General features: G+C 50.3%; 10 protein-coding genes and 1 pseudogene across 43 annotated transcripts; 3 read left to right on the top strand and 8 right to left on the bottom strand.

The window, feature by feature from the left end:
* Positions 1-12,796: 12,796 nt before the first annotated feature.
* On the top strand, positions 12,797-18,938 carry LOC123853712 (uncharacterized). 2 transcript variants are annotated; one of them, XM_045888356.3, is made up of 7 exons: positions 12,800-13,366; positions 14,873-14,956; positions 15,687-15,775; positions 16,230-16,415; positions 17,047-17,184; positions 17,411-17,603; positions 18,145-18,938. In XM_045888356.3, the coding sequence occupies exons 1-7, from the start codon at positions 13,165-13,167 to the stop codon at positions 18,426-18,428; spliced, it is 1,176 nt and encodes a 391-aa protein (XP_045744312.1). In that variant the 5' UTR covers positions 12,800-13,164; the 3' UTR covers positions 18,429-18,938. The 2 variants fall into 2 exon arrangements, with proteins under 2 accessions (XP_045744313.1, XP_045744312.1); XM_045888357.3 differs by lacking the exon at positions 16,230-16,415 and having other exon boundaries at positions 12,797-13,366.
* Positions 18,939-19,103: 165 nt separating this feature from the next.
* Positions 19,104-31,396, bottom strand: TMEM235 (transmembrane protein 235). Its single transcript, XM_045890166.2, is given in 8 exon segments — positions 19,104-20,816; positions 20,819-20,925; positions 20,928-21,008; positions 22,773-22,910; positions 23,080-23,160; positions 23,745-23,755; positions 24,696-24,758; positions 24,760-31,396. Coding segments are annotated over 8 exon segments (777 nt in total). The 5' UTR covers positions 24,852-31,396; the 3' UTR covers positions 19,104-20,612.
* Positions 31,397-31,581: 185 nt separating this feature from the next.
* On the bottom strand, positions 31,582-40,672 carry BIRC5 (baculoviral IAP repeat containing 5). The gene is made up of 4 exons (XM_045888358.3): positions 40,488-40,672; positions 39,384-39,493; positions 37,720-37,837; positions 31,582-32,058 (listed from the first exon to the last, which is right to left on the bottom strand). The coding sequence occupies exons 1-4, from the start codon at positions 40,596-40,598 to the stop codon at positions 31,969-31,971; spliced, it is 429 nt and encodes a 142-aa protein (XP_045744314.1). The 5' UTR covers positions 40,599-40,672; the 3' UTR covers positions 31,582-31,968.
* Positions 40,673-48,639: 7,967 nt separating this feature from the next.
* On the bottom strand, positions 48,640-63,813 carry AFMID (arylformamidase). The gene is made up of 9 exons (XM_064583335.1): positions 63,754-63,813; positions 61,801-61,891; positions 51,429-51,533; positions 51,296-51,344; positions 50,183-50,268; positions 50,015-50,087; positions 49,731-49,828; positions 49,365-49,443; positions 48,640-49,255 (listed from the first exon to the last, which is right to left on the bottom strand). Exons 1-9 carry the CDS (start codon positions 63,811-63,813, stop codon positions 48,640-48,642), a joined length of 1,257 nt encoding a protein of 418 aa, XP_064439405.1.
* A 231-nt stretch (positions 63,814-64,044) lies between these two features.
* On the top strand, positions 64,045-76,397 carry TK1 (thymidine kinase 1). Its single transcript, XM_045888359.2, has 7 exons — positions 64,045-64,176; positions 64,299-64,330; positions 65,329-65,439; positions 67,993-68,086; positions 74,952-75,041; positions 75,323-75,442; positions 75,544-76,397. Exons 1-7 carry the CDS (start codon positions 64,111-64,113, stop codon positions 75,748-75,750), a joined length of 720 nt encoding a protein of 239 aa, XP_045744315.1. The 5' UTR covers positions 64,045-64,110; the 3' UTR covers positions 75,751-76,397.
* Positions 76,398-78,341: 1,944 nt separating this feature from the next.
* Positions 78,342-81,602, bottom strand: SYNGR2 (synaptogyrin 2). Of its 2 annotated transcripts, XM_045888360.3 has the most exons (4): positions 81,418-81,589; positions 79,411-79,648; positions 78,859-78,998; positions 78,342-78,769 (listed from the first exon to the last, which is right to left on the bottom strand). In XM_045888360.3, exons 1-4 carry the CDS (start codon positions 81,514-81,516, stop codon positions 78,572-78,574), a joined length of 675 nt encoding a protein of 224 aa, XP_045744316.1. In that variant the 5' UTR covers positions 81,517-81,589; the 3' UTR covers positions 78,342-78,571. The 2 variants fall into 2 exon arrangements, with proteins under 2 accessions (XP_045744316.1, XP_045744317.1); XM_045888361.3 differs by lacking the exon at positions 78,859-78,998 and having other exon boundaries at positions 78,457-78,769; positions 81,418-81,602.
* A 2,195-nt stretch (positions 81,603-83,797) lies between these two features.
* CUNH17orf99 (chromosome unknown C17orf99 homolog) lies at positions 83,798-86,782 on the bottom strand. Its single transcript, XM_045890168.1, has 4 exons — positions 86,773-86,782; positions 85,475-85,774; positions 84,025-84,294; positions 83,798-83,898 (listed from the first exon to the last, which is right to left on the bottom strand). The coding sequence occupies exons 1-4, from the start codon at positions 86,780-86,782 to the stop codon at positions 83,798-83,800; spliced, it is 681 nt and encodes a 226-aa protein (XP_045746124.1).
* Positions 86,783-95,611: 8,829 nt separating this feature from the next.
* On the bottom strand, positions 95,612-104,244 carry TMC8 (transmembrane channel like 8). Of its 4 annotated transcripts, none has more exons than XM_064582341.1 (16): positions 103,978-104,243; positions 103,116-103,478; positions 102,776-102,924; positions 102,259-102,408; positions 101,867-101,949; positions 101,201-101,337; positions 100,790-100,937; positions 100,372-100,542; positions 99,925-100,064; positions 98,453-98,576; positions 98,064-98,161; positions 97,714-97,897; positions 97,405-97,535; positions 97,155-97,313; positions 96,647-96,725; positions 95,612-96,119 (listed from the first exon to the last, which is right to left on the bottom strand). In XM_064582341.1, the coding sequence occupies exons 2-16, from the start codon at positions 103,283-103,285 to the stop codon at positions 95,862-95,864; spliced, it is 2,181 nt and encodes a 726-aa protein (XP_064438411.1). In that variant the 5' UTR covers positions 103,286-103,478; positions 103,978-104,243; the 3' UTR covers positions 95,612-95,861. The 4 variants fall into 4 exon arrangements, with proteins under 4 accessions (XP_064438411.1, XP_064438410.1, XP_064438412.1 ...); XM_064582340.1 differs by having other exon boundaries at positions 103,116-103,375; XM_064582342.1 differs by lacking the exon at positions 98,064-98,161 and having other exon boundaries at positions 103,116-103,375; positions 103,978-104,244.
* A 1,445-nt stretch (positions 104,245-105,689) lies between these two features.
* TMC6 (transmembrane channel like 6) lies at positions 105,690-124,258 on the top strand. 16 transcript variants are annotated; one of them, XR_010408413.1, is made up of 23 exons: positions 105,951-106,144; positions 107,906-108,044; positions 108,207-108,349; positions 108,485-108,580; positions 108,874-109,032; positions 110,166-110,271; positions 110,421-110,517; positions 110,757-111,017; positions 111,385-111,575; positions 113,049-113,193; positions 114,243-114,398; positions 114,756-114,907; positions 115,009-115,090; positions 115,611-115,708; positions 116,437-116,532; positions 116,808-116,883; positions 117,486-117,619; positions 117,714-117,890; positions 118,008-118,086; positions 120,158-120,225; positions 120,795-120,887; positions 122,642-122,808; positions 123,373-124,258. XR_010408413.1 is itself a non-coding variant. In XM_064582338.1 (22 exons), exons 2-21 carry the CDS (start codon positions 107,989-107,991, stop codon positions 120,847-120,849), a joined length of 2,427 nt encoding a protein of 808 aa, XP_064438408.1. In that variant the 5' UTR covers positions 105,951-106,144; positions 107,906-107,988; the 3' UTR covers positions 120,850-120,887; positions 123,373-123,505. The 16 variants fall into 16 exon arrangements, 5 of the variants coding, with proteins under 5 accessions (XP_064438405.1, XP_064438406.1, XP_064438408.1 ...); XR_010408412.1 differs by having other exon boundaries at positions 105,948-106,144; positions 117,368-117,619; positions 117,714-118,086; XM_064582338.1 differs by lacking the exon at positions 122,642-122,808 and having other exon boundaries at positions 123,373-123,505.
* A 139-nt stretch (positions 124,259-124,397) lies between these two features.
* Positions 124,398-278,193, bottom strand: TNRC6C (trinucleotide repeat containing adaptor 6C). Of its 14 annotated transcripts, none has more exons than XM_064582320.1 (24): positions 278,063-278,168; positions 268,704-268,789; positions 225,474-225,573; positions 224,673-224,694; positions 204,851-205,177; positions 179,409-182,009; positions 166,961-167,176; positions 164,801-164,967; positions 161,253-161,333; positions 159,852-159,909; positions 153,455-153,597; positions 151,746-151,919; positions 149,922-150,134; positions 147,970-148,089; positions 144,723-144,806; positions 144,243-144,474; positions 140,647-140,814; positions 139,304-139,495; positions 138,687-138,830; positions 134,331-134,447; positions 132,315-132,509; positions 131,429-131,499; positions 130,494-130,633; positions 124,398-127,400 (listed from the first exon to the last, which is right to left on the bottom strand). In XM_064582320.1, the coding sequence occupies exons 2-24, from the start codon at positions 268,733-268,735 to the stop codon at positions 127,040-127,042; spliced, it is 5,958 nt and encodes a 1,985-aa protein (XP_064438390.1). In that variant the 5' UTR covers positions 268,736-268,789; positions 278,063-278,168; the 3' UTR covers positions 124,398-127,039. The 14 variants fall into 14 exon arrangements, with proteins under 14 accessions (XP_064438390.1, XP_064438392.1, XP_064438397.1 ...); XM_064582322.1 differs by having other exon boundaries at positions 149,988-150,134; XM_064582327.1 differs by having other exon boundaries at positions 149,922-149,987.
* LOC123854849 (U4 spliceosomal RNA) lies at positions 155,015-155,084 on the bottom strand (annotated as a pseudogene).
* Positions 278,194-281,016: the final 2,823 nt, after the last annotated feature.

Raw genomic sequence — 281,016 nt, 5'->3', positions numbered from 1 at the left:
TCGTTGTGGGCTCTCACTGCCCGGACTCCCCCAAACAGCATCGCCCGGCAAGCTGAGGGTTAACTCCCGGGAGCTCCCAGACCGCGCCGAGTGGGGGGTGGGGGGCCGGGGGGCGTGCCTGTCGGGAAGTATGGATTTCTGCAGTGGTTTTACTGGAAAAGCTGTAGCTGAAGGTGGGAGGGGGTCACCATGGCAACTTCTGGCTATGGGAACAGGTTGGCGGGTGGGAACCAATTCTTCCAGGGGCGCAGGGGGCCCAGCTGGCGCTTGGCACCCGGGGGGCCCCAGGGCTGCCCCCTGCGGGGGTCCTCGCGGTCCTGGGGAGACACAGAGACCCTTCCCAGCCTGGAATTACCGACTTCCCGGCCTCCCTCCCGCAACCTCTCCCCAGGGCCGGCCCCTCACTCAGCCGCCCCGCCCCCCACTGAAGTGCCCCCCACACCGAGCTGTTAATCGATGGACCAATTACCATGCGGCCGCCGGGGAGCTCGCGGGAACCTCCCTCTTGAAAAAGCTTTGCCTTGGGAGAGGCCGACTCTGTGGCCGGAGCTGAAATTCAGGGAATGCCATGAATGAGGCTCCCCGTCCCCGGCCCTGCCCCACCGAGGGAGTCTGGGATTGCAGGGGGTCCAAGAAGAGCTCACCCCCTCCGGCCCCAACTGGGAAGTTCAAGAAAATCCTCTCCACCCCCAGCACAAACTCGCGCTGCACCACTCGGGGCGAGGGACATGGGGCCTCCGCAAGCCCCAGACGGGTGTGGGGGGTTGGGGGCGGCAGCCCGCAGGCACAGAAGGCTCCGCGAATCCCGACGCCCCCTGCCCACTGCCGCCTCTGTGGGTTTCCGGGAGCCCCAGGCCTGCCCTCCCGTCCGACCTGACGCTTCGCCCTGCCCTGCCCTGCCCTGCAGCCCATTGAGCCCCCGGACCCCGGAGGGCCTCCTGGGTGCCGGCAGGACCTCAGGCCAGGGAGCGCTGGGCACTGCCGGTGGGAGGGTCTGGAGCTCCCAGGCCCTCCAGGCTCAGGTTCCTAGGGGCCCAGAGAGGTGGTGGAGTTTGGCCTCTGGGCCCCCCCCCCCCCACCGCAAATCCTGCAGGCACTGGGTGGGCGGGTGCGACAGGGAGGGGGTGTGCCCAGGAGGCGCTTCCAGGAATCTCCAGTGGCGCTGCCCAAACGGCCAGGAAGAGGGCGTACAGAGGGCATCTGCAGCTGGGGGGCCGGTCGGGGAGTGAGTGAGGGGGGAGGTCTACCCTCCACCCTCCCGCAGCTAAAGGAAGGACCACCCGCCCAAGTCCACGTGGGCACCAATCCCAGTTATGCTGGAGGCCCTTAGACGTGTGGTTCCTCTGAACCTGTTTCCCCAGCTGTAAAATGGGCAGGATAAGACCACTCATGTCTCCAGGGGGTGAGCACTGAGACCATTAATGCCCCGGAACGTTAACAGGCGCGGGGTTCCTAGGTCACGCCCGTTCTCTCCCCTTCCCACCCCAACGGAAAAGGAGCTGGGACCTTTCCTAAGGCCTCCTGGGTTTTGCTCCCCTCGTTGGTGACCGGGGCCGCACGCGGGCGAACTGGCCTCTGCGAGCGCCCCCTGCTGGCGGGGCCCGCGCAGGCCGGAGCCCAGGTCAACCTGCCCCAGGCGCCGCCTCCCGCAGGCCCGCCGCGCGCTACGGTTGCCCCCAGCGCCCGTCGGTGCCTGAAAGAGTTAAACCGACCGTGGATGAGGTCCTTCTCTCCCTCACCCCAGCCTCGGCCGCCGGCCCGGGCTGACTTCGGGGACACCCAGATCAGCGCCCCCGCCCCCACGCCCGCTTCCGCCGCTCCCCCTACAGCCCCTTCCCCGCCCCCCGCGCCGCCCGGGGCTTCCATCTCGCGCTCTCGGATCTGCCGAATCCCGATAAAACATTTGGGGGAGATAAGTGCTGCGTATAAATAATTAAGACCACATGCATATTCGCCAACAAAAAAAAAGTTTAAACCCCCCATTCCGGGAACAGCTGCGTGTGTGGGGCCCGGGCGGGGCTGCTGAGGCCCACCTCCGCCGCACTTGAGGCCTTCCCCACCCCACGGGCTCCTCCGGGGAGGGTCAGCCTGGGGCTCCTCCTCCAGCGAGCCCTGCCCCCAGCCCCAGGGGGAGCTGTCTCCCCGCGGGGCCAGAGTCGGTGGGGAGCCGGTGACAGAGGAACTCCGAGCCCAGGGGATGGGGCGGGGGAGCCGAGCATCACCTGGGGGGTGGCCCTCATGCATTGCCAGAGGCCAAGGCCCTAGGTGGGTCCCCCAACCCGTATGCCGGCGGGGTCTAGGCACCCAGGTGGTGCGCAATAAACATTTACGGAAGAAATGAATGAGTGAGCCAGTGAGCCAACTGCTCCCAGGCCCCAGCCGTGTCTGTCCCGAGCTCTGGCAGAGGGCACACAGCACTCACCCCCACCAGCTGCTGGCGGGCACCTTCTCCTGGTGCAGCTAGAGGGCCTCAGCTAAGACGCTGGAAGGAAGAACTTCCAGAGGGAGCCAGGCCGCAGGCCAGGCGGAGTACAGCAGCCCCCTCTCCCCTCGTCCCGGGCCAGCGGGTCAGCCCAGGATTGTCCTGCGCTAAAGAAGGCGTGTCCCGAGGTGCCTCTGCTCAAGGACCCTCCAGCCTTCCCGCCTGCCAGCACAGTCCGATCCCATCCCTCGGGCTGCTCTCCAGGTCTCCGGTCCCCTAGACCACCCACCTGCTCAGGCAGGACTCCCCGCATACAGCTTGCTGCAGGCCTTTGCTGGAGCTGCCCCTGGAGGCCTGCCCCTCTGCCCTGACTCACGGAACTCCTGTTCTCACGGTCTTCATCTCCTCTCTCCCCCTTCTACTCTGTTTTCTCATCCACGTCATTTCACGTATTCCCTTCATGCCCAGGATGTCCCAGGCCCCGGGCGGGGGATCCCAAGAATGAAAGACTCGGGTCTTGCCCTCCAGTAGCCCACAGCTCAGGGACACTGGCAAGTGACCAATGACAAAGGCTGCTCTAAGGTAAGCCAGGTGCAGAGGAAACAGCGAGAAAAGGGTGTGTATCTTGGCAGAGGGGCTATCCTGGAAGACTTCCTGGAGGAGACAAGCTGAGTGGAGTCCGGGAGACATGGGATTCCTCCAAGCGCAGAAGGCAAGGAAGGGTTGACAGTGCCCTCAGGTTCTCCCAGCACTGCCCCCTGCTGGCTCTACACACACCTGTCGTACTCACAGCCATGGGCTCCAGTCCTAACTGCACTACTTACTAGTTACTCTACCTCCTGGACCTCAGTTTCCTCACCTGTAAAATGGAGGTCATGGTCCTGGCTATGCAGGGCTCCTGACCATTCATCCTTGGTCCTCTGTTCTCAGGAGGCGAAGCACCCTACCCCATCACCCAGCACAGGTCAGCAAACCTAATAGGTGCCCCGTAGATAGAGACTGGTGGATGGATTGAGGACCCTGGCGCTTGCCCCTGTTCTTCCTGCCTCAGCGGCAGGGAGCACAAGCCTCTGTTTACCCAGGACTCTGGGAAGGCACCTTACACTCAGGATGGCTGGCATGCTGCAATCAACAGCCCACCTGACCAGGAACACTTGCGGCCATAGTCTGTGTCCTGCCCTTCCCCGGGGTCATGCAGGCGCGTGACAAATATTTGTTTGTGGAATGAAACTCTCCAGGGAGGAAGCTCCACCCAGGGACCCAGGGCTGAAGAGACAGGGTACCTGCCTCTGTGTGTTGTCCTAAGGGATTCTGGGGTTCCTGCTCAAAGGGCTGCTCCTCTCTCACACCCAGGGGCCAGGGTGAGCTCAGGCTTGTCTCTGCACCCAGCGGGAACCAGAGAGAGGCCTGAGCCCCATCTGTGCCCCTGACATCTCCTAGTCTTAGCATGTTTTTGTTTTTTTGTCTTTTAAGTAAAATCTCTCCACCCAACGTAGAGCTTAAACTCACGACCCTGGGATCAAGGGTCACACGGTCTACCTATGGAGCCAGCCGGGTGCCCTGACAACTCCTGGTCTTCAGACCCCACCCTGTGACTTCCATTCACTGTGGCCAGCACTCCAGGTCCCCGAACATAGGCTCTTTCTTCATCCTGGACTTTGGACGCAGTAGGCAGGTGCACAGGATAAGAAATTCTAAGATCTAAGAGACAATGACTTTCAAACCTTTCTACTGTTTGGATCACGCACCCTCTAATACAAAATGTTTGAGCTCGTAACAGTATATGTGTAGTTATTTATAGATTACAAGTTTCCATGACTATACGAATGTATTATTTGCATTATAAAATATTCACAAAAGGTTGCTATTTAAAAGGATCAAATTTAAATCTAAGCAAAAAATTCTCCCTACCCCAGGGGGGTCATCCTGTATATCCCACTCTGGAGACCAAAGCCAGGGGGAGGCTCTTCGGACTCCCCATGCTGTGATGGGGTCCCTGGTGCCTCCCCTACTTTGATCCAATCCCCAGCTTCAGGGTCCAATCTTCCTTCTTTCCAAAGACCCCTCCCCGCCAAAAAACCCTCTGCCACTATGAAGATCATGCTTTCCCTGACCCCAACCATTCTGTCAGCAGCTGACGAGCCAAGCTTGGGGTGCTCAGGGTGTCCTCAACAAGGACCATCTAGTCCCTCCTCGGCAGGGCTGCCAGCAGAGAAAGAAATGAGACTTGTTTGTGGCACAGGGGACAGAAACAGGCCCACCAGGAACAAGATAACAGAAAGATTGGGGATCCTAAGCAGACAGACTTCCTGCAGTTAGGGCATAGGAGGGTGCTCTTCAGTGATTGATAACCCGGGTTCAAACCCAAGAGGCTATCTCTAGAGTACATGGCAGGTGCCCAACACAGGAATATTGTCCATAAACAAGGTAGGATCTGCCCCCAGGGCACTGGATGTCTGTCTGTCCCTGGATTCAGACCCCGCCAGGGGCAAGGCCACCATTCTCACCCGTGTCCCTTGTGACCTGTGACTCCTTTGGGGACATCTACACAGGGTGGACAAGGTAGGCTGGAAATCTACAACAGAAACCCTTTCCCATCCTCGCCTCCTAGGACCAAGGGCCAAGGGAGTCTCTAGGACAGCAGAGCCCAAAGCCCTGACACCTTTTGTCCTTATGAGTTCTGTCCATGTCCACTCTCTAGAACCCTCTTTGCTCTTCCTTCCCACACAGGTTCTACGCCCCTGGCGGCTGCAGGAGGAGATGGGAGACAGAGGAGGGTCTGGGGGAAGGGCACCCTGCCAAGCTCGAGGGGCAACAGTGGGAGCCCTGACCTCCCACCATGCAGGACCCCGAGCCTGAGCCCCAGGTGCTCAGCCCATGGGCCCCTCACCCTTGAGTCCTCTGCATCTAGTATGGGGTCAGCGTCTGTGGAACTGGACCCACCCTCCAGACGGGCCGCCGTGCCCATGCCCAGCATTTGAGCCCTCTGTCCTCCCTGTACGCTGGGCCCAGGGGCCAGGGCAGAGGGCCCTGAGTACAGGCGAGGGCCCAGCCTGCACGAAGCTGACCTCGAGCCTCAGCCCAGGGCCGCGTAACAGGAAGCCAGAGGCCGATGCCGGTAAGCAAGGCAGATTCAGAGATCAGAGGTCTGCTGCCTGATCAGAAGCGGCCTGGAGTCGGAGGACAGATTACTGGAAGAAGGAGGAAGCTGGGCAGTAAATAACCAGACCCCGAACACTGGCCTCTAGCTGTCGGGAGCCCAGCCGGGCAGTGCAGCCCAGGGGCCCTGGGGAGGGGCAGGGGTGGGGTGGAGGGAGAGGCCCAGGAGGTTCAAGGTGTGCTCTGCTTGCAGCCAGAGCTGGGAGGAGGGGTGGGTCTAGAAGGCAGGGCTGGGGGATGTCCAGAGGGTCCCAGGGCAGGGCCTGAAATGTAAGGAATCTCCAAAGCTCTGCAGAGGGTCGCTTGGGCCCCATCCCCAGGCCACCTGCTCCACAGCCATGCATCCCCAGCCCCCACCCCCCAGGGGGGCCCTTGTAGTGGGGACCCAGCGCTGGGCTAGCTTGGCTCCCCACCAAGGCCTCCCTACACCCCCCACCCCCCCCCACCCCCGCCCCGAGCTGATTCCTGGAAGGCTGGCTGCTTCCCAGCAGAGCCGAGAGACCCTGGGGCTACTGTCCCAGAGGATTTCCCAGGATTCCAGCTGCCCCACCCACCCAGCTGCCAGGCCTTCACACTGGGCGCTTCGGTCTCCTCTAGGCACCCTGAGAAGCTCTTAGGACCAGGAGCTCCCCATGGGCCTGCCCCACTGGAACCCAAGATGTAGGTGCCTCTGTGGAAGGGGTTGGATCCTGACTCGGTACCTCCAATCTCAAGAGGCTGAGCCCCCAGCCTTGCACAGTCGGCGGGGGTTGGGGGGAGGCATCAGAGGCCTCCCACCCCCATTCTGGGCCTTAGGGATGGAGGGCTTGTGCTGGGTGGAGGAAGGCCCTCCAGCTTGCCAGAGAGAAGTGGCAGGGGATGGGGTTCATCTCTCTGAGGTTCATGGGGCCAAAAGGCCTGCCCAAGTCCACTTTTTATTCTAGAAACCGTGGTGGCGGCTTGCTTCCCAGCATCCCTGGCACTTCTGACCAAGACCTTCCCAGCCCCGCCTCCATGGCTCCCTACTCTGATTCGCACCCCGACCCTCCGGCCCGGCCCAGAGCTTAATGGGCACCGGGTACATGGCCAACCTACCCGCCCAGCAAAGAGAGGACCGTGCGGTGCAGGAAGGTGACCTCCATGTCACGGGGTGACTTGCCTTGGAGCTGCGGTTCCCACCCTCTGAAGCCTTGGGGGGAAATAATCGGTCAATGAGTGTAAGCCTAAGGGGGAGGCAGAAGTTCCAAATTTTAGAAGACAATTCGGAGAATATCATGGTGACCTTGAGGAGAGAGAGTTCTTAAGCAAGACACTAATTATAAAGTGGGGCGGGGGGGGGGGGCGATAAATTTAACTACAGAAGAGGAGGAACTTGTAATCTATCAAGTATTCCATAGAAGTGCAAAGACAGGCCATAGAAAAGAGAAACCTTTTTTCGGCAACACAAGCTACAGACAGGATTGGTACCCAGCGCATATAAATAACTGGCAGATCGCTGAGAAAAGGCTTCGGCTCCGCACGGAAGAGGACTGCAATTGGCTAAAACATAAGAAAAAGCGTCCAACTCCGCTACTCATCAGAAAGAGCAGCTAAAAATCAAAATATACCAGCGGGCCGGCACCGAATGGCTGAAGTCATGAAGTGTGATCCTGCCCAGGGATGGCAGGAACGGCACGCGGTGGGAAAGCAGGAACAGAAATCATGGCAGCCACTCGGGGAGAGGGGTTTGGTGCTGACTCGCAGAGCCGCAGAGCCGCGGGGGTCTTGTCCACAGAAAGGGGAGCACACGTGCCCCAGCAGCACTGTTGGTAAAGCAAACCTGAAAATAACCTGGATCCTGAAACAGGAAGAACGGAGGAATAAACTGTGGTCTAGGCGCCCGGCGGAAAACGCCCGCCGTGCCAAAGCCCGAAGCATAGCTCCTCACAGGTGCCATGCACCCCACTGGGCTGCTACTGAGGGACCCGTCCGTGGTGGCAAAACCAAGAAGAGGAGCAGGTAATGATCCTAAAAGTCAGACCGCTGCAGTAACTGCTGACGGGGGGGGGGGCTTGTGAATGACAAGGAAACTTCTGGAATCCTGGCCATGTCTGATTTCTTGATCTGACTAGCAATGACCCGGGAGTTCCTTCTCCATGTGTATTTATTTGTAAAACTGGGCAGATACGCTTCACGCACTTTTCTCTTTCCCGTTGTATGATTTAACGTTTTTGAAGGCACAAGTGTATCCGAGCACTGTGCGGGGCGCTGGGCATCGGCCGGGCAGACCCCCACCCAGCCCTGCCCCTGGTGGGGTGCCGGTGAAGGCTGTGTGGGTTTCCCTGGCCTGGACAGCGCAGGGTCTCCCAGCTGCCGTAACATCAAGCCCACCACGCGTTGCTGCAGAGCCTGCCTGCTGGGCAGTGGGGTGCAGGCCCCTCCCCCTCACGGCCCCCATCCTCTCCGGGTCTCCCACCGTTTCGATTTCCCAAGATGGCCCTGAAGGTGACCCATCTGTCGTGCTACGGACATCTCCCTCTGCAGCGGGCTTGGAGCGGTCCTCCTCCTGGCCCCTTCCCTCTCCAGCAGCACTTGTGGCCTTGACGCGGGGCCCAGCGCTCTCTCCTTTGCCACCCCCTCCCCTCCCCCCAGTCTGGGGAGGTTATGCTGCAAACAGTTCTCCCTTGACTCCCAGGCTGCTGGGCCTGGATGCAGGCCAGCGCCCTATGGATCCTGCGGGCTCAGGGCCAAGAGGCTGGGATGGGAAGGACATTTCCCCCAACCTGTTTACCAGGACCCAGGGCCGCTATCTCCAGTTCCAATCTGCTGCCTCCCTTTATCTCAGTGGGGCCAGCCCCTGGTTCCCAGCAGCAGCCTCCCCGCCACTCACTTCCTGCCAGGGGCCCAGCGTTACAGGAATACGCACGCTGAACTCGGCTCGTGCGTGTGTGTGTGCGCGTGTGTGCGCCCACACCCCAGAGCTTGCACCTGGAGGGGTGCCAGCAAGCCTGGGGGTGCCGTGAAAGCAGCCACCCCAGAGCTCATGTCTTGCTCCCCCCCGCAAGCCTGACCAGTGTCCTTCCACTGCACAGGGGAGCAGCAACTAGATATCTTAAGAAGGCCAGGGAAGGGGCTATCTTGGGGACCCCCATGGAGTGTCCTCCATGGAGAGACCAAGGCAGGACCAGTGTCTGCTCCTCATCCATTCCTGGCCTCCTCTTGCACAGGGCCCCAGGGCCCTCCATGGTCAGAGCTGCTGACGCAGCTCCTGGCCCCCCACGACCGTGTCCACGTTCCCCGGGGTTGGGGGAAGCTGATCCACGTGTCTCCCTTTGTCAGTTGTTAAGCTGGAATTAGCTGGGCCAGCTCCAGATGGGGCATACAGGACACTCCAAAGGCCAAGAGCATCCTGGCCCTGGCCCATAACCCTGGGGAGCAAGGAGAGGAGATGACACACCCCAGAAGGTGGGCCATCTCCCTCTCCTGCTGGAGCAGGGGTCAGGGGGGTTCCTGGAAGAAGGAACGGCTCAGCTGAGACCCAAAGACTGAGAAGGTGATAACCAAGGACGCGTGCCGATGGTTGGAGGAGGGGGGATTTCCGGGCAGAAGGAACACAGGTGCAAAGACCTAGGGTGAGACAGAGGCCGGAGCATTCAGGGAACACAAGTGTTGCCATCCGGCTGCCATGCGGTGAGAGGGAGGGGACTGTGACAAAGAGCCCGGCTGGGGGAGGGGCGGGGCAGACCCGGAGGTGGCCTAGCCCAGGGCTGTGGCCTTGGGGGAGGAGGCAGCTGATGTGGGGGGTGGGGCAGGTCTGCGTGCAGGCAGGAGACAATCCCACGACCTTCGACCTCCAGGGGTGGCAGCTGCTTAGGGGCTGGACTCTGCTCTGAGCAGATGGATGGGGTCTGCTCTGTAACCTGGGGGAGTGGGGAGGGGGCTGCACCAGGGCCTCTGGCTTCTCCTCCCCAGCCCAGGAGCTGCGAACTGTTCCCAGCTCACCAGCAGGATGACGGATTATCAGATGCAGCCAGGGACACACTCAGACGCAAGCACACAGACACACACACACGCACAGACGTGCGTGCGCACACGCATGGGCAGCCCGCATCCACCCGCTGCACTTGCCACACGTACACACACCTACACAGACGTAGGCACACGTGTGTGTATATACACACATGTGCACATGCAAACAATGCTTGCACATATGTGCACATGGACACACACATATACATGTGTGCACACAGATACTCACACACGAGAGCCTAAACAACCCCCCTGAGACCAAGCCTTGGGCAGAGGGCCCCCCCAACCCAACAAGGCCTCAGAAACATGCCTCGGGGTGCCTGGGTGGCTCTGTGGGTGAAGTGTCTGCCTTCAGGTCATGATCCCAGGGTTCTGGAATTGAGTCCTCAGTCAGGCTTCCTGCTCAGCGGGGGTCTGCTTCTCCTCCTCCCTCTGCCCTCCCCACCCCCCACTTGTGTTCTCTCTTGCTTGCTCACTCTCGGTCTCTTGCTCTCAAATAAATAAATAAAAATCTGAAAGAAGAAAGAAAGGAAGGAAGGAAGGAAGGAAGGAAGAAAGAAAGGAAAGAAAGAAAGAAAGGAAAGAAAGGAAGGAAGAAAGAAAGGAAGAAAGGAAGGAAGAAAGGAAGAAAGGAAGAAAGGAAGAAAGAAAGAGAAAGAAAGAAAGAAAGAAAGAAAGAAAGAAAGAAAGGAAAGAAAGAAAGAAAGAAAGAAAGAAAGAAAGAAAGAAAGAAAGAAAGAAAGAAAGAAAGAAAGAAAGAAAGAAAGAAAGAAAGAAAGAAAGAAAGAAAGAAAGAAAGAAAGAAAGAAAGAAAGAAAGAAAGAAAGAAAGAAAGAAAGAAAGAAAGAAAGAAAGAAAGAAAGAAAGAAAGAAAGAAAGAAAGAAAGAAAGAAAGAAAGAAAGAAAGAAAGAAAGAAAGAAAGAAAGAAAGAAAGAAAGAAAGAAAGAAAGAAAGAAAGAAAGAAAGAAAGAAAAAGAAGGAAGTCTCGTTGCTCGGGGGAGGGCCCTCACCCTTGTTGCTCCCTCCACTACCAGGGTGAGGGGGACTGGCCCAGGTGCCCTCTGACTAGGTAGGAGGTGACAAGGAGCACCTGGTAGGGAGAAGGAACCTCTGTGAGGCCCCAGCTTCCCCCAGGAAGAGGCCAGCTCTCTGGGGAGACAGCTCTGTCACGGGAGGAGAAAGGCTGGTTTGGTGACCAGCTGTGTCACTTTGGTGGCCGCCTGGGATGGTGGGATGGCCCTAAGCCCCCTGCCCAGGCCTCCTCCTCCAAGGGTGCTATGACGATTTTTTTTTTTTTAAGATTTTATTTATTTGACAGAGAGAGACACAGCGAGAGAGGGAACACAAGCAGGGGGAGTGGGAGAGGGAGAAGCAGGCTTTCCGCTGAGCAGAGAGCCCAACGCGGGGCTCGATCCCAGGACCCTGGGATCACGACCTGAGCCGAAGGCAGACGCTTAACGACTGAGCCACCCACTCGCCCCTAGGGTGCTATGATGACTAACAGGGAGGCTGTGGGTGGATAAGCTTGGCAAACTGTGGAGTGCCTGCAAACAGGAGGCCATGACTGGGATGTGCCTGGGGATCCCGCCGTTTGCACCCTTACTCCTTGTTCTCCTGAAAGCCATCGCTGCTGCCCCAAGCCCTCCCTTCCTGTCCACAGAGGCCTCTGCTCCCCACCCCCACTTCCCAGCAGAAGGGCTGGAGCCAGACTCAGAGATAAGGGGCTTGTTTTCCAAGGGCCCGGAATTCAGTGCAGACTGTGGGTCAGGGCCAGAGGGGCACTGGGGTGGGGAAAGGCACAACGAGCCTTTCCTTTAGATGGGAGTCCTTGGGGCCACCGATCCTACAGAGATCTTGTGATTTTTCCTCTTTCAAGGTGCCCGCACTAGGCATGGGGGGAGAGGTGGAGAGCTCCAGGGAAGGCGCCCTAACCCCGGATACAGCTCCATCTCCAGCCCTGCTCACTTCTCTGCCAGGCTGGCCTTCTTTCAAGATTTCCAATGCTCCAGCTCCCTCCTACCTGGAGCTTTTGCCTTATGTTCCTCCTCTGTCTGATTAGCGACCTGCTCTGTCTTCAAAGCTCAGCCCAATCCCTGCTTCCTCCAGGAAGCCTACCCTGGTGCCTCAGCCAGGCCCATGGCAGCATCTCCCGGTTCTGACATCCACCCTCTTCCCAGTGCTCCTCTCTTGGGCAGCATCCTGTCCCCACCCTGAGGACCCGAGCTCCGAGAGCAGCCTGCTCTTCCTCTCCTTTATCCGCAGACCCAGTTGGGAGCAGGCACATGGCAGACCTCTGATGAAGGTGTGAGTGCCCTCTTTGATGAGGGGTGCCCTGATGAGAGCTGTGGGCACCTCTTCTGGGGAACTTGGGCCCCTCTGGGACCAATTTCCTCCCATGGGGGACAGACATCTGTGGCCATATTCCAGGGAGGGGAGCAGCCGAGTGGGGCTGCGCACTCAGAGGGAGCCCTGTCCTCCCTGGGTGAGGGAAGGCCACCCTGCAGAAGGGAAGGTCCAGTCTGGGCTGAGTCACGGTGCTCCCCGCGGCAGCGGCACCAAACCCCAGGGCCCTGGGCTGTGACCAGTAGGATGGTCATAGCAGCAGTAAGAAAGGGAACACTCATATGTGGCACTTACCCCAGCCAGGCACCAGGGTCAGCACTAAGCATAATTAGTCATGGAATCCTCAAAACTGCCCATTCTGCAGTTAGGGAGACTGAGGCACAGAGAGGTTAAAAGGCTCGTCCAAAGCCGCACGCCTGGTAAGTGAGGACTTGAGTCAGTCGGTGCCCTTCCCTCCGCAACCCTGCACTGCACCTCAGCTGAAGGCAGCCCGCCTCTCAAGGGCAGGGGTATGGAGGAGGGGGCTCTCTGTGCACCCCTCTAATTCTGCCTCCCGTATACCCCATGGAGCCGGAAGCCCAGACCGGTTGCGCCATCTCTGTATCCCTCTTGCCTGGCACCTCGGCAATGCCCGGCACACAGTAGGTACTCAACAGATCCGTATTGAAAAAAAAGTCAGTGACGGGACGCTACTTTTTTAGCGGCGACATAACACAGTGCTTCAGACCTGGACCCTGGAGACAGACGGCCTGGCCACTTCCTCGCCAAGTGACCGCAGGCATTAGCTTGTGCGCGGCTCGGTTTCCCCATCTGTGAAACGGGGATGCTGCTGGTACTTGTGTCCTAGAGCTGCCGGGAGGCTTAACTGCACTAATATTTGTAGGGTGCCCGAGACAGAGCCTGGCACACGGCAGGAGTCACACGAGCGTCCGCTCTATAACGCTCGTCCGGCCTCGGTTTCTTCCTCGGAGAGCAATACCCTCGCTCTCCCACATGTCCCCATCGCACCGTGCCCGCCGCCGTGCAGCCCGAACTACAACCCCCAGCATGCCTCGGGGCCCTCCTGCCCGAGCTCGCGCGGTGCCCGCCGGGACGAAGTGCGAACTACAGCTCCCAGCATACCGCGGGAACTCCCGCAGGCCCAGGTCCGCCGCGGCGGTCGAAGTCCGTGAAGGCCCGCTGCACCCACCCCGTCGCTCGCGGTCGCCCTCGCTGGGAAGAGTCGGGGTGGGGGTCGGGAACTGCCCCCGCCATGCTCCGTGGACTGGCCCGGGCCGCGGCCCGGCGGCCCGGGACCCTCTGGACTCGGGGGTCGGGGAGCGGGACGGGGGTCCTGGCGCACGTGGTGGACCTGCGCAGCGACACGGTGACCAAGCCCGGGCCTGCCATGAGGCGCGCCATGGCCGAGGCGGTCGTGGGGGACGACGACTACGGCGAGGACCCCACCGTCCGCGGTGAGCCCGGTGTGCAGGCCGCGGCCTGGGGTCGTCGCGGGGACCCCAGAGCGCTGTCCGTGGTGCTGGCGGGAGAAGTGGCCCGGGGCGCAGGGGTGGCGGCTCAGCTGCAGGCTAGGCGTCATGCCCTGCGGCCTTGCTGCTCAGTCTGGCCCATCACCCGACAGTCTGTTGGAAATGCAGATTCCCGGGTCCCGCACTTAACCCTGCTGAGCCAGAATTGCACGCTAACAGGACGCCCAGGGGATTGGTGTGCGCACTCAGGTGTCGAGCTGCCTGATGAGATGGGTGTGGTCTCCTCTTGCAGCCGAGGGCTCTGGGATGCTGAGTGTGGCACCCAAGGTCTCCTACCCAGCAAATGGCCAGGCAGTATTGGAACCCAGGTCTTCTCTCCAAAACCTATAGCTATCGTCCTGCACGCACTGCCTTTCCACATGAAGACACACAGAAAACCAGTCTAGGAAAGAGGATCTTCCACAGGCTGCACCTCTCAAGGAGTGGACGCTAATAACCTAGGGAGCGTTATTTTCAAGACACAGTGTTGAGAGTTGCCACTCTAGCAGATCACTGCCATTGTGAGAGTGTATACCTCGGCGGTGCCAGGGACAAGCCACAGGTTGCCACTTGAGCTCCTAGGGCCTGTGTGTGGGGTCAGGTCGTGATTGGTGATCATGCATTCTGCAGACACTTGCTGCCCGGAACTTCAAAAATGCTGAGCCCACTGCTTAGTAGGCAGCCAGACACACAGACACCATGGGGTGGAGGAAGTGCTGGGGCTGGCATGTGTCCCCAGAGAGTGCCTTGGGAACTGGGGGGGAGGGGAGGCATGGAACTCACAGGGAAGGGGGACTTTGCAGAGTAGCCTCTTACAGGGCGAGTGGAGCCTCCAGGCAGGGAATGGAGCTGGCTCACTGGGTGTTGAGAAAAGTGTTTAGGATACAGATAGGGAATGTGGCTGGAGTGTGGGGTACCAGGAGCCCCCTGTCCGTGGAGGTGAAGGCAGAGGGCAAATCCCACTGGCCTTGAATGTCATGCTAAAGACTTTGGACTGGATACCACAGGCAGAGGGGAGCCACAGCAGGCTTTAAAGCAGGAGCCTGAAGCCCCGCCCCCCAACTCCCCAGAGTCTCCTCTTCTGAGAGCTCCTGTCCTTCTGTTCTGGGAGAGGAAGTCAGCAGAGAAACCGCAGGGCCCCACCTGCAAGGGGCTGATGGGAAAGGAAGTGAGACAGGTGTGAGGTCTGGATGGGACAGGGGGGTTCAAACCACAGAGTTTCAATGTTGGGGGGGGACCATGGCCCAGGAGGAGGCTGGCAGAGGGTTGACTGAGGGGCCTCTATACCTGGATATGCAGTCACCAAGACCACAGTCTGCAGCCAGCGGACCAGGGCGTCTGTCTGGCTTGGCCACTCACCTCGGCAGGACACGAGCTCATGGTTATGAGTAATGCAAGGAGAGTGTCATTGTTGATGGAGTCTCCCTGCACCCCCCTCCCTTTCCTCCTCAGAGCTGCAGGAAAAGGCCGCCAAGCTGCTGGGGGTGGACCGGACCTTGTTTGTGCCCACCAACACCATGGCCAACCTCATCTCTGGTGAGCGCGGCGTGGGGTGACTCCCATTTGCCCTCCAGGTCCTCCCTCAGCATTTCTCTCCTCGGTGCTGGGGGCAAGGCTGGGACAACATCAGTGGGGTCCTGAGCCATCTGGACTTCTGCTGGGCTCAGCCAGGAGGGCCCCTAGCAGGAGATGAGGGAGGGGAGGAGAGTGAGGTCAGTGTATCCGTGCTCCTCCCCCAGCTCCCTCCCCAGATGGTCTCCCTGGGCCAGGCGGGCAATCCTCTCCACACTGCCCTATCTCCAGGTTCTGGTAACCACACCTCCCTCTTGCCCCTTATGGCCTGGGGGTCTTGCTCTGTCCCTTGTGACTTCCTTCCATGCTGCCACACCTTTGTGAATTGTCCCTTTATTAAACTCTGGCTTCCAAGTGTGCATGTGCCCTCTGTTTCCTGCTGGGCCTGACTGATGCCCATGCCCTGAGCTGCTTGGCCCCCGGGGGCAGCATGGTGGCCAGCTTTCCGAGCAGGAGATGCTCTGCAGGTGGGCTGCAGGGCACAGGGCGCAACACCTCACAGGATGGTTATCCTAGACTTTGTAGTTCACGGGACTGTTTTCTGGCACACACAGTAAGGTGTCTTGAAGGGGTGCCGTTTCCTCATTGGCATAGGCACTTGAGAGCTAGCCTCCGGGCTCAGCCGGGAGCTGGGCAGGAGCAGATGGGCCCCATGGGACTCAGAGCCAACACTGCCCTCCCCCATCTATCTCAGTGATGTGTCACTGCCAGCGCAGAGGCTCCCAGATCCTCCTCGGGCAGGAGTGCCACCTCCACGTCTACGAGCAGGGCGGGGTGGCTCAGGTAAGGACCCGGCACCCCTCACCTGGGGCCAGCACAGGCTGCTCAGCATTTCTGGTGGGAACCTGCTTCCCCGGCACCGTGTTGGGACCTGCAGAGGGAAGAAATGGCCGGGGTGGTGGCGTCTCTAAGGAGGCGGGAAAGGGAGCCATTCCCAGACTGACCACGTGGGGGCAGCCGCGGCCCAGCACCCCTCCATCAGACACCGGCTGTGCTTGGTGCTCTGCTGCCCCCTAGTGGGCATCCGGAGCACGCGGCGCTCGGTGGGGAAGGACCCACCTCGGGAGAACACGGCCCTTGGTTCCTCCCCTTCTTGCTGCGGTGTCCGTGCCCACGTCCGCAGCACAAGGGGAAGGCTCGATGGCCCCGAGCTGGAGAGGAGCCGATGGGACAGAGACAGGAGGTGACGCTGCGCCCCTGGACCTGATCTCCATCCCTCCACCCCCAATACCTGCAGATCGCTGGGGTGCACTCCCACCCCCTCCCAGACCTGCCCCATGGCACCTTGGACCTGGCTGAGCTGGAGAGGGTGGTCACACGGGGCCTCGGGAGCCCCTACCACCCGGTCTGTGAGCTCATTTGCCTGGAGAACACCCACAGCAGCTCAGGGGGCCGGGTGCTCCCCATTGACTACCTACGCCAGGTAGGCCCTACCCCACCACTCTGCCCACCCCCAGCCAGCTCCTGGCTTCCTGTCCTGTGGAGCCCCTCTCCCGGGACTGTGTCTCCTCTTATACACCGTGGGTGCCCATGGCAGCTGGAACTGCGGCGGGAGGGACGTGTGTGGCTGGTCCTAGGCTGCAGATATGGAGGGCACTACTGCCCCAGTTAAGGCCCCAAGGACAGAGACAACCCCCCTTCTCCCCAGGGAGGGAGTCCCAGAGCAGCACCAGCTTGTGCAGGGTGTGAGGGCTGAACCGTGCGGCTCCCTGGTGTGAGAACTTGCTGCTAACTGACCCTGCAGACCTATTCCTTGCCCATGGGAAGGGCTGAGAGCATCTCCCTCACGGAGCCATGGGGTGGCTTAAATAGGATGCGGCATCTCTGGCTCGCACCACGTCAGCATTTGGCCACAGCGAGCCCGCCGTACACATGAGATAAAGGATGGCACCCAGCCTCAGGCAGCAGAGTGCCTGCTCCAGTCCCTGGGGGCCAAGCTGGACACCAGCCCAGCTCTGCTCACTCTGGACCCCTCGAGGCCCCTGGAGACCCGTCCTCCCTCCGCTCTGGCCCCACCCCAGCCCCTCTGACCGCTGCCTGCTCTTTGCCCCCAGGTGCACCTCCTGGCACGGAGCTACGGGGCCCGGGTCCACCTGGATGGGGCCCGGCTGATGAACGCTGCGGTAGCTCTGCACGTGCCCCCCGCCCGCATCGTGGAGCACTGTGACTCTGTGTCTCTCTGTTTCTCCAAGGTGGGGAAGCCACTGGCTGCCTCCCAGACACAGGACAGTGGGGTGCTCACAATAGGAGTCAGCTGGTGTTCCCGAGCTCCGATGCTGGCAGCAGCTGGCCCTGGGCCCCTTTAGCCCCTCCCCAGACGGGGCCCTGTCCCCCTCACATCCCCCTCCCCTGGCCACAAGGGCAAAGATGCACACCTGGGGGGCTGGCAGGCAGGACTCTCTCCTCTCTTCCTCCCAGGGCCTCGGTGCACCAGTGGGGGCCTTGGTTGGGGGGCCCAAGGACTTCATCGAAGAAGCCTGGCGCCTCCGGAAAGCCCTGGGTGGGGGGATGCGCCAGGCCGGGGTGCTGGCTGCCACTGCCCTAGTAGGACTGGCGGACTTCGAGGAGGTGCTGCTGACGGACCACCAGAACGCTCAGAGATTCGCCAGAGGTACCTGGACCATGGCCCCCCACCCTCACTTCCTTTTGCTCCCAGAAGAGTGCCTGGGGGCCCCCCCGTAGCGGGACCCAAATCCCCTGCAGGCGTACGTCCTTCTGACTCTAGAACATGTAGGTTAGCCCTGAGCCACAAGGCGTGGGAGCCAGGGAATTAGAATGCTTTACCAGGCCTCACTGGTGGAGGGTCTGGACCAAGAAGCATGCAATGGATGTCAGGAATTCCTATTTCTTGCAGGATCTGGCCAAGTGGAGCCTCTAACCTAGGTCTTTACATCTGTCAGTTGAGTCCTCAAAACAATCCCATGATGTCCCCACTTTACAGATGAGGATACCAAGGCCCAGAGGTTAACTGATTTGTCCCAGGTCACACAGCTGAAAAGTAGCAGAGCCAAGTGTGTGGGACTCCAAGGGTCCCTCTTTTCCCCACTACAGTCGGGCTGCCCTCTGCCTGTCCCGGGACGACAGGGCCGGACGCTGGAGACTGGGGTGGGGTCCTGGGGTCGGGCTCCACTCACCACAGGCCCCCGGCCCAGGGTTCCAGGAGCTGGAGTCCCCCATCTGCTCCGTGGACCTCGCCGCCGTGGAGACGAACATGGTGATGGTGAGGGTGGACGGGCCGCCGCCCGAGGAGCTCTGCCGGCGACTGCAGGCCGTGAGCGCGGATGAGGTGGCCCAGACCGGCCACGCGGTGCGCGTGCTGGTGTTCCCCTGGACCGAGAGGTCGGTGCGCGCCGTGTGGCACTGCGACGTCTCCGCGCACGACACCGAGCTGGTGCTGAAGAAGTGGGGGTTCGTGCTGAGGCAGCTGGGGCCCTGAGGACGGGGTGACCAGACCCTGTGCCCTGGCTGGGATCCAGGTGGGGAGTGGAGGTGTCCTGAGGGAGCAGGTGGAGGAGAGGCAACGAAACAACACCCCGTTACCCCCTTGTCTCCTCGGACCCCCGACTTCCCACCCTCAGGGTGAAGCCTTCCACCTGCGTTCATTCAGCAAGCCCTCGGTGCCTCCCATGTCCCAGACAGGGCGCCACGAGGGCAGACAGGGGGTACCCCATCCCAGCCCCTCACCAAAGCCCAGGAAGCAGCCAGGGCAGGGCTTCTGCTCCCAGCGCACAGAAAAGGAAACTGCCCTGAGCCATTTGCTCGGAGTCGCGCAGCTGATGAGTGTGTCCCATGCTCGGGCTGGGGGACACCGGAGCAAGGGTGACAGGAGATTAGAAAGGGACAGCGGGGCTGGATGGCAGGGAGACCCAGCTGCTGTGTCGGGGGCTGGGCTTTATCCTGTGGTCATCTATATATTTTTTCCTTTTTCAAAAATAAATTTTCCTGCTTACAAAAGAGTATGTCTTTATTGTAGATGATTTGGGATTGGATCGCGTTTTTAGCAGTTCCTGGGGTCATGTAGGCTCAGCGGCAGAGAGGGAGGCCCCCACCAAACCCCTGTGCTCCCCGCTCCCCAGCGAACCGCAGGAGAAGTCCAGTTAGAGCCTCACAAGCTGAGAGGACCTGCCCCTTCCGACGCAGAGGCGGGGGGTGGGATCCTCTGCCGCCCGTGCCGACCCACAGAGAAGGGGCTTGTGTCTGCAGAGGACGTCTCTGGCTGGACGGACACACACACACACACACACACACACACACACACAGCTGCTAACAGTGTTACTGCCCGCACACTGTTTATAATTCTGTTTTATCCATTCTGAAAAGATTTTAAGAGAGAAAAACAAGGCTTATCCGCTCGGAGCATAAACTGATTTATTTAAGGACCAATTGGCACAACGTTGCGACATGGAATGGTAAACACTAAAACATAAGTACAGAGGGAAGCCCTCAGTGGGACCCCCAAATGGTGCCAGCCCCCAGGGCCCCAAGGAGCTTCCTGTAACCTTTGGAGCGATACAGGGGGGCTGGGGAGGGTAGACCAGGGCCAGAGGGGCCGCCATCCACTCCCCGCACACATCCCAGACTCCTGAACCCCAGATGGGGCTGTCTGGGGCTTTGGGTGCTGCACAGCCCCCTGGGGACCCTTCTCTGCCACCTCGACTTCTCTACCTACAGGAATGAGCGAGCCTCACGATGGATGACCCAGGTGCCTAGCCACAGTGCGCCTGCGCCCTGGTCTGCGAGCTGAGCCCCACCCACGCCGTTTAGTAAGCCTGCGGCCCAAGCTCCAGGCCGGCCTCTGCCTCCCTGGGCAGCCCCGGCCCCTCCTGGCTAAGAAGCCCCTTCGCCTTGCCACTGTGGCATGGCTCCCTCCACCCCACCCCTACTAGGACTTCCGCACCTGCTAGTTCTGGGCACTCACCAGGCCCCTGGAATCACAGACATTCCCCAGGGGGCTGCAGATGGGAGGATCGGGGTCCTGGAGCGCCAGCCCAGTAGAGGCGGCAGATGCACCAGGACGATGACAGAGGCCTGAGAACAGGGAGGGGGCCGAGGTGCATCCAGCCCACTCGGCTGCCCTTGCAAACCCCAGGGGACTCCCGGGCCCCCTCCTCAGTATCCTCCCCTGCAACATCTGCCCTTGAGCCAGTGGACCAAAGAGAGGCCTGGGAGTCCCACCCGATGTCAAGGCATCTGGCTCTGCCATGTGCTCTGGGATGGTCTGGGCCTCAGACTCCCCTTCTGTAAAATGGGTGAATGGTAACTAATGTGAAGGGCGACTGGAGGACTGGACAAGCAGATGAGCAGGTGATACTCTGCTCGGAGCCTAACTCAGTGGGTGTTTAACAGATACCTGCTTCTCTCTCAAATTCTCTCCTCCCCAGGACAGAGGGTAGCTCCTCCACCTGATCCAGGGCCCTAGGAACGAGGACAGCATGGCACACCAGGGCTGATGGGAGAGGGCGAGGGCAGGCTATGCCCTCGAGAGGCAAGGGGACCCGCTGAGCACCAGGAACCTGCAGCACCCCCACACCGACCCCATTAACATTCCCTTGGGCCACTTGCTAACTCTTTTTGGGACTCCCTTTTCTCATCCCCAAGAGGAAGCCAAACCAATTGGTCCCTAAAGGGCATAGACCAGGCAGAGGAGCCCCCAAACATCCAGCTTTGCCAAGCAAGAGAAGCCTCGATCCTTGGCTCTGCCCCCAACCCCTGCCCCTGCAGGGGCCCCCTCCCAGCCAGAACTCCAGCCAGGCCTGCGGGTGCAAAGGGGAAACTGGGCCCTTCTGGGACTCAGATGACCACAGAGCAGGGGCCCCCCGGCTGCCGGCTCAGGCTGCGGGCTCGGGCTGCTGTGAGCAGGAGGAGGCCACAGAGCGCCTCCAAGGCCAGGGCTAGAGCCCAGCCGAAGCTGACCCGGATGTCCCTCAGGTGCTGGGGCCGTACTGGCGGGCGGTCTCAGCGAAGGGCAGGTGTGAGCAGTGGATGTAGATGCTGACCCCCACCAGGGTCAGGGCACCTGGGGGAGGGGGGCAGGGGGACCACTCGCTGTGTCTACCCTCTGGGGGCAACTGCCTAACCAGGTCCTGGCCGAGGCGGTCCTGCAGACCAGGAGCCCCTACCCACTGGCCTTTGGGGGAAATGGAGGCTCTGATTCAGTTCCCAAACCCCAAGACCTCACCCCACAAAACCCTCCTTATAAAGAGAACCACCTACACCCTCAGCAACAGTCCCCACTCACATAACTGCCCCTGCATACACAGCACCCTCCCGTATCCCCCAGTGTCCCCCCCCCCCCCACACACACACAGAGCCAGTGACCTCTACTGGCAGTCGGGGAGCTCTGGAGCTCTGGCCAGGCCCCCTTCCTCACAGTGCCCCCCACTTCATTGGGTTACCCCCGCCGCTCCTCTGGCCCTAGCCTAAGCCTCCAGCTTCTGCAGGCCCCCTGCCTGCCCCCAGGTCTGCGATCCGCACCCCCAGGCCTGCTCCCATCAGTGTCCCCGACGCTGACACTCTCCTCCTTCTGGCGCTGCAGAGTGCTGACAGTGATGTCAGCTGACCCACTGCCAAGAAGCAGCCCCCGCGGGGACAGCAGTGGTGCAGCCAGGCTGGACCCTGGGCGCACGGAGCAGGTCAGGTGTTCCTTGAACCAGGTCCCTCGGAAGAGGAGCACCCCTGAGTAGCTGCCTCCAGGCCCTCCCTCCACCCACTGGCCCGGGCCATGCTTCTGAGAGCATAACGCCAAGGCTTCCTGGATACAATCCCACCCCTTTGCTCCTCTCCCTGGCTTCCCAAGCTCCTTAATTGGATTTGGACCCACACAGCCGGTGTCTGGGGCCAGGCCACAGCTGACATGCTTTCTTCTCCTGCTCTCATTCTCTACAGCTCATGCCCAGGCTGCGGGTCCCCCAGGCTCCCGGCACCCGGCAAGCCCGCCCGTTCCCACTTGACCAAGGCCTCCCACAGGGCCAGCACCCCCTGGCGAGGAGGCAGGCCTGCCCCAGAGGGAGCCCTAGGCCGACATGGCCTGGGCCTCAAGTGCCATGGCCTTGACAGTAGAGCTGGCCCGGACGCCAGACCCAGCTTAGGCCTTGCCCCTGACAGCACAGGCCTCTGATGACTGACCCCAAGGAGCCCCAGCCCACCATCAGTGACAGCCGGCCTTGGGCAGCAGGGGGCACCAAAGCGGGGGGCATGGGATCCCCAGGACAAGCTTCCTGCTGACCTTGGTGAATCCTTGGACACCTCAGCTGGAAGCTGGGACCACAGGGAGGCCACAGCTGCAGCCCCAAGGGAGTGCCTGGCCCCCGCCCAGCAGAGTCTAGACGAATGTCAGCTGAGGGACTGTCACCAGTCACATTCTGGGCCTGGACCGGGGTCACTGCCAAGGGCTGCGAGGCCCCTTTCCACCTGTCTTACTGCCTGGGACTGCCCACTCTTGTTCCTCCCACGAGGCCACTCCAGGAAGCGGAGGAGAACAGGTGGGGGCCGGTCTCATGCCCCTTGTGCAGGTGTGGGAGGGCAGGTGCGGGATCGCCTTGGGGAGCCTCATGCCTCCTGTGCCTAGAAGCTCAGCCTCCCTGGCTCGAGGCCCACAGCCAGCACTCCTGCCCCGTCCTAGAAAGGCCCAGTACTACCCAAGGGGCTTTCGCCTGCTACGGCTCAATCCCCTGGGTGGGCCCAGGCTCAGCACAGGCCAGATGGGAGCAGGGGACAGGGTGGCGGGAGAGGAGGCACCCCCACTCCCAGGATCCGCGCCCCCCAGGGTGCCCACACTCACCCCCCAGCAAGAAGTAGCAGCCGGTGAAAACCAGCAGCAGGACGCTCTGTGCCAGGGAACTGAAGAGGCCACAGATCCAGCCACACACGACAAGGACGAGGCTCAGGGGCAGGACCACCATGACAGCTCGGTGCAGGGCTGCCAGGAGAGGGGGCTCGGCATCCGGCAGGGACCTGGACCTGCCCCACCCCCCAGGCAGCTCCAAGTGAGCACTTCAGAGCCCTGTCTGCCTGGAGGTCCACCTTCACAGGACAGTTTTGCCTGGAGATTAAGGACAGACGGGAGATGACTCGGCTGCAGGACTCACAGATGAGGTGCTGCACAGGGGTGGGGACATCCAGGTTCTCACTGGCAAAGGGGTCGATCAGGGGGATGCAGCTGTTTTGCCCTAAGAAGCAGAAAGGACACAAAGCCTGGTGGGCTGGACACCTGTGGGGTCACCACCCACCCTGAGTTTCTCTGAGATGGGTGGTCTTGCAGGCATGCTGGACAGCACGCTCTCACCCCTGCCGAACCCAGTGGGCTGACCAGTGGCCATGGAGCCCCGTCAGATTCTCTCCTGGACCCCAGAGTTGTGGTTCCAAAAGGGTTTGGAGGGTTTAAGACCTTCTGTTTTGTTTCTGTAACATACAAATAATACCTACATGGATGTCGGTCTAAAAAGCACAAACATCCAAGAGACACTGCCCTCAGCACTCCCGTAGGCTTGGGGTCCTGAGCATGCTCACGTGTGGCTTTGCCTGGACAGGAAAAGGTGCGCGTAATGTGGACTCTCTGACTCTTGCACACACACATGCACACCCACTCGCATTTGCAGACACACACGTGCACACGCCAGGAGGGCTTTGGAGCATTAGGCCCAGTCCTTTCAGTGGCTGAACCAACAGCTCATCTTTCCTCCCCAGCTGCCACGGAGGAAGGCATGGTCACGCACGCACATGCACGCGTGTGCACACACACACTCATAGTCACCTACACATACACTCACATGCACACACGCATACTCTCTCAGACACATGCTCACACTCACACTGACCTAGGCTTCCATGTATGCACGCACACGTTCACACGCTCTCCCAGGCGCTGCTTCCGCCCAGTGCCGTCCCTGTGCAGGGGAGGCCCCCAGCCTGCTGGCCGCCCCCTCATGCAGGCCTTGCAGAGGGAATGCCTTCCCCTCTCTCTGCGGGTCCGAAATGCATGCAGCACTCCTATTTGGCGACCGAGCGCGTGTCAAGCCGTCAAGTGGTGGTGGGGGGGGGAAGGTGGAAAGAAACAGGGGTCTTTCCCCGGAGCCCTGGTTGTGCCAGGCTGAACCTCTGGGGACGGCAATTGAGAAACAACTCGTGGTCACTTGGATGTGGACCTGGGGCCTTCCTGGAGGCCCCCAGTGCCCCACACCCGCTCCCACCTCAGCACCCACACCCCTGCTTGAGGAAGAACAGCAGCCCAGTGCCCTGGGCGGCGGGCCTGCCCCTGCTTTCCCCCCTCATTCCTCCAACCATCCCCCACCCGTTTGCACCCTGAGAAGTATCGCTTTCTCCCCATCTGACGAAGACTTGGGAGGCGGAGGAGGGACGAGCTCCTAGGTCAGGCAGCAGCCCACGGCAGAGCTCACTGAGAGCCTGGCGTTGACTTGTCATCTACCAAGTAATGTGCCCACAACTTCTAACACAAGACACCCCCGCCCCGCCAGCGAGGGCAAGGGACTGCCCGGGGCTCCTGCTCCCCGGGCTCTTGGGTCCTTATGGAGCCATGCAATGCCCCCCCCAACCCTTTCATTTCTGAGCCCGGATTGGTAGCCCTACTGTCACTGCCCGGTTTTGGGAGAGGACAGAGTCCGGGATGGGGAGTGGGGGCACGAGGGGGCGCCGCCCTGCCCGTGCCCTCTGCGCCCCGGCCCTCCGCAGCCGTACCTTCGCAGACCGCCAGAGCCCCAAGTGCAAGGACAGCCGCGCGGCGCGCCTCGTGTCCGCCACCTCCAGGTGGCCAGTAGCCGCTGGCCACGGCGGCCGCCAGCAGTGCGAAGCTGAGCCGGGTGCCCAGGGCAGCGGCCAGGAGCAGCGCGCCCAGCCGGGCCATGCTGGGCTGGGGGATTTGGGGAGCGGAGAGGGCCGAGGGAGTGAGAGAGTGTGGGGAGAGAGGAAGCGGGGAGTGGGGGAGCCTGGCCGGGGAAGGGGCGCCTGGGATTTGGTGAGCTGGGCCGGGGATGGGGCGCGGTGGAGTAGGGGGCACGGTTAAGGGGATGCGGGGAACCGGGGCGGGCACGCTGGCGTGTCCGCTCCAAGGCTCTTCTGGATGCGGTGCCCCCTTTTCTGCCTGTGCGCGGGCCTCGCGATACGCACCCCCAGGCTCGCAGGAAGATCGGTCCCACCTCTTGTGGACGGCGATTGCAGAGCTCGGCCCCAGGGGACAGAAGTAAATCTCAGAGCCACAGGTACACCCGCCACAGACCTGGGTTCAAATCCCAGCGTCCCCGAGGAGCTGGCTGCTGGAGTGGGTCCCTGGGCAAATGTCTTAATCTCTCCAAATCTCTGGTTTCTTAGCTGCCAAATGGCCGGGCTAAGGAGGAGGAAGGGTGGGGCCTGCGTTGCCCCAGGAGGGAGCTCAGCAGGCAGCTGACCGACCTCGCTGGCCAGGAAGCCGCAGCCTGAATGGTGGGAGGCAGCCGCCCCTGGCTGGGGCAATTGGCCGCTGGCTGGCCCTGTGGTCCTGGTCTTAATCCGTCTCCAGGACTAACCAAAGGGATCCAGCGAAGTGGGGTGGATGGGCAAAGAGCCTAGGCAGGCTGGCATGGGGGCTGTTGTTTCCAGTGAGCTTCGACTTACAAATGCCACAGGGGGCGAGGCTGGGCTGGCTCTGCATCACTCACTCAGCCAACACGCGTGAACCACCTTCTAGGACATGGGCCAGGCGCTAGTGGGGTGGGTTGCAGAGGGACCTCAAAGGGCCTGAACCCAGGAGGAGGCAGTGACAGGCATGGTAGTGGCGGCTGTCACAGTGGGGCTGTCTGGGGTGCAACTGTGGGCAATGGGAGGGCCTCCTCTCGGGCCCCTGGACAGTCGGTCGCTGCCCCCCCCAGGGTCTGGGCAAGAGCCTGCAGAGACAGGGTTTGGGGCTTTACGTCCACATCGTCACTGAAGGTAACCCTTTGCAGATGAAGTAGCTTCATGACCCGGGGTCATCCCAGGGCTCTCATTTCTGTTCGTTCCAGCCCCTTTTTCTGTACCAGGCATTTCTCGGTTTGAGGAATATGGTCAGGAAAAACCATCGCAGCAAGGTTACTGAAACAATACTTCAAGGGGCACTCAGAGCCCATGGCACTGTTTTGGGTTCCTGCAGGCCGTGCATCTTCCCATGCACCGCGCCCAAGGTTGGACTGGGGCACAGAGCGGGCCTGGGGGCTTCCCTGCTGTGGCAGTGGGGACGCCCCAGCCCCTGCTCGGCCAGCTGGGTGGCAGCCAGGGGTCCTTCTCTCTCGGGCAGGTGAAAGAATCCAGCAAGCATACAGGGCAAAGGAGGTGAGGGAGGTGATGAGGGTGAGGCAGCCATCTACAAAAGCAAGAGGGGAGGGGGGCTAGGGAAGGAGGGGAGCGTGGTGGCAGTGCAGGGCCCCTGCTGGAGAACAGCGGGGGAAGGCGAATAGTGACCCCAGCCTTTACCCACAATGTGACAAGGACCAGTACTGCTTTAGGTGGGTCAAAGCCGCCTTTTGTGTGTTTCAGGTATGCGAGACTGGGAGAGCCGGCGGACCCCCCAGGCTGCACGCTCCATATGCTTCTTCCCAGTGACCCCTGCCTCTCAGCCCAAGCTTGTCTGAAAGGGTCTTCTTTGCAGCCTCATAAAGAAGATTCTGCTGGGGCGCTCGGGTGGCTCAGTCGCTGGGCCTCTGCCTTCGGCTCAGGTCATGATCCCAGGGTCCTGGGATCGAGCCCCGCATCGGGCTCCCTGCTCGGCGGGAAGCCTGCTTCTCCCTCTCCCACTCCCCCTGCTTGTGTTCCCTCTCTCGCTGTCTCTCTCTGTCAAATAAATAAATAAAATCTTAAAAAAAAGGGGGTGGGGGATTGTGCAGTCCGGGCCAGGGACGGCACTGCTTGAGGCCACTGCCTGCAGAGCCACGCAGCTCCACACGGGAATAGACACGTACCCCCCTCACGACACAGTTGTCGATGGCCAGGTTAGCAGTCTGCACCCTGTCTGCTTTAAAGTTCAGTGTTTGAACCCCAGTGTGTAGCTGGGAGCCACTGGATTGTCCCCTAGGCAGTAGGTACCGGTCCTCGAGGGGCTACTTGGATGAATTCCACCAGTCTACTTCCCTAAGACGGACCCAGATTATACCCTAGCCTGGGTCTGAAACAGTGCCACTTTGGAATGACCGCTTTTTTCATTGGTCATCCTCCTACCATAGACTCATAACCCATAGTTAGAGCTGTCGCTCAGCCACTTGGTGACCCAGGACATCAGGGCCTCTTCAAAGTTAGCATCAGACCACTACCACCAAAATCAGGGCCAGGAGGAACCTTTGGATGGAAGAAATTCCAATTATAAGTGACAAAGAAACAGGGCTGCACCCAAACCTTTTTATAAAACTTACATTCAACTATCTCTTCAGGGCCAACAAGAACAGGATGCCTGACCCCAGCCACAGCCATGGGGCAGGTGAGCCTCCTGGTCCAGGCTGATGCCACAGTGCATTGCCTCCAGCACAGGGCTGAGGAAGCAGCCAAAACTGTCGGAGAAATCACCGAGCCGCTTAGCATCAGTTCCTTCACAACTCAACTCACTGCACTGGGCAAACTCCTCCAACAGAAACTGAACCTTGCTAATTTACCCACATGTCAGTGCATGTAATCAGGGTGCATTATGAAGCTAATCCACCCGGGAGATTCATCGAGACACTGTTCTAGTCAAAACCAACCATGCTAAAGGGTTCTCAAATGGTGGAGGTCGTAGGTTAGAAACAGAGGTCTTTCACATTGTGTGGACAGCGGACATCCTGTGTGGGACATGGCGCAGACGGGGAGGCAGCCACGCACCTGGTTAGACTCATCCCCAGGAACCAACAGGATCTATGAAGGACTCCTCATGGCCACACTGGACTCGCCAGCATCTGTCCACCACTGACGCCCCCACATCAGAACGCACTACAGCCCTGCGCTCCCTCCCCGGACACAGCATTCCCTTCTTCCGTCATCCGGCAGCCTCCTCCTGGTCGCTGGACAGACAGCTCAGATCTTCCGTGCTGCCCCCAAGGCAGAGCTGTCTTCTCAGTCTGCACATCACACGGCTGTTTGTTGGCCGTGGTCTGGAGCCTGAGCTCACGGTGGGAGACTGAGTCCTCTCCGGCCTTCACGCAATTCCTGGGCATAGCACTGGCTCACAGTAGGCGCTCAAGCATCTGAGTGAACAGGCAGACAGACGTCCCCACCCTGGGGATCAAGGGGAAAATAACCACAGAGAAGCTAAGGCCCCAGTTTGGTTGGTCAGCTGAAAACAGGCTCCAATGCTGTAGGCTGAGCCCAGTGGAGGAGAATCTACAGCGCAGTTGGTTTTTTTGCTTTAAGAGCTAGATTCCCTGCCCTCCCCCCCACCACTGCCCCAGACAAGAAACCCTTTGTGATGGCAACTCTGGTTCAGAGCAAGGCGGGCTGCACAGTGGAACTCTCTTTTCAGCTCAGACCCTAGATGGCAAAAGCACAGACATTTTACTGTAGCTACAACAGAGCAAACTGGGTGAAGGGTACATGGGGCCCCTTCATACTATCTTTACAAGTTCCCATGAATCTTAGTTCAAAATTTAAAAAAACGTCAGGGTGACTGGGTGGCTCAGTTAAGTGTCTGCCTTCGGCTCAGGTCATGATCCCGGGGTCCTGGGATGGAGCCCCGCGTCGGGCTCCCTGCCCAGCAGGGAGCCTGCTTCTCCCTCTCCCTCTGCTGCTGCTCTGCCTACTTGCTCGGTCAAATAAATAAAATCTTTTTAAAAAATTTTTTTAAATGTTGTACTAGGAGGGTCAACGGAACCCTTGGGGAGACATGTTTCCGTTCAACAGAATGAAGGCCTTTCTGACAAGGCCGTCTGAGAAATGCAATGGGGAGGGTTTCAAGATGGCCCTGTCTCTGGAGTCGGGCAGTCGACCCCGGCCACACCCGCAAGGCCGGGCCGCGTCATTCATCAGGGGGGGCCCATTTCTGGGGCCAGGATGCCTGGGTTCAATCCTCAACCCTAATAGTTCCTAGTTGTACGATCTTGGACAAGCTACTTTGCCTCTTTGCCAAGTCTCTGTTTCTGCATGAAAAAAATGCAGATAAGATCACATAAGACTTTATTGGCAATTGTGAGTTATTTCTCTTTAAGGGCAGCCTGCAAAGAATGGTCAGCACCCCAAGGGGGTGCCAACCTGCAGGCAGTGGCCGATGGCTCCACTCTTGGCAGGTCACTTTTGGCCGCAGGACTTGGTCAGGCTGGCACTTGTCACTGTGCTGGGGACAGGGGGAGGATTCGGATTCCCGAGGCTGGCCTCTAGCCCTCTAACCTGTACACCACCATCTGCACCCGACAGCCCATAACCACCTATCACAGCCCTTTCCAGACTCCCACCAGACTTGGAGAACCCAAAAGGGGACACATATTTGAAAAAAAACCTGAGGCTCTGGCCCTCGGTAAAGGCTTGTGGCTTGATTAATGGAGGTTTCTCTTTAGTGTTCCGAGTGGACAGACATTAAGGCCCAGTGATAAATATGGTCTCTGGAAAATACCTCTGCAGAAGGGGAGCGTAAGATGGACTGAGGGTCAGCTCCAGCTGGGTCTCACCCCACAGCACAGCCTGACGAAGCCAAGAACCGCATCACTGCCCACTGTGAAAAGGCCCAGCTTCTCTACAAAGCCAGCTTGTAAGGACCCGTTATTACAGTGAAGGATCCATTTACAGACTGGCACAAATATCAAAATTAAGCAGCTTAGATGAGTACAGAGGCTGGAGAGCTTTTTTCCCCCCCAACAGAAATCACTGCAGTAAATAATTTATTCTCCAAGCTTGCAGGGAAAAATACACTTCCCTCTCTGACTGGGATGTGGCAGAAAAATAGAAGTCTGAGATGCACGTTGCATAGCCAGTTTATAGCTGCAATGGGTCCAGATGACACACACAAGTGGGCCTTGTAGCCCAGAGCTGGCTTTGCGTCTGCCAGAGCTCATCCCTGCCCCACAGCCGTGTGGGTGGGAAGCAGCAGGTGGCTAAGGAACCACCACAAAGACCTGACAAGATTTTAAAAACCCAGTAGGGTCTGCAGCTTTGTTTGAAATGAAATGGTTTTTATTTTTCAGAAATGACAAGATGACCTCCAATAGGACTGTTAACAATCCACCCTGCAGCTTCTCTTCATGGAGGGAGAAATAAGATCTATCACTGTAACACCAGGCTTCAGCCCTGTGTGAGCTGGCCTCGGGGAGGGGACGGGGAGAATGTCAATGAGCGCGGGGGGGGGGGGGGGGGGGTCGGGGGCGTAGCAGCAATGGAGAGACAGCCAATCGAGGCTGACAGATCACCCGCTGCAGCCCACCAAGTCCCCAGAGCTCGGAGTTAAGTATTTAAAAAGGATTCAGGCCGCTGCTTTGCTGTCAGGGAGGGTGCCACCGGCGAGTGCCGACGGCTCCCGAGGGCTAACGCTGCAGCAAGCTCATAAGTGACGGTTTCTGCTATTTCCTGCTCCCCTGTCTCCAAACCCACCTAAGGCTCACGCGGATTTCCCCAATGACTTAGAACAGCTTTGTGCTCACTGTAATTGTAGTTTGTGCCGTGCTGTGAAGTAATAATTCAAACAAAATAAGAAAGCGACATTGCAGAGCCTGAGGAGAAGCTGAGGACTCTGTCTTAAGTCCCCCCGTGCACCTACACAGAAACCAGCTGAGGTGGTACAGTTGTATGACCCGTGTTACAGACGAGGAAACCACAGGTCAGAGGCAACAAGCGTGGGGCCCCAGCCGCCAGGTTTATTACCACTGCTCTAACTGACATCACGGAAATCTATGATCCCGTAAGACTGCAAACAATATAAACAAGTTATCTATAAAAAAGTTTCCTCCAAAAGGCATTTCCAATCCACTTTTTACATTAACTGATCCCTCTGTCCTCCTTAGGGGGCTTCACATTAGAAAGACAGGTGCCTTATCAGCCACCTAACCCGCGTCACGAAAGGGAAGTAGCGGTCTGCAGAGTACTGGGAATGGGAAGACCAGGAATTCCTTCCATGGGTCTCTCATCCCAGCCCTGCCTGCCCCATCTGTGTCACAGCTCATTCAGAGAAGGGAGCCAGGCCTCTGGAAAACGCACTGTCTGGCATCAAGGACCTTCTCGTTGTCTGTTTTAGAGAAATGTCACAACCTTGCCATGTGCCTGTGGCGCATGCCGGAGGTGACAGATCTTCAACTGACCTCCAAGCAAGAGGCTGGCTTTACTGTCAAGACATCAGGCCTCCTCCACCCCCCTGCCATTCGGGCTTCAGTCCCGGAAGGGCTCTGGCACACCTGGGGGCCCGAGGCAGCCTGGGGTTGGCTTCTGCTAGCTCCCCCTGTGAAGATTCCAAAATGACGAGACAGGCAAGGAAGGCCCTTCCCACACACAGCAGCTCAGGACTCTGGCAGGGATGGCATCTTGTGTGATCTGCTCTGGAGGGAAGGAGGGATGCAGCACCACAGACCTGACGGGGGAGAAGGACGGCCGCAGGACTTGTAGATGGACCGGCGAGATAATACAGAGTAGCGGGAACACAAGAAATGCACACCCTAAATTCAGATTATTAGACAGATAAAATCTAAAATGGTATCCTTAATTCTCTATTGGTCCAGTCACAACAGACCTATGATTACATTCGGGCATCAAATCTCAGGCTCCACAGTGGGCCGTCGACCTGAAGCCCCGGTGCTTCACTGTGGAAGGGCTCTGCCCATGAGAACACACTTCTCACCTTCTCACCCTGGCAAGTCCAGGAACCAATGGCGCAAAAACTACCAAGGAAAAATGAGAGAATCGGTTACTGGACTTAGCAGCACCAGCTGCACAAACAGAAGCAGCCTCTGGCACCACGTTCAAGAAAAAACCAAAAGTATAGCTTAAATATTCTAATTTCAAATCGTGGACGTTCTCCTTCCCTGAGGCGCTGGGAAAGGGTCAGGCCGGGAGCAGTGCACTCGGCAGAGGCCTTACTCCACCGCAGTCAGCTGCTCGATGGCACAGCGCACTCTCTTTGCCGCCTCTTCGAATTCTTTCTGCTTACTGTTGGTTTCCTTTGCCTGGAAATAAAGAAGAGGTGCGTGAAACTGAACGAGAGTTTCCCAATCACACCCTGTAGATAAGATCAACGTGGAAAAAACAAGGCAACATCTATTGAGCACCTAAATAAATCGGGTGCTGTGCTCGGGTGGAGACCCCCAGCTATTTGGGGTGAATATCCTGGCTCAACTCAGGGGCCTCCCACTTCAGCTACATCCTAATAATTATAAAAGAAGACACTTCTGCAATGTTTGTGTGTCCCAGACACCGTTTCACCTGCTTTACACACACGAACGGCTTTATTGCTCGGTGTCCCTGTGGGGCAGATGCCACTGCAGTCTCTATTCCACAGTGAGGAAACCAAGGCCCAGAGTGGCATCCAGGTGGCCCAGCTAGCTAGTCTGTGGCACAGTCCTGCTCTCAACTGCCACCCACACTGCTTCTGAAGCTCCCCCAGTTCAAGTCCAGAGCCCCCCTCTTGTCCACGTAGAGACACTGCCGAGCCTCAGCTTTCTCCTGAAATAGAAGATTCTTTGGCTTCCCGGGGCTCCCTGAACCTACCTTCTGACCTGTTCATTCTGCCCAACGCTCTCTCCAGAAGGACAAATGCCGGATCCGCGTCAGCAGATCCAAGAACCTCTCTCCCTACCCTCACGTGTGTTCTCCTTGATTTCTCTGACACACTAAAAAACTAACAGGCCTTTATCAGGCTAAATTTGTTTTCTAATTAGAAGCTAACTTTCAAAAATTACTTTTCATTATGTATGTTTGTGTATCTTAATTTTGCCGCCATGTATAAGGCTTAAGTAAAATTATTAATTAAAAGAAAAATTAATTTAAAAAATAAGAAATTGACACGAAAAAGAGAACACAGCACCTGACAGTTAAGGGTGTGCCCTGTAATGGACAACTCTGCAGCTCGAGAGCCTCGTCTTTACAGATATGGAAAGATGACTGTGCTTTTTTTTTTCTTTTTCTTTTTAAGTAATCTGTATACCCGCCATGGGGCTTGAACTCACAACCATGAGATCAAGAGTTGCATGCTCCACCGACTGAGCCAGCCAGGGGCCCTGACTATGGCCTTTTAAAATATATTTTTTATTTACTTTTTTCTTCTCTTTCAACAAAGTCTAAAATTAAATAAGCCCCAAGGTACACAGGCTGTAATTTAACCACCACAACATGGAGGTCAACAACTCCAATTTATACATTTTTTTAAAGATTTATTTATTTTAGAAAGAGAGCATGCACACACGCGTGCAGGAGGAGGGGCAGAGGGAGAGGGAGAAAGAAAATCCCAAGCAGACTCTCAGCTGAGCACAGAGCCCAACTCGGGGCTCGATCCCACAACCGTGAGATCATGACCTGAGCCAAAAACAAGAGCCAGACGCTCAACCGACTGAGCCACCCAGGCGCCCCTGTTTTCTTAATAAAGGTGGATTGAAGCAAAACTCAGAAACTCATGGGGCACCACCTGGGTGGCTCAGTCAGTTAAGCATCTGACTCTTAATTTCAGCTCAGGACGTGATCTCAGGGTCACGAGATTGAGCCCCTCGTCCAGTTCCATGCTCAGCGAGGATTCTGCTTGGGATTCTCCCTCTTCCTCTGCCCCTCCCATTCTCTCTCTAAAACAAATAAATAAATCTTTAAAAAAAACCCAGAAACTATTAAAAACATAAAATGCCTGCGTACCTCAGTCATTAAGCGTCTACCTTCGGCTTCGGTCATGATCCAAGGGTCCTGGGATGGAGCCCTGCATTGGGCTCCCTGATCAGCGGGAAGCCTGCTTCTCCCTCTCCTGCTCCCCCTGCTTGTGTTCCTGCTCTCGCTATCTCTCTGTTGAATAAACAAAATCTTAAAATAATAATAATAATGATGATAATACAAAGGGGCGCCCGGGTGGCTCAGTTGGTTAAGCGACTGCCTTTTGGCTGAGGTCATGATCCTGGAGTCCCGGGATCGAGTCCCACATCAGGCTCCCTGCTCACCTTCTCCCTCTGACCCTCCCCGCTCTCATGTGCTCTCTCTCTCATTCTCTCTCTCAAATAAATAAATAAAATCTTTAAAAAACAAACAAACCATAAAACGCACTAAGCAAAAGTTTGCCATCTGGAGCTTAGGATTCTTCTTCCTTCCTCTCGAGCTTCATTTTAGCCTCATTGCTAGTGTCTACAAACTCAAGTCTGACAGAGGTTTCTCTGCTTGCTCCCGTATCAAGTTCAGCCCCTGAACTGATTTGTTTTCTAGCTGGTTCTAATTTACTTTGTTTTCTCAAAAGGCAGAGGTAGCGCTGCAGCCCCAAGAAGAGCCACAGAGCGGGCAGCGTGCTCTCAGGTTAGACCCCTAAAAGGCCGGCTGTCCAGCAGGGACACCCCAGGGCCCCAGGAGGGCTGCTCCATCAACGATCCTGTCACACGGACTAGCAGCAGCACCTCCCACGTAAGTCTGGGGCCTCAGAAACCCACAGCATCACAGCAAACACCTGTTCCTTGTCTCCAGTATCTGCATACCCAACACAATTATTTCATCTCGTTCTTTTTAACGAACGTCCAATAAACGACTACCTTAAACTACACACTGCAATCACATAGCTGACTTAATAGTTTAAAATACCAGGCCCCGACCTTATTTACCCCTACCGAACAGACAAGGTTTGTGTGCCAGCCCACCCCCAGGAGTGAGGTGCCCTAGACTGCCCATGGGGCTCCAGGGCAAGCAGACAGACCTCTGGTTATGCCGGTTCCCAGACATGACCATCCACTCACATGGCCAAGTGCATGGGCACACGAGGGGACCTGACTTACATACTAGTGATAAATTATTTGCAGCAAATCTCACAATCAGCTGGTACTCTAGAACAGCATGTCCAACAGAACCTTTTGCAATGACAGAACTATTCCATTATCTGCGGGGCGCAGCACGGCAGCAACCGGACATGCGCAGCCACTGGGCACGTAAGACGCTCTCTGTGTGACTGGAGCACGCAAATCTGCACTCTACAGAATCTTCGTCATAAAAGCCACTCGTGGCTGATGGCCACAGAGGGGGAGAGCACAGCTCTATGACATCGTAACAGTATAGTTGAGAGCCACGGGCTTACAAAAACTTCCCTGTTGTTTAAGTTGTATAAACCAATTAAGGAAAGTATGAACAGCTTACACTTTTTATTCTTCTTTAAAATACAGAAATTTAAAAATTATCTGGAAGGAGACACAATAAACAGTCCATGGTGGTCACCCTTAGCATAGAGGTGGAGCTTTTGATTCTTCCTTCTGGAAGCTTATATTGTTTGTTTTGTAATTAAACAAAGTAATAGAAACAAAGGCATCGTTTTAAAGTATCCTGTATTCTGGGGTGCCTGGGTGGCTCAGTCGGTTAAATGTCTACCTTCAGCTCAGGTCATGATCCCGGGGTCCTGGGATCGAGCCCCACATTCGGCTCCCTGCTCAGTGGGGAGTCTGCTTCTCCCTCTGCCCCTCTCCCTGCTGGTGCTGGATTGCACGCTCTCTCTCTCTCTCAAATAAATAAGAATTTTTTTTTTTTTAAAGATTTTATTTATTTATTTGAAAGAGAGAGAGAGCACAAGCAGGGGGAGCAGCAGGCAGAGGGAGAGGGAGAAGCAGGCTCACTGAGCAGGAAGCCTGATGCGGGGCTCAATCCCAGGACCCTGGGATCACGACCTGAGCCGAAGGCAGACGCTTAACGACTAAGCCACCCAGGCGCCCTTAAATAAGAATCTTTAAAAAAAAATAACGTATCCTGTATTCTGACTTGGGGAGAACAGAAACAGCTGTACAATGAAAGCAAAACATTTTTTTCCTATCCCCCACTTTTCTCCCTTCTTGCCTGTTCACCCTGGTCTGGTGTGGCCCCACTGCTGTTCCCGAAGATGATGGTGACCTGGTGAGCGAGCGTCTCCTGGTGGGCTTCCTGCTTCAGTGAATCCCTTCTCCCCATAGGCCACCTGACTCTGCCTATCAGACCAAGGGGCCTTGGAGCACTGGGTCACTCACTGCCTTGGAGCTGTGCCGTCACAACCACGTTTCCTCTTTGTTACAACCACCTAACATCCTTTGTCTTTTTCAGCACTCTACAGTTTGGTTTCAGCCTCTCCCTGGGCTACACATTAATCTTCCTCCTGCTCGCTGGGGCACAGCTTTCTCATGACTGTCCCCTAAGTAAACAGGCTGCTCTCTCACCTAGAATGGGCTTAGTAAACTGTGGCCTGTGGGACATATGGCCTATTTTCATACATTGGGCTACGAATGGTTTTCACATTTTTAAACAGTTGTGAAAACAAAAAAAACCCCCAAAGAATAATATCTAACAGAGGGCACCTGGGTGGCTCAGTCGGTTGAGTGTCTGCCTTCGGCTTGGGTCATGATCCCAGGGTCCTGGGATCGAGTCCCGCATTGGACTCCCTGCTCAGCAGGGAGTCTGCTTCTCCTTCTCCCTCTGCCCCTTCCCTCTGCTCACGCTCTCTCACTCTCTCAAATAAATAAATAAAATCTTAAAAAAAAAAAACAAAACCTAACAGAAACCATGAGGCCCATGAAGGCTAAAATATTTACTATCTGTGGCACTTCATGGAGGGTGTGCTGATGCCTGACCTAGGAGGCTCTCCCTGGCCCACTTCGTGCTTCCAACACTGCAGTCCCCCAGACCCCCACTGCGTAAATGCTCTTCCACAACTCGCTATACTGACCACCAATTTCTTCCCTTTTCCTAACAAAAAATTTGGTCTTCAGTGTTTATACTATATCAGACAGAACTATTTCATAATCATCTCAAAAAGAACATAAATTTTCAACCAGAAAAGGATCTCAGAAACCATGGGGATCTGCCCTCCACGTGCAACCAAGACTGGCCTAAACTCAGAGCCCACGAATGGCGGGGGCAGAACTAGGATGTCAACTCCCAGCCCAGTGCTTTGCTACAACGATATTAAACACCCAAACATTTATTCTCTGTAACACCGCCATACTTAACAAATAAAAATAGAGGATGTCCAGCTAAATTTGAACTTCATAAAAACGAGTAACTTTTTTAGTATACATCCATACAAAACGTGAGCTATACTAATAAGTTATTCCCCATGTACCTGAAATTCAGATTTACCTGGGAGCCCTGATTTTCTCTACAGCCCAGGCTGCTTGGTACCCACCTCGTTGTGGACCCACAGCCTCACCCCTCCTCTCTCCCGATAACCCAGGATGCCTGTCCACAAGTCAAAGTTCACCTGCAGAAATCCCAAGGTCCAGTTGGACTGTGCCTCTTTTTCCCAATACCCATAATGCCCTTTCCCCGATATGTTACTATGTGCCCCCAAGCCCTCTGTCCCCACCAGGCTCACACATGAACACACACTATGTAAATGGCCTCCCACACAGATTGTCACTGAAGTCTGGGCACCAGCCTAACCATCACTGCTCCAACACCAGAGGTACCTCACACTAAACACGTCCTCCAGGAGGGAACACGTTTTTCTCTGACTGCACAACCCCAAGACCACATTCCAGGACAGACGCTTTTCTGTCCTTTATATCCTCACATATCCATCTGAGGGGCTTAAAAATGCGTACTGAGGAAAACTAAGCCCCTCCAATACAAGGAGCGGGGAACTCAGTGCTACAGAAGCTCAACAGGGTTTGCCCTTGGTTCTTACTCCCGATAATACATACGATTTTGTTCTTGGCTCTTTCTTTGTCCAGTTTCAAAAATTCACTGAGGGTTAATTCTTCAAACTGCTTCTTTACAGAAAGGAAAGCACAACCAGATGAATGCTTTTTATGCTCCTCTCTAGAAAAATCAATACAGGAGCATGTCAACAGAGAAAAGTCAGGTAAAGGGAGAAAAACAACAGTTTGTCAGCAACACCCAGCACCCTGGCTCACAAACATGCCTTCCTCTGCTTCGTGAAGTACACAGAACCAGTGCTAGGTCCCAGGGCACACTCCCACACAGCCCATCTCTGCCCCCTGCCCTCTCTCTGGACATCTCCCCACCATGCTTGGGGCTGATGTATTTCATCTGGAGTCCTTCAGCAATTAGCAGGAAACATGTCACGTGGTATCTAAGTGCAGAGGTAGCACACTTCAAATCCCTCTAAAATCCTCAAGGAAGGAACTGTCTGAAGTAATCTCATTTCACTGGAACTGTTACAGAATCTGTTTGCTGGGTCCCAGTAAGGGCATCGCTGGCCAGGCTTCTCCAGTGAACTCCCCAGCCTCATTCTCTGCATTGGGAATTATCCCTGCAAATGGCGGACAGCAGTGTGAGCAAAACAGTACTGGAATGAACACACAGCCATACAGAGTCCAAAAGGACAGCCCTTAGGAACTACCATCTGAAAATATTCTAGCACCTAGAAATTCACTCCCAAGAATACAACGGGTACTTTCCCAGTGATCCCCGGTATGAGCACCATGCCATCCTAGTCAAGAATGGGTCATAAGGGGGGCGCCCGGGTGGCTCAGTCGTTAGGCATCTGCCTTAGGCTCCGGTCATGATTCCAGCGTCCTGGGATCGAGCCCCGCATCGGGCTCCCTGCTCCGCGGGGAGCCTGCTTCTCCCTCTCCCTGCCGCTCCCCCTGCTTGTGCTCTCTCCCTCTCTGTCAAGTAAATAAATAAAATCTTTAAAAAAAAAAAGGGTCATAAGAGCAAACACGTTAGAGAAAACAACAACTCTCTTCTGGCCAAGAACAGACAACTTGGGTAATTCTCTATAGGAAAATACTAACATACGGCAGCAATCGGGTCTGACAGGGGAAAAAAGATGAGAAAAGAAAGTGGTGTCACATACAAAAAGACAGCCATCAGGGTCTGGACATACACACGGAATTAAAAAAACAAAAACAAAAAACACAACCAAACACAAATCTAGATGCCTTAAAGAACAAAACCTGAAACAACACAAGCGGCCCATTTAAGAGAGTATTTTCTCTGGTGTGTGAGCGACAGCTCAATAAAGCTTTAGATGTGAAGACTCTAAAACAAGGAAAGCACCTGGACACCCCCAGGTCACCACAGGATCTGCGCCTGAATTCGGCCAGACCTGAAGGGCGTCAAGGACAGTCCTGCAAGAATGAGCCTTTCTTCAGCATCCACTGGAGGACGTCTGGCCAAATCGGGCTTAAAAAGGTTGAAAGCACCACCAGGGCACCACCACAAAGAGATTCGTCCACTTGCAATAACTGTTTGGGGCACAAAACGAACTCGGAAAGCCGCGGCTGCATCACTAGGTGTCGGAAACTCAGATAGTTTTCGCAGGCCCAGCTCAAAACAGGAGCCGGGGATGCAGCCGGGGCCACCTGGAAGCCCAGCGAGGCTGGCCTGGGGGACTTACATAGGGTCATCATCCGGCTCCCAGCCTTCCAGCTCCTTGAAGCAGAAGAAACACTGGGCCAAGTCGGGCTCGTTCTCAGTGGGACAGTGGATAAAGCCGGCCTCGGCCATCTGCAAGGGAGAGAGCTGAGGCTCAGGCCCCGGCGGAGGCGCTCCAGGGTCCCAGGAGCCCGTAGCGGGAGGGGTAGCCCCGGCCGGGATCCCACAGACGGAGGGGTCGCCCGGGGCCCGGGAGCGCAGAGGGAGGGGTCTCCCGAGCCGAAAGCCCAAGAGGGAGGGGTCGCCCCGGGGTCTGGGAGCCCACAGAGGGAGGGGTCGCCCAGGATTCGGGAACCCACAGAGGGAGGGGTTTCACGGCGCCGAAAGCCCACAGCCGGAGGGGGTCACCCCGGGGCCGAAAGCCCACAGAGGGAGGGGTCGCCCCGGGGTCGGGAGCCCACAGAGGGAGGGGTCGCCCGGGGCCCGGGGCCCGGGAGCGCAGAGGGAGGGGTCTCCCGGGGCCGAAAGCCCAAGAGGGAGGGGTCACCCCGGGGTCGGGAGCCCACAGAGGGAGGGGTCGCCCCGGGGTCTGGGAGCCCACAGAGGGAGGGGTCGCCCCGGGGTCGGGAGCCCACAGAGGGAGGGGTCGCCCCGGGGTCGGGAACCCACAGAGGGAGGGGTCTCCCGGGGCCGAAAGCCCACAGAGGGAGGGGTCGCCCCGGGGTCGGGAGCCCACAGAGGGAGGGGTCGCCCGGGGCCCGGGGCCCGGGAGCGCAGAGGGAGGGGTCTCCCGGGGCCGAAAGCCCAAGAGGGAGGGGTCACCCCGGGGTCGGGAGCCCACAGAGGGAGGGGTCGCCCCGGGGTCTGGGAGCCCACAGAGGGAGGGGTCGCCCCGGGGTCGGGAGCCCACAGAGGGAGGGGTCGCCCCGGGGTCGGGAACCCACAGAGGGAGGGGTCTCCCGGGGCCGAAAGCCCACAGAGGGAGGGGTCGCCCCGGGGTCGGGAGCCCACAGAGGGAGGGGTCGCCCAGGATTCGGGAACCCACAGCCGGAGGGGGTCACCCGGGGCCGCGCCAGGGCCCTGGGGAAGGGCGGGCCTGGGGCCCAGGGAGGCCGCGCGGTCTCACCCGCTCCGGGGTGCAGGCGCAGCCCTCCAAGAACGGCCAGTTCTTGAACGTGGAGATGCGGTGGTCCTTGAGGTAGAGCTGCCAGGCAGGGGGCAACGACGAAGCGCCCATCCCGCCGCCACAGCCACAGAGCGCCGACCTGATTCAAATCCGGCGGTTGGCTGCCGCCGCGGAGCATGTCGGGAACGCGCTGCCGCAGAGCGCGCCGCCCGCGGCTCTCTGGGAAGGCTGGGCGGCGCGGGGCGTGCTGGGAGTTGTAGTCCTCCCGCCGTGGGGCTCAGGACTCGCGATGCGCAGAGCGGCCCATGCCGCGCGCTGGCCCTTTCCCACACTTAGCGTTTCTCCCATTGCTTGCAAAGACCGGTGGGAAGAGGGATTGAGGATGCTCTGACGTCCCCGTGATGGGTTCAAGGAGTGGCCACTGTCGAACACATATGTGTTAAGTCTGTGCTCATTAAACACTCCCCTTTCTCCGTAAGATTTTGTAACAGATATTTAATTCATAGATCAGCTTTTGGCTCTATCAAATCTTACCAATAACAGCTTCTGCCCTTTTGATCCTTCTGCATTATTTGTACCAAGTTCCTACTGTCTGGAGTCAAATGCTTAACATCTAAATGTAGTAGCTAAAAAAAACCCTGAGGCTTATATCAGTGTTAGCCGTTGTTAAATTAATTTTGTTCATTTCTACCAGTTACAGTCTTTATGAATTGGGTAAGCTGTTAGCTCGCAATTATTGTAATTGACAAGCAAATTGGGAGCAATTTTGTGAAACAGTGGGGAGGGAAAATGAGAGAGAAAAACACATAGACAAAGAAAGAGCCACCCCAGAGATGGGAGGGAGGCAGGCTGTGTTGCTCTCTGGGTTGCTAAATTCTCTGGGTCAAAGGTCTCCCTGGTTAACCTGAACAGGTGACTGCCTTGAGAGTTCTTGTCTCCTCACAACACTGAGCGACCACAGATGTTTTGATCTTTGCCTCTGTGAGAAGGCAGAACAGCACGTGCTTGTTTTAACTTGCATCTCTCAGATTAAAATACTGATCATCTCAACTCTGTTGCTTTTATCTTGCTTGTGAATTGCCCATTGGTGTCTACCCACTTGGCTCTTAGGATACCGACATTTTTCCTATTGCCTGGTGAGTCTTTATTCAGAAGGCACTTAACCTCATTTGTCATGTCCTCCCGGCCCTTGACTCCAGTTTGTTGTCTTTTGACTTTGTGGCGTATTTTTTTCTTGCAGAAGTTTTTAATTTTTTTTTAAAGATTTATTTATTTGACAGAGACAGACACAGTGAGAGAGGGAACACAAGGAGGGGGAGTGGGAGAGGGAGAAGCAGGCTTCCCGCAGAGCAGGGAGCCCGATGTGGGGCTTGATCCCAGGACCCCGGGATCATGACCTGAGCCAAAGGCAGACGCTTAACGAACTGAGCCCCCAGGTGCCACAGAATTTTTTAATTTTTATGCAGTTATATTTATCAGTCTTTTTCTTCCCCTGACTTTTGGTGTTTTAAGTGTGTTTTTTTGTTTTGTTTTGTTTTTCTTAGTAATCACTACACCCAACGTGGGGCTCGAACTCACTACCCCCATATCAAGAACCACATGCTTTTTGGATTGAGTCAGCCAGGCGCCCCTGACTTTTGTTTTCTATTTCTGGTTGGCTTCTTTTGTTTTGTTCCACTCTGAGATGACTTATAGAAGATATTCATTGAAGATTCCTTTTGGTTTTGGTGTTCATTGTTAAAATCTTGATCCTTTCAGAAGTATATCGATAGAAAGGTGCATGTGGAAAGGGCTCGGGTTTCTTTGCCAAGATCTGGCCAGTTGACCCCACACTGTTTGGTAAGCAGCTTTGAACAAAGGCAGGTTTGAAACACCACTTTTATCACTTAGCAAACTCCCCTTATCACTTAGCAAACTCCCCTGTGTGCTGGGACCCATCTCTGGGATCCAACCCAGCCTCAGGTCTGCCTGTGGGTCTGTCTGCCTATTCCTGCTCCAGCTGGATTCTTTTACAGGTGAATAAAAGGAGACCCAGGGTCGCTGGTAGAAGTCCAGAAAGGACAGGGAGTGAAACCAACTCCAGGAACAGAGCCCTGAGCAGCTCCCAGGTGCTAGGCAAGCAAAGAGGGCCGAGATAGGTCCCCACCTGCTCCACCAAGTCAGAAAGGATAATTCTAGAGGGCTTCGATGCCACACAAAAGCCTCAGGAAAGCTTGAAAGACTACTAAAGGACAGAGAAGGACATTAACTCTAAGTCCCTGAGGGCATCGCTGACCACCCAGACCTGGGTGTCCAGGAGTGCGGGGGTGAGGTGGGGGCAATGACAAACATAGGGGAGAACAGGGAAGGACAGGGAGGATGGGTGGGGCTGACCCCGGGGCAAACGCCCCCCTTCCCTCCTCGAAGTGGTGTCCCAGCAACAGGCAAATCCTGCAGCCTACGGGGAAATCTGTGTCTCTTCCATCTGCGTCAGGAACAGGGTGTTCTGAGGTCACTTCCCGAGATGCAGGGGTGGCTGAGTGGCGCCTCTCACATCCGCAGGCCAGAAATAAGAGGACTTCTCGGTGCTCCAGCCCCACGTGGGCTGCTGGCTTCTATTCTTTTAATGTCACAACATTTTGGAAACAATTTTTTTAATTAAGTAGGCTCCACGCCCAACATGGAGCTTAAACTCATGACCTTGAGATTAAGAATCCCATGCTCTACCACGCTCTACTGACTTGAGCAAGCCAGGTGCCTCTGGAAACTTTTTATTGTATCATTTTATTATTTTTTTAAAGGATTTTATTTTTAAGTAATCTTTACACCTGACCAGAGGCTTGAATTTACAACCCTGAGATAAAGAGTTGCATGGTCTACTGACTAAGCCAGCCAAGTGCCCCTTTATTGTATTATTTTAAATTATAGAAAGTTTGCAAGAATAGTACAAGGAATACTCATGTATACTCTATCCAGATTTTCTGTTTACATGATGCCCATACACACACATATATGTATATGTATATGTATATATATAGAGAGAGAATATATATATAGTATGTGTATATATGTATATTTTTTACCTGAGCAATTTAAGAGTAAGGTGAAAGCATTATCCCTCTTTGCCCCTAAATACTTCATCTTTCATATAACCACAGCACAATTGTTAAAATCAGGAAATTTAACATTAATAGTTATCTATATAATGAGCTTATACAACTCAACACCAAAGAAAAACAACTGTTTGACTAAAAACTGGGCAGTGGACCTGAATAGACGTTTTTCCAAAGAAGACACACAGATGGTCAACAGACACATGAAAAGATGCTGAGCATCACTCATCATCAGAGAAATACGAATTAGAGCCACAATGAGATATCACCTCACACCTGTCAGAATGTCTAAAATAAAAAAGCACAAAATATAGCCAGTGTTGGAGAGGATGCGGAGAAACAGGATCGCTTGTGCACTGTTGGTGGGAATGCAGACTGGTGCAGCCACTGTGGAAAACAGTATGGAGTGTCCTCAAAAAATTAAAATAGAAATACGTATGATCTAGCAATTCCACTATTGGGTATTTATCCAAAGAAAATGAAAACAATCATTTCGAAAAGATGCATGCACCCCGATGTTTATTGCAGCATGATTTACAATAGCCAAGATATGGAAGCAGCTCAAGTGTCCACTGACTGATGAAGGGATAAAGAAGATGTGATATATACACACAGTGAAATATTACTCAGCCATAGAAAGGATGAGATCTTGCTATTTGTGACAACATGGATGGACGGAGAGGGTATTATGCTAAGTAAAATAAGTCCAACAGAGAACGACAAAAGCGTAAGATTCCACTCATATGTGGAGTTTAAGAAACAAAACACATGAGGGGAAAAAAGTGACAGATGAAAAAGCCAGGCTCTTAAATACAGAACACAAACTGGTGGTTGCTAGAGGGCAGGTGGGTGGGGGGATGAGCAAAATAGATAAGGGGGATTAAGAGCACTCTCATCGAGATGAACACTGGGAGCAATGTAAACACTTGCTGAACCCTAACATTGTACACCTGAAACAGAACACTGTTATGTTAATTATATTTGAATAAAAAAAGAAATCATGACGCCATTTTTTTTAAAGATTTATTTATTTATTTGAGAGCGAGAATGAGAGAGAGAGTACATGAGAGGGGGGAGGGTTAGAGGGAGAAGCAGACTCCCTGCCGAGCAGGGAGCCTGATGCAGGACTGGATCCAGAGACTCCAGGATCATGACCTGAGCCGAAGGCAGTCGCTTAACCAACTGAGCCACCCAGGCGCCCCTATGACGCCATTTTTAAAAAGCCATAAAAATAGTTATTCAGTCCACAGTGTATTTATTATAAGTTGCATATTAAATTAAAATGTTTATTTATTTTTAAAGATTACATTTATTTATTTGACAGAGAGAGCACAATCAGGGTGAGTGGTGGGCAGAAGGAGAAGCTGACTCCCCACAGAGCAGAGAGCCCAAGGTGGGGCTCGATCCTATGACCCTGAGATCATGACCTGAGCAGAAGACAAATACTTACTGAGCCACCCAAGTGCCACCCTGTATCTTTTTTTTTTTTTTTAAGATTTGAGAAAGAGAGAGACAGAGTGCATGAGTCAGGGGAGGGACAGAGGGAGAGAGAGAAGGCTGAGCGCAGAGCCCTACTCAGGGCTGGATTTCACGACCCTGAAATCATGACCCTCACGACCTGAGCCAAAACTGAGAGTCAGATGCTTAACCTACTGAGCCACCCAAGTGCCCCGTTTATGTATTCTTTTTTTTTTAATGAAAATAGGATCACAAGGGGGCGAACACATTTTTGTTCTGTCTTTTGCTTACTTTAAGGCATTTGGCCTTAACAGGGCATAACCTAAGGGGGCAATTCTCCACCTAGGTGTGGTGAAGGCTTGGGTTTCCCCCACCAGCAGCTGCGAGATGTCTCATTCGGAATTTGTTGCAAATGTTAGATCAAGTCCTACAGTTTGTGAGTCATTTCCTTTGAAGATCTAGAATAAATTCAAGTTACATCTATAATATCACTCTCATTTGCCTGCATCCTGAAAGCTTTTTGAATATTTTAGCACTTCAGATCACATACTACATTTGAATATTCATTATCTTCTTAGCCTGAGAGTCAAAGAACACAGATAAAGCAAACTCCCCAGACATGAGCAGAGGCCTTAGGTGTGGATCCTCCCGGGCCTTTCCCCTGCATGCACAAACGTGGGCACACAGAGAAAAACATCTTTTTGTGGGTGTATATTGTGTAAAGTCATTGAGATGGTACTAAGTTGTATCACTGAGCATCTTGCTTTTGCCATATAACAGTATGTTCGGGGGATTTCCCACCCGGTAAACAGATCTCTTTCTCATGGCTACATAGTGGTTGGCTGCTGGCTGCTTGGATGTACTCATCCCCAACTGATGACTGTCTAGGCTATTCTTCATTTTTGGGATACTCCATCACACTTGGAGTGCCAGTTATTCAGAGTGGGGGAGGGGTGCTGGGTGGGGAGGGTGGTAGATGCACACGGCTGGCTGCTTGGGAATTGCACACACCCCTGGGTTGGGGGCAGAGGAATCTTGTCCTGGCTCTGGATGTCATCGTCCCATCACAGAAGGGGCCAGCCCCGAGGCTATGTCCCAGGACACTCTGGGAAATCCTCAGGACAGGACAGAGTGGTCAAAAGAATGCCATGAAAGACAGAACAGGCTGGTTTGAGAAAATCTTTCGAAAAGGTCAGCAAACTTTGAGCTGGAGCTAAGTCTACTTATCGCCAGGAGCTGTCATTTTCGTTATGCCCTCTCGGCAGGCAGGGGGCCAGGCAGCTTGGGCATCACACAGCGTTGACTGGTCTGGACCTTCCCTGGAATCCTTCCATCGAGGCCAGCGAAAGAGATTTTTTTAGTGGTGTTCGGAGCAAACAGAGGCGCTCCTGGGCATGGGGAGAGCGGGAGGCTGGCAGGACGGGGAAGCGTGTGGGGTCTGTGGAGGAGCTTCACCATCGGGGGGTGGGGGGGGCACACTCCAGCGCCGTCAGTGCTCATGGAGGATTGTTCTCAAAATCATCTGCAGCCGGAAGGAAAGACACAAGAGCCCCAGATTTGGAGAGGCTCTTGTGAGACTCTCTCTTGAGGAATCTGATGAAAGAGACAGGCTGCATTCCTGGGCATCGAAGGGTCACTTAAAATGACAGCCCAGTCCCACCTGTCCTTTGAAGTGTCCTAAATAAGGCCCCAGCCATACGTAGACTTACCTTGGGCTCGATATGTGCTTTTGTTGACCCACGAGCTAAGAGTGGGTTTACGTTTTTATGTAATTAAATTAAACCTGATTAAATTAGTTTTTTAATTAATTAATTAAAAATTTACTAATTAAAAGCCTCCAGGGCCGGGGCGCCTGGGTGGCTCAGTCGTTAAGCGTCTGCCTTCGGCTCAGGTCATGATCCCAGGGTCCTGGGATCGAGCCCCGCATCGGGCTCTCTGCTCGGCGGGAAGCCTGCTTCACCCTCTTCCATTCCCCCCTGCTTGTGTTCCCTCTCTCGCTGTCTCTCTCTCTGTCAAAATAAATAAATAAAATCTTAAAAAAAAAAAAAAAGTCTCCAGGGCTAAAGTCTAAGTAATCGCTACACCCAACATGGGGCTTGAACTCACGACCCCGATTCTTAGGTTTTTCAAGAGAAGATGCCACTTATGGGTGTTTGTTTTTCCCCCAGTTAAAAAAAGAAGAGTAATATGTGTTCGTGTTTTAAAATGCACCTGTGTGTCACCACTAGTAATTGTTTTTTTCACACACATGCATATGCCTCCAAGCGTCTAGCTGTCGATGTATTATTAAACTGGGAATATGCTGGGTCACTTCTTTTTGTGCTTTAGCTCTCACATCCGAAACAATTTGATGTATCCTAACTCATCTTTACAAACTTCATTCTGTTACTGAATTATGTCATCATTTAACCTCACTGGGACATGTCAGCTGTGTCTAAGTTTTGAGTATTAATAAAGCTGCGAAGACTACCTTTGTGCATTTCTTGATTATCCTGAAGAGAAATTTCAAGCAGCAGAATTACTGGGCCAGTGGGTTTGGATCCCTATCACCAGACAGTGGTCCCACCGGCAGAACTCAAGAGGAGCCCTTCCCAACCTCTCCAGCAGGGCTGGCTGTAATTATCATTAGAACATTTTCCATGACAGGTGGGAAAGGACTGGCCTTCTAAGTGACATTTCTATGATCACTAGTATAATTTAATCTTCCCCCATGTTTACGGGCCATGTATATTTTTTCTCAAATTATCCCTTATTCCTTGTCCATTTTTTTTCTATTTGTAATCTATTCCTAAATAGAAATAAAAATGGTTCTTATTGATTTGAAAGTGCTCTTTAATATAGTAAGAATATTAACTATGTGAGTTAAAACTGAATGCTCTAAAAGCCTCACTGAGGCGGCAGATGATTAAAAAGTGAAGCTAATGACGTACCCACTTTCCCAGAAAAAAAAAAAAACCAACTGTATTGGTAATTCTTTATCTGTCAAATCTGTGGCAAATATTTCCCCCAGTTTATTCTTTGGCTTTTAAAAGAATTCTCTGCATTAAAATTGTAATATTTGATTTTTAAAAAGATTTTATTTTATTTTTATTTTTTTTTAAAGATTTTATTTATTTATTTGAGAGAGAGAGAATGAGAGAGAGCACATGAGAGGGGGGAGGGTCAGAGGGAGAAGCAGACTCCCCGCCGAGCAGGGAGCCCGATGCGGGACTCGATCCCGGGACTCCAGAATCATGACCTGAGCCGAAGGCAGTTGCTCAACCAACTGAGCCACCCAGGCGCCCAAAAGATTTTATTTTTAAGTCATCTCTACACCCAACGTGGGGCTTCAACTCAATGACTCTGAGATCGATAGTCATGTGCTCCACCAACTGAGCCAGGCAGGCGCCCCTGTAATGTTTGATTTTTAAAAGGATTCTCCATGTAACAATTGTAATGAACCAAATCCATCCATCCTCTCCTATCCGGAGTTGGCTTTGCTTTATGCTTACACACAGGCTGACCCTTTCCTTGCACCAGATTGATGCCTGTCCCCATCCACACCAAGCCCCATGCAGCTCCCACCTGTGTGCCCCGCAGCAGACTCTGCAGCTCACCTCATTTCAGAAGGGGGTGAAGTAGAGGAAGCTAATGGGGTACTCAATTCTTACCATCAGGATCCCAGCCTCCTGGAGGCCAAAGATCCAGTAAAGTGGCTCCTCCGTGCTCCCCACCTCCCCACCTCTCCTGTGCAGGGGCAACCTCGCTCTCCACAGTGAAAGCATGTGCCCCACCTGGGTGAGCACGAAGTCCTTCTGGGTTAGGTTCCAAATGATTTCAAAGTGATCCACATCATGGATTTCTTCAAACGAGGCATTCCACCCTCCTCGGCGCAGTGTCTGGGTGGAGAAATGAGCAAAGCAGGAGACAGCAGGGTCGGGGAGCTCCACACCACACCGGGCATGTACTAGGCCCTCGCTAAGTATTTGTTGAATAAATGGCTCGTGGTCTTGGGGTCCCTTTTGGTGAAATAAAGAGGAAGGTAATGAGAGCACAGGACCCTCAACCTCTGGCCAGAGGCAGGGTGCTGGGGGTACCTGATAAAATTCCCTGGACTGTCGGTGGAATTCAGGGGAGTCGTGTTGGCCCACAGTCACCAGCACGTGGCAGGCTGGATCCGAGGGCCGCGTCACGGCCGCCTCCAGGAGCAGCTGGGGACTGTTCCTCTGAGCATCCTCCCTGACACAGAGGGTAGGCGTGGGTCAGGACAGAGAAAAGCCTGCACTTCACCCCTTGCCCCCCTGATAGGCTCACGCTCAGCTCTGGGAGGAGGGGACAAATGACTCACAAGGTCATGTGGAGAGGGGCGTTGATAGTGGTATACACAATGGGCTCCAGGTCATAGATCCCACTTACCAGGAAAAAGCCTGTGAAGGTGAAGAATAGTCAGAGGGCCAGGCTGCAGGTGGGGCCAAGACTCCATCCACACTGGGCCTCAAGCCAGCCCTGGGGAGGGGGGCAATATGGGGCCAGCCCAGCCTCCAGGGCCAAAGGGGCAAGACCAGGGCAGGGGTAGAGACACAAAGCAGGCCTGTTTCACAGGGCTCAAAGCCCCACGTCAAGCCCTCCGTGGCTGTTGGGATTTTGTGCCCCGGGTGCAGACCATCTGGGGAGGGTGATGGCTGTCCAGCCAAACCTGCAATCCCATGAAAACCTTTGAGGTTGGGTGTGACTCCATGCTTGGTCCAGTTGGTCAGGAACATCATGGAAGCCAGGTGGGCCCCTGCTGAGTGCCCGCACAGGTAAAGTCCCCTGGGTTGGGTCAGAGCAGAGAGCCCAATTCGCCTTCAGTTTCCCTAATGCATCGGGCCAGTACCAAAGACTCCCAATTTGCCTTCTGCTCCACAGGCCAGAGGGGACAGCTGGGCTGCGTCCAAGGGGCTGAATCACCGTCCTCCCTCAGTGTCCGATAAAAGGACAATCTGCAGTGATACCCACTCATTGCACGGATACTGCTTCTGGACAAATGCAATGCTTCGAGTCACCTGGTCTACCATCTGGTCCAGGGTACCTGCACGAAGAGCAGGAGCTGGGTCAGGATTCGTGGGGGGCTCTCTCCCCTCCAGAGCCCAGCAGCCTTCAAACCTGCAGGACCATCCTCATTACCTTTGGGGGCAAGGTCATAAGCCATGACCACCACGGCCACTCCCTGTGCTGTCAGTGGGTTGACCATGAAGGCTGATGTGTCTTTACTGTGGAAAGAGACAAAGATGTGACAACTGGAGGCACCTGGGCCACCAGGCTGCTTCCATGTCCTTTCCGCCCAGGGCTCCACCCCTCTCTGGTTCCATGTAGTGTAAGGAAGAAGGTAGGCGCTGTCCTTACCTTATCACATGCTAGCTGTGAAACCCCGGGGCTTTACTTAACCTCTAAGTCCGCTTTCCTCACCTGTAAAATGGGGACATCTAAATTCTCTTAGGCGCTGTCTTTGAGAAATGAAGATCAGACGGGTAGAGAGCTTTGCATGACAAAGGGTAAAGGTGCTATAAATCTAGCTATGAAGATGACTGTGCTTGAGGGGTGGTAGATCCTATAGCAGGCTCCTTAGTAAGATCCTAGGGAACAACAGTGTCCTTGAAGATCTCAAATACCCCTCTGATTATCTTAAGGTGACAAGCTGACCTGGTTTCCCCGGGGACTCTCCCACTGAAAGCCTCATGTCCTGGGAAACCCCTCAGTCCTGAGCAGGCTGGGAAGGTTAGTCACTGTGGTTTCCTTCTGACTGAGAGTAGCTTGAACATGCTTCTCACCGGGTATAGTGGGTCGAATAGTGTCCCCCCCCAAAAGATAGGTCCAAATCCTAACCTCAGTACCTGGGAATGTGGCCATAGAGTCTATGCAGCTGTCATTAGGGATCCTGAGTTGAGGTCATCCAAGAGAGAAGGGGGAGGGGAGATCTGAGACACAGACACACAGACACCAAGGGGGCCCCACGAGGATGGAGGCAGAGATGGAAATGATGCAACCAAAGCCAATGAAAACCTAGAGCCCCCAGAAGCTGGAAGAGGCAGGAGCGGGTTCTCCCTTGGAGCCTTGGGACGACGTGCGGCCCTGAGCACACCCTGATCTCGGCCTTCTGGCCTCCAGAACCGGGAGAGAACGCGTTTCTGTGATAATCCACCAAGTTTGCAGTCATCTGTTGCAGCAACCCCAGGGGACTCGTACACCAGGGCAAGACGAATCTCCCTTTCTCCCTGCTCATCCAGACTCCAGACTCACCTTCCACTCTGCCAGTACCCTCCGTGAAAGAACAGACAGAAACGTGAGGCTGTAAACACAAAGGCATGGGGGCTGAGCCCAGGTGGCCTGGCCAGCTGAGCTCTGCTGCGGGACCGCCTGCCCGGCCACCTACCTGCAGACACTTCCCTGGGAAAGTAGATGTCCAGTTTCTCCCCTTCACCATCCCCGTAGGGGACATGCAGCAGGCTCCTCCTGGTGGCCTGGGCCTTCTTGGTGGCTGTCTCGAGAAACAGACAAGTCACCATCAGCACAACCTGCAGTGATTTCTATCTCATTTAAGGCAGAAACCTTTCTGTGGAAAGCCCCGTCGGGTGGACTGGTCAGCTCCGGCTGCAGCGTGTGCATGAACGATGCTCCCCCAAGTCCTTGTGGTCATCTGTGCTGGGTTCTGAAGCATCGCACAGGTGTGCAGTTACAACAACACCAGACTGGCCCATCCAAGTGGGACCAATACTATCTGCCCAAGTCTGTCTGGAAGTGAGTATGCTGCGGTTCTGAAGGGCACCACTCTGGCCACTGCTTTAGTACATGCTTCGTGTGCGCTTTACACTTGGCTCCATGCCCCAGGAAGTATAAACGTGTCCAAGTCTTCGGAAAAACAATCTTCTAGGGAAGCACCATATAAACTCACTTCAAGTAGGGGCGAGCGGGTGGCTCAGTTGGTTAAGCGTCTGACTCTTGGTTTCGGCTCAGGTCATGATCTCACGGTGGCGGGATCGAGCCCCATGTGGGGCTCTGCACTCAGTGCGGAGTCTGGTTCAGATTCTTTCTCCCTCTCCCTGTCCCTCTGCCCCTCCCCGTTCAAGTGCACTCTCTCTCTCTCTCCCTCTCTCTCTGAGAAATAAATAAAATATTTAAACTCACTTCACATAAATAGATAATGAGACAATATGAATATATAATTGAGTGCCAGGAGGGGAGAGGTCAGAATTATGTGAAAATTGGCTAGGACTTGGGTGGGAAGAAAGGAGGAAGGGCATTGCTAGGGAAATTAAATACCACGGGTGAAGGGGTGGGGTGGGAGGGGAGTCTGCATGTTCACACTGTCCCCCGAGGGCTCACCCCAAAATCAGTGAAACGTAGGCAGCTTAGCTCCCTCCAACACTGGGCTCTGGAGAGTGTAAATTGGTAAGCTCTTCTGAAGGGCAGCTTGGAAATATGTATCAAATACCAAGAATCTCATACTCTCTGATGCCTAAGTCCTTATCCACATAGTTTTAATAAGGAAATAATCAGAAATATTCCCAAAGACTTGTTTTAAAGATGCCCACAGTAATGCCATTTATAATAGCAAAACACTGGACACAGCCTGAGTGACCTGTAATAATAGAAGGCTGCTCAAATACATTATGGCCTATCCTCCTTCTCTGCTTTATCATGTAGCCTGGCATTCACCACCCTTGATATATTTTTCCCCTTGTTTCCTGTCTGTTGCCTTCACCATGAAGACAAGGGCTTTGCTTTACCCACCTCTGTACACCCAGGACTTGATAGGTAGTAAACTTGTGTGATGGGGTGCCTGGGTGGCTCAGATGGTTAAGCATCTGCCTTCAGCTCAGGTCATGATCCCAGAGTCCTGGGATTGAGCCCCCGAATTGGGCTTCTGGCTCAGTGGGGAGCCTGCTTCTCCCTCTCCCTCTGCCTCCTTCTCCCTTGCTCATGCTCTCTCTGTCTCTCTCTGTCTCAAATGAATAAATTTTTAAAAAATCTAAAAAAAAAAAAAAGAAGATTGTGTGATAAATAAGCAGTGCTGGGTCAACTGAATATCCAAATGAAAGAAGTTTCTTGATCCCTACCTCACACCACACCAGATCAGTTCCCGATGGACTATCTAAACATGAAGGAGAGGACAACAGAGCTCTTGGAAAAGAGAATAGGCGATCTTCATGATCTTGGGATAGACAAAGATTGCATAAATAGGACCCCAAACACATTAATTGAAAAGGAAATGGATGAGTATTTCATGATGTAAAGAGCAAAACAGTTTGCGTAAATAGCATTTGGCATGATCAGTGTGGTCCTTCTGATACTGAAGTTGGTGGGGAGAGACGTGAATTTGGGATCCACGTCCCCAGAAGTGCCCAGGTCCCCAACCTTGGTGGCCGCAGTGGTGGACCCAAAAGGAAAACAGTGCTCCTCTGGGCTGGATGATCCTGCAACTCCAGAAGGGGCAAACTCAGTATGTAGAGATAGTTTGCATAAAGTGTGTTTAGGCAAGTGTGCATAAACTGTTAAAATGGGCTGTCTGCATTTCGGCTGGGCTGCTCAAGGCCAAGAGCAACAAAAATGATGGTAGAAGCCCGGTTTCCCTCATGCCAAAACCAGGGACCATGCTGCCTTTGCCAGTTTTGCCATCACCGATCACGTCTACTGCACGCCACCCCCCCCCCCATCCTTGGAGTGAGGGGACAAGAGAAGGAAAGTTTTCTTAGGAGAGAGATGTGCCATGCTATGTACTGTGGGTCCCTGCTCCCTCTCCTGCAGAGGGGTAGGCGGAGACTTCCCATCTCCTAATGCTTCAAGCGACCAACTGCTCAGAAGGCCTGATGTGGGACTCCTGCAAGGGTCTAACGACCAGAACAAAACAGGCTCCCCGTGTGTCCATGCACCACACTGGGCACAGACCACTCTGTGGGACACTTAACAGAATGCATCTATTAGAGACTTTCAGTGAATCAGACCTATTGCATTTGTGATTATAATCTGAAGTGTTTAGGGGTGTCTGGGTGGCTCAGTCTGTTAAGCATCTGCCTTCGGCTTAGGTCATGATTCCAGGGTCCTGGGATCGAGCCCCATGTTGGGCTCCCTGCTCAGCAGGGAACCTGCTTCTCCCTCTCCCTCTACCCTTCACCCCTTCTCTCTCTTTCTCAAATTAAAAAAAAAAAAAAAGAAGAATGTAATTACAGATGGGGCACCTGGGTGGCTCTGTTGGTTGAGCAGCCGACTCTTGATTTTGGCTCAGGTTGTGATCTCATGGGTCATGGGATCAAACCCTGCATGGGGCTCTACACTCAGCAGGGAGTCTGCTTGAGGATTTTCTCTTCCTCTCCCTCTGCTCCCCCCCCAACTTGTGTGCACACTCTCTCTCTAAATAAGTAAATAAACAAATCTTAAAAAAAGAAGAATGTAGGGGCGCCTGGGTGGCTCAGTCGTTAAGCGTCTGCCTTCGGCTCAGGTCATGATCCCAGGGTCCTGGGATCGAGCCCCGCATCGGGCTCCCTGCTCAGTGGGAAGCCTGCTTCTCCCTCTCCCACTCCCCCTGTTTGTGTTCCCTCTCTCTCTGTGTCTCTCTTGTCAAATAAATAAATAACATCTTAAAAAAAAAAAAGAATGTAATCACATTGTATAAATTGTGTTTAAATGTTTAGAGGGGATTTAATCTGTGAAAATTATGGGCTAACTCAGTTATGAACATTAATTTAAGAAATACAAGAATGCTATTAAATTTTCTTACAGAGAAATAGTATGTTTGTATGGTTAAACAACACACAAAAGGCTTTTCAGTGAAATATTGCCTCTCCGACTCTCACCCGCCTGCTTCCCCTACCCCCTGCCATGGTGACCACCATTATTAATATGGATGTAGACCCTCCCAATCTTTCATCCAAATGGCAGCATATTAAATACATTTCACTTAATATTTCTTGGAGAGTTTTCCCAATTAGTACATAGCTTCCTGTTCTTTCCTTTTTAAAAGACCATTCTTTTTTTTTTGGATTTATTTTAGAGAGAGACAGCGTGGGGGGGGGGGCGGAGGGCAGAGGGAGAGAGAGAATCTCCAGCAGACTTCCTGCTGAGTGTGGAGTCCGACACGGGGCTCAATCCCATGACCCTGAGATCACGACCTGAGCCAAAATCAAGAGTCGGACACCCAAACCACTGAGCCATCCAGGTGACCCTAAAGACCATTCTTAATATTTCATCCTATGGCTGCATGTTAATTCAGGTAACCAGTCACGTAACCAGTTACACAGCCAAACAAACCACATCCCATCATCAGGAAATTCTCCTGCTTCCACCAAATGCCCTCAAGTACAGGTGTGCACCAGCGACCCATGCAAGATGCCCTTTCACTCTAAGGCTCAAATCCATCCAGGGCTCCTGTCTTAGTTGGCTCCAGCTGCTTGCCAAAATACTGGAGCGTGCGGGGTTTAAGCTCTGGATGTTTACTTCCCACAGTTCTGGAGCCTGGAAGGCCTCGATCAGGGTGCCAGCAGGGCTGGTGTCTGGGGAAGACCCTCCCTTGGACCCACACTCCTCATTGTGTGCATATACTCCACTTCCCTGTGAGCCTGTGGAGCTCTCTCCCTCTCTGGGGAGGCAAGCCCTCAGTTGTTTCTTCTAAGAATCCAGCTAGGTCAGGACCCCACCCTTCCGACCTCATTTAACCTTATTTACCCCCTTAGAGCCCCATCTGCAAATAGAGCCACACTAGGGGGTAAAGGCTTCAACATGGGAATTTGGGGAGGACACAAAGATTCAGTCCACAACAGCTCACACACCACCCCAAAAGTCCCAGGACTCTACAATACCAACTCCCCCCCTGCTCCCCTTCCTCTAGGAACTGACCCTGACCACCCTACCACCCACCGTCCACCATCCCCATCACCAGCTCTGTATCCTCCAGAGCACTTGCCCCTTCTAACAGACAATGGCATCTACTTCTGTCTTAAGTTCATGGTCTATCATGTCCCCCTTGCCCCATTAAGAAGCACAACAAAGGATAGCATGGAGCAAACAGTCAATGGCATTGTGGTAACACTGGATGGTGACAGATGGTGACTATTCTTCTCATGATGAGCCCTGAGTCATGTATAGAGCTGTGGAATCATTATGTTGCACACCTGAAACTAATATATCATTGTATGTCAACTGTCCTTCAATAATAAAATAAGAAGAGAAAAAAGAAAAAGATTCCCAATGATACACGGGCGGGGTTTTTTCTGTTTTGCTCAATGATCTATCCCATGCACAAAATGAGTGACCAGCGCACGTCAGGCACCCAGTAAATATTCCCCGAAGGGATCAGCACACGATGAAGCAGTCCTCTGCTGAGAGGCATCCCAAACAACCCTGTCGCGAATAGCCCTGTCGCGAAAAACCCTGTGCACACGTCCCACTGTGTGCAGGGGTCTGAAGGAAGCACTCTCAGCAGTGGGATTTCTGGACCGGAAAATTGGTCATTTTGAGCCCACTGCCTACTGCCCTCTTGCCAGCACAGTGTGAAGAGGCTCGTGCCCGACAAGCGCATCAACAGAGTGGGTTCATCAAAAGATAGCGATCTGTTTTTCCCAAGCGCTTGTAAAGGAATACATGGACCAAATGGATTCATTTTGTGCCAGAACTAAGAAAAAGACCATGAAATTTGTGTTCTAAATTGAAGAGCAATCAGAGCAAGCAGCTGTAGATATTCCCTATCATGCACACGTCTCCCTCAGATATTAAAAACCTCAGGTGACCCTGTGAAAGAGGGACTGTATGTCTGCAGGAGTCGGCCCAGTGGTTGATGGTGGGTAGCTGGGGGCAGGGGCTGCAGCCTCCCCCCAAGTGTGCATGCCACCAGCCCCCCAGTCCCTGAACCCCCGAGACAGGAACCACAGGAGGGCTTCAATGAATCAACTGTACTAAAACTTCCTTTTTTGATAATGCAAAAATTGAGTTTCTATTATTTGCAACTGAAAGTGTCCAAACTGTTACAGACAGAAACACCAAGTCCGTGGACCCATCCCGAGCATGTGTCAGGGGAATTAGGGGAAGTGGTGACCAGAGCCCCTAGAGACTTATGCAAGCACGGGGCAGGGAGACCAGACAGTCCCAGAAGGCCGAAGACCAAGGGTTTATTACATGCCGTGGCCGCAGTTCAAGAGAAGGCAGGGTCCCATCAGCCACCCTCTAGTTAACAATAGGTGGTGGAATCATGGATGGTTTTATTTTTAAAATCCCTTTTAGTAGGAATATGCTCCTTTTGTAATAAGATAACAATTGTTACCTAAAAACAGCCACGATGGTTCAGAGCAGAGCTACTTAAAGTGGGCTGTGTGGGTACTGGGAGCCCCAGCCTGTTTGCTACTGGTCCTTGATGAGCTAAGTATGCAAAGCAAAAGTAAGCATTTAGAATATATGCAGTTTCGTAGAACGGCTTTGTCTATTGGACTAAATAAGAAATCGGGGCTTTCAAACAAAAACTTGTACTCCAATGTCCATAGCAGCCCTATTTACAATTGCCAAACGGTGGAAACAGCCCAAATGTCTGTCAGTGAATGAATGGATAAACAAAAGGTGGCATGTCCACACGATGAAGACATGAAGTAGCCAGAGGAATTATACAACAGGGATGGACCTTCAAACATTAAGCCAAGGAGAAGAAGCCAGATGCAAAAGGCCACACATGTATGATTCCATTCATACGAAATGTCCAGAATAGGTAAATCCATAGAGACAGAAAACAGCTGGAGGGGAGAAATAGAGAATGACTGCTTAATGGTAGGAGGTCTCCTTCTGGGATAAGGAAAATGATTTGGAACTAGGCAGAGGTAGGTGGTTGCCCGAATCGTGAACATTCTAGATGCTACCGAATTGTGCACTTTAAGATGGTTAAAGTGGTACATTTTATGTCACGCGTCCTGTAGCACAGTCAAACAAAATCGGGGCTTGTATCTTTTGTGCCTTTGTATTCTTCCTTTCACTTTTCTGGTGGAGAGAAAAAAGCCCAAGATCGGAGCCTGCGAAGAAAGGAGGGGCCCTCGGAGATCTGGTCCTTACCAGAGGCTGTCAGTCACGAGGCTCCACCCACCTCACTGGTGGACGTGGTTTGGGGGACGATGCTCCACCCACCTCACTGGTGGACGTGGTTTGGGGGACACTGCTGCAGGAAGCTCACAGAGGCAGGGAGCTCAGACAGCGGTTCAGCACATCTCTACCTACCTACCTACCTACCTATTCATCCATCCATGCATCCACCCAGCCTTCATTTAGTGTACGATGTATCAGTCCTAAGAGTCTTGGTAAAACAAGTTTAAAACTGATAGAGGAAATAGTTCTGAAAATCTGACCCTCCCAGCCCCTCTCTGCTCTCTGCCCATGCTTACTCAGCAGTCTCTGTGCGCCCAACCTTAGCAAGGCCAGGTCTTCATGGCAGATAAAGGTCATCTACTCCTTAGAGCAGAACATCCCTCACTGCAGGTTAATAGGTCAATGGCTGTAAGGGTGAATATAAATCAAAAGTAAGAAAAACATTTTTTTTTTTTTTGAAGTCTCCCTGGCTCAGAAAAGGAAAAGAGAGCTTCCTCCCTCCCTTTTCTTAGAGCATTTATTTTGGGAAACTCATTGTAAATCCTTTCTCTACCCCTTTGAGGTGTATGTAAATATTTTTAAAAGCTAAAGGAGTCTCTTGCCAGTTATACAACCTAGGAATGTTTCCCTCCAGGACTGGGGGAGCCATCTCTTTGAAATGTAGTCATCAAGGAAGCCAGGACCCCTACCCCCAGATTCCATGGGAGGGCAGGAGCCTAACTTCTGCAGGTGCCTGGCTCCCAAGTTACAAAACGACCTCTTGTCGTGAAGAGATGAGAAGTTTTCTTTTTCCTCTGGAGAAAGGCAACTCGCAAGCACAGGTGGCCACCCTAATTGCCAGGTGGACTGTGGAAGAACCAGTGTGGCGCTGTCGGGCTCTCTTGCTTGAGCATAGGTACCATTTATCTTGAGAACAGGTTTATCTGTTCTGTGATGCGGTGTATCTGCCTGCCTGTCTAAAAGGGTGACGTTTCTTTCTGGTGTCTTTAGTGGCTTGCCTGTGGTGTATGTCACAGTTTGGCTTAACCCTTATTCCATAATAGCACATCTTCTTTCTCTCTCTGTCCTTTGGGGAGAGGCTTTCTGGCTTGGCAGGAGACTATTTGGGAGGTAATTAGGTTTGGATGGGGTCATGAGGATGGAGCCCCTGTCGTGGGATTAGCGGCCTTATATGAAGAGGAACAAAGACCAGGGCTCTCCCTCTCTCTCTCCCTCTCTCTCTGCCACGTGAGGACACATGGACAAGGCAGCAGTCTGCAAGCCAGGAAGAGGACTCTCACCAGGGAACCAAACGGGCCAGCACCTTGGTCTTGGACTTCCCAGCCTCCAGAACTGTGAGAAATAGATTCTTATTGTTGAAGCCTTTTGTTATGGCAGACCAAGCTGACCAATACAAAGATAAATAATATTTTATTTAAAAAAAAAAAGGTTTTTTAAGGTAGGCTATACGTCCAGGATGGAGCCCAATGTGGAGCCTGAACCCAGGACCCTGAGATCAAGACCTGATCTTGGTTGGACACTCAACTGACTGAGACACCCAGGTGCCCCAAAGAGAAATAATATTTAAATGCAATATATATACACACATATTTTATTTTATTTTTTAAAAGATTTTATTTATTTATTTGACAGAGAGAGAGAGACAGCAAGAGAGAAAACGCAAGCAGGGGGAGTGGGAGAGTGAGAAGCAGGCTTCCCGTTGAGCAGGGAGCCCAATGCGGGGCTAGATCCCATGGGCCCTGAGATCATGACCTGAGCCAAAGGCAGACGCTTAATGACTGAGCCACCCAAGTGCCCCAATATGAACATATTTTAAATCAAAAGTAATGCTAAATGTCCATGGCCACCAAAATGTCAACATTTTAGGGGCACCTGAGCAGCTCAGTCGTTAAGCATCTGCCTTTGGCTCAGGTCATGAACCCAGGGTCCTGAGATTGAGCCCCACATCTGGCTCCCTGCTCAGCGGGAAGCCTGTTCTCCCTCTCCCACTCCCCCTGCTTGTGTTCCCTCTCTCGCTGTCTCTCTCTGTCAAATAAATAAATAAAATCTTAAAAAAAAAAAAAACAAAAAAATGTCAACATTTTAAATAGAGACAGACTCCAGCCCTGCATGGACATGGCTCTTGTGCATTCACCTGGCCCTAATGGCCCCCTGCTATTGGGCTCATGTTCTGCATCCATGAAATGGGTCAGTGGCACCTCATGTTCTGCATCCATGAAATGGGTCAATGGCACTTGCAGCTCCTCTGGGCCAACTGCAGCACTGAAAACAGGAAGGCTAGTGGAATGTGAGCTTAAAGCTGTCCACGATATGAGAGCAATCACTAATGGGGGGCTCTGAGGGCAATGGGCAGCACGCTCTTCTTAGCTCTTGCCCCTTATGAGTGACTCACTTTCTCAATGGGGACAGCTCTTCTCTCCCTCAAGACAATTAAGATAGACAAATAGGTTTTTGGGGCACCTGGGCGGCTCAGTCAGTTGGGTGTCTGCCTTCAGCTCGGGTGGTGATCACAGGGTCCTGGGATTGAGCCCCGCATCGGGCTCCCTGCTTCGCGGAGAGCCTGCTTCTCCCTCTGCCTCTGCCCCTCCCCCTGCTCATGCTGTCTCTCGCTCTCTCTCTCAAATAAATGGATAAAATCTTTTTAAAAAATAGGTTTTCTACAAGCTCATGCAGGTTTCACTGCACACTCAAATTTATTGACCAGAAAGCCATGTATTTGGCACAGGGCTGGGCCCAGCAGAGGACTCTGAAGAGCCCAGGACACAACTCCACTCCACCTCTCTTGGGACAGGGAGGATGCCGGTATGTGCTGGAATGAACTCCCATGAGCCTGTTCCTCCAGCTGGGTTATCTCAGTTTATTGTTTTTTTTTTTTTTTTAAAGATTTTATTTATTTATTTGAGGGAGAGAGAATGAGAGAGAGCACATGAGAGGGGGGAGGGTCAGAGGGAGAAGCAGACTCCCTGCCGAGCAGGGAGCCCGATGTGGGACTCGATCCAGGGACTCCAGGATCATGACCTGAGCCGAAGGCAGTCGCTTCACCAACTGAGCCACCCAGGCGCCCCTGGGTTATCTCAGTTTAGAGAACCAACTCTGAGAGCTCTGTTCAGTCTGCTGAAATGAAGATTTGCCAACATCCAATTTTCCCTGCTGAGGGGAGTGGGCTGGCTGCTTTCTCACACTTCCTCCAAGGAGCCTCCTTCCCCAATCCAGCACAAATACCTCACTGAGTGTTAAGATCGTGGTATGACACTCTGGCGATACGGGATAGAAATGGGAATTCACCTTGAGACTTCTCCACTAGCTTACAGGTTCCCAAGCCCTGATTTCTTGAAAGAAACAAAGTCTTCTTTGCTTCTTACAAATAGCGTCCACATTGAATGTTCAGCGGCCAAGGGGGAGGCCTTCCTGTTTTTCATTCCACCTCACTGTGACACTGTGGTACATTGCCTAATGGGCCTGGGCATAGTTGGCTGAGCAGGAGAGGAGGTGGATCACGGTCTGTGGGGCGTTTCCTGCCTCCAGCCATCCTGCGGCGAGGGCTCCTGGGTGCCTGGCCCTGAGCCAACGAGGCTTGCACAGTGCCTGGACTTTGGGAATCGCCCTGAGAGCCTCCTCCTGCCCCCAGCATTCTGAACCACTGCCACCTGCTAAAGTCCACCCATGGCAGCCATGGAGAGGGCCCCCAGTACCCTCGTCTCCTATGTGTGAGTAGGTCCTCAGGGTCTCCTCGGCTCCCTGTCGGATGACCCATCTGCTGGGGCTGTACTGATTCTCCAACTCCTACGGAACACAGGCAGAAGGCTGCGTAAGACCTTTGTTCTCCATACTGTGCCCCCACCCCTCCAAATGTCTGGATGCTCCTCTCTGCCTTGAGAAGCTCCCTCCCCAATATCTCAGGCTCCACAGATGCCCTCAGCTTCCTTTAAGCCCCTCCAGTCTCCAGCCTGGTCACCCGCACCCCATTCTCCCCCCACACCAATTAATTAGGTACTTCAAATACAACACAGCGGGTGCTCTCAGACTCGTGGTCTAGAGCAATGGTCATGCTTTAACTAGTGGACAGCCTTAAAGGGGAGATGAGGTGCCATAAATGTGTCCTGGTTAATGCCACTTGTGGGCACCCCTCCTACTACTGGAGGCCAGGGAGTTGGGGGGGGGGCACTGCAGAGAAAGTGACATGGAGCTGATCTTCTCCGAGTGGGTATGATTCCTTTTTTTTTTAAGAATTTATTCATTTATTTTGAGAGAGAGAGAGAGCAAGAGAGTATACAAGCAGGGGGCGGGGCAGCGGGAGTGGGAGAGAATCCTGAGCAGATCCCCCAGTCAGTGTACAGCTGGACACGAGGCTCGAGCCCACAACCTTGAGATCATGACCTGAGCTGAAAACAAGAGTTGGACGCTCAACTGAATGAGCCACCCAGGCGCCCCTGAGGGGGCAGGATTCCGATTGCAGGAGTCACAGCAAAGAAACAGAGGTCAGGAGGGAGGAAGATCAAAGATCAGTTTGGAAATGCTGATGGGCCAGACTGCTGAGACACAGAGGTGAGGCCGGGAAGCTGGGGCTGGGGGACAGGGCCTCAGATGTCAGGCTAAGACGCTCAGACTTAATGCAGAGAACAACAAGGAACCAGATTTTGGAGAAAGAGCTCAAAGGCAAGGAGAAAGAGTGAAGTCTAAAATGGGAAATTTGAAGACGGGGTGGCTTCATGGAAGGGTTTTGGACTCTGGAGTCAGATGGGTTGAGTGCCATCCAAGCTCCAACACTTATAGGCTGTTTTACTCTGGGCAACTCACTTACACTCTCTGGGTCTCAGACCTCTCTACAATGAGCGTAATAGTAGCCTCACAAGGTTGAAGGACATAAGGCATGTAAATGAAGTAAAACTAACCATTCAAGTGTGGGTTACTGCCTCCTCCAGTTGAACGAGATTCTTGGCCAGTATTCTTTAGATCTGTACAATCGGGCCCTGTAGGGCCTTTACAACCGTCCCTGACACACACTGTGAGTTTGATCATCATCTTCACTGTTGTTACGTATGATTACAATAATGCAATGGGTTTCTGAGAGTCCTCTGGTATTGCTGGCATGTGTGTGTGTGTGACAGAGACAGAGAATGGGATTTCTTGGGGGCAGTATGCGTAACTTATCAGATTCTCAGATGTATCTCAGATGTATCTGAGAATCTCAGAAAAAACAAACAAACAAACAAACAAACTGAAATGCAGGGAAACTAGTTAGGAAATTATAGTTGAGTGATAATCATATTAAGGGCTTTGCCTGTGTGGTTTCTAGCCCTCACGACCACGGTGCAGTAAAGAGCAGCCTTTCTGCATCCTCACCATCTGGCACATCCTCCATCCGAATTGTGGAACCTCAGGTCAAGGTCGGGAACTGTGGCCCCCCTTTATGGATATTAGCACAGCTTCGGTTTTCTCTACCCTTAAAACCAGGCTCACCGAAGCCTGCCTGTGGCAGGAAGCAAATTAGATCAGGGTGCTAAAGCTTTCGGAGCAGGCACACAGGTGCTCAACGGCGCCCTGGAGAGTGGTCGGTCCGTGGGCTCCTAAGCGCCCCTCTTGGAACTGCATCTAATCTCCGCGCTGCACTGCTCGGCCCCAGCCGCCCCCTGCAACCCGCCTACCTCCTTAGATAGCTTCTTCCAGGGAGCCTCGCCTGGGGGACCTCGGCCGGGGACCTCCATCGTCCCACAGTGTAGGGCCCGAAGGCGCGCCCCGGCTTTTTATACGCAGCGGCCGGGGCGGGGCCAGTCGTCCTGGTGACGCGAGCCGGCCGGGTCCCTGGGGCCGCCCACTAGGGGCGGGCTGCGGTCAAGTCTCCCGCCAGTCCGCGGCCGCGCGCTGATTGGCTCCGGGGCGCCAGCGCCGGCTCCCGATTGGCCAGTGCGCTGGGTATAAATGCGGACCGCGCGGGAACCGGCGCCTGGTGGCTGGGCGGTGGCACCGGAGAGTCCCTGAGCTGCAAGCTTCCTGGAGGCGCCATGAGCTGCATCAACCTGCCCACCGTGCTGCCCGGCTCCCCCAGCAAGACCCGGGGGCAGATTCAGGTGCCGGCGCGGGGACTGGCTCCCAGCACTCGGGAGTGGGAGCGGGGTCGGGGTTGTGGTTGTGGCCATGGCCGGGCGTCCGTGCGCAGCGGGCCCCGAAGTGACCTCGCCTTCTCTCCTAGGTGATTCTAGGACCCATGTTTTCAGGAAAAAGGTAAGTAAGTCATGGCCTCGCGGGGACCACCTTCTCCCCCATCCCTACCCTCCGGGGGGCCCGTCCTCCTCCCCTGACGCCCCTCCGGGGCCTGCCTGCCGCCCCTCTCAGACAGCACCCCCAGGACAGCCCCCACTGCCGGACGGCGCGTTCCCGCCCGGGATGCTGCTCCTCCCTGGGATCTGGTCCTGGAGCAGGCGCTCCTTCACTGCCCGCCCAGCTCAGACCCGTCCATTAGGGTCGTTCGCCACCGCTCCTTCCTGCGGCTGGATACAGCTGCTGAGGGTTTAGCCTCTCACGAAAGCCTGTTCACCCTACAGTGTGGGCACCCCTCCTTCTGGTGTGACTGTTTCCTCCGGTACTTTACACACTAAAGAGTCAGACCAGGGCACCTTTGCTCCCCTGATGTGACAGGACCATCATCTGACCTAGGCAGGGCTAGTGAGCCCCCTAAGTAACGCCCTCCGCCCGGGGGGATCACTCCAGTGCAAACCTGTTGCCCTCCGTGGTGAGGCTAAGGTGGGCTCTGAGACCCAGAGGCAAAGTGCTTTTTCTCTTGCACAAAAAGATTTAGTGAAGTCAATTCAGACTATGTGAAGGCCTCTGGGATGAGACTACTTTGGAATGCAATCTGGGGCCTTTGCCTCTGCCCACCCCACCAGATCCCTGAGATACTTATTCCTTCATCCCATCCCTGGACCAGCTGGGGGTCATTCCTTGCCGCCCTCCCCAAGGAGAACACTTCCGGTCCAGCACACCTTTATCATTCTGTTATTCCCAGGCTCTCTAGTGACTTAAAGCTCTCGATGGCATCCCTCTCAGGCCTAGATTGTGAACTCCCAGAGCATGGGCCCTCTGTCCTCACTGGTCTTTCTGTCCATTGGTGGGTCTCAGGCTGTAGACCCCTAGAAGGTGGTGGGGTGCCCTGCTTGTGCCGAGGGGGTCTTCCTTGCCCACTCTTTATACCGTGGGCCTCACAGAGTGCTCTGCTCTTGCAGTACTGAGCTGATGAGACGGGTCCGTCGCTTCCAGATTGCCCAGTACAAGTGCTTGGTGATCAAGTATGCCAAAGATACCAGGTACAGCAGCAGCTTCTCCACGCATGACCGGTGAGTCCCTGCTGTCTTCTGTCCTGTCACAGGACCTCCCCTGGAAACCTGGTGAAAATTCCCAGGGCCTGGAACATACTGTCAGAGCTGTCTTTAGTGGGAATGGTTAGTGATGCTGATGCCCGGGGCACCTGGGTGGCTCAGTCGTTAAGCGTCTACCTTTGGCTCAGGTCATGATCCCAGGGTCCTGGGATCGAGCCCCGCATCGGGCTCCCTGCTCTGCGGGAAGCCTGCTTCTCCCTCTCCCACTCCCCCTGCTTGTGTTCACTCTCTCACTGTGTCTCTCTCTGTCAAATAAATAACATCTTAAAAAAAAAAAAATGCCGATGCCTGGCACTGAAATATTGCAACTCAGCAAATTTGCAAAGTCGCTTGGCAAGGGATCTTAGGACTTGGCCTTTCACAGAATTCTAGCTCAGTGTTCTTAAGCAGGGACAATTTCACGCCCCCTCCCCCAGAGTGCATTTGGCAACGTCTGGGGACATTTTTAGTCCTCACAACTGGAGTGGGGGAGGGGCATTGGGATGTTGCTGAACATCCCACAATGCACAGGACAGCCCCACGACAAATACTGATCCCGCCCCAATTGTCAGTAGTGCCATGCTTACCTCTGTGCGGTTTGCAAAACTGGTTTTGTTGAGCCTGATGTTTCTTTTCATTTAACTTTGTAGTTGTCTTAGCCCCAGCTCACTCTTGGTCATCATGCGTCCTTCAGGCATTCCGGGTTTATGTTAATCTGCCTGCACCCTGCAGACATTTGCCTTTGCCACCTGAGGTGGGGAGGGAGGCTTAAATTTAGTTTGCCTCTTCCCTGTTCCTTGGCTGCAGATTGGGGCCTGAGATTTCTGAGCCCGGGACATGATCTCTGTCCTTGGGACTTGTCCACCTGAGCCCCCAGCGGCAAAGCCATGCTGTGCATGCAGCCTTGGAACCTCGGGATGGCCCAGTGTGTGGCCATGGGCTGGGAGCATGGGGTTTCTGAAGCCAGGCGGGTGGTGGGGTGGACAGTGCCTGGGACTCGGGGCTAAGCGTCAGGATTTGAGTGACAGGTGCTTCCGGCCGTGCTGTCTGATGCTGGTCATTTATGCGGTCCGGTTCGCTTCTCCCCAGAAACACGGTGTCTGCCTCCGCTGCTGCTGAGTGGGGGTGAATCCAGGGAGGACAGTGAGAGCAGAGGAGGCAGCCCTGTCCCGGGACGAGAAGTCAGGAGGGCAGGGGCCCGTCTGAGCTCTGCCCGGAGTGGCAGAGATGCCCTCCAACTCGGGCTGCGGAGGCTGGGACAGACCACGGCTGGGACCGAGCCCTTGGTGGGAGCGACAGGGCTCCGGAGACGCTGCCCTTGCCCACCCTGTGGTTTTCTCTATTTGGGGAGGGAAGGGGGAATTTAAAATTCAGGCAATACCATCTCATGCTCTTCCCAGATCTTGGAGTAGAATTATAGCAAGATAATAACTGTGCAGGGGTTGTAAAGTATTTTATTTTTCTAAATACAGCTACAGGGGGCGCCTGGGTGGCTCAGTCGTTAAGCGTCTGCCTTTGGCTCAGGTCATGGTCCCGGGGTCCTGGGGAGCAGGGAGTCCATGTGTCCCTCTGCCCCTCCCCCCCACTTGTGTGCTCCCTCTTTCAAATAAATAAATAAAATCTTAAAAAAAAAAAAAAAATGAAGTACCAGCCCCTCAGAAGGCTAGTTGAGGAGCAGGAAAAATGAACACGGAAAAAAAAACTCATTGTAGAAAAACAGACTCTGTTTAAAAAGACAGAGGACAGAGAATAGGATCCCTCTTCAGAAATGGCCCTGGGTGTGGAGGCAGGTTGGGGTGGAAGCTTCCCACATTCGGCCTTTGGCTTTCAAACTCTTCTGGATAATATTCTCCCCGTTGGCCACACAGGGCAACAACAGTATGACCTTAGATTTGAGTCTTGGCTCTGCCAGTTAATAGCTCTGTGATCATGGTGAAATCCTTCGATCTGCCAGAAGAGCCAAGTGGATTGAGTTCTTCTCTGGCCATGTTGGCTGGAGTCCTAGGCTTATCTCTGCTGGGACACACAGGGCTGAGTCTGGTGCTCATGCTCTGCCCAGGACCACGGTGGACTTTCCGGGGCACTTTTGCCTTGCGTGGGCCCCTTCCTCCATAAAAAGAAAGAAGTAAAAAATTATATTTTATGACGGCATTGATAGAAAGACAGCTAGAAGGCAGCCTGAGTTGTAGTTATGTGTGTCCTTTTTCTCATTTAAAAAAGAAATTAAAGCATTTCTCCTGCCCTGACCCACACTGAACAGAAGTGGAGCCTTTGAGTCTCCGTTAAGCTTTGTATCGCGCATTGCCAATTTCTAGTCCAGAGCATCAAGGGAAATAACTTGTGTTGAATGACTGCTTTTCTGAACATGGGCCTTTATTCTCCCCAAATGCCTCCCACAGGCACTAACTGCAAGCTCCAGCCCAACAGTGCAGTGTGCTTTGGGGGTAGGGTGGTCACGGGAGCTGGCCCCTGGCCCCTGTGTCCAGGTTTCCGCTCCCTTGCCTTGTTCATGTGCTGGCTTTCTCTCCCCAGGAACACCATGGAGGCGCTACCAGCCTGCCTGCTCCGGGACGTGGCCCAGGAAGCCCTGGGTGTGGCTGTCATAGGCATCGACGAAGGGCAGTTTGTAAGTTGGCTTGTCCTGGCATTCTGCCTACGAACTCCCAGTCTGTCCTCCTTTCTCCTGTGCTGGTTTGGAAGGTATTTTGTTCTATCTCTGATCTTTTAGTAGGCAACGCTAACTTGCTCCAACTGGTGTCTGAATACCCTTTGGATTCCCTGTACTGCTTTCCATGTTTTTTTTTTTAAAGATTTTATTTTATTTTATTTTTTAAAAAGATTTTATTTATTTGACAGAGAGAGACACAGTGAAGGAGGGAACATAAGCAGGAGGAGTGGGAGAGGGAGAAGCAGGCTTCCCACTGAGCAGGGAGCCCAAGGCGGGGCTCGATCCCAGCAGCCTGGGACCATGACCTGAGCCGAAGGCAAACACTTAACGACTGAGCCACCCAGGCGCCCCTGCTTTTCATGTTTTAAGGGATTTATTTTACCTTCTTAAAAAATATATATAATAAAAAAAAAGGTGGGGGGGTCGGGGTGCCTGGGTGGCTTAATCATTTGAGCCTCTGACTCTTGATTTTGGCTCAGGTCATGATCTCAGGGTCATGAGATCGAGCCCTGTGTTGGGCTGCACTGAGTGTGGAGACTGCTTAAGATTCTCTCTCTCCCTCTCTTCCCCCGCAAGGGAAAAAAAAAAAAAAAATATATATATATATATATATATATATTTACAGTGAACAACAACAACAACAAAATTAAGTTTCTTGGGGTGCCTGGCCGGCTCAGTCTGTAGAGCATATGATTCCTGATCTCGGGGTCATGAATTCAAGTCAATTTCTCAACGCTGGTACCTAAGCAATGTTCTGTTTGCCTCGCTGTTGCTTCTGGCTTGTTCGTTATGGATTTGTTTCTCCTCTTGCAAAGTACATCCTTTAGTAGTTCTTACAGCTCAGGATGTTTTGGTGGGAAGCTTTCTGAGTCTTGGTAGGAAAATGTCTTTATTTTGTTCTGTATGTTAAGCAGGGTGGCAGAAGGGGTAGCTTGACGATGGTTTTTCCCTGTGGCTTTGGAAAAGCAGCATCCCTTCCTGCCGCTAAGGAGAAGGCTGCCCTCAGTCTTTGGCGGCCTTCCCGAGCAGGTGACTGGGTGACGGGTTTGCTCTCGGAAGAGTGTGTCCTGGGAGGTTCTCTGCTGAGTTTGGGGTCTGGTGTACTTTTCACATTTGAGTGCTGGTGGCCTTTGTGCCTGGAGGGGAGATGCTATTGTCACTCCGAAACTGCCCCCCCCCCCCATCCAGCCGGTGTCCTGGGAACGTCTCCCAAAGTGTGTGTGGTTTCAGAGACTGTTTTTCATTTGGGATTTCGGTTAGTTCTTTTCACGTAACTCCCGCTCTAATTCACGTGTCCTTGTTTCTGTTTATGGATGTACCGTTTGTTTTAACTGTTGCTGTTCCTTCCCTTGTCTTTCTGGAAATCTTGTGTTAAAGGCCTTTCCGGCTCAGTCTTTCCTTTCTTCAGGAGTGCACTCTGGCTGAGTCTGCAGGTTGTCCTTTGTGGCCTTGGTGTCCCTCCTGGGCTTCGGGGTGTTTTGTTGCTGCGAGTGCATCTAATGAATGAAGTATAACTCCCTCCCCGTGGGGCTTACTTCAGGTCTCAGGAGTGGTATGGGTGTCCTCACCTCTACCCGGGACCGTCGTGAGGGTGACATGAGCTGCTGTAACAAACAAGCCCAAGGTTTCAGTAGCTGAAAACGCTAGAACTTTATTCTGAGTCAGTGGCGGGGAGGCCTGGCGACGCAGCTTCTCAGATGGCCCTGGGTGGGTGCATCCGGAGAATGGAATTGGGAAAACGTGGAGGTCCCTGGTGCGGGGTGGCATATCTCTAGAAGTTGCAGGCGTCCCTTCTGCTGCCCTTCTGACCATTGGAATTTGGGCACATGGCCCCCTTTACTGTATTTTACTCACCTCTATGCCCTGAAATTCTTTTGTGTGTGTGTTTGGTGAGTGGTTATTCATTGCTGCAGGGACAGCCCACACTGTGGGACCCGGGGGCGTCTCACCGAGGGCCTGGAGAGGGCTTGCTTATTAGGATTGGGGCCTGTGGGGCTCATTCTAGGGAGGGTTTTAGGAGGTTGGCTTAGCTCTTGATCCAGTGCCCTCAGGAAGGGAGGTGACCGTGACCGGCATCTTAAAGCTGCTCTCTAGGGAGGGGGGACCAGGAGGCTGAAGCCGAGTTGGTAAAGCAGGAATGGTCACTCATGTTGACCAGGACAGGGGAGTGTGTGGTCCCTTATAGTCTGTGCCCAGACAGGACTACCCATTGCGCTCGTGGAGTGGCCTTGCCTGCTGCTCATGCTCCGTGAAATTAATTACGTGCCACGTGATAACACCAGAGCCCAGCGGTGAGTGCCAGGCTAGCCCCTGCAGCTGGGGCGGCTCTTGTGTTTTCACAACCCAGAAAAACAAATAAAAAACCCATTACACATTGGTTCTACATCTGTCTAGTCTTTATAGGCGTACATTTTTATTTTTTTATGATAGTTATTTTTTAAAGGTTTTGTTTATTTATTTGACAGAGACAGCGAGAGAGGGAACACAAGCAGGGGGAGTGGGAGAGGGAGAAGCAGGCTTCCCGCTGAGCAGGGAGCCTGACGTGGGACTCAATCCTAGGAGCCTGGGATCATGACCTGAGCCGAAGGCAGACGCTTAATGACTGAGCCACCCAGCCGCCCCTAGGCATACATTTTTAAAGAGAGGGGGCTCCTATCACGCTGTATGGCTGTTTACCCATGTCAGCAAATGTTCCCGTCTGCGAGGATGTACCCATCCTTACAAATGCTTACAAATGTACCCTATCGTACTTATGCTGGCCCCCTGGCACGTGCCATTTAAAGGCTGTGATGGGGTGCCTGGGTGGCTCAGTCATTAGCGGCTACCTTTGACTCAGGTCCTGATCCCAGGGTCCTGGGATCGAGCCCCGCGTCAGGCTCCCTGCTCAGCGGGAAGCCTGCTTCTCCCTCTCCCACTCCCCCTGCTTGTGTTCCTGCTCTCGCTGTCTCTGTCTTTGTCAAATAAATAAATAAAATCTTTAAAAAAAAAAAAGAATTCCTATTAAAAAGAAATAATAAAGGCTGTGATGGACATCTTGGGTTGCTGTCTGATGTATTGGGATTTATCTGCTAAGTGGAATTGCTGGTCAAGGGGTCAATCCCATTCATCCATTCATTTTCATTCATTCATTTATCAGTACTTTCTGGGCTTGTGCCCCATGCCAGCTGTGTCCTCGGTGGGGATTCAGCCAGAGGCTCCACCCCATGAGCTCACATTCTAGTCCAGGGAGAGAATGACGTCATAGGTCAGGTGGAGACACCTGGACGGGAAGGCACTGTCAGGGGGATGGAGCTAAGGTGGGGTAGTCCGAAAGGGGCCTGTGGGAGAGGCAGGGAGTGAGCTGCTGGCCGGCTGGGTGTGTCTCGGGTGGGAGGGAAGTGCGTGGCTGCAGGCAGGCTCGGCCCCATGGATGGAGAGTGGACAGCAGGTGCAGAGGGCAGCGTGACCGCTGGGCCTTTGCAGAAATCCCCAAGAGAGAGGAGTGAAGGGCAGGTGGCGGAGCGTGCCCACGTGCGCACACACACGCCCGCACGCCCAGTTCCACTGCATTTCTCTTTCGTTGCTGCTGCCTGTTTCTATGTTTATCGGCTTCTTGTATTTCTTGCTCCTTTTGTAAACTGCCTTGGAAGGGCTTCCACTCCTTTTTCTCTTGGTCTGTCTGTCCTCCAGTGCACGTGAAGTGGCCGGCACCACTCTGTCACGTGCTGTGACGACGTTTTCCCTGTTTGCCTTTGAGTTCCGTCTGTGGCGTTTCATTTCGTGTTTTACCATCCACGGTTGAACGTTTTAGTTTGTCCCGTCCTTTGTGGGCTTTGCCCTTGCGAGGCTGGCGTGTCTGCCAGGAAGCGAGGCCCCAGCCGGGGCAGAGCCGGGGGTCACTGGGCCGGGATCACGAGCCAGGCGGCTCTTGGCAGGAAGATGACGGAGGTGCAGATCCTCCACTCGGAGGCTTCCTAATCTCTGCTCTGAGTTCTTTCCCCTCCATCAAAACTCCTTTAGGAAGCGGCTCGCTGCTAGTCGCCCAGAGGTGTGGAACAGGCAGCTGGACGCCAGTGAGGACCCTCTGCTGGTACTTTCCTACCCAGATCCCATGTTGGAACTATTTCTTCCACCAAGAAAACCCGAAATTTGCTAAGCGCTTGGAAGTTCTATTTTATTTTATTTTTTAAAGTTTTTATTTATTTAAGTAATCTCTATACCCAACGTGGGGCTCAAACTCATGACCCTGAGATCAAGAGTTGCACGCTCTGGGGCGCCTGGGTGGCTCAGTCATTGGGCGTCTGCCTTCGGCTCGGGTCGTGGTCCCGGGGTCCTGGGATCGAGCCCCGCATTGGGCTCCCTGCTCGGCGGGAAGCCTGCCTCTCCCTCTGCTGCTCCCCCTGCTTGTGCTCTCTGTCTGTCCCTCTCTCTGTCAAATAAATAAAGAAAATATTAAAAAAAAAAAAAAAAGAGTTGCACGCTCTTCTGACTGAGCCAGCTGGGTGCCCTGAAGTCCTAGTTTATTTTATTTCTTTTCTTTTTTTTAAGATTTTATTTATTTATTTGAGAGAGAGAGTGCACAAGAGAGAGCACAGGCAGGGGGAGCCGCAGAGGGAGAAACAGGCTCCCTGTTGAGCAGGGAGCCCCACGCGGGCCTTAGTGCCATGACCCCAGGATCAGGAAGGTAGCTGAAGGTAGATGCTTAACCAACTGAGCCACCCAGTCGCCCCTATTTATTTTATTTTCTTTTAAATTTTATTTATTTATTTATTTGAGAGAGAGAGAGGGAGAGTGTGTGTGGGAGTAGGGAGAGGGGTAGAGGGAGAGGGAAGCCGACTTCCTGCTGAGCATGGAGCCCAATGTGGGGCTCCCAGGGGTTCTCGATTTCCTGACCAGGAGATCATGACCTGAGCCGAAACCAAGAGTCGGAGGCTGAGGCTTAACCCACTGCGCCACCCGGTGTCCCCCTGAAGTTCTGTTCTAAGTGTGACCTGCATTCTCTGCCTAGGGCTGCTGTAACGAGTAGCACAGACCAGGCAGCTTACACAGCAGGAATTGATTCTCTCCCAATTCTTGAGGCTGGAAGCCCGAAATCAGGGTGTGGGCAGGCTCATTTCCTTGTGAGGGCCAGGATGGGGAACATTCCAGGCCTCTCCCCTTGGCTTGTAGATGGCCATCCTCCCTCTGTGTCTCCATCCAAATGCCCCCTTCTTGTAAGGACACCAGTCATATGATATTGGGGCTCACCCTGCTGACCTCACTTGAATGGGGTGGCATCTGGGAAGACCCTACCTCCAAATGAGGTCATGTTCTGAGGTATTGGGGGTTAGGGTTTCAGCGTGAATGTGGGGGGTGGGAAGGGACACAGGTCAACCCATAACATAAAAACAGCAATAAAAATAAATGTCCAAAAAAAAAAAAGGTCAATTATGAGCTTCCCAGTGGGCACTCTGCAGTGTGCTGGCCATGTGCACAGCGCTGTCTTATCTTGGAGGCCTCAGGAACCCCTGCTGGGGACCCCTTCCCAGGGAGGTGGCATGTGACCAGGGGATGAAGTGAGCTCTTTGAATGTTGGCATCAGCGCAGTGGGCGGGAGGGGGCCAAAGACCCTCCTTGGGCCCCTAAACCTGGGTGTGGAAGGACCAGTGTCCTGACATTATGCCTCCATGTGGTGGGTGAGGCACAGGGATGCTCATCTCTGTGCGGTTTTGCCCCTGCCCCCCACTCAGGGATTATTTGGTAACGTCTGGAAACCATTTTCTTTGTGACAACTTAGGGAGGGGGGTGTTTACTGGCCGAGAGCCCCTTGCAGGATGGGAGCTGCATTTCTGTGACCCGCAATGGGAGCTGCATTTCTGTGACCCGCAATGAGTGTGCGAACATGCCAGAGTCGGGGTGGGTGGGGTGGGGGGTGCTTCTGTGCTCGGGCCTGGCCAGCCCTGCAGAGGGTAGTCAGATTTGGCTGCAGCTGAATCCTACTCGAATTGCTCTTGGTTTTCCTAGCCACCTTCACGGACCTTGTCTTGCTAACTGTCCAGGTCTCCGTTACCTCACACCTCAATAAATGGGCCAAGCCAGGCTTGAACGGCTTGGGGAGAGACCCGCTGCCCCAAGACAAGAACGTGCCTGTTCACACAACTCAAAGACCAATTCACATAGACAAACGCAGTCCACTGGAAGCAGTTTGATTGAGCAGTGAAAACTCACAAAGGCTCTGCAGAAGTAGCATCCTCACCCTCGGCCACTTAGAATGACAGCTGATTTACCAAGTAAACGCAGGGCCTGCTGTGTCATCCTACTCTGTAACTGGCTGGCAGAACCCAGGCCCCTCTTGAGGAATCAGAGGGCATATCATCTGTTCACTATTTGAGTGCCTTGGATCCATGAGCAACACCGGGGGCGTTCCTTGCCATTCTTAGGCTCAGAAACATTAAGTCCTTGCCAAGGTCACACAGTCATGGGTTCAACCAGAGCATGGTTCAAGGCATGAACCCTTGAACAGCCCTCTGGCCTGAGCTTTTGGCCACCGCGGTATTAGATCACCTCCAGCTGGGTTGCATGATCTAGTGATGGGTCCGATGTGCTCGGGCCTGGAGTGCACCTGTTCTGTGTGGAGAGCCAGCGATGGTTAGGGGACGAGGGTGGTTGTGGATGTGCGTGGCTGTGCGAAGTGGGGGTGAGCACGGAGACACTGGTCTCCTGGTCTTGGGCACTGGCAAGAGGGCTGGGGTCACCCTGTTCTCATGCTCCACACTGATGGGTGGCAGTGTCTCTGTGGCTCCCGGAAGCTGCTGCTCTGGGTGGAAGCTCACTGATGTTCCCCCCTACCCCTGCCCCCTTCCAGTTCCCAGACATCGTGGAGTTCAGCGAGACTATGGCCAACGCTGGGAAGACCGTGATTGTGGCCGCACTGGATGGGACCTTCCAGAGGAAGGTGAGGCATCTGATACAGGCTTTGGAGGGGATCTGGAGGGAGGGAAGGGCCTGAGAAGAACAGGGGCAGCCCTGCGAGCCTCTTCTCTCAATGCAGTGCTACCTGGATGACCCGGGCTTGACACCTGGGGGCACTTTGAGCCGGGCCGTGTCCTAGCCCGGGCACTCAGATGAGCCAGACCCAGCTCCCTGGCTTGCCTGGGAGTCCATCCAAGGATTCCAGGGAAAAACCCACCTGGCCAGGTAGATGTGCTCACCTGCTGTCTTTCCCTGGGAGTGTAGGCATTCGGGAGCATCCTGAACCTGGTGCCCCTGGCGGAGAGCGTGGTGAAGCTGACAGCCGTGTGCATGGAGTGCTTCCGGGAGGCCGCCTACACCAAGCGGCTAGGCTCGGAGAAAGAGGTAGCCCCCACCTGCCTGCTCCGGGGCGGGGGGGTGGGGGGAGGCCCGGAGGCGCTGTGCCCCCTCTCAGCCCAGGCCCTTTGCGTCCGTCCCGTGGCCAGGTCGAGGTGATTGGAGGAGCAGACAAATACCACTCCGTGTGCCGCCTCTGCTACTTCAAGAAGGCCTCGGGTCTGCCCGCCGCGCCGGACGGCAAGGAGAACAAGGAGAACTGCCCGGTGCCGGTGCCGGGAAAGCCAGGAGAGGCGGCGGGAGCGCGGAAGCTCTTTGCTCCGCATCAGATCCTGCAGTGCAGCCCGGCCATCTGAGGCTCCCCGTCCCGCGGCCGCCCCCTGCCGGCCGGCCGCCGCGCAGCCTTCCCCCAGGAGGACGTGGGGGGTGGGGCGAAGATGGGACTTTCTGCCTCCCGCGGTGCAGGTCCTGGGCTGGTGGTCTGCACATCCCGTTTCCCCCTTTCCTGGTTCCCTTCCCGGCTGCTGGTCCACTCGTGAGCTCAGGGTCTGGCTGCCGCAGCCACCCCCCCTCCTGTGGGGTGAGGGGCAGAACCACACACTGGCGACATCGGCGCCCATGGCTTCTTCCCCCTTGTGGCTTTCGCTGTTGAGTTTCTGTTCTCACTGGGAAGTCCGAGCGCCGGTACCTCCGGCTCAGACCGAGCCTCGGCCCACGCAGAGGTTTCTGTCTCTGCTTGGGACTGACTCCTGGCCCCCAAGGGTGGCTGGACTGATGGCCTCCTGCTTCCTACACTCCGGGTGATCATTTTCTCCAGAATTACAGCTTCTCTCACATGGGAGACACTTACCCTGCTGGGGCTCAGGTCCCAGGGACTTAATCTTTTAAAGTGTGTGTGTGGGGGGGGTGGTTAGGGGCACAGGTGGCTAGGGTTAGGGTCTATGATTCTGTTGTAGCGTGTGGATTAGTAACTAATATTAAAATTTACTGGTTGGTGAAAGCACATTTGTCTTTTTTTTCTGTAAGATTTTATTTTTGAGAGAGCACAAGCGGGAGGAGGGGCAGAGGGAGAGGGACAAGCAGATTCCCCGCTGAGCGGGGAGCCTGATCCCAGGGACACTGAGATATGACCTGAGCAGAAGTCAGACACTTAACTGAGCCACCCAGGTGCCCCGAAACCACATTTGTCTTTAACAGCCTGGGATGCCCTGGGTCTCACTGTAGACAGCTCTGATGTGACACACGTGGGGATTTCTTTCCAGATCTTCTTCTAGCACTACTAGTCTCTTAGCCACACCACTTTCACTGAGAAGCGACCATGAAGCGCGTCCTAGGAGGACCATTTGCTTACTCTTCTGTCTGGACGGGTTTCAGGACAAAATGGGTGGACGGAGGAGCCTGGGTCCCAGGATGGAAAGACAAGGCTATGGTCAGGTCTGCCAGCTGGGGCTGTGGGGTCAGGTTTTGTTTGTGAAATAGACACTTGATAGCTCAGGAGCCCAGAAGACTAGCTCAGCTGTACCTTGTAAAATGGGCTGTCAGCGGCTTGCATGGAAGCAAGAATCCGCTGGGGTGGGCGAGCCCCCGACCCCCACGCCGGTGCAGATGGGATCAGGGTTCTGGGGTGGCCTCCCTGCCCTGGCTTGCCTCTCCCCTTTGTTCTACTCCAGCTTGCTGGTGACTGGTCCTGAGTCACAGGTGGTCATAGAACCGTATTAATTGCTACTCAGGATTTTCAAACTAACAGGCCCACTTTTGACAGTCCCTGCTCCAAAAGGGAAATGAGGTGCTTCGGGCGCCCTGGCCCCTCCTGCCAGAGATGGGCTCGCCCCCGGTGCTAACAACCCCTGTCTGCAGGCAGGACGTGGAGGACTGGGCCTCGCCAGGGGACTCCTCACTCTGCTAGGAGGGGTTGGGAAGGAAAGGGTTACCAGGGAAGGGGCATTCAGTGGGGCAGCTCCCTGGTGCCCCCACCCCAACTCTAGCAAGGGCACAGCAAGGCCCTGGCAAGGCAGTCCAGAGAAACTGTCTTGTTTACAAGCTGAGCACAGTTGCTATTTTAAGATGCTGATGGACGGCAGCGTGAGGCATGAGACCCCAGACGAGGCAGTGTGTGCGCATGCGTGCGTGAGGCGTACCAGAGGGGCAGGCCGCCGGGACTATTCAAAACCAACCCCCTCCCAGGGTGCACCCCAGAGTGGAATTTCTCTTCGACCTCTAGGCTAAGGCCCAACGAATGACAATGGAGATTATGAACGAGGAAAACATTTATTCTGTCTTGGAATCCGTCTACTAGAACCAGGGATCTGTGCGTCTTATCCCCAAGGCTTCTTAATACATTCAGAACAGCCCGGGGGCTATGGGAGCACCCCACACCTAACAGTGGCAGAATATTTACATAAAGCTGGGCGTTTCCGGTCAGGCAAAGCCCCTCCCTGTTGCCAAGGGGTGGGGACAAGGAGAAGGGAGTGCTACCCCATGCCCCTGTGGCAAGCATCCTTCCAGGCCCCCCCTCCTGCCGCCGCCCCCGCTGTCAGGGGACCAGCCCAGAGGCACAAGCACAGGGTAGGGACCCCAGACCCAAGAGCGAGCAGACAGGACAGCAGTGAGCACTGGGCTGCCAACTCCCAGAGCAGGCAGGGGGCTGTGGGCACGACGGCGCCAGGAGGTGGGAAACAAACCTGAGTGAGCAGGAAAGGGGGCCCCTGGCCAGCACCAGCAGCAAAGCAGGTGGAAGGCTCGCAGCCTCATCTTTGGCACAGAACCCCAAGTAACCGCGGCCACCACAGCCTGGACCTGAGCCTGGCTCCTTTGGGCTGGGAAGAAGCTAAGGCACTTGTCAAAACAGCATGTCGGGCAGGTCTAGCTATTTCAGGTGGGGATGGGATCATTAAAAGCAATAACAAAACGCATCTGGCCAAAAATCCTTTTCTAAAAAATGCCCTTGAGGAGTGGTGGGTGAAGCCCTTGGGGCAGAGGCACTTTGGGCTGGGGCCCAGCAGCAGCAGCTGGGGTGGGGGGAGCAGTGGCCCTCCAGGCTGCGCCGAGGCTCCGAAGGGCACAGGACAGGAGGAGGGGCCACAGCTCCAGGAGGCGAGGCTCATGGGAGGAGTCCAGGATAGGGGGGAGGCCCCCCCCAGCACCCTCTCCGCCTCCCTTACCATCCCCCTCTGAGGCTCAGTACACGGGGGGCGGCTGGTAGCCCTCAGTGGTCTCAGCGTTCTGGGTGAAGGGCGGTTGTTGGTAGTTGTCCACAGATGCACCAGGGTAGGAAGCGTAGGCTGTGCTGGGGTCTGGAGTGGGGTCTACATAGTTCTGGATGAAGTCGTCCACTCCGGCCTTGTAGTGCTGGTAGGCCAAGGAGGCCAGCACACCCTGCAGGGAACCCCGAGTTTTGGGTTCGTCAGCCTCCCAGCACCCTTCTCCAAAGATACTGCAACCCTTGTCCGCCCCGGCCCACCTACCCAGGAGAAGATGGAGAAGAAGCTGAAGGTGATGGCTGCCCGGGCCGAGTCGGCCCCCACGAACACATCTTCCTCCTTGGTGGCTGCCCACTGGTTGGTAAGGAAGCAGAAACCAACGAACCACAGGAAGGTCCAGAGAGCTGGGAAGAAGGCCGGGAGGGCAAGGTCAGCTCCATGGAGGAGGCAGCGGCTGTTCGGGGACCCAGGAAGGGCTCCTTGTGGTGGTGGGGGTGCGGGGGAGGCCCTGGGCAAGGATCTCCCGGAAGCCTCCAGGAGTATAAAGGGCACTGATGCAGAAGCCAGGGTGGGGACCGGGGTGCCTGGCTCCAGAGCCCCGTGACCATCACTCAACGCTGGTGGGCTTCGGCAGAGCGACGGAAATCCCTGTGCTGTGCAAACCTGTGTACTCGAGTGGGGCTGCGGACCCCGGGCTGCTCCTGGCCCCTCCCAAGGTTGCCGAGGCCCTGCAATCCCAGAGCCCCAGGGCTTTGGGGAACACTGCCTGCTCCTATTCATCTCCCCAAATAGAATGGGGGCGCTGCTAGCAGGTACCTGAGAAGAGCAGGTCGCTGATAACCAGGTATTTGCGGTCAGTGACGTTGCTGATCTGGGGGAAATAGACGTCAACCACGAGGAAAAAGGCTGAGGCCAGGAAGGCCAGCACCCCGATGGCGATGCCATAGCCACACGCATCCTCGTTGTGGTTGAAAATGCAGTATTTCTGTCTGGAATGGTGGGTATTGCTGTAGCCCTCGCCGAAAATGCACGAGAACACGATCAAGGCAAAGACCTGAGGGGACAGGTGGGGAAGGGCTGAGTGGTCGACAGACAACCCCCGGGGGGGCACACATGATGGGGACCCTGGGCTCTCCCACTGCTGCTGTTCCCCTTTGGGGGGTCAGGCGCCATGGCCCTTTCTGAACTTGGGGCATGAGCTGATAAGCAAGTTCCTCCTGGTGCAGGTTCCCCGCTTCTCTCTACTTCCCTCTCCCAGGCCACCAGCAGATACCAGCAAGGGCATGGCTGGGGATTCCTGGACTGGGGGCCGGTGGGGAATGGACGGGGATCTCCTGAGAGGGGACTGCCCCGCCCCAGCTGCCTGCCAGGAGGAGTTACCGTGGTTCAGAAGGAGATGGGCCACGAAGTCACAGAAACCCAGGCCTGGAGCCTCACCCGCAGATCATCTCCTGCCTGAGTCACCTCTGCCTGAACATGTGGGTGATGGAGAACTCCCCCCGCCCCCCTGCCCTCAGGAAAGGCATGCCAGTGTGCTCTGAGCGGAAGCCCATGCCCCCAGACTCCCACTTCTTGGTGCCCCCTCCAACTCTTTCCTGCTCCAGCCTGGCCTCCCCAGTTGGGCCAGCTGTCTTCCAACAAGGACTACTGGCCTCTTTGGTATCGGGATTGTCCCCTCTGAGGGAACCCCAGTCTGCTTCCTGCCCATAAGTGAGTCCTGTCTGCAGTGCCTGCTGGAGCACCCCAGGCTAGTCTGACTGGCAGGTCCTGTGGACACCATTCTGCACTCAGAACACTGCAGGTCCTAGTTGGGGGTGCAAGGGGGTGTGCCAGCCAGAACTCTGGGAGGGGCTCCAGGCCCTTGGGAACAGCCTCATGTCACCTCATCTCCTCCCTACACTTCAAGGCCACCACCCCATGTCAGCAGATGCAGGGATGCAAGACAGTCTGGACACCTGGCTCTCACTGGGAGGGGCCCAGGCCTCTCCCCTGCCCTGCCCGAACAAGGCCCGTTCAATAGGCTCTGGAGCTAGCAGTCACAAGCCCCACCCCCAGCTGGAGATGAAGCCGGAACTCCGGGATGCTGGGAGCAGTGTGCCAGGCCCCACTCCTGGCACAGCCATCCCAACACACGGGGCATCTGCCCCTTGGAACAGACCCCATGAAGGCATAGCGTGGGCACTTCAGTCCCAGCCCTCTGCCTGCCCATCTCTAACACCTTGTCCAACTTTGGGAGCTGGCTGTCCAAGAGCCTGTGACCCCCCCCCCCAACCTGGTGCTGGAGGGCTCCCCTACCTCACAGGATACATCCTGGGGTCACCTGATCTTGGGTGGGGAAGCAGACCCGCGGCCTGCTCCAGAGTGGAAGGGAGATGCTGTTTCAGGAGGCCATATTGCCCCGGTACCCCACGCGGCTTGGGAAAGCCCCTTCCCGGCTAATTCCCCCAGCACGGAGTCTCAGGACGCCGGCCACCTGTCCTGGAGCTGCCCCAAGCTCCTCCCACCGCCAGCAGGGCGACAGGCCTGCTCCCCGCGGCGCCTCCGGGCCACCCCAACCCGAGCCCGGCCGGTGGGGGGCAGCGAGGACCGGGGGAAGCTGGGGGAAGCTGGGGGAAGCTGGGGCCCGTGGGAGGGAGCCGACCGGGCCCTGGCCATGGAGGGCGGCGGGGCCCGGGCCCTCTCGCCGGCCCCACGCGCGCCACCCGCACCCTCCCGGCCTCGGCCGCCGCCACCTGTCGCGCTCGCAGACTCGCGGGAACCCCTCCCCCGCCCGGGCCTGGCGGCCCAGTCCGGTCCCCGGGCCCGGAGTCCCCGCCGGCTCACCAGACACACGACCCGCGTCACCACCTGCGGCTGCGTCAGGAAGCGCCGCAGGTCGAAGGAGCCGCCCGCCTTGGCCGCGCCGTAGGCCCCGCTCTCCATGTCGCCTTCGCCACTGCCGCCGCCGCGGACCGCCGAGGACTCAGCCACCGCCCCGCCCCGGCACTGCCCGGCCCCCGGGGCGTGGCCAACATGGCCCCAGGGACCGAGGGCAAAGTGCGGCCCGGCGCCAGGGGCGAGTGGAGTGGGCGGGGCCTGCGTTCCGGCAGGGAACAGCCGTCCGGCCCAGCTCGTGACCGGGCCGCGTCCCCCCGCTCCCAGGAAGGCGCCAGAGAGCGCTCAGAAAGAGAGGGAGGCGCGGAGGGCCCGCCCCTCTGCCCCACCCACACTCGCCCCTGCCGTCCCGCCTTCTTCTCCGGGAAGCTCGTCCAATACCGAAGGGGCCAGCCAGTAGTCCTTGCAGGAAGACAGCCTCACCTGCCCAGGACCCAGGCTCACAAGCACCCCCTCTTCTCTCCCCGTTCCATCCCAAACCCCAGGCCACAGCCTGGACGCACTCCCTGACTGGCCCGTCACTCTTTGCGTCTCTCTGGAGCTCAGCCTGGGGTGGCGTCGAGCCCCCCCCCCGCCCCGCCCCCGCCAAATCTTCCCCGGCTGGACCAGGTCCCGAGTATGTATGACTTTAGACTTCCATGCCCGAGATGGTGTGCGGACAGAAACAAAGTTTCCAGGGTGACAGGCAGAGGACAGGGTTTAATCCAATTCTCCTCCCCCAACACACCCCCAAATGGTTTAGAGCTTCTGAACAGAGAAGGCTGAGTGGGAATGGGGTGGGGGGTGCATTCTCTAGGGGCCACCAGCGGACAGGCAGGGAAAAACTCCAGACGCTTTTTGCTAGTTACAGGTGAGGATTAATGAGAGGGTGCTGGCCGGGGGAGGGCTGAGTCCTCTCAGGTGAGCTGGACAGTGACAGGTGAGTAGGTTGGGCCAGAGGACTAGGCCACCAGGAGATGGGAGTGCCACTCCTGGGAAGAGGGGAACAGCTGTGGGGGCGGTGGGTTGGTGCAGCTGGGACTTTTCACAATGTACCCCACTTTCTCCAGACCTGCATGGATGGTGACAAGCAGCTGAGGGGTGAGGACAGGGGCCACACAGAGCCCCCCCTTCCTATGGACTTCCCCTTCCATCACAGCCCACCCCATCCTAAAATCCTCAGCCTAACACCATGTGCGTTCATGGAAGAGCACCAGGCTCCAAGAATCCGGGCTGGCAGGTTTTTCTTCATGCAAATGGTGGGTCCTTTCTGTAGTGGACAAAGACCAGGGCCCTCCTGAGAGGACTCTGCCAAGCCTGCCTCTTCTGGTCACAGCCTTGATGACAAAGGAGTTAAGATTCCGGGTTAGGCAAATACACATCTCAGCCACCCCCTCCCAAGGCCTCTGGGAGTTTTAGGGTGCCAAGTGCATCAGTGCCCTGGGCAGCAGAAGGGCTGTAAGGCTTAGTCACCCCACTAAATGAAGGGGGAGGGAACTGAATCACCAAGAGGACAAGCGCTGGCCCCTGGTCACATGGCAAGTGAGAGCCTGGCCTCTATATCCCATTTTATAGAAGGGAACACGGAGGCTCAGAGAGGTGACACGGCTCTCCCATGAGTCTGCCTCTGGAAGGGACAGAGACGGGAGGGGGGACCCAGAGGTGAGACAAGAGGAGTACCAAGGACAGACAATGGCCACTGAGAAGCCTGGCCAGGGAGGGAGGAAGGCAACCAGGAGATGGCAGTATCCTAGAGGCCCAGGGAGGTGAGAAGTTCACGGGGCACAGGTGACGGCTGCCAAAGGCTAGGCAGGTGGAGCACACAGAGGCCTGCGGGGCCAGGGGATGGACGACACAAAGGCCCTGGTCACTTTACAAGTCAGTGGAGTGAGAGCCTTGGAGAGGGGACCCTAGGAGGTCTGGCCCTGCCTCTTGTCACCAGCCAGGAAGCACCGGCCTATGTGGTTGCCATGGAGAGCAGAAGCCCCTGATCCACGCTGGTCCCCGGGGGGCATCATCCCTACTCCTGGCGTCCCTCTCCCTCCTCTGACCCCTCAGGAAGACGGGCGAATATGCCCCATCCAGAGGCCAGGGGACTCCATCACAGGGCTGCTGGGAGTGTTGGTCAGGGTCAGATAAAGCCAGGCTGTGCAAGCCCTCAGCAGGCACTTGGCACCCAGTAGGCCCTTCATAAACTTTTGCAAGTCATGCATGATCCATGTGGCCCTTTGTTTGCCCTGGAGGCAGCCCTGTCCTACAAACCCACCACCCGCTGCCTCCAGCCGGGCTCCTGGTGGCCCATATAGGCCACCCACCATCCTCACTGTCCCCTACATCCCGCACCCATCTCCTACCTGGTCCACAAGGCCCGGCCCAGTAACCAAGAGGTGACAGCGGCAATGGAGGTGAGGCTGCCAGCCAGCGTCACGATGGCCCCCTGGGGCGGCTGTCCTGCGAGGGAGGGCGGTGGTTGAGCTGGCCCCCCTTCTCAGCACCCTTCCCTGCTCTTGGCCAAGGCGAGGCGGAGCTCTTCCACCTCCCACTGCTGCCCGTCTGGGAACCAAGGGGCCCTCTCACCGGGGGGCACCAGCTTGAAGGGGCTGGACTGGACACTGAGGTCATTTTCAGCCTGGCACTGGAGCCAGGTGGACGTGTTGGGAAGGGCGAAGGAGAAGTCGGCAGGCTGCCCATAGCTCGGTCTCTGCTGCATGTGGACGGACCCGTCCTTCCCCACCAGGCGGTAGGTGATGGGTGGGCTGCCTGAGGACACCCGGCAGGAAATCTCTACCCTGGGGCCGGATCCTCTGTCCAGCACGGTGAAGGTAGCCTGCAGCTGGGACACGGGCTCTGGTAGGGTGGAAGAGGTTAGCACAGGCGTGGCTCGGTGACTTTCACACCCTCTCCCAAGCAAATTCCCTTGTTATAAAATGCCTACTGAGCCTGGAGGCCTAACTGTTATTGCTCCCGCCTCCAAGCAGCCTTCCGGATTACCCCCTCCGTCTTGTGTCTGAGCTTCTATTCTACTTGCAGTGTGTACTACACAATTTCACATTTGGTATATTCTGGGTTGTCAGACTTACCAACTAAAAATACATACAGGATGCCCAGTTAAATTTTAATTTCAGGTAAATAATGACTATGTCCTGTGCAAAATTTATCTGGCAACCCTGTTTATATATTCTTTCAGTCTTGGCTCTTTTACTGGAATAGTTCCTTCAGAATAAGAACTGTCACTTATAAGATTCTAGATTCTAGAATCCCCCGGGGCCTTCAGCCTAATGCTGTAAATAGCCTTACGGATGAGTAACAACCACCGCCCCTTGTGCCAAACTGACCACCTACTAGAAGCTTCCGCTGAATCCTTCCCGCCCTCCAGGGGTAGGAACTATTATTATTTTTGTTTTGCAGATGAAGCAACCAGGCCCACAGAGGTTGAGTGACTTGCCCAAGACCCACAGCCTCTAAGTGTCGAGACTTGAACCCTGACCATAGGGCTCCGGACCCCAGGCCCTCCTTCACTAGGCTGGCTCCTCTCAGGGGCGGAGTCAGGGGGCCAGGGGCCCACCACTGGCCTGGGCAACATCCTCCAGCTCCCCTCCCCCCAACCACACCCCGTGCCTCCCACCAGGAAGGACACCTGAGTTAAGATCAGAGAAGAAGTGGGAAGAAGACAGGTTTTGGGGCTGGGGCGACATTCTTAATCACCAAGGCTTTATATAGGCCAGGAACCACAAACCCCACCCTCCAGTTGTAGTGAAGATTCAACTAGATAAAGCACAAAAAATGCCTACTTTATCAGAATGAGGCCAGAGCTCAACTGATGGGACCCAGGCCCGGGTCACTTCTGTCCACCCCAAAGGCCCCTGCCAGGAGATGGTGCCCTGGATCCCAGCCAGGAGCTACACTGTTCTGGGTGCAGGCCTAAGGGACCCAGAGTGGCCTTGGAGGTGAGCAACCTGTCCTGTCCCCAGCCTCCTGCCTTCTAGCCCAGACCCTGCCCCACCTCCAGCCCCCAGGGTGCACTCACTGGTCCACAGCTCCCAGTACATCTGCAGCTTGGTGCTGGCTGAATGCTCGCCCCAGGGGGAGACCGCCTTGCAGGAGTAAGTGAGCAGGTCTGGCCTGGACTTGAGCGTGATGTTGATGCTGAAGGAGGCCAGGTCTCTGGTCTTCACCACCTTCTTGGCGACCTCGGTGCCCTGACTCCCCCAGAGGGAGTAGGTGATGGGCGGGGGTGCCTGGGGTGAGTGGCACGTTATGGCCACCCTGCGGCCTCTGGGGAAAACCTCCAGGACTTTGTAGGCAATGAAGGTCTCAGGGGTGACTTCTGGCAGGTGAAAGGGTCCAAGGGGGAAGAAGGAAACCAATATTGATCAAGCACCTTAAGAAAATGCCGGTTTTGCAGTTCCTCAAAAAGTTAAAAAATTATCATATGACCTAGCAAATCCCACTTCTAGATCTCTACCAAAAGAGTGGAAAACAGGGACTGTAATGGCTACGTGTGCGCCCAGGCTCACAGCAGCACTATTCACGCTAGCCGGCAGGTGGAAGGAAGTAGCCCACGCGTCCGTCGTGGATGAATGGGTAAGTCAACCCTGGCCTGGCCACATGATGGAATAGTCCTCACCCATAAAAAGCAATGAAGTTCTGATCCATGCTTAGCACGGACGAGCCTTAGAAACATCACGTCGAGGGAGGTAAGTCAGACACAGAAGGTGAACTATCTTTGATTCCATTCACATGAAACGTCCCGAATAGGAAAATCCCGAAACAGAAAGCAGATTGCAAGTTGACAGGAGCTGGGGGAGGGGCAGATGGGGAGTGACTGCTTGTGGGTCGGGGCTTTCCTTTTGGGGTGATGAAAGGTTTTGGAACTAGATAGGGTGATGGTTGCACAACACTGTGAATGCACTAAACGCTACTGAATCGTCACTTTAAAATGGTTAATTTTGTGTTACGTGAATTTCACCCCAATTTTGAAAAGGAAGGAAGGAAGGCAAGAAGGAAGGCAGGAAGGGAGGCAGGACTCCTGGATAAAAGTCTATCTCTGGGGTTTAGATTCTTTTTGCCCAGAATATTTTCCTACAAAAATAAAATGAAATTAGGATATGAGTAGGAAGCACGGAGAAGTTTGGGACACAGGTCAGGAGAGCCGACACTGAATTCAACTTCTAGATTCAATGAGCTGGTCGACTGTAAGTGGCAGGGGAGAGGTGCTGGAGTCCTTCTTGCACATCACCATAGGCAGGAAGGTGGCCCAAGGCAGGAGACCAGAAATCTACTGTTTGTTGGCTGAACGACTCCCTCCCACAAGAAGGCAGTTACCTGGTTGCATGCTGAACTGGTATCAGAGGCCTCCTCTCAGTGCCAGACCCAGCAGGGGACCTGGGATGCAGGGGAGCTGGCCAGGCCCCGGAGAGGTCAACATCTGGTTTAAAGGGACAGTCGGAAGGAGAGGGTAGAGGGTAGGACCCAGATCAACAGGGTTGAGCTGAGCCAGAGAGAAAGAGGCCACTTGGGAAAGCAGGATTTCCAGAGAGCAGGGAGGCCCTCAAAGGAGACTGGATGCTTCCAGCACCTGGGGGATGCAGGACCAGATGCTGGAGCACCTGGGGGACGCAGGGCCGGACCCACTCTCCAGCAGCACCCTGCATTCTTCCATCAACACTGCCTCTCTGCTTGGAAGTAACTAACTGCTCTGTTTTGCAGGTGGATCCTGGAGTTGATTTGATGCAGAAGACGTTTCTAAGAGCTTCTCTTGCAGCCCATACTGAATTCTTCCAGACAGAGGTTGGGTGGGAACAAAGCTGCCCCTCAACGGGGGTTTGGAAGGGAGGCTGCATTGTGGGCAACATTCTGTGCCTGTTCAAGGAGAGTGTGTGGGGGCAGCGCTTGGGGGGCGTAGAGGAAAGGGTTGATGAAATCGAAATACCATGTGCCTCATGCATCACCCTTGCCCTGCTGGGTGGGCACACTGGCTCTGGAAACCACACTGCCATCAGAAAACTGCTCACGGAGCAGAGAACTGGAAACAACTAGAAAGTGCTTCCTTCAGAGACATTTCCTAGGAATCCTAAAGGTTCTGACCACTAAGCATATTTCTTTCTAGACCAGTGGTTCTTGGCCAGGGGTGGTTTTGGTTTTGCTTCCAAGGGACCTTTGTGTCTGGAAGCATTTTTGGTTGCCATGAATGGGGGGTGCTCCTGGTATCTAGTAGGTAGAGGCCAGGGATGTCACTAAAATATCCAATAACGCACAGGACAGCCCCATAACGGAATCGTCCAGTTCCGATGTCAAAAGTGTCGAGGTTGAGAAACCATGGTCTTGACAACCACCAGCAGCCTTCCAGAATCAGATTTCTAGCCCTGCCCAGGGCTGCACACACACCAACAAATGTTTTCTCATCTGTTCCTCTTTCTCAACGGCATGAGAACCCCCATAGTTTAGTACTTTTTTTTTTTTTTTCCCAAACAGGCTTTCACACCAAGTCTTGGATTTGAAGTAAATAAAGCCCTACGGAGCGTCCAGTGTGGTCTCTGGGGCGCTATTTTGCACACTGCCAACAGTAATTTTGTGGGTGCAACCTGGGGCCAAAGGGCCAGCTCCTCACTGCCCAGATGCTCTTGGGGCCCGAATCTCCCTCCACAGGGGAAATGGGGGCTCAGGGTGTTCAGTGTGATGACATTTTTCTTCACTCCCTTCATGGAGGGAAATGACTAATAAAAGTTAAAAGAAAAAGCTGGGTTGCTTTGGTTTCCATTTTGAGGGCCAATAATAGAAGCTTGATTTACATAAACTCACAGACCAGAGTCACTTCTGACTGCACTAGGCCGCAGGGCATTCACTTTATATTCTAACAAGACTGGTGTGGTCTTTGTTGATCGTTTAGTTTATGCATTTAACCCAGCAATAATGAGAGGGCTGGCATTCAATTAAAAATTCATCATGTGCATTAGAGCATTGGAGGATGGGACGGCACACTCAGTGTGATGAAGAGACAGGCCCACGCTCAGACCGGAAGCTGAGCCAAGCTGGGCTGGGCTGAGTGGGTGGCCACGCAGAGCCTCCTTCTGTTGCTAAGGAGAGAAGGAAGCCCCTTGGGGTGAATGCGGGGACCTCGGAGCTGCCGCCCCAAGGCTCAGAGGCCCTTCAGGATCGCCCCCGCCTGTCTCCAGGCTTGTGTCTGTGATAACTAGAGGCTTAGAGATCTGAGTCCCAACCCTAGAGATCCAATGTATTAGACCTAAGGGGGGGTGGGCGTTGTTCCGGGATCTGATTTTGAACAAGCAGCCCACGTGTTGAGGGTTGAATTATGTCTTCCAAAAAAGATATGGTCAAGCCCTATCGCCCGGGTCCTGTGAATGGGGCCTTATTTGGAAATAGGGTCTTTACAGATGCACTCTGGGGATCCGTGGTGGATTAGCGTGGCCCTACTAAGAGGAGAGACAGAGACGCACACGCACGCAGGGAGAGGCCACATGAAGAGGCAGGCAGAGGTTGGAGGGATGCTGTCACCAGCCATGAACTCCAAGGACTGCCAGGAGCCACCGGAAGCCAGGAGAGAGGAGACCTGGGTCAGCTTCTCCCTGCCGACACCCCCATCTCGGACCTCTAGCCTCCAAAACTAGGAGAGAATGACTTGTTGTTATTGTAAACCCCCCAGTGTGTGGTAATTCCTTACGGCAGTCCCAGGAAGTTACGACAGCACCCCCTCCAAGGGGTTCTTCTGAACATCGCTGAGAAACCACACAGGTTTTAGGAATACATGGAGGACAATCCGTCAAGGTTCCTTTGCTCGCTCTCAGGGGGACGATCTAGTTTGAAACCGTGCTTCATCCAGATATCCCCCCTCTGAGTGAGAACACTCTTGTGCGTTCATGGCAGCCCCACAGGATGCCCCAGGCCCCCAGGTCATCCTCCCTGCCCTGCCCCACCTCTTAGGAGGCTCTGCACATCCACCATCACCCCACCACCTCCCCAACCTTTCCGACCCTGGCATCCTCCCGTGGAGCCCTCAGGAACGTAGGCTCAGTTGGCACTCCGACACCTCACCGACGCCTATGGGAACCAGCCTCCCCCGCACCCAGGGCAGGCCCTACCCTGCGGTTGTCTCAGATGATAGGGTCCCCACAGCCTCCCCAGCACTGACCTGGGAGGACAGGGGTGGATATCCTCTTGGCATTTCTGGACTATTCTCCCTCCTCCCTCCCTAAACACCAGGCTTGAACCTCATGTCTTCAGATGTATTCTACCCTGCTCCCCCGGGGTTAGTTACCTAGAAACACGCATCATTCCTTGAAGATTCCTGCCCCCCGTTCCTACCACTCTCAATACCACACCGGCCACAATGCCTGGGGATTTCGAAATACATAGAGATCGTCTTTCCAACACCCTGGCCCTTCAGTTCCTCAACTTCCCATCTCTTGTGCCCCACTTCTTGCCCCCACGGGAGTGTTTAGCTGCATAATATTCCATGGTAAGGCTGCACTTTATTTGGTCACTCCTTTGAGTTGCTCAGGCCAAAAACTTTGGGATCATCTTCTCTGGCTCTGTCTTTCCCGTCCCATCCTCCCAGCACACGCTGCTGGCCTGACCTTCAGGATATATCTTGATCACTTCTCCCGGGGGCTCTGGCTATCACCCAATCTCTCCTCTGGATCCCAGGAACAGCCCGATGGCTCCCTGGGATTCTACCCATGGTCCCCATCCTCCGTCTCTTCTCAACACAGCAGCCTTGAAGGGCAAACCAGACCTTGGCTTCCATGAAAACCCCACCCCCTGTAGCGACGTCCACCAAGCACTCCCTACTCAACCCTCCTCCCCATCGAGCTCTCCCCTCCCCACTGCTTCCTGCAGTCAGCATTCAGGCCTCCCAGGCTTTACTGGCTCCTTTGTGTCCCTGCTTGGGTGTCCCCTTCTCAGTGACAATCTCCCAACACATGCTGACCCTCCCCATCCCCCTGTGTTCCCTTCCATTCCTCCCTGCTTGCTTCTCTCTAGGACTTACTGGGTTCCAACACACTGTGGAAGGCGCTTATTGTCCCTATCATCTGTCATCTGTCTCCCCACCCCCGTAGCCCCGCCGGAATGTAAGCTATGGGAAGGTGGGGATCTTTGTTTTTTTCTGCACCCTGTGGATCCATCTTGGGGCCTAGAACAGTGCCAGGCACCAAACAGGTGCTCCTACAGTCTCTGTTGAACGAATGAATGATTTCCCAGCTGGCCTCTCCGGAGTTTAGTTAGCAAGGCTTGTTGGGCAAGAGTCTGAGCAGAAGTCAGGGGCGGAGGGGGGCCCACCAGCCCTGGCCAGGTGCTTCTCGAAACGGGAACGCAAATGTCTGCCGCCTCCAGCCGCTCTCTTTTTAGCAGAAACACCAGGACTGACGTGTTTGTTTTTAAAGCAAATGAGGAAATGATAATTTTGCTTGTGCCGCATTCAAGCGAGACCCACCCTTCAGTGGAATAGAGACAGATGCCAGCTCTGTGACCCGGTGGCCCCGGCGAGGTGATGGTGGAGACAAGTCAGGGGGGAACACCACCCCGCAGCCTGGTGGAGAGGAGGAGGTAACCCACCACCCTGACCTTAAGGGTCACAGGGCTAGAAATGGGGGTGGGGCTGTGGTAGGGGGAGAGCTGGAGAAGGCGGGGAGGAGGCAGGCATGGAGGAGGGACCAGGAGCGTCCCCTCCCCCTGGCTCTGTACCACCCCCTGGTGGAGAAGGGGCCCCGCGCCCTCCAGCTGCCTCTGAGAGTAAGCCAGACTCCGTTTGCAGGACCTCTGGGGAAGCCTGGACTTCCTCGGCCCCAGTGCCCCGCCGGGTGCCCCCAGCCCTCACTGGAATCACACCCACCCGGCAGATCTGCTCCAGATTGGGCACCCGGGGTAGATTGACTGGGATGTACCTGCCCAGGGACACGCTCTCGGCTCCCCTTCCTCCCCCCTCCGGAGCCCAGCTGGAAGCCAGCTCTCTCCTTGCCCCAAGTCCCCTGGAGGTCCCCCACTGGCCTGCCCTCCTGCTCCTCTCCATGCCCTCAAGGGCCCTGCAGGGGTTGAGGCCAAGTTCCAGAATTGTCCATCTGTCCACCACCAGACACCCGCACACCATCAGCAACCTCCGCCAGCCACGGCACCCACCACGGCACTCACCACGGCACCCGCCGTCTCCCTCAAGCGTGCTGGGCTACTCACCTACCTCCTGCTGCGCGGAGAAGCCGCTGGTGCCTGGAAGCAGGGGAGGGTGTGAAGGGAGTAAGCAGGGAGCCCAGGGTGGAGGGGAGGCTGGAGACCACCCAGAGAGCCTCCTGCCAAGGACAGAAGGGAGACCTAGGACTCAACAAGTGTCTCCGCTCGCAGAAGCTCTTTTGAGACCACAACATTCAGCATCATCAGCCGTTTTGTGGCTGAGTAAATAGTGGGCCCAGCACAGTGAAGCAATCACTGGGCCACATTGTGCAGTAAGGGGCTGGTCTCAAGCCCACATCTCTCCCTCTCTGTCCTCGTGCTTCTGGAAGTGTCTGTGCCTCCAAGTCCCTCTCCTATGCTCCCTGGCATCCCTGCACCCTCAGCCTGCTTCCCCAAGGCCCTGGCGGTGGTCCCTCCTGCCCCCAGCGATGTCACCATTAGCTCACCCAGCATGGCCAAGCAGAACAGCAGAAGGAGACTCATGCCTCTGCTGGGGTAAGGGCCCTCTGCTCAGGCTTGCAAGAGCTCCCTCAGCAGGGCCACCTCCACTCTGGGGCCCCTGGGATGCTCCTAGGGTGGGTGCCTGCAGCAGGGAGATAACCCGGAGGCCACGGCGCCCCATGGCCTCGGCAACCAGGGCTGGGCTCAGAACAGCTAGGCCCCCACACCCTCTGGGGGGATTAGGAGGCCCCTGGGCCTTGGGGCCAACCAGGGCTTACACTCAGCCACCACTGCTGAGCTGTAGTGGGTTTGTTTGGGAGGAAGATGCCCGCGTCCTAAGCCCTGGAATATGTATGTTACCTGGCAAGGGAGTGTTAAGGTTGCTGATCTTCTGATTTTGAGATAGGATCCTTATTCTGGACTATTGGGATGGGCCTGTTATCACAAGGGTCCTTCCCAACCCCCCAGGGGAGTCTGACATACACGCAGGAGACCTGCGGGGCTGGACCTGTTAGAGAAGCAGGCAGGAGAGGCCACCTCTGCCCATCTCACACTGGTTCATTAGTGACCACCTATTGGGCACCTGCTGGGTGGCTGGCAGTGGGCTCGGCCCCCAAATTAAAGCTCAGACCAGATGAGGTCCCCGGTCACCCCAGGAGCGTGATACAGGGGGGAAGCTCAGAGAGGGGAGGGGTTTTTCCTCATGCCCATGGATAGGGGTCATTCCCCAGGATCTGAACCCAATTCCAGCTAGAGCAGAAGGAGCCCAGCCCACATCACGTATGGTGGCATGGCCTTTTCAGCAGTCTCCAGCAGAGCTCACTGGATCTGGGGAGAAGGAAGGGTGGAGGGAGCCAGGAAGCTCTGAGAACACTAAAGCCAGACCTGGGCGGGACCCCTCAGGGCTGGGGGCTCAGGGCAGCCTGGAGCCCAGAGAGAATGGAAGGAGCCGGTGAGGTGTGGGCCAGGACCCAGCCAGCCCCACAGCTGACCCCTGGCACCTGCCTGCCCCAGGCAGCTGGGCTCCTCCCAAGCCAAGCCCAAGGCTGCTGGACAGGGTCACTTAGCTTGTGCAGAAAACGCCCATTTGGGCTGCCTTCCTCAGGGAAGATGGCCCACCCCCAGGGATCCATTTGCTTCCATTGGGGGCTGTTCTCTCCTGCAGAGCTCCACGGGTGGACTACACACCCACCCCCTGCACAGCCCAGGAATGAGCACCTGACCCAAGGAAGGCACAAACAGCCTTGCCCTCGGGTACCCTTGGACCTCCTCAGGGAAAGCCGCGGAGGCCCGAGAGGTCTGGGCATGGTGGGAAGCTGGTCTAGCAGATGACCTGCCCACCTGGGAGCAGTAGCAGGGATGATAGGGAGTGGGGAATGGGGCAGCCGGAGCCTGGGGGCTGATGTCCCAGAGCTCACCTGGGGACTAGATTCGTCAGTTGCCTTGGTGGTCCTCCGTCTGCCCTGCAGGCAAGAATCAGCATCTGTCACTTGCCACCCTGAGTCCTGACTCACGCCCTGGGGGTGTGCCCTATGGACCCACCTGCCTCTGTGCATGTGGGGAGCGAGCATTCTCTCTTAGTTTCGTAGACAAATTCTCTTCCAAACAGTCTGTCCTCGCTCTGCTGAAGTGGTTGGGGGAAGGAACTGAAGGAACTGAGGATGGAAGAGGGACAGAGAAATCGTCTAGCCTGCTCCAATCCGTCTCCAAACACTTGTGGTTTTTTTCCTCCATGTTGTGCTCAGGGGATGAAGTTTGAGCTCAGGCGGCTCCTGAGAAGCCTCCTCCTTCCATCAGTGTATTTGCGGAGCAGGTCAGAGGAGAGCGTGGTGGGCCGACTCGAGAGACATTTCCCCTAGGCTTTCATGGGGGATGCCCGCCCCAGCGACCACCTGTGTGCCATCAGACTGGAGTGTTTGCAGAGGAGGCTGGTTCTCCTCTGCATGTAGGACAGGACTCATGAGGACCCAGGTCACCTAGATTGTATGAGGTTGGGGCCATAAGAAAGCCTCAGTGCCTCAAGGCACGGGTCAGGACACTTGATAAGTAATTGCTCATTTAATCCTCACAGCCACTCAGAGGAGGGTGGTGTCAGCCCCACGTTTCAGCCAAGCAAACAGGCCCAGAGTTTGATTTCCCCAAGCCTCCCCAAGCTTGTCTTCTCCCGGTGTTGCACTCGGCTGGTTCTCAGTGAATGTCTGCCGAAGGCATGAGAAGGCGACCGGAAAAGGGCCTTGGTGTCCAGTGCAGCCTTCTACTGCTTGGGCACCATCGGCAGGCCCCTGGGGGCTCATTACAAGACAGCGCTGGGCCTCACCCTAACAGTTTCTGTGTCAGGAGCCCCCGGGGGGTGGGGGCCGCTGAGAATCCGCATTCCTGCCAAGCTGCCTGCTGATGCTACGGCTGCAGGTCGGGGCCACACGTTGGCCCTAAGCCGCTTGCTAACAGTATGTGTCACTTTCACCAGGGACGGGCGGTGGCCCTCGGCTGATTGAGCTCATGCACTTGTTGACAGACTGACAGGTCATGTGACACTGGGTGAGTGAGAGAGGACAGCCACGGGGGGGGGGGGGGGGGGCGGGACCAGCCAAGCCTTCAAGGCCCCCGTGAAGGCCTGAGGGCTTGAGGCCCAGCTGCTCCCAGGCTGGGAATCCTGCCAGGCGCCAGGCCCCTGGTGGAAGGAGGGGCTTTGCGAGCATGTCGTGGGGTTTCTCCTGGCCCTCCCTCCCGACAGTTCTTTAGGCCAGCGTTCTCAGCCCTGGCTGCCGGGGAGAGTCACCTGGCAGCTTTAGAGAGTCCCAATGCCTGGCTGCTGGCTGCACCTGGGCCAAGCATGTCAGCAGCCTTGGCACAGGGCCAGTCCTCTAAGGCTGAGAGCCACTGCAGAGGCAGGGGCCCCGAGGCCCTGGGCTGCATCCCCGCCCGCTGGCTCCACCCCCTTCCCAGGCCGACACTTGGTGTGTGTCTCAGTGCGGGTCTGTACATGCCCAGCAGCCTCCCGGGGCGCCTTCTTACCCACCACTCTTAAAGGCTGGCTGAACATGGCGGCGGGGGTGAGGGTGCACAGGGAGGGCTGGCGACAGGCCTGCAGAAGGTGTGGCCAAGGGGCCTCTGACCCGGGTTCCTGAGGGGGCCCACTTTGTTGATGTGGGGTCCTGGGCTGGAACGGACCATGAGGCATCCTGCCAGGGAGAGGCTGGCCCTGGACCCTCTGTTCCTCGGACTCAAGGAAGCCCTGGAAGGTCCTGGGTCAGGGTCAGGAATGCTCCGTGCTGGAGCCGAGTTCAAGTGTCAGCTCTGTTGCTAGCCGACTCAGGCTTGTGGGGCTCACTGGTCTCACAGTGGAGAAGGGGAAGCAGGAGGCTGTGGGGCCCCCCGTGCCCTCAGAGCACAGCAAGCCCCCAGCGCAGGTTTGCTCAACTGTGGCCAGGCCTTGCCCTTCCCGCAGATGTTGCAGTGGTGCTCCCCACAGTGGGAGCACTTCTGAACACCGCCCCCCCCACCCCCCCGTGGATGTGTATTTATGAATTGCATTCAGGGGTTACTCTACTCATATATTATGTATATTATAAAACATTCAACAAAAACAGAAACTTTACAGGACTGAGGTAAAAATATAAATACAACTTCCCATATTTTCTTCCTGCTGCCCCTGGGCTCTCCCCCGTCCTGCTGGAGGGCCCACTGAGAGCGACGGTCACCAGGGGCAGGAGCTTGGGGCCCGGGGCACTCTGGTGCGGGGGAGGTAGATCGGGCCCTGGGGAGGCTCCGGGAGGAAGCCGGGGTGGGTGCTACAGCTCTGAGCCGCTGGGGAAGCGGAATCTAGGGGCGGGGACCGGGGCACCGCCTGGCCTGGCGGGATCCTCGAGACAAGGTCCCGGCCTGGGGACCCTGGGGCCCGGGGAGCCGGGGCACGGGAATCCAGGGCAGAAGGACCGCGGGCGCGAAGCTCTGGAGTGAGGGGACTCGGGCCCCACAGAACCGCCGGAGCCCGGCTCCGGTAGCAGCCGCGACAGGTCCTCCACCAGGTGCCACTTCTCCTGGACTTGCTGTGGGGACGGGGTGGGGAGCGAGCGACCGGTTACGAGCGGCGCCTCCTCCCAAGAGCCGGCCGCAGCTCCGCGGTCCGCCGTTCCGGGTCCCCTGCCAGGCCCCCGCCCGAGGCCCCGCCCAGCACAAGCCGCGCCCCCAACCAGAGGCCACGCCCCACAACGAGGCCCCGCCCCGCCACGGTTCCGCCTCCAGCCGGCCCTCAGGTCCCGCCCCAGCCAAGCCAAAGACCACGCCCCTCCCTCAAGAGTCCCGCCCCCAGAATAGGCCACGCCCCGTCAGGGTTCCAGCCCCGCCCGGTCCGAGACCACGCCCCCACCAGGGGCCTGCCCACGCCCGCCACCTAGAGCCGGAGTTCGAATGTCAGGTCTGCTGCTAGTTGATGCGGGTGATGCTCCCGCTGTAGCATCCTATCAACTACACACCGTGTCCCAAGCCTAAGGCCATACTCCCGTCACGTGGCTCCCAGCCTGAGGCCACACTCCAGGGCGAGGTCTGGCCCCTCCCCAGCCCAGCGGACACTCACCCACACCAGCTGCTTCCGGAGCCCCTGGATGGCCCTCGCATTGGCCTGGGACTGGGAGACGCAAACCGTCAGGACAAGGCTGTGGACAGACAGGGATCCAAGGTCAGTCATCCCTGGATGGCAGGCGCCTCCCCCTCCTTTCTCTCTCCCCACCTCAGTTTCTTCGAAATGCCTCCTGGGGTTCTTCTCTCTGCAGACCCCTTTATCTCTCCTCTCCTTGCTCCGCGGGCAGCCCCTCTCCTCCCCAGGACAGGTTTTCAGTGTGTCTGCAGGAGGCACTGTGTTTCCCCCTTGATCATATATAGTACCTACTTTACAGGTGACATGCTGAGGGCGCTACCCAGGGCTACCTGTCTTTGGGCCCATGCCCCGTCCTCTGGGACCCTGCCTCCTGCCTGTCCTTGTCTGGCCCCCATGAGATCCCATGAGACTGCCTGGGGGTGCCCATCGAAGGAAGGACCCCCTCCCAGGTGTGCCCTCCCTTGGCCCATGCTGCCCTGAGAGGCACCTGAGCAGGATGAGGAAGGGGAAGCTGAAGGCATGGGAGGCGAGGTAGTGGAGGACGCGCTGGCCAGGGGGCGAGAGCCGGAGGGCCACCAGCTCTGGGACCACCTGCCAGGGGGCCGAGTAGTTGGTGAAGAGGCCACAGTCCCAGGAGGAGTGGATGCTGGGTAGAGACAGCCAGAGTGGGGCTGGTGTCAGGGCCCCAGGTGAGGAGCTCCCTGCCCACCAGCTGCAGGCGCCTCTGCGGCCCTCACCTGCTGACCACATAGCCCAGGGGCATGACGGCCAGGAGCAGGCCCAGGATGAGCACCAGCTGGAAGAAGAAGGTGGAGCTGGAGGCGCGGAATCGCCGAGGAGAGGCCTTGGAGTTCCTCGTGAGGGTGTACTGGGGGCAAACGGCACATGGGGGTCGTTAGCCAGTTCTCAGATGCCAAGGAGCCCGAGGTCCAGGGAAGTGACGCTGAGGGGGCGGGCAGAAGCAGGACGTGAGACCTGCCTGGCTGATGGGGACGCCACGTGCCCACGCAGGTGCACTGGGCCCCTCCCAGCCCGCGAGCGCTCACCTTCTTGATGTAGAAGGTGAGGAAGATGAAGACGCTGTTGAGCAGGGGCAGCAGGGGGCAGTAGAAGAGGCCCATCCAGGTGATGGTCTGCCCCGCCACAATGTCCAGGACATTCTTGGGCACCAGGAATTCTTCCCGGTCCAGCCAGGCCCAGAACGGGCCCGAGAACCGCTCCACCAGCAGCCTGGGGGCGGGGAGTGTGCCGGCACCCACATCAGTCACGACCACTGACCACCCCACACTCACTCACACAGAGACACGTGGGAAGAACTGCTCACCCTTGGCCGTGGCCAGCGGCCACCCCCAGACAAGCCCCGTTTTCCCCACCGTGGGGGGGCCCCATGTCTCACCTCCTAGGCAGGCTGACAAAGAAGGCAAAGGCCACCGTGAGAAGGAAGTTGAAGATGCTCAGCTTGTACAGCTCTTCCCCGACCGCGTTCTCCCAGCACTGGAGCGGGGGGGGGGGGGGGGGGGGGGGGGGGGGGGGGGACCTGTCACCCCAGTCCCCAGCTGCCCCTTACCCACCCACTGGGGGCCTCTGTGGTGTAGGAGCCTGGCCTGGACCTGATATGATTGCTAAGTTAGAACCCGGGCCTCCGGGGTGAGATCTGAGCAGGGAAACCCCACAGCCAGCGCATCGTGTGCTGTGAACGGCGCCCCCTGGAGGTTTGCTGCTCTCGCGCAAAGGTGAGACTGGAGAGGGACAGGAGGGACAGGCTTTGATGGAGCCACCAGCCACCTGGTAATCACAGGCGTTGTAGCCGTAGGACACACAGCTGGTCTTGTTCGTGCCAAGGCACAGCACGGTCTGGCCCAGAGAGAAGGAGAACATTCCCAGGCTGGCCAGCTTCAGCACGACGCACCTGGGGGGCGGGACGGTGTCAGGGGGAGGGGCTCAGGTGCACGGGCGCATTCCAGCCACGGTACATGTGTGGCCGAGCTCTCTCTGAGATCATGTCTCTTCTGGGTCCAGCCCCCTCTAAATCCAGAGCCCAGCCTCCTTCCAACCTGCTCTGTCCGTGGCAATCTTTCCCAAAGTGTGTTCCCCAGAATCTTGGTCTCCAGATGATTCACGAGAGAAGGGTTCTGTTTTTTAAATCAGTTTGGCGAACACTGTGGAGTCCAGCTACCCTCCCCCACCCACTCAGTTTGGAGTTTCGCAGGCACATATGGGCCTTTCATATTCTCATAGCAGGGGAGATCTTTCCTCTCCCGCCTATTAACGCCCTAGCCCACTCACACCTTCTCATGTGTCACACACATGAGCATCACCACTAAATAATGCAGCACTGGACCACACAGGTAGGATGGCTTACCCCCAAACTGTCACATGCCCATTATATCTAAGTGTGGACTTTCAGTGATGACAGGCAACAGAAGTCTGCCTGGGAACGGTGGGTCTTCTGTTGAGGGAGCCTGGGAGGCAAAGTGGTGGGAGGGCCTTGATTTTTTAAATCTTTCATCCTTTGGAGCATTTTGAACTTTTTACCATGTGCATGTGTTACTACCTGCTCCCAAAATAAAGCTTCAAACCACAGTCAACCTTGCAGGAAAGCTGAATGGACTCCAACAGCTTCTGCACTAGGGAAGCAGAAGGGAAGGCAGACAACCAAGTGGGGGGGGCGTGGCAGACAGAAAAGCAGAGCTGGGGTTCACGGGGGCGGGGGAGCTCAGAGAGGGGCTTCGGGTCCAAGGCAGGATCCTGGTCCTGAGAGGGGCAGAGCAGAGCATGGGGCTGGAGGAGGGCTTGCACGTGAACACACATCCAGCAGGCATAGTGAGCTTGCCTTTGGCTGAGGCATTGACCCCTAAGAGCCTCAGTTTCCTCATCTGTCAAATGGGGCTGAGGATGGTCCCCACTTCACAGGTCATGTGAAGGTTGTCAAGGGCTGTAAACCCTTGGGGCGTATGGGAGCTGGGTGCCTGCCATACTCCTGGTTTCCCTGTGTGCGGAGCTGGCTCCCAACCCCCTCTGGCTGTTTTGTCACTGGCCCCTCTGAATGGCTGGTGCGTGGCGCGGGCTGCTGGCTGGCTTTGGATGGAAGGTACCGGAAAACCTGAGATGGTGTTTTCTGGAAGTTCCTGCATGCCCTCCCTTGCTCAGGCGCCCTGGTACCTGGTAATGGCCCAGATGGACAGCAGGACACAGCACCCTCCTTACCTGACCCTCCACATGCTGTCCCACCCGTCACCCCCTATGGTGGCACTCACCAGATGAGGGCGAGGTTGACCTCCGTGTTGGGAGGGTAGTTCTCCAGCTGGATGAGGAAAACAAAGAGCAGGGGCCCCAGAAAGTTGACCAGGGCGATGACCCCAGGGGGCAGGTACTGGAGCAGCACAAACAGGGACTCCTGTAGGGGAAAAGCAGGTAAGGGGGTCCCCAGGGGCTGGAGGGCCCCCAGCAGTACCCTCATGCCCTATAGCCCCCTCAAGTGTCCCCCTGGTGCAGGCCTGCCATCAGGAAGCCCACGGACTATTCCAGAGGCAGCATGGTGGTTGGGGGATATCACAGGTAGAGGCGGTCTGGCCGGTCATGACCTTAGGCAAATTGCGTCAACCTCTCTGAGCCTCAGCTTGCTCATCTGCCAAGTGGGACCATCCTGTCTCCTGCCAGAGTTCTGGCCAGGATTAAATGAATACATGTCCATGGCCTGGCACCTCTTTGTTGTCCTGCGAGTACTTGGTGGCCCAGAAGATGGCACTGATGGCTCCAGCCACCAGGAGCCCGATGAGGACATTGACCCGCAGGTAGGTGAGCAGGTGGCAGGCCCTCTGGGTCCGGGTCTCCTGCTGCATCAGCAGCAGCCGACGCCTTTCCTCCAGCTCCACCTGTCACGGGGGTGGGGACACAGACGCTCAGGGCCGGCCCTGGCCGGCAGGGTGCTGCGTGGAGGGGGGGTAGGGGGTGGTCAGGTCCAGGTCAGTGTTCATGGGGAGACAGGCTGCCAGGATCCAGGCAAGGCTGGTGTGACCCTGGGGCAGGTGCGCGCACACTCCCAAACCACACCCACTCACACGCATAGTCACACATGCTCGTCCACGCATCCACGTGCACACACCGGACCCTCGCACACACCTTGAACTCGTTGCTGATCTCATGCTTCTTGATGGTGGCTGCTTCCTGTCCCCGGATACAGAAGTCCCAGGAGGAGAACACTTTGACACTGACGGGCGACTTGTAGTCTTGGCCCAGAAACAGCCTCTGTGGCAGCCCCTTCACCATCCTGGAGGGAGCAGGAGGTCGGGGCCCATGGGGGAGGGGCCTCCGCCTTGGCTCCGGTCTGGGGTGGGAAGCCCCTGATGGCCCCGGGTGCAGGCTTGGGTCAGGAGTGGGGGTACAGGGGCGGTGTCCCTGAGCCCTGCAGCTGGGGACACACCGCCCAGGCCCTGAAACCACCGATGAGCCTGCCTGAACAGAGGCCAGGGCCCTCCTGCTACTTTGGGGGTGCCATGCCAAGGGAGGGGTGACCAGGCGCCCCGCTCTCACCGCTGCAGAATCCCAGAGAAGCAGAGCAGCAGGCAGGCCAGGGGGCTCAGGAGGTAGGCCAGGCGGATGCTGTACGCCGAGCTGCTCTCGGGCCCCGCCCGGTAGGCGCCATAGAAGAGGTAGGTGTTGGTGAAGGCCTGGGGATGTGGACGATGATAACCGGGTCATGCGGGCTGTGTGCTAAGTGCTTCCCATGTCTTCACTCTCTAACTCTCACAGAATCCTCATCAGGGAGGGAGGGAGAGCATCCCCCTGTCACAGTCCCAGAGCAGTTAGCAACTTGCCCAAGGCCGCACAGCTTTGAGGAAGAGACAGGACTGGAATACAGGAGTTTGCATAGCAACCACTCAGTGGCTTCCAGAGATGAGGGTGGGGTGGTGCTTATCCCACAGGCCCTGACACTTTTCCCCTCTGACCTTTGCACCCCCACCCCAGCTGGGTCCTGAGGGCCATGCACAGATGACCATGGCCCTGGGCTGTGCATACTGGCCTCAACCTCTCTCTGACCCCATCACTGTCCCTGCCAGCCCATTTATGTAAAACTGTTCCCCTCAAAGCCAAAATGTCTTTGGAGGGATGGGGGTCCTCTGAGACTGCGGTCCCCTGGGGCCAGGTCTCCAGGTCCTCCAGCCCTCCTGGTGCAGAGCCAAGACGGAGCCCACTTACCCTGCCGGTTAAAACATTCCAAAGTTGATTGTGGAATCTGGGAACACCAGTCTGGGGCTGGAGGCTACCAGGGCACTGGAGGGCTGTCGGGAGGGAGAGGGGACCAGTAGGGAAGGGACCCCAAGGCATTGGTGAGGCTCTGTCCCTATCTACTCCATAGCACCCCCCCCATCCTGGGGCGGTCTGAGCAGGGCCCTGAAGAGGTGTCAGGCATGCACAAGGCACGGTCAGGGAGAGTACCCGGGGTGGACCCAAGCAGGACGATGCCCAGGATTGGGACACAGAGGGTCAGGGCTGTCCCAACATTCTGAGCCCTGGACCAGCCCCTCAGGGTCCTCAGGGTGCAGGTGCGCGCTCCGGGACTTTATTCCCTTGGTGGGCTGGGCACTCACTGAAGTTAAGGGAGGGGCCTGTGTCGGGGGGGCGGAGCCAGACCAGGGGCACCAGGACGAAGCCGGCAGTGAGAAGCAGGGTCAGAAGGTTGAGCAGCAGCAGGAAGCGAAGGAAGGTGAAGTAGGACTGGATTCCGGTGCCAAAGAGGCCTATGAGGAGAGCAGCAGGTCCTTCAGAGCCGCACCAGCCAGGAGCGCAGCTGAGAATCCGAGGGCGACCAACCTAGCAGGGTGGGGGTGACCAGGCCTGCCTGGACCTCGGATCAACGGCCGAGTCCGGGAGGCTCCCCAGCAGTACCTCTGAGAGCCACCAGGGGGTGCTGTCATCTGCCTAGTTTTGCGCCCCGGCTCTGGGCCAAACGGGGGCGTGAAAGGATGGGGGGCGTTGTTTGGTGGTGGGGGGGGTGTTTGGTGGGGGCGGAAGGGACAATGGCAAGCGGGATGGTGGCCTCGGGTCTCTAAACCGGACATTGAGACTCCAGAGAGGGGAGGGGGGAGGTGGGGGTGCGGGTCCTACCCCCTATCTCGTAGAGAGCCCCTTCCCAGAGCCCAAAGCCCCGGGCCAGCCGCTGCGCCGCCTCCCCTAGGCGCCGTCCCGCAATCTGCCGCCTGCTCCGCCATCGCTGCCAGCAAGAGGTCTTCACCCCCTCGGGCTCCCGCAGCTGCCTGGGATGGGGTGGTGACGGGGGCGGCCTTGAGTCACCCACTGTGCCCACCAGGCCAGGCAGAGCAATGCCAAGGGCCAGAGGAGCCTTCCCACTGCGGGTGACTTCCACCCCATCCAACAGGTGCATCCTGTCGGTGCTCCACCCACCCCCACCATCTGGCCCCCACCGTGCCCGCCCTGGGGAACCCACCGGATGAGGCGCTTGTCCACCATGGCATAGGGCAGCTCCCGCACCAGGGCCTGGGAGGACCACAGCCGCTCCAACTCCTGCTCCCATAGCTCCTCGGCCCCTGGCTCAGGTTCTGGCGCCACGAGGGCCTGGCCGGACGGCACTGACCCCTGCCTCAGCATCTCTGCCATGGGGTTGGGGTTGGGGGCGCTGGGCTACAATCCCCCACCTCCTAGAAGGGACGTGGGGGTGCCTGCTGGGTGAGCTTCAGGCTCTTGGCCCTGGCACAGCCAGAGATGAAGAGAGAGAATTCAGTTGGAGCAGATCTGGACTGGGTCCCCGTCCACATCTCAAAGCAACACACTGCCAGAGGCCTCAGTTTCCCTGTTTGTCAATGGGGAGAAAGGTCCAAAGGGCATGGAAAGATGGGACTGTCCCAGACAAAGACAAAGCCAGGTGTGGCCACAGATAAGTGCGATGGGGTCCAAAGCTGCTGCACCCCAGTCACACCTGCTGCCTGTGGCCAAAGGCCTTCGGGGTCACCCCTCGGCAAGACAATTCCAGCTCTTCTCCCCTTGCTACTTCTCCCAGTGGGAACAGGCCCCTGTCCCAAACCCTGACAGTTCCTAGAATCCATATCCTGCGGGATTTGGATGTGCTGGGACCCCCTTGCGCCCGCTACCTGGGGTCCAGCCCCCAGGACTGGGTCTGCCCCGCCCCCCGGGGAACCGCAGATGAGGAGGCGTGGCTACAGCCCCCAGACTTGGGGAGGGGACCCTAGCGCGGCGGCCATAACCCCCATCCCTCAGCAGCCCCACCCCCTCGGTTCTCTCTTTCACCCCCTCGTGCTCTGCCTCTTCCCCCCACTCTGCACCCAGCTCACCTGGGGACAAGGGACCAAGTCCCCGGAGGAGCCCCCTCGTTGGACCGGCTCCCGCCGCGTCGGGCGGGACTGTGAGGGAGCCGGGGGAGGGGTCACATGACAGGAACCCCAGCTCTCCCGCCATCTCCTCCCCCCTGCACTTCTCGCCCCCACCTCGACAGCTTCCTTCGCTTTCACTGGGGCCCCCACTTCCTGCGGCGCTCGGGGCAGGCGGGCAGGTGGGGCCCGCGGGGTCGGGGTCGTCCAGGGGGTAGGAGGTGGGGGTGGGGGGTGTCCCGCCCGTCCCTCCCCGCCGCTCCTGCGTGCTCGGTCCCTTTACGCCTGGGGAGCCCGAGCTGGGGCCTGGCCGCTTATCTGCCCGTGGCAGATTGTCCTCGGGGGAGAGCGAGATAGTGACAGAATGGGTGGGCCCCATCACTTCGGGCTGCTCAGTTTCCAGAAGCCTTTGGCGTTAATCCTCAGCTTCCCGCCTGGGTCACTGGCACTTCAGGGACTTAGAGTCTGGCCTACAGTAAGGGCTCAGGAATCCGTGCCATTCGTTCCTGCTAGGCAAGATGTTTCAGAGCCATCTTGGCCGTTTCTCTCTCCTGGGATCCCCTTTCCTCCTTGCTCCCTCTCCACCTCCTTCAGGGCCCAGTCCATCCAGCTGAGTTCTGGTAGCTTCTCTGCATCCCTGCCTGGATCCCCTCATTTTCCAAGCCCCTCCTTTATGCCAGGCTCCAAGCTGGGTGCTGGTGCCCAACACACAGTGGGCTCAGAGAGTGGGGGCAGGGTGAACAGACCAGCAAAAGAATATGTCAACAGGAAGTGGCAAGGGCTCCAACAGGGTTCAATCCAGGAAGGCTTCCCACAGGAGGTGACCTGCAAGTTGGGCCAGGGTCATGCGAGTACCACATGGCTGGAGCAGGGTGTGCAGGGAGGGGCATCAGTGTGGGGAGAGGCAAGGGCTGGGCAGGCCCCGTCTTCATGCGGAGGTGCCTTGTGCCAAGATCCAGCCCGAAGTAACCCATCTGAGGACCCCACAGACAGCTGCAAAAAAAGCCCCAACGCTGACCTCTCCAACTTGGTCCAACTTCAGGTCTGCAGACCCCTTTACCGCTTGCATTACATCTTTTCATTTGGGAATCCTGGCTTTGCCCACCTGTTCAACCCTCCAGGAGGGCTCTCTCCTTCCTTTCTGCCCTCCTCCCTGCCTGCCTCTCAAGGCTTCCCCCGATCTGGACGGTCCCCGCCCCCCCCCACTGTCCAAATTCCACCCATTCTCATTCCAATCTCTGGGAGCCTCCCCTCTGACCTGCCAGGCTTTCTCAAAGCCAGGTTTCTCGTGGAGCTCCGGGGTGGACCAGACTCAAGCCCTGGCAGAGGACACCCCAAGAAGCTGATGAACGTCACCACCTGTTTGCTCATCTGTGAAGCAGGGAGTAGGTGTCCACCTCCCTGGCTTATGGGAGTAACTAAGAAACCAGCAGAGGGGACAGTCACAGTGTCAGGCTTCCCTGGGGCTTGCCCCTCCTCCCCACCTAGCACACAGGAAGTGCGCCAGAACTGTGGTCTGACCAGTGACAGAAACCACGCCCGGACCAGAGGGGGGTGATAACCCGGGTCCTGAGCCTGCTTGGGAAGTCGTTCCTCAGCAGGAGGTTGTGTGGAGGAAAGGGTTACTCAATCCAGTGTCGAAAGGCGGTGCATCAGTGGGGCTTTGCAGCAGCGGGTTCTTTTGATAATTGCCCTGGGAAATGGGCGGGTGGGGAATTATTGTCCCCATTTGAAACTTGGGGAAACTGAGTCCCACTGACACACTGGACTCAGACTGAGACTGGAGTAGACCCAGACGCTCGGCCGTCCGCACCCAGCTCAGACGGCGGGGTGAGGTGGAGACGGGGTCGGCAGTCGGCAGGGAGAGGGCAAGGTCGCCCGAGGGCGCGGGGCGCGCCGGGTCACGTGACGCCGGAGGCCCGCCACCACGTGGGCGGGGGCTGGGCGGCGCAGCTCCCTCGGGCCCCCTCAGTCCCGCGGCGGTCCCAGGTCGCCCCCTGGGCCGTCCCCCCGTCACTCCCTCCCCCTGACCCCGCGCCCCTGCCCCCAGGTGGTGGAGCCCGGACCCCGGTTCCGGGGACAGGTGAGCGGCTGGCGGGCGCGCAGGGCCCCTCCTCCCCGCGCCTCCCAGGTAAGCGGCGGGGATCGGGGTGCCGGTCCGGGCGGAGCCGCGGCCCTGGGCTTGAGGGCGGTGCCCGGGTCCCCCCGGCCCAGCCACTTCCCCTGCGGCGGCCGCCTCACCCGCTCCCCATTCCCGGGGGCCCCCGGGGCCACGGGGCGGGGAGTTCCCGCGCCAAAGGCCTGACGCCTCCCGGCCGGCCGCCCCGGCGGAGAGGGCAGTGGTGACGCCCCGGGGCCCGGCCGGGTCGCGCGGGCCGGTACCACTGGCCCGGGGCGGGGGAGCGGGAGGCTGGCGCGGAGAGGGGTCGAGGGGCGCCCGGCCCTGCGGCCGCCCCTGGGCTCCGCGGCTGGGCTGCGGCCCTTCCCGGGCCGCTGCGGCTCCCAGAGGACTCGCTGCCGGCCGGGGTGGGGTTCCCGGAGACGCGCCCCACCCTGCCCCTCCCCACCTGGCTCAGGGCGCAGGAATGGTGTGCCCCGGAAACTCTGCCGGACCTGCCCCGGCCTGGGGTCGGCTGTCCGGGCGCTGGGTGTCAGCTGGGCAGAAGTCGTAGGCAGTGCCTGGGTGAGCCCAGGTGAGCCCCTACCCCTAGGCAGGCTGCCGGATTCCAAGCCTCTGAACAGCTCCCACCTCCCCACTACCTCCCCCCGCCCCCCAAAGGGGTGTGTGGGAGAGGCTTGAGGGTCTGCGGAGGAAGGGATTCTAGCTCTGGGGACTGGATTGGGGGGCACATCATCAGCTTCACCTCCAGCTGTTTTCCCGATTCAGCCGACCCATCATCTCTCTGTTGGTCCCCCCTTCCCCCCGCCCCTGATGGAGGGAGCGGAAGGGGCTTGGATGGTGTGGGGCCTGGGTTCAGAGACTGGACGTCCTGCATGCCCCTAAGTGAGGACACTGGGCATCCTGGCCTTGCCCCAGGAGGCCCCCTTGAGCAGAGCCAACTTTTCTGAATGCTGAGATCCCCCCAGGGGGACAACAGGGTGGAGGAAGACCGAAGACAGGGCAGACGCAGGGCTGGGCCCCGGGCCACTCCCACAGGGTGAAGAGCCCAGACAAGGCTGCCCTGGTTCCAGTTGTCCCAGGCGATGGCAGAGCCCTCTGCCTGGACAAAGGCTGCACAAAGGCGGCCTGTTTAACGCCCAGGCTCCCTTCCCCCAGCCAGCTGCCCTGGCCCGCCCCTGGGGTGATGGAATGTAGGGGAGTTGGTCTCCTGAGAACTGGTGACCTTGCAGCGCCCCAGCCCAGCCCAGTGTGGAGGGCAGTGATCCCTGTTTGGGGAGGTGAGGGCCAGCAGCATTGGGTGGCGGCCCGCTGGAGGAGCCCCGCCCCCGTGGGAGGGGCTAGCCGTGGGAGGGGCTTCCTGTGAGAGGAAGTGCTCTGGGGTTACAGGGCCGGCACAGGAAGGTCTGGGAGCTTGCCCTGAACTTCTTCACCAGGAGGGCGGTGGATACCTGGGGCTGTGCCCACGGACACCCACCCCCTTCCGCCTTCCCAGGGACTGGCGCCATAGAGGAAACCGATGGGGACTGCTCAGAACCCCCTTCTTCCTGCCGCTCTCCCTCAAGCAGTGGAAGGGACTCCCTCTTGGTCCATTCTGGCATGAGGCTTATTTGGGGCCACTAACCTGACCACGTGTTTGGCAGTGGATGGGGGCAGGCAGGGGCTCAGGCGGCCTAGGCTGTGGGCACCCCCCACGGCCCCAGGGAATGGGTAGTTTGGCGGGGCACCAGGCACCGAGGGCCAACCTTGGTACACCACTCCCTGTCTCATCAGATGGGCAGCGGGAGGCTTTGGAGGCTGCGCCGGGGCTCTGAGCTGCTCTAGGTTTGCACACCGGCTGGGCGTGGGTCACAGACATGGCCCAGCCGCTGAACTTTGTCCTCAATGTTCCCGAGACCCCAGAGGACCACAGGTAAGTGCGCTGGGGCTGGGGGGGCCGGAGGGCAGAGACGTTCCCCTCCCCCCCGCCCCCTTCCTGGGAGAGGCCACCTGGACCAGGGCCTATGGAAGGGGTCCCTGCTGGGGCAGGGCTGGGGCAGCCGAATCCTGAGCTCCCGCCCCCCTCTCATCCCAGCAGCCAGGAGCCCAGCCCGTATGATGAGAGTGAAGTCCATGACTCCTTCCACCAGCTCATCCAGGAGCAGAGCCAGTGGGTGGCTGAGGAGGGGCTGGAGCTGCAGCAGAGGGAGCCGGGGGCTGGAGGCCCGGAGACCTCAGGTGAGCCCTCCCTGATGCTGTGGGCGGGGCACTGAGCCTTCCCTGCCCACTGCAGGCCTGGGGTGGGGATTGGGTGGGGGAGATGGCTGGCCAGCCATGTCTCCAGGACGCCGGACGAGTCTTTCTGCTTCCTAGGCTGTGGCCAGCACGCCCTGCCGGGGCCCGAGGATGCGCTTGCGCACAGCGCAGCCACGCTCCGCATCTTGGCCAGCATGCCCAGTCGCACTATCGGTGAGTGGGCTCCTCTAGCCTCGCCTGGGCGGCGGGGCTTTCAGACGGGGGTCTGTGCAGCGCGGGGCCGGGCCCGTCGCCCCCCAGCCTGCCGCCCGCTGCCGGGAGGCCCGGCACAGCCCCATGCGCCTCGCTGGGTTCCAAAAACGACTCCAGAGTCACAGGGATAAAAATAGGCTCTTGGGAACCCAGTGGTGCCTGAGGTCTCTTGCAAAGGGACCCCGTGGGCCCTGGGAGGGGCGGGGGCAGGGAGGCACGGCCCGGGCTGCCCCTGACCCCCCCCCCCCCCCCAGGCCGGAGCCGCGGTGCCGTCATCTGCCAGTGCTACAACCGCTCGGTGCAGCTGCGGCGCAGGGTCAGCCGGCCGGAGCTCAAGGGCGTGGGGCGCTCGGCGCGGCCCAGCCTCCGCCTCTACGACCTGGAGCTGGACCCCGCGGCCCTGCAGGAGGAGGGTGAGCCAGTGGGCCCTGCGGCCTCCTCGGTGGGGAGGAGCTCAGGCCGGCCAGACTGCGGGGGGTGGGGGGCGCAGAGCAGCGGGGGCCGGCTGGGCCGTGAAGGGTTCGGCCCGTATCAGGCAGCGCCCCTGAAATGTCCCGCACTGAGCACTCCTGTTGCACACGCTGGTCCCAGCTTTGGGCTGGGATGGTGGTGAGCGGACCAGGTCCAGCTCTCCTGCAGCTTGTTTTCTGCCCAGTGAAACAGATGGGAACCAACCAAATGGAAGAGCACATTCAAGCTCAGACGAGGGAGACTGAGGAAAGGCACGCGGCAGGACAGGGATCCAGGGAAGCTTCCTGGAGGAAGTGACACTAGAACAGAGGGGCATGTGCAAAGGCCCTGAGGTGGGAGGTGGGTGTGGAGGTGCTAGAGGGCAAGGGACAGTGTTCATAGCAGAGCCAGTGTCACGGGTCGGTCTCCAACCAGGTAACCTGTGGCGTTCAGGTGCCTGGAGCTCAGGCACTGTGCGGGGGTCCTGTCTGTGTCCTCCCCAGTTTAGTGGAGGCCCTGTGATAGGGGATGGACAGGGCAGGGAGGAGTGGGCTCTGGGCAGCTTGCCAGCTTCGCTTTGCAGGCCTGGCCAGGTGTCCCCTTGTCTGTCACTTGGGGTTGAAGTGGTGCCCCCTCCCAGGCTGGTAGTGAAGGTGGGAAAGAGAGAGGGGTGGGTCTACAGGCCCCCCCATCACCCCACAAGAGCATAGTGGGAAGTGCTAGGGGATGGGGTTGGGACCTGATCACTGCTGAGCAGAGGGGCGGGTGAGGCTCAGGTGCATTGGGGGTCAGAACAAGATGCTTGTGGGGACCCAGGAGGAGAGTTAGGGTGCAGGAGGAGGGGCACCGGGCTCATAGGCTGAGGGGGGTAGTGAAGACAGCTAGTGGAGCAAGACCGGCGGGCACGGCGGGGTCTGGCTTGGATGGTACGGGCAGAGAGCAGCTGTCCAGACCTGGGAGGGTGGGCAGAGGTCTGCGTTGGGGTGGCCGGCAGGGGCAGACAGGTTTGTCCAGGGTCATGGGCACAGGTGCAGGAGTGAGGGAGGGAGGAAGGGAAGGGTGTGGCGGGGAACTGACAGAGCCCCATCCTCTGTAGAGAAGCGCTCCCTCCTGGTGAAGGAGCTGGAGGGCCTGCCGGTGGCCCAGCGGAACCACATGCTCCGGGGAATGCCCTTGGGCCTGGCCGAGAAACGCTGCCTGCGGTCAGTGCCCGTCGGCCTCGGGCCGTCTCGAGACCCACTTCCTTGGGGCTGGGCGGTCGGTGAGAAGGGCCCTGAGCGTGCCGCAGGTGGCTCCCAGGGGGGAGTCGGGTACATCCCTGGTCCCACCCTGATGCGGCCTATGCCCCCAGAGAGGAGACCCAGACCCCGACGGAGAAGCAGAGGGGCCGGCAGGGCCCGCATGGGCTCTTCCCCTGCTGCGGCCGGCTCCGAGATGCCTGCGTCCTGGTAGGACCCTCCTGTCTGGGATGCGCCCAGGGCGGCCGGGCGGGGGTGGGGTGGCCCCCCCTTTCTTCTGTGCCTGTCCTGTGTGTGGGGTCTCGCAGCCTTCAGACCCGCCCTCCCCTCCGCAGCGCCCTCCACTGCCCCGCACCTCCAAGCCTGGCCTCCCCCGCACCCCCCCCGCCCCCACGCGAGATCAGGGGAGATCAGGCGGGCCCCTTCCCTTCCTGCCTCTGTGCCCACAGGCCCTGCACAGCCTGGGGCTCGGGCTGCTCGGGCGTCTGCACGCCCTGAGGCCGTGGCGCTACGCCCTGAAGCAGATCGGAGGCCAGTTCGGCTCCAGCGTGCTCTCCTACTTCCTCTTCCTCAAGACCCTGCTGGCCTTCAACGCCCTCCTGCTGCCGCCGCTGCTGGCCTTCATCGTGGGCGTGCAGGCGGCCTTCCCGCCGCCAGCGCCCCCGGGCTCTGTCCCCAGCTTCACGGGCCTGGAGCTGCTCACCGGCGGGGTGAGGGCTCCCTCAGGGCGAGGGAGCCGTGGGGGGGCCGGGGGCGTCTGCAGGCGGGGGCCCTGCCTTCTGCCCACTTGGCATGGCTTCCCCCGGGGAGCCCCCGCCCCTGTCTGTGCCGGGACTCCCCGGGGGGCTATAGCCAGCCTCTTCTTGATACCCGTCCTGCCCTGAGTCCAGGGGGGCCGGGGAGCCCCGGGATGGCTGTGGCCCTCTGTCTACCTCTGTGCTCTCCTCTCTGCCCCTGCCCTGCCCTTCTCCTCGCCCTGCCCCCGTGGGTGCCCTCCCTCTGCCTCGTGAAGCCCAAGGCTGGGTCAGGGATGGGAAGGGGGAGAGTCCCTGACTGCACGGGGCCTCCTCCCTGCAGGGCCGCTTCACCCACACTGTCCTGTATTACGGCTACTACAGTAACAGCACAATGAGCCAGCCGTGTGTGCCCCCCCCGGGGGGTGGTCAGTGCAGCCGCGAGGCCGACAGCCTGCCCTACAGCATGCCCTTGGCCTACCTTTTCACTGTGGGCCTAGCCTTCTTTATCACCTGCATCACCCTGGTGTACAGGTAACGGCCCTCCACCTTATGACCTTGGCTCTGAGTACTACTGATCATCTCCTCATCTAGTCATTACAGATCTTCCTCCTGTCTATCCCCCCACCCTTCCATCCATCCACCCTTCCATCCTTCCATCCATCCATCCATCCATCCTTCCTTCCATCCACCCTTCCATCCTTCCATCCTTCCTTCCATCCTTCCATCCATCCATCCATCCATCCATCCATCCAACCATCCATCCTTCCATCCTTCCATCCATCCTTCCATCCACCCTTCCATCCATCCTTCCATCCATCCATCCTTCCATTCATCCATCCACCCTTCCATCCTTCCATCCATCCATCCATCCACCTTTCCATCCTCCCATCCATCCATCCATCCATCCATCCTTCCATCCACCCTTCCATCCATCCATCTATCCACTCTTCCTTCCTTAAATCCTTCCATCCATCCATCCATCCACCATCCATCCATGCATCCTTCCATCCATACATCTACCCTTCTTTCCTTCATCCATCCATCTACTCTTCCTTCCTTAAATCCTTCCATCCATGCATCTACCCTTCCTTCCTTTTATCCCCCATCCATCCATCCATCTGCTCTTCCTTTCTTCCTTCTTTTTTTATATTTATTTTTTTAAGATTTTATTTATTTATTTGAGAGAGAGAGAGAGAGAGCACAAGAGGGGGGAAGTGGGAGAGGGAGAAGCAGACTCCCTGCTGAGCAGGGAGCCCAATGCGGGACTCGATCCTGGGACTCCAGGATCATGACCTGAGCTGAAGGCAGTCGCTTAACCAACTGAGCCACGCAGGCGCCCCCTTCCTTCCTTCTTTCCTTCTTTCCTTCCTTCCACCCACTCAACCATTCATCCCCCTCCCCACTCCAGACATTGGCTGTGCTCAGCTCAGGGCAGGAGGGTAAATAAGCATGGGGCCTGTCCTCGAGGAACTTGCTGTCTAGGGGAGAAGACAGACCAGTGAGGAGGCTGGGAAGACCCAGAGCCCCAGCGGTGCTTGCCGGGGTGCGCTGGGGCACTAGAGGAGTCAGGCTGGCTTCTGTCTAGAGGAGGTACTCATGTCAGACAGGGGGGTTGAATACGCGTGGGCAGGGGAGAAGCAGAGGAAGGTGTTTCGGCTCTTGGGATAGGCCGTGCGAAAGGCCTGAGGTAAGTTGGCATATTCTGCGGCGATGTCTGTGTGGGAGGCGGCCAGCCACGTCCGTGGGTCACGGAGCCCCGCCGCTCCGCTAGCCGCATTCAGTGGGCACCGAATCAGGGTTGATGTAGGGTGGCCAGCAGCCTGCGGCAGGAGGCCCAGAGCGCAGGGCTGGAAGAGGGGCAGGGGGGTCGGCGGGAGGCCCATCTAGCGCCCAGAGGGCTCCTCAGAGTGAGTGGCAGGTTTTGGCTGTGGGGAGCGTCCTGACTGCCTTCTCCCTGGCCTCTGTGCCCCTCGTCACCTCTCTGCCTGGCTCTGCTTCTCCCAGCATGTCCCACTCTTTCGGGGAGAGCTACCGGGTGGGCAGCACCTCAGGGGTTCATGCCGTCACCGTTTTCTGCTCCTGGGACCATAAGGTGACCCAGAGACGGGCCTCCCGCCTCCAGCACGACAACATCCGAACCCATCTGAAGGTGAGCCGCTCGGGGGCCCTGACTTCATCTCGGCTCCCACAGACCCGGCCCATGTCCCCTTAGGCCCACGTGGCCAGAGCTGTGCGTGGGGCATGGGGTGGGGGGTCTTGGCCTGTCGCCCCGAATCCAGGGACAGGAGGTAGCCCTGGGAATCGTCCTGGAGTTTTCTTCTGTATGGGGCACCCGTTTGGGGCTGCCTCTCACCCATTGGCAGGGTTAGTGTCCAGGGCCCTCGAACACGCAGGAGCCCGTTAATAGAACCCTCTGCTCACAGCACGTTTCAGTGTGCGTGCGTGCTCAGGGTGGGTCCTTGCTGTTGGCCTGTCCTCCATCCTGGGGGGCTCAGTGTGTCAGTTCGCCCTTAGCCGCAGGCTGGAGAACCCGCGGGCCGACGCTCCGATGCAAGGGGCTTAGCTGCTCTCGGGGCCCTCGGCCAGGGGCACCGTGGGCAGAGACCCCAGGGCTCCCGCCGGCACGCACCCTGGCTCGCCACGGTAGCCCAGGGCAGGGACTGTTAGCTGCCCGTGCTGCCCGTGAGCACACCGACCTGAGGTTCAGTCCCTTACCCAAGGCCGGGGGCCAGGCCGGGCCTTGTGCGCTCTTCTCTGCCTTTCTGGGGTGCTCTCAGCTTTGACCTGGCTGATGGGCCCTCATTGCCCTCAGGGAGCTCCCATGGCCAGCCAGGTGTCCTTCGAGCCTTAGGGCTTCTGGGCAGCTGGGGGCCCGCCCACCTCCAAGGCAGGGAGCGGGGCTCAGGAGGCAGGGCTGGGGAGGGAGGGAGGCAGGCCTCAGGGTGCAGCGTGAGCCCGAGGTGGGAGCAGGGTGACCAACTGGGGGCTGGCGGGGATGGAGGGCAGGGCGCAGCCTTGAGACCCTGCCCCGTGTTCTCTTTTGTGCCTGGGGACAGGGGGAGTGGCAGGTGGTAGCACTGGGGGTGGGAGGGAGGCGACCCCTGGGTCCCTCCAGGCTCCCCCAGCTGTCCACCCGCCGGGTCCCGTGTGTGTCTCTGCGCGGTTGTGCGGGGTTCATGACGGGCTCGTTGCCCACAGGAGCTGTTAGCCGAGTGGCAGCGACGGCGGGGCTCCCGGAGCGCGTGCGGGCGGCTGCGGCGGGTGGCCGTGCGGGGGCTCGTGTGGCTGCTGTCCCTGGGGACCACGCTGGGCTGCACCGTGGCCGTCTACGCCTTCTCCGAGCTCATGATCAAGGTGCGGGCAGAGAGAGGCCCGTCCCTGGAGCCCTGGCCACAGGGTCAGACCCCTGCTGAATTCGGACGGGCCCCCGGTGCCTGCCCCCCGCCCTCGGCCCCCTCTCTCCCGGGCGGCTCTGTCTCCTCCTGCGCCCGTCTCTGGCTCCCCCTGCCTTTTGGGTTTCTCTTTCTGACACCCGTGTCCCCACCCCCTTCCTGTGTGGTTTGAAGCAGAGGCCGGGGTGGGCGTGTCTTGGGGAGGGAGGGAGGTGCTGCCAGGCAGTTTGGCCCCCTCCTTCCACGCCGGGGGCCCCTCCCGGCCGCCCCCCCACAACCGGGGCACCTGTCTTGACTGCCGCCGGCCCTCCTCCTGCAGAGCCCGGTGTCTGTCGAGCAGGAGGGGGCGCTGCTGGCCCTGCCCGTGGTGGTCTGCCTCCTCAACCTGGGGGCCCCCTACCTGTTCCGCTGCCTGGCGGCCCTGGAGCGGTACGACTCGCCGGTGCTGGAGGTGTACGTGGCCGTCTGCAGGTGTGTGGCCAGGCGGGGCAGGTGGAGGCTGCCGGGGCGGGGCCCCTGCCCCCCCCCCGGTCCCCCTCTCTCAGCACTCCCCACCTCCCTGTCCTCTACAGGAACCTCATCCTCAAGATGGTCATCCTGGGCATTCTTTGCTACCACTGGCTGGGCCGCAGGGTGGGCACCCTGAAGGACCAGGTGAGGGTGGCCCTGGGGCGGTGGGAGGGCCCCTGGGTGGGCCGCAGGGTGGGCACCCTGAAGGACCAGGTGAGGGTGGCCCTGGGGCGGTGGGAGGGCCCCTGGGTGGGCCGCAGGGTGGGCACCCTGAAGGACCAGGTGAGGGTGGCCCTGGGGCGGTGGGAGGGCCCCTGGGTGGGCCGCAGGGTGGGCACCCTGAAGGACCAGGTGAGGGTGGCCCTGGGGCGGTGGGAGGGCCCCTGGGTGGGCCGCAGGGTGGGCACCCTGAAGGACCAGGTGAGGGTGGCCCTGGGGCGGTGGGAGGGCCCCTGGGTGGGCCGCAGGGTGGGCACCCTGAAGGACCAGGTGAGGGTGGCCCTGGGGCGGTGGGAGGGCCCCTGGGTGGGCCGCAGGGTGGGCACCCTGAAGGACCAGGTGAGGGTGGCCCTGGGGCGGTGGGAGGGCCCCTGGGTGGGCTGCTGGGGTGGGCAGGGTGGCGGGGGCATCAGGGGCCCGGGGGCTGAGGCCCACTCTGTTTCAGTGCTGGGAGAACTTTGTGGGCCAGGAGCTGTATCGGCTCATGGTGCTGGACTTCATCTTCGTGCTGCTGGACACGCTGTTCGGGGAGCTGGTGTGGAGGTGAGGCCCCGGGCCCTGCGCGCGCCCCCTGGGCACCTGGGCTGCCCTCCCCGCCCGCCCGCCTCGCCCCTGCCCTCAGGAGGGCTCCCAGCATCCTCACCCGCGAGAGGCACGGCCGTCGCCCCGCCCCCGCCCGCCTTGTCTGTGGAAGATCGGCCGGGCGAGCAAAACCCAAGTCGGGATGTAACGCGTGTTTAGATGGAAGAGAGTTTCCCAAATGATGTCTAATCTCAGTGTTGTCCAGGGAAAACGGAAGGAGGGAGGGACGGAGGGACATTTGCGGGAGGCTGCTGGGCTCCGGTGTTGCTACTACTGCTTTTATTTTCTCGTTTGTGGTTTTTTTTCCGGGAACCAGGAGATTAATAGTGATTTAAAAACGGGACGTTCAACAGTCCGTAAAACGTCTGCGCCTGTTGTGCATGTTTACACCCGGGCGTAGAAAAGAGACCGAGACGGGGCGCCTGGCTCCGTGGGGGTGTGTGTAACTCTGGATCTCAGGGTCCTGAGTTCGAGCCCCACGTCGGCCGGAGAGATTACTTAAAAAACAAGAGAGAGAAAAGACGGAGAGGAAGTCAGCTGTAGCCCCGAGCCCCTCAGGTGGAGGACCTCACCTGCCTTGTCCCCTGACATCCGCCGGCGCCTGAGGGGAGGGTCACTGGCCGGCCTGCTGGGGATCGGTCTCCGGGATTGGCCCCCCCAAGTGACCCTCGGGGGCTCCTCTGCCCCAGGCTCATCTCTGAGAAGCAGCTTAAGAGGAGGGAGAAACCGGAGTTCGACATTGCCGGGAACGTTCTGCAGCTGATTTATGGGCAGACCCTGACCTGGTAAGCGTCTTCTGCCCGCCTGCCGTTGCCGGCCCCCCCGCCCCCGGAAGGCTGAGCCCCTTTCCCCCTTAGGCCTGCAGCAAGGCCCCGGCTTGGGGGTTCCGCAGTGACGTGGGCCCTGACCCCTCGCCTCTCAGGACGCGCAGCGTGCGGCCCCTCTTGCTGTGCCCTCCCCCAGCCTGGCCTTGGGGTGGGGCATCTCGTGACCCCGAGCCCGGCTGCTGTCACTGTGGGGTGCAGCACAGGGGTCGTGACCCCAGCCTCTGCCTCGCCAGGCTGGGGGTCCTCTTCTCTCCTCTCCTCCCTGCCATCCAGATCGTCAAGCTGCTGCTCATCTTCTATGTCAAGAAGGTAAGGGTGCCCGCTGGCGCCCGGGAGGGCGGCAGGGCCGCGGGAGCCTGAGCCAGGCTGGGCCCCGGGACCCTCCCGTCCTCCCCTGACTGCCGTCCCCCCAGCGTCACTGCCTTTCCTGGCTGGGCAGCATCGCGTCGGGGTCCGTGGTCATTGCTGGGTGCCCGGAGGTGCCGGGCCGGCGGCTGGGAGCTGCTCGGAGCCACAGGCCCCTCCTGGGCCGAGGGAAGGGCCCCCCGCTCCTCTGTCCTTGGGTTGGGTTGCGCTCGGCGCTGGAGAACCAGCCTCTCCCTCTGGCCCCGTTTCCTCGTCTGAGTGGCGGGACGGTGTCCGCGGGGGCCCGTTGGAGAGGACATTCCTGGAGCACCGGGCACGGCCATCGGAGGTGGCAGTGCCCATCAGGTCTCCGTATCCGAGGGACAGTGGACAGGCCGCCCCTCCTGTGCCTCGGTTGCCCCTCGTAAACCGGCGTGGCAACCCACAGGCTCACATTCTGAGTGTCCGCTCCCTGGGGGCGGGGAGCCCATCCCGGCCTGGGGTGTCGCCCAGGGCCCCCCCCCCCCGAAGCTGTGGCCGTGGCGGATCTCAGCCTTTGTCCCCAGACCAGCCTGAGGGCCAACTGCCAGGCGCCCCGCCGGCCCTGGCTGGCTTCACACATGAGCACCGTCTTCATCTCCTTGCTCTGCTTCCCCTCCTTCCTGGGAGCCGCTGTCTTCCTCTGCTTCGCTGTGTGGCGGTGAGTGGCGCCCGGCCTGTGGGGCGGCGTGCCCCCTGGGTTGGGGGCTGCAGTGTGGGGTGACGTGGGGGTCGCCTTCGCCCTCTTCCCCCAGGGTGAAGCCCTCGAGCACCTGCGGCCCGTTCCGGAGCCTGAACAGCATGTACGAGGCGGGCAAGGTGTGGGTGCGCCATCTGGAGGAGGCGGGCCCCAGGGTCTCCTGGCTACCCTGGGTCCACCGGTACCTGGTGGAGAACACCTTCCCCGTCTACCTGGTGTCGGCCCTGCTGCTGTGAGTGCGGGCAGGCGGGCCCCGCAGGAGGACCGGCCCGGGTGGAGGCCCCAGCCTGTCGGTGCCCTGGGCTCCAGCGCGGAGCCCCTCCCGACCGCGTGGCTCCCCATGCTGCAGGGCGGTGATCTACCTCCACATCCAGGTGGTGAAGGGCCAGCGGAGGGTCATCTGCCTCCTCAAGGAGCAGATCAGCAACGTGAGTGCCCTGCCGCCCCCGGCCCGGCCGCGAGAGGCTCTGTTTGCCCCACAAATGACACCCGGCCCTGCGGGGGGCTGTACGAAGCGGAGCGGGGAGTGAGGCAGCGGCCGCCCTGGAGCGCCCTCGGGGACAGGGCTCCCGCCCTGGGGGGGGGTGGATCGCGGCTCCGGCAGAGAAAGGCGGCATTTTCGGGCGGGCGGCCCCGCGGGGCTACGGTCTCTGTGAGGGTCTTGGAGGTACTGGAAATAGCCCTTGGACTTCTTGGGGGACCCGCGTCAGGACATGGACCCTGTTCATTGCCCTCATTTTCCAAACAAGTGGAGTAAGTTAAACGCGAGCCCGGGTTTTCGTCCTTTGTATTAAGCACGTTTGGTTTGTCGTAAGTGTGAGAGGCAGGGTGGGCTGAGACGCCCGGGGGCGGCTCCTTCCTGGGACCCCCACTGCACCGTCGGCCCCTGGGGATCCGCCGGCCCCGAGCTGCTCAAGCCCACCCCAGAGGCGGCCCAGCCCGGCCCCGTGGACCGTCCCTCCCTGCTCGGCTGCTAGGCCTCGCGTCCGGTTAAAAGCCAGCGACCACGGACTCTGGATCACTCGGGCTGGCATTTTCCCAGCCGGGGGGCGCGTCCTGCCGGGGTCTGCTCAGCCGGACCTGCCAGCGACGGCGGGTCCCCGCATAGACGCTGGGTGGGCTCGGACCTCGCCGTCACTCTCCCCGCGGCCGTTCCCCTTCTGCAGATTCTCACTGTCCCCTGGACGCTTGGGCCACTCTGAGGCCACTGTGCCGGTGGCCTGGCGTTCACACGGGGCCGGGGGTTGCGCCTCCTCCGGGTGTGTGCTGGGGGCCACCTGGGACGCTGCCTTAGGAGGACTCGGGGGTCAGGCGCGGGGTGTCAGCCATGGCAGGCCAGGGCTGGGGTGCAGTAGGCATGGGCCCCTCCTGCTGGCTTACTGATGCAGGGCCTGGGCCCCAAGCGGGAAGGTCCCTTAGGGACAGCGCCCACTTCTTAGGGGGTTCAAGTAACACAATGGGAGGCCCCCGTCCCCTTCCCTTATACACACGGGCGTCTTGGCGCGCCCACAGGGAGCACGGCGTAAGGCCAGGCATTCTGGCTGAGGCGGTCACCTGGCCACAGCTGGCGGAAGCAGGTCTTTGCCAGCTGGCTCCCGCCTGCCCTACTGTGTAGTGCACCAAGCCCTGCGGATACCTTCGGGGTCCCGGGGGTGGAGGTGGGGCTGGTAGATGCACAGCAGCGTCGGGAGGAGGATCCCAGCTCCACCTGCTAGTTCTCTGGGAGCGGAAAGGCCCTCCGGGCAGGCCCTTGCTGCAGACTGTGTCCGCCCCCCGCCAAGGCTGAGCCCTGCCCCGGTTGCAAGGCTTTGGGGCTGCAGGTCTGAGCTTGGCTAGGCCCCTGGAACTGCTTTTCCCGGGCCTGGGCAGGGGGGCTTACTCAAGGGCACGGCCCTCTGCACCCACCGGCACAGATGGAAGCAGCCTCGAGCCAAGGGCTGTGGGCAGATTCCAGAAGCTGGAGAAAGGAAGGAAGGATGCTCCCCAAGAGTCTCCAGAAGGAACCAGTTTGGCTGACACCTTGATCCTAGGCCCAGTGAGAGCCGTTTTGGACTTCTGACCTCCAGAACTGAAAGATGAATTTGTGTTGTCTTAAGCTGCCAAGTTGGTGGTAATTAGAACGACAGTGGAAGCTCACACAAGCTCCGTGCGGCAGACACCCTTATCTCCCGCTTACAGATGCTGACTCTGAGGTCGGAGAGGATGTAATTCGCCCAACACGGAGTCCGTGGGCGGCGGGGCCAGTTTTAAATTAAGTCAGGCTGGCTCTGTGGCCTTCACTGTGCCCCTGATCACATTTTCTTTTTCGTCTTGGCCACTAGGAAGCTTAGATTGATCGATCTACATATATGCCCGTTGCCTGGCTCTTGGTTTTTCCGTCCTCGTTTGGTGCCTCTTCTCCCTTTAAACTTTTTGTGCTTGTCTCATGGAATAGTCTGTTCTGGACAAACAGACGGATGGACAACTGTCCCCTCACCCTTTGTGTTCTGGCCTTTTTAGGAGGGGGAAGACAAAGTCTTTTTGATCAACAAGCTTCACTCCGTCTATGAGAGGAGAGAGAGGAGCAGGTGAGGGGCCTTGGAGGGGTTGGGCACTCGGTGTGTGAGCGTGGAGGGGAGGGGCCAGGGCCGGGCATCGTGCGGAGCTGGGGGGTGAGGAGGGAAGGGGTGCCGGCCTCCCCGGCTGCCCTCCTTCCCAGCTCTCTTGCTCAGGCGTGGTGAAGTCTGGCGAGAAAAGGAAACTAGAGAAGAAAGAAGTGCGCGCAGGGGCAGGTCGAGCTGGGCGCTGTGGCACTTTTCTTTCTAAGTCGGGGTGCCCGGGAGCTGGCCCCCGCGGTCCCCAGGGGGTACACGCACCGGGCCTGGTGTGCAGTCCGAGGCCCCGGGGCTCATCCCTGGGCAGCAGGGACCCACAGATTGAGCCGTCCGACACCCCCCGCCCCACCTACAGACACATCGGAGGTCTGCCCAGCCCCTTTGAGGCCGTCCAGAGGTTTCTCCACCCTCCGGAGGCCTGAAGGCAGCTCCTGAGCAGGGCTACTGGGCGTCTGGCTTTGGCCCGGCTGGAGGGACTACCCCTCAGCCCCCCACGTCCCCGGAGGTCCCAGGGGCCCCTCGCTGACTCCCCCTTCTGGCAGGGCTGGTAGAACCCAGGAGGCTGAGAGGCTCACGGATGATCCGGACGCCTGGTAGGACAGCGACAGGCCTTGCAGCTCTGCGTCTGCTCACAGGTGCGCCCTGTGCTGGGGTCGTTCTCTGTTTCCGCGGCCCCGTGGGCACTGACGCCCGCCCGGACTCTGCAGCCCATGAGGGCTGGAACTGGAGGGTGGGCGAGTGGGGGGGCACGCCCAGTGGACTGTATCCTGCTTGGGACTCTATTTATTCTGATAAAACATGTTTTGCAAAATGAGCTTCTCCTGGGACTCTGTGCTTATAGCCGGGCCTGCCGAGTGCACGCACGCACCGCTGGGCCGTGTACCCTCACCCTGCGGACAACCTGTAGGCGGAGGGCGCGGGGACCCCCCCCCCCCCGCCGAGTTCCTCTTTCTGGCTGAATGCTTCTCCTCCGCACTCCGCCCTCCAGCGCCCTCCAGCGCCCTCTGACGTGGGGTTGGGGGCAGGTGGGGGGGACGTCTGGCGCTAAAGCGCAGGGTACCCTCTGCTGGCTGAGCCCCAGATGGCAGGGTGGGCCACGGCACAGCTTGCCGGTCGCCCCTGACCAGCCTGTGCCCAGGGGGCTCGCGCCTGCGCAGGCGGGCCAGGCAGGCAGTGTCCAGGGCGATGAAGCCATCAGTGGTGATGCCCAGTGGGTACCAGGCCAGTGGAAGGCAAATTTGGGGAGAGGCTGGTGGGGAAGAGCTCTCAGTTTCCAATGAGCCATGGGGAGAGGGGCGGCCAGCACCCAGGCCTGGGGCAGGAGGGGGTCTGGCTGCCTGTGGCGGGTGATGGGGAGCCCCCAGATCCTGCCAGGCGGTTTGAGGGTCCTGTGGGATGCCGTGAACCTGAGAGGACGGGAAGGAGGGGCTCGGCTGTCACAGCCCCGCCCCCATGTCTGCAGGAGCTGGGGGAGTGGCCCCAGGTGCGGAAGCAGGATGAGAGTGCAGTGATGGGCCCCACTGCTCCTCATCCCACAGGGGGATCCAGAAGAGCAAAGTTCGGGCCTGGGCGAGGCAGTGCGGAGGGCCAGGTCAAACCCGCAGTGGAGATACCCTAAGCAGAGATAGCCCCGGATGGGTCCACGCTTTCCCAGACGGTCTCACGGGGGTATTCCTGTTTGGCAGACGTGCAGGGGCAGGTGCCATCTGCTGATATGGCCTTGGAGGGTCACCGGGCAGGCATCACCTAGACTTCTGTAGGTGGGGGACGGCGCCCTTGGTGCCCCCGACAGCTCAGGACCTAGGTTTTCGGAAGCAATTCTGCCCGGGGCTGCAGCCTCGCCCGCCCCGCCCCCGCGCGAGCCAGCTCTCCTCGCGTCGTCTGCCTCCCGTCCTGTTTCTGATGCACGGGTGGCCCAGACCCTCTGGTTAGCGCATCGTCGTGTTCCTTCTGCGATGGAGCCCACGGGGGAGCAGGCCTGGATTCTGAGCCTTGTTAGCCGATGGCCTTGGGCGTGTTCTGTGACCTTGCCCAGCCCAGCTCCTCACCTCAGGGGGCTGCTGGAGCACATGACGCAGCCCCTCTACTGTGCTTGGTTCGCACCATGCTTGGCCCAGAAGTTTTGCTTTAAAAAAAAAAAAAAAAAAAAAGAGGCGCCTGGGTGGCTCAGTCCGTTGAGCGTCCGACTCTTGATTTCGGCTCAGGTCATGATCTCAGGGTCATGGGATCCAGCCCCACACTGGGCTTCACGCTCGGCAGGCGTCTGCTTCTCTCTCTCTCTTCCCCTCCCCATTGCACACACTCTCTGAAATAAATCTTTAAAAAAAAGAAAAAGTGAGCTTTAAGTGCCAAACGAGGCTAACCGAACTCTTAGAAATTGCTATTCCAGGGCACAGGAGGTCGACAGAGCTATTTCAGGACAATGACAAGATTCCTCCATGCCACTGTTTCTCGGCCCTGGCTCCTCAATGGAACCAACTAGGGGCCCAGCCCCAGGGATTCTGCTTGCGTTGGTTTGGGAGGTGTCCTGGCACTGGGATTTTAAAAAGTTTCCAGGTAAGTCTAATACGCAGCCGGGCTGAGGACCACTGCTCTGTGCTTTATGTAGCATCTGATCCAGGTCTCTTAAGCCCAAGGCAGTACTGCCCACTTAGGGGGCATCTGGAAATGCACTTCTGTCTTTCCCAGCCGGGGCGCCAGACTGTGGGGCCCGGCCTGCTCCTCGGGCTACTGGTCCGGCCACAGTCTCACAAGTAGAGCTTGTCAACTATGTTCCACTGCAGCGCGATGCGCCGAGCTAGCAAATTAATGACGACTCCTTCGGGATTCCTATGTAGGTCTTCCCTGCTCCACCCCTGGGAAGAATCTTCTTGAAATGCCGGTTTCCATTTTCACTCCTGTCAGTGAGCATGTGCTCAGCCACTCAGCTCTTGTCTTTGTCACCAGAACTGGTGTTCGCCCCGACGCCTCTTCTGGCCTCCTCGCTGTTCGGACAGCCCGTTCTCTGCATCTCCTGCTACGACTCACTGAGCACCCTCTGTCTTTGCCACTCTCCCACGGTGCCGTCAGAACAGTTTTGTAAAAAGTGCAGCTCCGTACCTATTGTTTTCTTGATTCTAGACACCGAGCCTCCTTTGCTACCGTGGGTACCAGGATCCCTGCTCCCCAGCCCGGTCTCATGAGCAGTCACTCCAGATCTCGGTTTACCTTGTGTCACCCACCCGTCCCCTGCTTTCCCCAGGCTGGCAGAATCTGGTCGGCCTCCCAGGCCCAGGGCTGCACCACCTCCTGCAGGAAGTCCTCCCGGGGAGCAGGCGCTCTCTCGCAGTACACGCACCTGCTCGGCAGAAGGCTGGGTGCGCTTTGCCCACTTTGACTCCCATTCCTCGCTTTTCACTTCTCCCGACCGTGACCCCCTTCGGTGCTGTCCTTCGTGACTTTCCAAAGAGGTTGGGCAGAGCCAGGAGTTTGCCACCTCGCCCTAGGCACATGGAAGGGGAGTAGAGACAGAAAGCCACTCCTTCTGCTGGTCTCTGAGCAGGGGGTCACGGAGGACACGTTGGCCTGTCTCCCAGACACCATCATGACAATCCTGGCCGTCAGAAGCACTGGTGCTCGCTGGACTGATTTAAGGTCATGGTGTCTGCAGTGGGCCTGAGACCCCCCTGGTGTCGGCTCTGCTCTCTAGCTGCCACCAGAGAGGCCACGCTAAGCCACTGCCTGCGGCGCCCTGAGTTCTGCTCTGCGTGTGCGAAACGCTTCGTGAAAGTCACCTTTCACCCGTTATTTTAGGCTACTTTACAAGAATAAATGAATAAGACGTCCAGGAAACACAAAAGGCCTTCATTACTCTCCTTGGACCCAACATTTCTGAGGCCCAAACCAGGTCACGGGTGACGGAGCCACGGTCCTCAGCGGGGGCACTCGGCCCGCGGGCCCTGGCTCTGCTGCGCCTCTCCGTGACCGGTAGTAAGGTTTCAGAGGGAACTGCAAAGCCACAAACCACAAGATAAAATAATAAGCCAAACAACAGACATTCAGAGTTCGTCTAAACTCTAAGGATATCTTGAAGAGGCAGGGAATTCGTTACGAACAGTAGGACAGCTCTCTCCCCCCGTACATACAAAGTGAAAATCGATGATATGTCTGTGAAAAATAAAAAACACATTTATTTGAACAGCCAAGAAAAAAATTGCAATTTATTAAGATTCAACAAAGCGTTGTACTTCTGAAAGCAACTTTCGGTGCATGTTCTTCAACGATCACATTCTATGAGGAAAAAACATTAAAAGCCACAAACTTGTTTTTTAATCTCAGAGTTACAGACATCTTTAATTCAAAAGAAAAGGTCAAAAAAAAATCAACAAAAAACAAAAACAAACAGAGTCTTTACTTCCATCCCCAATTTTAAAATACCAGTTTTTCTACAACTCGATGCTAAGCGGCAGCATGGGAAGCTGTCTGGTGCGCGCGCACGCACGCACATATATTTGATATACATACGTGAGCATATATACATCAAATATATAGAACGCATGTAATGGCAATGAGATGCTATTACTCTGAGGAAGGTTTGTTTAGCTAAATACACGACTCAACTTGAGAAAACAAGTCTTGAACCCAGTTTGTGCATAGTTCATGATCCTCTATAAAACCAGCTTTTGTTGAACTGCAATTTTGCAGGACCTTCTTTTTTTGTGTTTTTTTTGTTTGTTTGTTTTTTGTTCTTTTTTTGTTTTGTTTTGATAAAACCATTAAAAAGCTAATTAAAAAAAATGTAATGCACAAGTTTCCTGATCAAGCAGGCAGGGAGCACAATGTTCATATATTTTTAAACATACTTGAGGGTATGTTACTCCATTGTCTGTCTTTCTTGCAAAACAATCAAAACATTGATCATTTTTAAAACATAAAGCAATTTTTAATATATAAAGCACTCTTCAAACATCTATTTCTTTTGAGTCCGTTATTTGGTAAATATGTAACTGCTACACATTAGAGATTAGGTATTTTTCTTCTTTGTGTTTTTTTTCCTTTTTTCTTTTTTTTCTTTATTTTTTTTGTTTGTTTTTTAATAACATCTTCAGTGCTAGGAGTTGGGTTACAAAATACATGAAATGGTGTGGAGCTGCCCCTCGGGAACCCTGGCTTTCCTGAGAGCGCATCCGCATGTGCAAGACAGTGACCACAACGTCTCGTCACCTCGACGAAGGGGGACAATCGACAGTCCACAACGATGGCTGGAGGGAAGCGACGACACTGTTCAATCCCAGAGCTCTGAAGTAGCGTATCTGCATTCTGAAAATAGGTTTCTTTACCACGGAAGTCTCTTTTTTTTTCTTTTTTTTTTAATTCCTTTTTAAAATTTTTTTTTATTTTAAAGTCTGAAGGAGAAAAAAAGGTCTGTAAACAGGTGGGAGCCCTGAGCACGGGCCCCTCCGAAAGCGGTCACCACCCACGTCCAAGTGCTTGTCTCTGTTCCTCCCGCGGAGCCGTCCGCTCTCCGCGAGGATCTATGGCCACAGTTCTGCAACAGTTGTCTTCTCTCTCACTTTCTATTCCACATGGAAACACGGTGCAATACTCTGGTAATATTTTCTTGCATTAGTCCACAATAAAAAGCTGCTAAAGGTAGGTATACATATTATTTCTCCAGAGATATACACTGTAATTTTTAAACGCAATAACAGAGTCCTTGAGTAAACATTTACACATGAATTGTCACCGGCCCTGTCCCATGAATTCTCTTTCATGTATAGGATTAGCAAAAGGAAGGGCAGGGACACTCAGTGCAAAGTTAGAAGCTAATAATAGTAACAAACATTTGACCAATGCGCCAAAAAAAAAAGCATATACTGAATAAAAGGGAAAACCCACAGTTAAATCCCTCACACACGGAACACACAAACACAGAAAGTGCGCGCACACACGCTTCTGTTTCCACACACACACACACACACACACACACACACACACACATAGGCTGTGAACTCAGAAATGTTTCCTAGAGCCTGTTTCTGCGCACTGATGTCAGCCTGGAAGTGTAGAATTCGACGCGGCAAGTGTTCACATTTCCTTATTGGCCTGCTGGATTCAAGTATTTGCATGTTTGATATGTCTTTTTTTTTTTTTTTAACTTTTAAAAAATATTTTTTGGGATAAAAAAATGGCATGAAAAAGTAATGAAACAAGGGTAATGTGCATAGGCGGACCCGTGGGAGCAGAGAGCAGGCCGCAGGTCGCTGCCTCTGCGCAGCTCGCCGGTCCTGGCCGCCAGGCCCGCCGCGTGGAGCCCGCACTCTGCGCCCAGTGATGGACACCAGCTCCCCCTGATTACGGGGTCCGCCTCTGGTAATGTGCATAATCATCACAGGCTCGTTTTAAATAGGCTTTCTCGTCTCCCTCCCTCCCGCCCCCCTTGATAAAATAACCCTTTCCAGCCCACAATCTGAAAAGTGCCCTTCATGATAGAACTATTCTAAGCAGCTTTTATACTTAAAAAATCAAAACGACAACACACCATACAAACATAAGACAACACAAAATAAAAAGCTATGAGGAACATCCTGTCATTAGCATGTGACACTGACCAAGCGCAGCCCGCACTGTCTCGTGAACAGTTCACAAGGACTGCGGCCAGGGTTCGTCTTCAGTACTGGACAGAGGTACTCAAAGGGCTGCCGGGCTGCTCAGGTCAAGCGGGGTCCTCAGCGCTGCCCGGACTGGAAAGGGTCAGCCTTTTCTTCCTAGTGCTGATGACTGTGGCGCCCACGGGGTCCTCTCGGTCCTAGATGGATTCCCCACTGAGAAGGTCGCCGGGAAGCAGAGTGTTCAGTGGGGTGGGGCTTCCGATCACCCTGCCATCATCACTGCTAGGTGGGCCCCACAGGCTGCTCGAGTACTGGGGGACCCCGCCCCACAGCAGGTCACTGCTCCCTTTGCCGGCCAGACACGGGGCGCTCCAGTGGCCAGTGTCGCTCCGCACCAGGCCGTGGGAGCTGCCCGAGGCGCCCAAACGTGTCTGGCCCGTCCCGGTGCCGGACTGCCAGCCAGAGGTGGGCGGCAGTGCTTGGCCTTGGGCTAAGAAACGGTTCACCTCTTCTTCGCCGGCAAACTCGGCCAAGATGGTAGTGTTTCCCAGAACACACCTAAAAGAGCAGGACGGCAACAAAATTAAGAGCTGGTTTTTTTGAAAGATAAAAAATTTGACAGAGCTTCAGCTAGACTAAGAAAAAAACAGAAGACTCAAATAAACAAGATCAGAACTGACAGAGGAGACATGACACCCTATACCACAGAAATACAGAGCGTCCTGAGAGACTTCTAGAATGACTCTGTACCTGCAAACTGGACAACCTAGGAGAACTGGACAAATCCCTAGACACAGATGACCTACCAAGACTGGATCATGAAGAAACAGAAAATCCAAACAGACCAATAACGAGTAAGGAGACGGAATCAGTGACCAAAAACCTCCCAGCACAGAAAAGCCCAGGACCACATGGTTTCACTGGTGAATTCTACCATACATTTAAAAGAGAATTAACACCAAACCTTCTCAAACTCTTCAAAACACTGAAGAGGAGGAAACACTCCTGAACTCATTTTATGAGGCCCGTGTTATCTTGATACCAAAGCCAGATCAGGACACAACTATAGACCAATATCCCTGATGAACACAGATGTAAACATTGTCGACAAAATATTAAGCAAACTGAATTCAACAGCACATGAAAAGGATTATACATTCACGATGAAGTGGGATTTATTCCTGAGATGCAAGGATGTTGAACAACATAAGCAAATCACAAAGTGTGACACATCACATTGATGGGAGTGAAAGATTCAAGTCCTCTTGTCTCAGTAGATGCAGAAAGAGCATTTGACAAAACACAACGACCTTTCATGATAAAGACCCTCCACAAACGGGACAGAAGGAACATGTCTCCATGTCAGAGAGGCCGTCTGTACATGACACACACACAGCTAACATCATACTCGACAGTGAGAGGTTGAAAGCGTTTTCTCTAAGGTCAGGAACAAGACAAGGATGCCTGCTCTTGCCATCTTTATTCCACACAGCACCGGAAGTCTTAGCCAGAGCGATCAGGCAAGACAAAGAAATAAAAGGCATCCAAATGGGAAAGAAGAAGTAAAATGATCACTATTTGCAAATGGCGTGATCTTATATGGAGAAAATCCTAAACACTTAACCAAAAACACTGCTGGAAGTGATCAATGAGTTCAGTAAAGTTGCAGGATATACAACGAACATAATGAAAAACAGCTGCATTTCTATGTATTAACAATGAAATATGTGAAGAAGAAAAAAAGAAAAACATCTCATTCACGACAGCATTAAAAAACAAGAAAATACTTAGGGATAAATCTGACCAAGCAAGTGAAAACTTTGTGCAATGAAAACTAAACGACTTTAATGAAAGAAACCAAAGAAGATACAAATGCAAGGCCATCCAGACAACTCCAAGCCATCTGTAGGTTCCATGTAATCTCTATAAAAATTCCAATGGCATTCTTCACAGAAATTTACATGGAACCACAAAAGACTCCAAAGAGCCCTAGCAATTCTGATAAAGAACAAAGCTGGAGGCATCACACTTGCTGATTCCAAACTATACTACAAAGCCGTAGTATTCAAAACAGTATAGTTCTGGCAAAAAAAACCCAGACACACAGAGCAGTGGAACAGAATAGAGAGCCCAGAAATAGATCCCCATCTAGACAACTGATTTATATTTGACAAGGGCACCAAGAGCACTCAATGCGGAAAGGACAGTCTCTTTAACAAACGTGCTGGAAAAGCTGGAGGAACAGGTGCAGAACAGTAACATGTGGATGCCTGTCTCCCACCACTCACAAAAGTTAACTTGAAATGGATTAAAGACTTAAACATAAGATCTGGAACCATAAAACTCCTGAAAGAAAACAGGGAAAAAGTTCCTTGACATTGGTCTTGGCAATGATTTTTTGATGGGACACCAAAAGCACATGGCCGCCTGTCTGGCTCAGTTAGAAGAGCGTGCAACTCTCGATCTCGGGGTTGTGAGTTGGAATCCTGCGTTGTGTGTAGAGATTACTTACATAAAGAAAACTTAAAATAAAAAGCACAAGCAATAAAAGAAAAAAAATCAATAAGTAGAACTACATCAAACTAAAAATCTTCTGCACAGCAAAGGAAACTGTCAATACAATGAAAGACAACCAAACTATGGAATGGAGAAAAATATTCACAAAGCATTTATTTCATAAGGGGTTAATATTCAGAATATATAGAGAATCACGTAACTCAATAACAACAACAAAAAAGGCCTAAACAACCTGATTAAAAGATGAGGAGAGGAACTAAACAGACATTTTTCCAAAGAAGACATACAGATAGCCAACAGGTATATGAAAGATGCTCAACATCACTCATCATCAGGGAAATACAAATCAAACCCAATGAGATCTCACCTCACCCGTTAGAATGGCTAGAATCAAAAGGACAAAATATAACAAGTGTTGGGAGGATGTAGAGAAGAGAACCCTTGTTCACTGCTGATGGGAATGGGAGTTAGTTCAGCCACTCTGGAGGGTCCTGAGAGAATTAAAAATAGAACCACCGTGGGATTCAGCAATCCCACTGGTCCAGGGCCGTTGCTGAGTATATCCACGGACACATCTTAGCAAGAGCGACCTGTAACCAGTGGGGGGAGGTGGCTGGAAGACGGGTCACGTGCCTGGTGCTACCTGGTGGAGAGAGCACCTTCCTTCCGGCTGTGCTTTACGTGCATGCTCTTAGGGGGTCTGTCCCTAGTGGGGGGCATGGCCACGGCAACTCCAGAGCAGAAGAAACAGACGTGTCACGAGACACCTGCTACGGCTTGAATCGTGCCCCTCCAAATCCCCACATGGAAGCTCCAGCACCCCCAGCACCCCGGCTGTGCCCGTTTTTGGAGACAGGTCTTTAAAGAGGTCATGAAAGTAAAATGAGGTCATTAATGAACCCTAATCCACTTTGACCTGTGTCCTTCTGAGAAGGGGAAGTTAGGACACACGCACACTCAGACTGAGAGGCGACCATGTGAGGACACAGGGAGAGGGCAGCGCCTGCAGGCTAAGGACAGGAGCCCTGGAAGGAACCGACCCCACCGACACCTTGGAGCTCCCACAGCACCCTGAGCCCAGCGCTGCCAGGGCTACAGCCCGGGGGGCAGCCAATCGGCAGCCAGGAGACGTACATGTGCAGGGACTTCTGGGCCTTGGCGGCTTCCTCCTTGGAGCTGTAGCGGACCACGGCGTTGCCTTGAGTCAGGTTCAGGTGGAATGTGACGAGAGGCCCATGCTGCAAACACAGCGTCCGCAGGGTAGAGCCGTCGATCTGATGGAGGAAGGAAAGGGGGCGGTAACGAGCTTCCTGGGACTTCTTCCACGACATTCTTCAAAGAAAATGTCTATGACCCGGGCGTACTAACCACTGGGAAAAGGTCTGTCTTTAAAAAGGGCTTAGCATGTATGACTTTGTGATTTTAATCTTTTATGCCTTGTCATTTACCATGTACTTTTTTTTTTTTTTTAAAGATTTTATTTATTTGACAGAGAGAGACACAGCGAGAGAAGGAACACAACAAGCAGGGGGAGTGGGAGAGGAAGAAGCAGGCTCCTGGCTGAGCAGGGAGCCCGATGCGGGGCTCGATCCCAGGACCCTGGGATCATGACCCGAGCCGAAGGCAGACGCTTAATGACTGAGCCACCCAGGTGCGCTGACCATGTACTTTTTAATCCTGGCTGTTTCAGTCATATTTCGTGAATTCCGTCAATCAGGAGAAAGAAAATACCCCATTTTGGTTGTGGCCTCCCGCCCACCCAGCAGGGGCCCATGGTTCCTGGCAGCCCTATAGCCCTGACCCCGGGAAAGGGGAGCACAGGACAATGACTCTTGAGTGGGTATAATTTAAAGGCAAGCAACTCTGTTTAAAAGCCTCAAAAAGAGTAAAAAATGAACAATTCCCCAGGAACATGGACGTGTCTGCCTGTGGCTGCCCCCGCCGTCTTTGGGCCCCTGAGCGAGGGCCCCCAGCAGAGGCCGGCATGCATTGGGGGTGGCAGGAACTGCTCTCGGTCAAGGACAGTGCCCCCCCGCCCACTCGGTGACCCCCACGGCGGGTGCCCGTACCTGGGGCGTGAGGTTGCGGAGAACGAGCCAGCTGCTTGTCCGTCCTGAGGTGTCGGTGCTCCACGCGGAACCTGCGCGAGCCGGGGGAGAGCCCCGTCAGCACGACCCCCGGAGGCTTCCTGCCCATGCACGTGGCAGCATGGAGCGCCACTGCATGCTCTAAGCTTTCTCAACCTTTGAAAACCCACGTTCTCTTTTTGGTTTGATGAACCCAGCCCCACAATTCCTGCAGATGCCCCTGGGCGGAGGACGGCAGAAGCTCCCTTCTCCTCTGCCCCCACGGCCCTGAGAATCGATGCTCTAAGATGCTACGTGCTAACACAGCAGACCCACGGGGCTGCCATGACGGGCCCAGAGCAGTTTTCAAACGATCAGTCGCTGGTTCCAGTCTCAGCTTCTTAAACTCCCGGCGCATGTCTTCCACGGCTGCAGCTCGGCGGGGGCCCCGGCGGCGGCCAGCAGAGGTGCGGTGCCAGGATGCGGGCCCCAATTCACACGGGGGGCTTGGTTTGGGTTCTGGCCCAGAAAGCCCTTTGCTCCAGTGAAATGTTGTGGAGAAGCAAATATCAATGGCTGAAAGCGCCTTCTTGAAGGGCCCAGCGTGGCCCCTCGAAGGGTGCCGTGAGGGCCGGGACCGCCTGCCTCAGGGCAGAGGCCGGAAACCATGGCAGCTGGAGCGCTGGGCCCACACACTGCCCAGAGTCCAGGGCCCCTTAACCCCTCCTAGGCTCTCCTGGGTTCTAGGGGTGGGGGGAGCAGTTCTTACAGAAGAGCTAGAGGACAAGATGACAGGCATTTTCATTCCCTAAAGGGCAAGCAGAGCAGGCCCCGAGCCCCCGCAATCCCCAACCTGCCCCACTTGCACACCAAGAGGGCGGATGCGTACCTGAGGAGTAAGAGCTGGTCCAGCCGAGGGGGCTGGCTCCCCAGGTGGAGGAAGGCTTGGGATTGGTTAACCCTGGAGGTGGTCTTGTGGGTGCAGTAGTGTTTCTGGGCACCTTCCACAGTTCGTGAGACAGAGAGGCTTGCGTGTGGGAGGCAGGGCCAGAGGACCACGTCGATTTAATGTCTGACAGTTTACCTAGAAGGCAGGGAGACAGAGCACAGGCATTCTTGAGACAGAGAAGAAAAGTCACTGCAGTGTTTGGCGAAGCGTACAAAGTGCTTCCGGCACCAGCAGACTGTGGGATAAGAAAGAAACACCAAGTAAAGCACCCCCACACGAAGGTAAGTGCTCTCTCGAATTCCTGCCCAGAGACCACCTGCCTGTGCCCAGTGCCCAGTGGAGGCCTCACCGGGACTTCTGATGCTGAATTCGCTGACTGTGCCAGACCCAAGTCTGCCACCGAGAAAACAGCATTTCCGTAGTTCGAGGTTAAAACTAACTATCCACATGTTCTATTGGGACAAGCTTATAATGGAACACATTAGCCGAGGTCAAAAGCCTAACGTGTAGATCCTTTCACTATTTCTTTAGCTATCAGTCCCTTTTCAAGGAAGCACCCCCCGACGACCCGCAGCTTTGAGATGAGCCCGCCAGGCCGCATGACAGAGACGGACGCGCGTGGCCCAGCTGCCGGGGGCTGAGCGTTCGGCATCTCAGTTCCTCCGTTGTGGGGAGTGTTTGAAGGCTCTCTGGGAGAAGAAAACCAAACTGCTAACAACTCCGAACCCCAGCTTCTCATATGCCCAGGGCTCGGTTGGGAGGTGCACACACCTGGACGTCTGCCAGGCCTGCCTCACCAGTCCAGCACGACCAGGACAGGAAGTGCTGGAGGCAAAGTGGTGGCTGTCGCGGTGTCCCTGGGTAGCACACAGCGACCAGATCCCGTGCGGGGCTCCTCTCCACCCCTAGCCACCAAGACTTCAAACAAACAAACAAACGCTAATCTTAGCAAAGGTGTCATTGATCGGAAAAGCAAAAATGCTATAAAAACTGCCGGAGATACAGGGAAAATGATTTGATTCTGCCCCTTCTCTTCAGCTAAATGACCATGAAGGTAGTAAAGGTCTACATACATCTCCTCTGTAAACATCAGGAAGAATAAACATTAGAAAGAGTGAAATAATCCAGATGCTCTGTTTTCAATAAGATGCTAAACTATATGTTGAGTCACTATATTTATACCTGAAACTGCATGTTAACAACACTGGGGTTAAAATAAAATAAAATAATAAATTGACTACAGAGTGGGGGAAAAAAAAGGATGCTAAAATATATCAAAACGACTTTCTTCCCTAGGTACTGGTATTAAAGGAATTCCTATGGCATCTTTACACCAGAAGGTCTGGATGACAAGGTTTGAAGGAATACAGAAATATACTTGAAGAAGTCTTTAAACAATAAACATTCCTTCTTTAAGATTTCTGTCTACTTACAAACCTGACACATGTCTTGTTAGTGTCTGGGCCTGCATCTCTTTATATCCTTAAAGTCTTAAAATTTTCACGTTCAGATTCCCCTGAAGTTTTTATGACACACAATTCTCAATTCTTCTCTAAGCCTAAACGAAATGTCTCACTTCAAAAACTTCTAACAGTCTAGGGTAACAGAGAAATAGCCCAGGCGGGAAGCAGCCACACTTTCTGGGACCTACTCCTGTCTCCCCCATCGACTTCCCAGCAGGGGCCGCCTGCACGGTCTGAAGGCCCGTGTCCCCCTCACGCCCCCTCATGCTGTAGCCACGGGGGAGGGGAGGGGAGCAGGTCCGTGTGGGCAGCAGGTGCGCCCCATCCTACAGCCACGCGCCCTTCGCGACAGCCCCGCAGAGGCCATGTTCCCATTCCCGCGGCACTCGGCAGGGGGGCGAGGTGCCCAGGCCCCCTCTCTGTCACACCACCGGCCCCCCACCCCCCCACCTGCGGGGTGAGCGGGTGGACGTCAGGAGAAGCCAGTGCGTACCTGCAATGCTGGGCGCGGGCGCGATGCTGCTGAAGGAGCGAGCGTAGCCAGAGGCACTGAGCGGCCAGGCACTCGAGGAAGGCAGCGCGGCACTCTGAGATGTCGGGGGGGAGGACCCTGCAGAGGCAGACACGGCGCTGGGTCAGTGCCACCCACCAAGAGGAAGGCTCCGCTGAAGGGGCCGGGGCTGGCTGGAGGCGGGGAGGGGCTGCCCATACAGGCGTGACATGGCCAAGGCCATGACCAGGGTGGGCAGCCGCCTGGATCCCAGGGCCCAGGAGGCGGAGGCTGGGAGGCAGCGGCAGCCTCTCAGAGGCAGGGCCTCCAGGCACGAGGGAAGAGGATCAGCGGCAGAATGCCGAGAACGCCAGCCAGAGTGTGAACCGACCGCACGGCCTCCCTCCCACGTAGGCTAAAACTCACAGTACAGGGCACTCTCCATCTTTCCACACCTCAAACAATATCCACAAAGTTAAAAACCAAGCTTTTTGTTGTACATTTTACCGTAGAAAGACCAGCACTTCGTTCTGACTCAAAACGTCTCAGGTGTCCACTAGCTCCTGTCCGAGCCTCTCCCTGTGAGACGGGCATGAGGCAGCGCCCCGTGTGGGGAGCTGGAGGGCTGTACCCTCAACTGCAGTCCCCTCCAGGGAAAACACCTGCTCATGCACCTGGGGGCGGTGGTCTCCCCTGTGCAGCTCCCTGCTGTCCGGCGGCTCTGTGCCGCCCTCCCCCAGGCTTCTCTGAGGAGAGCAGGAAGCCGGGGAACGAGGAGGGGGAAGCAGTGCTGGCAGTTCAGCTTAGAGCCAGACAGAATCAGAGCTCCTCCGATTCGGAAAGTTACTCCACTGGTGTGTGGAAGCTGGTGGGGTGGGAACATGAGATGTGACAGTCTGCTTGTCATATTTACTTCCACAAACAGAATCTCACAAGACATGGAAGCCAGATGCAGGGCCCCACCTGGGCTGGTGCACCGGACAACCTCAGGGGTACCCTTCACAGAGACTACCAGGCAATGGGGCACCTCTCAGACTTGTGCAGTGTGCAACCTGCACAGCTGTCTACAACTGGCCTACTGTGATTGACCTCCATAGAATGAGGGCACGAGAACTCATGAACATTACAAATGATTTGTAATCTGCAAGTCCACAATCTAAAAAAAAAAAACCAGTCCTACTGATATCCTAAGCTTATGTCCCAAACACTCCTCTTTCATTTACCAACAAAATGTCATCAACCCAAGATCCCAAGATTACAGACTATTTAACCCTCTTTGGTATTTCTTTTATAATTTAACAATAGAGTGCTTAGATTTTAACAGTGTTCTACTTTTGAAAATTTTTTTAAATTTTTTAAAATTTTTTAAACATTTTATTATTATTTTTTTAAAGATTTTATTTATTTATTTGAGAGAGAGAATGAGAGAGAGCATGAGAGGGAAGAGGGTCAGAGGGAGAAGCAGACCCCCCGCTGAGCAGGGAGCCCGATGCGGGACTCGATCCCGGGACTCCAGGATCATGACCTGAGCCGAAGGCAGTCGCTTAACCAACTGAGCCACCCAGGCACCCGAAATTTTTATTTTTAATAGTGGAATTTGTCCCATGAAATTATAGCTTATTTTTCTTTCTGGATGAAATGTAGTATCAATATGCTATGAAATGCCATGACTGTACTTCACCATGCCAGTTACTGTTCATTCTGTCCGGATTAAAGCTATACCAACTGAGGGTTGCTGGAGTGGTGGGGGGTGGGAGGGATGGGGTGGCTGGGTGATAGACACTGGGGAGGGTATATGCTATGGTGAGCGCTGTGAATTGTGTAAGACTGTTGAATCACAGATCTGTACCTCTGAAACAAATAATACGTTGTATGTTAAAAAAAAAAAAAAGAAAGAAAAAGATAGCAGGAGGGGAAGAATGAAGGGGGGGAAATCGGAGGGGGAGACGAACCATGAGAGACGATAGACTCTGAAAAACAAACTGAGGGTTCTAGAGGGGAGGGGGGTGGGAGGATGGGTTAGCCTGGTGATGGGTACTGAAGAGGGCACGTTCTGCATGGAGCACTGGGTGTTATACGCAAACAACGAATCATGGAACACTACATCAAAAACTAATGACGTAATGTATGGGGATTAACATAATTAAAAAAAAAGAATTTGAAAAACAAAGTGAATTAGTGAACCCTAATGTAAAAAAAAACCGCTATACCTACCATCCATATACTGTAAATATGTAAACTTTAATATCAAATCAGAATTTAATGTCAATGGCAGTAAATGAAAAACAAAAATGCAAATTAAAAAGCAACACCTAGTATAATTGATACTCGACAGAAAAAATAGAAAATCGCATTATGAAAATATGTAAAATAAGCCAATACCAAGAGGTTAACAGCTATTCTCCCTGTTTCTAGGGCATGTTTTCTTAATTTTCTTCTCTCTCTACTTTAAGTCAAGCTGTTTAGTCAAGACTAGGATAGCTGGGGGGCACCCGGCTGGCTCATTCGGTGAAGCGTATAACTCTTGATCTCGGGGTTGTGGATCCAAGCCCCACACTGGGTACAGAAATGACTTAAAAATTAAAAACAAACTGGGGCGCCTGGCTGGCTCAGCCCGGGGAGCATGTGACTCTCAATCTCCGGGTCATGAGTTCAAGCCCCATGTTGGGTGTGGAGCCCACTTCAAAACAACAACAACAACAACAACAACAACAACAGAAAGTATAAAAAAAAATATGATGGCTTTTGTGGCTCGGTCCCTGAGCAAGGTCAGCCAAAGGGGCTGCCTGGAAGCTCCTGGTGTGTGGGGAGCAGCACGTCACGCTCTGGAGAGAGGCAGTGGGCAAGGTCCCGCCTCTGCAGCTCAGCTGTGCTGGGGCGGGGACATTATCACGTCCCCGGTTCTACAGAAAGAGAAGTTCTCTATGTTCCCCTTCTCCCAAATAACAAACCACGAGGCCACAGGAGCAGAGGAGGAAGGGTTCTCCAGGGCGTGCAGGAGGGCCCAGGGGAGACTGCCCCTAGAAGTCACACGACATCACCCAGGCTGGACGGCTGCTTGCCTCTTTACTCTGGAGCCGGAGACCCCACTTTCTCATCTGGTGCTGACACCAGTGCCTCTGTCACTTCCAGATGCTCTTCTGCCTGTCTCTGCCTCAGCCACTCTGGACGGGAGGACAGCTGCTGGGCCCTGCCCGCAGAATTCACCTCCTTCTCCGGGCCGCCTTCGTCACGTCACGGCACACCCGTGCAAATGTGGAGGTCACCCGCAAGGCTCCAGGGGCCACTTGGAGGCCAGGGGACCACTGGAGGACCCACGGGGCACTGGCGGGAAGCTCTGTGCGACACTGAGCAACCGTGACGCTTTCCGAGGTCTCTCAATACCCAGGTCATTGCTGCCCTTTCACACCTGCCCACAAGCCTCAAAATCCACTGACGGACGGTCCTGCCGGGACACAACCCTCCGGCCACACTCAGGGCGACGAGCACTGAGGGCGGAGTCTGACTTCTGGCTGGTGCCTCACACTGTCCCCCCTCTTACACAGGCCCCACTTCCTGTCCTCGGTACCACTGTTCTGTCCCTGACGGCATGGCCGCTCCAGGAAGCGGCTGCATCGAAACACGAGGAATGCACAGCATTGAACAGGATGAGCCGGACTTCTGCTGGTTTTCCACCAAACCACAGGAACACCTAGAACCCCATCACTTTAAAGAACCACTAAAGAACTGCATCTCTCCCCCAGTCTTGCTTTAAGCAGGAAACCCGAATGCACATTCTGGGACTACCTGAGTGGCCATGGCCACCCTACCACTCCCTCCCTCTACTGGGACATCGGCGCAGCCACCATATGGGCGCCGGCCCGTCCAGAGCTGCTCCATCCGCCCCTCCTGGCATCACGCCTGAGAGCTGCATGGATGCTTCCAACGGCTCAGCCAGCTCCTCACTGCCTCCTCCTGGATCCTCAAGTCTGACGTAGGGTGTGCCCAAATCTAGCACCCTGAGCTGTGCCAGGAACGGATTTCAGTCTTTTTACCAGACTTTGTGGAAGGAAACAGACCGAGATGGAGGAGGAAGGGGTTGATTCACCTGCAGTTTAAATAGATTTTAAGTGGGAACTTTTTCACTGGGAAGCTTAATGGTTAATATTGGGATCTTATAACACAGTGATCAGAAATAATGTGTTAATAAATCCAGGACATCCATTTCCATGTTCACCATCACCACTACCTCCAGATGGTAAGAAGTGTCCACAGATGTGTCTCACAGTGTCCCTGCCCCGCGGCCCGCACACCACCCCGGAGCCCCCGAATGCACGCAGGGAGACCTTCCATGTCGAGCAGGTAGCACCCCGTTCTCACCTCCACTCTTGAGGAGGTAGCGGTTGACGTCCTGTATGGTGGTATTGATGGTGGGCCCGGTGGGGACACTTCCAGGAGTGACGTCAGGGTCGTTCTCAGGGTCTATATTCTGAAGTCCTTTCCATGGAACTCCAGGATGGAATTCTGGAAAATGCCAAACAAAATGGAAAACAAAACATGAATATTATAGTATCTTCACATTCCTTCGTGACAATTTATGGAAATTCTTATAATCTGCTAGTTAAAACAGGAGACACATCCTAGACTTTCAGTAAATCATCAATCCTCTGGAACAAGCTAGAAGCAGGGATTAGAACTGCCACATTAAGAGAGTGTTCAGACGGTGTGGAGTCTAGAAACAGTCTGGCCAGATGCAATACAGCGTCCCTTCTCCTTCCGCTCCTCTCACTGAACTAGGGGACTACAGGAAAGCGCTGGGTGCTAAGCACTTCCCAAATTCGTATGACAAACGGATTTCCAGTGGAAAAGCCAAAGCTATGGCGTTCATGCTTCCAGGACTCTCAGCCCAGACCCTGGCTTCTCTGGAGCGGAACCTCTGTCCTCAGACTTGGGGCGGCTCTGATCTGCCGCTGCACGGAAGTGCCGCATGCTCTCACCTGGGGGCCAGTTGATGCTGGAGCCATTGGAGATTTTATCACTGTCAGACTTGGCACGTGACCAGCTATGGGGAACCGCTACAGGAGGACTGGCTGGTGACTCACTGTTCTGGATTAAATCGTACCGGCCGTAGGAGTCGTCGATGGAGGACTTAGCTGGAGGCCCAACGCTTAGACCTCCAGGGATAGCACCTGCGGGGACAGCAGGAGACAAAGAGCTGAGTGAACAGGGGAGCCCCTGAGCCCTCACTGCTAGGCACCGGGCTCTGCCCCTTTCAGAGGTACATGAACCATCAGACTTGGTTTGTCCTGCACTCTCTAAGGATAAGTGACTATTTTGGTTAGCCTAAAATTTGTCTGTGGAAGACCAAAATTCTTTTTATTCTTTAAAGCTTTTATTTTTAAGTGATCTCTACCCCAACATGGGGCTCAAACACACAACCGTGAGACCCGGAGTTGCACGCTCAACCGACTGAGCCAGCAAGGCGCCCCAAAACCAAAATTCCTTAAGAACCATTTTAGTTTGTTGAGTTGGAAATCTTGATAAAACACAAACCCATATCATTGAAAGCGGGCCTGTGCCTTTCTGGGACCAGCTTATGAGTCTCTGTGCTTAGCGATGGACTCTGTGGTTGCGTGCGTCCTGCCCTCCCTCTGGAAGGACATACTGGGCATGTGAACACAGGGCCCTTATCTTCTGGACTGGACCACCCGGCCAGGGGTGGCCGTCCTCTCCTGCCAAGGAAAGTGCCCAGGCAGCCTGTGATGATTCTCTTGTAGAGTTAACCGTTAGGAAAAACTGTGTTTTTCCTTTTAGAATATTTACATCAAGAGAGAATCATACACCTATTACATTTTCTCTGCCATTTATGCTATTAGGAAACTGGGAGCTAAAGTTAATGCTTACTAGTGAGGTCGCTGCCTCTGGTTATTAGCACTTTTGCTTCTTCCTTTTTTTCAAGGCATCTGATTTTCTACTGTGTTTTATCATTTTATTGAAAAAAATTTCTTCTCAGTAAACAAATTTTTTTGTTGAAGAGTACAGATATAAATAAAAAATATGCAGCTATGACCAATATTCTTTGCTACTCTGGGGCGTTTTCAACTCCTTCTGCGTTTGTAGCAAAGATCTGGAGGCTGAGGTTTCAGGAAGTTTGACCGTGCACTAGCTGGGATCTTACACACTCTGTGATGGAACGGAAGATTCCATTCTAGTGGAATTCTCAGACAAGAGATGCAGCTCTACATGCTCTACATGGACAGTCAGGAGCATGCTCTACAACCGGAGAGTCAGCGAGTGGAACAGCAGCGACTGGACCACAGGCACCCCGGCCTGGACATACCATGCTTGCTGGGGTTCTGATCGAGGGGAGCAGCAGCACCGGGTAAGTTGTCCATCGGGTTGGGGTGTGTCCACTGAGGGAGGCGTGACTGGGACTGAGACGGGTCCTTCACCGACAAACCACCAGTCATGTCCATGCTGTTGACATTCATGTTTGGGTTCAGTCCGGCTAAAAATAAAAATGCTATTAGGATATGCCTGCTCTTCTTCTAAATTTTATTACATCCTAAAGCTCTCCTGGAGAATCAATCCAAGTCTTAACTCATGGCCACACACTTAACTCTTAACTTTTAATGCTGGTAGAAAGAAAAGCTTTTTGTCTTTTTAACAACACATATTTCCAGGAATATTATTCCCGAATTAAGGTGAAATGGTAATGAATATTCTCTGGTTAAGTAAGACCAATGACTCTCTTCATTTCACTTGTTTCAGAGCTAAACACGGTCCCGGTGCTCCTCAGAACCCACAGAAAGACAGGGCAAGTCCAGACAATGAGGAAAATCTTTTCTGATCTTAGGATATCTTAGGGAAACTCAGCAGATCAGGACAACTCCTTCAGAGTTCTAGACAGTGTTCTAAAGTACCAGAACAGGCTGGTAGGGATAATTCCATTCCACCTTTAGTGAATTTACTTTATGAAAGTCTGCTCTTCAGGAGTTTATAAATATCAGACTCCTTTTAAGGACTTGACCTATTGGAGGGCGTGGCAGGGCTGCCATCTGCCCCCGGCTGGAACGGTGTGCCAATCCTGGGTTTTCTTTCTTACGGCTAAAAGCACGTGCTGCCGTTATCTGGCAACACCATGTCAGGTTACTAAAGAGGGGCGAGGAGGACGATATAGAGTCCCCGACAGGGACTGAATGCTCGGTGATGGAGAATAACCCCAGGATTCACAGATCATACATCCTGGTACGTCAGTCAAAGTGCATCTCTACTTGTAAGCAAGGTATTGAACAGGTTTGTTCTTGGCTTTAAATCCATGTCTGCAAACTCAAATGCCTACATGGGCCAGGCGGCTGTGAAGTGGGGATGGTGGTGAACCTGACGGTGCTTGTCCCACCCAGAGTGCCAGCTGCTGGTGCCAGCCTGTGACAGCCACAGGGAAGGCAGACCCCACGGAGCCATTTTAAGAGAAGCAAGAAGTTACTTTTATTTAAAAATTTCCAATTTGTAAACATTGGTAATTAACACACACACACACACACACACACACACACTTTGCAGATGAAACACACCACCTGGGCAGGTCAGATGCCGCCAGTGGCTGTCTGTGTGAGGTTGGCACGGAAGGCAACCTTCGCTTCCATTTGCAGACATGTAGTTGGGTGAGGGGACAGTGAGGCCGGGCTGCAGCCCGGCCTCCCCAGCTTGCCCGCTCATCTGTGGCCCCCCGCCACAAGTTAGCATGACTGCCCAGGGCATGCCCTGTCCTGCCAGGCTCTGGTCACTGAAGTCCTGCTCATCTGAGATCCACGCTTGGCCCCTGTGCTGGGTTTTTCTTTCACCATTCATGGTGAACACCAGCTCTCCCTTCTCTGTAGCACTGCCTATGAAGCTGTTTTTCATTATTCTGTGCCTGATCTTCCCGTGTGGACGACAAATTCCAGCAGTTAAGAAACAGCAGAGTAAGGAGACGCTGCGTGGGAAGGAAGGTGGACGGAGCTACAACCATTGAAGAAAAATGCCAAGAACCAAGCAGAGAGGAAATTTTATAGGCTAAGTTTCTTATACTGGATCAGCTATTTTTTCTTTTTAAAGATTTTTATTTGTCAGAGAGAGAGAGAGAGAGAGCACAAGCAGGGGGAGCAGCAGAGGGAGAAGCAGACTCCCCGCTGAGCAAGGTGCCTGACGTGGGGCCGATCCCAGGACCCGTGATCATGACCTGAGCTGAAGGCAGATACTTAACTGAGCCACCCAGGCGCCCCTGATTAGCTATTTCTTTTCTTTCTTTTTTTTTTTTTTTAAGATTTTATTTATTTATTTGAGACAGAGAGCATGAGAGGGAGGAGGGTCAGAGGGAGAAGCAGACTCCCTGCCGAGCAGGGAGCCGAGCAGGGAGCCCGATGCGGGACTCGATCCCGGGACTCCAGGATCATGACCTGAGCCGAAGGCAGTCGCTTAACCAACTGAGCCACCCAGGCGCCCTCTTTCTTTTTTTCTTAAGATTTTATTTTTAAGTAATCTTTACACTCAATGTGGGGCTTGAACTCACAACCCCGAGATCAAGAGCCAGCCACGCATCCCGCTCTTTATTTTCAATAAGTTTGTAAGTTTAATGTGAATATTATCAAAATTATTTTTCATCTAATTTTGAAGAGCCACTGTACTAATTTTTTCATTTGTATTAAGAAAAAAATCTTTAAGAATAAAGATTAGTGTACTTTACTCTCCAAAAATAGGTTGAGAGGCCAGATGGACACTAGCAAGCTGAAGCAGAAGCTTTTCCGGGTAACAGACAACGGAACCGGTTTCTGAAAGGGCTCCTCAACAAGATGGGCTTGTGTCTGGCTCACGTCTCACAAAGGGCTTGTTGCATGCAGCACTGTCCTGAGAACTTCACGTATTATCTCACTTAATCTTTAAAGGACCCCTTTAAATGGGGAATTGAGGCAGAGACAGTCGGGCAAGTCATGCAAGGAAGTGCTGAGCCAGCCCTGGTGGAGCTGGGACTCGGCGTGGTGGGTCACCTCTCCAGCCAGGCCTCGGCCACCAGACTGTCCTCCGTGCACACAAAGGGCTGTGAGCGTGGGGCAATGAGAAAGGGATGGGATGATTACAGTTAGCATTCATCAGGTTCATATTAAGGACATACCATAAGGACTGCATGTCAAGGAGAACATGCTCGTACGATTAGGATTTACAGCTCTTTTCAGGGCAGTATGAAGGAAAGGGACACCATCAGCCAGTAGCAAACTCACTATCACGCATCTGACCTTTGCTCCTGATATGTATTTCCTGGGTTACTGGTTCCCTTTGTCCTGGAGCTTCATACTAACAGCCACCTAGCAGACAAGCCTGAGAGCGGTCACCAGGTTCTGGATTCTTACATCAAACTGGTTCACGTATAATCCATTTACTGATATACCTCCCTGGGACATTTCCTCGATCCTGCCTGCAGTTATGTAACCCGTGCCCCTCCTGGCTGGCTTGTAGGACCTGGAGGGTGGCACCGTGTCTTCTGCCGACCCGCGGATTTCATGTGCTGAGCATGCTTCCTACAGGTTAGGGGTCAACACATGCATGTTGATTTGGCAGATTATACAAACCATCGTCTACACTACAAGGCTTGTATGGACAACCACTGCTTTCCAAGAAGTACCTGATTTTTAAAAATCTAAACACATTTACTAGTAAAACCATTATAAACTCATCCCTGCAGTTAGGTGGGGGATGGTGGCTGCTGAAGAGCAGGAAACCAGGAACAGAACAAACTGATTTGACAACAGAAATGAGGGAATTCTGGGGCTCTCGCTGGTGCTCCTTTAAAAGACTTTATACTAGAAGGTATTTACGGCCATAGCAGAATTTCGCTCTGCAGAAGACGGCCAGTGGTGCTCGCCTTGGGAGAGAGCGCCGGCCCGCAGTGCGGGGACTCACCTAGAGGGTAAGGAGCAAAGGTGCTGGGTGAAGACTGTGGCTCTTTGGTCTGCAGGTCGGGCAGGCCGGGGGCCTGGGGGTGGGGGGGGAAGCTGTCCATGGCCGATTTGCCTGCAGAGGGGTGCAGAGACAGGTGCGGCGGGGGTGGCGGCGGCTTCACGAGCAGGGCCTGGGCCAGCTGGCGCTGGTGCTGCTGGATCTGCTGCTGCAGGTTAGTGATTGTGCGCGCAACCTGGCGGCAGAGATGCGAGTTGGAAAAGGTTTGAGAGTGGTGCACGTCACTTGTCTCCAGACCCAGGGCATTCAGTCTCCGCTGGTTGGACCCACCTGCTCCCAAACCAAGGTGACCCTGAGACTGCTAAAAGGGGGGGGTTAGCGAGAGAAAAGTCAATGACAACATAACAGTTTGCCCTCTAGCAACTTCAGATCAGGCAAGATGGGCGCTAGCAAGTCCAGCTACACCCCCCAGGCGATACCTACTTGCTGCTCCTGTTGTCTCATGGGTCCGGAAACATTACGCTGAGCCTGTAGCATCTGCTGCTGGATTTGTAAACGTTGGTATGCCTGTTGACAGAAAACAGTTAAGATACTGTAAGAAAGCCATCAACAAATGGCTCAACTTTTGTATATTAAAAAAAAAGAGAGAGAGAAAACAGCCAAGATTCTTGGTCCCCTTACCACACTATGGTTTAAGCATACTGTGAGGTAGAAGCATTTTTAAAAGGAGAAATGTCGGGATGCCTGGGTGGCTCAGTCGGTTAAGCGTCTGCCTTCAGCTCAGGTCATGATCCCAGGGTCCTGGGATCGAGTCCCGCATCGGGCTCCCTGCTCCGCGGGGAGCCTGTTTCTCCCTCTGCCTCTGCCTCTCTCTCTCCCTTTCTATCTCTCATGAATAAATAAATAAAATCTTTAAAAAAATAAAATAAAAAAAAAATAAAAGGAGAAATGTCTTTCCCAAACCCTTCTAGCACACAGATTTTTTTTTTTTTAAGATTTTATTTATTTATTTGACAGAGAGGGACAGCGAGAGAGGGAACACAAGCAGGGGAAGAGGGAGAGGGAGAAGCAGGCTTCCCGCGGAGCAGGGAGCCCGATGTGGGGCTCGATCCCAGGACCCCGGGATCATGACCCGAGCCGAAGGCAGACGCTTAACGACTGAGCCACCCAGGCGCCCCTAGCACGTAGATTTTTAAAAAGTAATTCAGTCAGTACCCTTTAGTGTAGGTAATGAGATTTGTCAGCAAATATTTTTCAGTTAACGAAGAGATCAAAATTCTTCTCCTCAAATCTTACAAACTAAAAGTAAAAGAAATGATGGGAAAACGAAAAACTACTGATTCTTACAGTGATATAGATGAAAGTTATCCAGAGTGGCTCAGACCCTAGCAGAACAGAGTGAGTGGCCACCCCGGATAATCAGAACAACACAGACTCAAGGCTTGGGAGTGCCAGGGGCCGCATGATGATGTCCCCCCCACAGGCTGCCTGAAACCGGCCTGTGGCACTGCTGGTACAGGCCCACCTGCCAAGCTGGCAAACCGTGAGCACCTTCCACACAGCCATGCGGAGGTTCCGTCATTTGATCGCTTCAAAATGCTGGCTGCCGATCATACATTTTTTTCTTATAATACGGATTTTTGAGGACATGTTTAGCAAGAGGATTTATTAAAACAAGATCCATATGGAGACTATACTATTAGAAATGCCTCATTAATCTGTAAATTATAGAGGAATAAAATACTCCACTTAAGTGAATCCTTAAAGGTCCTAAAACAACCTCAGGATGCACCAAAACTTTATTTTACGAATTTTTGGAAAAAAAAATTTTTTTTAAACAGTATGAATTGTTTGTAAAACAGAACACATTAAACATAATTCAAGATTTTCTTGCTTTTTCCACCATCTTTTTCCGTGCTGCCATCATGGTTCACATGAATGTCCTGGTAGAGGCTCTCAAGAGCACTAACAATGCTGAAGAGAGAGGCGAAGGCCAGACTCTTACTAGGCCATGCTCCAATATCATTGTCGGGTTTCTAGTAGTAAGTAGGGCCTGGGGCTCTACTTACTACTGGAAAACTGGCCCCTTGGACTGGTTAGACTGAGTCTAATGGGCAGTAAGGGTTATAGGACTGACAGGGCCTGGGGCTCTCTTGTAAGAAAAGCTTTGGCATCAATGCTTTTGTCTATCAGCTGGGAAAATCATTGTCAACCTCACGGGCAGGTTAAACAAGTGTGGAGAGATCAGCCCCAGTTCTGATGTATAACTCAAAGATCTAGAAAAATGGCGGATATAATCTGCTCCTGTCCTGCCAGTTTGGTTTCATTGTACTGACAAGCTCAGCTAGCATTATGGACCACGAAGAATCAAGATGAAAATGCACAGGAGGGAAAATCCTGGGCTTCTTTTTCTACAGATGTAATATGTATGTGTAAATAAAATGCCTCAATGGAAAAAAAAGAGATTTTCTTGATGTCTTTCACATTATAGGGGTCAATAAAAATTACCATATAAATAAGAGATTTTAGAACATCAGTATGGTAACTAGCTATGTCTTATGTCAGAATACAGCCATGTCTTCACTGTTACCAAGAAGCAGAAAGCTACTTTCCTCTATAATAATACCTCTACATAATATGCTTTTTAAATGTGTGCCTGACTTTTATGGTTGTTTCCTTCTCTATCTTTGAGGTCAGGGGTCTCTCCCTGTTGCTGCTGGTAGTAAAAGCAATAGTCCTGTGCATTCGAACCACCCACCCACCGCGCTTTCAGGTCCTGGGAAGCCTTCCTACCACGCCGCAAGGTGCCCCCCATCTCCAATTTTATGGACAAAGAAACAGCCTCTGAGAGCCTAACATAGTCGTGACCCCACTTCCTGAGCTCTGTGTTCTCCCTGAAACTACGATTTTCTCTGGGCACTTTCTTCCTCCCATCCCACACTGCTACTTACTGGAAAACTGGACCCCTTAGACTGGTTAGATCTCGTGAGGACTGACAGGGCCCAGGGCTCTCCTATAAGGAAAGCTTTGGCATCAATGCTTTTGTCTACCAGAGGCCTTTTTTCCTTCCTTAAGGATTCCTGGTCATTTTCAAGGAGATGAAGTTACTGGACAAGACTTCGAAATAAAGCAGGTGTCAACATATTAAAGAAAGGTCTTTTAGTGTATATAAATCCAGTATGCATCTAGAGATACAGTGACACGGCATTTTATGGTAAAAGCAGTAAGACTGTTGAAAATTAAAAATTTAAGGTATGTTAAATTGTAAAACTTTCAAGAATTATTAGGCTACATCAGCCTTTCTTAAAAGGGATTGTGAGAGGGCATTAAACCCTAATCTCTATGGCATCTACTGCATGTAATGAAGTAACTTCTCTTTCACGCTTCCAGAACAGTCTTTGTGTGTCCCACCCTTGAAGAACTTAGAGAATCGTCACTCAAACGAGTTTCTGTGTTCTGTGGTTCTGACGGGAAACTCTGGATGAGAAAGGCTAGCTGAGACCCTGAGCTGAAGGACACGCCTCCTGGTAAGGTCTGGGACACTCTGTGATGGGGCCAGAGAATTGACACTCTTAAGTGAAAAACTTCCTAATTTTTTCAACAGTCTGACATGAAGAAAGTGAGGCATTAACTAACTACTTTTATTAGTGGCTAGGTTGCTGGCATAGCTTCACGAATGTCAGTGTGCACTCTTCCTTAGTTCTAGAAGCTGAATGATCTGTCCACTTACCAGCTGCAGCTGATAGAGCTGGTTCAACATCGTCATATGCTGAGGATTGATTGGCGAGGTCAATAGTGCAGGGTTGAGACCAATGTTTTTTGCTGCAAACTGCAAAAGCTGTGCTTGAACCTGTTGAACACAACACAGAGTGTCAGGCACTGTGTCCCTGTCGAAATGGCCACCTGTCCAGGCAGTGTTTCAAGATGCAGAACTGATGAATTAATGACAGTTATGCTTGTCTCAAGAATGAACTTCAAAAGCCATTAAAAAACTCATGGGCTTTTTGCCATTAGTAGTTAACATGCTTCTGTAGAATATAAGGAAGGAAGGAGAGAAAGAGCCTTCCACTGCCAAATATTTTAGACACGAATTAAGATGCTAGGGCTCTGGGTAACTCCTTTCGAAAACTGATCTCACATTCTGTCACAGTGAAAATAAATGGGCATAATTTAAGGACGGGAGATAGTGAATGTGGGGTCTCAGGGAAGAAGTCGCTCCTGCTGGCAGGCACCACGCCACCCCCAGGAGGGTCTCTGCCCAGGATGGGCTCAGGAAGTGGTCTGCGCCCTCTGCCGGCCCTGCCCTGGACCGTCAATCCACATTCCCGTTCAGGGGGATCTCTTCAACTGGAATTCACTGCGCTGAAACAATCTGGGGCCTGGCGCTGGAGATTTCAATGTTTTCCACCATGGGTTATGTATGTTTATCACAACATTTATGCAAGATTGATTTTAGGTAGAACATGGACGGGCTTCTTTCACTTTAATAGTTGTCTAATGTGTATCAGAAAAATGTGATTTTTTTTCCTACTTATGACAGGTAGGTAAAGTTTGCTTTAAGAACACACTTATTTAAGCAGGCAAGTCATTTAAAGAAAACACGCTGTGTGACAGTACAGGTCATGTGGGGCACAAGGGTAACACGTGCTCTGCTGAGTGTGGGAAGCCTGCTGCCGGTCACCCAGGCCCAGCTCTCCCTCCGCCCCTCAGGCGGGGTGGCTGTGTCCCCAGGCGCAGGCAGTGGGACACAAGTGGATGTGTTCTGTGCAGCTTCCAGCAATCGGGAAGGGCTGTGGCAGAGGCGCCCCACAGCCCTGAGCCGCTACCTCCTGCATGGCCACCCAGAGAAGCGAATGCCTGTCTTGTCTAAGCCTCTGCACTCTGGGGTGTCTGGTATCGCGGCCCACCCTGTATCCTGATGAATGAATTTAACTCTTGTTTCACCTACATTTCAGCCATCTCAACTCAGTGCACAAATCTGGGTTCAACCAATTGTGGAGGGTTAACTACTTCCAACTAATTCTATAGCTTATCATTAGTAATCTATCACTGAATATTTTTAAAAGGGATGAGGACTGAAACACTGTAAGGAAAAACTCAGTCCAAAGTGTAAAATTATGGAATGTTCTAAAAGTAAACATAATTAACGTGAAAAAAATCTATATGCTTTAGAGCTATGCAAAACAAGATATCCTTTTCCTTTTCTGTTTGACACTTTTTTTTTTTTTAAAGAATCTCTGGGCAAAAATGGTCTAATACTAAGTAATAAACTTAACTAAGGAGCCAGCAATATATTAATATATAATATGATCTATGATCACATGCAGGTGGCCACCAAAGCATTCTTCAGGCCCTGAGTGCTCTTACGTGCCCCCTTACGGGTTAAGCAATGTTTCAGCTTGTCATTTTCCTCTCCCACCTAGGACAATTCATCGGGTTCATCTGAATAATTCTGTTAAGACCCGGACAAGAACCGCATTACAGTGCGTGTGAGGTGGATCTTTTCACCCAGCGGCATGGCTCCCGACCGGTGGACGCCTAGCCGGGCCGCGGCTGGCGGGGGCGCCCCCAGGGGCCGTTCTGAAAACGCCTCCTGCGGCCGGGGGGCCGGGGGGCCGGGAGACCGGTGGACGGGCGGAGAGGAAGGCCGCGCTCGGGGTGGGTGAATGAACTGGCTCTCACTTTCAAACAGTGACGTCGAGCGGCACAGACACACACAACGCCCATCCGAGTCGCCGCGGGTCCCACCTGAGGGGATAGAAACGGAGGCACTTGAGCACGGAGGCTGGGCTGGGAGGAGCTCAGAGGCTGCACGGGGGGCTGCGGCGGCGGCTGCATTGTCCTGGCTTGCGCTGCTCCGCTGCTGCCGAACATACCCAGGCTGCCACTCGGCATCTGCGGGGAGATGGCACGGGCCGGGTCGCTACGGAGCCGGGCGCCCCCGGAGCTCTGGAGGCGGCTCTGCCTTCCTAAATGCGACAGCAAAATCCTCCCTACTTCCTACTGCTGTCGGCTTCTATGACTTCTACTGAAGTGAACTCACAGTAGATGCTGCCGGGCAGGCTGGCTGTGGACGACGGGCCGCCAGCCATGAAGGCTGCCCATGTCTTCACGCGACAGTGCCAGTCGGAAAGGGGCCCCAAACGAGGCTACCGCGTCCACAGAAACTATCATAATACAGTGTTCCAAACAACAGCAACGCACGCCATGGGGTTCGGAAGCTTTTCTCACAGGCTATCTGCGGTGGGGTGCGGACCGCTAACCTGGGGCCAGCAACATTTTCAAGTAGGAAACAGGAGTATAATTTCAACCAAAGCGGAAGGTGAATAAATGGATAAATCCAGGCAGTTACCGTTGTGTTAAATAGCAGCACTGCATTTTAGGCGTACTTTCTGCTCTGCGGCAGCGGGTGGGCTCGCTCCCAGCACCCCGCCCGCCGGCCTGTTCGCCGTCCGATGGCAGAACCCCCGGAAAGCAGGCATTGCACTGAACCACCAGCAGCATCAGCCACGTGAGACCGCGGGCTGAGGCCCCACCAACTGCTACCCTGGGACTACAGGCGCGCACGTGGCCCTGCTGGGCCGCCCCAAACATCACAGCGTCTACTTAAAGAGCTGCTTCAGAGGTGGGTGCGTGTCAGCCTCCCGTGCGAGCGAATCCATGAAAAGGACGTCCTACGGACGGGTCATGTCTTCCAGGGGGACTGGGAGACACAAGGGCCATGGAGCCGTGGTCAACACAAACTCGAAGTCCTCCCTTCTGTGATGCCTGACAGGGGCTCTCACCTCCCCTGAGTGTCAGAGAAGGGAAAACACCAACATGGCTCTCTGGAAACCACAGGGATGTCACCTCTATTTCAGGGAGCAGGGGGAGCACGTGGTGTTTTCTCAAAGACCATGGTATGGAAGGTTTGGACCGCTGGTGCACAGGATGGCATCACCCAGATCCATGAAGGGACCTGGCAGCTGGAGACCACCCTGCAGGACGCACCATTTAAACCAGCAATACTGAGCACTGAGGGCACTGAACTCACGTGTGTGCTCGTTATGTGTAAAAATAAATAAAGTTTGGAAGCATTTCCTACAACATGGTTCAATTTCAAGAACTGGACTCAACTCCCAAACCTGTACATCACCTGAAGGGAAATCCTTCTCCTATTTCAGCTACCTTAACATACTCGACTGTATTGTATTGTATTGTATTTATTTATTTGCAAGATTTTATTTATTTGCAAGAGAGAGAATGAGAGACAGCATGAGAGGGAGGAGGGTCAGAGGGAGAAGCAGACCCCCCGCTGAGCAGGGAGCCCGATGTGGGACTCGATCCCGGGACTCCAGGATCATGACCTGAGCCGAAGGCAGTCGCTTAACCAACTGAGCCACCCAGGCGCCCTCGACTGTATTTTAAAGTACAGGTATTAGTTAAAAATCAAAGTGTATGTCCCAAACACATTTGTTAGAGGCAGGTGAAACCGAGACCACAATGACTCTCTCCCCACAGCCTTACCTGTCTAGAAGAATTCAAGTTTTGCATGCCCAGCCCTGAGGCAATCCCACCCAGGGCCTGATTAGGGAGTGCACTGTTTGAAAGGGGGAGCTTCAGGCTTGGTGAAGGCAAAAACGGTGAAGTCGTGGGCTCTTCCACTAGGCCGCCGTCCTGATTGGAGAAAGAAAGGGTGAGCTGCATGCAGTGTCCATCCGCAGACAATGCACAAAGCAGTTTCCCAAGGACATATAAAGGGGTATGGATGGATAAAGAATTGAAAGATCAAAAAAGTGTGGGTAACAAGAGAATGGAGAACATGGGCCAAAGGAAGAGGGGAAAAGAAAAAGAGAAAGAGGATTAAGATGCTGTTCTCATAACCATTACTTCACACATACATTAGCTTACAATGTGCTCAGACCCTGCTGACTCTGCCCGGTGCAGGGCTCAGGAGAAGCACAGAAACATTAGCAAGTCTTATTTGGAAAACACTTTACAACCATTTTCAAATAAACAGGCTGCCTTCCTTCAGTACCAGGGCTCTAGGGGTACATTTGGTTGCATTCTGCCGACATTCAGCTGTTTCATATGGTTTAATCCAATAACAGGGTAAGTTATAAAGCAGATGGATCTTACTCTTTTACATTATTAAGGTCACATTATGTGTCAGGCCCTTTGCAAATTTATCTCCTCTAACTCCACAACCAGCATGTAGTATTATTCTTCATTTCTTTTCTTTCTTTCTTTCTTTTTTTGGTATTATTCTACATTTTAAAGATAAGGAAATAAGTCAGGGTCCCGCACTTAGCAAGTTAAATACAAGATACCAAATTAAACTGGAATCTCACATAAACAACAAATAATATTTTAGACTAAGTGTGCTCCACCTATGACTGGCTGTTTATGTGTACTCCAAGTTCACTAAGGAGCTTGGATGTGAGCGGAGGCACAGCAGGGGGCAGGGCAGACCTGACCCTCCCCCCAGGCCCTACCCAGCCACAGCTTTCTGGAGGGGAGTGTGTGGCCGAGGATCCTGTTCGTTTGTGGGCAGAGATGAAGTGTTATCTCTCTCTCCTGTGAGCCTTTCTGCTTTATTGTGTTTTGTTTCTAAACCTGTCCTTTCTGGCTGCAATTTTATTTTCAAGGTTCAACATTTTGACTGATTTTCATGGGATGCTGTTCTCCCCCTCCTTTTGAAGGCATACCCATCTGGAGAGGGGACATCAGTACATGACTATCCTGAAGGGGCTGAACCGGTGTCTGGACACGTGGAATCACCCCAGGGGCTTCCAGCAGACACCCGCACGCTCTCGGAAGCAGCCGAGCTGGGCCGACTAGACACGGGTGCCTGCGCCCAACCACTTCTAGTTTCTTTTTCTCAGATTAAACACGTAACACATCATTTCCAATGTCTTATAAAATAAGACAGTAAAACAAATTTGATGACCCTTGTTATTGGACAAATTGAAGCAGATAAGCCAGCCAAGTTCACCCACTAAAATGAAAATCAGTTTTCAATTTTGGTACTTTTTAACCCTACCTACATCGTGTAACAGTAACACTATTTCTTCTGAGTTAAACGTTCACATATATTTTTAAAAAGTGGGTAAAAGTCACTTAAATATTACATGCAGTCCGGCAAGTATTGAATCCAGCTTGCATTAAGGACAGAGTTAAAATGAAAAATACCTCTTGTTAAAAATGAACAAACAAAACACCCCCTAAATTCATACCTTGTCGAGAAAGGTGGGGCGGTCCCCGGAAGAGTCTTTGGAGACTGGTGGGCGGCAGCCAAGGGCTTTGGTGACCACTCCATTGTAGTCGGTCACTCCCAGTCCACGCTTGTCCACGTCCACCTTCTTTTCCAGCAGGGCGCCTGGAGCAAACAGAAGCAACACTTACACCTAACCGCCCAACGAGTGTCAGGAGTGATGAGCACCAGCTGGAGCCTCTCAACCCCATGGAAAACAGGGAGGCCATGGTTTTGCTCCTGCGAGCCCCACAGTCTATGACCGGGCCCTGCTCTTGTCCCTGTTCCTGCTCCGCCCACTCCAATCCACCTGCCACTCTGCCCCTCAGGGGCCTATCTTTCCTCCCCACTGGGATGTACCCCCTCCTTCACACAGCCTTCCCCGGTTGTGTTCCTGCCCTGATCTTCCTGTTTAAAATGGCACCGCTGACCCCTCACAGCCCTTGATTTCCATTTCCTGCATCCCCGTGAGCTGCAAGGGCTCTTCCAGATACTGGGGACACAGTATCATGTGAAAACAGGCAAGGTTTTTGTCCTCATGGGCTTGGGCTAGTGACTGGTTTGGCGTGGCTACCTTTGATTTTATGCTATTTTACACTTATAACAAGTTACAACTAACTTCTAGCTCACACGGATTGTCATTTCTGTCCCGGCAGCTCATACCACACATTTCGGCACCTGCACATTAATTACAAAGTTGGTCCTCATCGTTCACAGATTCTGTGCTTGTGAATTCACCGGCTGGGTAAATTTATCGGTAGCCCCAGATCAGTAATCGTGGCACTTTTGAGGTCATCTGTGGACAAGCGCAGGGTGGTGGATCTCTGTGGCTTACTTACTGCTTGTTACAAATCTGTACCCTGAAACACCACCACTCATCTCCCCACCCGCGCTGCCAGGTAACCACCATTTGCTGTCTGTGCTTTATAGGTTGAACTTGGATAAATGCCACATATAAGTGGGATCATTAAGTACTTGTTTTTGTCTGACTTCACTCACTCAGCATCATGTGCTTAAGGTCTGTCCATGTTGGTGCAGAAGGCAGGAGATCCTCCTTTCTCACAGCTAAATAATATTCCACTGTGTACATGAACCACATCCTTTTTATCCATTCATCTGTGGATGGGCGTCTGAGTTGTTTCCATACCTTGGCTATTGTGAATAATGCTGCAATAAACACAGAAGTACAGAGATCCTGTCTAGATCCTGTTTTCATCCTTTGCGTATATACCCAGAACTGGAATTGCTGGATCGTACAGTGAGTCTACTTTACATTTTTTGAGGAACCTCCATATGGTTTCCCATACCAGTCGGACAAATCTACATTCCCCCCGACAGTGCACAAGGGTTCCCTTTTCACCATGTCCTCGCCAGCACCTGTGTCCCTTGTCTTCTCGATGAAGAAAGCCATTCTGACAGGGATGAGGTGAGATTTCATTGTGATTTTGATCTGCGTTTCCCTGATGAGAGACGCTTAGCACCTTTTCGTGTGTCTGTTGGCCATCTGATCTCTTCGCAGAAATGTCTGTTTAGTTATTCTACCCATTTTTAATTAGCAATAATCGTGCCTCGGATAAACCTCATTGGCTACGATACTGCCACTGCGCAAAGCTTCTACCCATTTTTAAAAACCATACTTCTTTTGTTGTTTCAGTTGACTGAGTTCTTTATATATTTTGGATATTAACCCTTTATCCAACATATGGCTTGCAAAATTTTTCTCCCATTCTTTAGGGTTTTTTTATTTTGTTGTTTCTTTTGCTGTGCAGAAACTTTTGAGTTTGACGTAGCCCCATTTGTTAATTTTTCTTTTGTTGTTTGTGCTTTTGATGTCATGCTCCCCAAATTATCGCTAAGACCAATATATATATTTTTAAAAGATTTTATTTATTCATTTGACAGAGAGAGACACAGCAAAAGAGGGAACACAAGCAGGGGGAGTGGGAGAAGGAGAAGCAGGCTTCCTGCCGAGCAGGGAGCCCGATGCGGGGCTCGATCCCAGGACCCTGGGATCATGACCCAAGTCGAAGGCAGACGCTTAATGACTGAGCCACCCAGGCGCCTCTGTTAAGACCAATATTGACAGGCCTCTTCTTTAAGTTTTTTTCTAGGAGTTTTATGGTATCAGATCTTTTGTTTAAATCTTTGATCCATTATGAGCTAATTTTTTTTTTTTTTTTTTTAAGATTTTATTTATTTATTTGAGACAGAAAGCATGAGAGGGAGGAGGGTCAGAGGGAGAAGCAGACTCCCCGCCAAGCAGGGAGCCCGATGCGGGACTCGATCCCGGGACTCCAGGATCATGACCTGAGCCGAAGGCAGTCGCTTAACCAACTGAGCCACCCAGGTGCCCAGAGCTAATTTTTATGAGTGGTGTGAAACAGGGGTCCAATTTCGTCGTTCTGCAAGTTTCTCCATTTTTCCCCAACCATGTGTCAAAACACTATCCTTTCCCCATTGAGTATTCTTGGCTCCTTTGTTGAATATTATGTTGACTGTATCTGATGGGGTTTAATTCTGAGCTCTGTTCTATTCCACTGGTTGATGTGTCTAACTTTTTTTTTAAAGTAAGCTCTAGGCCCAACATGGGGCTTGAACTCAAGACCCTGAGATCAAGTCACATGTCCATTGACTGAGCCGGCCGGGGGCCCCAGATGTGTCTATTTTTGTTCCAGTACCACACTGTTTTGATTATTGTGGCTCTGTCGTACAGTTTGAAATCCAGAAGTGTGATACTTCCAACTTTGTTCTTTCTCAGGACTGTTTTGGCTATTTGGAGTATTTTATGGTTCCACACACATTTTAGGAATTGTTTCTTCTGTGAATGCCTTCAGTTTTTTGATGGGGACTGCAATTTAACTGATCTTTACAATATTAGATTTTTCAACCCATGAACATGAGATGCCCTTCCATTTGTTTGTATCCTCTTCAATTTCTTTCAGCAAAGTCCTGCAGTTTTCACTGTGCAGATCTCTTACTTCCTTGGTTAAATTTATTCCTAAGTATTTTGTTTTTAATGCTATTGTGATTGGGATGGTTTTCTTTCTTTTTCAATGCTTCATCATTACTGTAAAGGAATGCAATTGATTTCTGGATGTTGATTTTGTATTCTGCCACTTCACTGAAATTGTTAATTCTAAGTTTTTTGACTGATTCTTTGGAATTCTCTCTATATAGGATCATATCATCAGCAAAAAACGAGAATTTGACTTTTTCCTTTCCAACATGGATGCCTTTCTTCTTTTTCTTTGTCCTGCCTAATTGCCCTGGCTAGGACTTCTGGTACTATATTGAATAGGAGTGGAGAGAATGGGCATCCTTGCCTTGTTCCTGATTTTAAGGGAAACACTTTTAATTCCTCTCCACTGAGAATAACGTTAGCTGTGGGTTTGTTGTGTATGGCCTTTATTATGTTGAGGGACATTCCTTCTATAACCAGTCTGCTAAGTGTGTTTTTTTGTTTTGTTTTAAATCATGAAAGGATGCTGTATCTCGCCACGTTTCTTCCATATCTATTGAGATGATCACATGATTTTTATCTTTCATTTTATTGACGTTGATGTGTTACATTTATTGATTTGTGTGCTGAAGTAGCCTCGCATCCTAGATATAAATCCCACTTGGTCATAGAATATAATCTTACTCATTGAGTGTTGCTGAACTCAATTTGCTAGTATTTTTGTGGAGAATTTTTGCATCTACATTCATCAGGGATATTGGTCAGTAGTTTTCCTGTGGTATCCTCATCTGGTCTTGGTATCAAAGTAATGCTGCCTGGTAAGAATGAGTCTGGAAGTGTCCTCTTCTTGATATTTTGGAAGAGTTTGAGAAGAACTGATGTTAATTCTTCTTCAGTATTTGGTAGAATTTCTGCCAGTGAGTCATTTGGTCCTGGAGTTTTCTGTGTTTAGATTTATTGACTGAATCTCTCTTTTTTAAAAGACTTTATTTACTTAAGAGAGAGAGAGAGAGCGCACAAGCAGGGGGAGTAGCAGAGGGAGAAGGAGAAGCAGACTCCACACTGAGGAGGGAGCTCAACGCAGGGCTCAATCCCAGGACTCTGGGATCGTGACCTGAGCCAAAGGCAGACGTTTAACTGACTAAGCCAGCCAGGTGCCCCAAAAGTAAGGTTAGTTTTATGGCCTATCAGGATCTACCTTGGAGAGGCACTGAGTTCGAGTCCCATATTTGGTGTAGACATTACTTAAAAATAAAACCTTTAGAAAAAGGGGGAGGGATCTATTCTGAAGAATGTTCCATGTGTGATTGAAAAACGTGTATTCTGCAGCTGTTGGATGGAATATCTGTGTATGTCTTTGTTTTTTTAAGATTCTATTTTACCTTTTTTTAAAAATTTTATTTATTTGTAAGCGACAGCAAGAGACCACGAGAAGGAAGAGCAGCAGGCAGAGGCAGAGGGAGAGTGGAGAGGCAGGCTCCCCGCCCAGCAAGGAGCCCGATGTGAGACTCGATACCCGGACTCTGGGATCATGACCTGAGCCGAAGGCAGATGCCTAACTGACTGAGCCACCCAGGCATCCTCTGTGTATGTCTTTTTTTTTTTTTTTTTTTAAGATTTTATTTATTTATTTGACAGAGAAAGACACAGCGAGAGAGGGAACACAAATGGGGAGTGGGAGAGGGAGAAGCAGACTCCCTGCCGAGCAGGGAGCCCGATGCGGGACTCGATCCCGGGACTCCAGGATCATGACCTGAGCCGAAGGCAGTCGCTTAACCAACTGAGCCACCCAGGCGCCCTGTGTATGTCTTTTAAGTCCATTTGCTTTAAAGTGTGGTTCAGTATAATTTTTCCTTATTGGTTTTCAGTCTGTATGATCTATCCATTGTTGACAGCGGGGTATCTGACGTCCCCTCTAATTACTGTAATATCTATTTCTCCCTTATGATTTGTTATTAATTACTTAATGTACTTTGGTGATCAGGTATTGAGAATGGATGTATTTTTACAACCATTACATCTTCTTGATGTATTGACCCATTTCATCATATAAATACCTTCTTTGACTCTTGTTACCCATTCTGGCTTTAAGTTTATTTTGTCTGGTATCGAGTATGGCTATGCTTGTCTTCTTTTTGTTTCTGTTTGCTTGGAATATCATTTTCCATCCTTTCAACATGAGCCTGTGTGTGTCTTAGAGCTGTAATGAGTCTCCAGTAGGCAGCAGAGAGTTGGGACTTGTGGCTTTAATCCATCCAGTCACTCCGTGCCTTCTGATCGGTGAGTTCAGTGCACTGACATTAAGAGAGATTACTGACAGGGCGCCTGGGTGGTACAGTGGGTTAAGTGTATGACTCTTGATTTCGGCTCAGGTTGTGATCTCGGGCTGTGGGATCGAGCCCCACTTTGGGCTCCACGCTCAGTGTGGAGTCTGCTTGAGATTCCCTCTCTCCATCTCTCTCTGCCCCTCCCGCTAGTGCTCGTTCTCTAAAATAAATAAATCTTAAAAAAAGAGAGAGAGAGATTACTGACATGTAAGGACTTACTGCTGTCCTTTTATCTTTTGCCTTCTGGTTATTCTGTCTCCCCTTTTTGTGTTTTGTGTCTCTGTTCTGGATGTTTGCTTCGTGGTTACCATGAGGTCTACATTAAATATCTCAGAGACAGAAAGTCCTTTTCCTGCTAACAGCAATTTCTCTTTGTTGGCTTACAAAAGTTCCATCCTTTTGCTCTTCCCCTTTTATATTTTGATGTCACAAATTATCTCTTTTTTGTGCTGAGATTTTGTTACCAAGTTGTAGTAGCCATTGTTATGTTTAATCTTCTTTTCCTTTAACCTTTATGCTGTAGTTGAGTTTAATATACCATTCTAAAACACAGTGATAGTTTTCCAATTCTGACTATTTATCGCCTTTAGTTGTTACTACTTTTAAAGCAGCTCCAGAATGAGGGCGGCTTGTTCTTGAGGTAAATATCTCTCACACAGAGTAAGTGCTCCACCAGCACAGAGACATCTCTGCTGGCCCCTGAGCAAGCCCATTCTGGGGCCGGGCGTGAAGAATGGGCTCAATCAGTGTCAAATGAAGTCTGGCCTGTGGTCCTAGTGTCTTTCTCAAAGAACGTCACTATGACCTCTCCTCAGAATGGATGGAAAACCTCATCTATTTGTCGAAGTACTAGAAAAAAATGAAAGAATCAAACATGCCTCCATGTGGGGTTTGGCCGTTTGTCCTGAGATCACCAGTCTCCAGAGACTTGCTGTGTGGTTACTGCACGTCATGTGGTTACTCCTTTGCCGAAGCCTGGTCCTGTTTACCCAGTACATATTCCACCATTAACCCAAGACTACAATGAAATGTTTCTGGAAATCCAAACTCCACACACTGGTACCTTTTAAACAAGTGTGCATCATATTACTTACTCATGGCCTGGTCAAGATTCATATTGTTACTCTTCAAGGCCTCTTCAGCTGGCTCTCTCTGTGTAGGAAAATAGTTTTAGTTAGGATTATGCTTTTATAATAACAAAAAAGCTAGTAAAGAGTTCTATCCCTATTAGCTTAGAGAAATTATTATTGTTGACCTAACAATGACCTAATATTACCCTATATTACTAGGTTTTGGAACTGGGAATACTTCTCTTTGTTGTTGAGGCTAGAGACAAAGGTCTTCTAAGTAAAAGGCACTCAGAATAAGAACATGTATTGAATTGACTTTTAATGAATTTACATTTAACACTTTAAAAACAAAATGTACAGTGCCCGTGGAATCTTGTCATTGATTCTGTACAAGTAGCAACCATTCAGCAAAGATGAAATCTCCACCAGCACAGTTTCGGGAAAGTTACTGTAGGAGTTAGAGCACAGAGCTTCATTCTCTACTTTATGGACTCTGGGCTTTGCTGTCAACTGTTTTTCACTAAGAAACGTAAAAACAAATCAAATCCAAACAAGTAGATTCATTTTCGTAATTATCCCTATGATGGGAACAGATGCATGTCAGCGTGTGCAGGCACCACAGTAGAAATGGGGACACCTGGGCAGACCTCCAGTGTCCCGCCTGTCCTCTCATACGGGAAGAGGCTGGGCCACCCCTGGGTCTGTGCCCTGCCCAGTGTCAGAGGGCCTGGGCCTGCTATGAAGTATACAGTTTCTAGACTGGGCCATGCTGCACTCATTCTTTAGGGACATTCACAGTAATCAAAAGATAAATATTCGCTTGAGTAATGATCTGGAAAGAAGACCTTTGAAGGGAAGATGTAACAGACGCAGGTGATATCCACACTATCTGAACCCCTGCATTCGATCTCAGGAACTGAACACATCATGACACATTTTCAGAGGGTCATCCTGCAATGTGAGCTCTCCCCACCCAGGACCTGAGAGTCAGGTCCTACTCAATAGGCTTGGTGAGGATTCTTTTTCTGGACACAGAGCTTTAGTACTTTATACCAAATTTTCTCTTGTCATCTGTCAATCTACTGCATGAACTAATGAAAACTCACTTTTAATTATAAATTAAAGGAAAGTATGAAACTGTATAAGCCAAGGAAAAGAACAATCACACAGCATGTGTTATTCCAGGAAAAGGCTCTCACACCTTACTTGATAGAAACAGTGTGGATCCTTGCTGTAGTTGAAAGCAATGCTCCCTTAACAGAAGTGCTTGTGTGAAAGGGGAATTTACAAATTAGGTTGTATGAACACTCTCCTCCCTCAAAAGTCTTCCTTCCTTGTTACGCATGACAAACGTGGGCAGGACACAATTGGGGCCATGCAAGGCAGCACACACGGAGGGGAGCAGTAAAATAAGACACCAGTCACCGGGAAGCCCATGTCTGTGAGTTGTTTCATCAGCCGGCTCATGATCCAGGCCTCGTCCTGCTTGCCAGATGTTTTCATGCCCTAGAATGAAGTATGGGTTACATTTTAAGCATTTCTTCTAGAAATGGGAGATGCCTAAAATTCCCAGTGACTTAAGTTAGAGAACCTTCCTGTACTCACGTTGAATAATGCTGTGCACCAGAAAGTCATGGCTAGTTACTATGGAATGCTTTAGGGTGCATTGCAAGTTGGCATGTGTGTGTAATTTATGGACTTTATTTTTTTTTAAGATTTTATTTATTTATTTATTTGTCAGAGAGAGGAGAGAGAGAGTGCATGCACAAGGAGGGGGAGCAACAAGCAGAGGGAGAAGCAGACTCCCCACTGAGCAGGGAGCCTATGTGGGACTTGATCCTAGGATCCTGGGATCATGACCCAAGCCGAAGGCAGACGCTTAACCCACTAAGCCACCTAGGTGCCCCAATTCTCTTGCTTTTTAAAAGTCCATAAATTAGGGATGCCTGGGTGGCTCAGTCAGTTAAGCATCTGCCTTCGGCTCAGGGCATGATCCCAGGGTCCTAGGATCAAGTGCCACATAGGCTCCCTGCTCAGCGGGGAGTCAGCTTCTCACTCTGCCCCTCTCCCCACTCATGCTTACATGCTCTCTCTCTCTCTCTGAAATAAATAAGATCTTAAAAAAAAAAAAAAAGGCAAGAGAATTATTTTTCTTCCCCAGAGAATTTAGTTCATCACAAATTAGTGCCACTTCCATTATCAAATAATCGTAAGTGCTCCTCTGAACATGGCCCTATGCTAATACTATGGGAAGTTTACAAAAACTTTTATGTTTTCTGCCCATTTATTAGCTTTACTGTAAAAGATGACAAAATGCAGAGGTTTTGTTCCAACAGAATGAAAAGGAACAACAAGCCTGTTAATTTTACTGACTTCTCACGGCTTGCAGCCTTTAGGGTGGAGAAGAAAGTAAATGGGCAAACATCAGTGAGGGACAAGATGAAGAGGAAAGGAGAGAGCAAGCGCAGGGCAGAGGAGGGGAGCACAGGGCAGTGCAGAAGGGCTGAGCGGGGATGTGAACCATTTTCCCAGTAATTTCCCTTCTATTCTCACAGCCACAAAGATTCCAACTATGCGTTAATGTAGTAGGAAAAACATCCTCCTCTAAAATTATCCTTCACGGTGCTTTTCGGAGTTGAGCCTGCCCTCAACTACAGAATGGAGCAGATGGGGCAATATTAAACTAGCAGGCGCTCTCTCCTCGAGGAAGCAGCTTATTCGGAGGCTGCGGGAACCACTGCTGCCCTGCCAGGGCCGGAGTTGCTGGGATTACACAATATTTTAATTTTCCAATTTGGTATTTCAGGTCCCATCATTAACTGGATTATTTGCCAGCCCGATTGTAAAAAGATTCCTTTTTGAAGTCCGTAATCACTTCTACTCCTAATGATTTTAGTTTCTGGGTTCTGCTTACAGCTAATTGAATGCTTTGTTCAACTAATTTTTTTTTTTGAACAGATAATACCTTCATAATACCTTCAGAGCATTTGAAAGTAGAAAAAGGGTATACACCAAAGCATCTTCTTCCCACCCCCTCCTCCATCCGCTTAGCTCTTGCTCTCCCCAAGAGGAACTCCCCCCCTTCACACCCGTGCCCTGCCCCCAGAGGAGGTGTGTACCGCACACAGTTTTCTGTACCTTGCCTTTTCATTTAACAATATACTTTGGTGATCTTTTCATATGAATATACACAGAATTTCTGTTTAAAAATCTGTTTGGCTCTCCCCAGTGTGGATGTGGTACAATCTAACTAGTCACCCCACTGATGTGCATTTAAATCATCATTTTGACTACAGACACGCTGCAACAAAGAGCTGTGTACAAATGCCATCTGCTGCACCCGTGACAAGTGGAAGCGCCACACCCACGTGCCAACATATCTGCAATCAGGACAGAGGACGCCAAGCTGCCCTCCGTGCGGCTTACACTGCTTCACATTCAGCAACAGACCAGGTGCTGGTTTTCTCACAGCTTTGTCAACACAGCCTGTTTGTGAGACGTGTGGATTTCCGCTGGTCTGAGAGATGAAAACTGGCATCTTCAGTGTTGTTTTATTTGTTTTTTAAGAAGATTTTATTGGGACTGCCTTCGGCTCAGGTCATGATCTCAGAGTCCTGGGATCGAGTCCCGCATCAGGCTCCCTGCTCAGTAGGGAGTCTGCTTCTCCCACTCCCTCCACCTCTCCCCCAGCCTCACCCCCTGCTTGTGCTGTCTCCCAAATAAGTAAATAAAATCTTAAAAAAAGAAAAAAAGATTTATTTATTTGAGAGAGAGCGTGGGGGGAGGGGAGAAGAGCAGAGGGAGAGGGACAAGCAGACTCCGCTCTGAGTGCAGAGCCCGACATGGGGCTGGATCCTATGATCCTGAGATGGTGACCTGAACTGAAATCAACAGTCAGACACTGAACCGACTGAGCCACCCAGGCGCCCCTCGCAGTGTAGTTTCTTTCCATAAGAAAACAGGCTGAACACCCTTTCATATGTGTAAGAGCTGTCTGCATTCCTTTTCCAGGGACCATCTATTTATATTCTTTGCACCTTTTTCTAGTGGGTTACTAATTGATTTTTTAAAAAATCAGTTTCTAGGACCTTTCTTTATATATTCGGGAGATCACCTCTCTCCATGCTAGCATACAAATTTTTTTTCCAGCTTGTTATTTGTCTTTTGACTTTTTGGTATTTTCTGTCGTGCACAGTTTTCACGTGTATCTACTGTTTTGTAAGTCTTTCATTTGATGGCTGTTAGATTTTGGTCCCACTCCAAGACTGTTTCTCAAATTCTTTCCCATTTTATATCTTTATTTATCATACTTAAATTTGTGACCTACTTGGATTTTATCTTGGTGCATATATGAGTTGTGCATCTCACTTAATTTTTCCAGATGGCTGCCTGTTTGCTACAAGATGACTTAATGGTCTACCTCAGGAGTTTCAGACTTAACGGTCTGAGGACCAACCCCATTACCCTCTCTTAAAGATTGAGGATTCTAAAGAAATTCTGGTTATATGGGTTGTATTTATCAATATTTACTGTATTAGAAATTAAAACTGATAAATTTAAAAATAATTTGTTTAAAAATTACAATAACAAACCCATTCTGTGTTAACACCAATAACATTTTTTTTTAATGGAAAATTATGTTTTCTAAAACAAGAACTTTTAGTGAGAAGAGTGGCACTGTTGTACATACTTGCCAATCTCCTGACTGTCTGGCTTCTTAGAAGCGGCTGGATTCTCATGTCTGTCTCTGCCTTTGCTTTGCTGTCACAGCAATGCCAGGTAGTCTCTGCAAAACTCCAGCCTTCACTCAGGCGAGACCCCTGACAAATCTCAGGGTCTTCCAGAAGTACCCACAGCACGCAAAAAACTCCTGGCCTACCAGTCCTCGTTAACTGGAGATACAACCTCTACCCTGAGTGTGTTTTTAAGTACCACTGATTTTTAGAGTTTCCTTTCTTTACTGTTGCACACACCTTTGGGAGTCCTTTTTTGGGGGCGTTCCCCCAGGAACTGCAGGAGGAGGTGCTTTCTTGGGAAGCAGCATTATTCCACATGCCCCCTTCTTCATCTTCCCACTGACTGGTGCCAAGGTTCATGTCGTCCCCACCACTGCCCCAGCCTTCTTGCATAGATTTTGAAGCTAGAAAGAGAGCAAACATGAACTTACCAAACTCACCTCTCCTAAAGCAGATGCTATACTATAACATCATTTAGGGGAAGGGGGGACAAAAGGAGTGTATTGTAATCTACCTTTTTACTACTTTGTTTCCCCAAGACCTAAGAATTGAATTTCTTGAGCTAGTTACAGAATACATATGCAAATGTGTATATGTTTTTTTCTTCAAACTCCAGCTATTTGTCGTCTGGGCTGTTACAAACTCCCTTAACCGGCTAGAGGTGATTTTGAAGCGTGGACTTCCTAACAATAAATCCTGGGGACTACAGGAGAAGGTGGCAATGTCCGCATGGTATGAAACAGCCGGTAAAATGCAGAGTCCTAAAAAATACCACTGTCCTCCATGTGTTTTTTTTTTTTAAAGATTTATTTATTTATTTGGCAGAGAGAGAGAGAGAGTGAGAGAGGGAACACAAGCAGGGGGAGTGGGAGAGGGAGAAGCAGGCTCCCCAAAGAGCAGGGAGCCTGATGTGGGGCTCAATCCCAGGACCCTGGGATCATGACCTGAGCCAGAAGGCAGATGCTTAACAAATGAGCCACCCAGGCGCCCCGTCCATGTGGTTTTTGATTACCACTTGATCCAAACCTGCAGCAGTATTCAGACTAGTGCTCCTTCAATGTGACCAGCCAGGAGTCACCTGGGGATCACGAGAAACGCACAGATCTGTGGTTGGGCCCTATAGTCTGTTTCTGACAAGCTCCCAGGAGATACTCTCAGAACAGCAGGATGGAGACAGCTGAGGCCATGGGCAGATGGAGCCCAAGCTGACTACTGACTTTTGGTTTCAGGATATTATTTTTTCTACTTTTTGAAGATATAAAGTGATTTTGGATATAAAAGTTAACCCAAATTTTCACTTCCTGGGAGAAGGCGAAGAAGGCCAAAGATTAAGTGATAGTACAGTTAGCCGGAGTCTGTAAGACTATGAAGATATGATGCTTTTTCAAGGCAGACACGTGTATAATAATGCCTCCAAGTTCAAATTATAAAAACAAATATATCCCCTCAAGATAGCATGTGAATCTAAGTACCTTCTTATTCTTTAGATTTGCAACAAGAAAGTGAATGAATGGAATAATAATCCAGCAGAATGGTAGATCTACAGAACACACTATCCGGTGTTAGCAAAGTAACAAACACAAAACTAATGCAAAATGCAATAGCAAAAACATCAAACGCATAAAGTTGCATTTTAGATCTAAGACACTTAATGTTGTCCAAAGAAAATACGAAGCTTTTGCAGCCATGTGAACAACTGATCTTATTATTAGACTTAAATCACAATCTTAGGTTCATGCTAATGTCCTACGTATAGCACTGTCAAATTCCCATGTCACAGAGTTCCACTCGGTGAACGCAATGTGGACATTTGTGAGAACGGATGTTTCACAGGTATACTTATTACACTTCCAGAGAATGGGAGGACAATGCAACCAAATGGTTGTTTCCTTTTCTTCTAAAAAGAAAGGAAAGGAAAGGAAAAGGAAAAGGAAAGGAAGAAAGAAAAGAAAAAGCGTCAGCCTGGAGCACCCGAAGCAGAACGGTGCTCACAAGATGCAAGCGAGGCAGGAAGGGCCGAGCGCTGTGGAGCACTGTTGGGTCTCAGGAAGGACCACCGGCACGCTTTCTTCCACCCCGCCGCTCAGGGAGGCAGGAACGGAGGGCAGGCCCAAGAACGCCACTGCGGCGCACGTACCACTCCCGGTGTCTGGCACACACACGGTGTGTGGTTTGGATTCTGGTAACTAATTTTTTTTTTTTTTTTTTTTTTAAGGAGAGCATGGGCTTCTGTTAAGAGCTCCTCTGTGTCCCTGTACCAGACGTGGCAAATGTGTTAGTCTTAAAGTACAAATAAAAGGAGTAAAGTGTCCTAAACCTTGAATTCTTAAAATTCAACAGAAAGTATCCCTCTCAAGAAGAGCCTGACCCACTTCTCAAGCACCGAGTCAGGCTTACCTGGTTTGCACAGGGCTGGGGTGGGGGCGGGGGCGCTGGCTCTCCCGAACGTCACCGGTGGCTCCGCGGGCTGGTCCCCCCATCCGCTGCCGCTGCTGGGTGGCTTGCCCCATGCTGCGGTGCCGTTGTCAACCAGGGCGGAGGGGGAGGACGGCTCTCCCCAAGAGCTCTCAGCCTTTGAGTGGACATTAGGCATCTCTCCCCAGCCCGCTGAGACTGCAAAGGGCACCGACCGAGAGAGAACATAGTAAGAGTGAAACAGAGGAGAAGTAGAAATGGGCGTTTCAAGTTCAAAATAATTTCGAGATGATCTGTCTTTAGGATGGCTTTGGGGGAAAGCAGAAAGGAGGCAGTATCATATCTAATTAGATTTGTTTAGCTTATTAAATTCCCAGTGTTTTCACTCCTGACCGCCACCCACTTAAAATCGAGAGCCCTTTAAACATTGAAGACTACTGAACTCACAGTATCTGCAACATAACAGGGCTTAAAAGAATATTTTAAGACTCATATTTAAGAAGCAGCTTTTACACTTCTAGTATTACATGTAACCTAGAAGAAATTTTGTTACATTATTCTCTTATAAGAAAAATTTGTAAGTTGCAAATATATACTGAAAATCATCCTAGCTTATCTTTGACCGTCAAAGACAGAGATCTGGGCAAGGCCACGAGAAGAGGGCAGATGAAACATGTATAGGAATGCAGTGACAGGAAATCCAGACGGTTCTCAGGCAGCACCCTGTAGTTGCGAAGGAGCGGAGGGAGTCTTCAGGATGGGAAAGACGAGAGGATCGGGCAGGAGGACTGCCCAGGTCCTGGAACACTTCCTTCCCTCGTCTGCCAAGTGCTGTGGCCAGAGCATCCTGGCCCCCGGGGCTGGCACCTGATGAGGGTGCACAATGGGGTCCGGAAGGTCATGGCATTGCTCTCGACACGCACAGGAGAGGTCATGGGGCCAGGCAACAAGAAGCATCTCGCCAGTATCTTTACACTTCAACGTATGTAATTTTACGTTACATACGTACACTTCATCTTCCCCAATCAATCCATACTTCACTTTGCTTCTGCCTATAAGCTTACTCGACACTACTGATAACTGTGTTGATAGCTCACATCAGTTGTAATTTTCATATGGATACAGTTTCTCAGAGATGGAAATGTGAACATTTTAAATACTAACTAAAGAATAGAGAGCATACAATACAGTTAACTGTAAATTTTAAATAATTTGGTTGCAAAATGGTTATTACCATCAATTATGAAATTTATTACTTTTCTGACTAAAAATAGTATGGAATCAGCTCCCCTGATGCTCTTTATTCTAATAAAATGCAGTAATATTGATTAATGGCAAAAGACCATGCAACCTATGAATCATTTTAAATTACAAGCTCCGTGCTGAGCAATAAATCATTGCCAATAACAGGAAAGTTAGCCCTAATCAGTTATTGTCAGCAATAGCTAACTATAATATTCCCTATAATTACACAGAAAACAATAATGTATATTGGGGAAAGTAGTTTTATAAATTTAAGGGACAAAATTAAATCAGGAAAATTAACATGGCTGACAAAAATTACGGATGTTTTAAGAAGATAAAATAACAGATGTTGCTAATGGTCAATCAGCTGTAAAAATACTGATTTATTGCAGGTAATTAAATAACATACTCACTTAAAATCTGTCATCCTTATACTTCCACCTTTTTGAAAGGCAATATTACAAATGATTTAAGTAAGTCAAAATTAAGAATAAATATTAAGACTACGGTAATTATAGTTAATCGATTTTTATAAAGCATTTTCAATTCCTGTTAAAGCAATGGAAATGTCTACAGAGTATGTCTATCTACAAGGCAAATGATCTGCAAGCAGCATGTTTCAAAATTTTACAAATGGAAGAATAACTTTTACCCCCAAATCAAAAGAACAGTATTTCTTTTTGTGTGTGTGTGTGTGTGTGGTGAAACAAGAAAGGAATTTATTTCAGTGACGCCAACACCAGGAAGCCAGTGGACTAGTGTCTCAAAGACTATTTCCCCGACAACATTTCCATTTTAAGTTGATCTCTGGCAAGTATATAATTTACCGATAATGCCGAACATGCACACATCAGAACGTGTGCACCGCAGGGTATTCGGAAGGCCCTAGAAGAGGAGATGCTACAACCTCGAGGCACAACAGCTAATTCTGATTCCAAGCAAGTACTTCCAGTAGGTAGAAAATAACTGTAAAATACGTACTATTAAAATAATCTACAACGTTTAATGTTTATTGCTGGCGTGGATTTTAGTAAGCTTTTTGTTAAAGATGGGCTTAATGAGGCAGAAAAAAAATTCTACCTTACATTTAAAACAGTGATATCAACACTTTTTAAATGGCCCTTCAAATGCTACTGCTTTTGACAAAATGTTTCTGTGGCCTGGGGGTTGGTCCAGGAATTCTTGTCTCCCTTCTCCAACTGAACAAATACCGTACTAGGACTAAAATAACGGTAACAATGAAATGCCACTAGAATATGTAGTTTTCATTCAATTTTAAATACACTTTATTTATCAGAACGGAGAAAACAAAGTACCTAGGTGGTAGACACCATGAAGATCAGTATAAAAATGAACACAAAGCAGTTCTAAGGCCAGGAAATAGGACTGACGTCAAGAGGCTCCACCTCACCCGTGATCCCCATCTTAAACACTCCAGACGGTCAAGCTCATGGATGGAGTTCTTTCTTTTGTGAAATAAGAAATCAATTCTAGCTTGTTCCATGGATGCTACCTGTATAGTTTTATAAGTGTGACAGGCAGTCCTTGCTGGGAAGAAAAGTTTGGTCAGACAATGGCCAATCATAACTGAGTGCAGGAAAGAGAAAAGTCTGACATGGCATCGACAAGGCATCTGAGTACCGCCTGTGTGCTTGGCATCTTCCATACTGACTGAAATAGTAATGGGATGGGATTTTGTTCCTACCAATGGCCTTTATGCCTAATGTACACTTATTATCATGCTTTCATGCGTGGTTGGCTACTGGCTTATGGAGGGACAGAGCAGAACTGGGAGCTGTAGCAATAATTACTTTCTCATATTCGAAAGCAAGAGCAGTATTTATCTAGTGAAGCTTTATACAGAGTAGTTTTTCTCAGATGATCAAGTCCCCTACTTTTCAGAATGTCTCGTTTTGTGAGCATTTATTTGAAGCTTCTCTTCCAAACTCAGGGGACTCTACAGGAGGGTTACAGATAAGGTCCTTTTTCAAAAGCAGGCCCTGTGGCCTCAAGCTACACAGCAACTGCTCAGAAGAGCTGCTTTTGCCTGTCTTATGGGCCCATCACAGACGGTCAGTATTAGAAAGAACACATTTTTTTAGTTTTTATTTGAGCGCACTAATAGAGTTTTTAAATGTGCCCTTTCTTATTGATATATGGGGGAGCCAAACTGTTTTTTTTTTTTTTTTTAAGATTTTATTTATTTGAGAGAGAGAGAGAGAATGAGAGAGAGAGAGCATGAGGGGGGGAGGGTCAGAGGGAGAAGCAGACCCCCCGCTGAGCAGGGAGCCCGATGTGGGACTCGATCCCGGGACTCCAGGATCATGACCTGAGCCGAAGGCAGTCGCTTAACCAACTGAGCCACCCAGGCGCCCCCAAACTGTATTTTTAATGGTCTTATTTATTCATTTTGAACTGAAGGTTTTGCCTACAGCAAAAACTTCCACGTGCATCCTCAGGAAATGCACTGATAACGGGGCAACGTTAAGGAGCAGGTACTGTGTGGCGCCATCGTATACGACCCGACACCCTATGTTAAGAACAGCCTCATTGAGTCCCTCTCAGGCAGCTTACCCTGACCAAAAGACAGGCACAGGGACATCTCTCCAGCAGGACACTTAGGATGCTCTGGTTCTCTTTCCACTCCAGCCCCTCTTACCAAGTCCCCCAAAACATAGGAAAGTAAAAACACTCTAACCAACCCCCGCCCCCCACCCGCATTCCCATATCCACAAAAAGCAGGCTGCTCAGATGACTCCTCTTAGTAACTACTGTGTGGTGCTTAAAATAGAATTACTCTGGCTGGAGAGGTCTGGGAGATCTATTTCTGAAGTTGCAGTGTGAGAACAGTTGAGCTCTTGGCAGCATCTTGCTGATTCACTCTGTCTGCAGGTGACTCCATTTTTTGGTATCGTTTTTGTACCAAAGAACGATAAAGGAGCAGGGGAGCTGCTAAGACATGAAGTCCTGCAGGTAGGACAATGTTCTCCAGCTCCTGCTCTTAAGGAGACTTGGAGAAACAACATACGTGTTTTATCAACCTAGGCAGAGGATTCAGTTAATCAGATGGGTGATATGCCTCTTCCATGATTAACTCACATAATCTCTGCCTTTGGTTATATGATTTGTGCCAGAAAACTAAGTGAAGAGCAAACACAGTATCCGTGGATTAGGCACCCAATGTACAGTGAAGTCTGCCTCTGGCTGGAGCGTTCTCTAAGCCGCACAGGGCGACCACAGCGGTTACCCTGGCACTGCTGCAAAGCCCAGCGGAGGCGAGACACGCCTGAGAAGCTGGGGAGAAGAGGCAGTAAAATGGATAAAACGATATTCCGGAGTCAGGTCAACATTAGCAGTACAGTCCCAGTGTACCGACTGGCCTACGAAAGTGATGCTCTCACTTCGGTCATCATTGGAAGACACAACCTCAGGCAGGATTTTATTTTTATGACCACACTATGCTGCTGGTTTAGCTCGGATCTCGTCTGTAATGGCCTTCCTATGTGGCTCTAAATTAACTGTATGTGTAGTGCTCTCTACTCTCCGACCCCTCCGTCGCTTTCAAAGTTCTCTATCTCAACGTCTCAGTGAAACCTGACAGCGTTCACCGTGAGGTTCTGCCTCAATCTCACTGTTCGATTCAGAGCCTGCAGGGAGGATCTGGTTTTCATCAAAAGTTGTATTATTTAATATTTAGTGTTCTCCTGTATCTGCAAACTGATTGTTAAGTGTCAGGATATTTATTTCTAAGTGTACTAATCAGGCTGGTTAGTATTTTTAGGATCCACTTTCATTCCCTCAGGAACAGAAGTAAATGCTATGCTTGCACTTCCTCACTTTTGGCCATACCTCCAGTAACTGTCAAAACAACAGACTGGTTCTCCAAGACTTGATAGCTCCTTGCCACATTAGGCCACAAGTCAGTGGGCCCTGCACGTCTGGCCCACGTTCACACGAAGTCACCGGGGCAACGTTAAGGAGCAGGTACTGTGTGGCGCCGTCGTATACGACCCGACACCCCATGTTAAGAACAGCCTTGTTGAGTCCCTCTCAGGCAGCTTACCCTCTCTGACCAAAAGACAGGCACAGGGACATTTCTCTAGATTACTGTGCTCCATCTCCTGAATGGGTTCGACGCAGGTCCAAATAATCCAGTTTATGAAGCTATACTGCATTTCCTAAATTACTATCAGTTTTCCTCAGGCTTATCAGAAAATGAATTGATATCAATGTAACAGGAATGGGACAAAAATAACTGTCCTGTAGCATTTACTTCTATAAAACCAGACACACATAAAAAAAAGTAATTGAGGAAACATATTTTGTAAGACAGAGAGCCATACTCTTAGAGAGGAGTTCTGTTTTTTGTTTGTTTGAAGTAGGTTCTATGCCCATGGAGCCCAATGCGGGGCCTGAACTCATGACCCTGAGGTCAAGACCCTTGCTGAGACCAAGAGTCGGATGCTTAACCGACTGAGCCATCCAGGTGCCCCCACAGATCAACACTCTGAAGTGGTGACGACCAACAACTTAGCACCTGAACTCTGACAAAAGTGCAAATTTGTGTGAAGCCAGCAGGCCAATAGCAAAACCGCAGAACACCTGTAAAAGAACAACTTCACCAAGATCAGAAACTTCATCAGTTAGTCGGGTGCATGGCTTTGCTGGGAGTGCAGAAACCCAGCAGATTTATGAAAACCAATCCGGGCAAGTCTTCAAGCCACGATGAGCTAAGTCACAACCTAGCGGGCGCTGTGACTGCTGCTGCCCAGATGTCCCCAACCCCACGAGGAGGGCCATGAGCTGACGTTTGCACTGCTGAATGGAGAGGACTGAAAGGAACCAGCGTGCCGCCATCGCTAGGAGGGAGCTGGTGTGACAGTGTGACTGCTCCTTCTATCAGCTCAAAGAACGGCTCAGTCCGCCAGGCTGGGAAAGTGCCAGGCTTCTAACACCTGTAACCCCCGAGAACGAGGAGCTCTGTTCTCACTGCACAGGGTGCCTGCTTCAGGCCTGGGACGTGAACATCACAGGTGACATGGGGCAGGAAGCACATCTCGGCGCGGCTGCTCGGTGTCCGGGAGGGAAAGGGACTACCGCTCTAAGTGGAGCCATGGGGCAGCGACCCCATCATTATGGCGCCATACACTCAACTCGGCAGTCTTTGCATGTGGGCTGACTCCATGGAAAACATCTGTCTCACTTTTTTGCCTCTGTTAAGTGTTTTGTAAAACCAAGTTCCCAGCTGCTTCCACACCACTGCTCCAATCACATAGATCACACGCATGCGTAAGGCCCGAGGGCTGGAGGGGAGGCAAGGAAAACAGTTGCCATGGTTGGATGGAGCACATTTCCCTTCTTTTCCACTCAGTGATAAGATGTGTAATTTGTTAAAAAATCATCTATAAATATTTTTCATATAAAAGAGAATGATTTTGGCCCTTCTAACTAAACAAGAATGCCTTTATCCAGGGTAAAGCTCACATTCTTTGTCCACTAAAAACCAGTAAGAGAGTGGGGTGCCTGGGTGGCTCAGTTGGTTGGGCGGCTGCCTTCGGCTCAGGTTGTGATCCTGGAGTCCTGGGATCGAGTCCCGCATCGGGCTCCCTGCTCAGTGGGGAGTCTGCTTCTCCCTCTGACCCTCCTCCCTCTCATGCTCTATCTCATTCTCTCTCTCTCAAATAAATAAAATCTTAAAAAACAACAACAGCAATGGGCGCCTGGGTGGCTCAGTCGGTTAAGCGACTGCCTTCGGCTCAGGTCATGATCCTGGAGTCCCGGGATCGAGTCCCGCATCGGGCTCCCTGCTCGGCTCCCTGCTCGGCAGGGAGTCTGCTTCTCCCTCTGACCCTCCCCCCTCTCATGTGCTCTCTCTCTCTCAAATAAATAAATAAAATCTTAAAAAAAAAAAAAAAAACCCAGTAAGAGTGGATTCTAAGAGTAACATATCAAAGAGGGAAAAAAATCACTAACATGACACGGTTCCAATCTCTGTGGGGTGTCACGGCTGTAAGATGGCAGAGACGGCAGCGGGCAAGGTGTATATCACACATCTGAGACCTCGCCATGTGTGCACCCTCTGTGAGCCACCTGGCCTCTGTAAGCGGAGGCCCAGGGGCGTAAGGATTACACGAGAGGATGTGTGACGATACACCACGTGTGGTCACCAAGCACTGTCAGGCCACATTCATCACCCGGACCCCAGTGCACAAGGGCACATTTCGGCTGGAACTTTTCCAGAAGACTACGAGCAGCACGAGGGGCTCAAACTATGACCTATGAGGAACAGCACTGGGCATGAGGATTTCCAGAAGACAGTCTTGGGTAGGTGGGACATAATGGCTATTTTTAACCATCCGTTCTCCTCAGAGGGCCTTGTGCATACCTTTACTGCAATGTTAATCAAACCACTAAGTTCTATGTTACCATCCCTCCCACTGGATGGTGCCATGTCTCAGTGTCCATATCCCTTCGTTTTTGGCATCAATTACCTTTCTTCATTCTCGCTTCCCCTCATTCCCTCAAGCACTTTATAAAATTTTAAAGTGCTTAGAAATGTTAGTCATGTATTAGTAAAAAAACAGGAGTCACAAATTCAAATACTCCAGGGAGCCAGCCAAGTAATGCACACAGGCCCACGTGAAAAGAACAAGAACACAAGCCTGGTACGACCCGCAGCTGCTGATCTGACCTCAGTGGCAGGAGTGTGGCAGACTAGAAAGCACAGGCCACTCCAGTTGACTGCTGCCATCCAAATCCAATGCGTCAGACCTTCCCGGTTTCCAAAAGAAGCCAGGAATCTGGAATTTTACATAAAACATTTTCATTAAAAATGTTGATTGACATGAAAAATGTGGGCCAATGAGGCACATTTGTGGGATATGGTGCAGTCCATAGACCACCAGGTTTCTGACCTCTGGTTTAGGGACAGAGAAGTGTATGTAGAGGCTGCAAGAGTCTTGAGCTCCATAACGGATTCCGGACAGGGTGGCTCAGAGAGGTAAAAGTGAATTAATTGCCAAGGAATCTAAGGAGGCTGGAAGGGTCATGTCCAGCGGGGTAGACCAGGGGAGGCTTTGGAGGGCAGTGGTATTTGCACTGAACTCAAAAGGGAGGACAGCCCTCCTTTTGCTCTAGCTGCTCAATGCTCACAGTGAAGACCAAACAGCTACTCACATGCTCGGGCTGTCCTACACAAGATGACCATCTCTGCCCCCGACGCCCCTGCCCAGCTTCCTTCTCCGCAGCACCCTCACCACCAGACACGCTGCATACATGCTTGCTGACCCACGAAGCCTTGGCCCCCCCTTGCTGGAATGCACCCCCACCAGGACAGGGGTTCTGCCTCCTCTGTTCCCTGCTGTCCCCTAAACCAGAATGCTGCCCGGCACATAGTGGGTCCTAATAAACACATGCTGGATAAATGAATGTTCATTTCCTATGCAACTGTGACATCTGGATCCTGAACACTGTCCAGCAGCCCTTCGGGGGTCCCTGGTAAGCCCTCTGCTCCATTTTGTATGTGGCTATTGCAAACTTCACCTCTGCTCCTACCCGCCCCCTCTGTACTGGAGACTGGTGTCCTTAACACTCGGAGAAAAAGAACCCCAGCAGGTGCCTGTCACCCTCTGGCCACAGACACCCTGGCCTCCTCTACAAATTGGGGAGAACACTCCTCTCGGCTAGATGCAGGGATCCCTTTCCTTTGCGTCCATTCTCCGTCTCAGTTGGCTCCTTTCTAGCAGTCTCTCTTTTTTTTGAGAGAGCGAGCAAGCATGCACAGAGGGCAGTGGGGGAAGGGCTGACTTCACACTGAGCAGGGAGCCTGATATGGGGCTTGAGTTCACGACCCTGAGATCATGGCCCAAGCTGAAACCAAGAGTTAGACTCTAAATCGACTGAGCCACCTAGGTGCCCCTCCAGCAGTCTTTAAACAGGCTCCAAACTCTACTGTCTTAAACAAAGTCTCTACTCCTGACCTAGCCCTCTAATCCCCGCTGTTCTCCCAGAGCTGCACACCTCCAGTCTGAGCTCTGGCTGGGGCTGGCTTCTACATCCACCTTTGCTCCACCTCCACGGGACAGGTGCCCCCTGCTGTGCTCCTGGGGGAGTCAGTGAGTGACCTGCTCACGGGCCCACTCTCCCCAGCTCTGAACCCTCTCTGCTCACCTTTTTTCTTTGCTTCCGCAACCAGTTTCCCAGCCTTGCTGCCACCTCTGTCTCCACGGCCCAGCACTGTCCCAATCCAGGGCCACCATCACCATCAAGACATTGGCCGAACCTGGATCCTCCTCTACAGCTTTGCTTCCCACCGACCCATTCTTAATTTTATGGTTGGAATGATTCTACAAGTCAGTCTGATTGTTCAATCTCTGTTTAAAACTCCTGCCCCAGGGGCGCCTGGGTGACTCAGTCGGTTAAGCATGTGACTCTTGGTTTTAGCTCGGGTCGTGATCTCAGGGTCTTAAGATCAAGCTCTGTGGGGCACCTGGGTGGCTCGGTCGGTTAAGCGTCTGCCTTCGGCTCGGGTCATGATCCTGGGGTCCTGGGATTGAGTCCCGCATCGGGCTCCCTGCTCTGTGGGAAGCCTGCCTCTCTCTCTCTCTGTCTCTCTGTGTCTCATGAATAAATAAATAAAATCTCTCTAAAAAAAAAAGATCGAGCTCTGTGTCAGGCTCTGTGCTCTGTGCAGAGTATGTTTAAGACTCTCTTTCCCTCTCCCCCTGCCTCTCTCCCCACTGCTCACGCACATGCTTTCTCTCTCAAATAAATCAATCTAAAAAACAAAAAACCAAAACCACAAAAACTTCTCACCAGCCTCTCAGTCCTCTGGATATAATCCAGCTCTTTTAAAGGCCTTTCCCGATCTCTAGCTTCTCTCTGCAAGGCCTTCCTATCACCCTAACACTTATCCCAACCACTGATCCTCCTCTGAACTTCTTTTTGTCCAGGTACTTGTCTTTCTGTCCACATGGAGGTTTAAAGAGGGCAGAGCTCCTGTCCTCCACGCTATTATATCCTGAGCCTCTGTGGGCTATGCCTGGCACATAATAGTGTTCAATGATTCATTTTGAACGAGTGTATACCAAATAAAAGGATGAAGGTACCAGTTCCAGAAGCATTAACGTAGATGGGTACAAGAGCCCTGTAGTTACTTACTAAACCTTACTAACTATGGGGCTCTGCTGGGTGATCAGAATTCTTGGATTGAGGAGGTTGGGAGGTAGGAGCCAGGGGAATGGAAGTAACCAGCCTCAACTGGGTTTCCGACAGAGCTCTGGAACCGGGCAGTGGGGGTGCACCAATGGTTCTTTATTCATGCCTGTTTGAATGATGTTTGATGGTGAGAAACGATCTTTTTTTAACCCACACCTCAGTGCATGACAGAGGCAACAAGCACTCAGCATCCATTCTACTGCCTTCTATGAGCCTTCCCATATTAGACGCCCACAGCTAAAACACGTCACTCGCCAGACTCCCTTGTAGGTCGGATTTTGGATTCAAATTTGGTGCCATATGTAAGGTGATTGAGTGACCATGGAGAAAGAACTCTATCCTTAGTCTTGTCTTTAGGGCATGTTTATGAAAATTTAGGGATGGTAGAAAACTGGAAGGAATAACTAATATGCTGATTACAGAATCAGGGTACAGAAAGATCTCAACAGGCTGGGGGACTGGAATCCAAAGCTTTACCAGGGCCCAAGTTCTACATTTGGGACGAAGCGACCAAATGCACACAAATAATCCTGAGTGAGGAAGGGCTTTATAGTTTTCTTAACTATAAAAGAAAAACTTCAGATTCTAAACTGAATTTAGGACAAATAGTGTGACGTGGCTCAAAAGGGCTAAGTGAAACTTAGACTTCATCACCAGAAGTTGGATTTTTAGGAGTGCGGGAACTTACAGTCTCAACAAATTCTGCACTTGTTAAAACCATACTTGTAAACCAGTGACATTTAGTTCTGGGCACAAAGACTCTCAACAAGCTACAGCTTTTCTAGATGACAACAGAAAGGATTTAAAACCAGGACTATGAGGAACAGTGGTAAGGACCCAGGAGTATTTCCTGAAGAATGGGTAGATGGGACAAGAAGCTCAGCCTTGCTTTGTAGGGTCCCAGAGGACAATGGTACACGAGCAATTACAGAAACTGGAGGGAGGCTGACAGAGGCTCAGTCTAAAAAGACAGGACAGCCAGAACTGGAAGGGCACTGGGTGGGAGGTGGCCTCCCTGGCACTTGCTACACAGGCCTCTAGCTGCGTGGGGACAATGCAGAAGGGGGAGGAAGGCCCTAAGTGTGATGCCCTGACTTGGACTGGATTCTCCTTCTGGTCCCTCTGCACGCAGGGGCTCTGCGATTTGGGGAGCCCAGTTCTCACCGCTCAGGCCGACTCCGCGCCTGGAGCACAGCGAGACCGTGCGCCAAGAGCCGAAACCCTAGTTAGAAAGTGGGGCCACTGTCAGCTCCCGCTACACAGGCCAGCTGGGGCGCGCCACGTGTGTATTTCGTCACAATTCATGACCCCTGTGGGAAGATTCTGGTCCGGTCCGGCAAGACTCTTTGCCGCCACAGTGTCCAGCAGAGTGCCTTGCACAAAGCAGGAACTCAAAACCCAAGTTTTAGTCTAATTTTACAATTTTTCTTCCAGCTGGAATCACAACACGACTCGTATTGCAGAATGCCACTACAGGGACGATTCCGTTTCGGCGCCAACCACACATCAGGAATGCTGTGGAGCTCGGAAGCCCCCCGTGCACGGACTGCCCCACAGGCCGGTGACACCAGAGATCTTGGCGATTGGTCCCCCAGCCCCCAAGCTCCCAAGCACTTCTAACCGAGGCTGGGCTTGAGGACCACTGGCTCATCCCATAAGGAAATGGAAACTTTTCTAAGGAAACACCAGCTAACACAACGGTCCCCCATCTTTCCTGAGGAGGATCTATTTCTTCTCTACTCTCCTTAAACTGAAAGTGTCAAAAATCTTTGCTTCCTGGGTAGAAAGCTATCAGAGAATCCTACTTTCTTTATTCTCTGGGGACAGCATTTAAGTACAACGCTACACGGTGAAAGACACTTACATCAGTGTCCTTTGCTATGTGAAAACACCATCAGAGTGTGTACACGTAGGTAACGAGAATAAATGACTTTTTTAACTTCTAAAGTGACCTCAGTGCCCTCCATACCTGGACCGAGCAGCGGCGACCGACTCAGCTGGGCGCCGGCCTGGTGCGGCGGTGGCGTCTCGACCACGTCCGAGCTGCTGCTCGTGGTGGTGGGGGTGGCGGCGGCGGCCGTGGTACTGCTCTGCATGCCCGGGTTGTTTCTATCCCACATGTTTACAGTTTTATTGTTGTAGTTGCTCGGGTCACCCCAAGCTGAGGTACCATCATCAATTTCCATTTTGCGTCGAATGGATGGTGGAGAAGGTTCCTCCCAGCCCGTGGCCTCACTGCTGTCCTTTTGTTTGACAGGGACTGGCCCCCCGATCCACCCAGTTCCTGTCTGTTTAACGGAAGCGGCTCCTCCCCAGTTACTCACATTGCTGTCTTGGGGTTTGCCCGCCCAGTTCTGTTGGGGGCCAGGTTTTAAAGACTCTCCCCAGTTTGTCCCTGGATTCACCTTTGAATTTGTGCCATTACCCCAGCCACTGGTCCCAGACCTGGTAGGATCATTCCAACCAGACCCTGACCGATTACTGTCAGCATCCCATCCAGAGCCATTTTTTTTCCCATCCCCCAAGTGTCCGAGGACAGAAGACGAATCTGCCCAATCTCCCCCTCCTGCATTCCAGGCTGGATTAGATTTTTGTCCGTCTCCCCAGTTTTGAGATTTGGGTTTCGGAGGCTCCCCCCAGGTGGGCGACTTGTCCTCCTGATTTACGGTCCCACTCCAAGCATGGCCACTCTTGGCGGTGGCAGCAGCATTATTAACAGCAGTAGAGCTTATCGAGTCCCCCCAAACCCCTGGGCCATTTGGCGCTTTGTTGCTGCTGTCTCCCCAGCCTGTGTTTGCTGGCCCAGCAGCCGGCGGTGCACTGGCCCACCCGGACACTGAAGAGGTATTTGTACTGTTCACGATGGACCCATCACTCTTCCCCCCTGAGTTTGAAGGCTGAGTAGCGGCAGAGCCCCAGGCCTCTGTCCCATTGTCATTTTTTCTCTCAGACCTAGGGGACTCTTCAAATTCCCAGGCAGTGTTTTGCTTTACTGGAGTCTGTCCCCAGCCAGTATTAGACAGAACTCTTGGGTCAAGATCGTTCCTTGGCAATTGGATGTGCCCTTGGTCTATCATCCCTTTATCTCGCCTTCGGCCTTCTGCTCCTTCCCTCCCGGAGCTTCCTTCATTGTGACTGCCAGAACCGTCGCTACTTCCTTCACTTGCTGTCGTTCCAGAAGACGCAGCTTTGGCCCAAGAGTTCATGTGTTCACTGCCAGGCTGCATGGCAGGATTCTGGCTGCTAACACTCGGACTGTCCCACCCTGTTGATCCTTTCCCACTGATGTCACTGTTGGAATGCTGGTTTGGGGGCTTGCCCCATTCCCCATTCACACCGTTAGAGGTGCTCCTGCTGGGGTGGCCCCAAGCTCCCGAATGGATATGACTGACGCTGCTGTTGTTGCCACTGCCCCGTCCCCAGGCGAGGAGTCCAGGACCAGCAGGGGGGCCGGAGTCCCAGGCGCTTCCTCCACTTCCTTCCTTCTGCACAGCACTGCTGGATCCATTCTGCTTAGCACTCAACGCTGAGTTCACAGTGTCTCCATTCCCCTGACTGAACCCAGAATTGCTACTTCCTGTGGCAGGGTTACCTGGGGACAGTCCCCACACAGAACTGCTGATTCCTTCACCGCCGCTCCCACTGACTTGAGAAACTGCTGATCCGTTAGCACCAGGAAGGCCCTGCAGGTGGGGCGGGATGATGGCCCCCATACCGACAGCCATGCCCCAGTTTGGCAGTCCGTTTGTCTGCATTGCATTGACAGGGTTTGGTGAAGAGTTCATGGGGTTAGTGTTATTTGGTCCATCAGTGTTAAGGTTCTGAGGTTGTACGCTGAAAGACACATTCTGAGAAGTGGACGTTTGTGGTTCTGTGCTCTCTTGCGGCAGCAAGTTTCCCCAAGCACCTAAAGTGCCTGTTGGGTTCCCGTTCTGGTTGCCCGTATTTTGACCTATGGCACTGACCGGACTGCAAATACTGGAAGGGTTGCCTGTCGCCACAGTTCCTTCATGTCCAAGTACAGGCCAGGCAGCTGGGTTGGCATTAGGATTAAGGTTAAGATTAATGCCAGCGTTGGAGTTGGAAGCCCCCCAGCAATTCTGACTTCTCCCATCTCCGATCATGTTGTCCATTTTTCCATCCCCACCGCTGAGAGAGCAGTGAGCTGGGCCGGAGCTGGAGCCTGTGGCTACGGCCCACACTCTGGCTCCATTTCCATTACCGCTGGCGCCCCCTGCTCCAAGGGCACTCTGATTAGAAGGGCTTTGGACGAGCGCACCATTGGTGCCATTATTGCCATTTGTCTTCTTGGTATGTCCAGTGAAGGTGCCCTGGGCACTCCCCGTAGCCATGCTACTGTTCTCTGAGCCACAGTTGGAGGCAGAGTCAGTGTCTGTGGTACATTCTGAGGCAGATTCAGTCTCTGCTCCTGTGATGGAAGGCCACGCCTCCTTGTCAGTCCTGTCTATTATCACTTTATCCCAGCTGCTGCTGGCTTCACCTCTGTACGTGGGCTGCTGGCCCCAGTGGGAACTTTCATAGTGATCTGCCAATCCACCGTGACTGAGATCTGAAAAACAAGAAACACATTCAGAATTAGAGCTTCCTCTCATCCGTCAATGAATCCACTGTGAACTAGTCTTTGGGGGAAGCTCCTTATTTCCAGTTTCAACGTTGAAAGACAAGTGCTAAAAAATGACTTTAGAAAAAAGCTACCTGTCTTCATAGTAAGTTCCATGTTTCTAAAATGAGCCAATGTTTCTAAAATGATATTAATCCTCACCACTACCCGACACCATTCTCTCTCTTGAGGGGACTCACAGCGCACATGAGCACATGAGCGTCTCTGACAGTAACCAGGAGAGGAATGAGGCAGGTGGGGCACGGATGTGACCACGCCACACCTGAACACACTCGGACTGTGGTGACAACATATTCATGTGGGTTCTTGAATACAGTCCGCAGTTCTCTTCAAGACCTCCAGCTGGAGCTACGGTACGATACAGAGGCTACACGGCTCACTCAGTAGAAAACAACTGTAAATACAGTGCAGAAGCATGAAACAGAACCAATATTTTGGGGGTGAGGGACAGAGGGAGAGAGAGAAGAGGCGTTAGAAAATGCTATCTTATGTTATCGGGGGTATGGAGGGTTAGAAATAGTTCATTACATTTATATTACTTATCTGTTATCACCAGCAATTACGGTTTGCCATTATTAAACACAAGTAAGAACTCTCTGAGGACTTTCTCCCCTTGCCCTCCATCTCCTTGAATCACAGTCTTTGCACTGGAGACCCCAGGATAACGTGATGTGCTATCTTCCATTCTAGCATTCATCTCGTTTCACCCCTTAGATCCTTTTAAAGAATCCAGTATTTGCCATTGGCATTTTATTTCCTAGGATTTCTAGTTATTTGACTATTTCTAACATTGCAATCCAACTTATGCTCCAATGAATTTTTCCAGCAGACTCTATCTGAAGTATGGGTCATTTAAAACTAAATAAAAGTAATATAAAAAATTTATTTAACCTATGCATACAACAAACTCACACAACTTAGAGATCCTTGATGGTTTCTTCAAACAGTATGATGTACAGATAACTGCAATAAAATATTTCTTCTCTTTTAGAACTTTTTCTTCATTATGTTTTCTTCAAAATTTTAACAAGAAAAATTTTACTCCTGGGAAGTAAAACTGGGTTTCCCACAGAAAACCTCTTTTAAAGTTTAATGGAGCTAAAAGAAAAACAGGGGAAGTGTGTAAAGAATGATCACTATTGCTACAAAGAACATCCTAGAGACAACTTCAACCTATTAAAAAAGAAAAAAAAAAGGTTTCGTTGTCTGATTTAAAAGGGATGTAATGAATTCAGAATTTTGCTCTTGGTGCTCAGCAAAGGAAACCACCAATAAGACGAAAAGGCAAGCTACAGAATGAGAGAAAATATTTGCAAATGACGTATATGACAAGGGATTAATATTTAAAATATATGTAGAACTAGTACAACTCAACACCAAGAAATCCAAATAATCTGATTAAAAATGTGCAGAAGAGGGGTGCCTGGGTGGCTCAGTCAATTAAGCATTGACTCTTGGTTTCAGCTCAGGTCATGATCTCAGGGCTGTGAGATCAAGCCCTGCGTCAGGCTTGTGCTCAGCGCGGAGTATGCTTGAGATTCTCGCTCTTCCTCTCCCTCTGCCCCTCCCCCCCATGCTCTCTCTCTCAAATAAAATAGTTAAGTAAAATCTTTGGAAAAAAACACGGGCAGAGGACCTGAACAGACATTTTTCCAAAGAAGACACACAGGTGGCCAACAGATACATGGGAAGATACTCAACATCGCTTATCATCAGGGAAATGCAAGTCAAAACCACAATGCGACATCACCTTATACCAATCAAAAAGACAAGAAACAACAAATGTTGATGAGGATGTGGAGAAAAGGGAATCCACATACACTGTTGGGTCAGAATGCAAACTGGTGCAGCCACTCCAGAAAACAGTACGGAGGCTCCCCAAAAAACTAACAATAGAAGTACCACAGAATCCAATAATTCTACTTCTGGGTATTTACCCTAAGAAAACAAAAACACTAATTCAAAGGCAGATGAACCCCTAAGTTTACTACAGCATTATTCATGATAGCTAAAATATATAAGCAATCCAAGTGTCCATCAATAGATGAATGGATAAAGATGTGGTATATATACACACACATACACACATAATGGAATATTACTCAGCCGTAAGAAAGGATTGAGATCTTGGGGCACCTGCGTGGCTCAGTCGGTTAAGCATCTGCCTTCGGCTCAGGTAATGATCCCAGGATGCTGGGATCGAGTCCCACACTGGGATCCCTGCTTAGCAGGGAGTCTGCTTCTCCCTCTGCCCCTCCCCCTGCTCATGATCTCTCTCTCCCTCTCTCAAATAAATAAATAAAATCTTAAAAAAGAAAAAAAAAGAAAGAAAGGATGGGATCTTGCCATTCCTAGAAACATGGATGGACCTAGAGGGTCTTACACTAAATGAACTAAGTCAGCTAAATGAATCAGAGACAGATTTCAAAGACAGTTAACATATGAATCCACTTACATATGGAACCTAAAATGCAAATGAACAAATAAACAAAGACAGTAACAGACTCATAAATACAGAGAATAAACTGGTGGTTGCCAGAGGGGAGGGGGACTGGGAGATGGATGAAATCGGGGAAGGGGAATAAGAGGTCCGAATGAAAATAAGTCACAGGGATGAAAAGTACAGCATTAAAACACATTAATTATGCCCTAGGTGAATCTGAAGTAGGTAATTCCAGGTGAAACTACAAAGGAAAAACAATGCTAGGCAACAGAAAACTTTAGGACCTAAATTACTATGAAAATAAATTTTTTATTGCCAAATACTAGGGGCTGACTCTGCAACCTTGGTTTATGGCAATTTCCCCCACCGGTATTGCATATGCTACAAAAACTGGCTTTCGTAATAACTAATTTAAAGAGATAAATGAGCCAATCATCATTTAAGGCAGAAAATAAGACCAGGTTAAAAAAAAAACAGAGATTACTGCTTATTATCAGCAAATCTCCCACAGTTCACTCTCCCATCAGTCTTGCTTCCCTCAGGGACAGGATATACCAGGACCAGGACAGTACTCACTGCAACCCACACCCAGCAGGCAGCAGGAGGTCACCCAACCTGGCTTACCAATGCACTCTTTCCGATACCTGGAGTACCTTTTGAATACATAATATTATTTTTTTCTATTCCATAACAGGTCACAATGCAAAAGAATCAGCTCTCTCTTAATGGTCTAGAGGGTTTGTATGGAATGCCTTTTGTCTACTGCTCAGCCCCCAATCTGCTGGACTCATACTGTTATACGTCAGATTTGAAAAATGTGTTTGCATCCTTGGATAAGAAGGATAGCATCATAAGCCAGTGGAGAAAGGAAGCACCAGCTAATAAATGCTGTTGGGACATGTGGCTAGCCATACGGACAAAATAAGATCCCTGCCTTTTCTATCATATAGAAAAATCAGCTCTAGGTGGATTAAAGACCTAGTTACAAAAAGCAAAACTTTTTAAAGCTCAATAAGGAAATACAGGAGGCCATCTCTGTGAGCTGGGACACTCATCTTCCTAACGAGTTGGTAACTTTGACTCTGTTAATATTAGAAACAACTGTATGACAGCAGATATCATGTAAAGGAAGCTAAAAAAATAAGCCACAGATAGGAAGAAGAGAGAACAGAATAAAGAATGAAGAATCCCTAAAACTCAATAAGAAAAAGACCAGCAACCCAACAAAGGTGGGAAAACGACAGGAAGAGGCAATCCAGAGAAGAGGAGGCCCTCGACAGCCGCTACCTCGTGAAATAATAACCGATCTCATCAGTAATCAAGAAACGCACGTGAACACCGAGAGATGTCATTTCACACGGAAACAAGAGGACTGTGATTCCTTTCGGGGGAGACGAAAATGCGATTGAGCAACATCTGTATCATTTCTAAAATAGAGAACTGAAGCAAATACAGCAAAAGATTATGTTACATCTGTACTATGGATACAGTTATATTATTTTTTGTATACTTTCTTCTATTTTAAAAACAGATCAGAAAAATTGAAAAAAAAATTGAACGCTTGATTGTGGTATCAAACGAAGTGATATAAATGGAAATCCAAAAGGGACCCAGGCTAAGCAGCCAGTGCTACTAGCCACGGGGATGTGACGAAGAGAAGCGGTCAAACCTGCAGGGTTAGAAATCTGTGTGAACTTTATGCGCGCAAGGAGACTCGGTGTGATTACCCCACCAGTCTGGCACTGAATGAAGTCTGATTCTGAAGGTGAACCCTGGAGCGCAGTTTTACAGCCATCGCGCCTGCTTCATGATAACCAACCATACAGGTTTCCCGGACCAACCAAGGAATGTACGTATAGAACCCAAGCTGAGTGCCAGCTAAAGGCGCTCACCATCTGAACAAGCCATGTCCCTTCTCCACTCCACAAAGTCGAGGACGGGCTACATAATCCCTCAGGTTCTCAGCCGAAAACCGGATGATTTCTAGAGCTGCCGTACTTTCCACGGTAACAGGAGAATCACACACGAAAGTACCGAGCCACATAGCTCGCATGTTCAGTCTCAACCCCAGTATCAAAGCAAAGATTTCTTTTTATTGTGGTAAAATAACACATTTCCCATCTTAGCCCTTTTTGAGTACACAATTCAGTGGCTTAAGTACATTCATGCTGTACAAGCATGAGCACTATCCACCACCCCAACCTGAAAGTGTAACCTATCACACAAGAAGTCCTCTCGCCCCTCTCCCCAGGCTCTGGTAACCACTGTGACCCTGACTATTCCATGTACTTCCTATAAATAGAATCGTACGGTATTTGTCCTTTTCTGTCTGGCTTATTTCTCTCAGCATCATGTTCTCGAGGTCCATCCACATTGTAGCAGGTGTCAGAACCTCCTTCCTCCTTTTTAAGGCTAAATGATATTCCACTGTATGCATACACCACACCGTGTTTACCCACTCGTCCATCCATGGACAATGTGGGCTGCTTCACCTTTTGGCTGTTGTGAATAATGCTGCTATAAACAGGAGTATACAGGTATCTGTTCCAGTCCCTGCTTTCAATTCTTTTGGGTGCGTCCCCAGAGGTGGTACAGCTGGATCATACAGCCAGATCATCAATCTAGGTTTAATTTTTTTTTTTAAAGATTTTATTCATTTATTTGACAGAGAGAGAGAGAGAACAAGTAGGCAGAGAGGCAGGCAGAGGGAGAGGGAGAAGCAGGCTTCCCGCTGAGCAGGGGGCCCGATGCGGGGCTCGATCCCAGGACCCCGGGATCATGACCTGAGCCGAAGGCAGCGGCTTAACCGACTGAGCCACCCAGGCGCTCCTAAGTTTAATTTTTTGAGGAACTGCCATACTGTCTTCCACAGTGGCTGCACCACGGTAAACATTCCTACCAGCAGGACACAAGGGCTCCATTTGCTCCACACCCTTGACCACACCTGTTAACTTCTGTTTGAATAGCAGCCACCCTAATGGCTGTCAAGTGGTATCTCACTGGGATTTGGATTTGCATCTCCTTAATAATTAGTAATGTTGAGCTTCTTTTCACATGTAAAGCAAAGATATTTTAATAATCAAACTGTTTAATTTATTCTGTTTGAAATGAACAGAGTAAAAGACAAAGAACTACATTGTCTGGAAATAAAAAACCATAAAACCCAATGAGTTTTCAATAAATATTGTAGGACAATTCCAACATATGCCACCCTGCTACTCAGATGATTATGTTTTGGCATTTTCTATAAATATTTATAATCAAAATCTGAAACTGTAAATAAGAAACATGAATACAAAAACAAGCCAAAACATTTAATTTTCAAAACATTTATTTTTTTTAGATTTATTGATTGATTGGGGGGAGGGGCAGATGGAGAGAGAGAGAGAATTTCAAGCAGACTCCCCATTGAGCGCAGAGCCTGACGCACGGGGCTCAGTCCCAGGACCCCGAGATCATAACCTGAGCCAAAACCAAGAGTCAGACACTTAACAGACGGAACCACTCAGGTGCCCCCAAAACACTTAATTTTAGACACTATGAGATGATAAAATATAGGGCAATGCTGTTGCTTATGAGAAAAATAAATAAACCTAGATCTTTACATTCGGAGCTACATAACATTCTGTAAGAAAAAGCAATTTATGAACCTCTCTGGGGTAGTGAGAGGCTAATGCTGATAAGTACTTAAATTCTGTACTTTCACAGGTAGTTCTCTCCCTTTAGATCTTTACAAGAGCGGCGAAGGGCCAAGGGTCAAAGGCTAACACTGGAATTAAGGAGATAATCACGTGAGAAAGATAATTTTTTTCATTTACATAAATTTAAAAATATCAAATTTCAAAAACACGCCAATCATTAGGATAAAAAACAGTAACACCAAGATGTATCTAGGGCATCAGAGGTGCCAGCACAGCGTGGACTGTTTCTAACAAGTATGTCCATCTTCTCAAGAAATGATCAGCACAATGAGAAAGCTCCCGCTGATGTTCATTCCTTCCCGGGGTTTGAGATAAAGAGCTCCAGAATAGCAGAGCAGGATCAACACCAATGTGGCAGTATGGGCAGGAAGAAAAGTCACTTCTACAAACATGCCCAATATCTGAAACAACAGAAGGGCAGGATCAAGTCATCCTGTTAGTTTACATATTGAATATCTCTAGAATCTTCCATTTAAAAATGAGAAACAGAAGGGCACCTGGCTGGCTCAGTCCGAAGAGTACGCAACTCTTGATCTCAGGGCTGTGAGTTTGAGCCCCATGTTGGGTGTAGAGATTATGTAAATGAATAAATAAAACTTAAAGAGAGAGAAACAAAAACCTCCCCGTGAATAGCCCCCATTCAAGCTTCCTCATTCCTTGACTGGAATATTATAACAGCTCTCCAGCAGCCTCCCCCATACCCACCCCTGCTCCTCTCCAGGGTGCTCTACACCAAGCATTCTTTCCAAAAGGACATCCAGCAGAGATCACAATGCTTACTTGAACACTTCAAAGGCTTCTTAACATAAAGATCCGAAGTCTTTAAGCAGCCTACTAGGCTTGATTCTCTCTTGGGACCTCATTTCCCACTATTCTTTCCCTTGCTCAGTGCTCAAGCTAGTTCCTCAAGGCGCTATCTGCACTCTGCTACCCCAACAACCCCAACAACAGGGCCTCAGAAGAAGCTGTCCCTGACCTGGACTCAGCGTCTGCTCTTTTATCTCAACTTGGCGGACACTTCATCTGAGAAACTCCCCCCCACCCCCCTGTCTGGGGCCCTTGGACACATTCATCCTAACAGTCTGCCTCTCCTTTTAATTCATTTAGACCAGGGGTTGGCAAACATTTTCTGTAAAGGGCCAGATAGTAAATATTTTAGGCTCTGTGGGCCAGATGGTCTCTGAAACAACTACTCAATCCTGTCACTGTGGGGCAAAAGCCGCCATAGAGAATACGTAAATGAATGAGTATGGCTGTGTCCCAACAAAACTTTATTCAAAAAAGCAGGTGGCAGGCTAGATTTGGCTCGCGGGCCATGGCTTGCCAAGCCCTGATTTAGATGATAACGATTATGGAGTGCCTCCTACGCGCGGGCTGGGGACACAGTGCCGAACAAGACAGACGAGTTCCTTCTCTCCTAGAGCACACATCTTGGTGTGCAGTATCCGTCCATGTGGCAGTCTGTCTCTCCCTCTAGGCTGTAAACTCTGACGAGGCAAGGACCGCCCATTTTTTCTTCTCCAGCGTTCAGCAGGGCACCTGACACACAATCGTCAGTGAAAAAGTTTAGATAAAGTTCACATTCAGTCAAAGTTATAACTGGCACTACAAATCTACAAGTGAAACACAGTTTCCTTCAAAGATAAATTCCAGAACCAGAGAAGTCGGTCTGTAGCAAGATATTTTACTTAAAACAAAGCAAACTGCTGAGCAGTCGTGTGCTTCACCGGCTCCACCTGCGCAATCTCTTCCAGGTTCCTGAAGATGCTGCAGGTCCCGGGCAACCTCGCAGCCAGCCACATCTGTCCCCACGCTGGTTTCACCTGCTGCTGACATTTAATGTCTGTCCTGCCATTACTGGGCATATCGCTACGCCTTCCTCCTTCTTTCCCTATCTCAACTGTTCTTCTGTTTCTTACTTCTTTGGTTCTTCAGCAACATCAAAATAAACTAGGTCTCCAAAAATTAATTCAGGGGCAGTACATGGAAACAGAAAGTACATAAAAAGTAAATAAAAAGTAAACAGAAGGTATTCTTGTGTTTATTCTACCATTTAAAAGCTCTCTTTCTGGGCGCCTGGGTGGCCCAGTCGTTAAGCATCTGCCTTCAGCTCAGGTCATGATCCCAGGGTCTTGGGATCGAGCCCCGCATCGGGCTCCCTGCTCAGGGGGGAGTCTGCTTCTCCCTCTCCCACTCCCCCTGCGCGTGTTCCCTCTCTCGCTGTCTCTCTGTCAAATAAATAAATAAAATATTTAAAAAATAAATAAATAAATAAATAAAAGCTCTCTTTCCAAGGGCAGGTTCTAGGTATTTCTCTGAAAATTATGAGTGAAAAAAAAAATTAAAGAGCCAGGGACTATACATCACACTGAGCTATTAGTTTATCGTCAGAAACAATTCCAAAGTAGTGCACCCTATCATTATTTGTGGAGGTGGGCATCAACAAACATAGCGGCGCCTGGCTGGTTCAGTTGGAAGAGCATTCGACTCTTTATCTTGGGGTTGTGACTTTGAGCCTCACCTTGGGTGCAGAGATTACTAAAAAAATAAAACTTAAAAAAGTATATATAGATACATCTCTTTCTCTCTCTATATATACACATATATGTAGACAATTGAACTGCTTCAATGGCATTATTTGGGACAACTGGTAAAATTTAAATGTATTAAATTTAGATATATTAGATAATAGGATTATACCAAAGTTAAATTTCCTAAATTTGGGCACCTGGGTGGCTCAGTTGGTTAAGCGACTGCCTTCGGCTCAGGTCATGATCCTGGAGTCCCGGGATTGAGTCCCTCAGCGGGGGGCCTGCTTCTCCCTCTGACCCTCCTCCCTCTCATGCTCTCTGTCTCTCATTCTCTCTCTCAAATAAATAAATAAAACCTTTAAAAAAAAAAAAGTTAAAAAAAATTTCCTAAATTTGTTCTCTTATATAACCGTACTACAACGGTTGTATATAGGGGGTATTTAAGGGTTACGATATCTGCAATTTACTTTCAAATGGTGCTCCAACAAAACAAACAAATGAGCACGCGTGTGGGATGAGACCCACGCAGGACGACCAACAGAAAGCCCAGATTATATATAGCAAAGATCAGTAAAGCATCCCTCCTGTATTTTTTATGTTAAAAATAAAAAAGTTTTCATTTTCTACACATTATTATGTTTGGAACACGTAGCCCCTTGTCAAAGATACCTGAGCTATCTTTTTTTTTTTTAAGATTTTATTTATTTATTTGTGAGAGAGAGAGAGTGTGTGAGCGCACAAGTAGGGGGAGCGGCAGGCAGAGGGAGAAGCAGGCTCCCCGACGAGCAAGGAGCCCGATGTGGGACTCGATCCCAGGACCTTGGGATCATAACCTGAGCCGAAGGCAGACGCTTCACTGACTGAGCCACCCAGGCGTCCCAATAACTGAGTTATCTTTTTTTTTTTAAGATTTTTTTTTTTAAATTTATTCATTTAAGACACAGAGATACAGACAGAGAGAGCATGAGCAGGGAGAGAGGCAGAGGGAAGGAGAAGCAGGCTCCCTGCTGAGCCAGGAGCCCGATGTGGGGCGCGATCGCAGGACCCTGGAATCATGACCTGAGCCGAAGGCAGATGCTTAACCATCTGAGCCACCCAGGCACCCCAATAACTGAGTTATCTTTGACAGAATGCCAATTAATTTGCCAGGAGATAGCCAGAAATCTGTATGGTACCAAAGATGTTTGCCTTTAGTCCCCATTTCCCCAGATGACAGCAATGCTAAGACTGCCAAGTTTAGGGCAGTCAGGTCTACGAAAACATAACTGAGAGCCCACATGAGCTGCCCCTGGCACAGAACACAGAGGGCAAGAAGGAATGACTTTGGCCATGAGACAGTCCTTCCCGCCGTGAGACCACTCCTACTCCCACTCCAGGAGACTGCACCGTGCATATATATGACACCTGGGACCCAGGACTGGATGACAAGATACGTGCATCAGGCTGTAGAATTAATATTAGAATTAGAACATCAGAATTCCTTCCTTACTTTTTATATTAAAAAATAAAAACAAATGCTAATTCTTCTCTATTCCCCACTTTGGTGGCGGTAATTGAGGCTAAGATGGTAATAATCTAATCTGAAGGCCTTGTTATGGGAGATGGAGAGATGGAGTTATATTTAAGGTGGCAGAATTCACAGGACCTGGTGAAAGACTGGACATGTGGGGAGCAGGAGAGGAGGATTCAAGAGTGATGTCCAGATGTGGGGTTTGGGTCCTGAGTGGATGATATTGCCAACCACTGAGCTTGGGAGTACTAGAATAAGAGTAGTTCTGGGAAGGGAAGGCTGGGGAAGGGAGGCGATGGGTGCACACTTGGCCAGGTGAGTCTGGGGTGGTTGCAGGACATCCAAGCAGATATGCCCCAACGTCCTGGGAGAAATAAGCCAGAAGTTCAGATGTGAGTGTTTCAGCTCATTAGCGTAGGGTGTGCCCGTGTCCCCTCCGGTCTCCATGTGGACTAGCCCAACACTACAGGTGCTTTATCTAGCTCCTTAAAAGGCCCTCACTGCCACTCCTGTCTCCTCTCCAGGCCTGTCACCCTCCTCAACAGCCCGGTCAAGTGGGAGCTGTAGCCAACAGCTGTAGCTGAGAAATCTAGGTGCTGTCACTGAGCAGTACCCTCTTCCTCAAAAGCAAGAACATGTCTGCAAGTGGATCGCACCAGGAGACAAGTGCTCGGAATTCAGAGGTGAGCTGAACGTTCTGAAACTAGGGATGAACGGTGGGAAGGGGCAAAAAGGAGTGAGAAGACTAGGGGAGAAGAGCAAAAGGACGGAAGAGATGAAAGCAGATGAAGAAAGGTCTCAGTAAAGCGACTTGGAAGAGTGTTCTGCTGAACGGCATGTGGCCCTGTGCTCTGGCATGGAGGCAACAAAGGGGAGGTGACACCGCTACCACGGGGGTCCCAAGAGGCTCGGTCCTCACCGCTGCACGGAAATGCCTGCATCCACTTTGAAACAAGGACTTTTGTCCAAGACCGCAAAGACTGGAGATCCTTATACATGGAACTCTTTGGAGGGGCTGAGAGGAGGCTAACAAGGTAATTTGCTACTCATTTATCAATGGTTTATTACTTACTATGTAAGTCACTAAAACTAGTTTTCTACTTAAATGTTTTCAGTTGTAACAAAAACAGTAGGTAAGGAAAAATGTGAAAGAGACAATTACTATGATGGTTTTCATTGTGATTAAACTCTCAGACATCCAAAATCATATAAGCATTTACCTAAGAAAAGTACTTTTGCGGGCACTATTTAAATACATAGAAACCAAAAAGCTAAGGATGAATAGTAAAACTACTTCTACACTGTGGTGCTATACTTCTGATTTTTGGCCCTACTCCTTGGTGTTCCCAGTTCTGACACATTCTCAGTGCCTCAGGAACGCTCTTTGCAAAGAGAACCCCAGGCCACGATCGACACAGGCATGACAGGCTTCGCTCCGTGCCTTAGTTTTTCCTTAGTCCCCTTCTTTCACTTGTATCTTGTTTTGTCATTTATTTTTTCCTGCTCAAGAAGTTTGACAATGACAAACAATTGTGTCCTATTATTCTAATATTTAAAAAAATAATAGTTTGAGGGGCACCTGGGTGGCTCAGTCGGTTAAGCGTCTGCCTTCGGCTCGGGTCGTGATCCCAGGGTCCTGGGATGGAGCCCCACATCAGGCTCCCTGTTCAGTGGGGAGCCTGCTTCTCCCCCTCCTATGCTCCGCCCCCTGCTTGTGCTCTCTCTCTCAAATAAATAAATAAAATCTTAAAAAGAAATAACAGCTTAAACATAAAAATCTTTTTAAACGCTTGAAAGGTCTCATATGCTAAAGCAAAAAGTTATGATTTTAACACAACAGTTATGGTTTTTGACTATAGACTCAAGTGGATTTGAAATTTACCACTCACCACAGTCTTCTCAGCACACAGGTAAAAACAACACAAGCAACAAAACACAAACAGTGGAGCTGATATTGCCAACACATGGAGGTGTTAACCCTAGAGCCTGGAAAATTAGGCTGCATCCACTCCCCGCTGTCTCCTCCCCACTCAGACTCCTTTCAAGTCTTCTGCGGGTCTCTGAGGAGCACGGTTTGAGCGACTCTGTTCCAGGGAACCCCTAAATGTCTCTCCCCCTCCTCCTCCTCACCACCACTGCCACCACGTTCATCACCAGCACCACCGTCACCTCCAGCACCACTGCCGCTGCCACAGCCTACCATCATCACAACATATTCTGATACGAGAATTTATTCCAAAAATGACAATTTAAAAGACCATTCATTATTCTCTTTATGTTCAAGGCACACCATTATTCCTAAGAGAACTTTATGGCTTCGACAATATTTGAATAACACACTTTGCATAAACCAAAGTCTCTTGACTGTGTTATCAATTCACAAATCTGTTTTAGTTCTAGTCTAAAAGAGAGAACTATGGGGGGGCGCCTGGGTGGCTCAGTTGGTTAAGAGACTGCCTTCGGCTCGGGTCATGATCCTGGAGTCCCGGGATCGAGTCCCGCATCGGGCTCCCTGCTCAGCGGGGGGTCTGCTTCTCCCTCTGACCCTCCTCCCTCTCATGCTCTCTGTCTCTCATTCTCTCTGTCTCAAATAAATAAATAAAATCTTAAAAAAAAAAAAAGAGAGAGAACTATGGGGAAGAAATTTTGTGAAATGACTGACTTGCAGGAGCAAGCGTTTTGAAATGAATGAAAGCTCTGAAATAAAAGACTGAATTCTCTTATAGGTATTCTAGACTCTCTTGTATAGCCCAGGAGCTCTGAAAGGCTAAAATCCATACCTGTAATATACAACAAGTCTGAGAGAGTTTATAACTAGGGGTTGTCATATCCATCACATAAGACTTTGAAATTCTGAAGTACCTCCACCCACACTGAATTAACTGAACCTTAACAAATTATGTCCATTTGACAGATGGGGAAACAGAGGCTCAGAGAAGTCAAACTTGGAGACGGTGTTATAAACTAAATAAGCAGTAAAGATGGAACTGAAAGCTGCATCTAGTGCTCCTTCCACTCCACCATTCTACTATCAAAATAATCCCCCCTAGGGGCGCCTGGGTGGCTCAGTTGGTTGAGCGACTGCCTTCGGCTCAGGTCATGATCCTGGAGTCCCTGGATCGAGTCCTGCATCAGGCTCCCTGCTCGGCGGGGAGTCTGCTTCTCCCTCTGACCCTCCCCCTCTCATGCTCTCTCTCTATCTCATTCTCTCTCTCTCAAATAAATAAATAAAATCTTTAAAAAAAAAAATCCCCCCTAAAAAAAGCCTTAAAAAGAAAAAAGTAATGAAGTTTGTGTATTATGTTAAATTCTCTTTTCTTCTGCTGTTTAAATGGTCTACACATTCTAAAACTAGATTATCTCTATAAAAATCTAAGTAACATAACTGTCTTAAGTGATTAATTTAAAAAGGATTACACAATAGCATGATTTAAAGAGAAAAACTTTTTTTTTAAGCTCCAAAATGTTACCATATAAAGATAAAATTTTCAAAGAAAAGTATTTAACGAAGAGCTTCCAGGAGCTAGAATAAGCAAAATTTTAATGAGGTATCAAATTCACCAGATAGGGAAGTGTGGACAAGATTTACTCAGAAGTGTGCATAATGCTTAATCAGTACTAACACCGACAAGAGCACAGGGTTCATGCTTCATGACCACAGTCCCTGGAACTAAAATGACAAAAGAGTAAACCATACATTAAACGAAGTAATTCCAAATGCTTTCCCCTAGTGGAAAATGTTTCCTAATGCTTACTGGTAACACAAGTTCCCTGCCACTTGTCTTTCAAGACGCAGGATAAATGTTAACACTGTTTTCAGCTTTTGAGAGGCAAAGATGCCTCCCCATCCACTGCATTTACTGTGTGCGAGAATCTCACGGAGAAAGCACTTTGAATTCAGAATTCCATCGCTGGACAGACTCCAAACATTTCATCTGTCAACTTCCACAAATGCAAGGAATTACGAAATGCAGACCGGAGTAAAAGATTTACTGGGAACAACACTCCAAGTGCGCACAGGACTCCGCTTTCGGGCCTGTGTTTTCTGCGAAGCAGCAGAGGGACAAGCTTGCTTCCTCCAGGTTAAGAGCCTATTAGCACGGCGACAAAACGCGGGGCAGAAGGCGCTGCTTGGCGCGTGGGGAGGGCGCGCCGGGAGCTCGCGAAGCGGGGGAGAGCGGCGGGAAGAGCAGGGGTCACGGTCACGGTCGCGGTCAGGGTAGTGGGCGCCCAGGCGGCGGAGGTGCCGCACCGCGCTGGCCGGCGGCTCCCTTCCAAGACGCCATTTTATCCAGTCGGAGCCGCAGCCAAGGGCCCAGGGCGCAGAGCGGCCGCCCCGCCGCCGCGCTCCCTCCTGCTCCGCGCCGCCGGGGGTGGGGTACCTGCGGGCAGGGACCGCCCCAGCCCCGGGAGACGCTACCTGGCGAGCCGGCCGGGGCGCGCAGCTCCACCATGTCGGCCGCGCGCCGCAGGAGCCTCCCGCTGTGGCGCCGCCAGCAGACTCCCGCGCCGGCCTGCGCCCCGGCAACCTGCGGGCGCCCGCGGAGCAGGGGCCGGCCGTGCCCCTTCCGCTCCGGGAGGTATCCGATTCATCCCCTTCGGCGAGGGGGAGGCGTCCACGGGGGGGATCTGAAAGCTCTGATTAATTGCAGCTGACACTAAACCGATCTTCCTTCCTCTTTAAATTCTTCCGATTGTCACCAACGTTTGCACTTCAGGACCAGCTACAGGGAGCGCCAGGGCCCCTCTTCTGCTGTCCTGAAAGTCAGCCAAAAGAATAAGGGCATAATGCCTGCTGGCTGCATGCAAATAAATGCTGCTCTTTCATACCGCCTTTGTTGTGCGTTCCTTCTTCCTTCTCGCTTTTCCTAAACAACCCTGAAACATTTGGCATACCAACACTGGCGATAATATTCTAAACGAGCCCCATATGTAAACTGGCAAGTGTCCAACTTCTTAATTACTTTCCTGCCTCTATCTAAAAAAGATCTAAGAAGCAAACACTACCCTACTGCATATTAATCAAAGCCTCTGTTTATAAATGTACAAAGCAGTCACTAAAACAATACATTGTTCTGCCTTTAGCACAATGAAAAAGAGGTGTTTTTTCTTTCTTTTTTTTTAAAAGATTTTATTTATTTGACAGAGAGAGAGAGAGCACAAGTAGGCAGAGTGGCAGGCAGAGGGAGAGGGAGAAGCAGGCTCTCCGCTGTGCAGGGAGCCAGACGTGGGGCTTGATCCCAGGACCCCAGGATCATGACCTGAGCCGAAGGCAGCCGCTTAACTGACTGAGCCACCCAGGCGCCCCTTTTTTCCTTTTTTTTTAAAGACAAAAAGCTCTCAAGTGTTTGGAGCTAGAGCTATGCAGCAGACTTGCAAATCTTGCCTAGAAAATCACAAGACAAAATGACATTTTTCTGGAACCTGAATCGTGTGATTCACTACATTTATATACTACCACTTATCTTACCAGTTACAAGTGTTTGCCAATTGGCTACATGAGCTGCCCTCCACAAATTCATACATGAATTAAAAAATCCATTTTCCCCTGCATTATTTTTTTAGAAAGTCAATGTTTTATTTCAAGACAAATGTTGCTTAAATAGGGAACCTGGACCGGGGCTGGGAGGAACCCTGGCCTCTCCATCTCATTTTGCAGGAGCCCCTCTCCACCCCGACAACTCTTGAGTACGTCTCTTTGGATACTGCAGTGACAGAAGACCTGAAACCCAGCAGAAGTTCCACTGGTTCCCAAACACAGGTCATGCTTTCTCTCCGTGTGGGGCAAAGCACGATGTCAGTCACTGGAAGGTTCATAACGTTCCTACATTTGTAACTGTTTCAGAGAGACAACAGTTGACAGTTTGTCCCTCCTGCCTTTTTTTTTTTTTTTAAAGATTTTATTTATTTGAGACAGAGAGAATGAGAGAGAGAGAGCACATGAGACGGAGGAGGGTCAGAGGGAGAAGCAGACTCTCTGCCAAGGAGGGAGCCCGATGCGGGACTCGATCCCGGGACTCCAGGATCATGACCTGAGCCGAAGGCAGTTGCCCAACCAACTGAGCCACCCAGGCGCCCCCCCTCCTGCCTTTTGACATTCTCAACTCACCTACCACTAGCTCATGCCACAGGGCAAGCGATAACCACTGAGCAATAGGGACTGGGAGGGCAAAAGAGATGTATTCCCAGTTAGAATAGCTGGGTCAGGAGGGCGCCCAGGTGGCTCAGTTGGTTAACCCCTGACTCTTGATCTCAGTTCAGGTCTGGATCTCAGGGTTGTATGTTCAAGCCCTGCGTTGGGCTCCATGCGGGGTATGGAGCCTACTTAAAAATAAATAAACAAAATAAAAAGAATAGTTGGGTCAGGAGATAGGACCACCTAAAATTTTTATAAATTCTACCAAACTGCCCTCCCTAGTGGCCACACTAGTTACATCCCTACCTGCAGCAAATCAGAGTTGCCCCTTCCCACGCCCTCACTAGTCCAGTGGAGTTGTTCTGGAGTCTTGCTGTGAAGACTAAAAAATTAATGTGTGAAGCACTTGGAACTAGCACATAGTAAGCACTCAATCAACAGTACTGCTGGTATTACAATAGATTTTCAAGTTTTGGCAGTTTGGTAAGTGAAAAATGGTGTATCACTGTTGTTTTCATTTTCACTTATTTTCCTCCTGGTCACAAATAATACTCTCTCTCAAAATGTTTAGGACTCATTTGTAGTAGCTTTACAATCTGCCTGTTTACATTCTTTGCCCATTCTCCTACTGGACTGTTTTTTTTTCCTTGTTGATTTATAGGAAGGCTTGGTATTTCCTCTCAGGTTTTATTTATGGGATTGTACAAAAAAGTCTATAACTTTCATATACTCAACATTGTCAGGCTTTCTTTTCACGTCTTCTTGCCTAAGAGAAAATTTCAGGCCACAATCTGGAAATGTTCTCCTGTGTCACCTGCAACAGTTTTCATGTTTGTTTCGTGTATGGTTTTCTAGCACTGTGTTGATGGGAGCTGCCACTTTCCCAGTAATTCGGGAGGCCATACTAACCTAAACCTCCGTTTGTGTGTGTATGTGTGTGTGTGTGTTTTCCCTGGTCCCTCCAGTGTATCTCATCAATTTGTTTGTTTACTCTTGCCCCAGTAACACGCAGTTGTAATTAATTACTGGAGGATCATAGCTCTATTTGATAGCTCATTACTCTTTTAAAAAATTTTCTTGAGGGCGCCTGGGTGGCTCAGTCGTTAAGCGTCTGCCTTCGGCTCAGGTCATGATCCCAGAGTCCTGGGATCGAGTCCCACATCGGGCTCCCTGCTCTGCGGGAAGCCTGCTTCTCCCTCTCCCACTCCCCCTGCTTGTGTTCCTGCTCTCGCTATGTCTCTCTCTGTCAAAAAAATAAATAAAATCTTTAAAAAAAAAATTTTTTTTTCTTGACTATTCTATTTATGTACCTTTACTCTTCTAGATGAACTTTAGAATTAGCCTACCAAGTTCCAAAAGCAATGCGCTGGGATAGCTTTGAATATGAATTTGATGTGACTGGGTAATCACAGTAAGTTTTTGTGCTAGTTTATTGCTTTACTTAGTAATACTAACAGCTACCTTTCCAGCCCCATCTCCCCTTACTGCCCCCTGCACTTCAGCCACGCTGAACCACCTTCATCACCCACGGAGGCTGCTCTATCACCTGCCTTTCACAGCTAATCCAAAACTCAGCTCAGGTTGTCTCCATGGGAAAGCCTTCCTTGGCAGTCCCCCATCCTCGGTCTGGGTTAATGGGCACGTGCCCCCCCCGTTATCTCTTAGTGGCACCCCAACCTACTTAGGCATGACTATGTATCCCTATACTTAGTAGGCATTCAAGAAATGTTTTGCTTGGTGACTTAATGCATACATGCTTGAAGAGACCACAGTTCTGGCGGGTTAGCCTCTCCTCCTCTCAAAGGTATGCAAGCTGTGTGTGGGACTGCTGCCTAGGCATTCTGATGGAGTAACCAGAGGAAAAAGACGGTGCATAAGTATTAAGCTAGCGTATCAGCTTGTCAAAAAATGGCAAAAACTGGCAATGCAATTTTTCCATATGAACAAGTTTGACAGATTACTGTAAATTACAAGGTGAATCATAACAAAACTTTTTAACAGCCAGACTGATCTACTGACTATCCTTTTCCAAAGCATGTGGGACATAAAGGAAATGAACGAATACAGAAATGACTGTCAGTCTGGGTCTCTTTGCATATGCTACCACTGCCTTATGTAACAGTATAGAAAATGTAGCTACGCTTGCTGTGCTAAAACGAGTATGACTTCAGTTTTCAATTCTTTACACGTGTTCCCGTTTCTACACCGACACTGTTCACTGGTATCTATAAGTGCTTTCTGTATACACTGAGGTGGACAAGATCGCTTTCCCTTACTCCAGCAAACACTGTGACAATCCCTCCACAGGGAGGAGGAAGGAAGGCAAACGGCCCTGCACTCAGATGGGAGGGAACAAGGATGCTCATTAATTTTAGCAGGTTTTCACTATAACTTCTTAAAGCTATGATAAAGGTGATTCAAAGTCCACTGATTCTTTCCAGGGATATTTAACCTTCTTTAATCTTTGCCAATCACACTATGCCTTTGGTGGGTGAAAAAAGAGTCCACATGCTGATACACTTGGGAAAAATAGAAATTAATGTGCTGGTCTGAAATAATCCCTTTCCACTTTTCTTTTCACGAGAAATAGTCTGCTGCTAAAATCTTAAGGATGAGTCATTTGCCTACTCCCGGCTTGGGTAATTCAATCTTAGTTCAGTGACCGAACATTCCTACTTTTTAACTTAACCTCACTGTCAGAGGAATGGAATCATGAGCAAAACTGCATTTTTCAGGTGTGGCTACAGGGGTGGAAACCTGCTGACCCAGAATCAAGCTCAATGACAATCTATGTATTATTAAAAAAAAAAAAAATGCAAGCTTTTACTTGAAGCAGTATCTACAAAAGTTTCAATGTAACGAGAAAATGTGGCTACTCTTCCGGATTTCACCTGGATATGAATTTAGTAAGTAACATGCACCACGAAAAAGTTCACAGAATGCTTCAACTCTAGGAAGGATAGCTGAAATTTCAAAATGTACACAGGTCAGAGAAAGATGAGAAAGCTTTTTTTTTTTTTGAAGATTTATTTATTTGAGAGAGCGAGCGAGCGAGCGAGCACACAAGCAGGGGGAACGGCAGGCAGAGAGGGAGAAGCAGGCTCCCCACTGAGCAGGAGCCACTGAGCAGGGAGCCCGATGCGGGGCCTGATCCCAGAACCCTGGAATCGTGACCTGAGCTGAAGGCAGACGCTTAACCGACTGAGCCACCCAGCACCCCTAGGATGAGAAAGCTTTATTGCACTGTGAGAAATTTATTCATTTAAAAATTTTGCAAGTTTAAGAAACAACTGCTGCTCCATAATAGCATGTCAAAGACGGGCACATATTTGATGCACTTATGGAGCACTTACTGTATGCAAGGCCCTCTGCTGAGTACCAAACAAATAATCTCACCCTCAGAGTCCTGTAGAGTAGGAATTCCCCCATGTCACAGGTGAGAACCCCAGAGGGCAGGCCGTGGCTCCACCAGCCTGTCTCCTGACCCCTCAGCCATGCTGCCTCCATGCACGTTGCTGCCCCCTGCAATCCCCATGCTGACTCCCGAACAACACCAGACGGAGTTCCCGCAACGTCTCCATGGACAAAAATCAAACAAGCTCTTTGGAACAGTATTTGACTCAGAAATTAAAGGGAAGAGACCTTAGAGATTAGAGGTCCTGAGAGGCTCAGACCTCTGATTTTGGATGAGAATGAAGTCCTAGGTGAAGGGTATGACCAGTGAGTCCTATAGCTGCCAGGACATCATCCCCCCCACCCCCACCCCCAGTGTACAGCTCATTCCGCCCCTCTAGGCTGGTCGTACCATAGGAAAGTGAGACTCTTTATAGGATACTTTCAATTTAATCAAGAGCTGAGACTCTTAAAATTAATCAGCAAACAACGTAGCCTGCACAGTGTGCCATGAAGGTGAAGATGTATTTGCAGACTGAGCACCTTCCTGCAGCAAGAGGAGCAGAGAGTGGAAGCACGGAAGGGGCTTCGTGGGGCGGGGCCGTGATGACCTGGACAGAAAGGAAGGGGGAGGCCATCAGGTGCATGCACATACTGAGACAGATGACACCGAGCCTGGCGTATTTGTGACACAGTGAGGAAACAGTGCTGGCAGAATGGAAAGTAAGCCAAATAGAATAGAAGGGAAAATGCTGATTAGACAAGGCTGTCTTGACAGCCAGGCAGAGAAAGTGAGACTTTGTGCAACAGGAACTAGTAAGGCAGGACAGGTTTCGAGGGGACCTGAATCAGAAAGGTTCATCTGGCTATGATACCAGCAACTGTTGGGAAAGAGACGAAACTGGTATAAAATGAAGACTTTTGTTTGGGAGCCAAAAATCAGTCATTTCTTATTTTATTAATATAATATAGATTGATTCCATTTCCTGAGATGTTTATACAGAAAATGCTGATTAGTCTCCCCCTGTATCTATATCTATCTATCTATTTTTAACTATAATAAACTAGAAATAGTTTTCCAGAGGCTATTTACAGAGACCAATATTTTAATAAAGGATATTATTTCCAACCCCCAAATTGAAGCAACTCCTTATTTTCTACTTATCTAAGAAAGTCCTGGTAACGTCCTGCACCAACAGCATCTGATGGGAACCCTGATGTGGTCCTGCCAACTAATCATGTAACAATGGCATAAGGCCTGAAAAAAGCAGGGTTGTTACAGTTCTTTTCCAGTTTTTCAAAACAAGCATCTGAAGTTAAAACACCAAGCTATTTAGGGATGACTACACACTCCTTGTCTGTGTTAAGATTTTCCTGAGGACCATGTTTCAGTGTAGAAAGTAACTGTGTTTGATAATAACTGCTTGCGGTGAAGTAGATGGACTATATTCTTGGTCAATGACTATATTTGACAATTTCTTTTTCTTCCCTTGCTTTTTGCTGACAACCATTGACCTACATACCCTCTACCAGGAATTCAGCAGATGAGAGTCAAGACTATTTAAAGACATACGGCCAAGCTAAAAATATTTGTTTCAAATATACCACAAAGTTGGGAGTTTTGAGAAATACTGCTATTAATACTCTTAAGCCACGGGTGCCTGGGTGGCTCAGTTGTTAAGCGTCTGCCTTCGGCTCAGGTTGTGATCCCAGGATCCTGGGATCGAGCCCCACATCGGGCTCCCTGCTCAGCAGAGAGTCTGCTTCTCCCTCTCCCACTCCCCCTGCTTGTGCTCTCTCTCTTGCGGTCTCTCTCTCTGTCAAATAAATACATAAAATCTTTAAAAAAAAACAACAACAACTCTTAAGCCATGTTGGAATTATTCTCTATGTTAGAAAGCAGCACATGAAAGAAATATTAATATAACTTGTGGCAGGTTTCTTTTAGATCCCGATCTAATGTAAGAAGCCTCCTTGCTTCTGAGGCCTGAGTCTCACTACCATGACCAAAGACGGTGTCCATGCCAGCACCAATGCTGATTGTGAAATCATTCGAAATGGAACGATTTAAGAAAATAACAGGGAAACACAGCAGTTGAACACATGTACTTTGCTCTCTTCCAAAAATTTCTCTAACACTTTGGTAAAGCAATTGTTTCAAGTAGGAGTCCATCAGTAAGGTCAAGAAGATAGGAAGAGGGGAGAGAGGAGAGGACAGGAGAGCTGTCAGCAAGCAGTCTAGGAGCTGGAAAGTAAACAAACGAGTGGGGGTGATTTCTCTCAGGAGTCAAGAGAAAGCTGGTGTCCATCTGCAGGCAAGGATGCCAGCAAGAAGCAGGGGGATCAGAACCCCAGACACACAGGGGCTGAGCACGAGACCTGGCAGGTTTGGCTCAACGTGTCTGAACAAGTGACAGTTAGAAGCACCCACTCCCGATCAAACGCTGTGACCTCCCCGCAGAGAGTGCAGGCACAGTCACGGGCCAGCCTCGGAAACGGGCAGGAAGGTTTTATTAAGAATTCTCACTGCACGATTCTATGGCATCTGCCTTGACAGATGCACATGCACTCTTGTGCAGACCTCTAGTTTCTGGTGAGAAACAAACTTAGCTGAAGGAGCTAATGCCATCAGAAAACCAATGAGAACTAATATATAGAAGGAGGAGGAAACAGAACTGAATTTTAAAATTCAATTGAGGGGTGCCTGCATGGTTCAGTCAGTTAAGCATCTGCTTTCGGCTCAGGTCATGATCTTGGAGTCCTGGGAGGGAGCCCCACATCAGGCTCCCTGCTTCGCGGGAAGCCTACTTCTCCCTCTCCCTCTGTCCCCCACACCACTCGTGCGCTCTCTCTCTCTCCCTTAAATAAAATCTTTAAAAAAATAAAATAAAATTCAATTGAAATGAATCTATCCACCATCTAGCTAGCGAGCTCCCTCCATTATATGCATATAGTGAACGCGGACCAAGTATGTCTATTTATATCACCGTATGGCAAAGTTGAAAATGGCACACCGGTTCTGATAAAAGGAATGCCTCACTCTATGTGTTTTTACCTGGTTGGAGCTTACTGGGATGCTGCTGTGCGCCGGCTCCAGGGAGGGGAGGAGGGCTTACCCCTGCGGGCCCAGCACCCTGGGTCGGGCTCACACTGGCCAGAGCCCCTGCAGGCAATGGCTGGCCTCTCTTTAACAGCTGCTTCTGTTCTTGCTGGCGGAAGCGTGGAGGCACCTCGCGAGGCAGGTAACGGGACGCAGCTGGCTGCTGGCTGCTGGCAGATGCACGCTTGCCATTGCTGCCGCTGGACAGAGTGCTGGTGCAAGTGCTGGTACTGTTACCGGCAGGCTGGGGCTGGCTTGAACAGGTCTTAGTAGGTTCTGGCACTATAAGGAACAAAAGACAAGAACCCAAAACTTTAGGAACACTCCTTAAAACCCAGCCCCAACCAAGGAAAACAAAGTAAAAACTGAGAAAGAAATGACAAGGTAGTGCTTTGGAAACAGAAATGGACTGAAGTCCAGAGGTTCAGGTTTGAGACCCCATTTTCACGGACACTAACTGCAATTCTGAGCAGCAGGTTTTGGGCCACAGTTTCCTCATCTGTAAAATGAGTGATTCAGTTAGCTTAGAGCAGCAGTTCACAGCAGTTCACACTTTGGCTGACAGCAGACGCACTCAGCAAGTTCCCAGGTGACTGCTCTGATGATGCTGGCAGTCCCTGGACCACACTTTGAGAACCACTGCTCTTGGCCAGTGTTTTCTCAAATTAAGGGATCTTAGATGCCCATCAATTTATATCTATTTTTGTTTTAATTCTGATGACAATACACACACGTGCATTCTGTGTTATCCGATTAAAGCACCCATGGTGGTACGTTGCTAGCACTACTCTGTTACAGATTTGCTGGAAAAGCATACAGGTGGGCTAACTTGCAAATGATGCACTTGAATTAAGTGAAAGCCAAAATGCCATCTGAGTGTTGCATAAACAAAAGTTCCACAGCAATTTCAACAGAAAGGAGGAGCAGGGGAGCTGAGTGGTAGCCTTGATAGGGCTGTACTATTACTAATAAGCATGCCAAATGCGAAGGTGATTTGATAGTAACCCTGCATTCCTAAGGGAGCACAGACACATGAAATGCAAAGATTTGAGCCTCAAGTTGTTCCCATCTTGAACTTGAAACATGAACATCCAGGGCATAACATTTACCTTTTTTTAAAAAAAGATTTTATTTATTTATTTGAGAGAGAGCACATGAGCAGGAGGTGGTGGTGTCAGAGGGAGAGAAAGAAGCAGGGAGAGAAAGCAGCTCAGCAGGGAGCCCGATGTGGGGCTCGATCCCAAGACCCTGAGATATTGACCTGAGCCAAAGGCAGATGCTTAACTGACTGAACCACCCAGGTGCCCCCAAAGGATTTATTTATTTATTTGAGGTGCGGGGGCGGGGTTGAGGGAGAGGGAGAGAGAATCTCAAGCAGACTCCGCACTGAGTGTGGAACCCAATGCAGGGCTTGATCCCACGACCCTGAGATCACGACCTGAGCCAAAACCAAGAGTTGACTGCTCAATCAAATGTGCCACCCAGGTGCCCCTACCTTATTGTTTGAAAAAATGGGGTTTTTTTTCTACTTAATTTGTAAATGTCTTTATGTAAAATGAGTTTATACCTAGTTCGGTGTGTATCTAAAAAGTGTAAGTAACATTATAAAAATATTTCCAGTCAATCCTGGGGGGAACACAAAATGTTACTGTCGGCCTGCATTTCTCGTCTTCCAGCATGGGCTCTGCACTATCTCACAGTCTGCGTCTGCAAGGCCTCTGCCCACTGTTCTTCTGTCGCCCTGCCCAGCAAACCCTTAATCCTAGATGAAGCCACTGTCCACTCTCTCCACTCCTGACTCAGATCACAGCCATGTAGTCTGGTGTCACTATGAGTTTGTGTCCCTAACCCAGGGCACCCTCAGTGCTTCCCAGCCATTCTACCATTTCCTGGTCTGCTGGGTTCCACTGTTGTCAATGACTCACTCAAAGACCTTCCACTCTGGAGCCGCTAAGGCCTTCCTTTAGCTCCTCCTCCTCAGAAGATGAACTCTGACTACCTTCCAGAAGGAATAAAAGCCATTAGGCAAAACCTTCAAGTTTCTGCCACTCCAAATACGTGAGCATCATACTGTTCTTTGTCCCATGCCTGTTACTCCATCTGTGGTGAATACTGTATTTTACCAGTTCTAAGACTTACATTTCTTCATATGTTAATAGCATTTACATCACGATGTGTCCTACCATTGAGGACACGTCAGTCAATTGGCAGTGTTTTTTCTTTCTTGGTATATGAATATGATGGTATATGGTGTATGATATGGTATATGGTATATGATCTCACAATCAACAGCTGACTCCCTGGGGTTCCTTCCAACTCTGAATACCTAGGATTTTCTAAGGGAAGAACAAAGGATGTGGCACGCGGCTTTAGTTCTGTGATGGCTATCCCTTCCGAGTGCAGAGTTTCTCTTACCCATGTTCTGCCTCTCTGCTCCTATTTCCCTGGCCTTGCTACAGACGTGGAACATTTTTTATAATTTACTTAGATTTGATGGTTATTCACCTTCAACTCAAAGGCACAGGAAATGAACACCCATTCTATCTTTCCTTAAAAAAAAACAAACAAAAACCTATAAAACCTATTATAGGTTGATTTTTAAACACAGGGGCTTTCAAATGTATTTTTTTCTGACACTGGTCTTTAGCTAATTAAAATAGCAGAAGTTCCTAAGTATTTACCCCAGTGAGTTGAAAACTTCTATCTACACAAACCTTCACAGGAGTGTTTAGAACAGTTTTATTCCTAGTTGCCCCAAATGGGAAGCAACTGAGATGTCCTTCTATAGGTGATGGATAAAGGAACTGGAACACCTGTACAATGGAAAATTCACATTTAAAAAAAATGAGCTATCAAGTCCCGACAAGAAATGAAGGAATCTTACATGCCTACTGCTAAGTAAAAGAAGCCAGTCTGAAAAGGCTTCATAGTCTACACTTCCTACTATGTAACATTGTGGAAAAGGCAAAACTATGGAGACAGTGAAACCATCAGTGGTTGACAAGGGCTTGGGGAGGGCAGAAGAGGTACAGCACAGGGGACATTCAGGGCAGTAAATCAGTTTGATACTTTAATTGTGAATATATGACATTAGCACTTGTCAAAACCCATTAGAACTGCATAATACAAAGTTAACGCAAATGTAAACTGTGGACTTTAGTTAATAATAATGTATCAATATTGGTTCATTGAATCCAACAAATCCAAGTTCAAGGCCGAAGTTCATAATGGGAGAAACTGAGGATGTGTTAGGGGTGGGGAGAGGAAGTATTGTGGGAACTCTATACTTTCTGCGCAATCTTTCCGTCAACCAAAAACTGCTCTAAAAAAAAAAGTCTATTAGGAACTCTCGTGCACTGTTGGCGGGAATGCAAACCGGTGCAGCCACTGTGGAAAAGAGTATGGATGTTCCTCAAAAAATTAAAAATAGGGGCACTTGGGTGGCTCAGTCAGTTAAGCGTCTGACTCTTGATTTCAGGTCATGATCTCAGGGTGGTGAGATGGAGCCCCATGTCGGACTCTGCACGGGCATAGAGTCTGCTTAAGATTCTCTCTCTCCCTCCCCTTTCTCCCTCTCTCTAAAAAAATAAATAAAAATAGAATGACCATATGATCCAGTAATTCCACTACTGGGAATTACCCAAAGAAAATGGAAACACTCACTTGGAAAGATATATGAACCCCTATGTTTACTGCAGCATTATTTACAATAGCCAAGATATGGAAGCAGCCCAAGTGTTCACTGATAAACAGATAAAGAAGATGTGGTACACACACACATACACACACACACAAACACATATGACACTGGAATATTACTCAGCCACAGTAAAGAATTAGATCTTGCCATTTGTGACAACATGGATGGACCTAGAGGGTATAATGCTAAGTGAAAGAAGTCAGTCAGAGAAAGACAAATACCGTATGATTTCACTCATATGTGGAATTTAAGAAACAAAACAAATGAGCAAATAAAGAAAATAAAGAGACAAAAAAACAGACTCTAAAATACAGAACACAAACTGGAGGTTCCCGGAGGGGAGAGGGGTGGGGGATGAGTGAATCACGTGAAAGGGATTAGGAGTACACTTAGCATGATGAGCATGGAGTAATCACTAGACTGTACACCTGAAAACTAATAGAACACTAATTATACTTTGATTAAAAAAACCCAAATCTATTAATTAAAGCAAACTTGCTGTATCTCTCTCAACAGCAACTTTCCATTACAACTCCGCAAATGAAATTGAGAGCAGAGCAGAAGTACATCTGTCTGGGAAACACCACCACTAAATTTATTTAAAAATATGTGATTAGCATGGAGGCACCTGGGTGGCTCAGTCAGTTAAGGCTCCGACTCTTGATTTCAGGTCTGGTCATGATCTTGGGGTCATGGAATCGAGCCCCAAGTTGGTCTCTGCGCTCAGCGCGGAGTCTGTGATTCTCTCTCTCTCTCTCCCTCTTCTTCTGCCCCTCCCCCAGCTCACACTCTCTCTAAATAAAGTCTTTTTTAAAAAAATAAAAATATGTGATCAGCATGCTACCATTTTGCTTTATTACACATTTTAATGTATCTGGCCCAAAGGTTTTACTCTAGACCCAGCTACTGCCTCTTAGGAAGCTCAGGGTATGAACACAATTGGTTCTTTTACTACAAAATTCAAAAGCAGCAGCCGCAGAAGAAAAGGAGGAAGAGAAGGAGAAGCAAGAGGGACAGAATGAGGAAAGAGAACTATTAGTAAGCTACAGAGCTCTACCTACCCTTGCTGTGGAAAACCCTCCTTCTCTTTTGTAGTAACTGACCCTGGAGGCCAGAGCCCACAAGAGTCAAGTACTTCCGTCGACTGTCACCCAGCCTTTTCAAAGAACGGAAATGCAGAAAATCTGCCTGAACTCAGAATCCGATGGAAACAACTGGCAAGGACCTAAGAAATCACCCTGCCCCGCCTTCCTCCACACAGACTCCAGGGCCCAAGTGAGCTGACCAAGATGCACTGGCGCCTCGTCTCTGAGCGCCAGCCACGCTCTTCCACTACACCGCTGTCATCTTCTCAAAAACATCAGAAGACAAACGCAGGGCTGTCTCTCTTCAAAATATTTAGGGGAAAAGGAGTTCGTGCTACAGAAATGAAGAAGGCTAATATGAATGATATATGAATAAATGAATGCTATCAGTCGCTGGCTTTAAAGAAGTATAATAAATAAATGTTATCAATAGGTAACTAGTTTTGAATATAAAGCACCAATCCTAAGATATCTGAATATGGAATACTCCATTTTCCTCATGTCGTCTGCACTACATGATGTGTGGTCACTTTTATAGTCTCATTTTAAGAGTCAAAGAATCCCAAACCAGTCGCCCCTCTGAAGGGGAGAGGGCTGCACAGGGCAGGAGCCAGCCGGTGAACTAAATGTTTCTCACATTTTTGAAAGGTGGGGAAAGAACAATGGGGAATATGTGACAGAGACCAGACAAGGCCAGCAAAGTCTAAAACAGTTGCTTTCTGGTCCTTTGTAGGAAAAGTCTGAAGGAAAGGGAAGAGAAGCCTCACATAGCAGAGTGATGAGGTAGAAGGAACCAAGAATTCTGACCCTGTTGAGCCTCTTTTATATGAGAGAGTGATAAAGCTTCTCTGGTGTAAACCAGTATGTTTCAGATCTTTGAAAACTAACAGCTAACTCACATAATCTCAATTTTAAGTGGAGGATCTCAAAATCTGGTATGTTCGTATAATAATATAGATAAACCAAATGGGCAGTTTCTGACCAGCCATCTACTCTCTTCAGATACAAATTACTCCATCTCTCACCGCCCAAAGAAAGAGTAGGTATCCGAGTCATCGTGACACTGCTCTTCTCAAACTCACCTGCGTCTAAGCCTATCCCTCAACAGAGGCTCACAGACGAGTCTATCCTACACATCACTGTTTTAATAGAGCAGCAGAACACAGGCTGAGAATTTCAGCTTGATTTTATTTAGGGACCGTCAACAAGTCACTGACTCAGAGAACATGAAGACAGCAGCCAGCTTACTGGTGTGTGGGCCAACTCTCCCAGATCTCGCCTCTCCCCAGTAAACTACCAAATGACAGCGACACCTGCTGGGGAAAAGGCAGACATGAAACCATCCTCTGAGAAACCAAGGCTTCTTTAAAACAATTTTCTGCTTTCAGTTAAAATTTTCAGAGGGCACTGTCATAACAGGGCCCACAGAGCTTCTAAATTCCTACTACTGCTCTCCTCAAACAGCAGGCTACGGTGTGGGCAGGAAGTTCAAACTGGCCTTTCGGGGCTCTGGAGGGCAGATTTAGAAGGAGCTCCTCTTCAAACTTTGACAAGGAGACCAAGAGCAGGAACTTCCCTTGTTGCCGCAGCCTCCTTAAGTTTTATCCCACTGGTCAACACGTCTCAGTGTGTGAGCTTCAGTTCCACCACCCGGCACCCCCTGGGACAGTGGCCTTTCCCTCTGCCACCCACACCTTTGCACCATCCCAACCTCCGGTGTGGTCTGCAGACCGCCTGACGCTGCAGGCTCAAGGAACGAGACCTACCACCCACCAATGCTGCTCTAAGCCCCCACTGCTGCCCAGCAGCCCTCTGATAATCTAACATGCTATGCCAAAATTCCCTTATTTGAACTGCTGGAAACTTTTCCTACACGCTTTGAAACCCTGACACCAGCCAGCTCCCTCCTACAGAGGCAGAGGCGGTCCCTCGCCTGCGCACACTAAGCCCTCCTAGAGCCAGCCGCTCTTCTGGGCGCTGGGGCAATGCCCGAGAACAGAAAAGGCAGACTCCCGCCCATGGAGCTCACGTCTCAGCAGGGCAAGAAGGAAAGAAAGGCCGCATGGTGAGATACGAAACTGCAGAGGTTAGGTGCTCTGGAAAACCAGGGGCGCAGGGCACAGGAGTCAGGGGTCAAATCACTGTCTGCTGGCTTTCTCTGTCTAGCATTCTTTTTACCGCCTGTACCCTCATGTACCCTCTCCGTATTTATGTATTTAGGTCATGTTTAATGGATGCCAGTTTTGTGCCAGACACTGGGTATACTGTAGAAAACATATGGTTCCTGTCCTTGTAGTTTATAATCTAGTAAGAGATTATGATTCCACAAATACACAAGTACTCGCTGTGGTAAGCATGACAAGAGTAACAGTGGGCCAAAGAAGCTAATTCTGGTGAGGAAGTGACAATGAGGCTGGGCCTGGAGAACCGCCGGCCAGGTGAAGCGTGTGTGCGTGCACACCCAAGCTTGTGTGCATGTGCGGGCTACTCGAGCTCACATCCGCCAGCTGGCACAGTGTGGGGAAGGTCCTGACCTGAGAAGGAGCTTTCGTGCTGTCACGGGCTGAAACCATGCCATTGTGGCTGGAGTTTGGTGCCTCAAGGGAGAGCGGCTGGGCCTGAGGCTGGAGAGGCAGGTGTAGGCTCTGTAAGGAGTATGGAATCTACCTGGTGGCCAGTAGCTGGGAGAGCCCCCAGGATGTTCCTGTTCTGGCTGTAGCACACAGAGGAGTCTGGAGCCTTCGGTTTCGGGGAGAAATTCTCCAGGAACAGGCTCTTCTGATTATAAGTTCATGGAGAGTTGACATACTCTTTCACTGCTATTTAAACTCAACAAGCAGCTGACCTTGATCAACAGCCTGTCTGTGCAGGCTCTAGAGCCAGGGGGTCCTATCTGCGTGCCCCTTGTCACCTTCACAGGTAAAGGAAACAACATGGTAGCCACGGCCCCCAGCAGCAGGCCCCCTCCTTGCTCCACTCCACAAATCCTGCGGGGGCACCCTTGGGATGTTAGGTTTCCATCAAGGCCCACCTTCCCTTCCTCACCAGGGACTTAACAGAGCAGGGAGCAGAGGTGCCCGGTGCACCAAGACATTTCCATCTTATTACCCAAGTCATACTACCATGACATTCTCTTCTCTAAAAATTTATTTGGAAGGGCGCCTAGGTGGCTCAGTCTGTTAAGTGTCTGCTTCGGCTCAGGTCGTGATCCCAGGGTCCTGGGATGGAGCCCCGCATCAGGCTCCCTGCTCAGTGGGGATTCTGCTTCTCCCTCCCCCACTGCCTGTCCCCCCCCCCCCCCCGCCGCTTGTGTGCGTGCGCATGCTCTCTCTCAAATAAATAAAATCTTAAAAAAAAATTTATTTGGAAATACTTAAGATGTACAAAAGGCATAAATTCCAAATAATCAACAAACCTTCACGTACCCAATCTCTAGCTTAGACATAAAATGTCACCGATTCCACCAAAGCCCCATCTTCCCATCCCTCCCTGACTGTATACTAAAGAAATTCTCCCCATGAACAACTTGAGCTTTATCATTTCCAAGCACCTCTCTAGAGATACAGTGTAGTGGCTGTGGGTACGGACTTGGGGTTTAAATTTCAGCTCTGCCCCTTACTGGCTGGTGACCCTGGGTAAGTTACTTAACCTGTCACTCAGTTGTACCATCTGTAAAATGTGGATTAAGTGGGGGATAAAACGGGGGTCAGAGTACCTTACTGAGAAGGTTCTTTGAGGAGTGAATGTTAATATATGTAAAGAACTGTTCAGAACAATATCTAGCACATAAGTGCACTATAAACGTTTATTACGGTAAAGGAAAAACATGCAAGGACACTTGTTAAGGATGGTGACGCAGCTCCATCCAGGACCCTCACGATGGGCTGATGGGCGTAGGGACCGTGTGCTGGGATTTACAGTGGGGGAGAGAGATTGGGCTCGACTCTGAGTGCAGCGGGGACAGGCAGGAATTTATAGCCAGGGAGCACGGGAGTGGAGCAGCGAATGGAAAACCACTAAGAGGAAACGTAGAGGGTAAGGGGGCTCCTGGCTAAACTTATCTAGCAGGATTCTCGCTGAAGGCCAGCCAGGGTGTCAGGCATCACCCGGGGGCCAGTGGAGGATGAGGAACCTGGTCAGACATCCGGGAAGCAGAGGGGGCTTCTGGTGAAGCTGACGTAGCAGGGTTCTTTTTTTTTTTTTAAGATTTTATTTATTTATTTGACACAGAGAGAGACAGCGAGAGCAGGAACACAAGCAGGGGGAGTGGGAGAGGGAGAAGCAGGCTTCCCGCCGAGCAGGGAGCCCGATGCGGGGCTCGATCCCAGGACCCTGGGATCATGACCTGAGCCGAAGGCAGACGCTTAACGACTGAGCCACCCAGGCGCCCATGACGTAGCAGGGTTCTTGCTAAAACTGGATTTTATAAGGAAGTGCATGGACGGGCCTAGGAGATGGTCTAGGAGCCTGACTGAAGTTTGGTCAAGTCTTGGCCAGTCTTAATAATCCTCCTCACTCCTTTTCCCCTCTCGGAAGCAATGGGAAGGATTTTAGGCTGATGAACAAAACTCTAAGTCACATGAGACATGAACTGCAATTAGTGAACTAACTAAAGAAGGGAGGCAGGTAGGCAGAGATTCTTGACAGAAGCAATGTGGTAACTTAGCACAGATACTCACAGCTGTACTCAGGACTGGAGAATTACATCTCTCGTCTGGCCCTAAACCTCCCCATTTAATTTGGGTCTCACATTTCTACCGTCTGGAAAGTGTCAAACACTATACAAAAGTTAATGAGCAGTCATCCATTCCATCATTTTTAAAAACGTTCCAGGGCAGTAGTCAAAGCTGTCTCTCCCTGCCCCCCACCCCCCAACATGCACACCAGGGGCAGGACTGACACGTCTGGCTCCTAGCTGCAAGGAGGCCCCAGTTGTGGATCAGACCTCATGCGATCTGGCAGGCAGTGACCTCGCTGCTCTCTGTCTGCTACCCCAGCACTGACTGTACGCATAGCCCTAGAAATGGTGGACGTTTCTAGGCAGGGTCCTAGTTCCCATTCACTGCCTTAGTGGCGGTGGGAGACAGTGCTGACGGCAGCTTCCCGGTCACTGGGCTGCGGCGGTGACAACTGTGCACTGGAGTCAACAGTGCCAGTGAGGCCTCCTGATCCTTTCCCAAGGAGCAGCTCTTTGGGATGACTCTGTGGGGAATCATTTCTAGAGGCCCAGCTCAGGGGGTGCCCCCTCCCTCTGGCCTCGCAATGGTTTTATAAGCACTCAATTCCCTGTACTTAAAAAAAGCTAGAGTGGTTTCTATACACTTCAACTAAACTCTGATTAAGAGCACAGATCCTTTTTTAGCAAGTAGAATATTCAGCTCTTTCACTCACCTAGACAACATCATGGTGTGTGGTCATGACCTAGATATTCAACAACGGTTTCCTTGTAATGGCGTTTACCATAATGGGACTTCCTTACACATGCCCTCCATCAGAATCTCCTGGGCTACCACGATAAAGCCTAAAGCACACTGACAGCTATAAGCATGCAATGGTGTATTTTAAAAGTAATTCTTTATAGATAAATGCCAACCTAGAGGGACATGTTAACATGTCTTATTTCTGAAATTTGCATGCATCTTACAATTAGTGTATAAATTTAACACAGTTTCCTCATTGGCCCTCCAACTGCATCTGTAGGTCAGACATTAGAACAATGATGTTCTTTAACTGGTGGCATCTTAGAAGTTAAGAAATAGAAGTTTTTGTATGATAAAACATAGAATTTCTCTCCTGTACAGATACCACACAATGACAGAAGAAAAATATTCAAAAATCATGCATTAATTCTAGCTATTTCAGAATATATGCTCAACGATTCAGAGTTTCTTAAAATTTAAAATTTACACTTACTTAAACAACTATAAAAGAGAACTATTTTCCTGGGCTAAAATAATCTGTGATTCCAAGGAAGATTTTCATTATTACAATCTCTTCTGTAACCTACAAAGCAGCCAACGCTGTAGTGAGAAGCTCCTTAGAACAACTAGAGGCGAGGGGAAGACAGCGATGTGCAGGAGGGTCCATCTGCTGTGTTTATTGGCAGTTCCGGAGGGGTACCAAGCAGTGGCCTTCTGTGTGTTCTGTTGATGGCTACTGGCTGATCTGTCACCATGGCAACTTCGGGAGCTCAACTCAAAATGAGCACAAACTCATTAACTACTAAACTACATTATCTTAGTGCCTGTTGCTAATGAGAGAATGCTGTTCAGAAATATTTTCTATTCTAATGTACTACAGTTACCTCTCTAAAAAGCATGAAATTACATTAAATGCTACTCTTAGTATATCAGACTGTATAATATGAATGTTAAAGTAAATTTACTTTAATAATGACTACTAACAGTAAGAATCGTTTTATTAGAAGATTACTTCGTTTTGGGCCTTGGATTCTTCTACTTTAAAAAAATGTACTATTTATCATACAGGCAAATATTTCTAAGTTCTTTTAAGCAACAGCCGGCAGATTTAGAAGATCAAAATAGAAACTTTTGATAACAGCGTATGTTAAAGCCAAGTAACAAATACAGCACTAGTACATATTGGCTTTTCTTTTTTTTTTTTTTTATATTGGCTTTTCTATCATCTTTTCAATATGTAACATTAACTAGAAATACTCCCCAAACGAGGCACACTGGACAGACAGTGAACAGAGTCCACTGAGTGCACAGCTTCTCAGCTTTCTCCCTTCCAGCCTAACCTCGTCTCTTTCCACGCTCAATCATCCGTAACTGAACAAGCTCTTGAAAAACATCAAATCCTAAATCTCATGAAACACAGAGGGTTTAAGTGGAATCATGTCTGAAATGTGTTCTCTCAGGGCATGCATACTGCCCTGTGTGGTAGGATTGTGTGTGTGTTTTCTTTAATAAATGTAAAAATCGTGGACCAGCAATAATCCTGGGATGTTTGTCCTCCAAAAGTGCAGAATCCAAGAGCCTGCCAGAAGAGGGAGCCCGAGTCAGACTATGCCAACATTTAGTCCAAGAGGGATGGGGAATCGGCCATGTTGCAATCTGATTTTGAAAAGGAATATTCCAGGGGCACCTGGGTGGCTCAGTTGTTAAGCATCTGCCTTTGGCTCAGGTCATGATCCCAGGGTCCTGGGATCGAGCCCCGCATCAGGCTGCCTGCTCAGCGGGAAGCCTGCTTCTCCCTCTCCCACTCCCCCACTTGTGTTCCCTCTCTCGCTGTGTCTCTGTCAAATAAATAAATAAAATCTAAAAAAAAAAAAAAAGAAAAGAAAAGAGAAGGAATATTCCAGGGGCGCCTGGGTGGCTCAGATGGTTAAGTGTCTGCCTTCTGCTCAGGTCATGATCCCAGGATCCTGGGATCAAGCCCTGTGTCGGGCTCCCTGCTCAGCAGGGAGCCCGTTTCTCTCTCTCCCTCCGCTGCCCACCCTGCTTGTGCGCTCTTGCTCTGTCAGATAAATACAATCTTAAAAAAAAAAAAAGGAATATTCCACCTCTACATGCCCTGTGCACACTAGGTCCCCACCTACCTTAGCCTCACTGACACCACTCTCCCCCTTGCTGACAACTCACCTTCTATGCCAACTTTTTGTTTTAGTTCCTGGAGAATGCCACACGGGCCAGCTAGCCTTTGCAAATGCTGTTCCCTCCGAATGTGGAAGCCCGTGAGTCCTCTCTCTACTTTCCCTGGCCTAACCCCAACTGGCCTAGCTGCCTTCTCTCCATCCTTCGGACCTTGATTCAGCATCACTTGGGATGCCTTCGTTCACTGCAGCCTGGTTCCAGTTTTTATGTTCTATGCATTCATGTGACAATGTTCCTTTCCTTCACAGTAGCCATCCCAGTCAGTTCTGACACACACAGCATCGTGACTGATGTTTCTGCCCATTCTCCATAAGATTCGAAGCTACAAGGGGGTGCAAAGCATATCTGTTGTTTTTTTTTTTTTAAATCTTTTTCTCCCCATACCAAACAGTGCCAGGCAAACCGGTGTTTGATAAGTATCTGCTGGATCACATGAGTAACCCAGTTGGTCTCCCAAGTTCTGCTGGCTCTACCACACGACCCTTCCTGTGCACCCTCACCACGGAGCTGTCATCTTGAGTGTGAAGTGTGGAGCAGTCTAACTGTACCAGCTGCATCCAGCTCCCTCTCCAACTGTCTGATTCATCTTCAATCTGGCATGTTCCATGATCTTTCTAAAATATAAATCTCATGAAGTCACTCCCACTTAAAATCTCCAGTGGCTCCCTCTGGTCTGAAAGGTCAAATCTGAAGTCCTAAGATGGACTCTATGAGCTGGTCTCCCTGCCCTCCACCTCTCCAGTTTCAACTCCTTTTTTTTGGTCGGATAGGCTGTTAAGAGTGCTCAATTCTACTGGCCTCATGGGTGGGTTCAGAACGGCTGGGATAAGGTACCCCCCCAATCTCATTTTCATGGCTAACTTGGGGACAACCGGGAAAGTGGCCAACTCTAGCGTGCATTCATCTCATTCTAAAGCAGTTTTTGCCTTTCTCCCAGTTTTCTCATTTATTTTTTAAAACAGGCCATCTTTTCTTACAGGGACATAAACAATGAATAGAAACATGACCAAGTGAATGTACTTAAATCCTTTCAGGTAGAAGATGTGGGATAAATGTATCACAACCCTCAGAACACTTTAGTGCATTCATTTTCTTATATATCTAACTCTTCCTCCTAATACATCTCTTTGAGAACAGGGAACTTACCTCTGCTGTCTGACAGGTATTTGTTAATTGTTTGTTTAATTAATGAACTAACTTGACAACTCTAGATAGCAAAATGTGACTAACAGCTCATTTATTAATGCAATCTTTAGGTGTGTTAAAAGCAAGACAAAATGTGATCGCAGTTAAAAGTGCGCATTTTCTGAAATTACTGTATTACAAATAGCTGTGCACATGGAGAGAAAGGGAAATGATGGATTACGAAGGAAGCTAAGCTGCAGTGATGAGTCTTTCTGCCTGACTCTAGAGGTCAATGTAGTATTAGAAACCAATCTGGAATAAGAAAGCAAGTAACTCAACTTTTTAAAAAGTAGCAAAATATTTGAATATTCACCAATGATACACAGCAAAAAAGCACATGAGAATAACATTCCACACCACCAGTCATTACAGAAACTCAAATCAAAAGCACAATAAGAGATCACCACACACCTCTACAAGGATCAAGACTGATTTTCCAAGTATTGGTAAGGATGTAGCACTGGGAAGTGGTATAACCACTTTGAAAAGGTTTTGCAGATTCTTGAAGGTTAAACATACATCTACCCTAAGATCCAGCCATTCTATTCCTACATATTTACCACAGAAAAAGCAAAGCACATATCCTTATGGAGACTTGTATACCAAAGTTCATAGAAGCTTTATTCACGAGAGCTAAAAATGAGAAACAACTCAAATGTCCATGACCAGGTAAAAGGACAAACAAATTGTGATATATCCAAACCATAGAACCCCGCTCAGCAATAAAAAGAAGTGAACTGCTGATATACACAACAGGGACAAACCTCAAAAGCATTACTCCGAGTGAAAGAAGCCAAGAGTGCATCCTGCGTGGTTCCATTGCTCTAACTGGAGTCTAGAAAAGAAAACCTGTAGTGATGGGAAGCAGATCAGTGTTTGCCTATGGACCGATGAAGGTGGGGAGGGCCTGAGAACTGGGTTGGCAGGGGTGCAGGGAGACTTCCAGGAGTGATGGATTATTGTCTTGACTGTGGGGATGGTTTCACAGGTACGCACATACCAAGACTTACTAAACTGTTCTCTTTAAATACATGTAGTTTACTGTGTGCCAATTTAACTCAATAAAGTGGTTAAAAAAAGCAAAGCAAAGAAAGTAATCTGTTAAGTGATTTCTCAGAGAGCAGACTATCAGCTTCCTTTGGAGCTATAAATTGTAACTTTCTCTAAACTTCGAACTGCCTTTATATTTAACATTACAGTTTAGTTAACCTAATCAGAGACATGGACTTCTGCTTTATCTGAGACTAAGCAGAAGGGCCCTCAAGAAGATGCTGTTACAATTGCACTACTGGGTATTTACCCCAAAGGTACAAATGTAGTAATCTGAAGGAGCACCTGCACCCCAATATTTATAGCAGCCATGTCCACAATAGCCAAACTATGGAAAGAGCCCAGATGGCCATCGACAGATGACTGGATAAAGAAGATGGGGTATATATATACAATGGAATATTACGCCATAAAAAAAAAAAAGAAATCTTACTATTTGCAAGGACGTGGATGGAACTAGAAGGTATTATGCTAATCGAAATAAGTCAATCAGAGAAAGACAATTATCATATTATCTCACTGATATGTGGAATCTGAGAAACAAGGCAGAGGATCATAGGGGAAGAGAGGAAAAACTGAAACAAGAAGAAACCAGAGAGGGAGACAAACCATAAGAGACTCTTAATCTCAGGAAACAAACTGAGGGCTGCTGGAGTGGAGGGGGGTGGGAGAGATGGGGTGGCTGGGTGACGGACACTGGGGAGGTTTTGTGTTGTGGTGAGCACTGTGAATTGTGTAAGACTGATGAATCACAGACCTGTATCCCTGAAACAAATAATACATTATATGTTAATAACAAAAAAATAAAATAAGAAGAGAATCCCTTAAGCTTGACACCCACCTTGAGCTATTGGATTATTTGAAGTTGGACACAAAACAATGTACTCTACTCCACTTATTTATGCCATTTTTTAATATTTATACCTGAATTGTGCAGATAATAACCTGTACGTTTCTGACTATAAATTACTCCTCAATAAAAAAAAGAAAAATGAATTTTAAAAATCCAACTTCAGGGGCACCTGGTTGGCTCAGTCGTTGGGAGTATGTGGATCTTGATCTTGGGGTAAGTTCAAGCTCCACATTGGATGTAGAGAGTATTTAAAAAAAAAAAAAAAATCTTTTCTCCCCCCAATAAAATCCTTAAAAAAAAAAAAAATAAAAGAAGATGCTGTTGGGGGCGCCTGGGTGGCTCAGGTCATGATCCCAGGGTGCTGGGATCGAGCCCCACATCGGGCTCCCTGCTCTGCGGGAAGCCTGCTTCTCCCTCTCCCACTCCCCCTGCTTGTGTTCCCTCTCTTGCTGTGTCTCTGTCCAATAAATAAATAAAATCTTAAAAAAAAAAAAAAAAGATGCTGTTAAAGGGCTTGTAACAGGAGCACTATGTTGCCTCCCTGCCACCAGTAGATTTATACTTCCTTCCTTCTAAAATTCAATGAAGAATTTATATGTATGTACCTGCTTAGCTGTTTTCTTTTTCCAGTAATTTTTATCCTTTTAAGTTGCCTACGTGTTAGGGGAAAAATACCACATCTTAATTTACTTTCTTTTGTTCCCATAGAAAAAATATTAATGTATTATATCTTTTTTCTGTCAGGGATTTAACAGTAAAATTAAATAATTACTTTAAACATAGAGCAACATGGCTAAAGAAAGACATCTAATATTTAAAATCCTGTAAGATACCATCCCATAAAGAATTCACATAATGAATCTCTTAGGAATTTCTTTCAGCCTTATTTGAAAAGATCCTAAGTTACTTCCTAAGATGAATGATTATACTGATAATGGATATACAATATTGATGTCTCCTTCATATGACAGCAGAAAAAATATTTAACTGACAGCCACCAGATGAGGATTCTAGTTCTGCCACTAAGTCTAGCTGTCAAAACGTGTGCAGACTAACCTCTCTGAATCTCACTTCCAAACCAATGAAGGAACTGGAGAATCTCTAAGAATGCTTCAAACGCTAAGATTTTATTAATTTTTCAGACAGGCAAACAAAATGCCATATATTATAAAATACACTGTGCGAAGCACACTAACTAGACTTTTAGCTATTGCTTTTGAGGGTAACTCATATAGTCAAAATAATATATGTTTTGGTTATGTGGATGTGAACATGGATACATGTAAACTCAAGGAATCTGGCCAACTTTATTACACAGTGTAATTCAGGAGATGTGATGCCTTATAAAAATTAACTGCTGAATATTGTGTTGAGCAAATAGCTCACAACTGAGCAAATAGCACTCAGCCAACTCTGCTAAAAAGAAAAAAAAGTGCCACCTACCTGGCGAAGTACAGAGAAGTGGGTTCTCACTTGTATTCATTCGCATCTAGATCTGACTATGAAATTGGGAAGGCACCCTTTAAACTTCAATGCTCACCTTCATTCATACTGAGAAAACCATGTATAGAATGAGCCTTAACAGGAATACAGCACAGTGCAAATAATCTGTGACCCCAAAACCTTTATCACTCAATGTAAGGCTACTGAAAGAATATGGTTTCAACTGATTTACATTAACAAAAGCACATAAAGATTTTCTTAAAATTAGCATTACAAATTGAATGCATGGCAAAGTTGAATACCCAAATGCAAAACTTATAGTCCTTTCAAGCAAGATTAGGAGTCTAATCATAATGTATGAATTTATAAAAGTATATGACTCAAAATCATAAAGCATTAATCATATGGAGTTTGAGACATAGTGGGTCATCAAGATACTTGCTTTCATACATGATATAATTAACTTTGAGCTTTTTGCTTGAAAACTTATCTTTCTATTTTGTGAACTTTAGAAAATCTGGCCAAAACCAATGAATTAAATTACTTCACGTTTATGGGTATTATAATTAATCCTTAAAAAAAATTAAATCCATAAAAAACCCAGAAAACAATATGGAAAATTTAGGCTCAGTCATCACATCACATATAAAGCTACTATTATCTGTGCCCAAATTAAGGGCAGTGCCCAAAATAAAGGAGATTACTGATGACCGAAGCAAAACCCATTATACAGTGTCCAACACTCAGATACCAGGTCCTCCACAGCAGAAATACAATATATAGGTGAGATTACATCTGATTGCCCTCCCACAACTGTGAGAGCATCTCGAGTCTCACTAAAGGCATAACAAGTAGTGGTGCTCAGCTACCTCTTTCTTGAGTCCCTGATAATGCAAAGACAATGTTTAGCAGAAATTACAAGAAACTATTTTTTTTGTGGAAAGGCTCATACAAAGGCTTTCAAATTGCTCAGTGCAGCTCTTTGAGGGGCAAGGGATGGGGGAGTGTTAATTAAGGGAAGCAGCAGGCCCAGCCTGTGTTGTCCAACACACATGTCCAGTCAGAAATTCAGAACCACCTTCCTGCAGGCAGTTAATTTTGATTCGACCCAGTAATAATGGAGCATCTGAGAAAAATTTAAACCTTGATACTGCTAATATTCATTAATGAATTATCTAGCAGCACTGTTAGATTATTTATAATTTAAAAAGCTTTTTTTTTTCTGTTTAGGAGACATTAATAATCATTATTATTATTATGTGTGCTAAGGCCAGCTGATGACAAATTGGACCCAAAGGAGCAGTAATTTAGAGAAGATAAAAGGAGAAGAGAAAACACCAGTAGACTTTGGAGTAAGCAAGGAAATGCTCATCAGAACAGTAATGGGAAATAATAATTCTGTGTAGTGTGGCAGGATCATTATATGACCATAAGCAAAGAGAAAACATTGACAATGACAAGAGAATACGGCTGGTATTGAATCAGGTTATAAAAACTTCTCAGAATGTTAAAAAAAAAAAAGGAAATAAATGACTCAGAACAACAATCCCGTAGTTTTAAATGCAAGTGGAAGAAACCATTCTTCCTTATTCAAGATCATAACTGCTAACACAACTATGTACCAAAACCCTCTGGACCTTCTGAAAAAGTGTGCTATACATTCACACTGCTTCTGAGAGTGAGAGACAAATGTCCTTTCTGGGAACTGGGCTGCCTTTTAATATTTACTTTACACGAAATCCCACCTTACTGTGACCCTGGTGCCGGCACCGGGAGGCCCACTGCATGGGGGTCAGAAGGCCCGGTTCAAGCCACCTCACACCTGGCCTGCTCAGTTATGAAGTTCGAATGATGTCACATACATAAACTTTACTTTGGAGACCCCAAGATGCCAAACCAAAGCAGAGTACTCGTGGTGGCACCACCCAAACAGCACGCTGCTAAGTCTCTCTGGCACTCGTGCCTGCACGCACACCGTGTACATGCGTCCCGCAGAATCTTGAAAATCCTAACAACTAATTCTAGCTCACTTTTACCAAGCACTAACTATGTGCTGGGCACCAAGCCCTTTTCATACATGATCTCATTGAATCTTCACAGGAGCTTTATTGAGGTGGGAGCCGCCCACTCACCAGCTTTCCCATTTTGCAGCTTGCAGCTTGGAAAAATCAAGTAACTGGCCCCAGATTTAACAGAGCTGGCGGACGTGGCTCCTGAGCACACGCCCCGTCTCCTCGCACAGCCCCTGACCAGGGCAAGCACAGGGTGAAGAAGCTCCCAATGCTGCTGCCATTGTGCCCCTTCTCCAGCAAACCCCAGGGACGCCTCTGTTCCTGGGGGAACTACTTGTGTTTCCAACACCCGCTAAGACACTAACAAGTAAATTTTCGACTTAGGAAAAAAAAAAAAATCTTCTATATATCAATAAGCAAAGAGGGAATACAGAAAGAATATACCTCTTTTTGTTATACAGTCGGCAAAGAGAAATTGGAAGCTTCAAAAAAATTCAGTATCTTTTGGCTGTTCTTATTCAAATTGGATCACCTTTATCAGTTTAGTCCTTGTTTGGTGGAAAGCAAAGCAAAGGAAAAGTAAAAAGCATTGTTCAGAAAGCAAACATAACATTCTTTAGGCATTTTAGATGAAACCAATGCCAATGAAGTGCAGATGTGAAACCAGTGATAAATGAAGAAATGCACAGTGAATGATAAAAAGAAGATTCAAAAGGTTCAAAGCCAGGGTTAGGTTCTTTGTTTTTAACTATCAATTAAAATAAAAGTCATCTTCATCACAAAAAGTGTGGTACTGCCATACAATGTACCACCCCCAAATAAAATAAACTTACCTTTGGTTTTTTGATCAGCAGCCTGAAAAAAAAAAAATCAGAAACTCTTTAGGAATAATAATGTGTAGAATGTGCATATCTATGAAAGTTTATAAGCAGATTTTAATACTGGAAATTTTAAAAACAAGTTTTTGCCCAATTTATTAAAATTTATTACAGGGAAAATGTATAATTGTCTACATGCTATTACATGCCGATATTGATCTAAAGGCCAAAAAAAAAAAAATCTATCCGGAAGCTCATCAGAGCTCTGTATTTTAATATAAACTAAAAGGTACACAGTTTAAATTACAAGGTATGTTAAACTAGGCAAGACCAACAAAAAATTGCCTAACTTGGTATATTAAATGAGGTAAGATTTAAGTGAGATGGTAAGATTTACAGAAGGACTTTTAATTTTTAATAACAATAGGATTTATAAAAGAACATTTGCCCAAACCTGCAAAAATTATTTCTAGCTTTCCTAATAAAATCAGTTACATGGCCCTTTTCCTCATTTCTCAGACATGGTTGTTCTGGACAGTTCGCAGTAAGTGGAATAGCACAGACATTCTTAATCACCAAAAACAAAAATCAGACTTCTTTAAAACACAGCTCTACTATTTGTAGTTCCTTAAGAAAGACATTCTGTGGCTGTCACTCTGTATTTATTTCGCTAGCACAACATCTATTTTTTGCTAATTATAGCTTTAGCACATTGATATTTTGAGGTCATAAAATGGAACTCTAACCTAATGGCTGTGACAATGCAAATGAGACACACAATGATCACAGGCAGTGAAGCAGGAATGCCATCCAAACCTTTTTCTGAGCACCTTCCTTCTTTTTCTTTTCTTCCTGCTTTTTCTTTTTCTTTTCTTCCATCAAACGTTCCTCTTTTTGTGTTTCTTGTTCTTTCTCCCTATGAAACAAAGAAAGGTGGCATTGGTATAAGGTCCATTTAAAATCAAACAACGAAAAAGCATTAGCTGCAGGGAGTTTTAGGTCAGGTTGGGTTTCATGCGAAGTACTCTAAAGGGCACTCTGAGAAGGGGCAAGAAACATGGGGCACTTCTCTAGGGCCACCACTTCTCGGGGTGGCCCTGACCGAGTCAGTGCTTCCGGGGTCACTCATTCCGCCCACGTGTCGAACACCATGCTTCTAGCAGGGAGCAAGTTAGGCAATAAGGGGACAAAATGGAGTAAGACACTGTTCCTACAGTCCAGCCCCAGACCCACATCTCTCCTTGTGGTCTCAGGGGCCACACGGTCAGCATCCTCCCGACTACCTATTAAAAACAGATTCCTGGGGAACCTGGGTGGCTCAGGTTATGATCCAAGGGTCCTGGGATCAAGCCCCACATCCAGTTCCCTGCTCGGCGGGAAGCCTACTTCTCCCTCTCCCACTCCCCCTGCTTGTGTTCCCTCTCTCACTAGGTCTCTCTCTGTCAAATAAATAAATAAAATCTTTAAAAAAACCACAAAGATTCCTGGGTTCTGCCCTAACCCAACCAAATCAGAATCTTTGGAGGTGATTCTCAAGCATTCTGTAATTATATGTTTGCTTGAAAAACCAATTATTATTTTTTTTTAGATTTTTTCCCCCAAGTTTTAAATTCCAGTTAGTTAACACCCAGTATAATACTAATTTTAGGTGTAGGATTTAGTGGTTCAGCACTTACATACAAAACCTGGTGCTCATCATAGCATGTGCCCTCCTTAATCCCCAATACCCATTTGACCCATCCCCTGCCACCTCCCTCCAGCAACCCTCAGTTTGTTTTCTTTTCTTTTTTTTTTTTTAAAGATTTTATTTATTTATCTGACAGAGAGAGACACAGCGAGAGAGGGAACACAAGCAGGGGGAGTGCGAGAGGGAGAAGCAGGCTTCCCGCGGAGCAGGGAGCCCGATGCGGGGCTCGATCCCAGGACCCTGGGATCATGACCTGAGCCGAAGGCAGACGCTTAATGACTGAGCCACCCAGGCGCCCCCCTCAGTTTGTTTTCTATAGTTAAGAGTCTGTTTCTTGGGGCACCTGGGTGGCTCAGTTGGTTAAGCAACTGCCTTCGGCTCAGGTCATGATCCTGGAGTCCCGCATCGGGCTCCCTGCTCAGCGGGGAGTCTGCTTCTCCCTCTCCCGCTCCCCCCTCTTGTGCTCTGTCTCTAAAATAAATAAATAAAATCTTTAAAAAAAAAAAAAAGAGTCTGTTTCTTGGTTTGCCTCTTACCCCCACCCACCCCATGTTCATCTGTTTCTTGAAATCATAAGGGATTTGTCTTTCTCTGACTTATTTCGCTTAGCATAATATTCTAGCTCCATCCACGTTGTTGCAAATGACAAGATTTCATTCTTTCTGATGGCTGAGTAATATTCCATAGTGTGTGTGTGTGTGTTCACACACACACACTGCAACTTCTTTACTCAACGGACATTTGGGCTCTTTCCATGGTTTGGCTACTACTAAAAATGCTGCTATAAACATCAGGGTGCATGTAGCCCTTCAAACTAGTATTTGAGTAAATACCTAGTAGTGCAATTGCTGGATGGCAGAGTAGTTCTATTTTTAACTTTTTGGGGAACCCCCACACTGTCTTCCAGAGTGGCCGCACCAGTTTGCATTCCCACTAACAGTGGGAATGGGCATCCTTGCCAAGAGAAAGCAATTATTTTTTAAATAAAGATTCCTACATGATATGTTTGTTTGAAAGAGCAATTTTTTTTAAGTAGGCTCCACGACCAGCGTGGAGTCCAACACAGAGCTTGAACTCACGCCTGATATCAAGACTTGAGCTGTGATCAAGAGTCAGATGCATTAAACGACTGAGCCATCCAGGTGTCTCAAAGAGCAACTAATTTTTTTTTTTTTTTTTTTTTTGCGAGAGAGAGCAAGCGAGCATTGGGGTGGGGGGAGAGGCAGGAGAGGGAGAGAGAGAATCTTAAGCAGGTTTCACGCTCAGTGTGGAGCCCAGTGCGGGGCTTGATCTCAAGACTCTGAGATCATGACCTGGGCTGAAATCAAGAGTCGGACGCTTCACCAACTGACCCATCCAGGCACCCCAAGAGCAATTAGTTTTTAAACAAAGATTCCTACACAGCACGGTGAGCTACTCTAAGGATGCGGGGAGCACAGCACAGAGTAACACCACTTAGAAGGGTCAGGCAGCCTGTAAGCTAGGGCTCAAACACTACATGAGCATTTCGCTGGCATGGGGTGGTGTGGGTCAGATACCAATTTACTGCTGGGCAACTCCAAATTCAACCTTCAACACACGCTCTGCGGTCAACAGGCAGTTCCTTTAAGTCTTTCTCCTTTCCAGGGAGCACAACTGAGCATGTAGCTGTGAGGACACCAGTGATGACTCCAGCCATGGGCCAGAAAGGGCAGTCCCTCAGCAACCTTGCACCACATGGTCTAGTGTCACCTGCCCGCGACCCTTTCAACAGACACTGTGTGCTCTGGGCCTCCTGCTGCTTGCCCTACCCCTACACTCATCTCTTGTGGTCCTGCTGATGACACAGCCCTTCCGACTGGGACCCTGCGTGCCCCACACCTCCTGCTGCGCTGATACTCCTACTTCCGCAGCACATCCACGTGGCTGACCATCAGCTGCAGCTTGCCACCAGGAGGGCTGCCCCCAGAGCCCCGCTGCCTGCCGCCTGTGTGGCCCTGTGACCGGCCCCTGGCCGTGGCTTTCCTGAGCCAGTCCTGTGCTCTGGAGGGCTGCTTCCTGCTGCCCGGCAACTGCAGGCTCACTGACATGGGCAAATCACGGAGGTGCTCTGCAACTCCACCTTCTTCAGCAAGTCTGAACCCCAGCCTTCCTTGGGGACTCTCCCTCAGCCCTAGATCCCACAGTTTCTGCAGTGACTCTTCTATCACAGCTTAACTATTTATTCTTTGTAAGAAACTTTCCCTGTTTACATTACCGTGTGCTTTTATCACCTGCCTGGGCCTAGACTGATACAGGTGGGAAAGACTAAACAGAAGGAACAGCATGCACAAAAGCCTCAGGAAAATATCATCCATATACATATTAATGTTGTCTTGAATTTACTGATTTTGAGGTTTTTCATTTATAAATGTGTTTTATATACAACTACACACACATAAGGAATTTCAACCTGCTGTCAGTTTGTACATATTTAAACACTATCATAATAAACATAATTTAAATCAATATGGTGTGTGGCGGGGGATACATAGGGAATATTGTTCCTTTAAAACAGTGGTTCTCAGGGGCACCTGGGTGGCTCAGCTGTTAAGCGTCTGCCTTCAGCTCAGGTCATGATCCCAGCGTCCTGGGATCGAGCCCCGCATTGGGCTCCCTGCTCTGCGGGAAGCCTGCTTCTCCCTCTCCCACTCCCCCTGCTTGTGTTCCCTCTCTCGCTGTGTCTCTCTCTGTCAAATAAATAAATAAAATCTTTAAAAAAATAAAACAAAAAACAGTGGTTCTCAGTCTTGGCTGTTTCATCAGAATTACCTGCGAAGAAATTTTAAAAACTTCCAAAGCTAGGGCTGCCACTCTATCCCGCACAATCTCTCAGAGTAAAATGCAGATGTCAGCAGTTTTTAAAGCTTCCGGATGGCTCTGATGTTTCGCCGAGGTTGAGAACACTGCTTTTAAAGAAATTCAGTATGTTTATCAAGTTTGGAAAATGGTGATCACTCATTATCTCAGAAGACACTTTCCAGGAATATGTTCACCCAGGAAATCTGCGTTTAAACATTCTTAAAATGCATAGGCAAGCCTGTGAGTGATGGGTGGTGTACACACAGTGGAGCTACAACCATCATGCTGCTGCCACAAATCTTGGAAAAAAGCAAATAAATAAAAACCAAGTAGTGACTGCCCTCCTCTACCGTTATACTTTCTTAACCTACAGTACAATGAAAGCCTTAAATTATCCTCAGATAGTAAACTTAACAAAATAGGCAAGTATAGGTGCATCTTTAAAAGGCATTCCATTGCAAAAACTAATGATGTACTACATGTTGGCTAACTGAATTTAAATTAAAAAAAAAAAATGAAAAAAAAATTACCCCCCCAAAATAAATAAAAGGTATTCAATTGAAGATAAAATAAAAATAATCACTTAATTCTATTGCTCTGACAATTAAAGTAATTAGAGCTGCTACTCCCCCAGCAGTATAGTCAAGGTTTTACTATACAGTAAAATAAAATTTTGTAAATAAAGAAGACTATGTAGCCATGAGCTATCTTAAGCCTTGCTTGTCTGAGCTCATGTTTATATGACAAAGCACAATTCAGATGTATGCTCTTTAATAAAATTTTATCTAATTTCCCCCAACTGACAGTAACTTTCCAGTACAGTTTCTGCCATTTCTCACTAATAATTTTTTAAAAATAAACATCGAATCACATTTTTACTTTAAAAAGAAAAACATCTTCCGTAAGCATCCTTTCTTTCGAAGGGACACCTTATTCCCTGAAATGATCAAGTAATACTTAATAAAATTCTGTCTACCTTTCAGGGCTAGTGAGAAGATTAGAAACTTAGATTTGGAGGGGCACCTGGCTGGCTCAGTTGGAAGACCATGTGACTCGATCTTGGGGTGGTGGGTTTGAGGCCCACACTGGGTGTGGAGATTACTTAAAAAAAAAAAAAAACACACTTAGACTCGGAAGTTTCTTGACCCATTGGAAGAGAAAAAAACTAGTGTATCAACTCTACAGCTGACACTTGAACATCCTGGAGGTTAGGGACACTGACTCCCCAAGCAGTCGGAAATCTACATACAACTTTTAACTCCCCCCAAACTGATACTAATAATCTGCTACTGGCCAGAAGCCTTACTTATCACATCAACAGACAACACATATTTGTATGTTATTATGTATTATATACTGTATTATTGTAATAAAGTAAGCTAGAGAAAATAAAATGTTAAGAAAATCATAAGGAAGACAAGAATCTATTTACAGTACTATCTTGTGTTTATGGACAAGAACCCATGTGTAAGTGGGGCCCTGAAGTCGAGACGCCTGTTGTTCAAGGGCTAACTATAGAGGTAGTTGGGTCAGTATTTTTTTTTTGGTGGAGACGCTATGAGGCAGACTCACAAGGTGAGCTGCAAGGAGAATAAAGAAAAGGGAGGGCCAGGTTGGGAGAATTTTATTTTTAATTTCAACTTTTTCTTTTTAAAATTACATTTAAATATATGATTGCATATACATGTGTAAAGGTAACCCTATATATTTTTTCCAGTATACTCTGCATTTTTGTTTCTCATTTCCTTTGAGTCCCCTCAGGGGTTCTTCCTCCCTCCACACCCATAGCAAAGCCCCTGCTCCCTCATCACCGCCCTTCCAGATAACCCATGTTAACCACCTTGTTCATACCTTTCCAGGTCTTTGTGCTCAGGGAACTGTATGGAATCATATAGACCTATACATTTTTACAAAGCATTTTATTTGGTCAGTTTTGTAAAAGTGGGATTGTCTTATACAAACTTTCTTGCATCTTGCTTTTCTCATTCAATACATATGTGTGATTCTCTCTCCTCAGTCCTGCTCCCAACTAATCGATCCAATTTATTATTTCTAGTGGCTACGTAATATACCACAGTGTGAATGTTATCCTAGTCCATTCAATCACTCTTCTATTCGTACACATGCACTTCCTCTCCAGTTTATTACCACTACAAATAACTCGAGCTTTCCTATCCAGCTTCTGCTAAAGAAAACAGCATTGCTTTGATTCATGGTACAGCTTCTGTTTCAGTAGTAGTGAAAACTAGGTAAGGAGAAAATCCGATATGGGGCTCAATTTCTGGACCCCACACTAGACACAGGGCCAAACTGGACATAAATCCTCTATACTCTGTATGGCAAGGCATATTATAATGGGTCCCTACTATACTGAGTTTTGTTAGAAATATTTTTAATAATCTGGGTTTTAATAATCTAATGTTTCTTTTATTCTCAAATAGTTCAGCCATCACTGGCTTAGGAGACTTTGGGTGGAGGAAGAAGCAACACTCTTATTCTGGAAGCAGCCAGAAGAAGGAAGAGTTGGGAAGTAGGGGAATCCCCATAACTGAGGCCTCGACGTGTTGTCAATCACCTCAGAATTCCTGGTTAAACTACACATTGTCCCAGAGAAATGAGGATTCAAAAAATAGAATTATATAGGTATACTGGGCATGCAGCCACCCCATGCAAAACTATTCTGTTTGGGAAATCTTCCAAATTTCCAGTGTTTTTGTTAGTTGATTACGCCCTTTTTGCAAAAGAAAGGATTCAATAAAAGAGGGCAGGCCTGTTTCTACCTTGGAGGTTTAGTTACCAGAAATTATAATTGGTTTTCATCCTAACTTCGTTTTCACCTACAAGACAAAACCACAGCCTATACTCTGAAGTTATCCCAGTTAGGCTCCAATGCCATGTCATTAAAATATTCACTAATTCATTGCATGTCTGTGTTATGTGCATTATTTATTTTTTTAAAAAAGATTTTATTTATTTGAGAAAGTCAGAGATAGCAACAGAGCATGAGTGGTGAGGAGAGGGAGAAGCAGGCTCCTGAGCCTGCTGAGCAGGGAGCCTGATGTGGGGCTTGATCCCAGGACCCTGGGATCATGACTGGAGCTGAAGGCAGTCACCCAACCAACTGAGCCACCCAGGCGGCCGGTTACGTGCATTATTTAGAAAGTTTGGGTAATTCAATTAGAATTTCCTAACAGTGTTTAGGTTAGCAAGGGTAAAGTGTTAAGAGACAAACTTTAAAAAGGAAGAAGAAAGAAGTGGTATCCTGTCTAGCTGTCACTGTTCTTAATTTTGCACCATGTGCTTGAATACCTGCTCTGTGCAGGAAGTACTCAGGAGGCCCTGTAGGCAATACAAAGGGAGGAGACATAAAAACAGTCTTGGACCTGAAGGGACAGAGAATCTAATAGGAAAGTGAAGGTAAGACTTGAATTACCTTTAATACCTGAAAGACTATGGAAATAAATGGAGGTATGTAGCAAAGAGCATATGCTTGGGATTCAGAATCACAGGACAGAGTTCTAAAGTAAAGGTCACTAGCATACAGGAGGTCAAGAACTCACAGGTCCGAGTATTGGATGGACTGTCTATAAGAACCATGAAGTCACTCAGTGTTTCACCAGGACTGGGGGGTGGAAAAGAGAACCATGGCTCTAATGAATAAGAGCTGAGGGTAGAAGGAAGAGTTTTTATTTGAGGATCAAAGGATAATATAGTTGATAGAGACTCTCAGGTCTCCTGATGTTCACACCTTTGTATAAATGCCCTCCTGCGAGTGTGGGAGGGACCTGTGACTTGCTTCTCACCATTAGAATATGGCAGAGGTGACGGAATGCTGCTCCCCTGACTACATTACGTAAGACTCCATCTTTTTAGCAGATGACTTTAGTCTCCCTCTTGGGTGCTGGCTTTGAAGAAACATCTACCATGAATCCTACCCCTGCAAGGAAATGAATTCTGTCAATAGCGTGAGTGAGCTTGGAAGCCCACCCTTCCCCAGTCAAGCCCCGCAATGGAAACCCAGCCCTGGCCTGGACTACAGCCTGCAACAGGCCCAGCTAAGCCATGCCCAGTGTCTTGACCTACAGAAATTGTGAAATAATGAATGTATATTGCGTTAAAGCCACTAAGTTTGTGGTAATCTGTTATGCAGCATACAAAAATAACGCAGGCAGCAATGTAAAACTTCTGGGGCTGACCAAGACAGAGAAAGACCATGACAGTCTCTCTCAGCCGCTGATTACAACAGAAAACTAGATGTCAAGTACAATGTAAATACAAAAATACAATACTGAAAAGCAAACACACGCTGGTAGAGTAGGGAGCAGACTCAAAACTTGGGGAGGTGACCTGCATGGGGGTGAGTTTCTCATTTTCCCCTTTGCTCCTGCAGTCACAGAGCTGTGCTGTGGCCGTGGTGGCAGAGGCAGCCACAACTGAGAGAACCCCATCCTTCTGAACCTGCGATTAGGAAAAGAAGCTCTTGTGAGTAGAGAGTGTGGGGGAATCCCAGATAGGAATTGCCTGGAGAAGACTTTTTTTTTTTTTTTTTTAATTTTATTTATTTATTTGACAGAGAGAGACACAGCGAGAGAGGGAACACAAGCAGGGGGAGTGGGAGAGGGACAAACAGGCCTCCCGCCGAGCAGGGAGCCCGATGCGGGGCTCGATCCCAGGACCCTGGGATCATGACCTGAGCCGAAGGCAGACGCTTAACGACTGAGCCACCCAGGTGCCCCTGGAGAAGACTTCTAAATGCTATGTATAAATGTTCCCACGTCTGGGCTCACCTTCATTCAGGTCATGCATGTGTGGGACAGATCCAGAACAGCAGAGCAAAGGCTTTGAGAAACAAAAGCAACAAAAGTCAACATGCTCTAAAGGAGTTTAATTGGACTCAAAATCTGTACAACATATTCAAAACGTCCAGAATAAAATCCAAAATTACTCCTTATACAAAGAACCAGGAAAATGTACCCAGCTGCCAAGACAAAAGACAAAGGATGCTACCTCTCAGATGACCTAGGTGTTGGAATTATCAAAGACTTTAAAGCAGCTATTATAACTCTGCTCCAGAAGGCAATGAAGGTAAATACATCTGAAACAAATGGCAATTTAGGAGTTCACAGCAGATAAACAGAAACTATAAAAACAGAACCAACTGGAAATTTTAGAACTGAAAAATAAAAACTTGAAGTAAGCCACCTCACTGGATGGTCCCAATGGAAGAATGGATTTGACAGAGGAAAGAATCTGTAAACTTAATAAAGCAACAGAAATTATCCAATCTGAAGAACAGAGAGGAAAAAACGTTGGAAAAAAAAAAAATGAAGAGCCTCATGGACCCTAAGGATTATATCAAAAGGTCCAACATCCATGTTATGGGACTTCCAGAAACAGAAGAGAAAGAGACATGTGAAGAAATAGTGGTGGAAAACTCCCCAAATTTGGAGATACATATAAATTTACAGATTCCAAAAGCTCTGTGAACTCTAGGATAAACTAAAAGAAAAGCATACCCAGACACAGCATAGACTAAGTACGAGCAGCCTGAGTTTCAAAAGGGTATGTGCCGTATGGCTCCATTCACAGGGCACTCTGAAAAAGAAAAATTATAGGAACAGAAACAGACCAGTGATGACCCGCGGCCAGGGGTGGAGTTAAGATACTGACTACAAAGGGGCAGAGCAAGGGAATGTTTTTGGAGGGTGATGGAATTGTCCTAAGTCTCGATTGTGACAGCCGTTACATGCCTATATGGATTGCATGTCTGTGCTGCATGCAGTCGATGAAACTTACATAACTGTGCAGCAGAGAGTGAATTCTACTGTATGTAAACTTTTAAAAAGTGAATAAAAAGAACAACAAAAAAATCATGATTTATAAATGGTCATGGGGGGGCGGTTCTGGAGAATGTTGAATCCTTCTCTCATGTGTCCTCCTCCTCCTCCATTCCTGGTCTGATGAGAGGAAGGGTTTCAATTAAAAGGATGGGTTGGGGGGACCAGGGGGTACTTGAGGGGTGGGAGATAAGGCTAAAGATAAAGGTTTTCACTTCCCACAGAGGGAAGATTTAGAGAAGACGACAAAGAAACTTGGGAACAGATGAGCGCAGGGACCTTTACTTTGGAAGGATGGAGAAGAACCATGGCAAAATCAGTTGGCCTAAAGGTATTTTAAAGGAACTCCAACATAATTTTCATTTTAGAACTAATACAGAGTTCAGCCCTGGAGACTGTTGCGTCCACTCCACCAAACCAGAACAAAACCCGGAAGTGCCTCAGTAGCAGCTCCTGCAGTCTGACTGACCAGACTTCTTAAGAAATAGTACCTCTTGGGCACCTGGGTGGCTCAGTCAGGCAAATCGACTGCCTTTGGCTCAGGTCATGATTGATCGAAGGGTCCTCCGAATGAGTCCCGCATCCGGTTGGGCTCCCTGCTCAGCAGGGAGTTGGCTTCTCCGTCTCCCTCTGCTCAAGCGCCCAGTGCGGGCGCTCTCTCTCTTGCATAAAAATATAAAAATCGTATAGAAAACAAAAAAGAAAGAAATACTACCTCTTGCTTCTCACCTTTCCAGTGCCGGTTACCCACTGACGTAGGTATATCCACTTCCCTGTTTCACCCATGTTTTCCCCACTCTGTTATCTTCTTCCATTGGCTTTTCTCTGAACAATCAAGGTGATTACCTCCATCTGCCATTTTTGCCAGTTAGTTCCCTCTACTCCACTGGTAACTGTACTCCAATTTCCCTCACTTGAACTCCATGGACTTTTGGGGCAGTGACTCCATTCAAAGGGTACTGCATCCCTGGGCCATCCACTAGTTTCAGAGATGACTCTAAGGGTCAGGGATGAACCTAACAGGATCAGAGGAATGGAAGCTGCTAGAGCTATCTCAACCACAGAAGGCCTGAAAATGAAGCCAATGCCAAGGAAGAGAAGCTAAGAAACAGTGTGATAACTGAGTCTCCAGGACAGGGATCTGTGTCCTTTGAGCCCAGAAACAGGTTGTTTCTGCCGCCTGGCACCTTAGTGCCTTGCCCTTGCCTGGCCCTCCTAGACACTCCCCGGAATGTGAGTCCTGAACTGCATGGGAGACAGCTGGAGCAGATGCATCTCACCGACTGTTCCCTACAAAGCCTGACCGTTCATGCTTGCTACCCGCATTCTGCAGGCTGCGGAGCCTAGCTTTTCAGTGTTCCCTTCAATGATGTCAGCTGCCTCCTATCATCCCCAAAGTCCCTCTTTCCCTCCCCTGTAAACTGTACAGTCATTTTCTGTTGCTTGTAACCAAAGAATACTGATAAACAGTTTCTCAATAATCTATTTAATTTAGGCTTATTCAGGAAGAGGAAGTGCTGACTGGATTCAGCACTATTTAATTATGCTTTGTCTCAAACCTAATCAGGTTCAGTAAACAATTTAACCACTATAAAAACTGCTTTAGTATTACTATATTAACATGTCAATTACAGGTATAGGAGTTCTAAGTGTCATTTCGTAAAAACCTTTTCTTTATTTCATTTCTGAGTTTAAAGCAGCCTCAAATTGAAAATGACACTATAATTTTTAACGTTGCTCCACTTTCACAATCAATTTATATAATGATACTTGAATATGTGTACTTTAAATATGCTTAAAATAACAGAAGCAAATTTCCAACCAGTCTCTCAGATACAGCAGTGCTTGCTGCCATGTCCTGGTGGGTTTAAATTAAATTTTAAATAACCACAGAGTGGTTATTTATAATGACCAGGATTTCATTGTTTGCTAAAAAATTTTAAAATATGTACTGTGTAACCAGTGATAAGCATTCTTTCCCCAAGTGTCTACTTGCAACTACAAGGAATCTGAAGGTAGTGAACCATCCTGGCTATTGATTTACTGCCTCTGAGCTCCACACTCAGCTTTTTGGCCACTCTGAAAACCAATCTGGGACCTTTCAACATTTTTTCTTCGCCAGCAGGCACGATGCTACACTTGTTCAGTAGAGGGCGCTGGAGAGATACAGCAGAAGAAGAGTGTTTTCCCCGGCAGGCTCCTTGCAACGCCCCCAGCCCCCCAGCAACTTCCCAGCGGCTTCCCCAGTTACCCCCTGCTCAGTGAGTTCTCCACCATCCCGCAAGCCATGGCTGCGCCCTCTCCAGTGAGGTGTGGACCTCAGCCTGGGAGGCTCTCACAGGGTTCCCCACCTCAGCCCCGGGGGCATTGGCTCCTCCTTGTATCCGCTTGTCCTACATTCTTTAAGCTTTCTTTACTTCTGCCAAGCCAATCCCTTTTATTTCAATCCCTGCTATAGTTAGCAATTCTTTACATTAAACTTTCCCTGTTCACACTGCTGTATGGTTTCTCTCTCCCTACTGATAAAAGAATCCTTAAATTAGAGCCTATTTCAATTCTGTCAATAAACTGGAGACTTTTTAATACTGTCACACCAACAAGTAAATAAAATTCCCAGATGTGCCTCAATGACAAATAGATGACATCGCAGCATAAAACTACAAGTTAGGGGCGCCTGGGTGGCTCAATCGTTAAGCGTCTGCCTTCAGCTCAGGTCATGATCCCAGGGCCCTGGGATTGAGCCCCGCATCGGGCTCCCTGCTCCGCGGGAGGCCTGCTTTTCCCTCTCCCACTCCCCCTGCTTGTGTTCCCTTCTCTTGCTGTGTCTCTGTCAAATAAATAAATAAAATCTTAAAAAAAAAACAAAACTACAAGTTAAACTTAATTAATAACATACAAACCTCAAATATGAAACCTGATAGGTGGGGGGAAAAGACTCTATTTGCCTGAATTTGGCTAATATGACCGGCCTGGTATTTTTTTTTAACTCCATTACACTTCTGTGCTCTAAAACTTGTGGTACATCTGGGCAGATTTAGAATAGGCTCTCCATGATTTTGAAAAAGAAGGGACAAAGTCCCAGCCATAGGACCGCAGGCCAGCCACTAAAGCAATGAAGCGGGTGCCCGGGGCATTTATCAATGAGAGCTCTGGGCTGCACATGATCTCCAGGGTAGCTTCCTATTAGGATATTCTGCAATTCCGTGAACTAAAAAGACTGTTAACTGTAGATTCAGCTTCGGAAGCCATTAAACTAACTTGTGCTCAAAGTTGGATTCTAATTTGGGAGAGCAGGCAAGTGCACAAGACCTGAGCAGAAATAGCTTTATGACAATCTGCACAAGGGAAAAGTCAAATATAAAAAGAGATGATACCACCATCTACCCAGTCCTCTGATCTGGGAACATCTGTGAAGTTCAGGGTTTGTATGTAAGGATAGCAGTAAAGAAGGTTTCAGGGATATGCACTGGAGTCATAAGCTGATAAAAGGAGTCAAATACCTGCCTAAGCAGTTTCTATAATGAAACATAAGTAGAAAAAATGACTGACCAATTGTATTTGTACAAAAAACCCCACAGGTATTAAAAGGATTGTTAATGTTTCACATTAAAAATGTGAAATATAAAAACTCATATTTCAGAAATGATGAGCAAGAAAACCTACCTGAAAAATATCAGTTATAGAAAAAATTTTAATTTTCTATATTATTTTTAAACACATGCCGAGGGGCGCCTGGATGGCTCAGTCATTAAGCGTCTGCCTTCGGCTCAGGTCATGATCCCAGGGTCCTGGGATCGAGCCCCACATTGGGCTCCCTGCTCAGCAGGAAGCCTGCTTCTCCCTCTCCCACTCCGCCTGCTTGTGTTCCCTCTCTCGCTATGTCTCTCTGTCAAATAAATAATTAAAATCTCTGGGGCGCCTGGTGGCTCAATCGCTGGGCGTCTGCCTTCGGCTTGGGTCATGATCCTGGGGTCCTGGGATTGAGCCCCGCGTCAGGCTCCCTGCTCAGCAGGAAGCCTGCTTCTCCCTCTCTCACTCCCCTTGCTTGTGTTCCTTCTCTTGCTGTGTCTCTCTCTGTCAAATAAATAAAATCTTTAAAAATAAATAAACACATGCCAAATTCATATGGGAAAAAAAAAGTCCAGACAGATGTGAAGGGAACCACCTGGGTAAAAAAAAGACGTGTTCTATAATTTGCTGTACTATTCTTATATATAATCAGGTTTATTAGTTTTTAGTCATTCAACAAACACAGAGCAGTGAACTGCTTCCTGAACCAGTCTGAGACCCTGACCTGCTCAGTCCCATGCTTAGCACATTAACAAGTATTTACCAGTCATGACTGTTGTCCCTGCACTTTACACCGCTGCCTTGGAATTACTGCCTTAAACCCGCAATTCTAATACTCAAAGTCTGGAATCTGGCAGGAACTGTGTACCCAATATTATGTTCACACACCAATTTCTAAAAGCACATGTTTCCGGGATGCCTGGCTGGCTCAGTCTGCAGAGTATGCAGTCTTGGGGTTATAAGTTTGAGCCTCACGTTGGATGTAGAGATTACTTAAAAAATTTTTTTTAAAAAAGAAAATGTTGGGGCGCCTGGGTGGCTCAGTTGGTTAAGTGACTGCCTTTGGCTCAGGTCATGATCCTGGAGTCCCAGGATCGAGTCCCGCATCGGGCTCCCTGCTTGGCAGGGAGTCTGCTTCTCCCTCTGACCCTCCTCCCTCTCATGCTCTCTGTCTCTCATTCTCTCTGTCTCAAATAAAAAATAAAAAATAAAAAAAAAAAAAGAAAGAAAATGTTTCCTATTATTCTCATAAAGTCCCCTTACTGCTAGTTGCCAACATTCTGACTTTCTCAAAAAAAAATGGGGCGCCTGGGTGGCTCAGTTGTTATGCGTCTGCCTTCAGCTCAGGTCATGATCCGGGGTCCTGGGATCGAGTCCCACATTGGGCTCCCTGCTCGGCAGGACACCTGCTTCTCCTTCTCCCACTCCCTCTGCTTGTGTTTCCTCTCTCGCTGTTTCTCTCTGTCAAATAAATAAATTAAAAAAAAAAAGTCTAGAATTTACCTCCTTAAAAGATTTTAATGGAACCACATCTAGTAAGGATTAATACAAGTATTCAAAGCTAACCTACAATTTGCCCTATAGTGAAAGCAATTACCAATTTACCAAATTATGTTACTATTTATGATTCAATTCCTCTCTCTGTCTTCTATGGCTTCTCATTAACCATGAGAACACATACCAGTTCTACAAGGAAAGAAAAAGTTTCCCTGGCACTCAGGTCTAAAAATGAGGTTTTCAGGGTATATCTCACATAGGTGACAGAATCAAGCAGTGGATAGCCTCTTTCATGCCCTGGAGCATGCATAGGGCAGGCTTTATTAAACCATCTCTTGCAACCTCTCGGGCGCCGGGGTGGCTCAGTTGGTTAAGCGACTGCCTTAGGCTCAGGTCATGATCCTGGAGTCCCAGGATCAAGTCCCGCATCGGGCTCCCTGCTCGGCAGGGAGTCTGCTTCTTCCTCTGCCCCTCCCCCCTCTCATGTGCTCTCTCTCATTCTCTCTGAAATAAATAAATAAAATCTTAAAAAAAAAAAACAAAAACCATCTCTTGCAACCTCTCATAGGTTGCAAGAGATGGTTTACTCTCATAGTAATGAGAGTACTCATTACTACTACAATGTCTCATAGCCAAAAGCATGATGGGAAAACTCAGGGGACTCTGAAACACTCAGCAATCCTCTGGGGAACCAAGGCAACAGGGTCCAAATATATGAAGGTTTCTGATGTTTTTGCTTAATCCAAACATATAACCTAGAAAATCAAACAATCCTCCCTAAATATCAAGTCCAACTGAAAAAATGCTAGGGCAGCAGATAGTTTGAGGTTGTAGTCTTTAGAAGAACTAATGATGACAATAGGGGTCATTTACTAAGTACTGGGCTAGGATCAGGCCTTTTGAATAGACGATCTCATTCATTCCTCAAAAGTATCTTGTTGAGGGGTGCCTAGATGGCTCAGTCGGTAGAACATGAGACTCTTGATCTTGGGGTCGTGAGTCTGAGCCCCATATTAAGCATAGAGATTACTTAAAAAAAAAAAAAAAAGAATCTTGTTGAAATGGGTATCACCTGCATCTGAAAGGATAGGAATCTAAAGCTCAGGGGATCTCAGTGAATAGCCCAGTGTGATACAGACAGTAAGCGACAGAGCTGTCATTCAAGCAGAGGTCTGACTGAATCTCAAGCGTATGCTTCATCACACCACATGCATCCCCAAAGAGCACATATTCTTTATTGTAGTCCAAGAGTGAGAGCCATCTGCTTCAGACAAGATAAACTAATGGTAAGGTTGACCTCATTTCTTCAAAATAGAAAAGCCCAACCAAAACAGTCTCTCAGATGATCATTACTTACAGTACAGGCAAAACTACTAAAAAAGACCCCAAAATACGATGTCCTCAAGATGTTTCTCCCCCCGCATTCCAGAGGCTGGCCAGGCACCACTGTTGCATGAGGTCATCTAGGGACCCAAAGTTCTTCTCACTCACTAGAAAATTCCGGGAAAGAGGAACTGGAGAGCAAGCCGTTTCTTTTTGGATTTGTGACCTGGAAGTTCACATATTATTTCTGCTCACATCCAGTTAGTCAGAACTTATTCACATGCCCGTATCTATATCCAAGGAAGACTAGGGAAAATGTCTCTATGTGCACATCTAAAATTTCTTCCAAAAGGAGGAAGGAGAGAAAGCATTCCAGGAGGATAATCAACAGCCTCTGGAACCAATGGATGGCCTGCCCACCTCTACATGGAGATAAAAAAGTTTTTCCAAAACCAAACAGGTACACATACACATACACAAATTTGAGTTTATGTGTTACTTGAATGAATGATACATAAATCAAGTCCCCAACATTCAACTCTATAGAATATGACCAAAATGACTTCAGGCAGAAACTTCTTCAAAGGATCAAGATGTGACCAGTCACCTGTTAATGGCTACAGAAAATCTCAGTAATGCTTCTATGGAATGACTGGGTATCACAAGTTCTCAGTAAATCTTCCACAATGAATATGTTATAAAATACCAAATATTATCTAATCTAAGATGCCTTCAAATATAAGATGCACCATTATTTTATGCACCCCTAAAAAAACTGATGCCAATTACACCATGATATGCCATTATCTATAAGATGCATGCCAATTTCAGAGATGTTGAAAGTGAGAAAAATGTTTCTTAGAACAAATGACATATAGGGCGCCTGGGTGGCTCAGTTGGTTAAGCGACTGCCTTCGGCTCAGGTCATCATCCTGGAGTCCCAGGATCGAGTCCCGCATCGGGCTCCCTGCTCGGCAGGGAGCCTGCTTCTCCCTCTGACCCTCCCCCGTCTCATGCTCTCTCTCTCTATCTCATTCTCTCTCTCAAATAAATAAAATCTTAAAAAAAAAAAAAGAACAAATGACATATAGAATGCCCCTGAAAAAATAAATCAAATTGATCTACCCTATAAAATTACTAGCTAAAAACCAATTAAATCTTAGAAGACAAATTATTATATTTGCTATTAGGCCATTCTTTATGATGAGAATATAAACAGATATATTGAGGCCATACCTATACATCATGAATTTAAAAAAAAAAATTCTATGGGAAAGACAGATAGCTACCTTATAACACATTCATTACAATTTGCTAAGTATGGGGTGCTGTGATAGCACATGATGGGGGAGTGTCCTGGCCGAGTCAGGAGAACATGGAAGGTCTCCAATGGAAGTGAGCTAAGTTCTGAAGGATAACCCAGCCACAGCAAGGGAAACAACAAGGACAGAAGTTCTACAGTGGGAAGGAACATGGCATATTTAAGAAACAGCAAGATGATTAGTGGGCTTAAAGTATGGGAGCAATGAAGAAATGGCTAGCACAATTCTGGCTACTATGGAGAATGGATTTTTAAGAGACTAAGAGTGGACAAGTGGAAACCAACAAGTAGGCTCCTGCTGCCAGTCTAAGAGAGTTTAGACTTGGTACTTTAGACTTGAGGAGCAGTAGAGGATTTGGGGATGGAAAGCAGGGTTTGAAAATTATTCAAGAGGGGTACCTGGGGGGCTCAGTCGTTAAGCGTCTGCCTTCGGCTCAGGTCATGATCCCAGGGTCCTAGGATCGAGCCCCACTTCAGGCTCTCTGCTCAGTGGGAAGCCTGCTTCTCCCTCTCCCACTCCCCCTGCTTGTGTTCCCTCTCTAGCTGTCTCTCTCTGTCAAATAAATAAATAAAATATTTAAAAAATAATAATAAATGCTAGCTCCCTCTTTAAAAAAAAAAAAAAGAAAGAAAAGAAAATTATTCAGGAGATAGAATGAACAGGACTTGCTGATTAAGTGCAAATGGGCATAAGGGAGAGGGAGGCATCGAGAACAACCCTTAGGTTTCCCACCAGTGTGACTAAGTAGATGATGGCGTCATTCACTGAGATAAACACTGGAGAAGGGCATGTTGACTTTGAGATGCTTGAGCATTAAACTGGGAAGGAAGATAGCAGCTAGATATGTAATTCTGGATTCAGAGGAAAGATTCAGCTGGAGAAAAATCTAGAGAGATGTCAGTGTAGAGATATAAATCAAAGCCATGCCCATAGCTGAGATCAGTAGGGAAGGGGTTAGAATAAACAGAAAAGAGGGTCTGGGACAGAGGCTTAAGGAACATCAGCATTTAAAGGTCAGGTTCAGACGGATGAGACAGTCATTCAAACATCCGTTCATTATGTGTGCATCAGTTACTGATTAATAACTGGCCACAATGTGCCACTCTGTTTTAGGTATAAGGATATCCAGCGAACAAAATATGTAAGACTCCTATTTATTAAGGAGCTTAGAGTTTAGTAGATAAACAAATAAAAAACACAAGTAAATAAAGAAGGCAATTTCAGTTTGTGTTAAGTGTTATGAAGAAAATAAAATTGGCATTGCGACTCAAATACCATGAGTGGCCCTAACATCAGTGATGAGATTTCCAAAATGAATAACTACTGAGAAGGATCCAGACAAAGTACAGTCTTTCCTCAACTTAAATGAGAGTTGCTTTCCTGGGAAATTCAGTGCATATTATTACAACAGCACAAAGAACTATATATACATGTAAAATAGGTTCTGCACTAAAATAGTTTTTCACCTACCTATATATCCAAGTCATAAAGGATGCATGCAATATCAGTCTTTACTGTATGTACTGTATGGGACTGGTCCAGGCACTATAGAACATCCAGGATCCCTGGCTCCTGCCCACTAAATGCCACTGTGGCTGACCCCAATCATGTGATACCCTTACCATATCTCCCTATTTCCAAATGCCCCTCAAAGGGGTTAGTACCACCCCTGTTGAGAACAACTGCTTTAAGGCAAAAAAGTATACACTGTGCTAAATGACACAAATTCTAAGAAATGGAGATATGCTGAGGTCTCTATACTAACATTTTACAGTTGTAGACATTTCCACCACGTGGCAATTTCTTCTTTCATTCAGTATATGCTTACTGAGAGTGTACTATGTGCCAATGTTGTGTCCTGCCTTCATAGAGCTTACATTGTAGAAAACTGTAATAAATACACAATAACTTGAAATGAAGATGATCCAGAATGTGGCTCTTATATTTTAAATCTCTACACCTGTGTCTCTCAGGTAAAAGTAGATAAAATTTCCCTGAAAATTAATGTTATCTTCCCCATTAACTGTTATTTATTTATAGGCACATGTACCATAAAATCAATTTAAACATTTAGCACCCAACACTGGAAAAGCAATTGTATAGTTTCATATCCCACTGAAGAAGTTTCTACAGTCTAAGAATACAGACAGTACAGTAGCACCTACTCGTGGAAAAGATGCTAAATTATAACTGAACCCTTTTGGACTCTAAATAAATATGCTCAAAAGAGAAAAGCAAAGGGAGGGAGCTGTGAATTTTTAACCAAGGAACCATTAACGCTCGGGAGCAATCTGTGAGAATAAATTCACAGACGGGCAAGTGCAGAGAAGAAATTCTGATGTTGCAAAGATGCGATGAAGAGTACACAGGTGGTAATATCGCTAATTAGCATAGTGCCTCGGTATACAGCTGACCACTGTATTAATTTACACTCTCCGTAATCCTGAGTTCACTTTAGGTAATTTTCCAAACTTAAAAGAAAGGTATGGTTGAAATGATCCTTTATATAAAATTTTGTATTCTGCTATTTTCATTTTTAACAAGGTATTCTCACACTAAACAAGCTTCATAAATATAATTTTTAATGACAACATAATACCTTCATTGTGTAGGTAGACCATAATTTTCTTAACAATTCCCCTGTTGTTTATTTAGGAGTTTCCATTTTATACTATTTTCATCACTAATCCCCTTTCGTGTAGCTTATTCTGTATTTGTGATTATTCTAGTTTATTCTGTATTTTTGATTATTGTCTTAGAGAGATTTCCAGAAGCAGACTTACTAAAACAAAAGGGTATAATTAATGATTTCAATATCCAAAGTATTTTAATAACCTGTACTTTCATTAGCTGAGTATAGTGTTTATTTCAAAACACTCTCACAAGCAGAGTATTATAATTTTTAATCTTTGCTAATCAAATAAAGTATCTCATTGGCCTTAATTTATAATTCCTTGATTATTATTGAATATTTTCCCCTATATTTGTTAATCTGCATGAACTTTATTTTCTGTGAATTGACTGGTTTTTTTTCCTTTCTTTTCTTTGGTTGTTTTTTTAAGTAGGCTCCACACCCAGCGTGGAGCCCAATCCAAGGCTTGAACTCACGACCCTGAGATCAAGATCTGAGGTGAGATCAAGAGTTGGATGCTGAACCACCTGAGCCACCAGGTGCTCTGTGAATTGACTGTTTATATCTTCTGGTCTATTCCTTGGTTTCTTAGTAGGCTTTTTCCTTATCAATTTATAAGAGTTTTTATATGCTGAGTGATTAACCATTTATTGTGTTACTATAAATATTTCTACCATTTTTGGTTTGCCTTTTAATTATTTTTGACATTCAGAAATTTCAAATTCCCATAAAATCCCACAAAAAGCTGTCATGAGATTTTACTTTTAATCCAGACACATTCCCTAAATTTGCTGTTTTCTTTTCTAGATTTCTCAGTTTTTTTATACAGATGATGCTTTATTTAAATTTTATTTGGGTGGAAAAAAATTTTATTTAGGTGTATGGCAGACATTAGGATTTACCTTGCTTTCTTTTTGAATCAAGTAGCTAACAGAGTGCCTGGGCATCATTTAGTGCCCCAGGACTAAATGACCCCTCCTTATTCAACTCATCTGTAACATTGAATCTTCATATATCAAAGTCACATATAACAGATGGACCTGAAGACCATTTTGCTCCATTAATAACCGGGTGTTTCTGCCAGGACCACACTATTTTAGTTATTCCAGTTTCATAAAATTTTGCTCATCTGCTACCACTAGTCTTCCTCATTACTTTTTTTTTTTTTGACAGAGACAGAGAGAGAGAGAGAGATCACAAGTAGGCATAGCGGCAGGCAGAGGGAAAAGTAGGCTCCCCACCAAGCAGAGAGCCCAATGCGGGGCTCAATCCCAGGACCCTAGGATCATGACCTGAACTGAAGGCAGATGCCTAATTGACTGAGCCACCCAGGCGCCCCTCCTCATTACTCTTTTAAAAGTTACTCAGGGCACCTGTCTGGCTTAGTAGGTGGAATATGTCACTCTTGATCTCGGGGTTGTAAGTTTGAGCCCCACGCTGGGAGTAGAGATTACTTAAAAAATACTAAAAGAAATTACCAATTATGCTTTTGTCCTTCCAGATGAAATTTACCATCATTTTATCATGTTCCAAAAGGAAAATATGTAATTTTTAAAAGTTAGAATTTCTGGGGCGCCTGGGTGGCTGAGTTAGTTAAGCGACTGCCTTCGGCTCAGGTCATGATCCCAGAGTCCTGGGATCGAGTCCCTCATCAGGCTTTCTACTCAGGAGAGAGCCTGCTTCTTGGTCTCCCTCTACCTCTCTCCTCCTGCGTGTGCTCTCCTGCTCTCTCTGTCAAAAAAATAAAATCTTTAAAAATAAATCAATAAATAAAATCTTAGGAATTGCTTTAAACCTACCAATCAATTGATCTGAAAGCTCTGTAGGATTTAATTTTCTTATTTGAAAAAATCTTTCCTCTTTCAGTGAAATTGTTACTTTCTTCCTACTTCCTATAATATATTAAGGTCATTTCTAGGTATTTTATGATATCTTATTGTTGTATAGCATGTATAGGCTCAAACACTCTATGGATGTCCTACATGGTTACTGATGGTAGGTGTCTAGTCAGGTTACTGATCTATCTCTATTGCATCAAATAACTTTTCAGTTGATCATCTTGGGTTTCCTGGGTATACAATCTGTAAACAACCATCTTTTCACCTTTTTATTTCTTATTTCTATTTCATACTGTGCTAGGCACAATTCTTTTTTTTTTTTTTAAAGATTTTATTTATTTATTTATTAGACAGCGAGCAAGAGAGAAACAGCATGAGAGGGGAGAGGGTCAGAGGGAGAAGCAGGCTCCCCGCTGAGCCGGGAGCCCGATGCGGGGCTCGATCCCAGGACTCCGGGATCATGACCTGAGCCGAAGGCAGTCGCTTAACCAACTGAGTCACCCAGGCGACCCTGTGCTAGGCAGAATTCTAAGACCCACCTACCCCTGCCAAGATTTTGGCTCCTGGGGGCGCCTGGGTGGCTCAGTCGTTAAGCGTCTGCCTTCAGCTCAGGTCATGATCCCAGGCTCCTAGGATTGAGTCCCGCATCATCGGGCTCCATGGTCAGCGGGAAGCCTGCTTCTCCCTCTCCCACTCCCCCTGCTTGTGTTCCCTCTCTCACTGTGTCTCTCTTTAAAAAAAAAAAAAAAAAAAAAAAGATTTTGGCTCCTGCTGTACACATAGCTTCTCCCAGTTATTCAATCAAGCACGAATGTAAGCACTGCTGTGAAGGGGGTTTGCAGATGTAATTAAAGTCCCAAATCAGTTTACCTTAATATCCAGGTGGGCCTGAGCTAATCATAGGAACCCTTTAGGTTTAAAGGTCAGAGACAGAGGAAGTCAGAAGTTCGAAGTATGAGAAGGACTGAACACACAGCTGCTGGTTTGAAGTGAAGGGCACATGGAGGGGAACACAGCGACCTCTCAGAGCTGAGAGCTACCCCCCTGACAGCCAGCAAGGAGGCTAGGACCTCAGTCCTACAACTATAAGCGACCGAATTCTGCCACAAGAAGAATGAGCCTGGAAGCAGGTTTTTTTCTCCAGAGCCTCCACAGAAGAGCTTGCCTTGGCTGACACCTTGCAGTTAGCCTGTGAGACCCTGATTGGAGACCCCAGCCAAGTCATGCCAGAGCTTCCGGCCTGCAGAGCTGTGAACTCACGCTGGCGGGTCTTTGCAGCCCCTGGATTTGTGGTAATTTGTTATGGAGCAATAAGAAGCTAACACTCCTATCTTATTTAACTGGCAGAAACTTAGATGGCAATGTTAGATCAGACTAGATAATAATGTTAGTGAGTCTTAGCAGTCAGGGATAGGTGGAGTGAGGAACCATACCAGTAATCTGAACAGGGTGGGCTTAATGGAAAGATCTCTTAACTAGTACAAGTTGGCTTACTTTTAGGAGGTCTTTACGGAATCCCGAAGAAGCAAATCTACTATCTCTAGTCTGAGGGTATGTGAATAATGGGCTAAGAATTTAGAACAGACCTATCTCCACATGGACTAGAAAGGGTGTGGCTACCAGAGAACACACAGGCGATCAGTAGCAAACCTAACAGAGGGCTCAGGTCAGAGATGGTCCACAGGAGGGCCCTACTGAATGGCGGATCATCTTCCCAAAGGTACAAGTGGACCAAACTGCTCCCTAAGTACCACTGAGATAAGAACTCCCAGATACCAGTCTGCTGACTGCTAGCGCACAAAAAAAAAAAAAAAAAAAAAAGGCAGCACACCTGAACCAGAAGTCCCTTTGTCCCTCTCTTCCACCTTACATTCTCTCTCCAGTGCCCTCTGTTGATAAAGACTAACATGAAGCCAGGATGCCTGGGTGGCTCAGTCGGTTAAGCGTCTGCCTTCGGCTCAGGTCATGATCCCAGGGTCCTGGGATCGAGTCCCACATCAGGCTCCTTGCTCAGCAGGGAGCCTGCTTCACCCTCTGCTGCTCTTCCTGCTTGTGCTCTCTCTTGCTATGTCAAATAAATAAATAAAATCTTAAAAAAAAAAAAAAAAAAAAAGACTAACATGAAGCCAACTAGCCAAAGGGAAATGTTTACAAGTGGCCAGCTCCACTATCACAAGGCCAGGCAAAGATGGGTTTGGATTTACATAGACTGGACAATGGGGGACTAATCAGTAATTGGCAGTCTACCCTTTTGGCTACTTAGCTTCCATATATGTCCTCTACACACATCTGAACTCATATAAAGCACCAAAGAACTCTGTTTCCACCTAACAGCATGCAGCTATCTTCTTATAAATAATGATGCTCTCACCTTCTCCCCAAAATAAGAAGCCATAGTCCTAACAGCCACTGTATACGTCGCTGACTATATTAATCACCTTTTTTTTTTTTAAGTAGGCTCCATGCAAGGCTTGAATTCACAACCCTGGGATCAAGACCTGAGCTGAGATCAAGAGTCAGACGCTTAACTGACTGAGCCACCCTGGTGCCCCTATATTAATTTCTTCTTAAGTTCTGTACAGCCCCGCTAAATATTCTCCTCTCTAAAGACTAAACTGTCAAATTAACTCACAACAATTTCTATATAAAATAAGAGGAAGGAGAAAAATAAAAGTTAAACATATAGAGGTAACAAAGAAAAAATATGATAAATCACTACAATTCTCATTTCTGTACCTGGTCATGAGGTCATAGATAGTATCCATAACTTTCTTTCTCCATTTCCCATCCCATATTTCCTTTGTCTTCAATCAGAACCTCAGGTAATCAGGGTTCTCAACATGACAGGATAACTGTAATTCTCATTCTTGAAGGATCTGACTTATCAGATCTGCCTTTTGGGGGTACGGCAGTTTTTCATTATTCCTTAATATAGTGCATACTTACTGAGAGACGCTCTAGAGAATCCTGATTTAACATAGTCTTCCTTGCCCCCATTGTGTAGCATAACCCCTTTTGCCCCTTAGTAATCAGGATCAAGCACTCCAGGCAGTGAAGTGAGTCCCCCGGTTCAGTGGCAAAGAATCCCAAAAGGGTAGCGGCCTCATATACCAAGTAAATGGAACTATCCTGTATCCTCTGGTGAAAGCATTCCCCACTTGGAAAATAAGAACTCCAAACCCCAGCAGGCTCAAAGTTGCTAGGATGGAAAGCAGAAATTCTGCAAGTGGGTTATTAGATATAACAATAGTGAGAGACTGCTTTTAGGGTTTTACCATTAAGTATGATACGGAAAGTTGGTCTGAGAATTTATACCATGCTAAACAAATATCCCACTCTTCCTAGTCTGTGTCTAATGGAAGAAATAGCAATAACAAACTTATCTTTTCTCCTTTTGATTCTGTTGATTTTTGCTTTTTGCATTTTGAAGCTATGTTATTATGTGCATACAAATTTCCTTATAGATTGACTCATTTTTCATTACAAAATTTCCTTCTTCACTTCTATGAATGTGTTTGGCCTTGAACTCTACTTTGCCTAATATCACTTAAATTGATCATCTTACTACGTATTTTGTACTTGTTTCACTTATCTATGCTCCTTTTCTCCCCCCTCACTTCTTGTCTTCTTTTGGACCAATAATTATTTTTTATTATTCCATTTCCCCTCCCCTTTTCTATTAACACGGTAGCTATAAATTCTCTTTCTATCCTTTTGTGGTTAATCTAGAGCAGTTTTTCTCACCTTAAGTTTCATGAGAGAACTGTCTTACAGAAAATAATCTGAGTGGCTCTTCTGTCAATTTTTCCAAGGATGATACACAGCTGGTACCATTCTAAATGCAAAGAAGTTAATTCATTAGTTACAAACGATTCTTTAGCACAGAAGTTAGCAAACTTTTTCTATCAAGGGCTAGATAGTAAATATTTTGAGCCTGAGCTTTGTGGGCTACACGGTCTCCACTGTAGCTACTCAACTCAGGTGCTATAGCATGAAAGGAGCTACAGACAATACATAAACTAATGGGAATGGCTGTGTTCCAATAAAACATTATTTATTAAAACAGGCAGGAGGCTGGATCTGGCCACAGGCAGATGTTTGTCAATTCCTGTTGTTGGGCATTAGGACATGATTCTCTCACTAAACACAGTAGAGAAGGGCTGCTTTAGGCATTATATCTTATATCTTGGACTCATTAGTCTTTTTTTTTTTTTTTAAGATTTATTTATTTGAAAGAGGGAAAGAGCATGAACGAGCAGGAGGGGCAGAAAGAGGGAGAGAGAATCTCAAGCAGACTCTGCGCTGAGCACAGAGCCCAATGTGGGGCTCAATCTCATGACCCTGAGATCACAACCTGAGCCAAAACCATGAGTCAGATGCTTAATCAACTGTGCCACCCAGGTGCCCCCACTAGTCCTTTTTAAATATAAATTTACAAGGACCCTAGGATATTTAAACTATAATTAGCCTCTTCCTGCTTTTTGTGCTACTGTTGTCATTTATTATTTTTACTGTTTTATAGTTAATATAACTTCAGATTTATTACCATTTACTCTTTCCACTGTTCTTCATTCTTTCCTGCATCTCCATGCTTCTATCTGGGATAATTTTCCAACTACCTTGAGAACTCTCTTTATAGTTTCTTTAGTGTGAATCTGTTGGTGATGAATTCTCACAAGTTTTTGCCTGTCCGAAAATGTCTATTTTCTACCTTCATTTTTGCTTGATATAAATTTCTAGGTTGGCAATTATTTTCTTGCAACATTTTGAAGATTTGGTTCCACTGTCTTCAGATTTCTATTTCCTCTGCAACGTCAAGTTAGTTGCTCCTTTGAAGGTGATGTCTGTTTCTTCCTTTGGTTAATTTAAGACTTTCCTTGGGTTTTAGCAATTTTCCCTTTTTCTTTCCTTTTTTCCTTCTTTTCTTTCTTCCTCCCTCACCCCCTTCTTTTGGTTTTATTTTTATTTTTTTTAAGATTTTGCTTATTTATTTGAGAGAGGGAGAGAGAGAGAAAAAGTGCAGGGAGGGGCAACCAGACTCCTCGCTGAGTGCAGAGCCCCAATGTGAGGCTCAGTCCCATGACCCTGAGATCATGACCTGAGCCAAAATAAAGAGCCAATGCTTAACTGACTGAGCCACCCACGTGTCCCTTTTATTTTTATTCTGCTTAGGTCCACAGTGACTCTTTTTTTTTTTTTCTTAAAGATTTTTTTAATAAAGATTTTATTTATTTGTCAGAGAGAGAGCACAAGTAGGGGGAGCGGCAGGCAGAGGGAGAGTGAGAAGGCTCCCTGCTAAGCAAGGAGTCTGATGCGGGACTCGATCCGAGGACCCTGGGATCATGACCTGAGCCAAAGGCAGACGCCTAACCAACTGAGCCACCCAGGCATCCCAAAGATTTTACTTTTATTGGGGGTTGAGAGCAAGAGAGAGAGCACAAGCAGGGGGAGGGGCAGAAGAGAAGCAGACTCCCCACAGACCCTGAGATCATGACCTGAGATGAAGGCAGACACTTAACCGACTGAGCCACCCAGGCATTCAGGTCCACAGTGACTCTTAAATCTGTGGCTTGACAGCTTTCATCAGTTTTGGAAGATTCCCAGCCATTACCTCTTTAAATATTGCCTCTACTCTTTCTCCTCTCCTTCTGAGACTCCAATTAAAAGCATTTTTATTTTTTTTAAAGATTTCATTTATTTATTTGACAGAGAGAGACACAGCGAAAGAGGGAACACAAGCAGGGGGAGTGGGAGAGGGAGAAGCAGGCTCACCGCTGAGCAGGGAGCCCAATGTGGGGCCCGATCCCAGGACCCTGGGATCATGACCTGAGCCGAAGGCAGACGCTTAACGACTGAGCCACCCAGGTGCCCCTAAAAGTATTTTTAGACTTTTAATAGTGTCCCATTTGTCTGTAATGTGTTTTTCTTTTTCTTTTCATTTCCTTTTCCAACCTTTTGTCTCTGAGCTTCAGCATGGATATTTTCTTTCTTTCTTTTTTTTTTTAAGCTTTTTATTTATTTGAGAGAGAGAGAGAGAGCACAAGCAGGGGGAGGGCAGAGGGAGAAGCAGACTCCCCACTGAGCAGGGAGCCCAATGCGGGACTCGATCCCATGACCCTGGGATCATGACCTGAGCTGAAGGCAGACGCTTAACCGACTGAGCCACCCAGGCGCCCAGCATGGATATTTTCTTCTGATCTTTCTTGCAGTTCACTAATGTTCTTTTCAACTGTGATTAATCTGCTATGAAACCCTTCTGTTACTGTATTTTTCAATTCTAGAATTTCTATTCATATTTTTCAGTTTCCAGTTTTCTATTGAAACTCTCCATTTGTCATTTAATTTTTTTTTTTTTTAAGATTTTATTTATTTATTTGACAGAGAGAGACACAGCAAGAGAGGGAATACAAGCAGTGGGAGTGGCAGAGGGAGAAGCAGGCTTCCTGCTGAGCAGGGAGCCCGATGCGGGGCTCGATCCCAGGACCCTGGGGCCATGACCTGAGCCGAAGGCAGACGCTTAATGACTGAGCCACCCAGGCGCCCCTGTCATTTAATTTTTTAAGAATATTGATCAATGCTATCTTCAAGTCCAAGGCTGATAACTCTAAAATCTGGATATTTTGTGGGTGTTCTTGTTGCCTATCTTTCCCCTTGATTTTCAGTCTTTTTATATGCTTGGTTTTTGACTGAATGTTATTGTGTGTGAAAATATGTAGCGATAACCTGAGGTTCTAGATGATATTATCTTCCTCTAGAGAGGATTTACTTTTGCTTATACAGGCACTTAAAAGAAGAGGTGAATCGGGGCGCCTGGGTGGCTCAGTCATTAAATGTCTGCCTTCAGCTCAGGTCATGGTCCCAGGGTCCTGGGATCGAGCCCTGCATCGGGCTCCCTGATTGGCGGGAAGCCTGCTTCTCCCCCTCTCACCCCCCTGCTTGTGTTCTCTCTCTCGCTGTGTGTCTGTCTAATAAATAAATAAAATCTTTTTTAAAAAAAAGTATAGGTGAATCATTTTAATCTATTTCAGGCAATTAAAAACTAACTTTTAGTTTTTGTGAGAGCTGGATTTCAGGATCATTCTACGTTCATCATTACTCCTAGGGTAAAACTTTTGGGGGAGAGTGTCCCAACCAAAAGCCTGAGATGTTCACCAGGGCCCTTCCTCCTGTCATTCCTAAACTCCAGTTTTTATGCCTCTTAGTCTCGTAAGTCTGCTGAACACTCTATTTAGCTTCTCGACCTGTTATCTGTTCAGCTTTTCAGTCACAGCTTTTGAGTTGGCAAATGTCTCTGAGGGGTCATGTGGCATCAAATGTTTATCCTGCTTCCTTAGACCTCCCTTCTTTGGGGGATCTTGGCCCCTCCAAGTCCTCAATGCCCTGGTAACTTCTAATGCCTTCAAATGCCTTTTTATGGTCTATCTAGTGTTTTTTAGTTCTTGGCAGCAACGATGGTCTGGCACAAATGGTCTCTCTCAGGCAAAAGCAGAAGTCTCAAAAGATACTGCATTTTACTCAATAACTTTCTAGGTAACAATTAGGATAATCTTATACTTGATCTACTAATGTAGTGGAATGTTAGAGTTCTTGCATCCCCAAGGTAATCCTTTCTTGGTCTTATTAGATCTACCACTGTTAGCGGGATCTTAAGAGTTCTTGCATTGCCAAGGTAACCCTTACTTGGTCTTACCACTCTACTGATTTAATATGCTGCTCCATTTGTCTCCAATTTTCTTTAGAAAGAGATTTTAAAGAAATAATACTAATATTGGTAAATTATACTTGCTGGTAAATTATTTAAGATTCTCAGATTTAGGGGCACCTGGGTGGCTCAGTTGGTTAAGCAACTGCCTTCAGCTCGGGTCATGATCTCGGGGTCCTGGGACTGAGCCCCACGTTGGGCTCCTTGCTCAGCAGGGAGTCTGCTTCTCCCTCTCCCTGTGCCCCTCCCCCTGCTCATCCTTGCTCGTGTGCACCTGCTTACATGCGCTCTTTCTCTCTCTAATAAAAAAAATCTTAAAAAAAAAAAAAGGATTCTCAGATTTATTTATGTGACAGAAATTTAAAGTTAGCTTTGTTGCTATCATTTTCATGAAATTTTTTGGTATCATAATTACGCTAGCTTCATAAGAGGATAGCTTTCCCTCTTCTTAAAGTTCTTAGATAATTCACATAGTAAATATTAAAATATGAAGGGCGCCTGGGTGGCTCAGTTAGTTAAGCGACTGCTTTCGGCTCAGGTCATGATCCTGGAGTCCCTGGATCGAGTCCCGCATCGGGCTCCCTGCTCGGCAGGGAGCCTGCTTCTCCCTCTGACCCTCCCCCCTCTCATGTGCTCTCTCTCTCTCATTCTCTGTCTCAAATAAATAAATAAAATCTTTAATAAAAAAAAAATAAAATAAAATAAAATATGAAAAAATTTTTATTAACATTATCTGAAAAGGAGAAACTTTTTGGAGATAAATTCTTTTATAATTAAAATTTCTTTCTTGTTCTATTTAGGTTTTCTGGATTCTCAAAGGGCCTGTGACCATCTAAAAAGTTAAGATCCAATCCTAGCACAAAGCTAAGGCTCGGGCGCCTGGGTGGCTCAGTTGGTTGAGCGACTGCCTTCGGCTCAGGTCATGATCCTGGAGTCCCGGGATCGAGTCCCACATCGGGCTCCCTGCTCAGCGGGGAGTCTGCTTCTCCCTCTGACCCTCTCCCCTCTCGTGCTCTCTGTCTCTCATTCTCTCTCTCAAATAAATAAATAAAATCTTTAAATAAAAAAAAAAAGCTAAGGCTCAATAACTGCTATTTCTTTTTGACCCAAAAAGTTGTCTTTTTGTTATATGCCAGGTTATGAATATCTACTATTTTGAGTCACAGTGTTGCTTTTCATTACATAAAGCTTTAAAATTACTGGAGATTATGGACCCAGGAAGATAAAGGGGATATTATTGCTCACTTTCCTTTCCTTATCACCAGGAATCTCATCAAACTTTGTGGAGAGAGAGTTGACACCATTACAAGTCAGTAATCTGGGGCACCTGGGTGGCTCAGTCATTAAGCGTCTGCCTTCGGCTCAGGTCATGATTCCAGGGCCCTGGGATCAAGCCCTGCATCGGGCTCCCTGCTCCGTGGGAAGCCTGCTTCTCCCTCTATCAGTCCCCCTGCTTGTGTTCCCTCTCTCACTGTGTCTCTGTCAAATAAATAAAATCTTTAAAAAAAAAAGTCAGTAATCTAACACATATGAAGATTTATTCAACCAAGCAATACTTACTTAGTGCATAGTCTATAAAAGTCAATGAGCTAAGTTTTATAAAAGATGAAAAAAATTAAACATGAATCTTGCCTTCAAGGAGTTTATAATCTAATAGAAGAAAACTTGTATACATATACAATTATTACAAAAAGTAGAAAGTCTAAGCACCATAAGATAGATACCAACCAGAATCACCTGTCATATAATAATTCATAAATCTCTATGCCAAGTAGTAGCAACATGTTAAACATTCTATTTTTTTTCTCTTTAACATACCTTTAACACGAAGAGGAAAACTAAGCTTTATATGAAAGTGATAAAGTGACTGTATATTTAAGTATCTGATCTTACTGAATAAAGCTTACACGTTATGGTAATTAAATGCCACAGGAGACCTATTTATAAGCATTTCTGGAACCCTGACTGGGGCTTCTTTGTGTGAAATACAGTAAATTAATATGATCATCACAAGAACAAATCCTAATAATCTATACAGAACACAAGTTCAATCTCTATTCCAGGTCTTTACTCACACAATTTTATATGCCAGCACATATGGAGTTTTCAGAGTAAAACAATCTCCCCACCCCACACACCTTTACAAATCATACCAAAGTGATTGCTATGGTCATGTCTATGGTAGGATTAAAACAATACCACTCTCTACCCTTGAATCACTCCTCTGAAATTACAGCAATACACACACAAATAGATAATGATAGTACAAATGTGTGGCAGTGAGTAACAGACTTTGCAAGCTGAACATAGAGAAGATGATGTGTACCTACAAGGTGTCAAATTTATGCACTATCTCATTTAATCCATATAATAACCCTGTAGTAGGCATTATTATTCACATCTTCCAGATGAGAAAACAAAGGCTCGGAGAAATTAAAAAATAAACCCAAAGTTACCCAGCTTATAAAAGTGGCATTCCTAATTATGCAGCCATCAAAAGGAATGAGATCTTGCCATTTGCAACGACGTGGATGGAACTGGAGGGTATTATGCTGAGCAAAATAAGTCAAACAGAGAAAGACATGTATCATATGACCTCACTGATATGATGAATTCTTAATCTCAGGAAACAAACTGAGGGTTGCTGGAGTGGGGGGAGGGGTGGGAGGGATGGGGTGACTGGGTGATAGACACTGGGGAGGGTATGTGCTCTGGTAAGCGCTGTGAATTGTGCAAGACTGTTGAATCTCAGATCTGTACCTCTGAAACAAATAATGCAATATACGTTAAGAAAAAAAAAAAAAGATAGCAGGAGGGGAAGAATGAAGGGGGGGGAAGCCGGAGGGGGAGACGAACCATGAGAGACGATGGACTCTGAAAAACAAACAGGGTTCTAGAGGGGAGGGGAGTGGGAGGATGGGTTAGCCTGGTGGTGGGTATTGAGGAGGGCACGTGTTGCATGGAGCACTGGGTGTTGTGCACAAACAATGAATCACGGAACACTTCATCTAAAACTAATGATGTAATGTATGGGGATTAACATAACAATAAAAATTTTTAAAAAGAGACAAATGTCAATTAGTAAAATCTATATTTGCTGATGAAAGTTATCAAAAGAATAATAAATATTAATGTATTTCACATAAAAAAAAAAAGTGGCATTCCTAGAAACCTAGCCCAGAATTGGCTAGACAATGCCCAAGCCCACAATTATACCAGCGGTGCCAAATGCTGGTTATCAGTTAATGAGAATAATAAACTGCACATCTTTAAAGTATACCATTCAATAAATTTTGATATATGTATACCTGTCACATGTGCACGCGCGCGCGCACACACACACACTCTCTCTCAAGATGACTCCACAGAATGAGAAAAAAAGGGGATGATGTCAGGTAAACTTTTCATAAAGTTATATTCACTCAAGCTATAGGACTCTCCTCTAAGATGGTGTCCTTTGTATTTCTTTGCATGGGAATGTCTTTTCTTTTATAATGATAAGAGTGGATGGTGGTGGTGATTTGACTGTCTTCTGTGGCAAGACTAAAAGATGGCAACCATATGCTGGCTCCCACTTCCGTGTTGAAACTTTATTCGTGTATTAAGTCTTAACCACAATGCTTTTCTGTATTTTCAAAAGAACAGATTTTACCCTCAAAAGGAAAGGTTTGATTAAATAGTATTTAGGAGATAATTACCTTTCTACAAGAATGACAAATATTTTTTAAAACTGCATGTGTGGGGCACCTGGATGGCTCAGTTGGTTGGGCATCTCCCTTTGGCTCCCTGGAGTCCTGGGATCGAGCCCTGAGTCAGGCTCCCTGCTCAGCAGAGTCTGCTTCTCCCTCTGCCCCTCACCCAACTCGTGCTCACGCTCTCTCTGAAACAATAAAATCTTAAAAAAAAAAAAAAGAAAAAAGTGCGGGATGCCTGCGTGGCTCAGTTGGTTAGGCATCTGCTGGCTGGGATCGTGACCCCAGGATCCTGGGATCCAGTCCCGCATCGGGCTCCCTGCTCAGTGGGGAACCTGCTTTTCCCTCTGCCTGCTGCTCCCTCTGCCTGCCGCTCCCCCTGCTTGTCCTCGATTGATGTCTCTCTCTCTGACAAATAAATAAAATCTTAACAAAAAAGTGCGTGTGTAGCCTCCTTTATAGGCAAAATTGTAAGGGAGGCATCCCCATTCCCTCTACCGTTGTCTTTCTGGTGGTCATTCAGTTTCTCATTTTGCTCCTCATCCCACTCCCACCAACATACTTCAAAACTGAATGTCAACAGATACACTCATGGGCAACAATGTAATTCAGTCTTTTGAGAATATTACCATTTTCACTGCCACATTCTTACTAGCAGCAGGAGTGGGAGAATTTCTTTTCTCATTCTCCTTAGGATTATATTTAAATACTGCCAACTTAATATGTTCCCCCCTGAATCTGGTTTCTTTAATTTCTGGCAAGATTAATTTTTAAAACATGTTTGCTCACTGACCTGTTTTATAATCATCTTTCCCTTTACTCTTTTATCTATGCCAAAGGGCATAAAACTAGTTTTCTCCAAGACTTGAGTTTGAACCCAGGACTGTCTGATCTCAGGCAAGTCACACCCCCTCTTTGGATCTCCGTTTTCTCCTCTATAAACCCCAAATATCTGTGAATTTTAAATAATTTAAATTAATTAAGACTTATTCTTTTTTTTTTTTAATGTTTTATTTATTTATTCATGAAAGTCAGAGACAGAGAGAGGCAGAGGCAGAGGGAGAAGCAGGCTCCCTGCCTAGCAGGGAGACCGATGCGGGACTCGATCCCAGGAACCTAGGATCATGACTTGAGCCGAAGGCAGACGCTTAACCATCTGAGCCACCCAGGCGCCCCAAGACTTATTCTTGAAAACACAGCAGGCACACAAAATATAATGCTGATCAATAATATTGTTGCTGCTAACCCATTACCACCTTGACTACAGAGAACATTAAATAGCAATGGTAACATAAACCCCAAATAAAACTAAGAAAAACAAAACCACAAGGACCAATCCTCATATTTTTAATAAACATACAAGAGTGTCTGCACATTTGACGCACACCAAAGCCTCCAGATTAAAGGGCAGCTTCTTCTCCTCTAAGAAGTCAGTACATTTATGGAGCTGTAGAGCCACAAGAACCTGATCCAGGGTTTGAACGTCTGCATTACCCACCAAGATCCAAATCGTAGCCAATCCTCATTCTCACCCTTAGCTCTAGACAACTACTAACATACTTTTGGACCCTGTAGTTTTGCCCTTTGTGCAAGTATCATATAAATGAAATATGGCTATTTTCACGGTATGTTATTGAGATTCATCCACACTACAGCATGTATGAGAACTTCATTCTTTTTACTGCCGAATAATATTCCATCATATGGCTATCCACATTTCCAATATCCATGTACCAGGTGATGGTCTCGGATTGTTTCCACTTAACTGGCCCTTCTGAGTAACATTCACGGTCGTGTTTGTGTGAAGAGATGGTTTTTTTTTTTTTTTTTAAAGATTTTATTTATTTGACAGACGGAGACAGGGAGAGAGGGAACACAAGCAGGGGGAGTGGGAGAGGGAGAAGCAGGCTTCCCGCGGAGCAGGGAGCCCGATGTGGGGCTCGATCCTGGGACTCCAGGATCATGACCTGAGCCGAAGGCAGTTGCTTAACCAACTGAGCCACCCAGGCGCCCTATGCTTAACTTTTTAAGAAACTGCCAAACTGATTTCCAAAGCACCTAATCCCAAGCAATTCCCACCAGCAATGCATGAAGTTTCCCATTTCTCCACAACTTTGTTCTCACCCGCCCTTTCAACTGTAGCCATTCTAGTGCATGTATAATGGTTATCTCCTGGTTTTACTGTTCATTTCCTGAATGACTAACCATGTTGAGCATCTTATACGCTTATTAGTAATTTGTGTATCTTCTTTGGTGAAATGTTTATTGAAATCCTTTGTCCATTTTTGAATTGGGTACTTTTATTATTGACTTATGAGTTGTTCTTTATATGTATTCTGAATACAAGTCCTTTATCAGCTATATGGTTTGCATATAGTTTCTTCCAGTCTGTGGATTGTCTTTTCATGTTCCTAATGGTGTCTTTTGAAGTAAAATATTTTTAATTTTGATGAAGTCCCATTTATCAAGTCTTTTATGGATCATGCTTTTGGTGTATCTATGAACTCTGTCTAACCAAAGGCCACGAGGATCTTCTCTTACTTTTTCTAACAGTTACATAGTTTTAGTTCGTATTTTTTTTTTTTAAAGATTTTATTTAGGGACGCCTGGGTGGCTCAGTCGGTTAAGCGTCTGCCTTTGGCTCAGGTCATGATCCCAGGGTCCTGGGATCGAGTCCCGCATCGGGCTCCCTGCTCCGCGGGGAGCCTGCTTCTCCCTCTGCCTCTGTCTGTCTCTCATGAATAAATAAATTAAATCTTTAAAAAAAAAAAGATTTTATTTATTTATTTGAGAGAGAGAGAATGAGAGAGAGCACATGAGAGGGGGGAGGGTCAGAGGGAGAAGCAGACTCCCTGCCGAGCAGGGAGCCCAATGCGGGACTCGATCCAGGGACTCCAGGATCATGACCTGAGCCGAAGGCAGTCGCTTAACCAACTGAGCCACCCAGGCGCCCTAGTTCTTACATTTAAGTCTATGATCCATTTTGAGTTTATTTTTGTGTATGTTAGATAAAGATCTAATCACTTTTTTTTTTCTTTTTGCCATATGAATTTCCAACTTTCCCAGAACATTTATTGGAAAGACTATCTTGGGGGGGGGGGCCACCGGGGTGGCTCAGTTGTTAAGCTTCTGCCTTCGGCTCAGGTCGTGATCCCAGGGTCCTGGGATCAAGCCCCGTATCGGGCTCCTCGCTCCGTGGGAGGCCTGCTTCTCCTTCTCCCACTCCCCCTGCTTGTGTTCCCTCTCTCACTGTGTGTCTCTCTCTGTCAAATGAATAAATAAAATCTTTAAAAAAAAAATTAGGGATGCCTGGGTGGCTCAGTCGGTTAAGCGTCTGCCTTCAGCTCAGGTCATGATCCTGGGGTCCTGGGATCGAGTCCCGCATCGGGCTCCCTGCTCCGCGGGGAGCCTGCTTCTCCCTCTGCTTCTGCCTCTCTATCTCTCATGAATAAATAAATAAAATCTTTTAAAAATAAATAAATAAATAAATAAAAAATAGAAGTGTCCCCTTTAAAAAAAAAGAAAAGAAAAGACTATCTTGGGGGGTGCCTGGGTGGCTCAGTTGGTTAAGCATCTGCCTTCAGCTCAGGTCATGATCCCAGGGTCCTGGGATTGAGCCCTGCATCAGCCTTCCTGCTCAGTGGGCAACCTGCTTCTCCCTCTCCCTCTGACCTCCCACGCCCTACTCATGCGCGCTCTCTCTCTTAGATAGACAGACAGAAAGAGAGAGAAGGCGAGAAAGAGAAAAGAAAGAAAGAAAGAAAGAAAGAAAGAAAGAAAGAAAGAAAGAAAGAAAGAAAGAAAGAAAGAAAGAAAGAAAAAAGGAAAGGAAGAAAGGAAGAAAGAAAGAAAGAAAGAAGTGACTATCTTGGGGTACCTGGTTGGCTCAGGTGATGGAGTGTGCGACTCTTAATCTTGGGGTTGTGAGTTCGGGCTCCAGACGGGTGTAGAGATACTTTAACATCTTAAAGAAAAGACTATCATTTCTCCCACCGAAATGCCTTGCACAGTGTCAGAAACCAGTTCACCACAGGGGCGCCTGGGTGGCTCAGATGGTTAAGCGTCTGACTTCAGCTCAGGTCATGATCCCAGGGTCCTGGTATCGAGCCCCACATCAGGCTCCTGGCTCAGCGGGGAGCCTGCTTCTCCCTCTCCCTCTGCCTCTCTCCCTGTTCATGCGCTCTCTCTCTACCTCTGTGTCTCAAATGAATAAAATCTTAAAAAAAAAAAAAATCAGTTCACCATAAATGTAAAGGTTTATTTCTGAACGCTCAATTATGTTCCATTTTTCAATATGTCTGTCCATGTGCCGATACCAAACTGTCCTAATTGCTTTAGCTTTATAGTATTTTTTTTTTTCTAGTAGGCTCCATGTTCAGCATGAAGCCCAGCGTGGGATGTGAACTCATGACCCGGAGATCAAGACCTGAGCTGAGATCAAGAGTCAGATGGTCAGCTGACTGAGCCACCCAGATGCCCATGGTCATAATCGTTTTTATATGTTGCTAGATTTGGCTTCCTAATATTTGGCTGAAGATTTTTGTGTTTACATTCATGAAAGGTATCTGGCTGTAGTTTTATTTTTTTGTGATATCTTTGGCTTTGGTACCATGGCAATACTGGCCTCAAAGAATCAGTTAGGAAGCATTTCCTCCCCCTTTATTTTCTGGAAATGTTTGTGAAGGTTTGGTATTAGTTCTTTATGTTTGACAGAATTTACCAGTGAAGCCAAGATGATCTCGGCTTTTCTTCATGGCAAGATTTGTAATTACTAGGGCGCCTGGCTGGCTCAGTTGGTGGAACATGTGACTCTTGATCTCAGGATCAGGAGTTCCAGCCCCACGTTGGGTGCAGAGCTTACTTTAAAAAAGATTTGTAATTACTAATGTCTTTACTTGTTATATGCCCATTCAGATTTTTCATTCTTTTTAAATCAGTTTTGGTGGACTCTGTCCGTTTCTAGGACTGTGTCATTTCACCTAAGCTGTCTAATTTATTGGCATAAAGTTATTCATCATACCGGGGCACCTGGGTGGCTCAGTCGTTAAGCGTCTGCCTTCGGCTCAGGTCATGATCCCAGGGTCCTGGGATCGAGCCCCGCATCGGGCTCTCTGCTCGGCCGGGAGCGTGCTTCTCCCTCTCTCACTCCCCCTGCTTGTGTTCCCTCTCTGTCTCTCTCTCTCTGTCAAATACATAAAATAAAATCTTAAAAAAAAAAGTTATTCATCATACCTATTTCATTTCTGTAAGATCAATACTCATGTCCCCTCTTTCATGCTTGATTTTTGTAATTTGTATCTTCTCTGTTTTTCTCAGTCTAGCCACAGGTTTGTCAATTTTGTTGATCTTTCCAATTAATCAGCTTTTGGTTTTATTGATATTCTCTACTATTTTTCTGTTTTTACTCCATTGACTTCCACTCTGATCTTTATTTCCTTCCATTTGTTTGCTTTTTTAGTTTGTTTTTCACTCTCTGGATTCTTAAGGTGAAAGCTTAATTTTTGATTTGAAATCTTTCTCCTTTTCTAATTTAGACATTTAAAGCTATAAATTTCCCTCTTAGTACAGTTTGGCTGCATCATATGAATTTTAATATGTTGTGTTTTCTATTTTTAATTCAGTTCAAAATATGTTCTGACTTTTCCTTGTGATCTCTTCTTTGACCCACATTTAGAAAACTAGTTTAATTTCTTATGTATTGTACATGGAGACAAAGAGGGGAGTCAAGAGGGCGCCTGGGTGGCTCAGTTGGTTGGGCGACTGCCTTCGGCTCGGGTCATGATCCTGGAGTCCCGGGATGGAGTCCCACGTCAGGCTCCCTGCTCAGCAGGGAGTCTGCCTCTCTCTCTGACCCTCCCCCCTCTCATTCTCTCTCTCAAATAAATAAATAAAATCTTAAAAAAAAAAAAGAGGGGAGTCAAGGGGGATTCCAAAATTTTTGACTGGAGCAACTAAAAGGAGGAAAGTGCTGTTGGAGACAGGGAGGAGCGCAAGGGCAGTGGATGTAGGGTGAGAGCAGGAGTTCAGTCCTGGACATCTGAGGTGGAGATTCTCCTGCAACAGTCATGTGGAGATGCAGCAAGGCAACTGGGTACACAAATACTGAGTCTGGGGAGCAGTCCAGGCTGGTGATACAAAATTTAGAAATCTTCAGGGCATGTGTGGTATTTGAAGTCAAAGGACTGAATTACCAAAGGTGTGAATGTCGATAAAGAAGAGGAAGTCTCCGTGAGTAAAGTCAGAGGCAGTTTCATGAAGGAGCTTCTTGTTAAGTTAGGTATGTTAGGATATTTGTAATTTGATCTAGCAAGGACAGAGCCAATTTAAGCATTCTATAAGCCATGGATGTGAAATAAATGTTATCACATGATAACATGTCATATCTGTGACTAATGGAGGCGTTAAAGAGAAGAAAATGATATTAAGAGACCAGATCTCCACATAAACAGACATTTTACAATATGTATATATCAATGTCAGGCTTACTGTATATATGTCTACTAAAATTATAACATCCTTAAATTGTCCATGTTACTGAAACAAGATCCTTACCCCCACACACCTATTTTTTTCTTCTACCCATATGCCTTTCTACCAATATCAGTCATTGAACATATATCTCTTCTGAAAATTGTGAAATCAAAGAAGCAAAATTGTTGCTCTTTGCCACATCTACTGTGAGAATGAAGACCATGCTCAGTAATCAGACTGTCGACATTCCAGAAAATGTCAACATCAGTCTGAAAGGATGCATGCACTGTTAGAGTGAAGGGCCCCAGAGGAACCCTGCAGAGGGACTTCAATCACATCAATGTAGAACTCAGTCTCCTTGGAAAGAAGAGGAGGCTCTGAGTTGACAAATGGCAGGAAACAGAAAAGAACTGGCTACTGTCCGCACTATCTACAGTCATGTACAGAACATGATCAAGGCGTTAGACTGGGTTTCCACTACCAGATGAGGTCCATGTATGTTCACTTTCCCATCAACACTGTTATTCAGGAGAATGGTTCTCTTCTTGAAATCCAAAATTTCTTGGGTGAAAAATACATCCGTAGGATTCAGCAGAGTTCTAGTGTTGCGTGTTCAGTATCTCAATCCCAAAAAGAGGAGTTAATTTTTTTTTTTAAGATTTATTTATTTTTAGAGCGAGAGAGAGAGCATTGGGTGGGGGGACAAAGGAAGACGGAAAGGGAGAATCTTGAGCAGACTCCCTCCTAAGCACAGAGTCTGGCGTTGGGCTCGACCCCATGACCCTGAGATCATGACCTGAGCTGAAATCAAGAGTTGGACACTTAACCAACTGAGCCACCCAGGTGCCCTGAAAGATGAGTCAATTCTTGAAGGAAATGACATTCAACTTGTATCAAACTCAGCTGCTTCAATTCAGCAAGCCACAACAGTTAAAAACAAGGATATCACAAAATTTTTGGATGTTTTTCTGATAAAGGAACAGATCAGCAGGCTGATGAATAAGACCTAAGTTGTCCAGCTACAGAAACAGCAAAATGCCAGATGATTTTTCAGACTTATTTGTGATATTTTATTTTATTTTATTTATTTTTTTTATTTGTGATATTTTAAAGATGCAATAAAAGCTGTATTGATTTGGGGCTTTCTCTCAAACCAATAATCCTTTCCAACTATTTGGCAACTATATCATTTAGAAGTTTAAAAAAAAAAGGCAGCAAAATTGTTATCCCTCCAACCAGACAGCCACATGACAAAACAAAAGATAGTATGTGTATTCCAAAGCAAGTGTCTGACTCTGCTTACCATGTAAGTCTGTGAGGGTTTACAACACTCCATTCCTTCAAACTTTTTTTGTTGAAGAAGCAAAAGAAAGATATAATGCTAAAGAAAAATGGGTCAAGTGAGGGAAATTGTTTTCCAACTGAGATTTGAGATTGAATAGGAAATGGGTGAATTAGACTGAAGAAAGACAGTTATCGGCCATCTGTACGCAGCTCTTCTATATCAAAGGCAGCTTACTTCCAGCTTAACCCATTAACTAAAGCATTCTAGTTTCAAGGTGACATAGAATTTTACAGAAATGTCTTCCCACTTTTAATAATTTGGATCGAAACTAGAATCCCTTTAAATAGGCTTAAAATTGGGCACCTGGGGGCGCCTGGGTGGCTCAGTTGGTTAAGCGACTGCCTTCGGCTCAGGTCATGATCCTGGAGTCCCAGGATCGAGTCCCGCATTGGGCTCCCTGCTTGGCAGGGAGTCTGCTTCTCCCTCTGACCCTCCTCCCTCTCATGCTCTCTGTCTCTCATTCTCTCTGTCTCAAATAAATAAATAAAATCTTAAAAAAAAAAAAAAAAAAAATTGGGCACCTGGGTGGCTCAGTCGTTAAGCATCTGCCTTCGGCTCGGGTCATGATCCCAGAGTCCTGGGATCGAGTCCCACATCGGGCTCCCTGCTCGGCGGGAAGCCTGCTTCTCCCTCTCCCACTCCCCCTGCTTGTGTTCCTGTTCTCGCTATCTCTCTCTCTGTCAAATAAATAAAATCTTAAAAAAAAAATAGGCTTAAAATTTTCAGTAATGTTAATTTTCAAATAATCCTTCAAGAAAAACCTGCTGCTGTGGCAGAAAAAAAAAAAAATCCATGAGATCTCTGTTTGTCTTAAAGACACACTCCTTGCCTAGCTGCATTCTAGATGCCAAAGTGAGAAATCAGAGAGAAAAGAAATTCACCATCATGGGCGCCTGGGTGGCTCAGTTGGTTAAGTGACTGCCTTCGGCTCAGGTCATGATCCTGGAGTCCCTGGATCGAGTCCCGCATCGGGCTCCTTGCTACTCGGGGAGCCTGCTTCTCCTTCTGCCTGCCACTCCCCCTGCTTGTGCTTGCTCTGTCTCTCTCTCCCTCTCTCTCTGACAAATAAATAAAATCTTTTTAAAAAATGAAATTATATGGGCGCCTGGGTGGCTCAGTTGGTTAAGCGACTGCCTTTGGCTCAGGTCATGATCCTGGAGTCCCAGGATCGAGTCCCGCATCGGGCTCCCTGCTCCGCAGGGAGTCTGCTTCTCCCTCTGCCCCTCCCCCCTCTCATGTGCTCTCTCTCATTCTCTCTCTCAAATAAATAAATAAAATCTTTTAAAAAAATGAAATTATATATATTAAAAAAACTATAGCTATTATGAAATTTGGAATCCTTTCTCCAGCTGTGAATTTATATATCTTCAGAGCAAACAGGCTTAGCAATACAACAGTGCACTGAAATGAAAGAAAGCAGACTGTTCACCCTATTGCCCCAAACCAGGCCTTACTATCATTTCTGAAGTGCAGTCTGAGGACAGAAAATGTAAAATAAAATGAAAAAATTAAAAGAGCAAATGAAAAAATGGGGGAAAGGTTATGGGAAAAACAAATGAAAGATAAAAAAAACTTCTGAGTGATCCTAAAGGCTGAATTCTGAAATTAATGTCCACTAATTTGAGATTTAGTTAGAAAAAAATCACAACTTAAAGAGAAAAACCCATTAAAAAAAAAAAAAGATTTTATTTATTTATTTGAGCAAGAGAACATGAGTGGGGTGAGGCACAGAGGGAGAAGCAGACTCCCTGCTGACTCCAGGGACTCTGGGATCATGACCTGAGCTGCAGGCAGATGCTTAACTGACTGAGCCACCCAAGTGCCCCCAAAAAACCATTTTCTTGGGCCATCAGAACTACACAATCAAAATTCTGCTATTGAAAGACAGAGGAGCACCTGTATGGCTCAGTTGGTTAAATGTCTGCCTTCAGCTCAGGTCATGATCCCAGGGTCCTGGGATCAAGCCCGACGTCAGGCTCCATCAGGGACATCAGGCTCCGTCAGGCTCCGTCAGGCTCCGTCAGGCTCCCTGCTCAGCAGGGAGTCTGCTTCTCCTTCTCCCTGCCCACCCCCATGCTCACTCTCTCACTCTCAAATAAATGAATAAATAAAATCTTAAAAAAAAAAAGATAAATAGGCAAGTATGTAACCTAATTAAATAACCACATCTAATAATTTTGCTAGAGTATTTAAATTAGGAATCAACATAAACTGATTTCAAGAAAAAGAATTTTGACAACATCCTTTTAAAATCTGATTTCCAGAGTCTGTCTGATAGAGAATAAAATGATATGTTTACTATATACTAACCAAACATTCTGGATTGGCCAGAATGATTCCATTAGTTATAATACTCATTCTTCCAGTGGGCTAGTATCTGAAGATAGTTACCAGATCTGTAAAAGGCAAACCAAGAATTATTTTGTAATTTGTTTATCATACCAAAATTTCAAATGTCCATATGAAATGTTACATTATTTCTTCGTAATTCGGTTGGTGGCACTTCCTGGCAGAGCCCAGGGGCCCCAGGGAGAAGGAAGAGACCACTGCTCTGGGTGCCCACAGAAAACACAGTGCAAGGGTACCACTGAGGACTGTGGAGATGGCCTCACACCTGCAGATGTGTCCCCACATGCCGGGCTGACTAGCTGAAAATATGGTCAGGCGGTTACTGTCCTAAAAAGACTAAAAACAGAAGGAAAGTATTCATTTCTCAGCCTCTTCTCTCCCCCTACTCTCATTTGTGAAAACAACATCTCTGAAGAAAGATATGATTCAAAACAAAACTGAAAATGTTATCTTAGTATCCATAAAATACTGTAGATATTATAAAGATGGACATATTATTATCCCTGCTACCAAGTAACTCAAAATCTAAGAGAGAAATGATGATGATAATGAAGGTTTCTTTGCAAAGCAGGAATCTGTAAAGAGCTTTGCTGGGGTTTTGAGTCTGAAATGAACAGGGTGAATGACTCATGCTCACCAGTTAAACACAAAACCATAATATATACGAAAGTGCAACTGTGGCTAAGATTCTTACTCATCACCTGACTATAGTAAATAAATAATATTCTTGTCTGTTTTAAAGCCCCCCCCCAAAAAAGCTTCCCCATCGTACTCTGTAAGAGTAAAAAAAAAAAAAGTCCATTTTATTGTTTTGTTTTCTTTGTTAAAAAAAAGAATCCACGATTGGGATGCCTGAGTGGCTCAGTCGGTTAAGCGTCTGCCTTCTGCTCAGGTCATGATCCCAGGGTCCTGGGATCGGGTCCCATGTCGGGCTCCTTGCTCAGTGGGGAGTGTGCTTCTCCCTCTGCCTGCCGCTCCCTCTGCTTGTGAGCTCTCTCTCTCTCTCTCTAACAAATAAGTAAATAAAATCTTTAAAAAAAAAAAAAGAATCCATGATCATTTAGGTTTAAGGATGCTATTACATTTATCTAGCCTTTAAAAAGTTCTAGTAACTTCAACACAGCCTAACTAACACTGCTGTTTATGTTATAATTTGATCTGTTATGTTATAATCTGTTACATCATAATCTGATCTTACATTTCCTGGGAATATTGAAGATTTGTTTTCTCTCTTTTCTGTCAATATTCCATATCCATAAAGTTTACAATATATCTAGTACTGTTATATAAAGTCTGAGTTAAGATATTTTTATGGGTATGGTACTAAGAAAATTCGATTTCGTTGACAGTATTCACCATAATTAACAGCAGAACCCTATTATTACATGGCTCATTACATACTGGGACTTATGCTGTGAGTCAAATCTCTATCCCAGAACCTCAAACAATAAACTCTCCTAAAACTGCTATCTTATGTGTCATCTTTCCCCAATCAGCATTCTAAAAGGATGCACTCTACATATTTTACCAACTATTTTAACATTAGCTTCTTTATTTACTTGAAGCCTCTCTAGAACTTCCAGGACGTGCAGCAAGCACTACAAGTCTTACCCTTAAGAACTCATTGCTTCCAACAGCCCACACCAGTCATTCTGTATGGTTTTGTCCTGCTGATTCTTTGTAACACCTTTTCAGTTGGATCCTACCATTAAGCTTGTCCAAGCCTGCATCACCTTACACAGACAACTACAATAGCCATGGTCTTCACACTTCCAATTTCCCCTCTAACCACCTGCTATATTTCAGCTCAAAAGAAGTTTCTAATCTATCACTTGGTTCATGTCATACCCATCAACAACCACTGATGCAGCCAAAGAATGGAGGTTCTACCCACATAGCTCCTTCTAAGACTCACTGCCAACACAAAACTTCCATTTACAGCTAGGCCTTAGTGTTCACTTATTCGATAAAAATATTGAGTCCCAGGAGTGCCTGGGTGGCTCAGTTGGTTAAGTGACTGACCCACTCTTGATTTTAGCTCAGGTCTTGATCTCAGGGTTGTGGGTTCAAGCCCCACACTGGCCTCCATGCTGGGCGTGGAGTCTACTTAAAAAAACAAAAACCAAACAAACAAACAAAAAACCAATGAGTCCCGGCTGCTATATTAGTCACTTTCCAAAATGTTCCCCTATGTAGCCAAATTCTTTTTCTTTTTTTTTTTTTTAAAGATTTTATTTATTTATTTGAGACAGAGAGAATGAGAGAGACAGAGAGCACACGAGAGGGGGGAGGGTCAGAGGGAGAAGCAGGCTCCCTGCCGAGCAGGGAGCCCGACGCGGGACTCGATCCCGGGACTCCAGGATCATGACCTGAGCCGAAGGCAGTCGCCTAACCAACTGAGCCACCCAGGCGCCCCAATGTAGCCAAATTCTATCAACTTTCCAGGACCTGTTTCCAGTGAAGTCTTGCCTGACCACGGTGACCCCTGGGTCTTCTCCCTCTTCTGAATGATCAGGCACTCTATTTCTGCATTCTCAAAGTTGATTCCACTGAGGGGCGCCTGGGTGGCTCAGTTGGTTAAGCGACTGCCTTCGGCTCAGGTCATGATCCTGGAGTCCCAGGATTGAGTCCCGCATCGGGCTCCCTGCTCAGCGGGGAGTCTGCTTCTCCCTCTGATCCTCCCCCCCTCTCATGTGCTCTCTCTCTCAAATAAATAAATAAAATCTTTAAAAAAAAAAAAAGTTGATTCCACTGAATCAAAAGGTAGTATAAAGTGAAAACAATGTTTGGTCGTCACACACATTTGGGGAAAATTGGGCTGATAAAGGTAAACATATTTTTTTTCTGCTGGACTTCTCTGAGCATCCAGTATGTTAACATGCATCTTCAAGAGGGCAGACATGGTATATAACTATATAATTATATACTACCATAAGTTTTTGTTAACTTAAGGAAGTTTCACAACATTTAATTGCTATTTCAGTTTTTGTTTTGTTTTTTTGTTTGGTGCCAGCCTCTCTCATTAGTCAGACAACTCTAGGAGGGCAGGGAGCCACTGATCCTCAATGTGGCCACTGCGCAGAGAAGGCATTAACTTTTGGTGGAGTAGAGCAGAAATGATGTGACCAGGCTTGGGGTTTAGAAGGCAGTGCAGGGGGATGATAAAGAACTCCGATTCCGGCATCATAGGACCTAAAAATAGTATTAAGTCTCTGACTGTGGGTAAATTATTCAACCTCTGTGGGGTTTAGCTTCCCCATCTAGAGAATGTACACAGCGACAGGAGCTACCTTACAAGTGGATGCTGAGGAATGGTTTACACACACAAAGTGCCCAGGAAGCATTCAGTTAATATTAGCAGATGGACTGGTAGGATACAGACCAGAAGAGAGACTAATTAAAAAGCTATTCAAATAATCCAAGCTATTTATCCATGAGTGAGGGCTTTGAAGTGGACTGAGTCTAAATTCTGGCTTTACTTCCTATAGGCTGTAGGATCGTGCAGAAATTACTTCCTTCTCTGCCCTCCTAAATTCCGGGTCTGTACATCGGGAACAATAAAAGCAACCATTTTTCAGGTGTGCTGTGTTGTGTTGTGAAGATATAATAAGATAATACTCATGTCCTTTGTACACTATCACACAGTAAGTGCTCAATTATTAGTTGTACCTGTTTGAAGATTATTTTTAAGTAGAGGTCTGATGACCCGAGAGCATGCTTTCTAACTGCCCCACCATCCCCATCCCCAATTCTCAATTGTCCCCAGAGACTCAAACATCCTTCCTTCCACAGAGCCACCACCTTCCTCCCCCACCTCATCTCCTGGCCCAAAACCCTTCTTTAAAACATCAGCCTACTGAAGAACAAAGCCGATTAAATTCCTTTCCTACACACTCTTTCCCCTCCCCTTGTGCATTGCCCACTTCATATACAGTGTGAGAAAACAAAATGTAATCAAAGGAGTAATTCCCCACCCCACCCCTTGTAATTTCTGAACAACTCTGTTAACATCTTTCCACAGCACAGGTGGATGGAAAGGTGGTACACTGTACCAACACTACCATTTCCCAATTGCAGATCTTAACTTTAACTCCCAGTTGCTATTTTAACTCAGATTTCCCCCACTTATTAAAAGAGTAATTAAAAAGAAATTATCTTTGGGAATAAAAAGTAAACAATACCTTTGCCAGGCTCAACTCAAGCAGGTGATTTTAGTTGTGAGAGATACTATTCTTAATGAGCTGGGACTGTACACATAAAATGAATCCAACAAAGCGCATATTCCCCTGAACCACCTTGGCTCTAGCCAGTCTGCACCTTAGTAAGAGACTCAACTACCGACAGGTGTGATCCCCCTGCTGAGAATAATTTGACTTGATATTGTGATACTGCTGGTTTGCAGTTCAGGCCTTCACAGGAAGGGCATTATGAAGACATAATAGAGTATTAATTTCTAAAATGTTCCAAAGAAGGAAAACAGAGAGCGTCTTTAAAGAAAAAAAGGAAAATTAAAAAAAAGAGCTGTTCAGGTGTTTGTATTCTAGAGGATCACGGGGGACCTTGTGGATTTATACAAACAGACGTTGGTCACAGAAAATGCTGTAACCTTATAATGACGACGAATTGATCTATTTGCACACTCTTTCATTCTCATAGTTTTGCACAAAGAATTTTTTTAATGAGGAAGGAAAGTGGGAACTGAGCCACAACAGACCAATCCCTCCTACCAGCTCTCTGGAAGACAGATTCCAGATGATTCTTTGGGCCCTGGGTGCTGTGACCCAGTGGCCCAGTGATCTTATGTGTCTTCAGGCAGGCTGTTCTCCAACAGGAAAGGAGTGTTGTGACAAAGAGGCAAAGAAGGAAAGGGAGACCGCAGGACAAACAACTCCTACTTCCTTGAGCAAATATTTAAATACACTGGCCTGGAAGACACGTATCTTAGAAGGTATATTCTTGCCCATCCTTATTCATTACTGTATCTTAGAAAACCAAAGTCCCATTGCATAGCTGGAACTCAAAGAGCCACATGGAATATTAAGAGTTCAAAACAGCAGTGAACACTGCTTTCCCAAGGCCATTCCTTCTGCTGTGGTTGCAGCCAGGAGGGCTCAGGAGGGCGCGAACAACTATCTGTGCTTCAGCAGTGATGTTTTATGGCTGGGTGCCCAGATTGTCTAGCTCCGCACACAGCTCTATAGCCTTTGGAGGGCTACAGGGGAAGAATGCATTCTTAACAAACAGCTCTTCATCCCTGCAACAGCTTCTTCATTCTCTGAAAGCATCTACGGCCAAGAAAAGAATTCATTTTTAGTAAAACTCTAAAAATGGCACAAAGGGTATGAATTTTCACCATGTTTTTAATATACAAAACCTCATCAGATCCCAGTTGGAGAATTAAAGAACATGTATTTTACTTTTCATTAAATAAGTGATAGTTCAAACGCATGCTCTGCACAATAGGAAACTTACAGGATTATTTTAAGCAAGTTATTCAAACAAGTTCACTGGGAAAGGATTACACATTTCTTGGTTTCAACATCACACATACAATCTCTACACAAGGTTATAGCTATTTCTGACAAGTAATCTTTATATTTGTAGGTAATTATATTCTTGAAAAGTCATGTATAAGCTGAATGTTTATAATTGAGGACATCTTTACTGCACTGAAATCTATTTAAAGAAAGCTTACTGTATGTTATTTTGCAAATTAAGAATGCTCTCCTCATGAGTGCACAATTATTTAAAAGCTAATTTGTAAAAATTTAGATATTCATGATTAGACTGGCTTAATGCAAGAAAATCTGTAAAAATCTACCTAAAAAAAAAGGTCAGTTTTCATTTGCTATTCTGTTCTCTCTACTTAAATCTATGACATCTTCAAACAAAATTAAGATGCTGTCTTAACTAAGCAAATAAAATCCACTCATCATACGAAACAGACCGCAGCACCAATACTCCTTCAAAAGATTTCCTTACAGCTCATCTAAAACATCAGAAGACCCTCTGAAATAAAGCTAGCGTGAAAGGTAAAAAGCCATTTGTCTCAAAATCACCAGTAAGAAGCCATAACAATTTCAAAGAAACCAAAAACAAAACATACACGCACACGCGCGAACACACACACACACACACACACACACACACCAAAGTTGCCTGGCTCTTCTCCACTTACTTCGACTTTCTAGGCACTCTCTGCTAAAGGCTCCACCTCCTGCTCCCCCAACCCATCCTTCTCCCGGTTCTAAGACCTTCTATAAATCTGTTCCTCCTTACTTCTCCATTTCTCATGTTCCCCCACCCCTACGCCTGGGACTTCAGTTGCTCTGGCTAGATAATCTCTGTTTGCTGCATCCCCAAATCTTAATGATCTCATATGTTGTTCTGATATGGGAAACAGCCTCAGTGTTGACGATCTATTTTCTTCCTTATAAAATCTTCTCAAATAGCAACCTTTGCACAATAAACCCTGACTGAGTGCTAAAGAGTCGTCTACAACATACGCATGCCATCTCATGGATCTAATTCTTACTGGGGAAGGCCAAAAAGACCCATGAATAGTCCTTAAAATGGCTCTTAAGCCTTAAAATGTTAAGTTGTTAGAAAAATTCTATGATGCCGAAGATATTCTATATACTCAAATAATGGATAAATAAACTAACTTCCACTAGTACCCCCCCCCTTTTTTTTAAATTTAAGATTAGCATCACTTTGAGTGTAGCAAGAGTAAGTTTATACTCAGGCCCTTCTCGCCCCCACTTGGAGTTGGGGCAGTCATGCAGACACTCCGTCTGCAGCCAGTACTGTAGGAATTCTATCTTCCATTTCTTTCCAACTGAAAGCTCTCTTCACTAAGGAAAAAGGCATGCCCCACTCCAGCCCTGACCTCCTCCTCCCCAGCTTGGTTTTGGAAGTGAGCCAGATGACAGCATTTGGAAAAGCACAAATTTATCTCAGTAAAGCCGGCTGTTTAACAAAAAGGTAGCGGTGAGAAATACTGTAATTTTAGAGTATATCCCCCCCCATTACTTACTTCTGTTTTAATCCCTGAGGGTCCAATGAAACAACGCACCCTACTTTCCCTCATAATCAGCCCTCTAATGCAACTATGTGTTCCAAAACTCCTGAGCCAACTAAGCATAAATATAAACCTGCTACAAAATAATCTTTGTCAAAGTGTTAAAACATATGCCACTTGAAAAAGAACAACAACAATAAACATTGTAAGAAGGAAAACCAAAGTCAACATTTACATGTACCCCAGGTTACTACGAAAATATTTAAATGCCAGAATCCAAAATGAAATAGTGAGGATTAAGCCTTATGACAGCCTCGGTGTCAACCTGATTTAATTTAATAGCTTAAGAGTAAAACAGAGGTACCTGTCAGTAAGGTCTTTGGTTTGGACAAGAAACATGGAAGACTTAGGATCAGTCTTTTAAAACTAGATCCTCATAATAAAATCAAGTCTCTCTCTCTGTATTTAATATATATATAAAACATCTGGGATCCCCAGATCCATTCTCCTGCTTAAAGAAGTGCTAGCTTGAAGAAATCACTGTGTCACCATAAGTCAAATTTAACTTAACCAATACTTTTACTGTTACCATTTTCTGAGCTATCAATTTCTCATGACCCAAGGTGTGAAAGACAAACGGATTCTGAGAAACTATTCTTAGGAAAATATAAATATTAAAAACTTTCTGTAGAAAAAGCAAACTTTCAGGATAGGTAAGTAAACTATCAGCTATTCAGACCATTACTATCTTCTGTAAAGAGTGATAATAAAATTAGCTTGGATAATGTAACTGGGCTAGTCATTTCTTAAAATCTCATTTACCAGCATTTCCCCCAACCAAGCATCCTAGGAGTGCCACACTGAAAGGTGTTCAAAGACCTTCACCATCTCTGTGGTTCGGGAATAATGTGAATTCCTCCAAGGTGCCCTCAGCCAACCAGGTTCATCTGGCCCGGGGCTAAGTTTTATCTTCTACTCTCTCTCACTGCACAGAAGGAAGTCTGGAATCTATGCACATGACTGTCGACACCCGTAACACATTTCAAGCTGGCCCCCACTGTCCGCTGAGATCACTCAAGCCCCACTTCCAGGGTCTCCACTCATCCTCATAGTTACTCAATTCTAAACGTAGGAAGTAAGCTGCATAAAATAAGCCTTCGGCGGGTCAAATTCCGTTCAGGCTCGTAGCAATCTCTACACAGTGATCATCATAATCTGACCTCCTATACCGACCGCAGCGCAGCGACGAGCACACCCGGTACAGGAGGAAACCCGACCGTCGGCAACACAATGGCTTAAACCAGCCAGATGCTTCCAACTTGCAACTCCTTCAAGACGCTCGAGTTGGACATCCACAGAGCACCATTTTGAGCTCAGAATCTGCAGTTCATGCCTAGACATAACCGAGCAGACAACTCAAATGGAGGTTTAATCTGACGGAGGCCAAGAGACAATTCCACGCATTCTGTACAGGATCCCTGACACCGTCGAGGGCCTTGAAATGCAAAAGGTGCAGCCGGGATCTGCGGCTCCTCCTGCCCCGCCCCCCGCGGCGCCGATCCTGCGTCCTCGGTGAGATTCCCAAAGCTCCGCGTAACCGGCAGACGAACGGTCTCTCCGCCCGGTTAACACGCAGGGAACCCCCGTATTCGCGCCGGCAGGTCTTCACAGCCACGGGTCAACTGATTAAACGTCCTGCACAAGGTGCAGGGGCAAAGGAGGCGCCGCTCAAGCAGAGTGGCACGGAGGCGCTCGGGTGACGTGCCGGGCTGGCAGGGCAGCGGTGGCGCGGCTCCTTTTCCTCGTGCGCATGGCTCCGCAGCCTGCAACCCCGCCAGCAGCCCACCCGACTCCCGACCCGCAGAGGGCCGAGGGGCGCCCTCCCCCTCCCCCAAATCACGCCCAGGGCTCGCTCCTCCCCCAGACAACGGCACGGGAGGCCCCACACCGACAACGCTTCGGGTCCGTGCGGGCCGTCGGAAATGCAGAGCCCGCGGGTGACTGTCCGGGAGGAGCCCGGCTCCAACTACCCCACGAGCCTAAAGCACACACGTCTGGCGTGTGGCCGCCCCGCCCGCCGCGACCCCGCGGGCTCCCCCCACTCGGCGCTCTGCAGACCTCTCTCCCCGCGCGCACGCACCGCCGGCCCCGCGCCGCCGGCGGCTCCTCCCGCCGCCCCGCGCCGCGCATCCCTTCCCGCCCGGACCCGCCAAGCCCTCGCGCCGCGGGCCCGGCCGAACAAAGGCGGCGCCGCCAGCTCGGCCAGCTGCGGCGGCTCGGAGGCCCGGCCCGCGCTCACCTGGGCTCCGTCCCCGGCGGCGGCGGCGGCTCCTCGGCGGGGCTCCGGCGGCGCGGGCCTGGCGGCGACAGCGGCGGCGACGACGACGGCCCGGGCGGCCGCCCCGGGGCCTGCGGAGCGCTCGGGCGGCGGGGGCCCGCTCAGCGCCGGCGCCGCGGGCTCAGGTCCCGGCGCGGGCGGCGGCGCGGGCGGGTGGGCGGCGGCGCGTCCCGGCAGGTCCAGGTCCGGCCCCGGCGACGCCGCGACGCGCCCTCCTCCTCGCACCCGCGAGCGGGACGGCGGCTCCGGCGCGGCCCGGGATCCGAGGTGGCGGCAGCAGCGACGCTCGGCGCTCGGCCGGCTCCGCTCCCTCCGCCTCCGGCTCGGGCGGGCCCGCAGCGGCGGCGGCAGGAGCGCGGCGGGCGCGGGGACGGCCCTGTCAGGGGCGGCGGGGGCGGCCGGAGCGGCGCTCAGGACTGCAGGGCGGCGGGGCCGGCGGCGGCGGCTGCGGCTCCCGGGGCCGTCGCGCTGAGGTGCGGAGCTGCCACCGCGGCCATCTTGTTGCTCTAACTGACAAGAATCCCCCTCCCCCCGCTCCAGCCAGACGGGGCGCTCGCGCCCCCTTCCCCGCCCCGCGTTGGCCTCCAACAGGAAGTCGTCCCGGCCCCTGCCACGTGACTCCACCGTATCTGCATACCGGAGGGCGAGCTGGCCAATCGGCGCTCTGCGCCCGAGCTCCGCCCCCGCGCGCCCCTCCCCGGCCCATTGGTTCGTCCTGGCTAGGCCACACCCCGTCCTTCCCCCTTAATACCCGCTCGCGTTGTCGTTCCGCAGACTGCGCGGGGAGCGCGCCAGGGTGCGAGTGGTTGCGCGCTCCCTCCGCCCGGGTGCGTGCAGGTCTCGGGGGCTCGCGCTCCGCCTGCGGTGCTTGAAGACCCGCGCGACGTTCTTTCCGATCTGTGGGCGCCGTGGCTCGGTGTTAGCGCGCTGGACGGCGGGGGCGCGGACCCGGACCCGGCCCTGCACATCCGCCCGGTTCCCCCCCCGCCCTTCGCCAACACTCTGCGGTGCCCGGGCCCCGGTTTTGCGCGATATTTTCACCCGGCGGCGTCGGCCCTCTGTGCACCAGCGACCGGAGCTCACTCCGGCGCGCGTCCTGCCGGTGCCGTGCACACGCCCTGCACCTCCCCACCGTGCACATACTCGTACACGCGCCGACCCGGGCCCGGGAGCATCCTGCTTGCCGCGCCCGGGCCCGGCCTCCCCTTGCACGCAGCCGATCCCCGGGGAGCGCCTTGCTGCGAGCCAAACAAGCCTCCCTACGAAACAGCCCCCCACCCCCAAAAGCGAACCACCCGCCCCCACCTCGTGGACTCCGTGCGGGGGTTGGAGGGGTGGAGGGGAACCCGGACGCTCCCGCGCTCGGTACCCGGTGGTGGTCCTCCATTCCGCCGCTTCTCTTCGGTATACAGTAGTCATTAACCGTAGGTAGGGGTCAGGAGGGATGTGCAATTTAAAAGTCCCTTTTTAACTTTCAGTACAAGTCATGAGGAAATTTTAAAACCAAAATTTTCTCCATTTTCTTGAAGGGTCGTGGTAGCAGGCCAGCTTTCCCCTTCGTGCGGTGGAAGGAAGCTCAGTGGTGCTCTTTGAAAGTTGTTCGTGTTGGAGGAGGCCATTCCCTGTCTACGTGTCCCCATCTTTTTTTTTTTTTTTTTTAAAGATTTTATTTATTTATTCATGACAGAGAGAGAGAGGCAGAGGGAGAAGCAGGCATCCCACAGAGCAGGGAGCTCGATGCGGGACTCGATCCCAGGACCCTGGTATCATGACCTGAGCCGAAGGCAGACGCTTAACCATCTGAGCCACCCAGGCGCCCCTACGTGTCCCCATCTTGAAGAGCAGATAATGACACACTACTTTCGAAATGCAGTTTTGTTACCGCAAGTGTCATGCTTTGAAAGTCTGTGGATGAAAGAGACACAACAAATTCCCCGCTCTCGTTTCCCTACAGGGTCTCATGAGCTCGGTGCTCTCCTTTCTTCTCACTGCCATGGTTTAAGCCCTCTGGTAGCCAGATTCACAAACCACTCTCTAAAGTCGTCTTCAAATGTCTGTGTTGTGTATTTCCCCTCCCCAAAACCCGTATCACTTAGAAAGATCTGAAGTCAGATTTTATTTACATTAATTCTTGACTGCAGAGAAACCTGCATTTTTTAATTATTATTTCTCAAAGATAGAGGTATTATCACATGTTCCAGGAGGGAGTGCAAAATAGTAACATCTTCAAAATAAGCAGCATCCACTAAGTAGATTGCTAAATCAAGGGAGAAGGAATCCAGGTACTTGGGTAGACCAATCATTGTAATAAACAGAAATTTGGGGGAAATGGAATCAAAGTTACATTATTTAATATTCTTGATGTTAAAATTGTGACTAACCTCTCAACTTTACCTACCTTGTTCTCTTTACTACTCCCCTCCCTACAGCTTAAACTGGGCAAAATAATTGTCTTCTCCTGTTATCTTAGAGCATAAACACTTGGAAGAAAAGTAGCACTATATTGACCATATATTTTTTAAAGATTTTATTTATTTATTTGAACGAAAGAGAGAGTGAGAGGGGGGAGGGTCAGAGGGAGAAGCAGACTCCCTTCTCAGCAGGGAGCCCAATGCAGGACTCCATCCGGGACTCCAGGATCATGACCTGAGCTGAAGGCAGTCACTTAACAAACTAAGCCACCCAGGCACCCTGATCATATTTTCTGAACCAAAAATTAGACTCATGGTTTGGCATGAAGACGTGTGGCAGTAGAAAAAAATATTTAAAATTAAGGTTGACCGAGAAATATTGAGGCATATGATGGCTCTGAGTATGGGGATTGCAGAACACAGTGTCACTCATTCACGGCTGTTTGAACCGATTAAAGAATGAGCAAAGACCCCAAGCAAAGTTGTAAAATGGGGAAGTGCATA

This window comes from Mirounga angustirostris, unplaced genomic scaffold, assembly GCF_029215605.1.
Source record: "Mirounga angustirostris isolate CCGP_5_RB_7025 unplaced genomic scaffold, mMirAng1.0.hap1 SCAF_17, whole genome shotgun sequence".
NCBI classification, from domain to species: Eukaryota; Metazoa; Chordata; class Mammalia; order Carnivora; family Phocidae; genus Mirounga; species Mirounga angustirostris.
The sequence above is the reverse complement of the archived record's forward strand: the minus strand, read 5'-3'. Positions and strand labels throughout refer to the sequence as shown.

Bases quoted from the DNA above. Each gene is read 5' to 3' on its own strand.
- TMC8 (XM_064582341.1), bottom strand. From the start codon at position 103,285: ATGGCAGAGATGCTGAGGCAGGGGTCAGTGCCGTCCGGCCAGGCCCTC. The intron at 100,543-100,789 runs GTGTGTGCGAGG...CCCCCGTGACAG, and splicing joins AGATCAGCAACGAGTTCAAG to GTGGAGCTGGAGGAAAGGCG. The intron at 97,536-97,713 runs GTGAGCGCTCGC...GTTTGCCCCCAG, and splicing joins TCACCTTCTACATCAAGAAG to TACACCCTCACGAGGAACTC.
- BIRC5 (XM_045888358.3), bottom strand. From the start codon at position 40,598: ATGGGCGCTTCGTCGTTGCCCCCTGCCTGGCAGCTCTACCTCAAGGAC. The intron at 37,838-39,383 runs GTAAGTCCCCCA...TGATTTTTCTAG, and splicing joins GAGCCGGATGATGACCCTAT to AGAGGAGCATAAAAAGCATT. The intron at 32,059-37,719 runs GTATGTATTATC...CTTTATTTCCAG, and splicing joins AAAGAGCCAAGAACAAAATC to GCAAAGGAAACCAACAGTAA.
- TK1 (XM_045888359.2), top strand. From the start codon at position 64,111: ATGAGCTGCATCAACCTGCCCACCGTGCTGCCCGGCTCCCCCAGCAAG. The intron at 64,177-64,298 runs GTGCCGGCGCGG...CTTCTCTCCTAG, and splicing joins AGACCCGGGGGCAGATTCAG to GTGATTCTAGGACCCATGTT. The intron at 65,440-67,992 runs GTGAGTCCCTGC...TTCTCTCCCCAG, and splicing joins AGCTTCTCCACGCATGACCG to GAACACCATGGAGGCGCTAC.
- TMC6 (XM_064582335.1), top strand. From the start codon at position 107,989: ATGGCCCAGCCGCTGAACTTTGTCCTCAATGTTCCCGAGACCCCAGAG. The intron at 110,518-110,756 runs GTAGGACCCTCC...CTGTGCCCACAG, and splicing joins TCCGAGATGCCTGCGTCCTG to GCCCTGCACAGCCTGGGGCT. The intron at 111,018-111,384 runs GTGAGGGCTCCC...TCCTCCCTGCAG, and splicing joins TGGAGCTGCTCACCGGCGGG to GGCCGCTTCACCCACACTGT.
- TNRC6C (XM_064582320.1), bottom strand. From the start codon at position 268,735: ATGGAATCATTCTGGCCAATCCAGAATGTTTG. The intron at 140,815-144,242 runs GTGAGTCCCCGC...TTTTATTTTTAG, and splicing joins CTTTGCTCCTTACCCTCTAG to CCGGACTGAACCCAAACATG. The intron at 132,510-134,330 runs GTACGCACTGGC...CCTGCCTTCTAG, and splicing joins GCCCGCGCCCAGCATTGCAG to GTAAACTGTCAGACATTAAA.
- CUNH17orf99 (XM_045890168.1), bottom strand. The intron at 84,295-85,474 runs GTGAGTGCACCC...CCACCCTACCAG, and splicing joins GTACTGGGAGCTGTGGACCA to AGCCCGTGTCCCAGCTGCAG. The intron at 83,899-84,024 runs GTGAGAGGGCCC...CCTCCCTCGCAG, and splicing joins CTTCAAGCTGGTGCCCCCCG to GACAGCCGCCCCAGGGGGCC.
- LOC123853712 (XM_045888356.3), top strand. From the start codon at position 13,165: ATGCTCCGTGGACTGGCCCGGGCCGCGGCCCGGCGGCCCGGGACCCTC. The intron at 14,957-15,686 runs GTGAGCGCGGCG...CATCTATCTCAG, and splicing joins CATGGCCAACCTCATCTCTG to TGATGTGTCACTGCCAGCGC. The intron at 17,185-17,410 runs GTGGGGAAGCCA...TCTTCCTCCCAG, and splicing joins TGTCTCTCTGTTTCTCCAAG to GGCCTCGGTGCACCAGTGGG.
- AFMID (XM_064583335.1), bottom strand. From the start codon at position 63,813: ATGGAGGTCCCCGGCCGAGGTCCCCCAGGCGAGGCTCCCTGGAAGAAG. The intron at 49,829-50,014 runs GTGGGTATCACT...GACCCAACCCAG, and splicing joins AAGCAGTATCCGTGCAATGA to GGGACTTTACCTGTGCGGGC. The intron at 49,444-49,730 runs GTTTTCATGGGA...TCACCTTCACAG, and splicing joins AGTCACACCCAACCTCAAAG to GCTTTTTCCTGGTAAGTGGG.
- SYNGR2 (XM_045888360.3), bottom strand. From the start codon at position 81,516: ATGGAGAGCGGGGCCTACGGCGCGGCCAAGGCGGGCGGCTCCTTCGAC. The intron at 79,649-81,417 runs GTGAGCCGGCGG...CTGTCCCCTCAG, and splicing joins TGACGCGGGTCGTGTGTCTG to GTCTTTGCCTTGATCGTGTT. The intron at 78,999-79,410 runs GTACCTGCTAGC...CCTTCTTCCCAG, and splicing joins CAGCGACCTGCTCTTCTCAG to CTCTCTGGACCTTCCTGTGG.